Genomic DNA, 288,358 nt, shown 5'->3' on the forward strand with positions numbered 1-288,358 from the left:
CAAAATCTCAGTACTCTTGACTTAGATTATTCCACGATGATTCATTGTTTTACTTTGGATACCTTGCTTCCAGGCATTTTTAGAAAGCAAAGGTATAACCGTCATTTTGATGTGTTATTACTTTGATTATTTGATTGTGGCACAGTTTGAGAATCTCAAGACTCTTCTCTTTGTTTGAAAACATCCTTGTAGCCACAGATCTTGGAGGATGAGTTTGTGTAGTATAAATATTTAATATATAAGAAACATTAAATATTAATTTATGTTGAAATTTTGAGACAAGATATATAGCATATAGCAGCTGTCATTGAAGAGATGACATGGATCAAACAACTCTATGCTGCTTGTTCCTGAATATAGAAGGTGAACAGTCTTAAGTATTAATCTTTCAAGGAAAGTTTTCTTGGGTGTAGCTAGGTTATTACATAATATTTGGAGCGATTATATAAAAGCATGTTCTGCCATTTCTCTTTCTCAGAACATCTAGATGAAAAACAACCACTTGCATTGGTCCAATTTACTTTGCTTTCTAGAGCATCGGTTAATGTCTTGAGGCACAATAATGTTTCAGGAAACTCGGTTTGGGAAATGTTTCTAGGCCAGGACAACTCTAACATGGACGTTGAAGATCTCTACTTCCTGGGATTCATGATTTGTGTAATCTCCTCCCCTTGAGTGTGGGTAGGATTGTGACTTACTTCTAATGAACAGAGAACAGCAAAGTTGATGAGATGTCACTTCTATGATTAAGATATGCATAAGATGATGACTTCTGTCTTTCTAGCAGACGTTCCCTTGCTGGCTTTAATAAAGGAAGCCATGTTGAAGAGGCCCAAATGGCAGTATAGGGAGAATGTGGCCTCTGTCCAAGCTAACAAGGAACTGAATCCTATTGAAAACCATGTGAGCTTGCTAGCAGAGACTTCCCCAGTTGAGCCTTTATATTGGACCCCAGCGCTGGCTGACAACTGAATGAAGCTCAGTGCGAGAGATTTGGAAACAGGGAACCCAGGCAAGCTGTGTTTGAATTCCTAGGTCACATAACTGTGAGATAATAGATGTTGTTATAGTGGGTTGTTTTAAGCCACTAATGTTGCGGTTATTTATTTTGTAATAGGTAACAGATACACCATCCTGACTTGAGTTCTAAGTCAGAATTTAAATATTAATGTTGAGAACTTTTCAGTTTTTATAAGGATATTCATGAAGCCAGGGGCTTCCAAGTAAAATCTGAATTACAGAGGAGATATTTTCCTTTCCTCTTTCTCTCTTTGAGCAAATGCTGGTTCTTCTGAATGACGTCAATTGATCAGTTATGGATATTAAATGATCCTGCCTTAAGCTGACCCCTTTAAAGTGAATGACTGAAATATCAATCCTCAGAGGTCAACCATAGGAGAAGGCCCAGATGTTCTCTGGACTTTAAAAGGAGCTAGAAATTTTGTTTCCCTTGTACTTTCCCAGCCCCTTTCCAGGCAGCTCTCACTGAAACAGCTTTTCTGGATTCTCCAATTTCTAATTAGGCAGCTTCAGATACAAAGACAACAAAGGCTAATGTTTATCAAGAATACACAAGTGCAAGGCACCTGGGTGGCTCAGTTGGTTAGGTGTCTGACTATGGCTCCTGGGATTGAGCCTCACTTTGGGCTCCCAGCTCAGTGAGGAGCCTGCTTCTCCCTCTCTCTCTGCCCCTCCCCCTGCTCATGTTCAGTCTCTCTTTCCCTGTCTCATAAATAAATAAATAAATTAATTAATTAATTAATTAATTAATTAATTAAAAAAGAATACACAAGTGCCAGGCAGTGTATTATGTGCCTTACATTAATATGTTCGTTCAATGCACATAGCAACCCCATGAGACAGGTAAGCATAACTCCCTTCACTGTACATGTGTGAAGACAGGTTCATGAAGTTAAGTCCTATCCCATCCTGAGCAGCTCCTTATTCAAGACTGATGGTATCTTGATGGTAGATGGTTCCTAACCTGGTGTATACATCACAGTCCACTAGGTTTTACAAAGCACACAAAATCAGAATCTATGCAGTACAGAGAGTATTTTGAAAATCTCCCTAATTAATTTGAACACTCATCCTAAGAACTTCTTGTCCCATAGATGTGGGAAATGGACTAGAAGTCAGTAGTACCAGGCTGTTTCCATGCCTACACACATTTCAACCAAACCATTGGCTATAGTTTACAGTAGACCAGCAAGGGTTCCTCACATACTTATGAAATTAGGCTACTTTATAAAAAGAATGTGCTCATCTGTTGAGTGGCCACAACCATTTTAGCTACTGCCAACGTGGACTAATGCCACCATGGAGACTTCTGCTGATCTGGGAGGAACACTGCTTTTGGGCGGATGCACCAGCAATTCTGAAAAATTCTTTGTCAGTGTTTCATTGTCATTCTTGGGAGCAGCTCCTTTGAAATTAGAGTTGATATTAAAAAATACAAGTCCAGGGATCCCTGGGTGGCGCAGCGGTTTGGAGCCTGCCTTTGGCCCAGGGCGCGATCCTGGAGACCCGGGATCGAATCCCACATCGGGCTCCCGGTGCATGGAGCCTGCTTCTCCCTCTGCCGTGTCTCTGCCTCTCTCTCTCTCTCTCTCTCTTTCTCTCTCTCTCTCTGTGACTATCATAAATAAATAAAAATTTAAAAAAATTAAAAAAATAAAAAATACAAGTCCACAGCCTGTTCTGGACTCTTATAAGTATGTAGGGGTGCAATGGGAGAAACTTCAAAATATGAAAGAGAAAGCTGCTGACTGATTTTATTTTCTTGGCTTGACTCCTGGCCGATTATCCCACCTTCCTTGACTAGATCAGAGGGTTCACAATTATTGACCATTCTCATTAAAGCAGGAGCATTTTTCTTTCAAAGCATTTGTACTCCTGGCCTATAGTGTACTATTCTTGTTTATGGCATCATAGGAGCACACAGGAACATTTGTCCTAATGATAGTTCATTAAGGTAGAGCATCAGATAACAGACAGGTACACTCCATACTCACCTGGGCTATCACCAAAGCAACTGGTATATTTGAAATTCTGTCCATATTTGGTTATACCTGCCATAAGTTCTTTATTTTGAATTCTTTATAGGACCGTCCATGGTGCCATGACATACTAGGTTTCTCCCTATGGATATTTTCCCTGATTCTCCTGAAAAGGATAAAAATTCTTACTTTAAATAATGTAAACTACAATTTCTTATTTTAAAATAAAAATCTCAATTTCTCTCCCTGTCCCTCTTTCTCTCTCAACTCGGAGTATACAGACAGGGGAGAAGGGAGGGCTTCTCTCTTGAGTTCTTCACCCCAAGCACTGCCACCATGTTAGAACACTTTGAAGGGACATAAAAACTCATGTGATAATGATGACGATAGATGTCACAAGTGACATGCAAAGAGAAGATACTGACAGACCGCCAATAATAGAATGATACCCTAAATTTCTACAGCTCGATTCTTTGATACATAGGGTGCTGACAAATAATAGCAGATTTCCTCTACCAGCTAAGGCGATGAACAGCTCATTGGGAAAGCCAGCATTTGTGACAGAGGCTGGAGAAAGAGTCTCTCTTCCCCGTCGACTCACGTATTTGCCTTTTAAGAATGACATTTTGAACAACTTTCTCATCTATATGATCTGGTTCCTAATTCATCCCTTGATGGGAGAACAGAAGATTGATGCCACAGACTGGCGAGGCCATATCCTGGGGACATTTGGAGTCTTTTGATGTCCTGAAAGTTAATCTTTCTCACAAGACTGCCTCTGTCATTGGCTAATACCTGCACTACAGAGCACTTTTATCTTGTTGCCCTATGGTATAAAATGTGGTTCTAGATGATCATAAAATTGGTTTAAATGCAATTATTTCAAGACTAGTTAATGGACATTTATTATTTAACAGTGCCTTTAAGGTCATTTGCAGCCAGGAAGGAAAAGCTACCTTCTCCATCCTCTCTACTTCACTAAGAAACATTACGTTCATTACTAAACATACTCGCTAATGACTTTGGCTTATTTGTTAATTTGGGACTTTAGTTTCTTGATAAAACAGCGGTGCAATTATTTGGCTACCTTAGTTGGTAGCAAAGGGTTTTGTAAAGAGAAATCTTTCACTCTCATTACAGCACTGTTTCTGAAAGGTTATAAGCTGCTATTTAGAGGTGTTCCCAGATTTCTCCCCACATGAATTCATCTTTCAAGGTACCCTCCTCAAGGTTATTATCTCGCCCAGGCAGAGACTGCTATTATAGAGAGCCAGGGAGCTTTCTCCTATTCACTAGTGACCTCTAAGATGTCTTCACCAATTATCGTTTCGATTCCAGTCTGTCGAAAGCCACTGCCGGTAAAATCTATAACGGTTGTTCCAGCTGGACTCATCTTTGATTCGACAGCAGTTCAGCCCTCCCAACTGTTATGAAGTCCCAGGGAGTGTTTACAACATCAGCCTTCAGATGGCTGCTCAGCTCAGGGCGCTCTGTTTTCTCAAATGTAGGCTGGGCAGGGGACCAGGGCTTTGAGGGAGGGAGAAGGGAAGGTGGCATCTAATGAAATTCCATTTTAGATCTCTGGAGGTGGAAAGGCTCTAGGAGTTTAATTAGGCTGCCGTCATCGTCAGGCTTCATTCTGACACAGTGAAGCGACCCTGAAATCTTTCTGCTCTCTGCAGCAGCAGGACACCCACCCATGGACCTCATCCAGAGCACAGCCCATTAGAACAAGGAGGGACCCCAAAGGGTATTGACTCGAGTACCCTCTCCCTTCACACCCTTCCCCCGAAGAAACAGAGAAGTGATGCAAGGTCAGTCTGTTTGTGCAACTGCCAAGTCTCAGAATGTGGGACATGGTTCTGGCCCTCTACAGCTGCCAACCTAGTAGAGGAAACAGAGCAGCCGACCAGCCCCTCTCCTGACCTGGGTAATAAGTGCTATTAAGGAAGCTTGACTGGGGCCCTGCAAGCACAGAGGAGGGCATTTAAATGTGACTGTGGAGCAGGTCGCTGAAATGCTTCTTGGCGGAGCTCATTTTGAGGGATGAATTAGGATCATCTGGTAGGAAGGGAGAGCCTGAGGGGAGGAAAACTCAACTTCTACATCCAGCAGTTACTCTTATGATCTCAGACTAAAATCTCTCCTTAAAGTATGTGGCAGGAAAGCCTTATGCTGAGGGCACACAGGATAGCAAGGCCATCTTCCTTTCTCAGACCTTTCTGACCTCGGACCCCTTCAGTCTTCAGCAGGCAAGAAGACTTGGGGAGGAACCATTCATGATGGTGCTTGTCAACAGCAGCGGGTCCTGGGAATCTGGTGATGTTCGTTTTTGTATTCAAAGTGACAGGTGAGAACAAGTGCTCTCCATGGTCTTCTGCCCTGAAAATCAGAAGGCTTTTCAAACTGGGGATTTCTCTGACTGCACTGGGCTTTTGCACAAGCTGGAAACAGGTGCGCCTGCTTCAACCACCAGCCATCTACAACAAGATCAAGGTCCTTTTCTCAGATGTATGGGCTCTATATTATTATAGCTTATTTATTAGTTATTAATGTATACCAAATATCTTTTTGGACCATATACTGCACTAGAAACAAATATACAAAGATGACAGGGTTACAGTCCCTAAGATCCATAGAGTTCAGCAGAAGAGAGTGGCAAGAAAATCAATGATGACAAGGACAGTGTCATAAATCTCATGATAAAAGCATGCATTGAATGGACATGGATGAGGCTGGCCGGGTAGGAGCAGTCAGAGAGGGATTCCCAGGGAAGACTATCCTTGAGCAGAGATTTTGAAGGAGAAAGAGAAATTAAATGCATGAATATGTGTGTTTGGCTCTTATGTGTGGGTGGAAGGGATATGGTTAGAAGTCTTCCGAACATACCGATTTTGCTAGGCCATTTTTCAAATACTCTGAATATAATTCTAGCTACTTAGCACTTAAAAAAATAATCCCAGAAGGATTATATTTATCTTTTAGTTTTAAAGTTAAATACCAATGAAACTTGGTTTCCTCGGGATGCCTGGGTGGCTCAGCAGTTGAGCATCTGCCTTCGGCTCGGGTATGATCCTGGGATCTGGGATGGAGTCCCGCATCAGGCTCCTTACAGGGAGCCTGCTTCTCCCTCTGACTATCTCTCTCTCTCTCTCTCTCTCTGTCTTTCATGAATAAATGAAATCTTATTTAAAAAAAAAAAAAGAAACTTGGTTTCCTTATGCAGTAACTTTTTAGGATAATTTTATAGTTGGAGGAGATGCTAGAGCGTGTTTACTCACACTCCTCTTGTTGCCCAAGTTTCATACGCAACATCCTTGAGAAAGAACTTTTCAGGCATTCTCACATATTTTACTGATAATAAAGTAAAAATATAGAAAGAGTTTGGTAGATTTGAAATTCATCTTTATATCCAAATGAACATTAAGCATGAAGGGTTAAGAGCATGGATCTAGAACCAAATTGTCTGGTTTCAGATGCTGATACTATGACTTTCTAGATGTTGACCTTGAGCAAATGACTTAGCCTCTATTACTTCATCTCATCACCTCTAAAATAGAGTAATAGCATATTCACTCTATGGGATGATCTTTGAAGTAGATTTAACACAGTACCTGGCACAGAGTAAATGCACAATAAGTTGTATACACATAATAACCAACTATCATCTGTCTATCTACCGACCTGTCTATCTTACAAAAACCCAATCCCTTAGCCCATCTTAAAGACACAGCAGGATCACCTATAGTTCCTCTCCTTATGCTTAAATTCACATTTGCTCTCACTGAGGTCATGATGAAGCCTCAGTTGAAAAGCACAAAAATAAATTTCATTAAGAAAAAGATAACACTACTTATATGCTTTCCTAATAGTTTATGCTGCAGGAAATGAATACCTTTTGGGAGATGAATTGTAAAACTGGGAACCTGAACTCTATAAGGAAATTGCAGGGTAGATGTACAAGGAGGGCTTTATTTTGCCCTTTCTGCGTCCCAGTCCGTGTTCTTTTCAAGGACTAAGTGACCGATAATGCACATGTCATTGACAAGCTGTATGGCAGCAGTGAGATGTATGGGCAGGCTGATGAGGACATAATAATTGTCTTGTCACTCCCTAGTGCTCACATAAAAACTTGCTGACATTCTGGCCGACCTTTATCATATCTGAGTTTTCTTCTCTCCACTCCCAACACAGATATAAGGATGGATTAATATTCATGTCAACCAAACTGCAATTTGATTAGCACTGTGTTAGGATCTAGGGGACACAAAAGTCTCAGATGAAATCATGAAAGCACAACACAAGTAAGTACATGATTCATTCCTATTGTGTTGACTTAATAGTAGCTATGGTCCCTGGGGAAAGAAAAATAGTAATGTGAGTTACAATAACCAGAGAAGATTTCAAGAAGTTGGATTTAAGATTTAAGATTAGGTGTTTTAGGGTCAGAAAAAATGATTTCAAGTTGAACAAAGATAAGAAAGTAGACCTCCTAATAGAGTGCTCACTTGCATACGGTGTTGGTCATGCTGTTCCTGGTCAAGGCGGATTAAAATATTTATCCCAGTCTTTAGATGTTGAGGGGTTCCACACTGACAATAATGTTTGATCTCTTATGACCACATTGAATGACTTCAACGCAGGCGTGAAGCCAAGGAGGAAATGAGGGGGCGAGCAAAAGTGTAAGAGCAACCTCAGCATGAGGATCACAGCAAGAGAGCTACAGGATGAAGCTTGGCTAATCTGGAGTGCAGTGTTTTCTGTTGGGGGTATGAGCGGTATTCACAAATTGTATTTGGAGGCTAGAGCCTCTTCAAAGAGGAAAGGAGGTAGCACCTGAGTAAATGAATTCTGTGAACAAATCACCATCCTTTTCTCAGACTCTATCATGGGCTGTGGAAAGCTCGGGTGATACAGAGGGAGACGTTGTGAACTTAGTCTTATTGAAGGGAAAGGTACATCATATAAGACCTATACCAGCTAGAGATGATGAATAATTGTCAAGAGAAAAGAGAAGGTAAGAGAGAGAGAAGGGAGGACAAAATAGGAAGGAGGAGAAAATAGGTAAGGAAGAGAGACTGGGGTAAGGGTTGGGGGAGAGGAGGTAGAGTGGATTTTTCATCTGCTGGCCTTCATGGTCTCTGGGTAAGTTGATTTAAAGGCTCAGGCCTGCAGATGATTGATAGGTATGTTTGTTAAATGATTTCATTACTGTTTCCTTATGTTTGGAATACTTCATTTAATCAAAAGGTAAATTAACTCAGGAAAATTGTTCTGTTGGGTGATTCAAACTCATATATCTCCACTAATAAAACTTCACAGATGTTAACACTTCCCAATATTTGCTCCAGATCTTTTTTCTTTTTAAAGAAAGTATTCATTGTACAAAATGTCTTGACCTCTCCTCTGAGCTCCAGATTCATCTGCAAATTGGGTATCTCCAAGTGGAGGTCTCATAGGCACTTCAAACCCACTGTGTTCGATTGCACTCGTTACCTTCATCCTAAAATCTGCTTCTCTTCCAGTATTCCCTTTACTAAGTAAGGAGGACACCATCAATTCTAATGGTCCATAAGCTTGTTTCATACACTTTACCTGCCCTGCCATCACTTTGGCCATGAATGCACAGGCTGGTGCATCCATCCTCCCTTTCACCCTTTTTCAAGTGCGTCTTTGTAACCATAGAAACAATTTTGGTCTCCAACCTTAAGCAGATAATGGGATATCATTGTAGTTATAACAACTACAATGTACATATTATTCTCCGAAACCTTGTTGTTTCTCTACATATTTTGAAGGGTATTGTGAAGTGTATTTCAGGCAACAGCAGCTTAGATCAAGGATCTTGATATCTTTTTCCTATATTTTTCCTATATTTTCAGAGAAAAGGGCAGGAATACAAACCTGATCAGTCCCTGTTAGCTTCAAGTCCAAAAAGAAGATTTCACCCCAAGGTCCTATCATCACATTGTCATTTTGCATCCCTTCTAGGTCCTAGCACAGTGCCAGTCAAGGAGAAATGATTTGAAGATTGAGAGATGCTTCTAAGGCATATTGTTTTCTGTGTCTATTGTGTTGAGCATGTGACTAACATTTTCTGGCATGTAATTTCCTATCCTTATAATACTTTTTTTTTCTTCAACCCTACCCTCCTATATCAGATGTCATTTTATTTAAATGTCTTCCCTGACTCTCCCCACTGCCTTTGACCCACTAGGATTGGGAGCCATTCTGTATGTGTCCGTGGAGAACACTCCCCACCTTCACGTTGGAATCCCTACAATGCTGTACAATGTCCGCTTCTTTGATTGCCTCCTTAACTAGAAGACAGCCTCTGGGAGGGCAGGGCCATGCATGTTCTGTTCACCATTGATCTCCCAGGGCCTACCAGAAGCTCTTGCACTTAGCAAGCACTCAGCAGGTACTTGGAGATTGTATTAAGGCTTTTCAACAATTCTCAGATCGCTTCTACCTTTACCCCCCCTCCATTCTACCTACCTCTGATGCTGGCCAGCCTTTCATCATCTCACATGTAGATTATGACAAAACCTTTACCCACCTGCCCTCCTCAAAATCCTCATTCTCCCAAATCATCACATACACCAATGACAGATTCTTTTTTTTTTTTTAAGATTTTGTTTATTTATTCATGAGAGATACAGAGAGAGAGAGAGAGAGAGAGAGAGAGGCAGAGACACAGGCAGAGGGAGAAGCAGGCTCCATGCAGAGAGCCTTGATGTGGGACCTGATCCTGGATCTCCAGGGTCGAAGGTGGTGCTAAACCGCTGAACCACCTGGGCTGTGCGCCCCACTCCCCCCACCCCCACATTTTAAAAGATTTTGTTCCAATGACAGATTCTTATGCCCGTACTCTTTCTGTAGCTTCCTTGAAAAGAGTCTGTAATGCTTTTCTATCATCTATTAGATTAAGTTCAAAGTCCTTTCATCATTCCAAGATTTATGTTCCAAGCTTACCTAAACATACAAACTCAGGTAATATCTATCCCCAAATATAACCTTTTCTCCCTAAACAGGCTGATTTCCTTACTAATCTCTTATACATGCTAACATTATTAGACTTGCCTTGCTTACTCTTTGCTGTTTCCCCCAACTGCCTTCTCTTGTCTCCCTTCTATCTTTTCAAACCCTTCTCATCTTTCAAAGCTCAAGCCCAAACTCACCTCCACGAAGACTTCTTTCAACCATTAGGAACTCCTTGATTTGTTTCAAATTTCATTGACAATTTCTTCAATTCAAATTTGAAGCTTGAAGTCAAGAATTGTGCCTTGGAATAGTGTATCAGCACCTGCCCTATCATATTAGATTGATTGGTATGTTATTCTTAAGCCTGTTGACTGATTGATATACCAGAGAACCAGTCCCAGGTATTCAGACATCCAAAAAAGTCATACAAGAATGGATTAAGGTACTTAAATTTAAGTACTTTCAAATTAAGTGTTACCCTGTTACCCAATGGAGTAAGTAGAAGACCCATACACCTCAACGGCATCCCAGTAACTATTTCTTAATGGAAACACAAGAATTGCAAATTGTGACATTTGTTGTGGGTCCCAAGTATGGAGGAGGGGGAGGTGGACATGGGGATGCCGACTGGTGTTGTTATACAATCAAGGCTTGCTGAAAGTGCCCTCCACCCTCTATCACTAAGGAAATGGAGGAAGGACTTTTATTGATGCTGGCAGGGCTTGTGAAAAGAATGAATCACAAATCCTGCCCTCTGGGCACTTGAATTCAGTAGGGGCAATAGAGGAACACACAAATAACTATAATCCAAACAATGTGTGTTAGGTCTAATAGGTCTATATGTAAAGATAAACTACAGAACATTCCAAGGTCTTGGTCTGGGATACTAACACAAAATGGAAAGTCAGGAGGAAAAGAGGCAATTGTGAGGAACAAAGATGCCACATTTGGTTCTGCACCTGTTTGAGGTTAAGGCATTTAAGTGGAAATGGTGGGAGATCACGTAAGAGTGGCCTGGTGGGAACGTAATTTGGCGAGTTGGAAGCACAGAGGTACCAACAACCGAAGCACATGGAGAAGTCACCCAGCGGTTCTGGGTGCGTTTTCCTACGTGTTATGTTTTCATCGCTAAATCGATGTTAATAATACTTGATTTCCACTCCATATGAAGCTCTGAGAATTAGTCTTAGATCTTGCAAGTGCTTTGTTTATCCTATACTGGTCAAAGGAGTAGGCTTTCATCTGGCTGCTGAACAGTTCCTGGGATGCTTTGATAGAGGGGAAGGGCAGGAGGTGCCTTCCCCCCCAACCCCCACCCCACCCAACACGCTCAGGGTGCCCCGGCTGAAGGGATGTGGTGCCCGGCTACCTGCGACCCTGCACGGGGGAGGGGTGCAGGGCACCCACAGAGGCCACACACCTGGGAGTTGCCTGGAATGATCCAGCCGTTGTCATTACACAGTTGTTCTTTCAAACCACCAAACTGTAGACCAAAGCATCCTAGAACCTAATTAAGAAAGTTCGAATCAACTCATATCAGCATCATAATAGTTAGCTCAAGGGCCGGTAATGCCTTGGTCTATTTATACTGGGGTGCTTTTGTTTAAAACACTTTTATAGGGATCCCTGGGTGGCGCAGCGGTTTAGCGCCTGCCTTTGGCCCAGGGTGCGATCCTGGAGACCCGGGATCGAATCCCACGTCAGGCTCCCGGTGTATGGAGCCTGCTTCTCCCTCTGCCTATGTCTCTGCCTCTCTCGCTCTCTCTGTGTGTGACTATCATAAATAAATTTTTAAAAAATTAAAAATAAATAAATAAATAAATAAATAAATAAATAAATATAAAACACTTTTATATAAGATGCCTCATATGTATACCTACATCCACTCTGGCTAGATACAGCTGCCCTTCTGTGAGAGCTTTCTAGATGTGCAGCCCAGGATGGGAGCTTTACACACACAAGGCTGGCTTCGTAGGTGTGCAGCTGCACAAGACCCTAGGCTCAGAAAGACCCCCACTTGCCCTAATGCTCTGAATCACTTCTGAACTAGGTGCCCTTGCATTTTCATTTTGCTCTGGGCCCTACGTATCCCCTTGTGGGTACACGCACTGTTTCCTGTAAGGCTGACAGCTGCCCCATGTGGTAGGATACTGGATGCCGTTTCACAGATAGGGAAACTGAGGCTCACAGAGTAACTTGCCAGGATCCTCCATGCCCTCGAGCTGGTCTTGCCCTGCTGGTCTGTGTAACTCCCAAGCCTTTGTTCTCAGCCTGTGCTGAGATGAGTATTCATCTGAGGGTGCCGGGGGCCTCCCCCCATCACACCCCCAGCCGAGCATGTGCACCTGCAGAATTCTCATAAGCAGGCTCTGTGGACAGGGCCTGGGAATATGCATTTTTGCTCACTGCCCACATGATCCTTGTATACACTCACGCCTAAGGAGGAAAGCTGTACCTCAGTGGCTGGCAACTCTTTTTGACTCGGCCTGTGTACAAAATACATTTCGTACCAAGACGCAGTACACACGCACGACAAAGACGTCACAAAAGAGCCTTTACCTTACCACAGGTGAGGCCCTGGTGAGGATTTCATTCTGTTCTAATTTCTTTTTTTTAATACTCATTGTGATTCACGGTCTAGATCACAACTCGTACTTTGGAAAACATAATGTCTAGATGCACAGGAAATATTACCGAAGGCTTGAGTCTAACACTGTAAGAAATCGAAGTAGAAAAAGAGCTACTCTTGCATTTAGGGCTGCTTAGAGGTTTGAAACTTCTCTTTAGGCGATTCTTAAAAATCTGATTAAAACGAAGGCCCTCTGTTACAGAACAATTCACATATATGCATCGTTTCACGTATCTTTCCAGGGAGTCTCTGGATCTCCGTCTTCCTCAGGCTCCAAATAAACATCCTTTTTTTTTTTATAATTTTTTAATTTATTTATGATAGTCACACAGAGAGAGGAGAGAGGCTGAGACACAGGCAGAGAGAGAAGCAGGCTCCATGCACCGGGAGCCCGACGTGGGATTCGATCCCGGGTCTCCAGGATCGCGCCCTGGGCCAAAGGCAGGCACCAAACCGCTGCGCCACCCAGGGATCCCTAAATAAACATCCTTAATTTAATTGTAGCTCTATGCAGAAGCAAGAGTAAAAGGGTGAGCAACCTCCCATCGTTACGTCATTGGAGTGGGGCTTGAAGTCCCAGCCGTTTATTTCCTTTTAGTCTCAAGGTCATAAAGATTGATGCCCATTGGCTGTTCTTTATTCTCTAGTTATCTGATATCATGGGAATGCAGTCATTAGAGAAAAATGTTTGCCAAGGACTAAGGATGGCTGACCCGAAGGATATTTCCTTTTTTGAGTAGGCAGCGGTCATTATCATGGTGGCAGAGGTCACCAAAAGCAAAGGATGGGAAGAAGAAAAGACTTCTATGGTCCCTGACTCAGGTGGGCCCCACATGTTCTGACCAAGAACGGGGATGTGGAGGATCTAGCATTTTCCCTGGGTGTGTTGGACTCTGACTAAGCACAACCACAGCACATTTCAGGAATCCCTGACATAGTCCAAGAGTGGTGTTGAGACTTTGGAGCTGCTTGGGCAAGCCTAGAATATTTCGCTTTCTTTACAAGAAGGCTATGCCTCTTCCCAGTGATTGAGGAACTACTCGGTGGCAATTTGGGACTTCAAGTGGAGAAAATGCCTGGGGAGATGCTGTCTCTGAACCCCAACACTAAACTACGGACTCGTCCATGGAGAGTCATGCTGTCAACATTAATGAAGAAGTGTGTTTGGGTGGGCACACGTAGGAGTGGTGCAAGGAGAGCTTGAGGGAAGCTCTGTAGAGTAGTACTTTCAAAGTGTGGTCCTTCCACACCCTGGCACCAAACCTCAAATTGTTCATTGTCCTTTGGCGATGACCTAAGTACAAACTGACAGTGCTCAGAACCATATAGAATTTGGGGTACCTGGTTGGCTCAATGGTTGAGCATCTGCCTTTGATTCAGGTAGTAATCCTAGAGTCCTGGGATTGAATCCCGCATTGGGCTCTCTGCAGAGGGCCTGCTTCTCCCTCTGCCTATGTCTCTGCCTCTCTCTCTCTGTGTCTCTCGTGAATTAAAAATAAAATCTTAAAAAAAAAAAAAGACACATAGAATTAGAGTGATTTTATGTCTATTGAATCTACTAAGTTTAAACTTTTGTATGTCTATGTTTACATTTTTTATTTTTTTATTTTTTTATTTAAATTTTTAAACTTTTCTATGAATTTATTTTCACTGTATTTTATTAAAATGACATTTTTTGACAGATTTGAAATTTGGGGGAGGAAAACCTGGCCCCTTAGCGTGATAGTTTGAGAAGCATTGTTCTAGAGCAAAATACACATGCTCAGAAGCCTGGGAGAGTAATTCAAAGACTAGAGCAATGACTCCTCCCTCAGAGTTGAGCCATATATAAGTGAATACAATTTTCAGTGGCATTTTGGTTGCCACGTGGGAGGGCTGGGGAGAACGATCAACGCTCTATTCTGAGGACTTGTGACATCACAGAGGTTTTGTATTTTTACCATAAACAGGAGGGAGTACTCTCATGCCTGTATTTATATAAGTATATTTATTTCTATTTGTATTTCACAAGGACTTTGAATACATTTTATAAGCATTTACTGGGAAGTGAAAATTACTATCTCCATTCATTTTATTTTATTTTAAAAGATTTTATTTATTTATTCGTGAGGAACACACAGAGAGAGGCAGAGACATAGAGGGAGAAGCAGGCTCCCTGCAGGGCACCCGAAGCAGGACTTGATCCCAGGACCCTGGGATCATGACCTGAGCCAAAGGCAGATACTCAACCACTGAGCATTTAAAAGGTAAAGAAATCGAGGCACAGAAAATAAACATCAGTAAAATATGCTGAAAGCAGCAATCAGAGCCAGAGTTCCAACCATCCCTTCCACCTGGTATGGCCAGCTCCCACTTCCTCCCCAGAGGAGATTCTGGGGGCGGGGTAGGGATTGTGTTCATTTATTGCTTTGTTGGTAAAAGCTCTTGCTATCACAAATAAATGTGTCTATAAAAATAACAGGCAGCAAAGCAAACATGTCCCTTCAGTAATGCATTAAAGTATCTCACCAAAATGAGTTGCCACATGTTGAACTGCAAAACATTTTTTTCAGTACAAATAGTTGTGGTATTATTTTGGGAAAGAATGTCAGAAAACACACAATAATACATTTCAACTATAAATTAACATTGTATTCCGCACTCAGGGAAATAGAAAGTTTTGTGACTTTTCTTTTTTTGGGTCTGTGGACCCAAGGGAGTGAGGCTGCTAGAATTCAGAGCAGACCAAAGACAAGGAGAATTGAACAGTCCCACTGGGAGAAAACTATTAAGGAACTGGAAAAAGCAAGCTGAGGTTCCCAGCATTATTTTAAAGCTGTCTCAGCAGAGGCTCGTGGTTCTATTCGGGGACAGACAACTTTTCACATATAAGTACACTGAGTTGAGTCCTTAAATGTTTTTGGACGTGAATGGTTCTTTTGGATTGCTTAAGACTTTGTGGCCATCAAGCAAACCTACATGTCATCTCCTGTCCACAGCGTGTTCCTTCTTGCCTCCATGCATTTGTCATTACATTCTCTTCAGAGGATGCCTGATTCACTCTTCTTCACTTACATGGGTCCTTTTGTCTTTTAAAAATACAGCTGAAAGCTCTGCTTCCCAGACATTCTTTTTTCAAATTAACCCCATGTAACTCTGACCCATTTAGTTGTTTCCTCATGGCTCCAATAGATGCATTCTGTACTGTATTTCTACACAGTTGTTTTTCTTTATAGGTGCCTTTGGCTTTGTGGAATGTGTGTGTGTGTGTGTGTGTGTGTGTGTGTGTGTGTGTGTGTGTGATTCTGCAGGCATCACAGTGTGGTGGAGTCTCACATATTCTATAACTGTGTGACTTTGGGCAGCTTCCATTGGATTATTGTGGAGATGAAACAAAATGATGTATAGGAACTGCAGAGTGCTCAGTAGGTGTTAAATAATAGGAGACTTCAATGGTGTGTGTGTGTGTGTGATTATAGTACAAGGCTTAGTATGTGAGATTGTGAGATCTCACTTCCTGACTGCTGATTGTTGTTGTTGCAGTGGCTGTTGGGGTTGCTTGATAGAAATGGCCCACATTTACTCTTCTGAGGTGAATAGATGGTCATTCAAACTGACGCTGGCCTTCAGGACACCCCTCGTCCTTCATTAACTACTTACCCTCTTGGGTAGATGACGATGAGGTTAGTGAAGCTTACACAGCTTGAGGTCATTGTCTCCTTTCCCAGCATTACTAGGGTATAATCACTGGTGAGAAGGAGGGGGAGGAGGAAGAGGAGGATGGTGAAGACAAAGATGAAGATGAAGAAGAAGGAGGAGGAGAAGAAACAATAAATAACATTATCAAGAGACAACTGCAATGCTTAGAACTGTTTTCTGCATTTTACGTGTATTCATTTCATTCATCCTCAGAACAACTTTGTGAGAGAGACTAGAACAGAAATTATGGGACCCGGGCAAGTCCCATTGTTTAACAATCATTCATAATTTCAGGGTAGTGAAAGCAGAGCATTAAACCAAACACGGGACTCTTAGGAGTGTAGGGCACTGGCTGACCCCATGGGTCATGAACCCACAAAGCCAGCCCTGCCTACCACCAAGGTACTGTGGTTCCTAATTGGGGCAGTTTATTTCTTTTTGTCCCATTGCCAAAGAGGACCAAATCGTCCCTAAATCTTTAGGTTGGCCCACCCTTGCCATCATTTCCTCAGTGCACTGACTGAAGCATTTTCTCAAACTTCCACAGACTTTAACTGCTAAGCAATTCTAGGTGGGATTTCTGTGTGGTGTGGTGTCTATAAGTGTGCACTGAGTCAATACACAGCATCATTTCCAGCATGATCATTGCTTAAGCAATCTGACCTCCTCCCACTCAGAGAAAAAAAACCAATGCCTCTAACAATATACTTAGCCTGAGAGCTCTCTCCCAATCATCATCTGGGCAGCTTCTCCCCATTTCTGCATATGGGTGTCCTGCTGTATTACCTGCTTACACACACACACACACACACACACACACACACAGCCTCCAGGCTATAAGTTACATCTTTTTATTATTTCTTTCCTAATTCTAGTTTGCCCTTGGTTTTCACTCTAAACTGATTTCATCCATATAAAAACATCAAATAAGCTACATAATGCAGTTTGACCTGAATCCTGCCTCTAGGGCCAGACCTGATTTTATTTCACATTTATAGCAAATCAATTCACAACAGTTATTCACAAATTTTTCTGTCCTTAACTCTCACCTCCGTGTCTCAGGTGGACTTATGTTCTCATACTTGGAAGGCTGACAATGGTTTTTAGGAAGGGTAAAATGGAGCAGAGATGAGAGACTGGATAGGGGAACCAATGATCCTTAGGTAGATGTCCAGGTTGTACATGCGAGAGACTCATAGATGAATGAAAAGAGGCCAGGGTTCAGGGTTGGAAGGCCCAGGTTTGTCACAAAATATATGCTACTAGGCAATTATTTCACCTTTTAAGGCTTGGTTTCTTTTTTGGGGAATGAACTAAGAATATTTGTCTGCTTACCAGACTTTTAGCGTGGATTCCAAGAGATAATATAGACAAAAGCTTTAGAAAATACACGTAAGTATAGGCTCATTTTCTTTAAAAAAAATTTATTTATCTATTCATAAGAGACACAGAGAGAGAGGCAGAGACACAGGCAGAGGTAGAAGCAGGTTCCTTGCAGAGGACCTGATGTGGGACTTGATCCCAGGACCCTGGGATCATGACCTTAGCCAAAGGCAAACTCTCAACCATTGAGCCACCCAGGTGTCCCAACATATTCTCCTTGTAATATAGTTTATCTTTGTTTATTTTTGTTGAGATATAACATGACATTATATTAGTTTCAGTTATACTATATAATTATTTGTTTTTGTATACATTGGGGAAATGATCATCACAATAAGAGACTAGATAACATTCATCATACGTAGTGACAATTTTTTTTCTTGTGATGAGAACTTTTAAGATCTACTGTCTGGCAACTTTCAAATATGCAATGTAGTATTATTAACTATAGTCATCATGTTGTACCAGGACTCCATCCCATGACATTTATTTTATAATGGAAATTTGTACCTTTTGATTCCACCCACTTTACCCCCTGGGCCCTGCTCCCAGCACCTGGCAACCGCCAATCTGTTCTCCATATCTATGAGCTTGGTTTTGATTTTTGATTTAATTTTTGTTTTGTTTTAAATTCTATATGTGAAGGAGATCATAAGGTATTTTTCATTCTTGTCTGGCTTATTTCACTTGGCATAATGCCATCGAGTTTCATCCATGTTGTTGCTAGTGGCAGGATTTCTTTCTTTTTTTATGTCTGAATAATATTCCTTTGTGTGTGTGTGTGTGTGTGTGTGTGTGTGTGTGTGTATTTTCCTTTATTCATTCATCTGAAACAACTTCAGTTGTTTCAATATCTTGGCTCTGAAAAATTGTGTCGCAATGAACGTGGGGGTGTATATTTCTTTGCAATTAGTGTTTTCATTTTCTTCGGATAAATGCCCAGACATGGAATTGCTGAATCATATGGTAGTTCTATTTTTAATGTTCTCAGGAACCTCCATGCTGTTTTCCACCAATTTACATTGCCACCAAGAACACACAAGGGCTCCCTTTCCTTCACATCCTAGCCAATGCTGTTATTTCTTGTCTTTTTGATAACAGCAATTCTAGCAGGTGTGGGGTGATGTCTCATTGTGGTTTTGATTTGGACATCCCTGATTAGTAGTGATGTTGAGCACCTTTTCATGTACCTGTTGGCCAGTAAATCTTGGCTCTTAATGAAATTGATGATGATATGTACTAATGCTCCTCTTTGAAGCTTCTTTTTCACTTTTGTCTGCCTCTAGGGACCTTTGGACACCTAACAATTAACACTAAATTTTTTTCCTTAACTCCTCATGTCATTCTATCAAGATGCATGTTCCTTAACTGCATGAGCCACATGACCATGTGTGGAAGTGATTATAAAACAATGAAAGCCTCTGTTAAAATAGTTACTTTTCAAGGTTTTTTTTTTTTTTTTAAGATTTTATGTATTTATTCATGAGAGACACAGAGAGACAGAGACACAGGCAGAGGAAGAAGCAGGCTCCCTTCAGAGAGCCTGTGATGCAGGACTCCATCCCAGGACTCAGGGATCATGCCAGGGATCATGTCACTCAATTCAATGGCTGAGCCACCCAGGTGTCCCACTTTTCAAGGTTTTGTGCTTATTGTAGAGAGCCTGTCATCTTTCAATGTTTTAAGTACTTCTTTAAAGCACGACCCACCTTGATGAAGGCAAGAAAATATTCTTGCCACTCTTACATTCTTAATTTTTGATAAAAAATGTGAGATTAATTTAATGATTTATACTACTTATCAAAGTTCAGTTGGAGTCTTTGTTAAAAATAAACCCCCAAAAGACAAAGACGTACCACCTCTGAGAATACACAAAACATGTGCCATAGACTCTGTAGACCATTATAAAAGAGAAGCTCCAGAAGTATAACATAATATCACAATATACTTTCTCAGTGATCACTGGAAATGTACAGCTCAACTTCTGCAATTTAAGTTTTGCTGTATTTATGCAAAAATTAATTGCAACAGGCTAGTGCCAGACCTTGTGCATAGCTCCTCCTAGACTAGCACTAAGCACATAGTAGGTGTTTAAAAATATGCAGTTGATTTGTGGCTTAGTGTTAGGTGGGATTAAGGTTTGATCTGACACAGTAGACAGCAAAAGAATAGTTAAAAATATTACAAAGGAAATACATTTTTTTTACATATAGGTAAACCCAGATTCTAGCCATGGTAATCTGAGATGCATATTCCACGATTTAAATACTTTTTAAAAGAGATGTTTATAACTTTAGGAATTTGGATCCTTGCTTTAGAATGAGAAAAAGAGGATATTGGCAAATAGTGGAAAAAGTTAATCTGGGAGCCTTGTCAACTGAGCAACTAAGCAATGTGTGGCAAATGCCCAAGGGGTGACAATGGAGAGCCAGTTTGGAAAGATCAAGGGACACTTAACCTGGATCCTTCACTAATGAGTAGCAGAACACAAAGGTTGTCTGAAAGAAATTGGGGGTCTGAAAACCTACAATCAAATTCAGAGAAATTATGAAATCTCTGTTTCATTCTTCAATTACTGTTAATTGAGTAACTCCCATTTCTAGGCACTATAGCAGGCCTTGGAGATAAGAGCACTGGGAAGACAGCTCCCAGGGCCTCTCTCAGTATTATGAGAACTCTGCAGGAAAAGTGGAATATTCCACCCAAGTGAGTAACAGGGAGCTTAAGTTTTATAGGACAGACAGAAAAGACATTTTCCAAAACCGTTTTTTTTCCTGAAAAAAAAATCACTAAAATGATTATAAATATAGATTCCTCTCTATTACATGGTCCTTGCTGAACTACCAAAATATTGACAGTTGGTCTGGGGTTAATGGAAATAGGAAGCAAACTAGCAGTGATTGAAGGTAAAGTAGTTCATAATGACGAAATGTAGAAGGTATACTGGTGTCAATATAATAAAGCTCGGATAATATTACAGAATGTAGATCCAATACAAGTCACCCGGTCAGGAAGGCATCTTTATTATGGTTTTAAAGTACCCAACCTACTTGTGGAACCAGTTGAAGCTGTTTATATAAAAGCTTATTGGAGAAAGGCCAATATATTAAGAGAGAAAGCAATTACCTGTGGATTGGAGAAAAGACCAAGCGACTGCAATTCATTACTTTAAAAAAAATTAAATCTGGGTGCTTATGTTTGTTAAAGGAGAAAAATCACCAACGCAGAGCATAAAATGTTATTTGTATTATGGGGGCCTCTGGTTTTGAACTGCCTAGACACTGAAAACGCTTACCAAAATGTAAACTTCATGTAGGTGGGGACTTTTGTCTATGTTGTCTACTGCTCTTTCTGAAGAGCTAAGAATAGTGCCAGGCATTAGCAGGGCTCAATATTTTTAAGTGAATGGATGAGTGAAAAGCAAAGTAACAAATGGTGTCAGTGTTGCTGTCGGAAAGGAAGAAAATCATCAAAATGTATATCGTGTAGCACTTAATGCAGAAACAATTTGAAGAGATTAAATAAACTACATTTATGAAAAGAAATTTATAAAACTGATGTTTTTTTTTTTTTTTTTTTTTTTTTTTTTTTTATGATAGTCACACAGAGAGAGGGAGAGAGAGGCAGAGACACAGGCAGAGGGAGAAGCAGGCTCCACGCAGGGAGCCCAACATGGGATTCGATCCTGAGTCTCCAGGATCGTGCCCTGGGCCAAAGGCAGGCGCCAAACCGCTGCGCCACCCAGGGATCCCAAAACTGATGTTTTAACACTAACGAAATAGGTACAAAAATATAAGATAAGAGGACAGTTCACTCAGTATGCTGCTGTCCACGAAATCAGATAATCAAATTACAAAGTTGTTTAAAAGGGTGTTGATTGCATTATGCTCAATTTGCAGATGCAAATATCAAGGGAAAGAACCCAACTCTTACTTTAGGGTGGTTCCCATAGGACTTTCAAAGGATTGTTTTGCTTCCCGTGTGACATTGCAAAACTGTAGTTTGGAAGGTACAGCAAAGTGGGTGTATGCACACCTATATGAGTCTCTACGTAACCAGTGTCCTTTTATTCGAACATGATACTGGTAACGCTGATTTTTATCTGCATTTTTTCAATGTTGCCAAAGACCAATGTGTAACTCACCACCGGTAATCACTTCCACGTGTCTTGTCCTTTGTTTTGCTGTCCCAATTTGCACTGCCAGGTGATGCTGTAATGCTCAGTCCGCTGAAAGGCTCTTGCTTAGGAGGAAGAGCCACCTGATTCCTCTTGACTCCTCCTGGGGCTGATGGGCCAGCTGTGGCACTCCTTCACCTTGAATTTTTTCACCTACCTGTGAAGTGCTTTCTCCTGACTGAGTCCTTGCTGTCACTGCACCTTGGCTTATGCAGATACTCATTTAAAAAGACTGTTTTCTTGAAATAGCACTGATCGGCAACTCCTACGTATGGATAAAAACGAATGATTGCAGTAAAATCACAGGGTAATAAAATTAGCAGTCCTGTGTTAAGCTATTACTACACAACAGACAGAACAGAGTCACGGCTACCCAGTCAATAACACTTATTGGGAAGATATTTTATATACTGTGTGACCTCTTATCTGCTCTGATAGCCCATAGGTGGAAACTTTTGTGATTCTCCTATACTCTGTTTTCAATTCCTACATGATGCTTCTTAGGATTCAAGAGCATGCAGAAGGGCAGGAAAATTTACAGCATAGAACAAGTCAATAAAAGTCATTTAGGAAACCAGGTACCTACTAATTGCCATGCACTGTGCTAGGCCCTGGGCAAAGAGAGCTAAGTAGACTATACTCCCAAGTCATGGGAATAAAAGGCACAACTTAGGGCATATAGTCAATGATACAGAAAAGCATTGTGTGGGTGACAGATGGTAGCTACACTTGTGGTGAGCATAGCATACAGAGAGGTTGACTCACTACCTTGTACACCTGAAACTAATGTAACATTGTGTGTCAACTATGCTCAAATACAATTAAAAAAAAAAAAAAGGACATGTTCCCTTCCTTGACCTAGCTCACAGTTGGATGGGGCACCAGCCGGGTACACAGAGCCAGGAGAGTACCAGCAGAAGGATGTTCACAGTTTGGAGGTGGTGCCAAGTGATTAATTAACTCTGTAGGTGTAGGGAGGGGCAGGGATGTCATGGAAGCCTTCCAAGAGAAGGTTCTTAAAGGCCAAATCTGAGTCCATCAGAGATAAAAGAGGGGAGGACATTCCCAGAAGAGAGAACGGATGACACAGAAGTGCAGAGGAGTCAAGCAGTGTGGTATGTTCCGGGAATTCCAGTGTGCTGTTGCCCAGCCTAGAGTGCTTGGGGGATGGCAAGAGGTTAAATACTGCGAAGACCGAGACGATGTTTGTGAGATGTGGAGTGGCCCAACCTAAACTCCCCCTGAGATGACTGGGGCTTGACGTGGACAGCCATAAAGGCAAGCCTAGAGTGTAGAATCCCAGGACTCTTCAAACCTTCTATGACCATATAGACAACGGAAAAGGCAGCAGCTTTATACTGTTGTTAAGATCAAATCCATCTTTTCTCTTGAGGTCCATTTCCATTTCAGTGAGTCTACATTTTATGGGTAGATGGTTGACATGGGATCAAAATTCACCTTGTTAACACAGGAGAACAGTCAGGACCTTTGATTGATTGATTGATTGATTGATTTAAGAACGGATTGTTCTTTTCCTGGTGGACATTAACCATGTTTCTCTTTAGCTGGGACAACTCTTTGTTACCTTACAGAGCTGCTCTGTGGGTTAAAGGAAAGACTGTAGATAGCCTTGTATCCTACTGAAACAAAGTAGGTTCTCAATAGTAAATACCTGTTGATTGGCCAAGTCTATCAGATATTAGATACATTTAGAGCATGTGATATAAGAAATGTACAGTGTTATGAATTTATTAAGAACTCTACCAAATCTGTCATATTGGATAAATTGTTTGTTTACAAAAGACTGTAATCTGTTACCGCTCATTTGTACGAATTCACCATATTTTTCATTGAGCTCTGTAAAAACATGAACTGCTGGTAACTATTAGGTGAAGAATATTTCCTTTGAACTGTATAGTGCTTGGCATGTGGTAGGGTGGTACTTAATATAATGTTTGTTGGGTCCAAGGGGGGAATTTTTAATATAATAGTTTCTAATTGACACTTTGGATTCTTCAGCAACTAAACCTGTTTATTTTCCATTTTTGCTTTATAGAGAAGTATTGTCCAAAAGAGATATGATTTAAGTCACATATGTAATTTTATATTTTTCAGTATTCACATTTGGAAAAGTAGAAAGAAACACATGAAATAAATTTTTTTAAAGATTTTATTTAGGGGATCCCTGGGTGGCTCAGTGGTTTAGCACCTGCCTTTGGCCAAGAGCGCAATCCTGGAGTCCCAGGATGGAGTCCCACATCTGGCTCCTGGCGTTGAGCCTGCTTCTCCCTCCTCTTGTGTTTCTGCTTCTCTCTGTGTCTATCATGAATAAATAAATAAAATCTTAAAAAAAGTAAAGATTTTATTTATTTATATTTTTAATTAATTTATTTATTTATGATAGTCATACAGAGAGAGAGAGAGAGGCAGAGACACAGGCAGAGGGAGAAGCAGGCTCCATGCACCAGGAGCCCGACGTGGGATTCGATCCCAGGTCTCCAGGATTGCGCCCTGGGCCAAAGGCAGACGCCAAACCGCTGCACCACCCAGGGATCCAGATTTTATTTATTTATTCGTGAGACACACACACAGAGAGAGAGAGAGAGAAAGAGAGAGAGAGAGAGGGGCAGAGACACAGGCAGAGGGAGAAGCAGGCTCCATGCAGGGAGCCCGATGTGGGACTCGATCCCAGGACTCCAGGATCGCGCCCTGGGCCAAAGGCAGGCGCCAAACCGCTGCACCACCCAGGGATCCAGATTTTATTTATTTATTCGTGAGACACACACACACAGAGAGAGAGAGAGAGAGAGAGAGTGGGGCAGAGACACAGGCAGAGGGAGAAGCAGGCTCCATGCAGGGAGCCCGATGTGGGACTCGATCCCAGGACTCCAGGATCACCCCTTGGGCCGAAGGCAGGCGCTAAATTGCTGAGCCACCCAGGGTTCCCCTAAAATTCTTTTTTAAAAAAAGAAATACTTGAGCTGCATTTAGATTTCAGAATATTTGATTGAGGGATCCTTGGGTGGCTCAGTTGGTTAAGTGTCCAACTCTTGGTTTCCACTCAGGTAGTGATCTCAGGGTTGGGAGATTGAGATGAAGCCTTGCATGGGGCTCTGTGCTGAGTGAGGAGTTGGCTTGAAGATTCTCTTCCTCTGCCCCATCCCCCCTCATGCATGTACTCTCTCCCTCTTTCTAAAATAAATAAATAAAATCTTTTTTTCTTAAAGTATTTAGTTGAAAGGGCAGGTTTGTATATCCAAGTGTTTTCTTAAAGATTTAAAATTCACCAATAACTGAATCAAATATGTTTTTAAATTATTTAAAATTAATTACAAGGGAAATCAAATAATAATTCAGTTCCCTAGCCACTTTAGTGACATATCAAGAGTTCAATAGCCATGTGTAGCCGATATCTACTGTATAGGACTGTATAGTTCTGGAAAATTGCACCCCATAAGGCTGCTGATGGACAATGCTCTTTTAGCACATTTCAGTGGAGGTTTAGAATCTTATAGATCCTTATTTATCTTTTGCTTTCTCAGTACTTCTAACTTTTTTCTGGAACCTTTTCAGGTATTAGGGCAACTGAGGTCAGAAACCTCTAAATTAAAGGTTGGTTAATAATCCTAAAGAAAATTACTTAAAGCCTTAAAATATTCCTTTTGTCATTTCCTCATAGTGACAGGCACAAGGAGCTATATTTAGTGACACAAGAAAATTTTGCTCATGAGCATTCTCATTATTAAGGACTGTACCTAAATAAATTGTAATCTATCCACAATACTGCCTCCTTAGGGGGAGGATAATCCATATAGGTGCACACACTCAATGCCTCAATGACTTTTTTCTAACCTATGCTAAATGGATTTTCATCATATACCAAGCCTAAAATTGTAGGCAGGAATAAGGATTATTTGAATGCCGTTTGGGGGGTATAGCACGGTTTTCTAGTCTATTTTGGTAGCCAGCATTATGGACTTGAGCTATCGACCTGATAAGACTCCTTTTGAATGTAGTGCCACTGTTAAAAAAAGCTATCTTTATGGATTGATTTTACTTATCTTTTTTAAGATTTTACTTATCTGACAGAGAGAGCACAAGCAGAGGGGGCAGCAGGCAGAAGGAGAGGGAGAAGCAGGTTCCCTTCAGAGCAGTGAGCCTGATGCAGGGCTGGATCCCAGGAACCTCGGATCATGACCTGAGCCGAAGGCAGGCGCTTAACCAACTGAGCCACCCTGGTGTCCTACAGATTGATTTTAAAAATAAGTATCCCTTACTATTACTATATAATTTTCGGTAAGTTTCAATATACAGCTCAGTATAGCAAACATAGCTAAGGGATTTGCCCATGACTTTTAACATACGCTTTAAAGTCTTGCAAGACACTGTGCCAGAATCTTGGCCTCTCCTTTGAGCTCTGTCTCTAATTAGCCATTAAACCTTACAGGTATAGAGAACCTTATGGAGGTGGACCTGTGGGTATCGTAACTGGCACGTGATTGAACAGAACCACGTACTCCAGTTTTCTTTTTCTATACACCATCAACCTGGTGCATCTATGATCTTAAAGAAGTCAGACACATGGACTTTTTTTTTTAACATGGAAACAAGTGTCTGTCTGAGCTAATACCAGGATAAAGACAGGATACTATGTGAATGGACATCAAAAAGCAAACTCCAAGCTAGCAGTTGAAGGAATGATTCCTATCCCAATGGGGTTGAGCGCTGTTCCACAGATTCTTGTTTATTCCCACGTTGACACAGGGACTATCGAAACACAAGGTCCTCCAGTGGCTGCAGCAGTCAACGGTGCTGCTGACACTGCATCAGCAACCCCTATAGGCAGCAGTGGCTCTAGTTGATCAGGAAAGTACAGGCTTCTGCCCTGGCAACTTCAGTACATCTTGGTGATTCAGGATCTCCGCAGAGGGACTGTGCAAGCTTGGCATCCTCAGTTATACACCATAATTCAGGATGCAGCCTTACAGTTCCAAAGCCTCAATCTTATTTGAGTAGTGGAGAGAACACCAAAGGGATCTTGTGATTTTTATTTGCTTTGCGAAATTGGGAAGTGTTTACAAGACACACTGCTACAGAAATAAATACATAGATGGTGTTCAAGAGGTGAATATTTACCAGATGATTGTTTTTTTTTTTTCAATCCTCAGAGTATCTTTGTATTTGCTATTTTGGGTCTTTTCGGAACATGTTTTAAGGGTCAAGTGTTAAATTTGCAGAAACAACCTTTAATGAGTCAGGATAAAAACCATCTGGTGCAGGGATTCTTCAAATGGATGAACTTCAGGCGAGGGGGGCGGGTAATTTCCCATCATCTTAAGATTCCCATCGGAGGCTCAGGGAAGCAGCTCAGAAATTGGGCTGTACCTCTTTTCTGTCTATTGCCCCTTTTACCTCTCTGCCCAGCCTTGCAAGGAAGCGAATGAGAAATACTGGAAAGAAGAATAGAGAGATGATAAGGGTTGGTTTTTTTAAAATCAATTATTTATTTTTTTTGGTCCTAGAGGCTGAGTGTGCAAAATGTAAGCTCCCAGATAAGGCAGGGAGAAGTGGCATTGCCTTTTCGAGGGCTCCGGGGCCCTGGACAGCGCCTCGCGCGGGGATGTGTAGGGATATAAACGTGGCAGGTGGGCGGAAGGGCGAGGAAGCCACCTGGAGGAGGAGGAGGAGGAGGGGCTGGGCCAGAACCTAAGGCAGCTCCCCACCCTCCCCAAAGCAGCTCGCCTCGGCGACGCTTCCTTGTGTCCCAGGAAGTGACGATCCGTCAGTGTAGACGTCGGGACTCCGGGGCTCAGCGCCCCGGGGGTGCTGCGGGGGGCGCCGGGCCACCCCCAGCGCCGCCGCTCCCCGCTCCCCGCTCCCCGCTCCCCAGGCGGCGGGCGGCCCGGCCCGAGCATGTGCACCCCGCGGGGGCTGCGGGCGCCTCCGGGGCCGGGGGGCGGCTTTTGCGCCGTGGGCCCGACTGTTGGGGCGCCCCCGAGCCCCGCGGCCCGGCGGGCGGCGGTGGGGCCAGCTCGGGCGCGGGGCGGGGAGCGCGGGGTCAGCCCGGGGCCGGCCCCGAGGTGCGATGCACCCGCCCTCGCCGCCGCGACGGACAAAGGGGCGGCCCCCGCCCGGCAGCCCCCACGCCCGAGCCCAGTGCACGCACAAGCCCCGGAGGCTCCCGGACCGCCGAGCTCTCCCGGGGGCGGGGGCGGGGGCGGGCGGGGAGGGCGGGGCGGGGCGGCCCCGCATCCCTAATGAGGGAATGAATGGCGAGGCCCCTCGGCTGGCGCCCGCCCACCCGCCGCCGGCCGCCCAGTGCCTCGGGCCGCCGCGCGCCGCGCCCGCCGCTCCGCGCGCTGCCGGCTCGGGCCGCTCCTCCGGCGGCGGGTGGGCGCGGAGGGCGGGCAGGGCGGCGGGGAGCGCGCCGAGCAGCCGGGACGGGCGCGCCGGGAGCCGGGCCGCCGCCGCCGCCGCCGCCGCCGCCGCTGGGCCCCGGGCGCGTGGCTGCGGCTCGGCCGGGCGGCGCCGCACACCTGCGGGGGGCGCGGGGCGGCGCCGCCGGGGCCGCGGCTCCCGGGGCGCGCCGGGCGGGCTCTTGCGGGGCGAGCTCCCCGCCCGCCCCTTCCCCGCCTCCCGCTCCCCCCGCCCCTCGGCGCCGCATCCCGCCCGCCCCGCCGCCCGGCCCGCGCCCGCCGGCCGCCCTCGCCCGGAGCCCGCCCTCGCTGCCGCCCGCGTCCCCCGCCGGCGCCGCCGCCGCCGCCGCGCCGCCGCCGCCGCCGCCGCCGCCGCCGCGGGACGCGGCTCCCCCTCCCCTGCCTCCGCGGCCTCCGCCCTCGGCCCGCCGCGGCCGCTTGTTGCACCGCCCCGCGGCCTGCGGGAGCCGCTCGGCCCGCGCCCGCGCCCGCGCCCGCGCCCCCTTCCGCTCGCCGCGGGCCCCGCGCCCCGGCCCGGCCGGCGAGACCCCGGCCCGACCCCGCCGCCCGCCCAAGATGTCGGCGCGGACGCCATTGCCGACGGTGAACGAGCGGGACACGGAGAACGTGAGTAGCCGGGGCCGCCCCCCACCCCACGCCTCCCCACCCCACGCCACCCCGGGGGGAGCCGCGAGCCCCGAGCCCCAGCCCCAGCCCCGAGCGCGCCGCGGCGCCGCCTGCACCTGGAGCCCCGCGCCCCGCGCAGCCCCCGCGGCGCATCCAGCCGCGTCCGCGCCGCCGGCCGCCCGCAGGGCGAGGGCGAGGGCGCGGGCATCCCGGCCCCGGCCCTGCCCCCCGGCCCCCGGCCCCCGGCGCTGCCCCGTGACTCTGCTCTTTGTCGCCCCGTGTCCCACTTCGGGTCGCGGGTCGCGGGCCGCGCCGGGGGCAGGCGGCGGCGGCGGCGGAGCGCGCGGGGCCGAGGCGGTGCAGCCGAGCTCCGCGGGGGGCGGGGGGCGGGGGGCGGGAGCGGCGGTCCCCGGACGGCCTCGGCGGCCCGGGTCGGGCGGAGACGCCCAGGAGCCCGCGGAGGCCGGCGCCTTCCCGTCCTCTGCCTCCAGCCAGAGCTGACAATTCAGGGCAGGTTTTACTTTAACCACCTCTCCCCCTCCTCCTCCTCCTCCTCCTCCCCCCCCCTCCTCCGAGTGTCACACGGTGCGTTTCTTTGAAGGAAGGCTTTTTCTGCATCTTTGATCAAATTGCCCTCCGGAGTTGTTTTATCTGGATGCAGATGCCCCTGGGGGTTCAACTCGGAGGCCGGGATCGGTTGTATTCCCACCTTCTGAAAAGTACAAGAGTGTGTGTGTGTGTGTGTGAGTGTGTGAGTTTCTTTGTAGAAAAGGTCCCCCCCCACCTCTATTTTTATTTTTTTATTTTTATTTTTTTTTGACCCTCTTGACTTGTGCATAGGGCCTGGGCTGATTTTCCGAGCGGGTTTAGAAGGAGCTGGAGGGTACCCAGTTTGGGGGGCTGTGCAGCCCCGGCTGGTTGTGTGGTTGGCTCCGACTCCAGCCCCTGGTGTAGCAGTGCCCGTCGCAGGGTTGGCAAAATAAGATCCCAAGTGCTCCTGCGTCCTTAGACAAAAGGTACGAGGGCGAAGATAGCAGCAGCTCACCTCTGAAGCGTCGGCGGCTGGAATAAACAGACTGTTTCATCTCGGGCGAGTAGGGGAACGCAGACACTCAATATAATCGCGGGAAAGGGGGAAGAAATCCTAGTAAGAGACTATTGTTAGAAGAGCTGGGAAGGTATTTCAGAGCGTGCTTTTGTCCTCCCTGGTATCGTGCATGGAAAATGCACAGTGTGAGGCAGCTGCTGCCTGAGCGTGAATTACAACTTGGTCTTGCAGCCCAAACTGTGTGTGTGTGTGTGTGTGTGTGTGTGTGTTTTTAAATACATCATGGATGCGTAATTTTGACGGAGAGGTTGAAGGTCGGTCAGGGGAAAAGATGAAAAATTTGGTGGCAGTTGATCTTAAAGTCGAGTTTTTGAAACAGAAGGTCTGCATCAGCAACTCTGAAAAGATCCCCCTCAGTGTGTCATTTCGGTGTGAATGAAAAGTAACAGGGAGGATGACCTCTGTTTTTATTAGCGGAACACTTGTGTTGTTAACCTAGGAAGAGTGGAAAAATACATTGTTTTTATTTTCTTTTGGGGGTTTTGAATAGTAGAGCTCTTCCCATACTTGCATGAATAAGGTACTTTTTAAGGATATGAGGTACAGGATAGGAATAGGCATCGAGGAATAGTACAAAATGCAGCATCACGTGTAAGACCCTCCCCCCCTCAAAAAAAAAAAAAAAACCCGGTGGATTTTTAAGCTAAGCAATAACCCTGTGATAAATTTTGTTGTACCTGCCGAAAATAATTATGCCGTAGAAACTCATTTGCTCTGGTTCTGAACGTGTTATTTCAAAGTCACTTTGATGGTCTTGTCCCCTGCCCTTGGGTTGTACGTGAACTGTATCTCCATGTAGCTTACTCTATCCAGTTCTCATTTTCTCCTACTTGCCTGATACCTCCCAATTTGGGGAAGCACCTACTACACTGTGGCTGTTGGTTCATCAGTAAATGTGCACCCAGCTTTGTTTTTGAGCTGGAAGGGACACAGAAGTATTATCTAAGATAAGGCCTCTCCCCTCAAGGAGCTCACGGGAAAAGTAAACATAATCCCAAACAAACAGTGTACAGTAGAAAACTGCATAAATAGGGCTAAGCTGGTTTGTAAGTGCCATAGGAGTTTATCAGAGGGACCACCAGGGATGGCCATTAAGTCATTGTTGGTGTCTCTCTCTATCCTCGGGTTAGCAGTAAATGTCATAATCCATTCTGACTTACCCTCTCATCAGTGAGATAAAGAACACACCTGCTTCTTTGCCAGTATATTAATGCAGTTGTATGGCATTCAAAACGTACATTTGTTTGTGGTCGTTTTCAGTTCAAGTGACAGTTTTAAAGATTGTTGGGAAAATTTATATTCATATGACCATAAAGACTTCCAGGTCCTTTGTAATATCAAGGACATAACTAAAAACGGTCTAACACTGCTAGAAGTGTTTTGAATTAAACAGATACGGCACTCTACAAAACCATCTTTGTATTGTATTGTCATTTGCAGTTAATATGAAATTTTGTTTATGTGAATGTATTTGGATTTTGTATCCTTGGGAATGTATATACCCCCCATATATGTCGCTAATATATGTTGAGGATACATTAGGGCTTTCAAAAGAGGAGTGTTCAGCCCTGATCTCCTGTTACTACTGCGGTATGTAGTAGTAGCTTTTCTTTCAGAACATTCTGTGTGCACTTCTTCAGGAGTTATGAGATGAAGGATTTGTGTGTTGATAGGCCTGAATCGGCTAAGTCCCACAGAATAACCGACGATGATAATGCAATAAGCACTTCATGGTCAAGTAGAAGAGGTGGAAAAGATACGTTACAGGTCATAGAATTAATTTATGCAAAATGTGTTTGATGTCAGATTGTAAAGAGTCCAGAGAAAGAATGGATGTTTGAAATTTTTTTTTCTTCTCTTAGATTATACTTGGATAGTTCTAGCGTGAATGTGGATAACATATTACCATTACTCTTAGGTACTTTGAAATGAAGCAAGATATACTTGTTTTTCCGTGTTTTAGGAAAACTCTCGTTACGCCGATTTTTTTTCTGGATCCAAAATGCCCAGACCAGCTTTCTGTGGCGAAATTTTAATCAGTATGAAGAAAATTGATTTGACCCCTTCTTGGGATGCTTTGGTTAAATTTATTGAGAATCTTTTAATAATAAAACTCTTGAAGGTGATTCTTTTGATCTGAAACTACCTCTGATGACTATCACAAGTGCTAGTGGATCTACGGTGGCCATCAGTACTGTGTCCTATGGGAATCGGTGTTCACGATGTGAAAGGCAGAAGAAAAGCGTGCCTTTGCCACTACCCTTGGGTTGCTCAGGACTCTGTGTGTGCCACACAGGTCACTGCGTACTTATCACACTGTGTTCTAATCGCCGACTTACTTTGTCCCGTTTATTTTGTATCCCCAGCACCCAGCACAGTGACTGGTAGTAATGTGTAACACATCAGTGCTAGAACATTCCCCTTTTGGATTTTTTTCATTTATCATCAAAATACCTTAGGGACACTGGGAAGGGTAAGCATTGCATGCTACAAGCAAAGGGAGAAGCCTTCAGAAGGTTAAGTGGTTATCATCTCTGACATCTTCCACTGTTGCTTCTTGGAGGTGCATTTTTGGTTCGTTTTGGTTTTGTCTTAGGAATTTTATTTTTTATTTATCTTTTTTTTTTTTTAGATTTTATTTATTTATGAGGGACATAGAGAGGCAGTGACATAGGCAGATGGAGATGCAGGTTCCCTGCAGGGAGCCTGATGTAGGAACTCGATCCCAGGACCCCCGGGATCGTGACCTGAGCCAAAGGCAGACAGACGCTCAACCACTGAGCCACCCAGGTGCCCCTGTCTTAGAAATTTTAAAAGAATATCCGAAATGGTACGAGGAAGAACAGGCTATGCTGTGCTCATCTCTGTTTTGAACCTGTGCCATTTTGTCCATCTGGAGTGCCCTGCTCTTTCCCCCTTATCCCCAACTCACAAATCCTTTATGGTGTGACTCATCTTTCTAAGAAAAATTCTGAATTGGTTATAGCAAGTACTGCTGTGTGCTGGAGCTGAACATCTGTCTTTGTATGACCCACACTACTGGTCTCCAAGGTGAGTGTGCAGGACAATCCATTGTGAGAAAAACATCACTGCCTCCTGTTTCTCTCTGGCCAAAATGCTATTATGAATTCCTACTACTACTACTTTCTTCTTTCTTCTTCTTTTTAAGGCCCAGGTTGTTAAAATCAACCCTGTGGTGGGGATTAAGATGGTGGAGGAGTAGGGGGACTCTAAGCTTGCCTCCTCCCCTTAAATAACAGGTAGAATTAGCCACATGGTTTTTAAATTTTTTTTTTTTTTTTTAACCATTTCTTCCTCCTTCTCAGACTTTCTTTTGGGGGTTGTTTTCCCTTTGCCCAATGAATGCCTTGAAGTTCTTTTAGTAAAGGATTGTTAGTCATAAACTTTCTTTTTTTAAATCTGAAATATATTTTGCCCTTATTATTCAATGATAGTTTTGCTCAGTCTCCAATTCTAAGTTGACAGCTATTTTCATTCATTGTTCCAAAGATAGTATTCTGTGGTCTGCTGATTTCCATGGTTTCTGTTCAGAAGTCATCTGCCATTAACTAGGTGATCTTTTCCATCTGTCTTTTTAAGATTCTGGTTTTTCTTTAGGTGTTGGACTTTCAATACAGTGTATTTAGGTTTTTGTTTTGTTTTGTTTTGTTTGTTTGTTTTTTAAGAAAGGGAAATAGAATAGGGAGGAGGGGCTTCACACAGGGCTTGGTCTCACAACCCTGAGATCATGACCTGAGCCGAAATCAAGTTAGACACTTAACCAGCTGAGTCACCCACATGGCCCTGTGATGGATTTCCTTTTTTCCTTCTTGCTTCTTATGTCTGTGATTTCCTGTCTGATTAGTTCTAGATACTTATCAACTATTATCTTTTTGAACCTTGTTTCTGCTCATTTAGAGGTTCATTTGAGGACTCTGATTCAATTCTGTTAGGCCATAACTCCTCCATGTGCCTTAACTTCTCAATCATTTTTCCCATGAGTTCATTGCCTGTCTGTACTACAAGCTGCATGATTTGTTTGATTTATAATCTGTGGATTTATCTCTTTCATCAGTTCTACAGTCAGTCATTCTCTCTTTAAATATTAATTTCTTTCGGTTCTCTGATTAGATACGTTAAAATTTCTCATTCTACCCTACATATGTCTTAAACTCTCATTTCTTCCCCCATCTCATTGTTTCTCTGTACTACAATGTATAGTATAATCTGCAGTGCAGTTATGGTATGTAATGTTTAGATTTTATCTTTCAGTTGGCTAAATCTCTTCTGCTGTATTTAAATCACTATTAATTCCTCTGTCAAATTTGTGTTAAATTGTAGTAAAAAAAAAAACCCCACCACATAGCATGAAATCTTTTTTTTTTGAAAGATTTATTTATTTATTTATTCAGAGAAAAAGAGAGAGAGAGAGGGAGAGAGAAGAGAGAGAGAGAGAGAGAGAGGCAGAGACACAGGCAGAGGAAGAAGCAGGCTCCATGCAGGAAGCCCAACATGGGATTGATCCCAGGTCTCCAGGATCACACCCTGGGCTGCAGGCAGCGCTAAACCGCTGCGCCACCAGGGCTGCCCTGCATGAAATCTCTCTTAATAAACTTCTAAGCATACAGTAGGTGTTGTTAACTGTAGGCATACAGCAGATCTCTAGAGCTTTTTCATCTTGCATGACTGAAACTTTATACCAGGGAATAGCAACTCCCCATTTTCCTTTCTCTCCAGCCCCTGGCAACCACAGTTCTACTCTCTGCTCTTAATAAGTTTGCATTACATACCTCATTTAAGTGGAATCATGCGATTCAGTCTTTCTATGATGGGATAATTTTACTTAGTGTAATATCCTTAGGGTTCATCCATAATAAAGCATGACACAATTTCTTTCCTTTTTATGGCAGAAAAATTGTCCATTGAATGTATATAATAAATTTCTTTATCCATTGACGTACATTTGGGATGTTTTCATGACTTAGCAATTGTGAATAATGCTGCAATGAACATGAGATTGCAAATATCTTCTTGAGGTCCTGACTTAAATTCTCTTGAATAAATATCTGGAAGTTGATTATATGTTATATGTTATGTTTATAACATAACTTATATGTTATATGTTAGCTCTACTTTGAATTTTTTGGAGGAACCTCCATGTTGTTTTCCATAATGGCTGCACCATTTTACATTCAAACCAACAGTACCCAAGGGTTCCAATCTGTCCACATCCTTGTCAACATTTATTATTGTCTGTTTTGTTTTTTGATGTTGGCCATCCTTATACATGTGAAGTGATAGTCTCAATGTGATTTTGATTTGCATTTCTCTTGATGATTAGTGATGTCAAGCATCTTTTCATATACTTGTTGACCATTTATACATTTCCTTTGGAGAAATGTCTAATCAAGTCCTTTGTCCATTTTTAAAAATCCGAATTGTAAGAATTCCCTGCATATTTCAGATATTAATCCCTTTTCAGGTATATGGTATAAATGTTTTCTTCCATTCTGTAGGTTGTCTTTTCACTGTGAAGAATGTTTCCTTTGCTTTGCAGAAGCTTTTTAGTTTGATGTAGTCCCATCTGTCTATTTTTCTTCTTTGGTCTTGATTGCCTGTGTTTTTGGTGTTATATTCAGGACGTCATTGCCATGATCAATGTGATGAAGCTTTCCCCGTATGTTTTTTTTAAAGAATTTTATAGTTTCAGGTGTTATGTTTAAGTCTTTAATGCACTTTTGAGTTAATTTTTGTGTATGATATAAGCTAAAAGGTCCAATATCATTCTTCTCCATGCAGAGGTCTGGTTTTCCCAGCACCATTTATTGAAAAGACCATCCTTTCCTACTTTGTGTATTTTTGGTACTCTTATCAAAGATCATTTGACCATATATACAAAGATTTATTTCTATTCCACTGGTCTATATGCCTGTCTTTACACCAGTGCCATACTGTTTTTTGTATTGTAACATTGTAATATGCTTTAAAGTCATAAGTGTGAGGCCTTCATCTTTGTTCTTTCTCAAGATTGTTTTGGCTATTCAGGGTCCTTGTGGCTCCATGTGAATTTTAGGATTGTTTTTTCCTGTTTCAGTTAAATATGGAATTGGGGTTTTGTTAGAGATTATGTTGATCTGTAGATCTCTTTGGGTAGTATGGACATTTTATCAATATTACATCTTCCAAAACATAAACACAGGATGTCGTTCCATTTATATGTGTCTTCTTTAATTTCTTTTAGCGATGTTTTGTAGTTTTCAGTGTACAAGTCTTTTGCTTCATCGGTTAAATTTATTCCGAAATATTTTACTCTTTCTGATGCGCTTATAAATGAAGATTGTTTTCTTTTCACATCATGTGTTGCTAGTGGATAGAAACACAACTGATTTTGTTTGCTGATTTTGTAGCCTGTACCTTTATTGAATTAATTTATAATTCTAACAATTTTGGGGAATTTTTTGGTAGAAGTCATAGAGTTTTCTACATATAAGATCATGGTATGTGCAAACAGAGCTACTTTTACTTCTTCCCTTCCATAGTGTATGGCTTTTGTTTCTTTTTCTTGCCTACTTGCTCTGGCTAAGATTTTTAGCACTATGTTGAATGTAAAGCAAAAGGGGGCATCCTTGCCTTGTTTTTGATCACAGAAGATAAGCTTTCAGTTTTCACCACTGAGTATGATGTTAGCTGTGGACTTTTCATATGCGGTATTGCTTATGTTTCTTCTATTCCTCATTTGTTGAGTCTCTTTTATGATAAAAAGATATTGATGTGTTGTCTGCATCAATGGAGATGAGCCTGTGTCATCATTTGTTCTGTTAATGAGGTGTATTACCTATGATTACTGATTACCTTTGATTTACTGATTACCTATGTTGAACCATCCTTGTATCCTAGGATGCCCCTTGGTCATCATGTATGATCCTTTTAATGTGCCATTAAATTTGGTTTGCTAATATTTCACTTAGGATTATTACATATATTCATCAAGGTTATTGCCCTGTGATTTTCTTTTAGTGTCTTTTTCTGGTTTTGGCATTAGAGTAATGCTGGCCTCATACAAACAGTTTCCCTCTCTTCATTTTTTGGAAAAGTCTAACAAATGGTCAGTCATTTGGGGTTGATTCTATTTTAAGTGTTCATTAGAATTTATGAGAAAGCCATCGAGTCCTGGGCTTTTCTTTGTTGGAAAGTTTTTGATTACTGATTCTTTTTCTTCACTTTTTGGTCTGGTAGGTTGCATGTTCGTGGGAATTTCTCCATTTCTTCTAGGTTATCCACTTTGTTGGCATATAATTATTTAAGGTAGTTTCTTGCTATCCTTTCTAGTTCTGTGACATCAGTTGTAATGTTTCCTCTTTTACCTATGATTTTAATTTGGTTCTCTCTCTCTCTCTCTCTCTCTCTTTTAGTCTAGCAGGGATTTTTTCATTTGTTGATATTTAAAAAAAAAAAAACAACTCTATTGACTTTTTTCTATTTTTCTATTCTCTACTTCATTTATTATTACTATAATCTGCTGTAATTCCCTTCTGTTAATTTTAGGGTTAGATTTTTCTTTTTTGTAGTTTTTTTTAAAGATTTTATTTATTTATTCATGAGACATGTGCACACACACACACAGAGGCAGAGACACATGCAGAGGGAGAAGCAGGCTCCCTGCAGGGAGCCTGACGTGGGACTTGATCCCGGGTCTCCAGGATCATGCCCTGGGCTGAAGGCAGCGCTAAACTGCTAAACCACTAAGCCGCCCGGGCTGCCCTTTTTTTGTAGTTTTTTGAGGGGAATTTTGAGAGTGTTCCCTTTTTTTTTTTTTTTAATGTAGGTTTTTATTGCTATGAACTTCCCACTTAGTCCTACTTCTGCTGGATCCTGTAAGTTCTTGTGTATTGTTTTCTTTCTTTTCTCCAGAGTGTGTGTGTGTGTGTGTGTGTGTGTGTGTGTGTGTGTGTTATCGATGCTGAGGCTTTTACTCTGTACTACCACACAGGGTGAGTGGCTCCTTCCCCTACTGCTTCTTAGTCTTCAGGTTTTCTTCCTGCTTGTTCAGCTTGAGGCACATGGCACATGGCCTTCTTGGGCCACACATCCAGGGGCTTGTACTTCTTACCCTTGTAGAATTTCCTGAGGTTCTCTTTTGGAGTCTGACTGATGAAGGTGAGGACATGGGCAATGGATTTGCGAACAGTTTGGATCTTGGACAGTTTGGAAGCCATGTCGCCTGTTGCTTTGATGATGCACAAGTGGGACAGCTCCACCTTCAGATCTTCCACCTGTTTAAGCAACTCCTCCTTTATCATGCTGCAGAGGTTTTGAGTCTTGATTTTGGCCATTTCTGCACAATCTGCCACCACTGCCAATGGAAAGAGGAGTGTATATTGTTTGTATTTGTCTCAAGATATTTTCTAATTTCTGTTTTGATTTCTTCCTGACCCAGTGGTTATTGAAGAATATGTTGCTTAATTTTCACATATTTTCCAGTTTTCTTCTGTTACTGGTTTCTAGTTGCATAAGATTAGTCTGGATAAGATACTGAATATGATCTCAGTATTACTAAGTTTGTAAGATTTTGTTTTGTGACCTGACAGGTGCTCTATTGTGGAGAATGTCTATATGCATTTGATAAAAATGTGTTCTTTTGCTCTTCAGTGAAATGTTCTAAATATGTCTGTTAGGAACATTCAGTCTATAGTGTTGTTTAAGTCCTTGGTTTTCTTCTTGATACCTGTCTGGATGGTCTACCTATTATTGAAAATTAGGTTAATGAAATTTCCGACTGTTACTGTGTTGCTGTCTATTTCTCTCTCCACTTCTGTCATTGTTTGCTTCATATATTTTAAGTGCTCTGATTTGGGTCTTTAAATTTCTTTCATTGTTATATCTTCCTGGACAGTTGACCCTTTTATCACTACATAATGCTCCTATTTGTTTTCTCCCTGTCCTGTAGTTTTTTTTGTTTGTTTGTTTGTTTTGCCTTTCTTTTCTTTTTTTTTTTTTTTTTTAATTTATGATAGTCACAGAGAGAGAAAGAGAGAGAGGCAGAGACATAGGCAGAGGGAGAAGCGGGCTCCATGCACCGGGAGCCCGATGTGGGATTCGATCCCGGGTCTCCAGGATCGCGCCCTGGGCCAAAGGTAGGCGCTAAACCGCTGCGCCACCCAGGGATCCCTGTTTTGTCTTTCTTAAATCTCTTGCTGTCTTCCTGTGTGTGTGTTGATTTTTTTTTTATAGTGACATGCTTTGATTTCTTTTTCATTTTCTTTTGTGTATCTTCTCTAGGTATTTTCTTTGTGCTTACTAATTTTACAATTATAGCATTCTGTTTTAAGCTGGTAGCATTTTACATAAAACATTTTACAATTATAACAATCTGTTTTAAGCTGATAGCAGCTTCAATCTCATACAGAGATTCTGCTTTTACTTCTTCCTCCCCCACACTTTGTATTGTTGTTGTCACAAGTTACATCTTTTTGTGCTGTGTATCCATTAACATTTTATATAGTTTTATAAATACTTTTATCTTTTAGCTTGCCTACCAGAATTAAAATTACTTACATGCCATTGTTACATTATTTTAGTACTCTGTATTTGTGTATATATTTCTTACTAGCAGTGAAGTTTATATTTTTATATGCTTTTTATGTGGCTGTTTAGTGTCTTTCTGCTCAACTTGAATGACTCCCCCTATGCATTTCTTGTAAGGCAGGTCTAGTGGTGATGAACTCTTAGCTTTTATTTATCTGTGAATAAAAATTTATTCCTTTTTGAAGGATAGTTTTGCTGGATATAGTATTCCTTGCTGGCAAGTTCCCTCCCCTCCTCTCCCCGGCAGCTCGAATATTTTATTGCACTCTTTCCTGATTTGTAAATTTTCTGCTGAAAAATCTGCTAATAAGCTTATGAGAGTTCCTTTATTCATGACAAGTAACTTTTATCTTTCTGCTTTCAAAATTATGTCTTTGACTATTTGATTATGTGTTTAGGTGTAGACATTTTTGGATTCATCCTGTTAATTGCTTGAATCTGGAAATCTGGATGACTTTTTCCTTTCTCGTATTTGGGAACTTTTCATTTTTTGGGAAAAAAAAAAAAAACTTTCCTTCTCTCTCTCTTTTTTTTTTCTGGGACTCCCGTAATGCATATTTTTATTCTTCTGACGGTATCTTGTAATTCCTTTAGGCTTTCTTCATTCTTTTTTCTTTTATTGTTGTTATTGTTGTTCCTGTGACTGGACAGTTTCAAATAAATATTCACATTTGCTCATTCTTTCTTCTGCTTGATCAAGCCTATGATTGAACCTCCCTAATTAAATTCTTAAATTGAGCTCCAAAATTTTTGTTTGGTTGTTTTTTATATTTTCAGTTTCTTAGCTGAAATTCTCATTTTGCTCATGTATCCTTTTGTGACCTCATTGAGCATCTTTATGTCAATCATTTCAGATTCTTTACCAGTAATACATATACCTCTGTTTCTTTAGTGTTGGTTTTGGAAATGTAATTTCTTCCTTCAGTTGGGACATTTCCCGTTTCTTTGGGGTTTTTTTTGTTTTTGTTTGTTTGTTTGTTTTTTTATACCAAACCCTTTCCTTTTTATTCATTCAAAAGAGTCCAATGCACAAATGTCAAATATGAGCACTGTCATTTTTTTTTTCTCGGAAGAGGGAATCCCCTGTTTCTTTGTGTTCCTTATAACTGTGTTGATGTCCACACATTAAAAAAAAAAAAAAAATAGGCTACCTCTCCCAGTCTCTCTACACTGGCTTCATTCTGGAAAGATTGTCACTATTCGGTCCAGCTGGAGAGTCTCAGGGCTCTCAAACCTTTTCTATAGCTGAGTCTTTTCTGGACACATGCATGTAGATTCCTGAGTAGAGGGATTTCCTGGTTTCATTTTTTAGGAGCCATAATTGCTTGCTTCCTTTGGTATCTGCCTGTTGTACTGTGGTTTCTCTGAAGGAGCAGCACACTGAGCAGCTTGCTTTGTTTTTAGCATACCCCAGGCACCTAGCAAATGGAGGTTCCCATCAGCACCCTGTGTTGCACTAAACTAGCAGTATGTTGGATGCATGTTCCACTCTTCTCTTTCTCCATTGCTGAATTTTTAATTTCATGAATTTTACTTCTCATTTCTAAAAGTTTTAACTTCTTTCTGTCAAACCAGTCTGACCTATTTTATAGTCTCTTGGTCTTTGTTTATTTTTGTGATTTCATCTTCATTTCCTTAAGCATTTAACATATAGTTATTTACTTCCTATATCTGGAAATTCCATTATATGGAGTCCCTGAGGCTTTAGCTTTACTGTTTGTATCTGTTAATTCTCATTCACTGTGGCTTGTTTGTTGCTGTATTTGCTGATCTTTGTGGGTAAACTCACATTTGCCTGATTTTTATCTGTGTGAAATGTGGGGGTCTAAATTGAGGACACCTTCCTCCAGAGAGGGTTTGTTTTGCTCCTACTGATCTGGGACTTTTTTTTTTTTTTAAAGATTTGTTTTAAATAATCCCTACTCCTCATGTGGGACTCAAACTTAAAACCCCAAGATTAAGAGTCACACACTTTACTGACTGAGCCAGCTAGGAGCCCCTGTCCTGGGACATTCTAGTTTCCTAAAGGGTTCTCAAGTCAACGAAGGAGTTTAAGTTCTCCAACCTTGTAGTGAGTCCAAAGCTTAGTATTTGGATCCCAGGGCAGTACTGGATTTTGTAGTTGTTTTCAGCTGGAGCTTTTTAGTGTTTATTTTCCCCTTGGATGTTTCTCTTCAAGCCCAGCAGTAAACTTTTAAAAAGCATGTCTTATTTTGGAGAACCTTCACATTATCTTGTCTACTATGGAAAGACTAGAATAAAATGGGTATCCAGAAGCATCCATACTTATGTGATTTTACTACCTTAAATTATACATCATTTCTGAATTTCTCATCTGCACCCTTAAAAATGTGGACAACTTTCTAACTTGTGTATAAATCTTCTAGATCAAAAATCTTAGTAGATTTTGGAAACCATTTGATACGGTTCTTAAAATGGTTAGTTTTCAGAAATTGCTGATTGTCCTCAGGAAGGTGCCTACTAACATGACTTTTTCTTTTTTTAAGATTTTATTAATTTATTCATGAGAGACACAAAGAGAGAGGCAGAGGCATAGGCAGAGAGAGAAGCAGGCTCCCTATGAGGAGCCTGATGCAGGACTCAATCCTAGGACCCCGGGATTGTGACCTGAGCCAAAGACAGATGTTCAGCTACTGAGCCACGCCATGTCAGGCGCCCTTACTGACATGACTTTTGTAAAAAATTTTCACATAAATGGTGGATTGATTGAAATATGAATACAGCCCTTGAAGTCGAGTGTCAACATAAACTGAACTTAGAATCAGCCCTTCAGATCTCAGTATCACAAGTTAAGCCAAGATTTTAAAAATCAGTAAATATATTAATATTGCATAATGGTGTTTTACTAATCACTGAGAAGTTTGTACCATTGAGGGATCCCTGGTTGGCTCAGTGGTTTAGCGCCTGCCTTCAGCCCAGGGCGTGATTCTGGAGTCCCAGGATCGAGTCCCACATCGGGTTGCCTGCGTGGAGCCTGTTTCTCCCTCTGCCTGTGTCGACGCCTCTCTCTCTCTCTCTCTCTCTCTCTCTCTCTGTTTCTCTCATGAATAAATAAATCTTTTTTAAAAAAGTTTGTACCATTGAAATTTAATAATATTTCCAAAATTTTCATCTTTTTAATGTTATGTGTTTTAATGGAATACATGTGTAATTTATGTCAGTATTCCTGTAGTAGCCCATACTTAAAACTTTTAAAGATGAGGGTACTTGGTCTAAAGTTTGGAGACCATTCTATACAACAGAATTTATCATTGTTTTAGAATTCTCTGTGAGTAAACTTTTTCTTTCTACCTAAATTGAAAATACTTTGAGGTCAGGAACTACTTTCAGTATTATTTCTGCGTATCCTATATTACTTCCCATAGTATTTAGCATATTTTTGGCATTCAACAATTTAATAAATCAAGATCTAGTTTATTCATTTATCCTTTAGTGAGTTTATGAGCCAGCTTGGGAGACCATTTCGAATTTACCCTCCCTAATCCCTCCTCTGTCCCACTCTGTTGATACTCAGTTTCTCTAGGGTGAGATCCAGGAGTCTCTCTTTTTCAACCTTGCAGTTAATTCTTTTTTTTTTTTTCTTTGCAGTTATTCTCTGACTTGGCGTTGGAAAAAAACATTGATTTATGTGATGATGATGATGATGATAATAGCACTATAATAAATCTCATTTTTTGGTTAAAATGAAAAAAAGGCCTTTTGCCCGTTAATATCATAGAAAGTAGGGTGGGAGAAGTGATCCATCAGTCCTTTCAGTGGGGGGTGACAGCAGTAGGAAACAACAGGGAATTGTCTGTCTCAGAGGTAATAAGGTACACGTGTGTGGCATTTGTAGGTGTAAGATTGAGGAAGGAGGTAATGAGGAATTTCATATTCTTCCTTTTCTGGCTTTATGTGGTTAAACCATATTGAGGGAGGTGGTGGCAGCAAAATCAGAGTTCACAGTACGGTGCCCTTTCTTCTGAGAAAGTAGTATTTAATACTGTTTTGACCACTGTATCAGTTTAGTTCAGGTTGTAAACCAGCCAGAAGTTGAGCAACAATCCAAAGTTTTAATGAACTACCTATAAAGGTTATAGTAATAGGTTTATTTTAAATCTTGAAAGCATGCCCACCTTTCATTTTGTGATCAACAGTGCTACTTTCACAATTTCAAAAGAGAGTTTGCTTTTATTTCCTTTCCTATTTGCTTCATTTCAATTGGAGATGAGAGGGATACAAAGGCAAATGAAACCTGTTCCTGCTCTGGAGGGACTCAGAGCCTGACCGGGGAGATAGACGCAGAGACAAACCAGCACAGTAGAAAGTTACAGTCCTTGTCAATCTGAGTGATCAGGACACAGAATAAAGAAGGAAAGGGGAGGGGGAAGGGACGCTCAGGAAAGGTTCACGGCCTTTGAACTAAGACTTGAAAGATAAATACTCCTTTGCCAGGTGGCTCTGTGGAAAGGAGAAGAGAATACTGGACTGAAGGAATATCATGCACGGAGGCTGGGGAGGGGGGGGTCATTGGTTGAGAGGAGGGGGTTGTAGCCTCAGGGGGAGCCGTTAGGGAGAGGACCAGGCAGGGACTGTGAGCCTCAGCAAGAACTTGGGGGGGGGGGGGTAGCCCTTAGACACTTAAGGGCCAACGTGATTAGATTTGTATTGTGTATGTGCTTGAGGGTTTTAGAAACATGCTAGTTTTTAAATTTAGTGACCTCGGGCTCTGGGCCGACTCAGTTGGTAGAGCGTGTGACCCTCGATCTTGGGATTGGGGAGTTCAAGCCTCACACTGGTTTTGGAGGTTACTTAAAAATAACACCTTTAAAAACAACTTTGAAATAAATTTTGTCTCCCGCATTCGCAAGATCCACAATAGAGCTTTGAGTACGGTATTTATACAAACGTGGTCTGGCACCTCAGGAGAAGGACTTAGCAAAGGGAAGATGCCAGTGCCCAAGACTCCCTCCTTGGTAGGCTCCTCTGAGCCTTGTCCCCAACCAGGTTTTCACTTTGGCCTTCAGACACGCATCTGCCCTGTCCTCGAAGGGGCTGCAGGCCCAGTCTCAGCCAGGAATTCTAAGTCGGTTAGGGAGAGCCCCGGCTCCCTGATGGCTGACCACCTGGGTGTCCAATCAAGTTCCTGATCGCCCCCCTCGCTGGTGTCCCCTGTCGAGGTTGTTGGCCTGCCTTCAGCCAGCGTCCTCGTAGGCCAGTTTAGCAGCAGTTCCCTGACTCTGCGGGCTCGTCTTAGGAACTTTCCATCCACTCCCCTCCTTGCCTGGTGCCTCCACGCTCAGTCCCCAGCTGTCATCACTGATTCAGAACTAATCTCTCTCCCGATCTCAATACCTGTTGCAATAATCTTAAATAGAGCCTTCCTTACCATTTAGCAAGTGTCAGAATAATTACTTCTTTAACGCCGGTTAAGGAAAGATTCCTGTCTCGTAGTGAAATCCCAAACACAGTTTGCTGTGATGGTATGTACTGGGAGTGCGGTGAGAGAAGCCCACAGTAACCATGAAAGTGTTAGTAGAGCAGAAAGTAGAGCCTCTCCAGACTTAGGGCAGAAGGATAGTGTGACATAAAGGGACTAGGACAGGGATTTAGCAAAGGCTGGGGGTGGTGATTCATTATTCTCTCATGCTGTCCTGTCTGTGATTTTGATAGACGTGGCGACTGCATTTGACCTGAGGGGGATGATTATTTAGCCAGTTTATCTTGGGTCAGTCATTTAACCTCTCTCTGTTCCTTCTGATGATTACTGGTACATCTCATTTTGCTACTTACCTATAAACCTGGAGTGCTCTTTTCTTGTAGAGATTATTTATTACCTGAACAGCAAGCACTATTAAATCATGCCACAGATCCTCCTGGCCACTCTAAATTCTTTCTGATTTCTGCTTAAGTAGCAAAAACTAGAAGGAAATAAGTTATGTACCAGTGGCCACTTGTGTAAACCCGGGGAAATCACTCTTCAGTAAATTCTTAAACATGAGTGTCCAAAGGACATGCTAAGTAAGGAAGCCTTGAGGAAAGAAGGTTGATACCAACTTGGGTGATTGATTACCTCTGCCTTTATCTTTTCCCTCCCTCTCCAGGAGGGGAGAGAAATCAAGGGGAGGGAAGAGTATGTCTGGAAGGAAGGAGACTCTGTTCTCTGTTCAGTCACAGGTGAATTCCTTACCACGCTACTGGTTCTATCTCGTATGTGCTTTGTGACGGTACTTTAAAACTATACCATGATTTCCTAAAACCTGTCCCACATACTATGCTGCAAACTGCCTGAGACCAAGAACCCTGGTTCTGATTCCCATGTCAACCCAGCCGTGGCATCTGGCATAATTGACTTTCAGAAGTTTTCAGAACTGCTTGCTGTGTTACGTAAAAAACAGCAAGAAAATGTCAGTAAAATGCATCCCCCCCCCCCCCCTTTTTAAGTACTTTAGCACCGTCCTTTGCATGTAATAGCTGCTTGATGGGTGTTTAGTAAATATATACAATTAAGATTCACTCATTCTTTGGAAAATTCTGAAGTACTTTAAGAATCTGAGATGGTGCTGTGTAGATACAGTATTTGCTTTTTACATTCTGGTCATTTTTCTTATGAACGTCTGAGGGGTTTTACAGGGAGATTTCCTTTCACTCCTGGTATTCATGTTCATAACTTAAAGTCGTCAGTTAAATTTTTATTGTACTTTAAAAAATTTATGCAGAAAGTGTATTGACATTTAAGTTGATATGATTATTAGCTTATGTTAGAGAATAATTACTGGATTTTGTTAGATTTTCTAAATATATTAGAACCCGAAGGTCTTAGAATAAAGCTTTGACTACTAGAGTGTTAAATTAAATCAAATCTAATGATTTAAAGAACAAACATCCATTGTAATTTCTGGCATGAGTTTGCTGTTAGGTTTTTGTGCTCATGGGAGTGAAAGAACTAGGAAGTTTCTGAAAGAATTTAATACCTTATTTTTAGATATAATTTAAGCAGATGTTTTCTTTTTATCCCCTGGGGGCTCAGTCGTGTTAGCTCTTAATATCTTCTGGCAAGCAGTAGTGAAAGACCTCCCAGAGGAGGTTTTGGTGGGGGGGAGGGGAGTATCTCTGGAAGGAGTGCCTCTAGAAATAAAATACAGGCTCAGCCACTCCCTGTCTACCTCCTGAAGGGGAGCGATTGCCCTTTGTGTACCCCAATTCTGATGTAAAGGCCATAGAACTTCTGGGTTAAGGGCATGTGCTCTGAAGTCAGACTAGGTGGGTTCAAGTTGCAGCACTGCCATTTATGAGCTCTGTGATCTTGGGAAGCCACTTACTTTCTGTATTCCTTGGGGTTTTTATCTGGAAAATGTAATAACAGGGCCTACCTTTCGGGTTGTTGTGAGGTTTAAATGATTGACTATGTCTAATGCCCTTAGAACAGTGCCTGACACTGCTATGTAAGTGTTAGCTGCTCTTGCTGCTGCTGTTATTAGAAGTATTACTACTTTTACATAAAAGAAGTAAGTATGCCAGAGTTTTAAGTGTTCACCTCAGGGTTACTGGAGTATACATGATTTTAATTTTTTTGAATTTCTGTATTTTAAGTCATGAGTCTATATTCCTTTTTTATACCAAAAAAGTATTAAAACTATAAATTTACAATGGGCAGTATAATTTTCTGGTTTGCTGGAATGCTTGTATTCATATAAGAAACCCAAGTGGGAAGCCAGACTATCTGCAGGTGTCTTGGTGAACAAGGTATCAGAGCAGGTGCAGCGGAGAATAGGTGTGTAGCGGCATCGATGCTCTCAGGGAGAACAGACATACCTGTAGGCTTGTGTAATGTTAAGAGCACCAGCTTGTAGACAAGACATCCCCGGGGTTGATTTATTTCCAACTTATTCATTTATAAGGAATATAACTATTATGCACATATCCTTATCTGTAAAATGAGAATAATACATATCTGGTTGGGTGGGTTGTTGGTTTTCAGTTATCAGGTGTACATTACATACTTTGTAATAGCAGGTGGTCAGTGATGTTACCAAGGAAACAAAGACTCAAAATGAGGAAGTTCACATTTGCTCATGGGGGTGGATTCTTTTTCCTACCCCATGGTCCTAAAATGCACAACTAAACTCACATTCTCTGGGGTTCCCTTTTTTCCATGCTTACCATTTTCTTCCTGTCAATACATTCATTCCTCAAGCTGAGTACAAATATGCTTGGATTGATTACTGCTTTAAACATGCTAATGGAATCTCTCCCTTGAGACCGCATTGAATTTACTGAACCCAAATATGAAGGCAAGTCTTAAATCAGGCATTTACACATTGAAGATAATTTTGATAATGTCATCGTGTATGCCGGAATATAGTGTCTTCTTTTGTCTTTTCTGAATCATAGTGCTTATATTTTTGCCCCTTACAAATTATAGAAGATAGCTCGATGAGCAAGGTTTTGACGGAGTTAAGAAAAGTACTTCTAAATCTGTGTTTGTCCTCCTTTTCTTTTAAGGAAAACACATTTCTCTTTTTCTTCTAAAAATAATACTTGATGGGTCTTTTTTTTTTTTTTTTTAACTCAGAGGAGTTAATTTCACTTAGTCAGGTTTCCCTCATTGTTAAATTAGGAATACAGTCCCGTGTTCATGAACTTTTAAAAGAAAGAACATTGCAGTTTTACCTATATTATTACATCTGAGTTCAATTGGGGAAGCAGAGTCCTGTGAGCAGTATAGATTAAGGCTTTTACTATAGGATTAAAGTTACACAATAAAGTTACCCAATGGCTTAGTATTCTGTATATGATTGCTGCTTTGGAGTCTGGTATTAAGAGGCTGAAATCCACTGCACCGTCAGAAAGGAATGATGAACGTGAGGTGGGAGAGAACAGGACATGGTGAGTCTGTAAGGATGAAAGGGAACTCGTTTCTATCTCTCGCTGCTTTCCAAGCTCTGAGCTGGTGACCTGCAGGATAAGCTGATGCCCTTCATCCCAGAGCTGCCTGAGCATCTGGACCGGGGCTCACAGCAGCCGAGGCAGGTGCTCCAGCAGGAGTTGGAGAGCTATGAAACCTGACTGCTGCTCCATGCTCACAAGACGTGCCAACAGATCATCTATACCAGGCATGAGCTGCAGCTGTGTCTGGCTGGGCAATCTGACCTTCAGAGCATATAAACGGCCACTGTTTTAGTTCTGCCTTCCAGATTTTGTGCAAGTTTCTCTTGTGTCCAGTATTAACCCAGGACCATAGAGGGAAGGGGCTTTTGGGAAATAGAATTCCAGCTTAGCTAAAATCACATACCAGAAGGCATCGCAGCCCACCCCATGTCACCTTGGCCATCCCTTTGAAGTATGGGATTTGGCCACACTTCTCTTGACCATAGTTAACTTCCAAATGAAGATAATAGCAAAATTATGCTTTTACCCAATATGATGCACCCATCCTAGGTATACCCAAAATAGGCTAACCCTCTCCTCAAAAGAAGATATGAAGTTCCTTTATCCATTGTTGAGTATGGTCCTTTCTCTTCTGAGTCACACTCTTGTTTTTGTACCTTGTAACCTCAGTATTGAAATACAAAGCTAATGTTAACACTGCAATATTAGGTGACAGGGAAATGGGGAAAGGGCATAAAAAGAAAGAAAGAATTGGTTAATTTATACATAGATTCATACCAAATTAAGAGCTACTCTTAAATATTACAGTCCTTGTTTCTGCAGCTGGTCACATGGTCACAGATGGTATTTGTAATTACCTTCTTCTACTAATTCCATGTTCTCTGTGCCCTCAACAAACACCTGAGTGATTATAGTTCCTTGCCTGGTGAGGTAACTCCAAACGTGATTCCTGAAGTCTGGGCCATCAGAAATCATGTCTCTTTTGGGTTATTGTAATTTTCCATTGACTTGTCTCAGGACAAGGGAGTAATAAGAGGTGCCCCAGAGGATCTCCTGTATTTGAACATACTCTTCCTTAAGCCATTATGTAATAGCAACCCAATTTCCTCTTGATAGTCAGGATCACTCACCTTAGCCAGTATAATAACCCCCTTCTTTGCCTACCGATTCACACTGCCATGCAGCAGTCTCAACTTGCAGTGTAATGGACCACTGCTGTGACACCGTGGAAACATTCCCCTCTCAGATACTAGCACTTGTGTGCTAGCAGAATACAAAGTTGCAGAGACTAGAAAGAAAAAAAAATGTTCTGGTGGATCATGAAGGGTGACAGGGAGAGGAGCTGCTCCAGTTTCTATCTCTTGATCCCTGGACCTGTGAATCCTGGCTATAGGAGAAACAGTCCTATGTTTTAGTCACTGATTCAGTGTACATATTGCATCCTGGAAGATGTTACCCCAGCTCTGCAAGGTATTGCCACCCAGCTGGCATCATAACAGTCTTTAAAAGGCCTTTCCACTGGTTTCTCAAGCAGCTGCTTCAGGGTATTGGGGATATGATAAGAACAGTAAATTCTTCAACCGTGGGCCCATTGCCATGCTTCATTTGCTATAAAATTAGTTCCTTGCCTAAAAGCTGTGTGGAATATCATGATCGTGGAAATGTGCGCTGTAAGTCTACCCATGGTGGTTTTGCCATAAGTATTTTGAATAGAGAAGGCATGTTCTTATCCAAAGCAAGTATTTATTTCACTGAGATCAAAACACTGCCCCTTCTGTGATGAAAGTGGTCTAATTCAACCGACCTGCCACCAGGTAACTGGCTAACATCACCCCCTCCTCCTGGCAATTTTGGTGTCATTCAGGGAGCTCAGTCATATTCTCTGCAGTTGGCTGATTAGCCTTGGTTGAGTTGTTAGTCCATGTTACTAGGAAGATGGGTGGCAGGAGAAAGGGGCTGATATCTTTAGCATGAGTCATCTTTGGTGAGTATTCACAGGGGACACAGCTATCTCCACACTCTGTGCTCATTCAGGGAGACCTATTTACATCCTTCTTCCTTGTCATTAATTTTCAAATCCTGTCCCTGCTAAGTCCTTGATCATTCAGCCAAGCCATTAGTGCCAGTCTGTAAATCTGTAGATCCATACTTTACACTCCCTTTGTAGGCAAAATCAACAAACAGGTGCAATGCTTAGTCCCACCCGCCCCCTCCCGGGGCATTTCCCCTTCACCACTGTTCCTTCAGTGCCACCCAGAGTGGGTCTGTGGTGCTGCAGTGACTGACTTGTGTGTAGTACCAGCATATCCAACTGTCAACTAAGCTGGACGTTTTTATTACATTTATCAACTGGTTTCCCCAGGAGTCCACAGATGGGGTTGTAGACAAAATAAGCAATGTAGCAGTAGTGTGGTTCAAGGGGCAGCTCCACCACTTGCACATGCGACTTGACTTGTGCCTTCAGAACTTGCTCAAGCCCTGTCTAATATATGATGCACATCCATTTGATGGTGGAATGTTGCTGTGCGAGCCCAGGTTTTATTGGCTTGATGAATCAGATAACACCCAAGTCATAACGGGAAGTTCACGTTGAAAGGTAGCCTGTGACCAGCTCTGTTCAGTCTTTCCTGCCTCCTCATGGCAAGCCAGAAGGTCCCCTCAGTGAGAATAGTTATCTACAGAGGATGGCCTAACTTTGCTCCAAAATGTTGAAAGTTTGCCCTGTGATTTACATGTTGGGGCTCAGTACTTGATTTCACAGTCTTCAAGCACCAGTGAGTTTTCTGGGTTCCAGTGATAGAGTAGCTTGATGACAGCCCAGCACCTGTTACAGAGCCCTGTTTTTCTGGCCCCTATTAAAAACTGGCAAGCTTTCAGGTTACCTATACTGGTAATGAAGTATATCTTGTTTTCAAAATTCATACGCATGGTGTCTGTTTTTTTAAGGGTAAGAGGGACCAGGTGCGGCAATTTGTTCTTCACCTGGGAGAGAGATCTCGACAGATCCCAGACTATTAGATTTCCACAAGTTTCACTGAGGAGCCAGACCCCTGGATTTCTGTGGGATTTATTGCCTACCCTTCGGCGCACATGTATCTTATCAAGGTGTCTAGAGTAGTTGTTAGCTTCCTGCATAGCTGGTCCAACCAGCATAATATTATCAATATAATAGACTAGTGTGATGTCCTGTGCAAGTAAAGGTAATTAAAGCCCCTGATCAGTAGGTCAGTGGTTCTCAACTAGGGACAGTTTTGCCTCCCGGAGGACATTTGGCAGTGTCCAGAGACATTTTTGGTGTCACCACTCGGGGGCAGGCATCTGGTGTATAGAGGCTCAAGGTGCCGTTAAACACCCCATGATGCACAGAACGGAGCCCTGCATGCAACAAGGGTTATGTGGCCCACGTCTGTGGTGGTAAGATGATGAGAAGCCCTGGACTAGACTGTGACAGAGGCTGGAAGTTTGAAGTGCCCTGCAGTGGCATAGTGAAGAGGCTGCGAACTGCTTCAAATGTTCTTTACTAACAGGTACAGAGAAAAAGCATTCACCCACGCAGTGACTGGCTGCATACCAGGTGCCAGGGTTTCATGGATTCGATCCAGCAAGGAAACCACATCTAGAGTAGCAATTGTAATTGATATTACCAACTGCTTAGGTTTTGATAATTCATTATCATTTTCTGAGATTTTATCTGTCTTCCGCTCAGGCCGGAGAGAGGAGTTTGAATGGAGATGTGAGAATTGGCCTCACTGCATCTTCATGGTGGTACTAATCTCTGTGGCCCCTCCATAAGGCAGTCCTGCTTTTTGGTTTACTGTTTTGCCAAGACCATGTAGTTCTGCTCTCTTTCACCTGCCCTTTCCTGGCATTTTAGCCCTTACATTCATTCACAGGCTCAGGAACCAGGGTTTAGGTTCTGGCAGGTGCTGAATATATAAATTCCAACTGGCTATTCCAGAACTGGGGAAGTAACCACAGGATGGATTTGGGGACCCACTGGTTCCACTGTGAAATGGGCCCAGTCCAAAAGTTCATTGGCCATCTGATTTCCTTAAGCTCCTGCTCTGACTGGTTTAACAGTGGAATTTTGGGTCTTGAGGAATTACTGTTAGTTTGGAGACAGTTTGGATTTTTTCCCCCCACATCCTCCAATGCATACTCACTAGTAAAATGCCACAGTTCCCTTTGAGGGAGAGCTAGGAGGAGGATTTGTAGTTTGCACTTTGGGGTAACTAGGATTGTCTTTCTTCAAAGACCATTCGAGGATTTCTGGGCTTTTGAACTAACTCAGCTCTGGGAATTTTTTGAGGGACTGTGACTATGTTTTAATTTAAGTGACAGTGGGAACTGTAAAAGCACCTGACCTAGACCTGGAGCAGAACATTTCCATTTTCCAAATCTTGTACAAATTTCTCATGGCCAGTAACTCAGAACCATATTGGGAAGGGAATTTGGGGGAAACATTGCAGCTTAGCTAAGTTGACAGTACCAAGCCACCACAGTTATGTTGAGCACAAATTACTCATGTTGATCACGAGTAATTTGACTTTTCAAATCAATCTATGTTGCTTATATATACCCATCAATTACTGCCTCAATTTATTACTCATTTGGAATAGCTGAGATCAGGACCACTAAGTGTAATTGTGTACAAGTCCAGGAGCACCATTCACATAGATTAGAGTATATAAGGTGTGCCCCGGGGTTGCACAACACAGCAGCCTTGCTAGGGTTAACATGTGACTCAGTGTGTGACCAACACATGACAAGGATATTCCTGGCTTCTGATGATTTGAGCCCTTTTTGATCAGATCAGAATGTTAACTGGTGATGTGCATTTAGAAGGTTGTGGCTTTTAATAACTACTCTTGCAAGGAAGTAATATTGTATAATTTGTTTAGATAGCACATTGGAGTTTTTTTCCCTAAATTTTTGGGCAGTGTTCAAAACAGTTTTGGCAAGCTCCCTCTTCTTAAAAAATAGCTAAATATCTATATATTTTATTACATGAATGTTTATAACAATTGAGTATATTCACTGTTGAACTTTGTGGTGTGATTAATTTCCTTAGTATGTAAGCATGTAATGGTCACATGAAAACCAGACATCTAAGTTACAGTTAGGTAAACAGTTGGCAGGGCCCATTTCAAATTGAGGTAACATTTACATACAGAGAAATGCGTAGAATTTTTTTGAGCACAGTTCAGTGTGTTTTGATTAAAGTACATATCACCCCCAGTAGAGATAAGGAACATTTACATTATTATCCCAGAAAGTTTGCTTCTGCCTTTTTCTCATCCGCACACTCCTCTAAACACTCAACACTGCTAGTTTCTATTACTACAGATTAGCCTGTTCCAGAACTTCATTTAAGTGAATCAAGTAGTGCATTGTTCTTACTTCTTTATCTTGTCTGTCAAATTCATCCATGTCATATATATTGATAAATTATTACTTTTTGTTGCAGAGTAGTATTCTTTTTTTATGGATATACCAAAATTTGTTCATCCACCTTCTTGTTGATGAACATTTGGCTTGTTTCCAGTTTGGGGTTGCTAGGGATTAAGTTATTATGAACATTCTTGTACAAGTCTTATTGGACTTATATTTTTATTTGTTTCAGGGAAACATGTAGGAGTGGAATTGTTGGGTCACAGCAGAGGCATATTTTTAACTTTTTAGGAAACTAAAAAAATATTTTCCAAAGCAGCTATAAAATTTCATACTCCCACCAGCAATATATGAGAGTTCTGTTTTTCACCAACGTTTGGTGTTGTCAGTCTTTTTTATTTTAGGCATTCCAGTGGGTATATAGTGGTAGCTCATTGTGATTTGTGATTTACTTTTCCCTACTGACTAATGATGTGCAGTTTTTATTCTTATTTATGATGCGATTTGTATATATTCTTTTCTGATGTATATGTACATGTCTTTTGCCTGTTTTTAAGTTTGGGTTGGCTGTCTTTTTGCTCTTGGTGTGTAGGAGTTTATAAAAATATATTTTGGGTATTTTTTTTTATCAGAGAATATGTCTAAAATTCAAGGAAAGGTCACAGTTGGAGATAAAAGATTTGGAGTTTCAGGATACAGATAATACTGAAAGTCACATGACTGAGTAAATTCACTTAGAGAAAATGTGTAGCTAAAAAAAAGGAGAATACCTATACTGCGGTGCACTGAATTGACATGTTTCCTCCCTTCTTGCTTCAAACATATGTATTGGCTTAAATACAATTTTTTGAAAGCATATTAACTATTTAACTGAGCGGAGGCAAAAAGGAAGAGAAATCGAATCCAGAATGGTGAGTATAAGCCAACAGCATGACAGTCCTCAGGGTTTTGGATCCATTGTAAGCATTGTGAAATAAGGTACCAGAATCCTCATGAGAACTAGAAATGTGGCATCAACACCACCTGTACAAAGGGACCGGAAATGAGCCTCCTAGATGAAGCTCAAAGCCTACCTAGATAGCTGTATCTCCATGCAAAGAGAACTAGGAAGAAATGTTATTCCTGGTTGAGAGAGCTGCCATCTACGTGACGCCTGAAGTTTTAAGGAGGAAAAGGTTACTCTAAAGAACTAAAACAACTCTGTGCTGTGTGTGGATTAGAAACCTCAGACTGAGAAATTTACATAAAAATAGCTCCATATCTTTGGTAGACTTCTGGTAGAAACCAATGAAAAAGTGCTTTAGCAGAACTGCTTTCAAAATCTGTAGCTCATAGGAGTGTCATACACACAAAAATTTTTATGGATGACATGAGGAATAAACCATCTTTTCGGAGAGTTAATGAATACAAAAAAAAAAAGAAAGAGAAAGAGAGAGAAAGAAAGAAAAGGAAAGAAAGGAAAGGAAAGAAAGAAGAAAGAAAAGAAAGAAGAAAGAAAGAAGAAAGAAAAGAAAAGACCCAACAAAACAGAGAACTAACACTTTAAGAAGTGAAAATAATGGAACAATCTGAATATAGGTTTAATATAATTTTTAAGGCAGGAATAAAAATCATGAACAAATAAAATAAGCTATTTAGAGAGCTATGTAGAAATTCTAGAAATGAAATACATAGTCATTAAAATTGAAAACTCAGTAGAATGGCTAAGCAGCAGATTATACCTAAGACGGACTTCATGGACTGGAATGTAGATCTGAGGAAATGACTTAGAATGAATCATAGAGAAATAGACATGGAGAATACTAAAGACCAATTAAGAAACATGGAGAATAGAATGAAAGAGTACAACTTACATTTAATAGGCATTCCAGAAAGAGATTAGAAAGGAAATCTTTGAGAGGCAATCTTTGAAAAGGTGATAGCTGAAAATTATCCAGAATTAAAGAGATATATGTCTTCAGATTGATATACACTGAATATCTAACAGAATAAATAAAAAGAAATCCATTGGAATCGCAAACTCAAAATAGAAAGAAAATCTGAATAGCAGTCAAAAAGAAAACATGATTTCCAAAGTAACAATGGTTAGATGAACAGTATAGTTCTCATCAGCAATAAGAAATATATTAAATATATGTTAAATATATAACATCTATCATATTTGGCAAAAAAGAATATCAACCTCAAATCCTCTTCTTAACTAAACAATCCTTTAAGAGTAACAACGAAAAAAGATTTTTTCAGACAAAAAAGGCCAAGAGTTTTCTATCTATATACTCTTAAACTGCTAAAAAATGTAGTTCAGGAAGAAGGAAATAGAAGAAAGAAGTTGGATGTAAGAGATTAGAACAAGCAAAGACATTCCAAGTTGATAAATATAAACACTGACTGTAGAACTAACAAAGAGCAATTGCTTATATTTAGGATCTTGGGAGAAAAGAGAACAGAAATGATAGATATGAGTAACATGGAAAATGGCAGGAGAAACATTGGTGCTGAAACTTCCCAGGTCTTGTCTTGGGCTGCTGGAGAGGAGGATGGGAAGTGGATTATTTTTAAAATTTAAAGCATATTATGCATTTTAAAATTTAAAAGAAATAGAATATATGCCAGCTTAGAGCAAGGAGGGAAATTGAAGTAAATTAAATACAGAAGAAAAGAAAGGGAAACAAAAGTTAGATAAAATAATCACAAAATAAATATAAGAGGATTAAAATCTCCTGTTTAAAAGAAAGGGTTTCTCAGCTTGATAACTAATAACTTGATAAGACTAATAAAACCTCACTACAACTATTTAAAAGTTAGTAAAGCTGTTTGACAATGAAAGGAAGAAAAAGATGATAAAAATTTGTTATACTAATGTTAATATCAGAGCATTAAGATGAAGAACATTGTTAGACATAAAGAAGCTAAGTACCCTAAATCATCAAAGATAATGTTAATGAGCTATATTCAGTAATCTGTAAGTATATAACCACATGGCCCTCAAATACACAAAGCCCCCCAAAACTGCTATGTTAAAAAATTGATAAATAGATGGTTTTTAAAAAACATCTGTAATGATAAAAAATTAGAACAAAAATTGAACAGATGTAGTAGGTTTTATTCAGTAGACCCCTATAGAATTGAGTGCTCCAGACAGAATATACTCCCCTCTCTGAACATAGACTATTTCAGCTTAAGTACAATTACGATGAAAATTTATAACCCTGATTGCATGTTTTAGAAAATAAGGAGCTAAGAATTAATTAGCAAGTTTTAGAAAGAAAACTAAATAGGTTCAGGTCAGTTTTGCAACTTAAAGAACAGGTTAAACATAAGGAAAATAGAAGGAGAGACATAATGAAAATTAGAGCAGACATTAATGAGATAGAAAAAAAAGGAAACTAAGAGAAATCGGTAATACCAAAAACTAGTTCTTTGAAATGAATAAGCTAGAAAGGGGTGTTGAGGACAGGGCGCTGGTGGGTGCCAACATTTTGCGTTAGAGAAGAGGAACAAAGGGCACTGGGAGTAGCTTGGGAGGAAAATCTGGAGAGTGTTGTGTTGCAGAAGCCACAAGAATAAAGAAAAGGGTCAACTGTGTCACAGGCAACTTGGATTTTCTGACAAGACATAACTGGTAACCCTGACAAGTCTGGTCCCAGGGAAACAAAGGAAACAAGCCTGGTTGGAGTGGGTTGAAGCAAAGATTGAGAAGTGGTGGCAGCAACTTACATATGCAAAACCTTTTTTAAAAAAATTATTTATTCATGAGAGACACAGAGAGAGGCAGAGACATAGGCAGAGGGAGAAAGAAGCAAGCTTCCCACAGGGAGCCTGATGCAGAACTCCATCCCAGGACCCTGAAATTCCTACCCAAGCCAAAGGCAGGAGCTCAACCACTGAGCCACCCAGGTGCCCCTAAAACCTTCTTTTAAGAACTTTTGATGTGTAGGGAAGCAAAGAAATAGAATCGTAGTTGGAAGTGAGGAACCTATGGTCCTGGGAGAATTTTCTCTTTTAAAATGAGAAACGGTTCGCCTGGGTGGTTCAGACGTCCTGTATGTGAATGGAAGCCAGAGCATAGGAGGCAGTTTTGGTCTTTGCTAACAGCAGGGCCATTTCATGAAGGTTATGGAAGGACTGGAGTTTTGATGTGGATGGAACCATAAGCATCTCTGCAGTTGTTTCTGTATTATTAATGAACTATTATTAAACAGAACACCATTTGGCAAGTGGGGATGGGAGAAGAAGGAGAAAGCATGAAATGAAGTTTTAGAGAAGGGTAAGGTGAGTGTACTCAGAGTATAGAGGATTGTCAAAAGATTGAGTCCTCGTTTGGGATTGGAGGCCAAAAACGTAAGTGAAATCAAGTGGCCACTTGTGTGTGTCTCTGACAGAGGGCTGTGCAGGTGCAGGTGTAGAGCAGGAGCACGGAGGGCTTTCACGGCCATGAGGGCTTGCCAAGCACATAGGAAAGAGGGAGTGGAAAGCAGGGCAGTTGAGGATGCTTGCAAGGCAGTGGTTGTAGTAAAGGATCCTGGCGCACCCCCTGCCTAAGGAGGTCAGAGAGGACGTGGCAGGAGTGAGTAGTAGTGAGCTTGGGGAGGGCTAGTGGATCAGAGGTTTTAAGGTTGAAGAAGCTCTGAATATTCCAGTGCAAGATATTGGGGACTTGGGGACAAGAGTTAACTGTGTCAAATAAATGGGCTAAATGTTCTGAGCCCATTTCTACTTAGAAAGGATACTTGAAAAGTAAAAAAGTCACAAAGAACAAAGGAGCATGGATTGATTATAGTATTTATTTCAGCACATGACAAGATTTAAATATTTTCTGGGGGACACCTGGGTGGCTCAGTGGTTGAGCATCTGCCTTTAGCTCAGGGCATGATCCTGGGGTCCTGGGATCGAGTCCCACATCAGGCTTCCCCAGGGAAGGGGATGCCTGCTTCTCCCTCTGCCTGTCTCTGCCTCTCTTTGTATGTCTCTCATGTATAAGTAAATCTAAAAAAAATTTTTTTTTCTGGAAAGGTCCATACTATTCTTAAACATGTGGTCAGAAAATTTTTCTTAATATTGTCTGAGTTATAATTAAGATCTGCTGGAATAGTATAGACAAGTTACAGACAAGTGGTTAATGAAAATCAGGCGTGGGTAAAGAGGAAGAGACAGTGTATTAATGGATAAACGAGTACTCTGCATTTGGAGTTTGACCAAGTAGCTGTTTTTGTTTGTTTTTTTTTTTAAATATTTTATTTATTTGTGAGAGAGAGGCAGAGACACAGGCAGAGGGAGAAGCAGGCTCCTTATGGGGAGCCCAATGCAGGACTAGATCCCAGGACCCTGGGATCATCATCTGAGCCAAAGGCAGATGCTCAACCACTGAGCCACCCAGGTGTCCCTGGCCAGGCAGCTTTAATTATGTTCTGTTTACATGTGGATGTTCTAGATTTCAGAATTCTCTGATAAAATTTGTATAAATAAATAAATGAAAAACCTTTTGGAAATGGAATGAGATTGCCAACCTTTTTGTTGAGTAAGTGGGGAAAACTCACCATGAGCCATCAGCATAATTACTTAAAGAAAAGGACAGCTCAACACCAAATGAATACAAGGACATGACCTCAAAATAACGGTTGGTTCTTTGAAAGAATGTTTGTCAGTCTTACACTCACAGGCATTTATGTACACACCCAAATAGATTTTCCTGAGTTTGCCCAGGACCTGTGCAAAACTCCACCATGTGGGTACATTTCAGAAACACCTGGCTTTGGAGGACTTAGGCCTGTGCCTTTTGGTGAGACTGTTATCAACAAAAACAACAGCTAAGGTAGAATTTTAGACATAATGAGTGAAGGAATTTGAAGGGCCACATGATAGAGCCATGTGAGGATTTCCATCAGATGGTCAGGATCCTTTCTAAACTCCCACCTCCCCTAATCCAGTTACATTCTGTATGGATCCATATCCCTCCTTCCACTGCGTTTCAGTAGGTAGCTTGGCCAGAGGCAGACATGAGGCCAATGTACGTATGTCTTGGTTAATTTGGACAGTCGTTCAATACTCTGCCTGCAGAATGTGGTTCATAGTGTGATGCTCACTAAATGTCTGAGATGAACTTAAATAATTTCTCCAAATGACAACTAACAGTGGAAGGAAAAATCCTTTCCTTTCAAGCAGTGTTGCACTTTTTGATTTTGCTGAGTAGTAAATAAGACCTGCAAACATGGGGCACCTGGGTGGCTCAGTGGTTGAGCATCTCCCTTTGGCTCAGCGTGTAATCCCGGGGTCCTGGGATTGGGTCCCACATTGGGCTCCCCACCGGAAGCCTGCGTCTCCCTCTGCCTATGTCTCTGCCTCTCTCTCTGTGTCTCTCATGAATAAATACATAAAATCCTTTAAAAAAAAAAACTTGTAAATACAATGAGGAAAATTACTTAAAAGAGATGACATAAAAGCCTGAATTATTTACCCGAATTAATTACCTGAGTAGTAACAGCTTACATTTACTGAATGCTTACAGAGTACCTCACAATGTTGTGTATTATTCATCCACGTACTCCACAAATATGTATTGAGTTCCTCCTTGGTTATTCTGGGTACTGCTTCTAGTTAGGCACATGGGATGTAGAGGTCAGTGAGTCAGACACATTTCTGCCGTTACAGGGGAAGTCCTATGAAAACGGTACTATTTTTAAAAAATAACATAATTTTAGATAGTAAAACCATATGAAGAAAGTAGAGTTAAAGTGTGGAGAGAAACCCAAAAGAAGCTCTTTTAGAAATGGTGCTCAGAGAATGCCCCCTGTGTGGTTGGGTGACAGTTGAACTATCTCTTTAAAGAAGGTATTGTCATCACATCTTTTTCCATGTGTGGTGACCCAAGAATACCCAAGTTCAACAATCTGCCCAAGGTTGCACAGCCATTAAGTTGCAGAGCCAGGATTCAAGCCAGGTAGCCTGACTCTAGAACCATTTCTCTTAATCACCATGCTGAAGGCTGTAGAAAGGAATAAGCAAGTCATGCTTTCACTGGGAATGTTTTATTTGAACCCAGGTATTTTTTGCTTTAAAAAAAACCCTGATAATCCTGGGTGCCTGGCTGGCTCCAGTGGAGCATGTGACTCGTGGCCTGGGGGTTGTGAGTTCAAGCCCCACATTGGGTGTGGGATTACTTAAAAATAATCTTAAAAAAAAAAAAAAAAAGCAACACTGATAATCCTATTTAGGTAGACTGAGTGCTCTCCTTCATTGTGTGATCTTTTTGGCCATTTCATTGTCCATCAGCACTTCTTTTAGAGCACAGCAGCAGAAAAGAGAAGGACTACCAAGTAAAATAGATTATGTGCTTATTAATTAAAAAAACATTAGCTTGAGGAGGGACAGAGCAGAAACCATGGCATTAAATGGCTTTTAAATTACCTTGGGATTTAATTTCTCTCTATTCTCTATGGTCTTCATTTAATACAAATACTTTAGAATTTTTTTGTTTCTTGATTTTTTTTTTTTTTTTTTTTGTCCAGAAGTTTTTTTTGTAGCTCAGAGTGAAACTATATTTAACTAAAGATTGTGTGTAGTTGGAAGAGTGTCCGTGACCAGATCAAGGGAGCCCAGACGTAGGCCTATATATTTTTGGATGTTCGCTCATTCCTTCTACACAAGCGCCGGTTGTAGGCCAGGTTCCCATACAAAGTGGTTTGCTTGGGATAAGATAAATCAGCACTTTCTCTACCCTCGGGGGACATACAACTAATTATTTAGTTATAGTGATAATTGTTGGAAAGGTGAAAGTCCAGATGTATATGCAAATTGTTTCCTACATATATTCTCTAAATAGGTCCCATATGGTACAAGGTGGGTAAAAGAAGATTTACTAATTACAGCTCGGGTGGCCCGAGAAGAACCATTTATGTTGGGAAACAACTCTAGCTGATGGAAAGGTAGCACCCTGTATAGTATACCTATCTTAGTGATTGCCGTGTCATAGCAAAGCTGTATTAGTTTTTCCTACTAACCTTGAATATATAGGGCCATTTCTTATAATTATGTTTATCCCTTCAGCAATTAATATTTATCAATTGACAGGTTATCGATCAGTATTTGTTAAATTAAACTTAACAGTGTAATGTGGAACCATAGTGTCGTCTTTTTATTCCTGAGATAATACTATTTTTTTCATCTACAAGACAGTTTATTCAAATGCCAAAGGAGAAATTTTCAAAATACTTTTCCTCTTTAATTCTCTTTGTCTTCCTTACAAGGTTGTGGGGTGGTGTGTTTTGTTTTGTTTTGGCTTTTTTGTTTGTTTTGGAAAGAGGATAATTCTGCTTATATTATAATTTAGATCAGTACAAAGCTAGCTATTTTGTGCAAAAGGATATAAAATCCCAAGTGTGTACTATTCGGCTTTCATAGATCGATAAGATATTGTTTGCAACAGCTCTTGCATCAGGAATGGAATAGTAGATGTAAAAAATGAGTATAATTCACGGGGCAGATTACGACATTTTAATCTCATCAGATAGTCTTCCATTTCTTGCTCCTTTAACCCATAGGGTAGATGATCAGTTTTCTTAGCAGTGACCATCACCTAGAGGCTGTGAATGGCTTTGATCAGCCAACAACTGGTTGCAGTTGATGCCACAACAGTGAGGTCATTTGGGGAGCCACCAGAGCCCCGTTGGTAATATCTGGAGAATACAACTTTAATACTTGTGGTGAACGACCCACAATCTCGGCTTGTTGGCACTGTCCTCAGGGTTCTAGAGAATAGAAGGAGACCCTGAAAGAGGAAAGAGTGCTTGTGTTTGCTCTGGACAGTGAGGTTTGGTGAGCCCCTGGTCTGGGGTCTTACTGCAGAGGGGTATTTGAGCAACAAAGCGCAACTGGGAGTGGCAGGAGGCAAATGCCCATGTCACAGAGAAAGAGACCAGTGGGATTTCTCCTTGTCCGTGTCCTGAAGATCCGTCTTCAGAACTTTGATCTCATCCTCTTGGCATCTTGCTTTTGGCTATTGGCAAGACTGACCAACCATGGCCCTCTGGCACGAGCAGAATCTGCCCTGTAAATGATGAGCAGGTGAGGAGGACACGTTCTCTGTAAGTGCTCAGCTCCTAGAGGGGTCCTCCCTTCCTCTACTCTCCGGGGTCTAAGCAGAGCTACAGTGTTGCAACCTTGTATTTATAGTTCATCCTTGGAATGGGGAGTTTGATCTAGACTTTCTATTTGCTCAAGAATAGTGTGGGTGGGTTCCCCTTGATTCACCTTTCCATTTCTCGGAAACAGAGCTTGAATTGACAGCTAGGTATAAGTGTTCGTAGGTTCACAGTCCCTTTTCAGGTCTTCAGCAGCTTGAGGGAGGTGGTGAGTGGTTAGGGGATGAGACTGTGATGCAGCGGGGCAGGAGGGAACAGGTGACCTCAGGTAGGGTGTATTTTTCTTAGAACAGTTTTACTGAGTATTAAGGATTTGGGAGTTACATCTAGCCCATAGGGGGATGCTCCTTGGATTTTGGTCTTTTAGGAATGAGCAGATTTATCATGCTTTTTACTAGTTAGGAAGTTGAGTTGGAAAAAGTTAAGGTAATCTTACCATGTGATTCTTTTTTCAGGCACCAAATATTAGTCTTCTTGCCATTTCTCCTGTGGTCTGCCTAGGCATCTGGTCATCATCCTTCCTACTTAGGGTCTATTAATAAGACCCCTCTGAAACTGGCCAGTTATCATTTAATTTAAGTTGGAGTTTGAAGAATGGGGTGTGGCTACATTAATAAATACTAAAGTTTGTTTCTTTTTAAAAAAAAGATTTTATTTATTTATTCATGAAAGACACACAGAGAGGCAGACATAAGCAGAGGGAGAAGCAAGCTCTACCCATGGAGCCGATGTGGGACTCGATCCTGGGATCCCAGGATCACGCCCTGAGCTGAAGGCAGACACTCAACTGCTGAGCCACCCAGGCGTCCCCTATAACTTGTTTCTTTTCAACTTTATTGTGGTGAGTTCTACAGAAGGAGTTACGCTGTCATTCTATTTGTCCTCGAAGCTGTACTTCAGATATGAATTCTTAAAAATGTCTCTATGTTTATAGTAATAAACACCTGAGGGTGAATCCCAATAATGCAACTAATTATTAGATTGAATTTTGGGGAAGTTATTCAACCAGCCTAACAATTTATAGTGCATAGTGGACATTCAGTAAATGCTGCTTCCCACTACCCTTCACCTATTCTCTTAGGTAAAATGTCTTAAATGCTTGTTTCATTATGCTGAATGTTTAACATATGTGCATATAGAACAATACTCCAAATATTAAAAAGTTACATTAGGAAAAGACATTGTTCCCTTTACTCTGATTTCCACATTTCCCAGTCCCCTAGTTCCCTCCCTAGACAGAACTACTTATGTTGTGTCTCTTAGGTAATCTTCTGGACATATTCTATGCTCATGCTTACTGAAATCTGTGATGCTTCCACACATAAGCATATGCACAATGACAAAGAGCATACCATATATACATAGTCCTCTACTGATGGACATTTATGCTTTCTGTCTTTTGCTATTACATAAAGTGCTGCAGTAAATATCTTTGTATGCATTTATTTTTTAAGCTCATTTGTGACTGTAAATTGCCAGAAGTAAATTTCTAGCCCAATGATTATAGGAATTTCTTTAATAATAGATGTTGCCAAACTCCTTTAACGTAGAATTTGTGTTAGTTTTCACTTTGATCTATGATATATGAGTGTGTGTACTTGTACTACAATATACTAACCAGTGGTGTCAAACTCTAATCTTTGCTAATCTGATAAATGAAAATTAGTATTTCATTGTACTTTTAATTTATGTTTAACTTATGATGGACTATGCTTTCATATGTTTAAAAGTCATGCATATTCCTTTTATGTGGACTACTGATATCTATTCTTTGCTTCATTTTCTCATGAATATTTTTTTGCTGGTTTGTCAAAGGTTTTAGTATTTAAAAATTAACCATGTATCTGCCACGTTACAAATATTTTTTTTTACTCCATCTATTTATCTCTTTAGTTGGTTTAAGGAGAGTTTTTAAAAGAGTCCAGTGCATTGTTCTTTAAGTTTATGGCATCAAATTTAACAAAAAAAAACTTTTTTTTAATTTTTATTTATTTATGATAGAGAGAGAGAGAGAGAGAGAGAGGCAGAGGGAGAAGCAGGCTCCATGCACCGGGAGACCGACGTGGGATTCGATCCCGGGTCTCCAGGATCGTGCCCTGGGCCAAAGGCAGGCGCCAAACCGCTGCGCCACCCAGGGATCCCAACAAAAAAAAATTTTATAGCTTCTGTTGTGTGTCATTCTCAGGAAAGAAAGCATTTCCCCGACTATAAAAATAGCTGCTAGCTTATCATTTATTTTTCTCTAGTGCTTACTTTTGTGGCTTCTTTGTGTTTTTTGTTTTTTCATTTATATCCTTAATCATTTAAAGATTTATTTTGGTGTAGGGAGTGATGCATCACTCCTAGAGATCCAACTTGTTTCTGCTGTTAAAATACCACTATTTCCTTATTGACATGAGAGATTGACATTGGCATTGACGTATCACTAATTCTCCTTTGTATCTGTCTATTCCTTAGCTAAATCTTGGTAAAATTTTGTCACTTGGAAATTCGGTACAGTTTCCTCTCTCTTTTATTGTTTTGTCATCCATGGATCGCAATTTAGTTATAATGATTTTCTGCTTATCAGTAAATCATGATTCATAGCCTTCTAGAACAAGTCTAGAAAGAAGTGGGGAAATGTTCCTTTGTACCTATTCTATATACAGCTGTTTTATATGTGAACTTAAAGAAGTGTGAGCTGCAGTGATTCAGAAAGTCCATCATATGCACACCTACCTGAAAAATTTGCAAACTAGATAAAAGCAAATCTGAGAAAGAAATACAGGGGTTCAAAAAAAAAAGAAATACAGGGGTGTAAGAAGCTTTAATTGAATAACGTAACCAATGAAAATCATAGATCATTCTAATAATGTGGTTTTGAAGCTCAGTGCACACTCCTTTAAAACATTAAAAAAATAGAACAGGCACATGTAAGATGGGGAAAAAGGCAGAACAATTCTTGGTGCTTTTTTAATAAAACATCCTATGCTAGTTGCACCTGGCAGCTGTCCTTCCAGTATCACTAATCCAGCCCCCCATACTTCTGACTGCAAGTACCTGGCCATCGAGCGGCTTTCTTCTTGGTGGCCTTCCCTTAATCATTTTCTTTTTTTAAACTTTTTTTTTTTTTTTTTTTTTTTTTTTTTTTTTTTAATTTTTATTTTTTTTATGATAGTCGCACAGAGAGAGAGAGAGAAGCAGATAGGCAGAGGGAGAAGCAGGCTCCATGCACCGGGAGCCTGACGTGGGATTCGATCCCGGGTCTCCAGGATCGCGCCCTGGGCCAAAGGCAGGCGCCAAACCGCTGCGCCACCCAGGGATCCCCCTTAATCATTTTCTGATCTCATCTAGCCTTTCAGTATATTGGCCTCTACCTCTCCCTATCCATCAACTCTTTTTTTTGTCTTCCCCTTCACTATCCAGCTTAGATTTTATGGGCCATCACTTCTGTAACTCACCAATAACTGAACTCACATTGCTGCTTTCTCTCTGTTGATACGTGTCTGTCAAACTCCAGACCAGGATGAACTCATATGTCTGCCTCCTCAGTAACCAGTCTGTGGACATTTTGGTATTGTTGGAGAAAATGACTCAGTGCAGGGCGCCAGGGTGGCCAGTCAGTTAAGCGTCTGCCTTCAGCTCAGGTCATGGTCCCCCAGGGTCCTGCTTCTCCCTCTGCCTGCCACTCCCCCTGCTTGTGTTCATGTTCTCTCTGTCTCTGTCTCTCTCAAATAAATAAATAAATAAATAAACAAACAAATAAATAAATAAATAAATTTTTTTAAAAAAGACTCAGAGATGCAGATGAGAGCCACGATGAATTTGTGGGTACCATTCTCATCTCAACTGTCAGTACTGTCCAGCAGCAGCCGCTCTAGGCTTCTTTGGGTGACTCGTTTTTCCTCTTTCTACAGAGACTGTTTCAGATCTTTGTTACTCTCTGTAAACCTGTGTGGCCTCTCTTCACTCCTAGCAGATGACTTTACCTCCAAGCACAGAGAGAAAGTAAGCCGTCAGACTGGAACTCCCTCAACTTCCTACCATCCAGTGTTTGAGCGTTTCTACATCTAGATTTGGTTTCTCTTCCTTCCTGCTTGTTACAGGGAAGAAGTGTCTTTCTTCCTGCTTAAGGGCAGTCCCTCCATGTGCTCTGAATCTTTCCACTTTCCTGCCTCATCAGCTTCTCTCTCTCTGCTGGATCCTTCCCTTGGGATTGAAACATGCTCCAGTCTCTTCTCATCTTTAAACAAGCGGATAAACAAGAACCTCCCTGGAGCGCACCCTCTTTCTTCCCCAGCTGTCACACTGTTGCCCTGTCTTCAAGGTCAACCTTGTCAGGGGCGTTATCTGCCCTCACTACCTCCGTATCATTCCCCATTGGCCCCTCAGCCCACTGCACCTTGACTTTTACCCCTAACACTTTTTACAGAACCACCAGTGGAATAGACACAGGAGAAAATAAAGGAACAAAGAAAATCTGATGAATATAGGAAAAATTAAATTAAACTTCAAACACAAACAAAATTTAGAAACACTCCAAATATGTCAGTAGTTAACAATGAACTTGAAGGGTTAAACTGTGCGGCATGACCTATTTCCCTAATAGTCTAGAAAAGACAAAAGTATAATATCAAAAAGCAGATCACTGAGAGGAGGACATTGACAGGGCAGGCTGGGCACAGGAACTTCTCACATGATCACCTATTTTACATGTTAATTGTTGTGTTTTGTGACTTTACATGTTTGTCACAACTATTGTATGCTTGCATTTGGTGAATTGAATTGTGTATTATTTATATCGCCATGAAGCTGACAAAAAAGAAATTTAATAGAAAGCGGTGTAATATAATACTTGGCTCCCAGTGAGTTCATATTTACAAATCCTAATCATGTAAACACAATACTTTTTAACTGAAAATTTGATTATATTGCATTAGGAGGATGACAGGAGGGGAAGGAGAGCTAAAAGATCTTAATCCTCATTGACCGTTAATAGGAAACTGAGAGAATGTCTGTGACCGATGAATCAAGAAGTAGCAATGAAAGCAGTATGTTTAGAAACATCGAAGCAAAAATTGGAAGGAAAAGCTAAAGGAAGGACTCTAGGAGGCAAACTTGGAGTTTGGAGGGTGGTGCAGGGGACTGATGTTTTCTTAGTAACCTCTTAGGGTTCCTTTACTTTTTTGACCATGTGCCTATATCATTTTAATAAAAATTCATTTCAAAATTTGGGGCAGTGCACTGCTAGAAATAACTAGAAAGACCAGAAATGGGCTTAGTTTTGACCCTAGCTTAGCTGATTGGAGACTGGGAGATTGATGTGATTGGAGGACTTTTCCTGGGAGGTAATGTCTAAGCTGAATGTGAAAGGGGGAGTTCCAACACACCAGGTGATTCCTGCAGAAAGTCAGGAGTTATCAAGGATGTTTCCTCTCTCTTGTAACTTTGTTAAACTCAAGCACTACTTCCAAAAGATGCTTTATTGATTTATTGCATTTTCTGTGTTTATATTCATGGCAGAGGTGGAAAGATGACACATATAAATCTTTCTTTTGTATACTTTCCTCTTCTTAAAAAGCATTGCTGGGGGTCGCCTGGGTGACTCAGTGGTTTAGCGTCTTCCTTCACCTCAGGCATGATCCTGGGGTTCTGGGATTGAGTCCCTTATCAGGCACCCCACAGGGAGTCTGCTTCTCCCTCTGCTTATGTGTCTGCATCTCTGTCCTCTCGTGAATAAATAAGTAAAATCTTAAAAAAAAAAAAAAGGCATTGCTGGTCTACTGGTCTATTTAGCACTACTGTCATGTTGAGTGCAAGAATGTTTGATGGACTATCCTTGTTTCTGGTTTTTAGGCATATCACTTAGTACTACGTGTTTTTCAAATTTGGTGATAAAGTGTAATGTTTTTCTCATATAGTTAACTTTTCCTTCTGGTCATATCCCTAATTGACTATAATGATAATTCTTTAATATGTTGTGTGGTGTTGGCAAAAATAGTCTTTTGGTTCCTTAGACCTCTGTTAATAAACTGTATTGGCCGCTTTTTTTCATTGGTATCATCCTTTTAAGGTTTAAAAATCATACCTATTTTGGGGGGCACCTGGGTGGCTCAGTTGGTTAAGGCTCTGACTCTTGGTTTCAGCTCAGATCATGATCTCAGAGTCTTGGAATCAATCCCCAAGTTGGGCTCCTGACTCAGCAGGGAGTGTGTGTGTGTGTGTGTGTGTGTGTGTGTGTGTGTGTATCTTCCCCTCCCCCGCTCCCCCTCTACTCCTCTACCCCCCTTTCCTGCTCACAAGCTCATGTTCTCTGTCTCTCAAATAAATAAATCTTGGGATGCCTGGGTGGCTCAGTGGTTAAGTGTCTGCCTTTGGCTCAGGGCCTGATCCCGGGGTCCTGGCATGGAGTCCTGCATCAGGCTGCCCACAGGGAGCCTGCTTCTCCCTCTGCCTATATCACTGCCTCTTTTTGTGTCTCTCATGACACAAAAAAATGACATTTTTATCTTAAAAATAAAAAATAAATCTTAAAAAGTAATAAAAAATCATACCCATTCCTAAAAATAATCAGCTAAAACATCACTTATAATATTGAAGTTTGAAAAATTATGCAGTTACTTATTCAGGGCAGGCATGGTCATCATACTGTGCAGCTCTGCCCTTTGCATTGATGCAATGCATTAGACAGTAGCTATCAAAGTTTTGGAGGCATTTTGTTTTAGTAATGACTCTCATCAAATCAATTGACATCTCATTGAAATAGGTTTTAATATGTGAGATAAAATAGATTTTTTTCTATTTGTAATTTAGCTGGGATATTTACAATAAAAGATAATACACCAAGTGGGTCCATTCCATGCAGTAACCACTGTTTGATTAAGAAATATAAAAGATATAGTGCTTTACCACTTAGATGCTCACAGATTTAGTAGGAAGTAGTTTGTTTTGTTTTTTTTTTTTAAAGGCAACCACGGTATATAAAGTGCGTATAAAGAAATGTCCTGGCTGCCGTAGGAACACAGGAAGAGAAACCACAGGCCTTCCATTTTCAATAAGCATTCTTTTTCTCCTATTTAAAAGTTTTTGTCATTCATAAAGCTGCTATTTTCACTGAAACCATTCACTATTTTGCCACTTGAAAATGAAAATTCACCTCAAGACATGTATGTGTGTGGTTCTTTTGAGAGAGTGGTGTTAAAATCTCTAGTCATGGTCATGGATTTGTGTACTTTGTTCCATCACTTTGCCTGTTGACACTCCAGTTATTAAGCACCTGCATAATTATATTTCAGATTATTATGTCTACCTTTTATGAGTTGGCTCTTTTATCATTAGGTGGTGTGTCTTTTTACTTCGTTGCTAACAATACTCCTTGTCAACGCTGAAGTCTGATTTGTCGGACATTATTACAGCATCCCTACTTCTCTTTTGCTTGGTGTTTGCGTATACAGTGTTTTTTTCCCCCATAATTTTACTTTCTGTGTATCCATACTAGCAGTGCATCCCTTGGGGACAGCATACATTTGGGCCTTTTTCAAAAGTTCACTTCATAATCTCTTTGAATTGAAATAATCAGTTTATGTTAAATATAATTCTTGATCTGTTTGGTAAGTCTATAATTTGCTCTTTTGTTTTTGTCCCATCTGTTTGTTGTTGTCATTGTGTTGTTCCTCTCTTCCCTTCTTGACTACTTTTGAGTTAATCAGTATTTTTTAGTATTCCATTTCAATTCCTCTTTGACTTCTTACCTATGTCTCTGCCTTTCTTTTAGTGCATTTTATTCAGTGGTTGCTCTAGAGATTAAAGAATGCATTCGTATAGTATTTCAGTCCCCATAGGGTTAATATTGTACTTATTCAGATAAAATGTAAGTTTTGTAGAGTATTTTAATTCTCCTTACCTTCGTATTTCTATTTTCACATATACTCATGTCTGCTTATGCTACAAACTCCATTAATATGGTGTTATAATTTTTTCTTTAAACAGTCATATGTCTTTTAAAGAAATTAAGAGATTAAAAAAATACATACTTGTTTATACTTACCCTCATATTTCCTTATTTCCAGATCTCTTATTCCTTTGTTCCTTTGTGTAGATTCAGGTTACCATCTATGGTCATTTCCCTTTAGGCAGAAAAACTTTCTTTAGCATTTCATTTACTGTATGTCTTCTGGCAGCAAATTCTTTCAGCTCTTGTTCATCTAAAAATGTCTTTGCTTGCTTTCTTGAAGAATATTTTCACTGGATAAAGAATTGGGGGTTTCAGTTTGGTTTTGGTTTTTTTTTTCAGCACGTCAAAAATCTTGTACAGTCACCTGACCTCCATTGTTCCTAATGAAAAGTGAGCTGCCATTTGCATTGTCATTCCTTTGCATATATTGTGGCTGCCTTAAGGTTCCCCCTCCCTGCTCCAAAGACATGATTTCTAGCAGTTTGTCTGATAAGGAAACAGGCACATAAAGGTTAAACAGCTTGCCAAAGAATGCATAGCTAGTGAGTAGAAAAATTCATGTCATTTCAGTTGATATTGAGGGCACGAGAATTTCTATTATTGAAGAATTGGAATGTGGATCCATGGGACATAGGGTTGAAGAGCTAATGAAACTATGACCTTTAATCACTTTGAATATGCTGCACAATTCCGGCAAGCTTGAGTGGACAATTTGAAGAAGGAAATGCCAAGATCTAAACTTGTGGTTTCAGGGGACCAAAACTTGTAGATATTCTATAATCAAGCTAACATAATTTCTTATACCTAGTAGCCCTGGGGCTGAGATAGTTCTTAAACTCACTGTTTAATCCAGCATGAGCTGAATTCATATCCTTGCCAGGTTTTTTATTTGAGAGTTAAGCTGTTGATAGAAAGGAATAAGATCAGTTATTCCAAATTATTCTTCAAAGAGTTTCTTCAGGGAAAGAGTTTGCTCCTGAGTGGCGCTGTGGCAATCCTAAGAAAAGATGGGCTTTTGAGGGAGGTACTTTTTGGATGGGTGTTTTATAATCAGTTACATAAGAGGGGCACCTGAGTGGCTCAGTGGTTGAGCGTCTGCCTTTGGCTCAGGTCGTGATCCCGGGATCCTGGGATCAAGCCCCACATCAGGCTCCCCAGAGGGAACCTGCTTTTCCCTCTGCCTGTGTCTCTGTGTCTCTCTCTGTGTGTCTCATGAATAAATAAAATCTTTAAAAAAATTATATAAAATATTTTCTATATATTCTATTTTAACTTATAATTTAAGACTCAAATGCATTCTGAATTAGTTGGGTGGCTCATAAAATGATCATGCTTAATGTTGAAAGTTAAGAGATTTATTTTTAAAAAGGATTTTGGAGAATATGCTACCTTTTCCAACTTAGGTGGTGGGATGAGAAAAAATAATATATTTAGATAAGCCCTCTATACTCTCCTCTGCTCTCCAGGTACAGACATAGCCATACTCATGCTTTTCCTAGAATCTCCTATTCTGTTAGTAGGATCATCCAGAAACAATTTAATCCTGCATCCCAAAATATATGTTATACTAGGGGTCGTGTGTTATCCAAGGGGCCAAATCCAGCCTTTTGGTGTTTTTTTGTTATGACCCTGAACTAAGAAAGGTTCTTAAATTTTTAAGAAGCTGGGGGGGGGGGGGGGTGGAATGCATATGCAACAGAGACAGTATATGGTCTACAAAGCCTAAATAATTTATTATGCAGCTTTTTACAAAAAAAAGTTTGCTGACCCCTCTTTTTACTGTACTTGCTGGGGATACAAAAAAGTTAAGGAGTCTACCCATATGTAGCTTATTTGATCAAGAGTTCATTGGGGGGGGGATCCCTGGGTGGCTCAGCTGTTTGGCACCTGCCTTTGGCCCAGGGCGTGATCCTGGAGTCCCGGGATCGAGTCCCACCCGGCATGGAGCCTGCTTCTCCCTCCTCCTGTGTCTCTGCCTCTCTCTCTCTCTCTATGTCTATCATAAATAAATAAATAAATCTTTAAAAAAAAAAAAGAGTTCATTAGGGAATTGATTATCTAGCAACCCCTCTTTTTTATGGTTGCAGAGTACTAGAATTTGAACATGTTTGATAAGAATCCCCTAATTGTTTATTGTTCCTTTATGTTTATCTCTGGATTTAAAAATATTGATAAAAAAAAGAAAAAAATAAAAATAGTGATAGCTGTGTGTATCAGCTGGCCTTGCTGTGTAATAGACCATCCAGCACTCAGTGGCTTAAACTGACAAGCGTATATCATTTCTCATGAGTCCGTGGGTCATCTGGGGAACCAGTTGATTTAATCTGGGCTCAGCTGCGAGTGGCTCTACTTCATGTATTTCTTATCTTTCTTGTGTCAGCCTGGGCAAGGCCTTCTCAGGGTGATGGCAGAAGCTTAAGAGAGCAATCTGAAACACAGCAGAGTCTCTTGATGACTAGTTTGGGACTAGCTATACTGTCACTTCCAGCTCATTCTTTTGGCCAGATCAGATCATGTGACTGAACCCCCAAAGAGCAGGAAACTAAGCCCTACTCTCAGCGGAAGGACATTGGAGAGTTACATGGCAACAGAAGGGCATGAAATTTGAGGCCAGTAATGCAGGCTGTCATAGTTTAATGACAGGATGTGCCTTGCAACTAGCATTGGGAGGTGGGTATTTTACACATCAAATATCTGCACTGCAAGGAATCATTCCTCAGAAGTTCTTCTCTTCGGCCATCAGGAGTACAAGGGCCCCCAGTTCCTTCGATTTAGCTTTTATATACTAGGTGCCTTCGGTGTGCCAAACACTATATTAAGTTATGGGGCTTATGGGAGCTTCTGGCCTAACAGTGAAAACAGACGACGGACACATACTTAGAAGATGGTGTGATAGTTCTAGTAGTAGAAATTTGTATTGGACATAAAAATAGCAACAGAAGAGAGAGGGAATCACCTCTGCTTTGTGGAAAGACATAGGAATCTTCTTTGAGAAGGAGATAAAATTAAATCTTGAAGGATGGACAGGTCCACATTCCCTGCAGAACAAGTTCAGATAGAGAAGTACTGTTTATGGGAAAGAGTATAGCAACTTGTTAATGCTTAGAAATTGATTATAATTAACATCTCTTGTTTGTGCTCAGATAATAGAAAAGTCTCCAAAAGGCAGTGAATAACTTTGTATTTACCTACTTCTTATGTTATTTATTGCAGCAGTTTTCAGACTTCAGCATGCATCAGAATCACCCGGAGGACTTGTTAGAACACAGATTGCTGGGCCCACCCCCAGAATTTCCTACTGGCCTGGAACAGGGCCAGAAAATTTGCATTTCTAACAAGTTTCCAGATGATGCTGATGGTGCTGGTTCAGGGACAACACTTTGAGACTTATTGATTTATTGAGCCTTTCCTCTGTGTCTGGCGCTCTGCAGTGTGGTGAGTATATAAAAATGAAAGGAAAACATCCCTGTCCTCAAATTGCTCGTGGTAGGGTGGCAGAGACAGAGAAGTAAGTGTATAATGATAGTACAGTGGAGTGGGTGATGAGATACATGAAAGCAGTTTGCTGTGAGAATACACGAATGAGGCGCTAGTTCACGATGAGGCCTGAGGCTGCAGGTGTGTGTAAGACACAGAGACAACCCTTTAATTTGTGCTGAGTTGAAAAAAATCTGAAAGTGGAGATCTTGTGTTTTATGGAGTCTTTTACATACATAATTTGATTTTCTCCTGTTTTTTTTTTAAATCCTTAAATAATAACAAATGGGAAAATGACTTTGAGTCATGCTTTGCGTGAGATTGGTATATGGAGTCATCCTTAATACTGCCTTTAAGAAATTTTCTGCTCAAAATTTTTTAGACAAGCTTACAGTTGTGTAGGCAGGACAGCAAAGGCCAAATCACTTACCTCGCAAATAAAAAACACTCCTTTCTTTTGTCAATTTGTGCCACCCATCTTCAGCTATTTTAAAGAAGTTAGTTGGAGAAAGATGTTAACGTTTATTACGTGTGAATCTATGTCCTCACAAAAACTGCTAGAAACGTCTGTGTGTCAGAATGAGGGCAACACTGAACCAAGAGCAGGAGCATCGGAGCTGGTGAAACAGTCTGGTCGTGGGACTCCAGGTGCTGAGCCTGCCCTTGAACAGGACTCATCATAGTTGTCGCTAGTGTGGGACTGCGAGACACAGGGGGGCCTTTGCTGGAGAGTAGCGCTGAGGAGTGCAGCGGGCATCAGGTCACGGGCAGGCAGGGCTGAGGCTCTGGGTTAGGCCTGGGGAACTGAGTGAGGGGCTTGGGCAGGGGCGCATTAGGATGCCTGAAACAGGCAACTGGGTGGTCGATTGACTGCACTGGATTCCAGCAAATGGAAGAGTGAGTGTGACAAGTAATGGAGCCAGTTTGGAGAAACAGAACTGTATTTATGAACTTGTTTGTCTTGGCTTTAAAGACGGTCTGCCCTTTTAGTGAAGCAGTCCTGTGCTGTGTTGTCATCTCAGCTTAAAGGGGTGATACACCCTTAGAGGAGTCATGGTCCGTATGGCTTCTGTCTATCTCTTTATTATTTTTTAAATCAAAAGCTCATACCTAGGGACACCTGGGTGGCCCAGTGGTTGAGCATCTGCCTTTGGCTTGGGGTGTGATCCCAGGGTTTTAGGATTGAGTCTGCATCAGGGTCACCACAGGAAGCCTGCTTCTCCCTCTGCCCGTGTCTCTGCCTCTCTCTGTGTGTCTCTCAGAGATACATGAGAATAAATAAATAAAATAAATGAATGAATAAATAATAAATCTTTAAAACTAATAAATAAATATTAAATAAATAAATAAAATCTTAAAAAAAAAAAGCATATACCTAGGAGCTCCTGAGTGGCTCAGTTGATCCAACTCTTGATTTTGCCTCAGGACATGACGTCAGGGTCATGAAATCGAGCCCCACATCGGGCTCTGTGCTGGGCTCTGTGCTGGGCGTGTAGCCTGCTTGGGATTCTGTCTCCCTCTCCCTCCCCTTTGCCTCTTCCCTCCCACCTTCTCTCCCCTACTCATACACAGGCTCACTCTCTCTGTAAAGTTATGAAGAAAATTTCATTTTTTTAAAGCTTGTATTTTTTTGAGAGAGAGACAGCAAGCATGAGAGAGATTGCAAGCAGTGGAGAGGAGTAGAGGATAGAGGGAGAAGCAGGGAGCCCCACGGAGGACTGGACCTCAGGACCCCGGGGTCACTACCTGAAGGCAGATGCTTAAGTGACAGCCACCCAGGCGCCCCTGAACATTTCATTTTAAATAGTTATATTCCCCCCCCGGCAAAGTGAGCGAAAGTCAAGTAGAAATTGTAAACAGAATCCTCTCACTTAAAAATCATGTAGCCCGGGCAGCGTGGGTGACTCAACGGTTTAGCGCCTGCCTTCGGCCCAGGGCCTGATCCTAGAGACCCAGGATCGAATCCCACATCAGGCTCCCTGCATGAAGCCTGCTTCTCCCTCTGCCTGTGTCTCTGCCTCTCTCTCTCGGTGTGTCTCTCATGAATGAATAAGTAAAAAAAAATAAAAAATAAAAAATAAATCATGTAGCCCAATGTATTTTCATTGAAGTTGATTTATCAATGAAAGTCATTTGTAGTCTTTTTTGTTTGTTTTTTCATTTGTAGTCTTTTTAACTGTCCTTTTTAAAATGTAATTTCATTAACAATGAAATCTTGTAACCTTTCTCATAGCACACGTCTGTGGATGGATACACTGAACCGCACATCCAGCCTACCAAATCGAGTAGCCGACAGAACATTCCCCGGTGCAGAAACTCCATTACGTCAGCAACAGACGAGCAGCCTCACATTGGAAATTATCGTTTACAAAAAACAATAGGGAAGGGAAACTTTGCCAAAGTGAAATTGGCAAGACATGTCCTAACTGGTAGAGAGGTAAGTTTTCATGCTTTTTAATATTTACTTGGACCTCTCTGGAGTCTTGTTACAGATCTTTTCTGTAGCTGGTGCTGGGAATAAATGACATTTGAAATATGGTAAACACTGAGGTATGTGTGAATGGAACATCTGTAGACAGAGCTATATTATGGGACAAAAAGTTGGCCTTTGAACATTTAGAAAAGACTCATCCCTGCATGTAGCATCTCTCATAAATCAGATGTGCTACAGATGAACTTTCCTTAGGCTTCTATCTTCATTATATGGTTTCTATAAACATTTCTGACTTTGTTTGTTCCCCAACCCAAGCACAGGGCCAGAGTTAGTTCTCATTAATTACTGCTTCTGATAAATTAGGTATAAATATGTATAAAATCACCCACTGACTTTTGTCTGTTTAGAGATCATATTATACATACGGTTGAAAACGGATGTTTTTCTCAGGCAATAGGAGAATTGGGTTTCTAAAATCCCATGTGTTTTAAATTATGTGTATGTATATAGCAAAAATGTGTGTATTTAATAATTATTACTAATATTTAATAATTGGTATAGTAAAAACTAAAAAACAGTTAATATTACCTCATGTTTCCTGGATCCAGTTAAGACATTATGAAGATCTCACTTAGAATTTGTTTTTAATAAGTTTTTCTTTAGCTCTGTACCAGTTAATTTTAGTCCTCTCTGCCCATTCTGGCTCCAGGAACTGTTCAGACACAGGCTTTATTAGGCAGAGACTTAGATTTAATCCATTTGGTTAGTCTGCTGCTATAAGCAAGCTCTGGTGTTTGATTTCTCTAATCATTTTATTCCCATGATATTTAAACTACTGAAAGCTTGTAGGTCTCTTCCCTCTGATAATTGTGACTTATTAAGATCATAAGTAAAAGATTAAGATACCAATGATTTTTACTTTAAAGGGGAGAGAAGTGGAAAAAATTCTAAAGCTGTTGTTTTATTGACTAAGAATCAGATATGCTAAATGGAATAAATACATCAATGGAATAATACATTAGGTCAATGGAATAATACATCATAAGGCTGCCAGATTGTCTCAACTTTATCATCTAGTTATGTGAACACCAAAGACAACTAAATTACATTTAGTTAGGAATGAAGAAGACTTTTTACAAGTTTTTAATCCGTCAAAATACGTTTTCTCAAATATATAGTTTAATGATTCTCTTTTTCAGGTTGCTGTGAAAATAATAGACAAAACTCAGCTAAATCCTACCAGTCTACAAAAGGTATTTAATTATTTTAATAGTAAGTAATTAGAATTTGAGTTTATCAACATATGGTATTCTGTGAAGTTAGTTACCCTGAATTTCCCATTAGGTAAAATTTTCCTCAGTGTATGAAGACATGATACATAAAACATAATAATTATATTTAATAATATTTCAATTATATTTATCAAGTAGTTTGAGAAGTATCTACCACTCAAATGCATACACCATATGAAAGGAATTTATGCCTTTTAATTCAGTAGAATAAAATTTTTTTTTTAGAATAAAATTTTGTAACAACTGTTTCTAAATACTCAGGATTCTGCTTTGTTTAAAAACATATAGTTACTATTGTCCATAGGCGATTTCCTTTTATTGCTTCACTTGCATTTCTTCCTTCTTCCATAGGAACTAGTCCCTCAGCTAACATAGAGTAAAAAATTTGAGCACTTCTTGAAAGAGTGCAAATGCAAAACAGGAGGAGGAAAAGAAGGAGTTAGGGTGGAGATTGCCCTAGTTAAACCTGGGAAAGCTATTTCAGATTGCTTCATTATTTATGTTGGAAAAGTTTCTCAGATAAACGTTTTAGTACCTTAAGAATGAAGCAATTATTTTAACACATAGGCCATATATGTTAAGTTTGTATATGACAAATTAGTATAGGATTGTGATTTTTATTAGACTGTAATAGGATCGTGGTCACATATGTAAATGTGACAGATAATTTTGAGTTCCTAAAACAGAATCTGAATGTACGAACTTTGTAGTATAATGTGTTTAACTATACCTTCTGTGATTTTAGTATTAAATTAAAAATTTGGATCTTTGATATCAAGGCTTTCCCACTTGGCTCAGTTGCCAGATAACTCATTTTATGTATTTCTACTCCAAGATCGGTCTTTGTACTACTTCCTGAGATTCCTTTTAAATTTAACAATCAATGTAACTTTCATAGCATTGATATTTCTGATAAGGGAGAACAAAATGTTTGCTGGATTCTTCTTTTTCTCTATGAAATCGTATACCTTATGGATGTCTTCTGGGAGAAACTTCTAGCACCAGTCTGTTAGCTAATCATGATGTAGTTGTATGAGTTACAAAAAGGCATCCCCTCTGGGCAGATAAATTATCCAAAGATGCTCTTTTTTCCTCGGCTGGCACCACAGTGGAACATATTTTGCCACCCCTCTGCCGAGAATCTTTTAAAAATGCACAAAGTGCTTAACTGTGCCCAGTGGCCTTGTCCATCGCCCATCTGGCTTTTCCACTCTTCCTCCATTAATCTGTGAGTTGCTCTGGTAAACAGAGTGATTTTAAGTGACATTTAGAACTACTTGAGGCCTGTTTTGCTGGTTAGATACACAGTAATATGACCCCCACAATGCCTTTCCCAAAGGGGCCCAGAGAAGGCTGTAGAACTACAGTTGCACTTGTTGAAACACGCAAATGCGAAGCTGAATGTTGCTTTATTTATCTGAATAACTAAAAAATGTACTTGATGACAAGTAATTTCTGTTGTAAATTTTGCTAATGTTGCTGATGAAGTGTTGCTTTTCCAAATAGGCATATAAAGAATGATGGCAATTTTGTTTTCTTTAATCTATGAAAATAAAATCCAAGGAAAGCTCGACATTCACTAAATGTAGCCTGTACGCTGTGTATATGTCATTTTTTAAAAATAATTTTCAGTTATGCTCATAGATTTGCTCTCAGTTAAGAGTTTTGAAAATAAACAAACAACAGATCAAGGTTTGGTTAGTTCCTGTGCATTGTAGAACATTCAACATTTGGCCAGTAGGATCTCCCAGTCAGTCATATCTAAAAAATAATAATAATAATGGAAGGAGAAGTAATCTGTTTGTTTTCCTTAGCATTGACAGTGAAGTCCTATAGGTTAGAAATAACCAAATATGTTGTCCATGTCATAGATATACTTATTAAAAAGCAGATAATGATAACATATATTTGAAAGAAGGATTCATTTTAATCTCGTTTTCAAAAGTGTTTCATTAAATCTTACTCTGGATTTAATCTGAATTTAAGCTGATTCCCATCCTTTATGTTCTCTTCTGTGTGCAACATATTTATAAGAAATAGTACTTTCCTTTGCCAACATCAGTGATAGACAAAGTAACCTAAATTTGATACCTCAGCTGTTCAAACCTTCTAAACTATAAAGCTCTCAAAAACAGTTTGGTCTTTGAAATTGTTAAACATATTTGGCTTCGAAGTTGTTCAAATAATATTCCCATGTTATTTGTATCACATGTTTTGAATTAATGATATCCAATTTAATGAGTTTACATCATTTAAAAATTATTTGAGTTCGATGCTGTATTTACCTCTTCTTCTTTGGGCCATGAGTCTCACCTCACATTTTAATTAGTTTTTTGGGATATGGTTTATGAACTTAAAAGATCCCCAGGATCTTTTAAGCAGCCTAATCATGTTGGAAGAAAAGCAAAACAATGAAGCAATTTTATTTATAGTTCATGTCTCGAAATGTAAGATTAATTACGATTTTCTCAGAAATTACACTAGGTTTTTAAACTTCGACACATTAGCTTATAAATGGATGACAAAGTCTTGTGTTAGCTGCTTTCAGCTATTAGCCATATGGGTGCAGTTTATCTTCTGCATATTGTTTATTAATTTGCATTCACATTTTCCATTGTTTCACTATGTTGCATTATAGTCCCAATTCACAAAAATGGCTTAGTGGTTCTGAAGTGATTTGCTGAGTAGTAAAGTCTGAAATGAGATAATCTGTTGACTCCTAGTGTCTGGTGTGTTATCTTTTGTGTAAAATATTGTCAAATGGTGACGTAAGCTATTTAAGTTTTGGTGAGAGGATGCCTGGGTGGCTCAGAGGTTGAGTATCTGCCTTCGGCACAGGGTGTGATCCTAGGGTCCAGGATCAAGTCCCACATCGGGCTCCTTGCAGGGAACCTGCTTCTCCCCCTGCCTGTGTTTCTGTCTCTCTCTGGGTGTCTCTCATGAATAAATAGGATCTTTAGAAAAAATTTCAAAATTAAATAAATTTTGGTGAGTTTTCTGCTAAAGCCCAGCATCCTCTCTGGTAAGCTACTTAAGTTTTCCAGACCTTCTACAAAATAGTTTTTGCCATGGTGACTACAGGTGGAGAGGAAGACAGAGCCATGGGAGCAATATTCAGAATTAAATTCTTTTAGCAAATTATCAAGAAACCAAACTTGTCAAAGCAAACATAATTATTGACACATATTTTTATCAAGGAGAAAACCGAGGAAGCTCTTTGGCAGTATTCCTTAACAAATATCTCTGCTGGACATATGTTGAAATACCAGTTACATATGCATGCTTTATTGCATATTTCACTTTATTGTTCTTTTCACATGTGCAGGCCATTTGAAGGAAAAGTCTTGACCAATTCTTTTGTGTTTTGGTGAAAATCTAAGTGATAAGAGTTATTAGCATTTTGTGAGCTGGGTTGTAGACTGCAAAAGTTGTCTTCAAATTAGTAATGATGAAAACACCAGGAGGGCCCTTTTTGAGAGAGTGTATATGGGGGCAGTAATTCTGCAGGGAATGGTACTGCCATGTGAATAAATAAGATTATACCTAATACTCAGTATTTCTTTTGCCATGAAATTAGTGGTTAGCAACACACCTCTCTGATCTTGATTTGGCTTTGAAGGAAATATTGAAAACAGATTATCATGAAATCAAGGCTATTAAAAGATGTCTCTTTAGTGTACAGTGTGAAGAATTGGTGGAAAGTATATCTTTCAAACTGAAATATGATGGATTTTGAGGGAAAAGGTGTTCCTTTCCTTTAAAAGGCGATACCAATAATTATAATGTATAGCCAGAAATTTGTTGAAGATAACTAGATTTTCTGGGGGGGGGGGGGGGGGGGGGGACTGTTTCATGTAATCCATTGACCAAAAATTTTATGTTTCTAAACCATGTCGACCCTCTCTTGTTATTGGAGAGAAGGCTCAATGACCAATCATTTGGCACGTTTAACACACAAATGCTGCATCCAAATATGAAAGATACTTTCCAGAGCAAGCTAATCAAAAAAGCATATTAAGAATCCATTTGCTATTATCCTTCCAATCGAAACTTCCGGTCTTCCAACTTTTCAGTGTGATAAGATTAGCAGCCTAGACTAGAATCTGTCTGAGAGCTGTACATAATCTTCAGGGAGAAATATCTTTGTAAGGTAATCAATTAGAATGTTGCTGACACATCATCTGATGCTGGTTCCTTTCTCCAGTCAATCTTTGATCATGACTTAGGGTTTTTTAACTCAGTAGAAATGAAAATTTTTTAAAAACTTAAAATGGAAACTGTCTTATGGTTCAGGCTAAGTGCCACTGAGCCCAGCTTCATGTGTTCATTAATTCTTAATCTAACAAGAATTTATTGAAAGAAGATTGTATTTCTCCATATATTTTCTTCTATTTTTTTGGCTCCTCCTTTTGTGTTTGTGTAGAGTCATTGTCTTTTTTATTGGCCTTGATGTTAGAACCCCGCAAAGCTTGGTCCTCTTTTCTTTCTATATTCTCTTCCTAGGCTGTCTCAGCTGTGGGCAGAGTCACAAATTTATGCCTTCAACTCAGACCTCCCCTAAGTTTTCTTGTAATCTCTCAAAGATAGCCCAAACTTTAAATGTCCAAAACTGAACTCTCCGTCTCTGCCCCACTTACTCAGTACCTTGCCCACCTGGTGCTCTTCCAGCATCCTCTCTCAGTGAACGACAGTGTCCTCAAGTTGTGCAAGCCAGAAGCCTAGAACAATTCTTGACTCTGCTCTTCCTCACCCTCTAGTCTGTCCTTGAGATGTGCAGATTTTGTCTTACATGTCTTTTGAGAATGCCTGCTTTTATCTTTTCCCATCACGACCACTCTAGACAAAGCTACTATTCTCTCTATTCTCTCACCTGTGGTCTACTCCAGTAGGCTTCTAGCTGGTCTTTCTCCATCCGTTTTGCATCCCTCCGCACACATGCACAAGCACACACACAGTTTAAAAAGTCATCAAGGATACAAAATACCTTCATTTAAACTTTTAGGTGGCATTCCATTTTTGGTGTTCTGGAAATCAAATTCATTAGCAACATGTGTGAGGCCCTACCTCCTCTTCCACTTCTTGGCCCACCAGCTCCCCACAGCCTCTGCCCTGCCTCATCTCCTGCTCCTCCACCTTCAGTACTTTCTTTCATCTGCTGCTGGTCGTACTCTTCATCCCAGCCACCAGGCCTTTGCAGCTCTTCACCCCAGCCTCAACTTAAGGCACACCACCCCCTTCACTTAATTCTTACTCATTCATTTATCATGTTTCAGCCCTTAGAGACCTTTCATCAGGGACTCCTGTGCTGTCTCCCCAACAATGTTAAATCTCTCTGCCCTTCTTAAAATTAAGCACTCATAACCAAGGATTACTCCTAAAGAATTGCTTTAGTTTTTATTTGTTTTACCCTTGACAGTAGTTTTGTTTCTCATTTTTGTTTTTTTTAAAGATTTTTATTTATTCATTCATGAGAGACACACACACACACACAGACAGAGACACAGGCAGAGGGAGAAGCAGGCTCCATGCAGGGAGCCCCATGTGGGACTCGATTCCGGAACCCCAGGATCACGCCCTGAGTCGAAGGCAGACGCTCAACCGCTGAGCCACCCAGGCATCCCATTTGTTTGTTGTTTTTGATGCTTCTGTTCTGTCTCTGACTCTTAACACCTCTATTCTAATTGCTTGGCCTTTACTGGATGTAAAGAATACATCTATTTCTGTATTCCCAAGAAACTACAGAAGATTTATGGAAGTGTGGACACGGAAGAATTTTCTCTTGGAAATGGAATTGGCTAGGAATCTGCATCTCCTCTGAGCTTTAGACTAAACCACCTGACTGTTTTGGGTTGTGGTTTTGTTTTTGTTTTGTTTTGTTTTTTAAGATTTCTTTGAGAGAGAGTGTGTGAGTGAGCTCGGGATGAGGAGAGGCAGAGTGAGAGAGAGAGTCCTGTGGCAGACTCTGCACGGAGCATGGACCCTGACATGGGGCTCAGCCCCAGGACCCTGAGATCATGACCTGAGCCAAAACCCAGAATTGGCCACTTAACCAACTGCACCACCCAAGCGCCCCCCATTAGGCTGTTTTAAAAGTCATGTTGTCATTTTGTTATTTGAAGAGTCATACTCTTATTTTTTTTCTAAGTTGGGCAGTTTGTTGACATAGTAAACTGGACTATTTATAATTTTTGGATGGGGACTTCGAAATGTCTTTCTCATTTAAAAAATAAAGTTGCTTTCTTATGACATTTGTTAGACTAAACTGTTTCATGTCTAATTTTTTTTTTAAGACATAAAATATTACAGATACAGCTGAAGCCTTATGCATTATTTCTGGGTTCTATTCCTATATTTTCCTACCTGGAAATACCTGCTGTTCTGAATTTGATCTTTCTTATTCTCATTCAAACTAAAGATACTTTTCATATGTGTGTTTCTATATTTTTTATAATAAATTTATTTTTTATTGGTGTTCAATTTACCAACATACAGAATAACACCCAGTGCTCATCCCATCAAGTGCCCCCCTCAGTGCCCGTCACCCAGTCACCCCCACCCTCCACCCACCTCCCCTTCTACCACCCCTAGTTCATTTCCCAGAGTTAGGAGTCTTCATGTTCTGTCTCCCTTTCTGATATTTCCTACCCATTTCTTCTCCCTTCCCTTCTATTCCCTTTCACTATTATTTATATTCCCCACATGAATGAGAGCATACAATGTTTGTCCTTCTCCGATTGACTTACTTCACTCAGCATAATACCCTCCAGTTCCATCCACGTTGAAGCAAATGGTGGGTATTTGTCATTTCTAATGGCTGAGGAATATTCCATTGTATACATAGACCACATCTTCTTTATCCATTCATCTTTCGATGGACACCGAGGCTCCTTCCACAGTTTGGCTATTGTGGACATTGCTGCTAGAAACATCGGGGTGCAGGTGTCTCGGCGTTTCATTGCATCTGAATGTGTGTTTCTATATTATTTATTTTTAAACCTCTTAACCTTTTACAACTTGCTTTTTTCACATAACATTGTCTTACAGTCTTAGTCATGTTAGCCTATATAGTCTAGTTCATTTATTTTCACTACTGTAATTGCATACCACTGTATAAGTATTCTACGCTTACCCATTTTCTTATTAACAGATACAGTATAGTTTGTGTATTTTTTTTTTTTTTTTTTTTTTTTTTTTTTTAGTTTGTGTATTTTTGTTGGTGGTTATGTAGATTGTTCCTGGTGTTTTTGTGTCTCACTTTTTTTTCTAGATAGCTTTTCACTTTTGCTCTAGAAGCAGTGCTGCAATGATCATTATTGTGTTTGTCTTTTTGTGAAGATGTATGTAAAAGGATATATCTCTCCAAGCAGAATTGCTAGGCTGAAGGTCATGCATATCCTCAACTTTACTAGATAATGTCAGGTTGTTCTTCAGAGTGGTTGCACAGTTTGTACTTCTGCTAAAACTGTATGAGATTTACTGTTGCCCTGCATTTTTGCCAACATCTTATATTATCAGATTTCTTAATTTTTGCCATCCTTATGGATGCACTATGGATGATGTTTCCATCATTTCTAATTTAAACTATTTTCGAATTTGATCTATTTTATGTTTAATATCTTCTGTCTGAAATCATTTGCTGTCTTAAATAGTACATTTATTTTGCACCAGCTTGAGCTCAGAATTGTTTGAGGCCTTGGGAAGGACTCAAGCAATATAAAATTGGTACCAGTTTATAAGAAATAAGAATCTTATAATCTTGTGATCTATCTAGATGATAGATTACTTGGGAAAGTGGCCCAGCTTGTAATTTAAAAAGCATATCCTTCTCTTAACTTTGCAACAAACAGTTGACTTATCAGTTGTCAAGGTTGAGAAAAAATACGGAATGATCATTTTATTATTTTAGTTAGAAATCATCTAATATATATTCATTTAATTGTATTCAGATCTCTTTTTTCCAACTACCATTTCACAGGATAAACTTAAGAAATTCACTTATGTTTTTATTCTGCTATTAACAATAACTTTGTATAATATGTGGTATGTCTATAAGATGCATGAAAGCTGAAAAAAGGAGTGAAATGATGATCCTAGAAACTTAAAAGCTGAAAGTTTAATTTATAGGTTTCTGTTAATAAAGGCATGTCATATATAAAATCCCTCAATGGATGGGCACCTCTGAGGGCATCTAAATGTGGACCCAGCATTCTCTTGGAACTGAATGTCACTTGTAGGGTAAAATGGTGCCCACACGTCTCATCAATAGGCTGGTAAACAGCTATCAAAGATAAGGATAGGATTATTACAGAGATTACAGTGAAGGCAAAGAAGGGCTCTTGCCCCTCACTAAACCCAAATCAGAATCAAACACTGGAAAGGCCAAGAAGGCTGTGTGGGAAGGCACAAGAAGATCTGAATGTCACCCTCCTCCAGTTCTCAGTGGCTGATGACAGCCTAGAAGAGCTCTCCCAACAGGAACAAGCCTGAACACTCTGCTTTTGTCAAGTTCCCCGTGGCCCCAGTGTTGTTCTGCATCTGCTTCAAGGCCAGACAAGCAGTGAAGGTGTCCTATGACCTTGATGAAGCCAAGAGCAACCCGGTGAGCGGGTCTGGTGGAAGGAAGATAATGTGCATTTGACTGGCCCCTGACTACGATGCTTTGGGTGTAAATAGAACGAGGATTGTCCAAGCCATGTCCACATGGCTACTTCTAAATAGAACAGATTTTCCCACCTTCAAAAAAGAGAGGCGAAAGGAATAAAAGAGGTACGAAGGAAAAGAACAGTTAAGAGGAGAAACAGAAAATGCTCATAAATGAGGCAAATACTGATGAACACTAATGGGGTTTGACTGACCCTGACCTTCAGCCCTAACCAAAGGACTGAATTGGGAAGTACATCTCTGTCTTGTTTACTCACTTCAGTTACCTGGCACAACGCCAAGAAGGAAACAATCCAGGCCTCTGAACAACTAGAATAGCTGTCATGAAGTCTCAACAGTAAAGGCCCCTCCTGCCTCATAGAGAAAACTCATCTCAGGCCTTCACCCGGCACTCATCTCTTTAATTCAACACACAAAATACGAACAAACTCTGGCCTTAATTTCAGCCCACAGCAAAGCTGAAGTAGTAAGTTAACATCTATAACATCAGGATGTCACAGTTTGAAAACAAACAAGAAAAAATGAACTAATAATTAGAATCAGAAATTCAAATAGTAGTGTGGGACTACCTCATGTATTTGCGAACCTGTTTTCCTGGCTTGTACGTGACGTATGATACCTACAGTAATCGACTTTTTTTTTTTTTAACAATAACTGTCCTTCTCAAAGTAAACTTCTTAGCATGGTCTAAATTTTCAGCTCTCTTTCTTCCCTCAACCTTCTCCACCTTTCCTAAGGAAGAGCAACATTGGTAAGATTAGCACCATTGCTGATAAAAGTTTGCTCTGGGCTAAGAGATCATGTATCTTTGGCTGTCTGTCTGTCTGTCTGTGTCTCTCTCTTCCTCTGTAGCTGATACAGAGACTCTGACATTAATTAGTCTTATCCCTTTCCTGTGTGCATGGAGCCAGCTGGAATATTGCGGTTTAGGGAAGGGGTGAAGGGAATCATGAAGAGGAGGAGACATCTTAGACCTTTACTAAAGCCATGTGCTACTGTTGAGTTGGCCCCAATTCTCTGGATTTTTAGTGTTAATGACCCAAATCTAGCTGACAGTTGAAGTGTTTCTTTGGGAGGAAGGGTAATTAGTGGGTCAGGCTACTGGCATTTCATTATCCTTGGTCAGTATGCCCCTTAAAACACACTAATCACTTCTTCAACAGCAAGCACTCTTCCTCTTTCCACAACTGCCTATCATTTTTAGCCTACACACACCCAACCCACACAGACCCATTCATGCTCTTGCTTATTGTGGTTTTTTTCCGCACTCGTTGTCAGTGATAACTGAAGGAGAGGAAACTAAGGATAGAACAATATATTGAAGACATCTTTGAGATGCAATAACCCAATGACTGTGTATTATTTTTTCACCAGAATAAAAAACTACTTTCTGATGAGAACTTTGGCCCTTCCTGTAACTGTTTCTCTGGCTTCATCTATCCTCAGATAGCAGGACAGTAGCCTTCTACTCAGGCACGTTTTTGTTAGGCACCCCAATTTTCACAAGATAATTTTAATCCTCTCTTTAGGTCATCTCTGTTCTTGGAAGAACAGAATGGCTAAATTCTAGGTTTCAATCAGGGACTGCATTCATGAACTCAGTGCCGCTCAAAAACCCAGTTTATGAAATAAACAACCAATCAAAAACCAGTATTTATGGACAAATGTTTGAAGGATATGTAGTCTAGCCAGTTTGCTTCCAAGAGTAAACTACTAAATTTGCCAATAATCGCATAAAAATTAATGAGAATAAGCTCAGGATTACCCATGTGACAATACTGTCTCCACTCTTGTAGTCTGATGTGTTTTCTTGAGGCAGAAGAAAGGGAAGAGGAGCTGGAATTAGAGTTGGTGTGGCATGTTCATGCTGTACTTCCTAGACCACCTTCTGAAAGTACCTGTGCCAGTGAGAAAGTAAGGTGTGAAAGCCCTTTTCCACATGCAGTAAAGAACTGTTAATGGGAAAAGTATGTTAAAAGGAGGAATTATTTAAAAATTACATTGACATTTAACATTTAAATTAAACAAAATGCATAACCATTAACCAGTCTTTTCACTTCAGGCCAAACTTTTTTCTCCCCACTCCTAGTTTGGGTCTGTTGATTGACATTCAGCTTTGTTTATCTTGCACAGATCTCACCCATACCACTCACATTTGCTACTATTTCCAGTTTTTGTTTTGTTTTTTATTTTTTTTAATATATTATTTATTCATGAGAGACACACAGAGAGAGACAGAGACAGAGACAGAGGGAGAAGCAGGCTCCATGCAGGGAGCCCAATGTGGGATTTGATCCCAGATCTCCAGTATCACGCCCTAGGCCAAAGGCAGGTGCTAAACCACTGAGCCACCCAGGGATCCCCTGTTGTTTTTTAAGTAACAAAGGGAGGATTTAAAGACACCCAGGAAAAGGAGCACCTGGATGGCTCTGGTTGAGTGTCTGCCTCTGTTCAGGTCGTGATCCCGGGGTCCTGGGATTGAGTCCTGCATCGGGCTCCCTGCAGGGAGCCTGCTTCTCAACCTCTGGCTGTGTCTGCCTCTCTCTCTGTGTCTCTCATAAAACATAAATAAAATCTCAAGACCGCCAGGAATGATCTGAGAGCAAACCCCTAGATTTTCTTTTAATCTTTAACATTTATCTTGCCAGCACTTAAGTGGACAGCAATTTCTTTAGCAGATTTTATCTAGTATTATTCAGTTTGGTTTGTTCTGTTAAACAACAAACTTTAATTCATTGGTTTATGTAATGTTTAATTGTATTGAACAGACTTAAGGCAATCCCCAATGACCCTCACTTCTGGTGTTCACACTTTTATATAATTCGTTTTCCTTGAATTGCAGGACCTCTAACCAATAGAATATGGAAAAAGTGGTGCGATTTCATTCCCATGATTACATTATGTTAGATAAGACTGTCTTGCCAGCCAACTTGCCCTGGAGATTATCCTTGCTGGCTTGATAATAAGGTAAATGGCCATGTTCAAGAAGCCTGCTTGGCAAGGACATGTGAACAGTCTCTAAGAAGTAAGGGTGGCCTCCTCTCAAGGGCCAACAAGAAGCCGGAGTCCTCAGTCCTATAGCTGCAGCCTAGGTTAGCTTGGAAATGGATTCTTCCCCAGTCAGGCCCCGAGAGGAGAGACCAATACCTTGTTGGAAACCAGGGGACCCAGTGAAGCCCTGACCAGAAACCATGAGATGATACATGTGTGTTGTTACACCCTGAGTGTGTTCTAAGGAGACTGCCCTCCGAGAACACCCAAGATCCCACCGGACAGCTCCACTCCTGCTGTCAGTCCTCAGAAGTCCAGGCAAGGAAGAGGGGATAGCTACCTGGATTCCAGTGGCTGAGGCCACCCCACTCAGGCCAGACCCTCCACCTCCCTGACACCTACAAGGAAGAAGTGAGGGTATGTGACTTCTGGCTCCCTCTGCTTGGGCCTTCAGGGCTACTCATGGGAATAAGCCATTCTCTGATGTTGCAAAGTAGAATCGACAAGGTATTTGATGAACAATCCATGTTCACTATTATCCACAGGCATCTGGTTTTATTGGAGATTGTAACAGGCTCAAAAATTGACTTGAAAAGACTCAGGAAAACAAACAACTGATTAAAAAACTGGTCAAATGATATGAACAGGCATCTCATCAAAGAAAATCTATAGGTGGCAAATAAGCATATGGAAAGATGGTCAACACCATCTGTTATTAGGAATTGCAAATTAAAGCAACAGTGAGATACCACTACACACCTATTAGAATGTGAAAATCGAAAACACTGAGAACACTGAACACTGCTAAGGATGTGGAGCAGCAAGAACTCTCATTGCTGGTGGGAATAAAAATGGTAGATGGTTTGATAGTTTGGAAGATAGTTTGATAGTTTCTTACAAAACTAAACATACTGTATAATCCAGCAGTCAAACCTACACAGGGTTTATAGCAGCTTTCGTCATAATTGTCAAAACTTGGAAGTAATCAAAATGTCCTTCAATAGGTTCATGAATAAATACACTGGTACATTCATACAATGAAATGTTATTCAAGTGCTAAAAAGAAATACTCTATCAAGTCATGAAAAGACACGGAAGAACCTTAAATGTGTCATTACTAAGTGAAAGAAGTCAATCTGGAAAAACCACATTCTATATGATTCCAACTATATGATCTCAAGAGGCAAAACTATGGAGAAAGTAAAAAGATTAGTGGTTGCCAGAGATTTATGGAGAGGGAAGGATGAATAGGTGGAGCACAGAGGCTATTTAAGGCAATGAAACTTCTGTGTGATACTGTGATGGTGGATACATGTCATTATACATTTGTCAAAACCCATGGAATTTACAACAGCAAGAATGAACCCTAATGTAGACTACAGAATTTGGGACACTGTGTATCAATATAGATTCATCGATTTTAACAAATGTACCACTCTGGTGGAGGATGTTGATGGTTGGGGAGGCTGTGCATGTATGGGAACAGGAGGTGTGTGGTAACTGTACTTCCTGCTCAATTTCGTTGTGAACCTAAAACTGCCCTAAAAGTAAAACCATATGTTCACATATATGAATGTATATATAGACATACACACACTTCGGATGCTGTATTCTCCACCTAATCCTGGTCCATGTACCTGAGTAAGACAGTTTGGTCAATGGACACCTGTCTGAGACAGGTGTTCAGTTTTGACAAGAGCCTGGTGGTGAACTAATAGCTACTTTTTAAAACCTGTTAGCCATTTTGGGGAGGGAATGAGTCCAAAACCCTATGGGGCCTCCTCTGAGTAGAGATTGTTTCCTTTTGTCAGAAGCTCCAGTCAGCAAAGTCATCATTAACAGAGACTTACAGCCCAAAGGGTCATTAAGGGCTGTGGGGCCCAAAAATAAAGACCAAGCAGAGTAGACACTCAATATTTCTTGAGTTCTAGGCCTTCATGTACAGAATTGGGAGTGGAGGGCAAATTCAATGAGACCTAATAAAGTTCAAGGTGTATGTACACCGCTATCAAAAAATTAAGCTTCTAGGTATTTAAGGAAACATGTCAAGAATATTCATGGTAACACTGATTGTGAAAATATATAAATAGTGAAAATATATAAATAAGCATCCTCAGAAGAACACTGTATAAACTGTGGTTTCTTCTTGTAATGGAACACAGCAATTAAAGTAAGTGGACCAGATCTATACTAGAACAAAAAAACATTGTGTTGAAGAAAAAATAAGTTTAGAGAAATATATTCAGTAGGAATCCATTCATATAAAGTATGAAACACAAAGAAGTAACATTGCTATTTATTATACACACACATAGAAAAGTATAAAAGTATGGAAGCTTGTTATATGCCAACCTTAGGGCAATGGTTATTAGGGTGGGAAGGAGGAAAAAGAGGTGGGGATGAGTCTCTAGTTATAACTCTAATGATTAATGTCTTAATATTTTATTAAATTATTAAGTAAATATTCATGGGGCACCTGGATGACTCAGTCAGTTGGTCATCTCATTCTGCTCAGGTCACGATCAGAGGGTTGTGAGATTGAGCCCCGCATCAGGCCCCACGTTTGGTGTGGATATTTGTCTGAGATTCTTTCTCCTTCTTCTCCCTCCCACTCTTCCTCCCCCAGCTTGTGTGCACTCTCTCAAAGAAATAAAATCTTTAAAAATAAAAAAATTAAAATATTTTCAATTGTTCTTAAAAATAATAAAATCTTGGGATGCCTGTGTGGCTCAGTGATTGAGCATCTGCTTCAACCACGGTTGTCACGGTCCTGGGGTCCTAGAATCAAATCCCACATCAGGCTCACCGGAGGGAGCCTGCTTCTCCTCCCTCTGCCTGTGTTTCTGCTTCTCTCTGGGTCTCTCATGAATAAACAAAATCTTAAAGAAAAAAAGGCTTAAAGAAAACAAACTTTCTCTAATAGGTGCTAGATGGATATAGAGAGCTGGGGAGAGTCGGGCAAAGATCAAATTTGGTGTGAGACATCAAGTCTTGGGTTTGAATTTCTGCGAAAATATTAAGTATTTAGATATAAAGGTTAGGATAAGGAGAATGCTCTGGAAAATTTAAATTTAGGAGACACCAGTAAATTGATATTTAAAGTCATGATAAATCACCCAGCAAGAGCATGTAGAGTAAGAAGACAAGGAGGCTAAGAGCTAAATCCTGAAGGGCACCATGTTTAAACATTGAGTAGAAAGGAGAGGATCCAACAAAAGGCTGGGCAGCCAGTGTGGCAGGAGGAAGGTCTGGAGGATAGGCTAGCAGAGGCCAGGAAAGAGATGATCTCCAGTGTTTTGAACACTGAAGGTTGAAACTGTGTGCTCTTTCTCTCAGGACTGAAATAATGACATAGACGAACATGAATTTTATTTGCTTCGGCATTCTATTTATTGATGTGCAATTTTTAAATGTTAAAATTACAGGCATCATAGATTATATTAAAATTTATATGAGTGCATATATGTGCACCCACATAGAGAGACTTCTGTACTGCATGTATTTTGTGTGTGAATTATCAAGGATGGCTAGGGCAAGATTTCTATGGTAGATAAGCCTTAAGTAGGTTTTCCTACTGGTGTGAAGTTTTTTGAGGCATATCAACACATTATATTTCTGTATTTAACTTGTGTTAAAATATACATAAGATTGACTCAACCATTTTTTTTTTTTTGACTCAACCATTTTTAAATGTAGAGTTCAGTGGTGTCAGGTGCAGTCATTACTACTGTCCATCTCTAGAACTTTCTTCATCTCCCCAAACTGAAAATTCTGTGCCCATTAAACAGTAAACCTCTCTATGGGGATGCCTGGGTGGCTCAGCGATTGAGTGTCTGCCTTTGGCTCAGGGTATAATCTTGGAATTCTGGGGTCGAGTCCCATATCGGGCTCCTCATGGGAGCCTGCTTCTCCCTCTGCCTGTGTCTCTACCTTCTCTCTGTGTCTTTCATGAATAAATAAAATCTTTTAAAAAATAATAATAATCTATCTCTATGCCTCTGTTACTCCAGGCCCTGGCTATCTTCTATGTCTGTTAGTTTGACTATCTTACTTCTAGGTACCTAGTGTGAAATCATACAATATTTCTCCTTCCTTGAGTGGCTTATTGCATTTAGCATAATGTCCTGAGGGTTTGTTCATGTTATAGTGTATGTCAGAATTTCTTTCATTTTTAAGACTTAATATGACTCCATTGCATGGATATACCACATTTTGCTCTTTCATTCATCAGTGGACCTTTTAACTGTTGTGAGTAATACCATTGTATTATTATAACATGAGTGTACAACAAATCTCTTTGGGTTTCTGTTTTCAGTTCTTTTAGGTGCATACACTTTAACCACATCCTTGCCAGGACTTGTTATTTTCTGTATTTTTTTAATCTAGTAGTAGCCATCCTGAGTCAGAAGTGTTACTTCATTGTGATTTTGATTTGCATATTCCTAGTGATTAATGATGTTGAGCATCTTTTCATGTTCTTCCTGGCCTTTGTATATCTTCCTTGGAAAAAACAACACCTCTGAAAGCATCAAGTTTAGATTTTATTCTGATAAAACATATGTCACAATATGGACTTCTTGGAATATCATTAATTATTGATTCTTCTGTTTTCTTGAACTAGGTGCTTGATTTTGACTTGCTTAACATGTACTCAAAGACAACATAGGAAAAAAAATGTCAGGTCACATTTTTTAAAAAAGGGCCCTATATTGTATATTGTAGAATGGGGATTCTTAACATTGGAATTTTAAAAAGTGACTATGCTTTGGTTTTATATAAAGTGGTAAATGTAATTTTATTGTCCTTTACTATTATTATGCAAGTTGCCCTAAAAATATTGTGAAAATAGTTGTTTCCTTTTCAAATTTTAGTTGGTGTAGGTTTATAGCACTTAATCTTTCACAAAGTGTCTGATCAACCAGTAGAGATGACTAAAGAATCAGGACCCCACCCCCAAGGAATGTTGGTTTTGGATAAAAATCAGTGAAGAATCATTTAGTTTCATTTCCACAGTATTTTTCTTTTATTCCCAGTAATGAAGAGTAGTCAAATAAAAATGTAAGTTTTATTTTATATGGTGTATTCACACACACACACAAAGAACCATCTGAATTCATCTTGTTAAAATTGTCTTGGAAATCAAGTGTCAGCAAAGTTAGAACTGAACCTGAGAAACAAATCTCTTGTTCTTTCTTAGCTCATTACCAGGATCTCCTAGTGTCTTGTAGGAAGATGAATTTCTTCAAATGAATAGTTTTAACAAATATATCTACCTGTTTTCTTTAACAGTTATTTCGAGAAGTACGAATAATGAAGATATTGAATCATCCTAACATAGGTATGAAATTTATATAAACATGATGAAGTATATTCTTTAATTTGAGGCTATTTTAAGGATGTTCTATATAAAAGGAGTGATAACCTGAGAAGTGATACTTTTGGTAAAAATAGATTATAAGTTAATTGAAGGCTGCAGACGGCTATTTTCTCCTACCTTGCCTGTCTTATGCTCTCCACGAAAATAGTATATATGAGTTGGAGTTAATGCATATAAATATTTTTTGGATCAATCAGTTGTTCCAAATATTGATTGCATGCTGTTGAGGTATTTATAAGAAATAAATTTGAGGGCAGCCCGGGTGGCTCAGCGGTTTAGCGCCACCTTCAGCCCAGGGCCTGATCCTGGAGACAGAGGATCAAGTCCCACGTCAGGCTCCCTACATGGAGCCTGCTTCTCCCTCTGCCTGTGTCTCTGCCTCTCTCTCTCTGTATCTCTCTGTCTCTCATAAATAAATAAATAAAATCTTTAAAAAAAAAAAAAGAAATTTGATAATATGCATTTGGATTTGACCATAGTTTATAGGCAAAATAAATAATTTGAATTTTAAAGAAAATAAAATTGAATTCAGTTTTAATTAATTTATTCCCATAATTTTTGGTTTTCCCCTGTATTTATAAATAAATATATTGAGAACATATATAAAGTCATTGTATGAAAGATTTAAAAAGCATGTATATTATGTGAAGTAATTGGATAAGAGGTAAAAATAATTTTTCTTTTAATCTGCTCATTTCCTAAACACCTGTTTCTTTCACATTTAAAAATCTTATGTTTATTTGAGATGTTAATTTTTTGTTTTTGTTTTTCTACCCAAGGTTGTTTAACAATTTATGATAGGTTCATTATAATACAGTCTCATTTTAAGCTTTTGTTAAAATTTTGTTCTGATTTTAAGCTTTTCCTTTTTATTATATTATTCTCATTAGAAAAAGTAATGGTTTTTTAATCCCAGAAACTTAACTCTTTTGACCCGCAGTTGGTTCCAAATGACTCTGTGGTAAGTAGTTTTCTTCCATAATAGTAATAACCCTTGAGAGAATTTTGTGGTTTAAAATTATAAGTAATAATTTTTAGTAAATACTCAGATTTTCCACTGCCTTAGGGTTACCTTAAATTTTCTTAAAGCAGATCCAGTATGCACTAAACAGTTACAGAGTGATATCTCTAATTTCTTTTTTCAGTAAAATTATTTGAAGTTATTGAAACAGAGAAGACCCTCTATTTAGTCATGGAGTACGCGAGTGGGGGTAAGGATGAGAGGGATGGAAAAGTTATCTCTGATGAGACATACAGAATTATCAACACCTGAAGGTTCATTGTTAACACTTATGTCTTCACTGTTGTTAATGAATCTATAAAATGCCTTTAAGTGATACATCTTATATACAATTCAGTGTTTACTTTCAAGACCTATTGGATAATAATTGTATTATAATACAATTATAATTGGATAAGTTGAATTTTTGGCTTAGTTAAAAATTGCCTAGGGATATTTTCCTAAACTTTAAAATTTGCATTTTATCTATGAATGTTTTGATTCTCTTATCTAAATAGTCTATTATTGTGATTAGAAGTGCTTGGCTATGAGGAAATTTCAAATTCACAATGTATTTAATAAAGTTTATAGTATAAGTATGCTTTAGGCCAGATGTTTTATTTCACTGATTCATATATGACAGATTGTCAATATACATTCATTTTCAAGATAATCCATAAAATGTTTGAATTTAAACAAGTATTGATTTGAAGATTGAATTGACAGAGAAGAAATAAGATGCATTTGTAGAATAGAATGTATACTTTGCATGGTGTCAAAAGTGGAAGTGAGTTTTAAACATTGGTATATAATCATCTTCTGCACTTTCCCTCAAACGAGAGGTACATTGGCTCAAAATCACTGTTGTGTTAAGCATAGGGCTTTCTTAGAAACACATTTAAAATTTTTTGGAGATAAATCATTTAAGTAAAAAAAGAATGCCTGAAGGTTTTCAGCAATTGAAAAATTAAGAATTTAAGCAATTAAAAAAGAGGGAGGGCAGCTGAAATTATTTAAACCACTTTGGCTAATTAACTCTTTTGCTAATCAGTAGAAAAACTTAGAGTTGAATTTAGTGTTGACTCCTTTTAGCTAATAAAAGTATATAGATTTTATGGTAATTCAGATTTTATGTAACTGGGATAAAGAGGATTTATTCTAGTCTGTTGTACCTAAACTAGGTATTTTTATACGTTTTTAGAGTTCTGAAAATTTTACTACAAATGTTACATATATTTTAATAGCTTTTTTGTTTTTTAATGCAGATTGAAAGTTTTAGTGGGTTTGGTTTCCTGAAAGTATTTTAATGCAGATTGAAAGTTTTAGTGGGTTTGGTTTCCTGAAAGTATTTTGATGTAGGTTTTTTGACTTAACCTGAAAATCTATGTCATCAAGGTTTATTATTACAGGATTTAAAAAAAATATTAATACAGCCATGTGAATTTGCACAAAAGGTAGCTCTGTAATAAAATTAGTGAACCTACAGGTACCACATAATTAACTATTTCTCTATTTTTCTGTCCTTCAGTTACATTTATGTAACAGTTTGTCGGCGTGGGAACCCTGGGTGTTATTTTTAGTTCAGTTAGACTCTTTCTTTTCTTTCTCTAAAAAGTCTAGAGAAAGAAAAGGGCTATACATGCTTTGATACGAGAAATTACAGACTACTAAAAGTCAGTGGACGCTTCTGTTTTTGTGAAGGTCCACCACAAGGCTGTGTTAATATGTATGCTGTTTAACGATAAATGGTAAGTACAGTCAACTCTCTATTGGTACTAATGAAGGGGGGCAATAGTTAAGAGTCACAGAGAACACAGGGTGTCATCACTCTTCTCCTTCAGTAACGTAGTTGGGAGGGTCATGGGGTACAGCCTACAGAGGTGCATATACACACTGGAATTCAGCCCAAACCAGGTGCTCTCTTGTTCAATTTTGATTTCTAGTGATAGGTTTTGAGTCTGGCCATCAGTGATCCTCTAACAAACCATCATGGTTCTGTGGTGGTAAATCTAGAATTGTTTCCTTGCCTTTTTAATCTATAAATGGCAGGGTAACTTTTGTAATCAACACTGAATATTTTTCCTCCGAAATTTCTAAACATTTTAGGATTGAATCTGACACGAATGAAGAGTTGGGTCAAACAGCTGCCTCTTCATCAGTATTATTTAGATCATTTGATTCTGGCTCACTAATGGGGCAAAAGATCTTTGGTGATTAGGTAGGCAGGGAACCCCTATATGATTTTGAACCACATTAAATCCAGAAGAGCCTATTAAAAGTAGGTGTTGGGGCTACTCTGGTGTCTTGATTTTTTTTTCATTCATGATCATTTTTTTCATTCATGCAAACAATATTTATTAAATGTTTGTCTGTACCAGATGTTATTATTGTAGTTGCTAGGAACACATGGGTGAGCAAAGAATGTCCCTGCCCTCAAGAAGATTATATTCTTTTGAGGAAGCAAATCATAAACAAATAATACATTATAAGTGAAGGACTAAGTCTTGTAAACATCTGGGGTGTGGATGTTTTAGGCAGAACTTCAAGAGGAGTCCATATTTTTGAACTCTTGCATATATCTTTCCCAGCCTAAATTCACATATCTAGAATTTACTATTGATGAGTCGACTAGAGCTCCACTCATTCTGTTTTAATCATCCCATTCAATCATTTAAGTATGCTTGATATCATATGTTGTCTGACATTGTAGATGTATTAGTTTCATCTGATGTACATCATTCATTACATATTTGGTTTTTAATGTTTTACTTATATATTTATAGGATTGATATTGCATATATATGATTTTCTGTATGCATAGATACAAATATATAATTTATTGAGTGCTTACTATATGTCAGTCACTGTGCTAATAAGCACATGCATTATTTCATTTAATCCTTACAACAGCTGTGTGAGATAGGCACTAGATAGGTATGAGAAATTACAGACTACTAAAAATCGGTGGACGCTTCTGTTTTTGTGAAGGTCCACCACAAGGCTGTGTTAATATGTATGCCGTTTAACGATAAACAGCATACATATTATGCTTAATATGTATGTCTTAATAAAGTTAAGTCTTCATAATGTCTCCCAGTAGCTACTTAGGGCTAAACCAGGATTCATACCAAAATTGGTCTGATTCTAAAGCCTAGGTTTTTAACCACTGTCCTGTATTTACAAGAACTCTTCAAGCCATTTTGTGAGTTTTTAATATACATATATACCTATGTAGTGTAAATTATAAGGGCGTAAAAAATAAATTTCTCCCTTACACTGAGATATTGTATTTTTAATATTGTAACTAAATAATTTGGGTTTTTTACTAGTATTGACTATAGGCAAATGAAAAAAAAGTCTTCCAGCCATCTAAAGTAATGGAACTAATAGGAAATTTGTATAGTTTCTAGTTTAAATTATTTCAACAAGTATGTATTGTCTGTCCACTTTGTGTTCTGTCATGGGTGTGGGGAAGATATGATGACTGAAGCTCACTTGGAGTAATGAAAGATGTACACAGGATGATTTAATTCTGTATAAATAGTTAAGTACCAAAATAGATGAAATGAGTATAATGAGAATAGCATAGTCAGAGTATAGGAAGAAAGATAATGAAATCAATGTGAATGGAAGTAGTGAGAAGGAATTTGATCATAACTCCATGACAAGTAGAATTGAAGAGAGATCCAGCGTAATAGGACTCTTGTTATTTTGTCTGACACGTAGGCCCCAAATACAAAGCCAGATGTAATTTTTGATTGCTCACACTGTGGCTTCCCTTTATTAGAATGGATAATAAAGAGTTGACTGTATTTTTGTGTGATACTTGAAATCAGAAAGCAAGTTTTCTCGGTTATGTTTTTGTGACTTTAAAAGAGTTTTGCTAAATCATAAGCTGCTACGGATACTCAATTTTATGTGTAGCCTCCCCCCTTTTTCTCTTCATGTAATAGTTTGTGATTTATGTAAAACTACCAGAAAATTGTGGAGCTTCTCTAAAAACAAGGCCACAACTTGACATTGCTTATATTGTTAATCGATGTGTATTTTACTGCCTGCTTTACCTTTCTGATTCAGGTGAAGTATTTGATTACTTAGTTGCCCATGGAAGAATGAAAGAAAAAGAGGCCCGTGCAAAATTTAGGCAGGTATGGAAAGTAGTTTCTAACTTTGTTTTGCTAATGTTTTTAGTGATATACAATGGACAGTATCACAAACTGGACTTCAGAGTATGTGGTATTTTAAAAAGAAAAATTCCTGCTTTCTTACACTTTTTAAGAATGGGAAACTGAAGAAGAAATTGTTCTTCCTGAATTTAAATTTAAGATAGTTGCATATGGTTATTTTTAGATGTTCATAAATAGTGGAATGTTTATAGGTGAGTCTCATTAATTCATTGATAGTTTTGGAAATACAGACTAGATTAAGAAAGAAAAGAAATACTTAATCCTTTATCCAATAATTATTACCAAGTATTAATTGCTTCAGGTATACAGTATATACACATACTACTTAAAGATGGTATTGTATTTTCTTTTGTCATTAAGGACGTCTTGGTATTAGAACTCATATCTTTGTAGATTTAAAGCCTGTGGTCAGTTTTATTTAGTCAAGTAGGCAAGAAACCTTACAAATGTGAAAGAATAAGGTAAGATGTGTATATTTCCGGTTCAAATTGAACATGACTTGTTATAGAAATCATAAAATAAGAAAAAGTAATTTAAGGGGTACCTGGGTAGCTCAGTTGGTTAAGCATCTGCCTTCGGCTCAGGTCATGATCTCAGCATCCTGGGATCCAGCCCCACATTGGGCTCCCTGCTCAGCAGGGAACCTGCTTCCCCAGCCCCGCCCGCTGTCTCTGCCCCTGCTTGTGCTCTTGCTCTCTCTCTCTCTCTCTGTCAAATAAATAAATAAAATCTTTAAGAAAGAAAGAAGGAAATAGTAAAAATCTAGGATTTTACTTCTAATTTTTAGGAGTGAAGTGATTAAAATTAATATACTTTATAAATTACTGTAGAAGTGACAAATAATGAATTGTAAATTGTTCAGAAAATTTACTAAAGTAAAATTTCAGCAGGCAACTTGCTATAGTCCAAACTTTAATGAATTTAAAATATTTCATTTAAAAATAGCTCAGTACTTCTATAAGCATGGCTACTGATCTATCTGTGATCAGTAGGTTTGGGAAACACCGAACATGGATATAGGGTCTTCCTCTAAGAGGTATTACGTTTATGTTACATAAACAATTAGAAAAAAGTTGAAAGTTCTCGAGGAAAGGCAATTAAAAAACCTGTTTCACTGTTTTTTTTACCTAGTGTTCTCCACATTGATCATGAAGTGAGTTTGATAAAACTATTGTTGATATCTCATAGAGTCATTCTTTTTGGAACATAATTTATGAAATGCTTTATACCAAAGATAGGCATAGCCCTTAGATTCAGGATAGATTTGTAGAAACATTCTTCCTAAAATACCGGAAATCTTAAGGCAGCTGGTACTGAGCTCAGAACATTGAAGACCTGAGTGGCGTTCAGCCACGTACTGTGTGGTCCTCTGCAGTCCGGGACGGAGGCTCACCTTAGATGAAGCACTGGCCATCACTTTGAATGTCATGGTTCTCTTGGTATCGGTCGCGCAGTTGTAGTTAGTAGCCGACCAGTGTGAAAATTACACTCGACGTTAAATATTTCCACTGGGATCTTACTACATTTTATAGACTGCTACTACTCTTGTTCTTTTTAGTCGGCTGGCTGTATTGATTCACTGAAATCATACTGTGTGGAGAAAACTGTGTTGGGTACCCTGGAATTAGAGAAGGTGACGGTGCCTGCTATTACAGAGAACTTGCCCATCTTTTCTGTTGGGTGGGAACAGGAGAGGAGGCTGGAACACAGATGTTTTTTAAAGACCCAAATAATTATGAATTGGCTTTTTTGGAAAATAAAGTCTGACTTATTTTTTGAAATATTCTTCATGTTGCAGAGGTTGAGTGTCAAATGCTATTTAAAATGTAATAGGAAATATTTTCTTTATAATTTTATTATAAATATTAAATGTATTTAAATACTAAATATATTAAATATTAAAATGTATATTTTGTAGTCATTTGACAAAAGGTCATGTTTTTTAATTTGCCTTTGAGGTGCATATTCTTCTTTATAAATTTAAGACAATAAATGTGTACTTTTTTTGCTCTGTATCATGAAGTTATTTTTTAAACTTTTAACAGTAGGAATGTACTGTGTTAGCAAGTACATATGTATATATGTCCTTGACTCTACATTTGATACAGCCAAAGACAATTTAAGAGCACTTCAGCAGCCATGGACCATACAAGTACCTCTGCATTCCTGAAGTTTTGAGGACCTGAAAGAAAATCACAATATTGATTCAACTCTTCCAATATCAAGACTACTCCTTAAAGCTTGGGAATTCCTGACTCAATTATAAGTTAATTGTAAAGCAAGCCAACATTCGCACATCATGGCAAAACACTGACAGGTCTGGTTTTAGGGTCAGTGCAGGGTTGATTGTAAATCGTGTTTTCAGATCCATAGAAGAACAATCATAAAGGAAGTTCCTATATTCTACTTGATGAGGTACAGAATGTTTTGGGATAGGAGAATCCGACCATAGGATAATTCAGTAAAATTTAGGTTGTGCATGGGGATTCTTGATTCTTGGCAGTGAGTCAGACAGAAGGGAGAACTCTTGCACAGCAGAAATTGTACCCTGCTAGTTAAGTAATATTATAAGCCACCACATTTAACTGATAGAAGCCAGAGGTCATAGAGTTTGGGGAGAATAAAGTGCTTAATACAGAGCATTCTCTTAATTATCTTTCCATTCTTAAGGTTTTAAGGCTCAGGGGATTTTTATTCCAGAAATGCCTGTAGAACTGCTTTCATGGAGACCATTCTGTCTAATGTCGAAATGCATGTTTGATAACCAAATCAATATCAATAGCATGCCTTCTTCCCTGTTACCAAGACAAAGTGATTCGAAAACCAATATTACTAAAAATAACCTTGTAGTATATTCATTAAGATGTGTTAATATTTATATGTAAGGGTATATATCTCTTGGCTAATAAATGTTTTTAATGAAAATTGGATATTAGAATTTTAAAGCATATTGCTTAAGAAAGCTAATACTTACAAGTATGCATCATAAGATTCTGCTGTTTGGGGGGAATTTACACTTCAGATTGATCATAAACATTCACAGTTGCTTTGCTTAAAAACATTGAGTGGTTCTGTAGTACCAGCTTAGTTTGGAATGCACTCCCACTATTGCCATTTTCATACCTGCTTTTCAAATATATTATGTTGCTTCAACCTCAGTGTATTTCACCACCTTACCCCTGCCTCCCCATCACCCGATCTCCCATCTTCAAATGTTACTCTCATTCAGGATGGCTTAGATCAAATATCACCTAGTCCAGACAGCATTTCTAACTGAAATTGTTCTTTATTTGATATGATTCCCCTCACTTCTCTGTACCTCTACTTCTCTGCTTCTGCCTTGTATTATAGTTGCTCATATGCATGTTCTATACATGTTTTCTCATAACCAGACTTTCAGCTCCTTCAGGGCAGGGTCCATGTAGTGCTCATTTTGTATTCCACTAGCGACCGGCACATTTTCTTGCACATAGCAGGTACTCAATAAACTATTGAATCAAAATGAACTTAATTGAATTATATATTACTCATTGTGTGTTGATTTTGTTTTGAATTCATGTTTCTGTCTGAACTATTTTGATATATGTTAGAATAATGTTGTACAGAACTATCAATCTCCCTTCTGTGAAGGTTTTTTTTAACCCACACTTCTATTAGCATGGTCATACTTCACATCATCTTTAGACTTTTAAAAATCTAATTTCTACCTCCATTTGTAAATGCCTAACCAAAATTCAGAATTCATATTCTGTTTCCATTTAACTGAATCCACAGGATTGAATGTTCTGCTGTGCATTAAAATGGCCGTCCTCTTGTACATCAGCTACAATTAATGTACAAAGTAGTTCTTACTTTTATTGCTATCTGATTCTTTAAATTTCTGTATTTTATGTAGTGAACAACTATCATAAAAGTGTCTATAATCTATTTCTCACTTGTATCTTTGGCTCTTACTGTTGGGTTCCTCCTCTTATAGTCTTTTATCCCCAAAGAGCCCTATATAATGGCTAAAAATTACAATTACATACAAAATCTAGTTAGGGAAAGAATACTTTGCCTGATTGACCTAATAACAGGTTTAATATTAATTTGATTTTTCCCTCTTTTTTTTTTTTGATAATTGGGTTTCATCTTAAGGCTGAACAGTTTTCCCATTTCTTTATATATGAACAAATACAGGACGATGCCAAATACCCCACTGATAAGTTCTTAGTAAATTGGCCTTACTTAAAAAACATGCCTGGAATACATTTGATAATAATTCCTAAAATAGACTGATTCATGTGTGCCAAAGCTCTTATCCCAACGTTGGAATAAACCATTTGATCAGAACTGCAAACTACACACTTGTCCATGTCAGTAGAGAAATGTAGCAGCCCATAAAAATTTTCATGGACTCTGACAAATATTTTACTGTTTTAATAAGAGAATGCTGCTTATCTGTACTGTCCACATTTAAAAGTGAACTTTTCCTCATTTTAACTTTATTAAGAACTATTCAGTGCTACTTTAAAATCTAAGTTGATAATTTATCTCAATTGGAGATGATCATTGGGGGAAAATTGCAGTGTTTTTAGCATAAAATAATTATGTATCTTTTATCCAAATATTTATTTTAGATTGTATCTGCTGTGCAGTATTGCCATCAAAAGTGCATTGTTCACCGTGATCTTAAGGTAAGCCACTGAGTTGATAACAAAAAGCTTAATCATGAACAGATGTTTTTTAGTATTAGAGCCATCTTTGCAGTTGCTTAATTGTGCCTAGCACTCCAAGGAAGGAGTTTTTACATCATCTTCATAGCAACATCATAAAAGGCAGTATTTTCTCTGAGAAAAGAAAGAAAATAGGAAGGAGAAGTTATATGGTGTTAAAGGCTCGAGGATTTGATTCACCATTAATAAGCTTGTTTTAATAGATAAATCTGGAACTTTGTCCCCACTAAAAATGCCTGAGATCCCATTCTGTCAGAAGCACGGTAGGGCATACGACCAGGTTTGTCTGCTGTAAGTCCCAGAGTTCATTCTCTACGTTAAAGTTCAAGGAAACAGGGGGAGCCTTTAAATGATTTTGCAAACATCAAACGCATGTGATGAGTATAAATTAACATATTTGGAATAAGAAATTTTAACAGTCAGGAAAAGTTTGTGGCAGTCAGCATGGGAGCACAGATATCTCTTCAGGGTACTCTCTCATTTCCTCTGGGTTTATACCCAGAAGAAAAATTGCTGGATCATGTGGTAGTTCCACTTTTATATTCTCAAGGAAGCTCCATCCTGTTTTCCATAATGGCTCTACCAACCTACATTCCCACCAACTAGACAGGAGTTCCCATTTCTCCACAGTTTTGCCAACACTTATTATCTTTTATATTTTTGGTGGTGGCCATTCTAACAGGTGGGAAGTGTTATTGTGCTTGTGATTTACAGATCCCTGATGGTTAGTGATGTTGGGCACCTTTTCATATACCTCTTGACCATTTGTATGTCTTTGGAAAATGTCAGTTCAGGGACTTCCGCTCATTTTTTAATTGTGATGTTTGTTTTTTTGCTACTGAGTTCTATGAGTTCCTTATGTATTTTGGATATCCTTTATTAGATGTAAAGTTTGCAAATATTTTCTCCCAATCCACAGGTTACCTTTCTGTTGATGGTTTCCTTTCCTATGCAGAAGCTCTTTAGTTTGAATGAAGTCTCTCATTTCTTTTTGCTTTGGCTCCTGAGCTTTTGGTGTCACATTCAAAAAGTTAATACTGTATTGTATGCTAGGAAATTTGCTTCAGACAGTAGATTTATTTATATGAGTGTGCCCTCATCACACACACACAAATAACTAAGTGAGGAGGTAATAAGTTAATTAGTTTGGTTGTTGTAATTATTTCACTGTGTATATAAAATAATTTTGAGACATACCTTAAGTATATATGTATATAATTTTTTTTAAAAAAATATAAAATAAGGGTGCCTGGGTAGCACAGTTGGTTGAGCATCCGTCTCTTGATTTCGGCTCAGACATGATCTTGGTGTTGGGAGATCCAGCCTCACCTGAGGCTCTGTGCTCAGCAGGGAGCTGCTTGACAATTCTCTCTCTTCCTCTCCCTCTGCTCCTCCCCCTGCCTGTGTGCTCACTCCCCTCACCTCAATAAATAAATAAATTTTAAAAAGAAAGAAATGGTATGACCGAATAGGTGTGATTTTTTTTTCTTTTATTAAAAGTAAAAAGTCCTGGAACTGAAATATTTGTCTTTTTTCCCTCCCTCTTTCTCTCTTCCTCCAAACTTAACTTTCATCGTTCCTTACCTAGGAGTCTATTTTTCTTTTATTACTTTTCTCCCCATGACCTCTGTCAGTTACTAATACTAGTTTGTATTCTACTTAAAAATACAGTTTTAAGGGGCACCTGGGTAGCTCAGTTGGCTAAGTGTCTGACTCTTGATCTCAGCTCAGGTCTTGATCTCAGGGTCATGAGTTCAAGCCCCATTGGGCTCCATACTGGGCATGGAGCTACTTAAAAAAACAAACAAACAAACACAAAAAAACGACTGTCTTAAGCACTTGTCAGAAATCTAATCCTGTATTTTGGCTCCATTTTTCTGAGGTTGCAGATTTTCTACTGCTCCAAAATTTTCTATTTCTTAGTTTCCTCCTGCAACTATTTTAAGGAGAAATCACTTCTACAGAGAAAGAGAAAGGAGAGGACTGTTCCCTGGCTGTGTGTTTGACACCCACCTATCGTCTCATTTGCTATATGAACAGAAATCTGAGGAAAAAATGAATCATGTTCAACACCCTGAGTTTCCCTCCAGTCAGGGGACACGTTTTCCCGTGCGCTCCTGGAGCAGACCCCAGAGTCCCTCCCAGCTCAGCTCTTGCAGGGCAGCTTGCGTGCTTCAGTATCCATCCAGACCTCATCACAGAAACTAGGAAAGTCCAGCTTGCTCACACTTGGTCCCAGAAATTTACAATGACCAGGCCCTTACATCAGAACATCAAAATAACTTGGTTTTGTCACACAGCCCATCAGTGTTAGAATTTAAGATGAATCTCCCAAATTTATGTGCTATTTATGTCATAAACGAACCTCATTATTATCACATATATTTGGATGTTAGATGTACCTCCATTTCTCAAAACCGATATCCCAAGCTAGCATGCCTTAGAAAAGGAAAAAAGGAGGGTGAGGGAGGGAAGAACTGTATGGTGGGTAGAGTGCCTGGCTCTGGAGCAATAGAGAGAACTCTGGTTTTCATTGTAGCTAAATTTTACTCCTTTTGTAACCCCATAAAATATATCTACAAAATAATATATAATTCCTTAGGCCATCAGTTATAAAAGAGTTTGGAATAAAACATGTACAAAAGCAAAGACTATATTGAATTGCTTGTATTTACAAAAGGCACATTTAAAACTTTTTTTTTTTTTTTTTTAATGATTCAGGATTTTGGAAAACCAGCTTCTAAAAATATAGGGGTGGAAATCACTGTTTTCTACCAAAATATACCTCCAGAAGAGAATCTAGGGTTTTTTTTGTTTTGTTTTGTTTTTTAAGATTTTATTTATTTATTCATGAGAGACAGAGAGAGAGAGAGGCAGAGACACAGGCAGAGGGAGAAGCAGGCTCCATGCAAGGATCCTGACGTGGGACTCAATCCCAGGTCTCCAGGATCACTCCCTGAGCTGAAGGCAGGCGCTAAACTGCTGAGCCACCTAGGGATCCCTTTGTTTTTATTTTTGTTTTTGTTTTGAGAATCTAGTTTTAGAACAGCAAAAGGAAACTTAAGGTCTAGTGGAGGCTGTATTGTATTGTTTAGTTTTACTAAAAGAACAAAACTTTGCTGGGGAAGCATTCTATAAGAGAAGACAAAGGATTGAATTCAGTAGTCAGAGAACCCCTGACTGGCAGTTATTTTAAGTATACTCTTGAGCTTTGCATTAACCAATGATACTCTATTAAAATAGAGGACTTTTGAGTAAACTTGTTGGTTTAAGCCCCCAAAGCGCTAGTGTTATGTTAACTTGTATTTTTAAAAATAGGTCATATTAAGGTACAGTTCCAGGATGTTTATTACCATGAAGAAAAAAAAAATGGGTTTACCGTAATGTGTGGAAGGAGGCACCTGGGTAGCTCAGTGGTTGAGAGTCTGTGTTTAGCTCTGGTTGCAATCCTGGGGTTCTGGGATCAAGTCCTGCTTCAAGCTGCCCGCAGGGAGCCTGCCCTCTCCCTCTGCCTATGTCTCTGCCTCTCTCTCTGTGTTTCTCATGAATAAATAAAATCTTAAAAAAAAATAATGTGTGGAAGAAAAAGTGTTTTAAGTAACTTTTTTCAAATAGTTGCAGGATACCCTTATAAACGAGAGCTTCCTTTTTATAGCATTAAAATTAATCTTATAGGGGATCCCTGGGTGGCTTAGCGGTTTAGCGCCTGCCTTTGGCCCAGGGCACGATCCTGGAGTCCCAGGATCGAGTCCCACATCGGGCTCCTGGCATGGAGCCTGCTTCTCCCTCCTCCTGTGTCTCTGCCTCTCTCTCTCTCTCTCTCTCTCTCTATGTCTATCATAAATAAATAAATAAATAAATAAATAAATCTTTAAAAAAATAAAATTAAATTAATCTTATATAGATGTGATTCTGAAGAGTTATGGATTGAAGCACCATGCTGGGCTTCTAATTTGATGATATGCTTAAAAATGAAAAGCAGGGCAGCCTGGGTGGCTCAGCGGTTTAGCGCCGCCTGCAGCCCAGGGCGTGATCCTGGAGACCCGGGATCGAGTACCACATCGGGCTCTCTGCATGGTGCCTGCTTCTCTCTCCGCCTGTGTCTCTGCCTCTCTCTCTCTCTCTGAATAAATAAAAAAGAAAGAAAAGCAAAAGGGGTGCCTGATGGTTCAGTCAGTTGAGCCTCTGACTCTTGATTTCAGCGCAGGTCGTGCTTTCAGGGTCATGAGACTGAGCCCTCCGTGGGGTTCTGTGCTGGGCATGGAGCCTGCTCCCTCTCCCTCTGTCCTGCCCCACTCCTCCCAGTGGCATTCTCTCTCTCTCTCTCTCTCTCTCTCTCTCTCTCAAAAAAAAAAAAAAAAGAGAGAGAGAAGCAAGAAATATATGTTGATCTGAAACAATTAATATTTTGCTTGATGTAGGCATTTACATTGTCCTTCTTATTATTTTTCTCTTAGGCTGAAAACCTTCTCCTTGATGCTGATATGAATATTAAAATTGCTGACTTTGGTTTTAGTAATGAATTTACAGTTGGGAACAAATTGGACACATTTTGTGGAAGCCCGCCCTATGCTGCCCCTGAGCTTTTCCAAGGAAAGAAGTACGATGGGCCTGAAGTGGACGTGTGGAGCCTCGGCGTCATTCTCTATACACTAGTCAGTGGCTCCTTGCCTTTTGATGGCCAGAATTTGAAGGTATCCGTGAAATTCAGTGCTAATCTTTTATATCCAGGCGTGATCACTTCAGCAGCCAGTCATGAGTGCTTCCTTTGCCTTTTTAAGGAACTACGGGAGCGAGTCTTACGAGGGAAGTACCGTATTCCTTTCTATATGTCCACTGACTGTGAAAATCTTCTGAAGAAATTATTGGTGCTGAATCCAATAAAGAGAGGCAGCTTAGAAGTAAGTACTTTCTTGTACTCCAGATTTAAAGTTCAACAATTAAAATATTCTAAGAACTGAAGCACATTTTCAATAATTCCTCCCTGGTCGTTTTTTTGTTTTTGTTTTCTTTTGTTTGGAAAATCGGCAAGTCATGCAACCTGTTTAGAACTAGTGAAGGCAACATGATTCTTTCGCTACTCAAAAGTTGTCACAGTCTGTTTCTTTAAAGACAGTTATTCCTTCTTTGTCCTGCAATGAAGTACCAAATTAAGACAACATGAAAATAGGAATAAAATTGGCTTTTCGTTGAAGAAGGGGGAAAACCTGGCCTCTGTGAGAAATTGCTTGCACCAATATGAGAACCTTGTATTTAGCAGTATAGATATTTGGAAGATTAAAAAAAAATCAGATGAAAGGGTGCCTGAGTGGCGCAGTCCATTAAGCCACTAGGTGTCTGCCTTCAGCTCAGGTCATGATCCCAGGGTCCTGGGATCGAGTCCTGCAATCACGTTCCCTGCTCAATGGACAGCCTGCTTCTCCCTCTCTACCACTTGTGCTCTCTCTCTCTCTCTCTGTCGGGCTCCATCTCTCAAATAAATAATTAAAATATTTTTTAAAAAGTTAGTTGAAGTTCTAATCCAGTATTTCATGACTGTATCTGAACTTAGAAGCTGATATTTAAAAAATTTAAAGAAATTTCTGATAACAGAAAATGTACAATTTAAGTAGAACATACTAGAAACAGGAATTTTGTTTCTTAACACATTGTTCTGTTGTCTACCTACGTTCCATGTGTCTTATAATAGTTGCTATTATACTACAAAGGTACTAACATGTTATAGCCAAATAATATCAGAGGTTCACACAACCCAAATATCTAACCTTTTTTCCTGCTGACACTGCAATTAAACAACTTCTTTCTAAGTATTTCGCCCATCTAAGAATGATATTTTAACCAATACTAAGATAATTCAGAGATCCAGCATATATTGTTCACTGGTACTCTTTTGTCTTCATTTATTTGCCTTAGTAGATGGGGTACAAAATTCAGAGAATTAATCTCATTTAAACCGTACTTTTTAGTGTAGCAATGGGGCTTTCTGGCACAGACTTCATGCTGGTTAGGAGACAACCTTGTAGTGAGCCATCCCTGTGTACAGAGCTCTCAGCTTAGTTTGGGCTTTGTAATTTTATTTCCACAAATAATTTCCACTAAAATATACAATGTATTTTGGTGGAAGTTAAAAGATGGTGATATAAAATAATTTCCCCTGGGAGATTATTTTAAATGCTTTACATCAGTGAATCACATATCGGCTATTTTTTACTGACTTATTTGTTTAAATGCAGTTAGTTCCTTCCCATAATTTTTGTGGGTTTTTTTTTTTCTTTTTTTGGTCCTTTGTGGGTAAAAGGATATGTTAGTAATGTTTTCATAGAGAGGCCTGTGAAAAAAGAAAAGCTTCCTTTAATGTTACTACTTTTTTAAACTTATTTTTAACCATTATTCATAGGAAGTTATGTGAAACAGTGAAAAAGTTAAAACTGTTGACTCTCACTTCAGTTCTAAAATTTTATGGCAACAGGGGACCCTGGCTGGCTCAGGTGGAGGAGCATGTGACTCTTCATCTTGGGGTCATGAGTTCAAGCCCATGTTGGATGTAGAGCTTATTAGTTTAAAAAAATAAAGACTATTTAAAAAATAAGTCAAATTTTACGGCAACCTGAGTCTTTCTTAATCCTGCTTTATGACCCACTTCTATCATAGGAATCTAGTTTATCCGAATGTCACTTAATAAAATGTCCTTGGTTGAGGCGTCAGCCTAACTCATGAGAAGAACAAAAAGAACAGACAAAATTATTATAGATGTTGTAAATCTCTTAGTTTGTCTAAGTATGATGTACTTAGTCACTTAAAGATGATTAATTTACAGTAGCCACATATTTAAGTCTTTCATCCTTAGCATTAAAATGCAAAGGATTAAAGTATTAGAATTCTGGGTTGAACTTAAAAGCCAAATTATTATACTAAAACATTTGATCATCAGAATCTCAACTTGATGTATTTGAATATAGTCTGGAACCTTCTGTTTCAGCTTATCAAAACTAAGTTTTCCAGCCACAGACCCATGAGTGTGCATTGGAAATATTATCATAAAATTGCAGCTATGGCCGTACAAAGGCTGTCTGCTTCACAGTTCCCAGAAATAACTTTCCAGAGAAGCCTGACACTGTTTAAAAAAAAAAAAAAGGGAAGAAAGATTTCTTACACTAAACCTTGAGAAACTCCCCTTGAAATAGCAATGATGTCAAAAATTATTTTAATCTTCTTTTATCTTTCATACCAACTTCAGGAGCAACTATACAGCAAAAAAAAAAAATCCTCTAAAAAAATAGCTGTTTTCAAAACACTGGTCTTGAGTGTATAAACGTAAATTTTGGTACAGTAGTAATGTTTCCTGTCATGTTGCATTCTTTTTCTTCTTTTGACTTAAAAGTTTGGGGCTATGTACTTTCTGCTTTACCATAAGCATGAGCTCCTTCCTTGCCAGTAGCAATGTTGTTTTCTTTGGGTTACGTATCATCCCCTGCTTGTGGCACATTTCAGTTGTTTCCATTGTTTTTACTAAAAATAATGTGATATACTTTTTTCCCCTTTGGGATATATGCTTGGATATATTCTCCAGAGTGTAATTAGTGCATCAAAGGGTATAAACAGTCTGGTATTCATTGCTAAAAGATTGTGTGTGATCTAAGGTATTTGAAGGTCTCTATTCTTTACAGCTTGAATCAGTATTTGATATAATTTCTAATATTTGATGTCTTTAAGGTAGTTACATAGTTTGTCATAATTGCTTCAATTTGTATTTACTTCATCAGAGACAATGCTTAATATTTTTAATGACTAGGTTAACTTTGCTTCTTTGTATATAAGCTCTCTGTCTCTGAGCTGCTTATCTAATGGAGTCTAGTTAATCAGCCTTGCAAATCTGTATCAGCTTTGTACATTTTAATATGAAATATTTCCTCTCAATTCTTATATTTGTAAAAGAATGGAACTGTATGTAATTTTTTCAGTGTTTTTTGAATATCAAGAGTTGGGGATCCCTGGGTGGCGCAGCGGTTTGGCGCCTGCCTTTAGCCCAGGGCACGATCCTGGAGACCCGGGATCGAATCCCACGTCGGGCTCCCGGTGCATGGAGCCTGCTTCTCCCTCTGCCTATGTCTCTGCCTCTCTCTCTCTCTCTGTGTGACTATCATAAATAAATAAATAAATAAATAAATGAAATTAAAAAAAATAAAATATATATGAATATCAAGAGTTAACTGAGGAGAGCAAACACTACTAGTCTTTCTTCACCATATAACATGTTAATATTTGAAATTCAATTTAAAGAATCTTACGTGGCTATTTATTATCTTACTAAACTTCAGATTTAACTCAGATATCCTCCTGTTGCTTCTCAAATTAAGACTACATACTTTATTAAAGTCTTTCTTAAAGCCTTATATATTATTAAGTACCTTATTTATCCCCCATGAAAATAAAACGAATGAAATTAGTTTCACATTCTACTTGCTTGACCTGTTGTCTCTAGAACTAAACGGTTACATAATTTTTTTCAGGTTCTATATATGAAAGCTGGCAAAGTGTGCTCATTGCACTAATAACGGGAAGGATAGTATCACACATGATTTTAAAAGGATTTGTGCTTATGTTATGTACTATTTTTTCCCTAGTTAATGGAATATTGGTATATCTAGATTTTTTTATTAGAAACAAACTAACAATTTTTTTCTGCTATCCCCTCTATGTATGTCTTTAATTTTTGCAGTCCTTAACTGGAGTGGACTATGTTACCTTTCAAAATAATGCAAAATTTGAAGCAAAGGCAAAACTCCTCTTTATTGCCCTTTCTCCATCATCTGTGTTCCTCCGCAAAAAAATATTTATTTGTGCTTTAACACCTCTTCCGCTGCTGCTAAGATGATCTTAAAAATTTTGCTTGTGTCTGCCAAATACAAGAGGCAATAAAGCAAATAATAATAATAATAGTAAAAATAATAATGTTTTTAATGCAGGTTTTCTAAGTACAGATTCAGAAGCATATGGTGAACTTTTATAGAGGTTGAAACCATTTAAGAAAAATTATTTCCATCTGGCTATCCTACTAAAGTCCATAAATTTTTAATGTGTACCTTAAGTGTAGGGTGTATATTTCCATTATTAGTTTATTTCTTTATAATTCATCTGAATCAGTTATTTTGATAGAATTTCTCAGCAAGTAGTCATCTATGTTCATTGGCTAAACTCTCTCTTGTTTGGTTTGGAATGCTGTTTGACCTCTTATTTCTCATTTTGAGATACCTCAGGGGCACCTGGCTGGCTCAGTCAGTGGAGCATGTGACTCTTGATCTTGGGGTTATGAGTTCAAGCCCTACATTGGGCATAGAGATTACTTTTTTAAAAAAAAGAAAGGAGAGAGATCTCAAAGGAAATCTAAAATGGATTAGTTTATTCAGCTGGTCTAGTGCAGTTTGCTGGCTTGGTGATTTGTACCCTGCCTGAAACTACACAGGTCAGGTTCCGTGAACACGCCCCTGTGCCACAGTACCTCCATTTCGGAAGGGGGGGGTGGCATTTCTGCCTTGGCCTCAAAGCAAAAACTCTTTTAGCACACTTTTTTGAATAGTTAATTCTGTTGTGTGTTCAGATTTTTTTCAGGTTCCGTGAGTAAATCTCATTTCCCCAAATAAAAGACAAGTTGCCAGAGGATTTGATTCACATACATATTTTTCCTTGATGTGGACAGATACCTAATGGTCATGAAATGAACACCAAATAAACACAGTGTAATTGAGAAACCTCAGAAAACTCGGATGATCTTTAGTTTGCTTTTAATTGCCTATCGCCCAGCTATCAAATCTGTTATTGCTCCTGTGTTTCTTACCTAAGTCATGGATATCCTATTCATTCTACCAAACACCTGAATTAAATCCTTAGAACCCTCTTAGATGCCCGCCTTTCTTTCCCTCATTCCCAGAACAAATCCTGTCATCCAGTGCTTTGAGTTGTACCTCAAGCTTTTCTTTCTTCCATTTCCGCAGCCCGCGATTGTCTGTGTCCCGGGCATTCTAGCAACTTCTTCAGTCCTCGTCGTTGCTAAGCTCCTCTCAACAGTTCACTATACCCAGAACTCCTGTAGCAGCTTTATTTTAAAATACTGCCCAGTTCAAAAGCGACAACAGGCACGTGTGCTGGGAAAGATAGTGCAAGACACAGTCTTGATCCTCAAGGACTCCAGCTTTAGTGAAGGAGACACGCAAGTGCCCTCTCAGTATCTCAGGCCTTCAGAGAAGCTCCCTCTTCTGGACCTCCTCGCCTCCTCTCTGCTGACGCCTTTAGCTCTCAGCCTTTGTACTTGTGTCTTCCACTTAGACAAAGACACCCTTCAATCCCACAGTGCCCATCCAGTTTCCCTTCTTGTTCCTCTCTTTCTGCCCTGACTTTTTTGTTTTGTTTTCTTTTTAAATATTTTTATTTTTAAATTTTTTTTATAAATTTATTTTTATTGGTGTTCAGTTTGCCAACATATGTTATAACACCCAGTGCTCACCCGTCAAGTGCCCCCCTCAGTGCCCATCACCCAGTCACCCCCACGCCCTGCCCACCTCCCTTTCTTACCACCCCTAGTTCGTTTCCCAGAGTTAGGGGTCCCTCATGTTCTGTCTCCCTTTCTGATATTTCCCACTCATTTTTTTCTGCCCTTTTAAAGAAGCATCTCTGCCTAGAGTCAGCAGTGCCAGGCCCCCAGCAACCACCCCAATGAAGCCACCTCCTCTTTGCTCCTCAACACAGCACCTGCTTTTTGAGCAGTCACTTGCGTTGACAGGACACCACTGTGCCCTCTTCTAAAGACTCTTACCTTGTTTTTCAGGTCCCACTGTGCAGATTTTCCTCCTCCGTTGACGTGGTGGGTTACTTTTCTTCCTAGCCCTTAAATGTCACTGTTCCACAGGACTCTGCCATCAGGCCGTCTTCCGCTCATTCGGACTCTATTAGGTTTCCTTGAGAATCCCACCCGCTCCACAGCTTCCATTATCATGTGTGTTGGCTGTTTCTGAATCTCCGTCCCCAGCCCAGATTTCCCTTGAGCTTCTCTGGAGTTTACATAATGTGTCTGTTTAGATAACCCATAGCATCTCGAACTCAGCTACCACAAAAGTCAGCCGCGTGCTTCCCCATCCGGCCTCCTTCTCCTTCCGAGCGTGCTTTCTCAATGAATACTGTCAACCGCTGCTCAGTTGTCAACTGGGAACCTTGGCTCCATCTTTTTCTGAATTGTCTCACCTCATCGTACCTCCTCATATCCAGTCACAAAGTTTTGTTGATTTTTACCAGCCAGATATTGAAAATGTCTCTTTTCCCATTACCACTGCCTTGTTTGAGTCAGACTGGCACCCTCTTTCTCCTAGATTCTCGCTAAAGCCTCTTAGCTGACTTCTGGGCTTCCAGTGATGAACCCTTCCAACCCACTCTCCGCGCACTGCCCAGAGAGACTTCAGAATTGCACCCTCCAAAGATGTCCCTCATGTGATTGAAAGAAACCCTCCGGTCCCTGTGAATTTTCTCCCCTCATCTTGCCTCACCAGCCACCTCACCACATATGTTCCAGGCTTACCAAACCTGCTGCAACCCAGACAAGCACCACCTTCGTTTGCCCTTGGGCTTCTTCACACCTGCTGCGCCCTCTGCCTGGGTCCCTCACACTCTCCCTTCCAGGTCCTTGTTGAGTGATGAACTCTTACTCTTCCAGAATCTGACTCACCAAAAATTTGGCCATTTATAAATCTCTCTCCATTAGTTGTTATTTTCAGACTCTTAACATTGTCATCTTAAACTTGAGAACAAAAAAAAAAACAAAAAAAAAAAACAAAAAAAACTTGAGAACATCACTGAGGACTTAATTTGAATTTATTGAAAAACCAGAATAGGGGGACTTGGGTAGTTCAGTGGTTGAGCATCTGCCTTTGGCTCAGGTCATGATCCTGGGGTCCTGGGATCAAGTCCCGAATGAGGCTGTCCATGGAGAGCCTGCTTCTCCCTCTGCCTATGTCTCTGCCTCTCTCTCTCTCTGTGTGTGTCTCATGAATTAATAAATAAAATCTTTAAAAAAAAAAAAAACAGGAATTTATGTCTAGCTGATGTCTGTTAGTTTCCTTCTTTGCCCAGACTCATTCATCGTAGTATCAAAAAACATGCAAAGAATTCCCATTAAAAAGTAATATGTTGTGGGGCACCTGGGTGGCTCAGATGTTTGAATGTCTGCCTTCAGATCCGGTTATGATACTGGGGTCCTGGGATCGAGCCCCATGTTGGGCTCCCTGCTCAGCGGGGAGTCTGCTTCTCCCTCTCCCCCTACTTGTGCGCACTTGCTGTCTCACTCTTACATGTGCACATGTGTGTGGAGCGCGGTGGAGTTGGTTCTATTTATTTGGAACATGTTTAAAGGCTTTCATTTTTAAGCCTCAACTGAGTTGCCACCTCCGTGGGCCTCCCTCAGCGGGGTCCAGCTGTGGAAGTGAGTCACTCTGGGTGTCAGGGAGTAGGTGGGCTGGATTAGAGCTTGCCAAGTACTGGTGGGATTGCACGTACTGTGTAGCTGTCCTGACGTAGTCCTTTGTATTCTTTAAGATTTTTACATATTCTCCTTCCAACCTAGGAAATTCTACCAACAGCAGAATTTTACTTCTGCAGATACTGGGGCCCAACTGCTGTTGTCTAGGCTTTTGCCAGACATACTGTTTGAGAAGGGGGAGTTGAGGAACAGGAAGGACCTTAACATTTTGGGAAATCATGTAGCTGGTGTTTGCAGCTCTGCTTTTTCCCTTCCCCTCCCCCAGTGTGGACCTTCCCCAATACTTTCCTTTATTGATGAATAATCACTAAAGACTAGTGGCAGCATTATTATTTTTTTGAGTTTATAATGGGTCTACTTCTATTAAAATGAGCTGGATAACATACTTAATTTTTTAAATGTGAATATATACATTTTCTTTATCCATTCATCTGCCAGTAAACACTTAGCTCAGAGAAAGACAAAAACCATATCATCTCATTTATATGTGGAATCTAAAAAAAAAAAAAAAAAAAAAAATTGAGAAATGAGAACAGATCGAGGGTTGCCAGAGGTGGGAGATTGTGGGTGGATGAAATAAGTAAAAGTGGTCTAAAGGTAAAAGTTTCCAGTTATAAGTTGAGTCAGTTACAGGGGTGTTAATGTACAACATAGTGACTGTGGTTAATTATACTGCATTGTAGGTGTATTTGAAAGTTGCTAAGTGAGTAGATCTTAAAAATTTTCATCATGAAGAAAAAAAATTATGACTATATGAAGCGATAGGGGGTTAATTTACTGTGGTGCTCATTTCATAATATTTATATGTTTATATATCACATCATTACGTTGTATACCTTAAACTAATACAAAGTTTATATGTCAGCTACATCTCAATAAAATGAGGGGGGAGGAAGAAGAAAGTTAGTGGTGATCTTTTAAGAGTTACAGGTCTGCATAATTTTAAACATATATGAATTATCTGCATATTTTTCACTGAAATATATATCATATGACCAGAATCTTTGGAAAATCCCTCCCATCCAGAACAGCAGTGTTCTTAGAGATCCCAGTTCTTAGAGGCACACTCTGGAGGTCTGTCTTCTAGTGAATGACTTTAACTAAATATAATTAAGTAAGGGGAAGGTATCTGGGCAAACAATTAGCCTCAAAAGGATCTCTGTACGGAATGTTACTTTTCTGTTTAGTAGAACATTAGCAAGTGAAGTCTAAAAATGGAGAATATACTTTGCAGGGCCTGGGCAAAGAATATCAATATATCAACACCTAGAATGTTCCTGAATGAAAGCCTAGGATTCAGTAGTAATAAAATGTTAAAAAATTTTTCCAAATTAATAGAGAATCATTGCCCCAGAATTATTCCCCACTAGTTGTCTTTGTGTATGTGTAGTAAATAACACATGAATTTATACTCTACGCTTTTAAGAATACATTACAGTATTGTTACCTGTGTGTCCACTGTTAGACAGCAGATCTCTGGCACTTGTTCCCCTTGCATGAGTGAGACTCTGTACCATTGAACAGCTCCCTGTCACCCCCTCTCCCAGCGCCTGGCAAACACCATTCTACTTAGCATTTCTAGGAGATCAGTCACCTTAGATACCTCATGTAATGATTATCTGTCTTTTTGTGGCTGGTTTATTTCACTGAGAAATGTCCTCAAGTTTCATCCATAATATATGTATGGATTGCATTTTGTTTTAAGGCTGAATAACATTCCACTGTGTCATTCATCTATCAGACGTGTCGGTTGGTCTACATCCTGGCTATTGTGAGTAATGTTTCGATGAACATGGGTGTGCAAATACCCTTCAGTATCCTGTTTCAGTTCTTTTGACTATATACCCAGAGATGGAATAACTAGATTATACACATAGTTGTACTGTTAAATTTTTTGAGGAACCCCCATACTGTTGACAATAGCAGTGACACCATTTTACAGTCATACCAACAAGTGCACAAGGGTTCCGGTTTCTCCACATGCTCACCCATGCTTGTTATTTTCATTGTTTTCCATGGTAGCCATCCTAACAGATAGGAGGTGACACCTCATCATGGTTTTTATTTCTTCGATGATTAGTGATGCTAGCAGCTTTTCATATGCTTATTGGCTCTTGGTATATATTCTTTTGGAGAAATATCTGAGTTCTTTACCCTTTTTTAATCAGACAGTTTTTATTTTTACTGAGTTGTAGGATTTACTCTACATATTGTGAGTATTAATGGTTGTGAATATTTTCACATTCCATAGGGTGCCCCCACTATGGTGCCTTTTAACAAAGTAGGACTGACTCTTGTTATAGCATCACTTAAATTTGACTCTGGTAATTCACACCAATCTCTATCTTCACCCAGATTCTTGTTCATCCCTGACGCTAGGCTTCCATTTTGACCATTCTCCCCTGCCATATTCTCTGAGCTGTCTTTATTGACTAAACCCTGACTTCTACTCCCCATGATCTCTGCTTTCTTTTTTTTAAGATATTATTTATTTATTCATGAGTGACAGAGAGACAGAGACATAGGCAGAGGGAGAAGGAGGCTCCCTGGGGGAGCCCAGTGCGGTACCTTATCCCAGGACCTTGGATCCTGCCCTGAACCAAAGGCAGATGCTCAACCACTGAGCCTCCCAGGTACCCCATCAAACTGGAAACTAACTTTAGATTGAAAACCTTATTCTTGTTGAGTGAACCAAAATTTCACATTTCCTAAAATAAGTAGTGGAATATTCTGATTGGCCAAACATAATGTAAAGTTTATTTCCTAGCAAATAATGAAAGATCGGTGGATGAATGTTGGTCATGAAGAGGAAGAACTAAAGCCATATGCTGAGCCTGAACCGGACTTCAATGACACGAAGAGAATAGGTAAGTATTTAAATACTGTGAGATGTGCGGTCTCTATGCTATAAGAGACCTGTAGTCTACTAAAATAGTGTTTAGAAATATAAATAGGAAACAATTCTTATTTGAAAAATACTTGCATTGTCATCTTTTCTTTCCATAAATATGCACCAAACATTACAAATTTCAAGTTTGTCCACATGTACATTATAATCTAATTCAGTTGTTGACAACAGTAATATAAAAATTAAAATAATGTAGATGAACCTTGTTCTTTTCTTTCAGCAATCCCCAACAGGAGGAATGACTGGTTTAAGTGTCAGCAGTGATCAGATTAATAAGTATCAGTAAAACATAGTGTGTATTTTAACCAAAAATGTGGAGGCACTTGAGCCAAGGGGATGAACACTTTTGCTCCCCTTCCTATTTCCCAGTGTCTTGGCAGGGTGCTTCCTCCCACACCCATCCAGCGCTCTGCTTCCAACCTGTTCTCTTCACTACCAAAGTCTCAGAAACTCACAGCTGAGTCATCTTGACTGTGCTCCTGACTCGAGAGCAGAGGAGCAAGGAAGGGTATTCGAGGGGGTTAGGAATCCGAGCAGAACAACAACTGTGGAATCCAACCTTTCAAAGAAGAATCAACCTGCCTTCAGATCAGAAAGCAGAAATGTTAAAAGATGGGAGAAATGATTCCATGTGTGGCTGAGGGTGTGTTACGAGATTGACAAAAAGAGAGAAGAAGGGATTTTGGGAGTGTCACAGATAGTGTGTCTGGCTGGACAGAGGCACTCAACTCAGGAACATGTTAGGTGGTGAGAAGTGCGCTAGGCGCATGAGTATGGGTCCCATGATACAGATGGTTTCTGCATGAAAAACTTTGAATGTATAGGATCTAAGTATGCAGTATCTGTATATTAATCCAGAACTTTTTATAGTTAACATTACACTTTAAAATTTTAGAACTTAGTTTTCAGACTTTATGTTGGCAAGCTTCCTTATATTTTTTGGTTTGTTTATGAAAATAAACCCATTTTCAGAAAATTTCTTTTTATTTCTAGACATCATGGTCACCATGGGTTTTGCACGAGATGAGATAAATGACGCCTTAATAAATCAGAAATATGATGAAGTTATGGCTACTTATATTCTTCTAGGTAGAAAACCACCTGAAGTAAGTTCTTTACCTTTTTAAAAAGGTTAATGCTAATTATTTCTGGAGACAAATGACAGCTAAGATATAATTAATGTTAGCACCTTTATTCTGTGTGGTATCAAAAATAATATAAAGACCCTAACATTTTCCTTTTAGGATTCAAACTCAAGATGCTAAGTTAGGAACTGATTTCATTTTCAAGTGCCAGGGGAGACTCTGCTCTGAAAGAGCAAACCAGGTGCCTTGCTTAGCTCTGAGAGGCACACACAGTCTAGTCTTGGAGCATGAAATCCCCCAGAGTTGTGTGTCCGAAAGCAACGGGCCTGCCAAAGGTAACATGGTCATTCTGGGTATGCAGGAAATATAGGAAGAGAAACCGAGGAAGGGACAGCATTTAAAACGAAACATATATTTGAAATGATTTGAAAGAATGGGAATAGGAAAAGGTTGTTTGGTGACACTTAACCTTGTAGAGGGAGCATCAGGTGGCTTTGATACTTGCAGTTGGGAATTCGCAAGGCCAGGAGAGATCTATAGTAAGGAGATAGATTCAGGAAATAACTGTACAGATGGTGGTTGAAACATAAAAGCAAATGATCCTTTAGGACAACAAATACAAATAAATTGAGAGTCAAGAACAGAGCCGAGGGCATGGACAGTTTGTTAACAATTAGACATCTGTGGGAGGCATTTTATAGAATAGACTGAAATTATTTTTAATTAGATAGTAACTGTTAGTGAAAGCAGTACATTCAGCTGACATTTATTGAATCTGTTCTGTCCTGGAAACTATGCTGCGTACTGCAACCAGGAAGATGAGAAAGTCTGTGCTCTCAAGGAGCCCTTGATCTGGAGGGGAGATGTGCAGTCAGCAGGGTGATTTAGTGTGCTGCTGCTCTGATCAGGGGCAGGCATGGGTCCTCTGGGACATAGAGAAGGACAGGCACCCACAGTAGAATTAACAGGGTGTGGTAACCTGAGGATATGAGAGCCCCTCAGGTTTCTAGCATAGGTGACTGGTTTTATACGATATATTTCCCAGAATATGAAAAGAGTGGATTTCAAGGGGAAAATGGGAAGTTCATTCTATTTGGGATGGTTGAACTTGAGATTCCTGTTGGGCAGGGCTGTTCAGGAGACATTTGGCTTCTAAAGGTCTGGCTTGGAGGGAATGACTCCAGCAGCATTAATAGATTTGGGAGCTGTCGTCAGAGGAGCACACCCATTAACATGCCAACAGCTGTTCTAAGGACTTTATTCACTCCTATTAATTCATCTCATCCTCTCTGGCTCTACCAAGTGTGTACTGTTACTCCAATGGAGGAGAGAAGTCTCAATGGAGGCACTAATAGTTGGAGAAGTGGTACCAAGGAAACCAAATCAAGAGAATTTTAAGAAGTGGGAAATAGGGGCGCCTGGGTGGCCCAGTCAGTTAAGCAACTGCCTTCAGCTCAGGTCATGATCTCAGGGTCTTGGGATAGAGTCCTGCATTGGACTCCCTGCTCTGGGGAGCCTCCTTCTCCCTCTCCCGCTCTCCCTGCTTATACCCTCTCTGTGTCAAATAAATAAAATCTTTAAAAAAGTTGGAAATAGTATAATTGGTTATGTCTAAAGTCTTTGATTTTCTACTTAGGTTTTAGATTGTACTCCTGGTAGCTTTAATTTTCCTATTAATTGAAATATAAATGAAGCACTAGCATTACAAGTATACAACCCAGCCCATGCGTGAATTAAAATGAAGTTTGAATTGTATTGAGTATAAACTAATGAGGCTACTAGAAGTAGTAAGAGCCTGAACTTTGGAGCCAGTTCACTGGGTTTGAATCCCCACCCCTCCCCCATCCCAGCACAGACACTGACTGTGCAGCTTGGATGCTGTCCTTAATTTCTCTGTGCTTCAGATCCCCAGTCCATGAAATGAAAATAATAGTACTTACCTCTGTGGGTCATCGAGAGGGTTAAATGAATTTATACTTCCACAGTTCTTAGAACAGTTCCTGGCACATTACAGTGTGCTGTGTTGTCTGTTACCAATTTCATCAATATTACTTTGCTATTTGCCATTAGTATCTTTACATATGAATTTAGATTTTCCATTGGGATGCCAGTGATTCAGTGAGAAGTTTGCCAGCAACAAAACATCTTTTGTGTTACATAGAGAGGGATAGTGTATCAATCTCTGATTTACCATGCTTATCTAAATAGATACACTTCTTAATCAGAGCCAATAAATCCAATTTTGCTCCATAAATGTAGGAAAAAAATGCATGTGAAGTTAAAATTTTGGACTGTATCCTAAGTTTGAATCCCAAAGATGTCCCTTGATTCTCTTCACCACAGGCTTTCCATCTATAAAGTTGAGGTTAATAAACAATTGCATTGTTGTAATGACTAAACAAAGCAACATATGGAAAGCTACCGTAGCTACCTTAGCCTACCATATAATTACCACTCAATAATTGGTAGCTATGTTCTGTGTTTTGACTAAACTAAAGATCCAAAGCCATTTGTACAAAATCACAGAAGAGCACGTGTACCCATGGGAGCACATGCTGGCCAGTTCCCTGCCTTCCTGGTTGCCAGCTTGCAGTTCTCTATCAAAACTTTTTTTCTTTTCAATGCTGATTTCTCTTTGTATGGCTTGGAATAGATTAGAACATCAATCAAGAGTATATATTGTTTGCATAAACACTTTAACATCTTTGTGCTCTTTTTTCTTATAGTTTGAAGGCGGTGAATCGTTGTCCAGCGGAAGCTTGTGTCAGAGGTCACGGCCCAGCAGTGACCTGAACAACAGCAGCCTCCAGTCCCCTGCTCACCTGAAGGTCCAGCGGAGCATCTCCGCAAACCAGAAGCAGCGGCGTTTCAGTGATCATGGTGGGGGGAAAAGTCAAATAAGTGAAAAGACAGATCAATACTACCCAAACTTGTATTCACTGAGCATTGTACACTCACGTCTTTATGTGCTTGTGTCATCCGTTGTCACAGATTTATATTAGTGCATGATTAATGTAACCCCCTTTTTAGGGACTGACCTAATTTTTGTAATCAAACAGTTTAATGTGAGTTCTGGGTATAAAATATGCAAATAAAGATATTTTTAATTTAGAGTTTTTGTTCGTGAGGCAAAACTGTGTCAGTTGATTTTCAGCTCATTATACTCTTTAATTTTGTTATAGCTGGTCCATCCATTCCCCCTGCTGTATCATATACCAAAAGGCCTCAGGCTAATAGCGTGGAAAGTGAACAGAAAGAGGAATGGGACAAAGACCTAGCTCGTAAGCTTGGCAGCACAACAGTTGGTTCAAAAAGCGAGATGACTGCAAGCCCTCTTGTGGGGCCAGAGAGGAAGAAATCTTCAACTATTCCAAGTGTGAGTAAATACTCCAGAATATTGCAATTTGTTGTGGTTGTTGTCAGATATTTTTGGTACAATCTTTGAAAAACTTTATCCTTTTCTAAAAACACGTTTCAAAATTTTAAAGTGAGTCATACATTTAAATAACACGCAAAGGAGGCCAAGCTTCTCATGATTGCATTTTAAGAACAACAACAAAAAAAAAAAAATCAAAAAAACCCCCATGAATTCTTAAAATAACACTTACCTCAAAATAAGACTTAGAAACCTCACCATAAAATGGTACATTAAACTTTCCTGCCTCATTTTTCCTGTTTGTAATAATTACTAAAAACTGTATTGGTACACTTAATTTTATATTTCAAGTGAGTGGTTCAATGAAGGAAGACTTCATTTATAAAGTTAGCTCACATTATCCAATTAAAATAGCAAATTTGTAGGGGCCACCTGGGTGGTTCAATTGGTTGAGTCTTGATTTTGCCTCAGGTCATGATCTAATGATCGGGCTCCCACACAGTGTGGAGTCTAGAAATTTTAATGGGAGCTAGAAGATAGATTGAGGCCTTCTCTTGTAAGACTATTCTTTATAGGAATAAAGAGAAAATATAAAAAAAGATATATGAAGGATGGAAGTAGAATTGGAAACATCTAGATGATACAGATTTAGAAAGGACAGGGCACACAATGAAGAGGTAGAAATATTTGAAGAAATAATAACAAAGAAAGATGAAAAAACTTCATATTAAAAAGATTCAGGGGCACCTGGGTGGCTCACTTGGTTAAGCGTCTGTCTTGAGCTCAGATCACAATCCTGGGGTCTTGGGATCAAGCCCCGAGTCAGGCTCCCTGCTCAGTGGGGAATCTGCTTCTTCCCTTTGCCCGTCCCCTGCTCATGCTCTGTCGCTTACTTTCTTCCTCAGATAAATACATAAAATCTTTGAATGAATGAATGAGTGAATGAATGAATAAATGAGGTAGAGGGGCCCCCTGGATGGCTCAGTTGGTTAAGCATCCGACTCTTGATTTCAGCTCCGGTCATGGTCTCAGAGTCAGTCATGATCTCAGGGTCCTGAGATCAAGCCCTGCCTCAGACTCTGCACTCAGCAGGGCATCTGCTTGAGATTCTCTCTTTCTCTCCCTCTGCCCCCACCCATCCTGTTCACTAGCTTGCTTGCTCTCTCAAATGAATGCATGCATGCATACCAAAAGATTCTGGTAGAAAAATTTTGTTCTGAGCCACTTAGTACTAAATTTATCTTAATTTACTGTATTAATTTTGGCAGTATGAGAAGCCAAAATAATATAGCTTGTTTAATTTTAACAGTTCAGAAGTATCTCAAGTAAAATTAATAGTTTACCTTTTCTAATCTCTTACCTTCTATATTCAGCTTCCAGTATAACTAGTGTTATCATTTGGGATGAATTCCTTTATAGATTTTGCTTTTTAAGGAAAACAAAAATGAATATATACATCATACAAGATTTATTTTTTATAAAAATGAGATCATACTATATCTATGACATTTTAATTTTTCTTACTTAAAATGTTATCGAGTCCTTTTACAGCAGAACGCCTAGGTCTCCTACAGTCTTAAAACTTGCACATTATTTCATCTATATTAATAATAAACCTGTGTATCATAATTTCTTCAATTATTTGTGGAGTGTTCAGAATTTTGTTTTTCAGAGTATTCATTCTTGTACACTTAGGCTATTATTGTATTTCTGTTAAATACATGCTCAGAAGCTTGGTTTCTGGGTGACATGTTTCACCTCAGGTGGCTCATCCGACTCCTCAGTTTGTGTGGCACATGGTCCCCTTGAGTGTGCAGCCTCCATCCTTACTCCCTTCCCCCCAATCCAGAGCCCGGGTGCTAATGTGTGCAAATGTATGCTCCTGGCTAAGTGTGTATCCTTGGAATATGCACATTTAAATTTTTAATAAATACTGCCAGGGTGATTTTAATGGCTGGAATAATTAGAGAGTAATTATATCTCCACAAGCTCATCAACAACTGGATATTATCGATCTTTAAAATCTTTGCCTGAGGGGCAAAAAAACAAAAAAAAAATATCCTTTTTGTTTTTAATTTGCATTTCCCAGACTGTGGGTGACATTGATGGCATGGCCCACAGAGCGTAAAATGTTTGTCATTGATTCCTCACAGAAAGTTTGCTGACCCCAAAGTGCAAAAGCCAAATACGTAGCTTTAATCCTTTTTCTTTGAGGCGATGTCCAGGAGGAAGGACCTTGAGCATTTATAATCTAGGCTCTGTCATGTTATAAAATATTGATTGAAAAAATTAACATTTTTACCAGTGAGTATTACTTGTCTATAAATGAGATCTAATAGATTCACTTGAATAGCGTGGCATGGCTTTTCACATTTCAAGTTTTTATTTAAATCCCAGTTAGCTAACATACAGTGTAGTATTAGTTTCAGGTGTACCATAGGGTGATTCAGCACTTCCACACAACACCTGGTGGTCGTCAAAAGTGCCCTCCCTCATCCTCCTCACCTGTTTCACCCATCCCCCACCCACCTCTCTCCTCTGATGGCTTTTTACTTTCTGATGGAAAAATAAATAATACCCTTAAGATGCATAGATAATTTAGTAGGTGATATAGTTTAACAGTATTTTTAATGTGTATAAAACCAGGAGGCTTTTTAAACCAACAGTAAAAGCTCTTATTTGTAAGCTTGATTTATTGACAGTATTACCTAACATTAGTCTACCGCATGACTTAAGGGTGATATTGGCAGTGGAATGAGTTCTGAGATAAGTCGTTAAATAGATGTAATGGTTGGTGAAATTTGTTGGTGATCGAAATCACCTCTTTTATTGTTCATCACCCATATTAGAGAGTCTAAATGATGGGAGTGTTTGTATTTGTGAGAGATCTTAGGACTCTTTCTGCAGTAATACGCAGGAAGAACAAACTTAATATTTTTCCCTTCAAGAAATTCCCATCCAGGGATGCCTGAGTGGCTCCAGTGGTTAAGCATCTGCCTTCAGCTCAGGGCATGGTCTGGCGTGGTCCCAGAGTCCTGGGATTGAGTCCCGCATCGGGCTCCCCTGCAAGGAGCCTGCTTCTCCCTCTGCCTGTGTCTCTGACTCTTTCTGTGTGTCTTTCATGAATAAATAAATTAAATCTTTAAAAAAAAAAAGAAATTCCCATCCAAAAATTTTGCATGTAGGAATTGATGGTAATAAGCTCTTGGCTAGCCTAGAAACTTGGAAGCCAAATGTTGAGTTTGGAAGATGCAAATATATTACACTATTATTTCATCAGAAAGACAATAAAACTTGTAAATGTGATTTTCAATATTATCTATTGTATGTAAATAATACAAAATATAAAATTTTGTATCCTGTAAAAAATACTATCAATCACCTTTTTTAAAAAAAGATCATCTTTAAAAAAAAACAAAAAACGAGGAAAGAGCTGCTGCTACTTTCAGGGAAACTCAGAAAGGCTGAAAATGCTATAATGATTATAGTATAAAACATTTTATATAAAAATTATAGTATAATTATATAAAATGCAATCAGTTTAGTATAAAATTAGCCCAGAGAAATTGCCTACACAGGGCTGGTTTCTTGGGAAATGCAGGAAAATGTGTATATCCACTTTAGGGAAGTTGCCAAACTGAAAATTCAGAGGTCTGCAAGGGTAGTTTTATATCTAGTCCCCAAATCCTAAACAGACAGAACCTTACTGAAGATCAATTCTAAAGGTTAGTTTTGTAGCTGACCCTCTGTCACATGGGATCAGTGAGCCTGTGTTTCTGTAACTGTTGCATGATCACATCCTAAGTGTGCCCGGGGGGCTACTGCACCTGGTATCACTGGCATCTGAGGGGCAAGGATAGGGAGGTGGTGCATGAGGGTGGTGAGCCCAGAAGACACAGTCTTGCAGGACAAACCGGTCACCTGTCACTCTGAGAAGCAAAGTAGTGCTACTGAAAATGGCCAGAAACAATCAACCAGGAATCTGTTCACATTTAAGTTACTTATTTGACAATTTAGCCAAAATGATGAAATTATTGAAAGTAAAGGTTCTTTAAGAACTGTTACACAAGCTAGTTTCATAATGGATCTCTCCATCACGAAACCTGCTTCTTTGCCTTCACTTAACATGGACAGTGTCTTACCTAAAAAATATCCTTAATAATATTCCTCTGTTTGGCTATACTTTTACAGTTTTTGTGTTTTTTATGTAGATGGTGACAAAATTCCTTCCACCCAGGAAACTGCACTGTTGAAAAGTTTGAATCTTCACTTAAACAGTTTTGTTTAATTAAGGCTTTTAAATAAGGCTTTTTTTTTTGTTCCTCCAAATTTAGTCGAGGCATATATCTACTAATCCTCGAACTTAAATTTGAGTAAGCAAATTTTAAGTTAGTTATGTATTCCAGAGAACAGTGAAAGCTAGATTAGCCAGAAATAAGGAATTGTTTTTCTCTTGGAGTGAGGATTAAACAGAGGAGGATGTGTCCCTTTTAAAACTCATTCCTAGGGCAGCCCCAATGGCAGCGGTTTGGTGCCACCTTCGGCCTGAGGTATGATCCTGGAGACCCGGGATCGAGTCCCACGTCGGGCTCCCTGCATGGAGCCTGCTTCTCCCTCTGCCTGTGTCTCTGCCTCTGTGTGTGTGTGTGTGTCTGTCATGAATAAATAAATAAAATCTTTAAAAAAAAAAAAAGAAAAATCATTCCTATATAGTTTAGTACTAGTAACTAGTCCAGATTTCAGCAGGCACAGCAACAAGGGATACAGATCACTGTTGTGTGCATGATAAGGAGATCCTGTCCCTTTTGCTTATTCTCTTACTCCAGAGCTTGCTTCTCAGACTTGGCTTGCCCTCTGGCTCTAAGACCTGCAACGAGAGAATATCCTGAGGCACCACACACCCCTGTCGGTGGCCGCAGCAGGGCATGCCTCTGACCCCGGGAACTTAGCCTCCTTAACGTTACCATTGACTGGGGGATTCCCTGAGCGGGTGAATGGCAGCCTGCAGGCTTCCAGGAGCCACCACTGTCACTACCACAGGTTTCCAGTGTGTGATAATATTTCTTGGGGAGTTGTCTCTTGTTCCTGGTCCCATAGAGCTGCCTGTACCACTCCCCTGCCCTTCTCCCTGCCACCAGCTCATAGGGGAGAGAATAAAAGCCCAGCTTTCTTGCTGCTTCCAAACAACTGCTCACTGCACCTGCAGGACAACAAGCTAAAACCTTAATGAGCTTGTCATGCTTTGCCAGTCACTTCTGCCATCTAACAGAGAGAGGGAGGGAGGGACGTGTGAGATTGAGCTTGTTAACATAAGGTTCTGATAAATGAAAACTCTATCATGGATTTTTTTTTTCAAAGTCCTTTGCAACTTAAATTCATTTATTTGACCTTCCACAACTACAGTTAGAATTTTAAGATGGATTTTTTTTTCTTTTTAAAGAGCAATGTATATCCTGGAGGTAGCATGGCAAGAAGGAACACATATGTCTGTGAAAGGACCACAGATCGATATGCGGCGTTGCAGAATGGAAAAGACAGCAGGTAAATGTCAGTGCCATGTGGTACCAACTTGGTTGTCATCGTGCATTACTGCTTGTGCTAAAACACCTGTAAACAGCTGAATGGGTCAAGAGGAAAGGGAACTCGAGAGTACAGTGGCAACTGACCATTCTTACTAGGGCATCTCCCTTCTATACCAGCACAGAAGAGTGGGAACATATTTGGGAAAACAGGATCTCTTAACCCAAGAATTGCTGAATAAAATCTGACAGTAAATGTTTCCCTGTAACAAAGCAGATCATACCTTCCACATCTGATCTTCTTAATTTGAGTCTTATTATATACCTACTGCTTCCTTTGTATCCTCTTTTTTCAGCCTTCACTTCTTGGTATCCTTCCCCTTCCCATCAAGTCATTATTGTATCGAAACCATGAAGGTTCTGTTTTCCTTCCTCTAAAGAAAGGCAGCTGTCTTGGCTGATCATTGGGAACCATGGAATTCCCAACATGTTTTAAATTACAACAAATCATATTCTATTTTAAAAATGTAGCTTCTTTTCATTTTGAGTTGTAAAGGGCTCTTCATCGATATAGTACAAAACAGCCGGGAGCCTGTTCTCATAAAATTCTCTTCTTAGCTCCGTCCCTTGTCATCTCAGTGGACTGGGCAGACCATGCTTAACATTTGTTTCCTTCCAATTAATAGACACATGAAGTAAGTGTTACTATAAGGCACATGAAGGTAAACGTATATCTTCCTCAGACATAAGATCCTTGAGGCTAGAAAAGGAGCTGAAGATTGATTTCTGACTTTATTACTTTTCCTATACCAAGTCCTAATCTATGACATTTAACCTATTGATTAATAATACGAGCTGAAAGTGTCTTGATGATGTTCCCAGAGACAGTATTTTTGCTATAATTATGAATTATTTATTATATAAGGGAAAGTAAACCACAGCAACACATTACACCAAACTGCGACTTTTGGAAAGTGGAAAAGGTCTCCTCCGATCATTAATTTCATAGCTTCTCAGATTCACATTTATAGAGCAAGGGCGTATGCGATCTTTTCCATGGAAGGTGGTGATGAATTCACTCTGTACATTTTTTGGCAAGAATATTGGTTTGTTAGTCACTAAGAATGCCACTAGTGTTCATTTCTTTTTAAGTGTCTCAATCATGAAAGGTGTAGTCAATTTAGTTTTTTAAAAATCTATTTCTTAAATGTTAGTAAACTGTGATTTCTCTTCTCTTTTACATTTCTATGGTCTTCTCAACTGTTTTCTGTCGAAAGCCTTACGGAGATGTCCGCAAGTAGCATATCTTCTGCAGGCTCTGCTGTGGCTTCTGCTGTCCCCTCAGCACGACCCCGCCACCAGAAGTCCATGTCCACTTCTGGCCATCCTATTAAAGTTACACTGCCAACCATTAAAGACGGCTCTGAAGCTTACCGGCCCGGGTAACGTGCTGGGTGCATTTCGTTTAAAAACATAGCGCCGTGTAAAAACACATGCTAGGCACCATCACATCGAGAGCTTTCTGAGAAGATTCGGTGTTTGTAGCAGAGGGAAAGGTGGAATTGTAACCTGAACACACCACACTCGACCTGTTTTCAAAAATGTTGTATATGATTTAAATAATTTTCTAGAGGAATTTTCTTTAAGGATTTTGTTTTAAATCCATCCATAAAGTATTGCTGCCCAATTTGTCATTCAGGTAAATTGAATTTGTTTATGGTTAAAAAATATATATATATAGGAGACTGGGAATGGAGACCTCCGGGTAATCCTAGCTACTGCCAGTTACTTTTTTTTCTTTTTTTTTTTTTTTTAATCAGCCTTTTTGTTTATCAGGGAAAGAGATGATCTCAAAGAACCCTTTTAGGTATATGAAATTATACGCCTGTTTTTCCAGGATTGGTCTGCGTTAGGATTCCTCAAATTCAGGAGCACCTTTAGTTAGGTTTGTTACTGACGTCCGTAGTGTCGCACGTAGCATTGTGCCATCCATGAGGCCTGCGTGTAAATACGAAATGGTTCATTCAGATGCTTTTTGAGGAGTGACAACATTCATGTTACACAGTGCTGAATGGTTTAGTTTTTGCAGCATCCCCGGTTTGGCATTCCTGATACTGAAGAGTGTTTGTATCCAGGTGTCAATAACTTCTTCATCTTAATAACTGTATTTTTATAAAAAGGCATTTAGTTTCAAACTGAAATGTTATCCCCCTCCATACAGCGATACCCTAAATACAGTTACCCCCCGTGCCTCTCTAATGGGAACAGGTGAAATAGAACCTCGGAAAGGTAGCTCTGGCAAGTTTTTGATAGTTTTTATTTACTTTTTTAATTTATTTTTGTTTTGTTTTTGTTGTGGTAGTTTTTAGAATGAGTGCAAGTTTTCTCGGTCGTTCTTCTAAGATCTCTTAATTCGTCCCAACAGTGCAACCCAGAGAGTGCCTGCTGCTTCCCCATCTGCTCACAGTATCAGTGCCACCACTCCAGACCGAACCCGCTTCCCCCGGGGGAGCTCAAGCCGAAGCACTTTTCATGGTGAGCAGCTCCGGGAGCGTCGCAGCGCTGCTTACAACGGGCCACCCGCGTCGCCTTCCCACGAAACGGGCACGTTTGCACATGCCAGGAGGGGCACGTCAACTGGTATAATAAGCAAAATAACATCCAAATTCGTTCGCAGGTCAGTACCAATGTACTGTGGTGTTTTGTTTCCTCTAGGAATTACAAAGGAGACTTCGTGTTTTTTCTTTCACCTTTGTGATAATTTTCCAAAATGGTTTCATGGCATTTCACTAGAGCTCCTCTTTTACAGAAATTTGAAGAAGAAAATCGAGGACATAAAGTATTCTTCCCTCAGGAAAAAAAAAAAAAAAAAGAGCAAGATAAGAATTTTTTTAGTTCTGTAGAATAGAGAAAGAGTAAAACTTGACATTAAAAAAAAAGTGTGTTTTTAATAAACAGATTATCCCCTTCTCAAAAGCCTTGATTTTCAAAAAAGGAAATAATGGGTTTCCATTTGTCCTTCAGAATAAGGACCATTTATCCTTCCTTCCTTTTTAGGAATACTTTTATTTTTATTTTTATTTTTTTAGGAATACTTTAAAAAAAAAAAAGGAATACTTTTAAATCGCTCTCTAGTAGTATATAGTTTACCCTTTTTTTCTTCCTTGTGAAAAGCCTTTGTACTGGAGTCACATAGATTACACATATAATTTAACATCATAAAAGCTTAACATCAAAACACAGCAAACACAAAATGAATACGAGCTAGTAAACTTCTAATCAAAGAGCAGAATTGTGCTCTTTTCTCCAAAGTGAGCTTAAGCACACAGCACACATTGATTATAGGAACTGCTGAACACAGTTCAGGTGGATGTCCATTTGATCTATTATCAAGTCCTCCTAAAAGCCTGCAAAAATCCTATATGTACAAAGCCCTGTGCTAGGTGCCCAGCAGGATACAGAGATGAATAAGACAGCATCTGTGTGCTCCAGACTCATGCAGTCCCGAAAGGGGCAGACTGTAAGCAGCCAGCTGTGATAGAAAGCAGAATGCGTGCTGCAGAGGCAGCTCAGACAGCATGTCGGGGGAGGCCAGAGGAAGGCACGGCTGTCTGTATTGGGGGGAAAGCTAAAGCTCCATACCATAGAGTTGTTTGAGCAGGTAAGAAATTACGGGGTGGGCTTTATTATACATGCTCTGAAGAAATATTAATTAAATACTTAATTGTCCAGGTTATTAATGTTCCTAGGATTTCAAAAAATGGATGCAGAAAAGAGAAGAAGCAGCTTTAGTCTCTTGCCTTTTCTTGGAGCTATTCATGGACCAGCTTGCCCAGGATCACACGGCTGAATTCAAAACTTTAAATAGTCAAATGCACCATCAGTTTCTAACCTTGTCAGCAGTGATGTTGTACCGTCTGGGCAGCGACCATGCAGCATGACACCTTGAGAGAGAAAGCCCCAAAAGCTCACCCCAGAACCAGCAGGACGCTTGGTGCTGCCTGGCCATCCGCAGAGTCCTGGTTAGATTTCTGCTAAAAATTGGGTGGAATTCAGCTAACTTTTCAAAGCCCTTTTGAAAAGCTGGTACTTTCTCTTGGTTAAGCCAGGGTTAGTTTTGAAGTGAAGGAACATAGTTCTGAGTTTAAAAGCCTGATTACTAATTGTACATTAAGCAGTATGTAACAAACATATTTGTGTTTACTTTGCAATGAAGTGTGGATTCTAGAGGGAACATAGGGAAGAGCCCTGGACGAGAGGTCAGGACAGAATGCCAGAGCAGGAAAGTGCTGTGGAGACGGTCTGTTGGGATTCTGGGAGGGAGGGTTGCCCGAGGAGGGGCACGTGGGTGGCTCAGGGGTTGAGCACCTGCCTTCCGCCCAGGCCGTGATCCCGGGGTCCCAGGATCGAGTCCCGCATCGGGCTCCCTGCATGGGGCCTGCTTCTCCTTCTGCCTGTGTCTCTGCCTCTCTTTCTGTGTCTCTCATGGATAAATAAATAAAATCTTTTTTAAAAAAAATATGTGAGGACCTGCTGCTTGCAGGGCGCCCCGCTGGCACGGTTGATCCAGCCCGGAGTGAGACTGACGCGGTGACGGGGCCCCTCCGGGGCGCACGTTCTGGGCCGCACTGCACACCGTTGAAACCTTCTGCTCGCTTGTGGCTTTTGCTTTTCCTCCTGCCCCTCCCACTGGCTGTTCCTTCTCAGGCCGTTTTGCTGGTTCTCTTCAGGTTCCCTTGCGTTCGGGCCCCTGGCCTCTCAGTATCAGACCGCCCCAGGGCTGCGGCTCTGGCCTTCTCTCTCCTCTCTGGGCGACCTCATTCAGGCCGATGGCCTCACATTCCATCTTACGTTAACAACTGCCGAACGGAGGTCGTTGGCCCAGATCTCACCTCTGCCCTGTAGCCTCACATGGCCAGTTATCCACGCAGATGTGTGACAGGCTCCCACACAGCCCGCCCTCTTCCCCAGACCATCCTCCCTCATGCTTCAGCACATTAGGTAAAGGTGACACCTGCCTTCTGGTTCTCAGAGCCTCGAGTTCTTTCTCAGACCACACACCTGCTGGGCCGTGACGTGGCTCTGCCTTCCCAGCATCTCCCGGACGGAGCTGCTTCTGTCACTGCCACCACAGCCTTGTCACCGAACCTGCTGCTCGTCTTCCACCTGCTAACAGGGCTCCTCACTTAGGCCCTGTCCTCTCCTGCGTTCCGTGACGTCGGGCTGCACGTGAAAGCCCTCGGCTTGCTTTCATCCCCCTCAGAATACAATTTGAAGCCCGCGTGGTGGTCGGAGGCCCTACATGGTGTGGCCTCACCTTCTCCCCACCTCCCCTTGCTGGCTGCACGCCGGCCACATGGGGCACCTGAGGGTCCTCGAGCATACCAGGCCCGCCCCTGCAGGGTTTCACATTTGCTATTCCTTCAGCCTGGAAGCCTCTTCCCCCCACTCCCACACGGCTGGCCGCTTCTGCACCTTGGAGTGGAGTGTCCCTTCCTCGGCCCCCTCTTGAAAATCAGAGCCTCTTCCAGCACACCCTCTCCCTGCTTTGTCTTTCTCCAGAGCACCTGACGCTGCCTGATGGAATCGCACTTTATCTGCTTGTCCCCTGCTAGGTCTTCTGCAAATCGAGTGCCTCCAGTGACACAGAATATGACATTCAGTAAACATTTGTGGAATGAATGGTTGAGTAGTGTGGGAGACAAATTTCAAAAGTAAACGAATAAACAAGGTTATAATGAATCCTAGTACGTGCTGTAAAGGAAGCAGGGCCTGAAACAGTGACTATGCCAGGGTTAAGGGTGTTCTGAGTTTGGCCTCTGAGGGAAGCCAACAGGAACATTTTTAAAGCTCTACAATGGTTTTATCAACTTCTGAACAATGTCTTGTAATAGAGGGTTTGAGGGGGCAGCTGGAGAGAAGAGGCCAGGGAGGAGGTTCTTTGCTATCCTTTGTCAGCAGTGGATTTTTCAGTGTCTTTTGATTTTTAACATACTTTAATTAATTCTGGGTTTGGTTAGAGAAGAGAAGACATTCTCAGTTCTCCTCTGAGGTCACTTGTCACCACGTGAACAGCTTTGGCTCTATAAATATGTTTGTGTTCACCGCCGTGCACACAGTATTCCCTTCTGCAGCATTTTGTAGCCTAAGAGGGGGCTGTGGAGTATCCCACAAACGACTTCATGCAGGAAGACAAGCAGAGCGTTGGCTTCCATACCAGGAATGAACCTGCTGAGTTCTTTAGCAGTTGACAGACTGGAAGTGCAATGGATCTTTCTGCATGTTCAGCATCTTGAGCTTTTGGGAGGGTTGGAGGCTTGGAGACAAACTGGGAGAATTTCTTGATGTTCAGGAGCAATTCCAGCCTTCTTATTCTCAACTGAGTTCCCAGACGGTCAGTCTTTCCCACCTGGCTCTTCTTAAAGCCACCCTGGGTTCAAGCCCTGCCTCTCTCTCTCTTTCTTTCTCTCTCTGTCTCTCTCTCTCTCTCTCCCCCCCCCCCCCCCCCATCCCTCTCCCTCTCTCCTTTGCCTCCCTCCCTTCCCCATGCCTAATGCCTGAAAAGATGGAACCCACATGCTGGCAGTCCTAGTGGCCAGCACCCCACTGGGAGTGTTCCAGGGCAGGAGCCACACCTCATGAACTCCAGAACCAACTAAGTTGATGTGCCACTAAATGCTTAAAAAAATAGGATTTTATAGGGAGAAGAGTAAAGGAATTTGGGTTGTTAAGCTTTAAGAAGGGAAGGATAAGGAACAATTCAGAGTTAATCATTCATGTCCTCGAAAACCATTATTACAAAGAGGAAGCCAGTTCATAAGTTCTCCTGAGCCAGTAAAAAGGCTGTATGCCGAAATGACCACATGAGAGAGTTGTCTTCTGGTCTTAGGAAAGAACTTTCCAATTAGGAAAGTGATTTACACTAGAGTTCTCTATCAAGGGAGGATATAGATGTACTATTTGAAAAGCCTTAAAAAAAAAAAGGCCTTTCAAGTAGCATTGAGAACCATTTGCTTTGGATAGTCCATAGAACCACTGTCTAAACTGGAGATGGTATCACAATTTATGATTTTTTTTAGCCACAGCTCTCTTATTAGGGAAAAACCAAATCAGTTCAATTGAGTATATATTGCTATGTATATTTGGCCGAGGTTTTTTTGGTTTTGTTTTGAAGTGTTCAGGGTTGGAGAGCCCTGCTACACTGCATGTACTGTTACAGCCAGCTGGCTGGCTGCCCCCCCCCCGGCTGCCCCTCTCTGTGGCCGCTGGACTGTTTGAATCCATTACCAGGTAGCAGATGTTCCTTGAGTCCGAGTTTCTGTCTGCATCCAGGAAGGCAGGCAGGAACAGGGTGGGAACAACGTGATGAGTCACTGGCTATTTCAACAATGATAGCAGGAGAGGTGGACCCTAAGGAGTGTTTCATTCCTTTTTTTTTTTTTTTTTTTTTTTTTGAGTGTTTCATTCCTAATGTTTAAAGTTCAGCAGCTGCAGAGTAGGTGCCTGCTAACAGCAGCTTAGAAAGCAGAATATAAAGGACAGACAAGCCCCATGAGATGCACGCCCCTCTCCGTTGAAGCAGTGGTCGCTGCCCTTCCCCAGGGGATGGGGCTGCCCTCCGGTATGTCAGCACCGCTTCGTGTGGCTGAAAAGGTTCATCTCAATGTTTAATTTATGTCTGTGCGCTCTAATAAAGATAGACACTGAATTGTTACACTTCCCGATGAGAATGCCAGTTAGTACAGATCGAAATTAAGAAACGTCACTTGGGTGTAAGAATACATCTTACCTGTCCTTTCTGATTCAGAGAGGAAAAGGGTTTTTACACAATATGTTTGCCAAGGGAGGCCTGTAGGTAAGGACTCTACGATGCAGAAGGCATTCATGTTTTTAACTGCCAGTTTAAGTTTTAGAATGTAGCCTATGGGTGTGTTTCATTAATTTGGGGAATGAGGAAAGTGGCACTGATTTATTCCCATTGCATTCACTTTATGTAAATGACATTAAATGTTCCTGGAATGGTTAAAATATTAAGAAAACAGTAACTTGAGGGTGTAAGTTGGACTATTTTTTTCCCAGTGATTTAACAGTATTTTGCTATCCCATGCCATCTCTTAATGCATTCAAACTGGTATATAGCTTGATGCACTCCTGTGTCAGTATTTAATTACATTTGAAAATGACAGAGTAGTTAAAATTTTGGTAGACTAAAAAAATACTCATGACATTCAACAGAAGGACAATTAGTAGAGTTTTCCTGGTTTTATTTCACAGGTGGATATCCAGGTAAGATCCATGTTTCTGCTTAAGATTGATTTCATGTTTTTACACTCACCTGCTTGGATAGGCTGTTGGTTTGCTATAACATTTTACCATGTGCATGAATCATTAGTGTAACATCTGAAGTTAATTGCTTATTTAAAAATTGGTACTTATTTTTTAGACACACTTATATATGTTGAACTTTATTTCTAACTACAAGGTTAATTTATATATTTTCTAAATTGAGCGACTACTAGAATTACAATTAATAACAAATACGAAGTTGGACCTTGCTGCTGAAAATTATTAAATAGTTTTAACTATAGATTTGAACTGCACTCAACCAAAAGATAAATTCTGACTTTAAAATTGTGACTGGGAATTGGAAGATCCTGTTTAAAAAAAAAAAAAAAATCCTAAAACCATCAACCTAGCATCTCTGCTCTGACAATACCCAGTAGACGCTCAATAAAATGTCAGTTAAGCTGGTGACAATGAAAACGTGCAAAGCAGTGTCAGACTGAATAGTAACAGAAAGTGTCATGCTAGAAGTTTGCTTAACACGTTAACTTTAAAATCATTTTAGATATAGGTTTTCTTGATATATTTTTCACTCTTATCATTAAATCTCATCCTTCACTTTGTTTTGAGGGATCCAAGTGAAGGCGAAGCCAGTGGCAGAACAGACACCTCAAGGTGAGGAGCCACTATTAATCCTTCGCTGCTAGGTCCCCGTGTATGGAAACGTGCTTTTGAAATACTTACAGGACCCAATAAACTTGAATAGAACTAATAACTAGATAGTATGTGTATTTTACATTTTTATATTGGGTTGGGTTTTCTTAATGTTGCCTAGTGTTTAATGAAGTTTAAGTTAATTAACTTGAAATTTGTGTTTCCTAAACATTATTTTGACGTGTGTGCTTTGTAGAGAAGTTTTAGCCTTCCTGTCCTATAAAATATGTACTAGCAGAAGTAATGAATTAAAATATAATGATCCTTTTCTCGCTAAAGTGGTGTAACTGATATTAAATTAGGTAACACAGAACACTGAGGTACCCAAATAACATAGGAAGGTTTGATATTTGTAATGTATTTTAGGTGAGTGTTCAGTGGTAGACCACATTTTAAGACTCTCGCCCTGCCTTACATACTTGGTTTTTGACAATCACTTGTGGTTGTGAATCTCCAGGGCAAGCCCAATCAGAATCAGGTGGGGGGCTTGACAAAACAGGTGCCTGGGCCCCTCCTCCAGGGATTGTGATTGGGGTTGGGGTGGCGGCATGAGGTGCTGATGCTGTTGGTCAGGGGACCACATTAATGACTTGTTAGTATGTGTGTTCATATTGACAAACGGGAAGTTGAAGAAAGGAAGGCATTAAATTATTTGGAATGTACACCTGCATTGAAGGATCCCATATAAATCACAGAACCTTGACAAGCAGCTCCTCAGTAGGACACAGATGCCCTGGCTTCATTCAGGAATCATTTTTGACCAGCTGAGCACAAGCCCCAATTTAATTTCTACCTCTTAAAATTAATTGAAATATAAAACATAACAAGCTTTGGAAAACCTTCATTAGGCATTCCTATTCCTATATATATATTTTTTTTTTTCAAACTATATTTGTCCCAGTAGTTGAAATGTTTCTTTATTGAGTTAGGTGTTCGAGTTACCAGAATAGGCAGCCAGAGGGAGGCAGAACAAATATTTTCTTTTCTTCTGCCTACAAAATGAGCATGAAGGACGTTTGTTTTTAGCCCCTCCCTCACTTATTCCTCACTTCAGAGCCTCTTCCTGTGTGTGTCTCATCCTGCCTTTCCGCTAAATTTCCCTCTGAGACACCTAACAGTATAGTGAGTGGCACAGGTGGCCACTGATAACTGCCGCTTACCTGTGGGCACTCTATCCTTTTCATGGGATCCTGAGTCCCTTCTGTTCGGTTGTTGTTGGGTTTTGTTTGCTTTTTTTTTTTTTTTTTTTTTTCTTTTTGCTCTTTAGCAAACTTATTGAATACCTACTACCTATAACTAGCTGGTCATTCAATTCTCACAAGAGCCAGGTGAAAAGTATCCATTCTACAGTAGAAGAAACAGGAAAGAGCAGGAGGTCCTGTCATGTCAGAGGCATAGCCTGGCATGATGGTGAAAAGCAGGGGCTCTCGAGCCAGACCCCACGGGTTTGAGCTGAGTCCTACCACTTGCCTAGCTGTGCAACTTAACTCTGGAGTCAGAGTAAATGAGTAAATAATGCATGTTAGGCACTTGGAACAGTAAGTGCCCAATAAATGTTTGCTATTATAATTAGTATTAACATTTTCAGGAGCTTTCTACGGTTAATGTCACCAGTGGTGATGTCTTTGAGATACATGTAGAAAAACGTCTTGTATATGCCTCTTGTCTCAAGGTCGCCAGGTGACCTTGGTGGAATGGAAGGAAAACTGATTCCTGGTCTTTGCTTTTCAGCTCATTAGCTCTATGACCTTAGAAAAAGTAATGTAAGTTTCCTAGCCATCAGTTCTGGTTTTAAAATGAGCATTCAATCACATGTTCTCTTGGGTCCCGTCCAGGCCTAGCGTGCCGATTCCATAACTGGAATTGTACATGTGGTTCTGATAAATGACTCTCATGAGATCTGCATGCCCAAGGCCTGTGATGCAGTGGCTTAGAGTCCGTGAGCAAAAAGAAAAATGATAGAGAAGACAGTGAAATAAACACTGTCCATATTCATCTAATAGTCTTTAGAAATTTAGTTTCTCTACTTATTCCTTTACTGATTTTCTCAAGCTTACATAGTTTGCAGAGCTTTGGGCTCAGGTACCTAAGAATGAAGAGGAAAACATATATATATATATATATATATATATATATATATATATATACACACACACACATAAAGATTCATAAATACAAATATATGCAGGAATATGTATTATAGATAATATTGATATAAAGTATTATATATGAATACAAAATGTTTATGTAGTAGGTTATAAACTCTTTTCAAAGTATATCATTTTTTTTTCTTTTAAATAAGTGAGATAGATTCACAAGTTAAAATTGCAACATCTATATATGGAAAATTGCTCCACAATTTTCCAGGGTCTTCTGAATCACAAATAATTTATTTTACCTTTCTGCGATTATTTGAAATAGGTTTTCTGGTTCTATACTGTTTATGGGAGACCTACCATCAAGACAATTTAATAAGATCGATTCACTTAACAAACATGTGTCCATCAGCTCCCGTGTGCCCAGCACAGTTCTAGAGGCCTGAGAGAGATCAGTGAGCAAAACAGACAAACCTCTTGCTCTCCTGGAATTTACAGTCTAGTGGGTAGAGTCAGACAGCAAATAATGAACATAATACGTACTTGAATTAAGTGGTATGTTAGAAAAATATATTAGAATATAGCAAGTGCCATAGAGGAAAAATAGAGCAGGGTCAGGGGGGATGGCCATTCCAGGGGAGAAGCTGGGGGTGTACTGGGGTGCTCGGGGTAGACCACACACAGAAAGGGAGCAGAGATTTGAAAGAGGTAAAGGAGTTAGCCATGTAGCTCCCTGAGGGGAAAGCCTGGGGGCAAGAACACACCCCATAAGTTCAAGGAACAGTGTGGAGGCCAGGGTGGCTGGAGAGGAGTGAGCAGGGGCGAAGATAATACGAGATGAAGGGTTGGAGGTAGGAGTGGGAGTGCAGTCACGTGGAACCTCGGAGACTACTTGAAGGATGTCTTCAGCGAAATGCTGAAAGCATGAGAGGGCCTGCCGTCTACACTTCCACGTGTGGTACGACCTGACGTCTTCACCTCCATTGCAATACAACGTCCTTTGTCGGCGTCATCAGATGTCAATGATCCCTCTGTAGCCATTACCACTGTCCTTGTCCCCAGTCTTTTTCCTACCCAAAAATGGTAGAAGAAAAGGAAATTCATATTTTTAAAGATGTGTACAAGTAGAATGCTAGCAGTTTGTTTCTGTAAATGTACAGAAAAATGGAGAAGCTACTTTTGCAGCCTAAACAGAGAACTATGGAAGGAACTGACAAAGCGTTAAGTTCTTCACTTTCAGCTGTAAACTTGTTTCCCACAAGCAAAACCAAAGCAGGTGGTGTCCTGGGGTGTGTTTGTGTGAAAGCCAGAGGACGCAAGCGTTTGTACCTACCTGAAGGTAGTCTGTAAAGGGGGTAGTTCCATTAGGCACTGAATGATGACCCCTTAGATTCGTGTGCGCTCTATATGTTGGCAAATTGAACACCAATAAAAAATAAATCTATATTAAAAAAAAAAAAGATTTCGTGTGCGCTTTGACTTCTTGGCTGAATGGGATTTTTGTTTCCGTTCTCTCCCTCTGCCCTCTTCTTCTAGAAGTACATCAGGGGAACCAAAAGAAAGAGACAAGGAAGAGGGCAAAGATTCTAAGCCACGTTCTTTGCGATTCACGTGGAGTATGAAGACCACTAGTTCAATGGACCCCAATGACATGATGCGAGAAATCCGGAAAGTGTTAGATGCAAATAACTGTGATTATGAACAAAAAGAGAGGTTTCTGCTTTTCTGTGTCCACGGAGACGCTCGGCAGGACAGCCTCGTGCAGTGGGAGATGGAAGTTTGCAAGTTGCCACGACTGTCACTGAACGGGGTCCGCTTCAAGCGGATCTCAGGGACGTCGATCGCCTTTAAGAACATTGCATCTAAAATAGCAAATGAGCTTAAGCTGTAAAGAAACTCAGACGTACAGGATCAGGGAAGATACGTTCACAGACGAGGTACAGTTTTTGAATGTATTGGTGATGCCTAGCGCGATTGGCCTGTGGATCTCCCCGCGTAGAATCTGCCCTTAACGCAATAAGGATATACATAGTCACGAACTGTACAATTAAAGTCAGTATGAAGTATAGTAAATACCTGTAGCTAAAAAAGTAGGTTCCCATGTACAGGTAAGTATATTGTGGATTTCTGTTCATTTTCTGTTCATAGAGTTGTATAATAAAACAGATGATTGCTTAAAAAACTTGTATAGTTGTCGAGATTTCTGCACATAAATGTATGTTTGATGCTCTCAGTTGGAAATGTTCTTCCTGTTATTTACATCCTGGTGGGTTTTTTAACTTCTTACCTCCATCATGCAATTTTGAAAATTGTGTCCAGAATTAAAAGTGCACAGAAATAGTCTTTAAAATTGTAGCATGGACTTTTAAAAATTATTTTTAAACCATATTTAAATTTAAACCAGAAGCTGATAAATAGATCTGAATTATTATTCATATACACAGAATTATTCCTGCTTATCTTTGCTCTTATCCTTGTTCTCAGACAAGGTTTAGTTGAGAAAATACAAAATGTTTACAGTGTTGGCACTTAGAGTTTTTAAAATAAATTACATGAAAATAATAATAAATAGGTTTGCCTTGAGCTAGCTAAGAAGTACTGGGGAAAAAGTTCAACCTGTACCAAATTTCTTTTAAACTTTAAAGTGTTTTCTGGCCCACTGCTAAATGTAGCAGCAAAATTAAAAAGAATCAATACTTCATCTGGCTATTATAAATGTAAACTGTCACTTAGGTTTGCTGCCTTCCGAATCCCGCAGTGTCATTCTGGAAACATGATAATATGGGGACTGTCTCGTAGCACAAACTCATCTTCACAGTGTTGATCAATGCATCCAGTTAAGACATAATGCCACCTCAGGAACTAACTGGCATTGGGAACATTCACCCATTCTCCTGCTGTCCTCTTCATCCACCCCCGACACGGTAATACCTGTAAGTACTTAGGAGGCTTTTGAGCAAAACCTACTATTTATAGCAGTGTATCATTGATTTATGCTTATGTGGTCCTTCAGTTTGTTCCCATGTAGCCTGTTTGTTTTTAATACTTTGCCAGATTTTCTTGTATTTATTCTACATCGTTACGCCTATACCGTGCAGCTTTGTAATTGGGCATTCGCCTCCTTTTCTTTCATGATCAGTGATCTATGCGATGTAAAACCACTAGTAAAGGTACATTTTAATACTTGTTATTTTTTACTGAATTAGCCTTGGAGGTTGACTGTGCAATGTTACTTAATGTTGTAATTACTGTAATATCAACATATGGGCCCCATCTGCACACTCCTGAGAAATAGAAAGTGTGTTCAAATTTTATCAGTTTAAAGGAGAATAAAGCTGTGATAAATACTGTAATTCTGACCTACATGAGAAAGCTCTGCGTGTAGGTGACGTGCCATTCCACAGTGGCTTCCGGACTAGGGTGGATTTTACATTCTGTACTGTACTGTGACGTAGCTTTCTTCTGTAACGGTTCTGTTCTAAAATGAAGTGTATTTTTGCCTTAGCAAAGGATGGTGTTTGGAAAAAAAAAAAAACTGTGTAGCCCCCTTTTAACCTGGTGTTTATTCAGAAAAATTGATGCAAATCTTTATTCACTTTCACTGGTGCACACTGAAATTTTACTTGAACAGTTCTCATAATAAAGCACTTGTCTTCTGCTCTTTATCAGAATGTGAATTACCTGTTTTCTAGCACAAAAGTATTCTGTACGGGGAGTTTGTTTCATGTGTTAAATTTAGTAGGGGGTGAAGCTATGTAGGTTTCCAAAATGTCATTATGACGAGAAAAATTGGCTCTTTTATAGGAATTCCTATCCTCAAAACACTTAAAAAAAAAAAAAATAGCCATCATGCTTTTTCCAATGTAGCAAACTGATGGGGATGGGGATTGTTTTTTGGGTTTTTTGTTTTGTTTTGTTTTTTTGTTTTTGTTTTTGTTTTGTTTTACATTTTCTCACTCTAGTTAACTCTTGTATGTTTGTAGCAAGGAATTTTACTTCAGTATTTTTTTATGAACTGAAAATGAAATCTTGATATTCGCTTCAGATTTTCCCATTTTATATGACAAATAGCTATTTTTTTGAAGGTTTAGAGGAATTTTACAATACGTTTGCATAAATAAATACCAGTTATATTCACTGGCTATGTGATATCAGGGTTTCCTTGGTTTCTGTTTAAATATTATTTGACATAACATCCCTAATATCAAATTAATTATTATATAGAGGCTGGGATACAGTATTTAATTTGATAAATAAAAATTTGACAAATAATAGGATGAAATATACTCTAGAACCTTGACCCAGTAATATTGTCTCAGGTAGGATTTGATTTTAAACCTGAAAAAACTGGGGCATCTGACTGGCTCAATTGGTGGAGCATGCAACTCTTAATCTCAAGACCATGAATTCAAGCTCCGCGTTGGAAGTAAAATTTACTTTTTAAAAAAGACCTTTGGTAAAGTGCTTTTCACCAACAGGATCATTCATTTCACAATGTGGGCAACAAAAACAATGTGATGCATGAGACACCAATTTACTGTAAGTGAGTCCATTAGAATATATATCCATTAATCAAAATGGTCTTTGCCTTTCTTTTTAAGTTAATTGCAGTACCCACTGTGTCTTAAGATCGATGAAAGAATTGTAAAGGTAGTTCCTACTTCTCCCAAGATTTTGGTCCATTTTGGAAAGACAAAGTGTAAAACACACAAAACCAAAAATGCACACCCTGATAGGAACAATGAAAGTGCTCAAACAAGCACAGACAACAAATGCCATAGGAATTCAAGGAAAGGTGAGTTTTGCATAAGGGGGAGAAAGAAAGTCCTTTTGAGGATTTTGAAGATGGATAAAATTTAAGAGGCAGAATGGAAAAGATCTTTCAGGAAGGAACGTGTGAGAAAAGGTTTGCAGCTAGTAGTGGCTGTAAGACATATGTTAAAAACAAACCACTTAGCAGGGCACCTTGCTGGCTCAGTCAGTGGAGCATGAGATTCTTCACATCGGGGTCATGAGTTCAAGCCCCACATTGGGGGTACAGTTTATTTAAATAAATAAATAATTTTTTAAACACTTATTCTGTGAATGGTAGCATTCACATAGGTTGATGAATACCAGGTTTGGGGATGCCTGGGTGGCTCAGTGGTTGAGCATCTGCCTTCAGCTCAGGGTGTGATCCTGGGGTCCCGGGATTAAGTCCCACATCGGGCTCCTTGCATGGAGCCTGCTTCTCCCTCTGCCTGTGTCTCTGCGCCCCCCCTTCTCTGTCATGAATAAATAAAAATCTTAAAAAAAAAATACCAGGTTATGTTAAAGCACAGATCAGCAGCCTCAGCTTGGACTTTACTTGTGGTTAGAGGGGAGCAATAGAGAGGCCTTTCAAGCCAAAAAAAATACTATTAAATTGTGTCTTAAAGAAAAGCAATTCATTAATTTATCAACTTTGTTGAGGACCAGCTTTGTTAAGGGCCACCAGATTCTAGGTTCTGGGAAAAGAGCAGTAAAAAACAGAAAGAATAGAAATTTGTGGGCTGGTTGAATGCTAGAGCCAGGAAGATCTTGTCAGAGATCTCTTCAGGGTCAGAAAGGGTGAAAGTAGAATATTTGAGAGACATCTCAAAAGATGTATCAAGAAGATAGCAGGAGTAGGATGTGTACTATAAAAGGATGAGTGGGTGGCAGGGAGAGCTTCCCGGCATGTGATTCAAGTTTCAGCCTGCATATCAAGACTTCCACTTTCTCTCTTTTTTTTTTTTAAGATTTTATTTATTCATGAGAGACACACAGAGAGAGAAGGGGGCAGAGACACAGGCAGAGGGAGAAGCAGGCCCCATGCAGGAAGCCTGATGTGGGACTCAATTCCCGGGACTCCAGGACCACGCCCTGGGCCAAAGGCAGGCGCTAAACCACTGAGCCACCCAGGGATCCCCAAGACTTCAACTTTCATCCAACATTGGTAACAAGCACCAGAGTCACCCTTCACCTCAAACAAAAAAGGGACAAAGTATATGAAACAACAGATGCATACAGTGTTTCCATTTTGATGAAATGTTCTCAGGACATTGGCTATCAGTCAAGGAAGGACAGTGAATCCTGTGAAGAAGCAGATGAAGTGAACCCTATGGTTGTTCCAGCTATTTCCCTTGAGAGAGTTTCCAGGCTGTGGCACAGGGAGAGGGGACCCAAGTGGAACCTAGCATTCACCTTCCTTAAGGAGCTAGAGCTGGGGCACCTGGGTGGCTCAGTCAGTTAAGCGTCTGCCTTCAGTCATGAAGGCAGTCATCAAATCATGATCCCAGGATGCTGGGATTGAGCCCCATATCTGGCTCCCTGCTCAGAGGAGAGCCTGCTTCTCCCTCCCCTTGCTCTTGTACTCTCTCGCTCCCCCTCTCAAACAAATAAATGAGACCTATTTAAAAATTTTTTAAAAGCCAGAGCTGAGAGACCAGGGACATCGAGAAAGCTAGAGTCTGGAAGGGGGAGAGCTTTATAAAAACCTTAAAGATCTGCAGAGATCAAGCATGTGAGAAAACTGCATAGGCTAGTTTTCTTCTAGCCACTTGGAAGTATTAGAACAATTGAAGCATATAGCAGTAGTGCCCTTTCCAACCAGTCTTAGTGAAAAAAACTCATGGGTCAGTGGGTAGAGTATTCAGAAGTTTTGCCTCAGTAGTGGAAACTGTTTGGGTCCTGCATGACAAAACTTACTCAGAAGGATAACTGAGTAGCTCAACTGTGTCTCAGAACAAAGTTTGAGAGTATTAAAAGGAATACAGAATGTGCATTCACCAACATGGTAATATGCACAATATCTAGTAGCATCCATTCAAAAGATTTCCTGCATGCAAATATGAGGGGAAGTACAACCCTTAATGAGGAGAAAAGTTCATTTGACACCAGAAATGGCAAAGGTGGTAGAATTAGTAGATAAGGATATAGTAGACAAGAATATATTGTAATAACTATATTTCTTATGTTCAAAAAGCTGGAAAAAGATATGAGTGGTATAAAATAGCACAACTCTGACAATCTTGAAATGAAAACTGCAATTTCTGAGAAGAAAAATACACTGGATGGAATCAGATGAGACATTGCAGAAGAAAAGATAGTGAACTTGAAGACATATAGTGATATAAACTATCCAAAATGAAACAAAAAAACCAACTGCAAAAAGATGAGCAGTGCATCAAATGTGCTAAAGGGCAGTTTCAAGCAGCCCAGTGTTTGCAGAGTGTCTGAGAAAGTTGAGGTGGGAAGGGGCACTTGAAGATACAATGGCTAGAATGTTTCTCAATTTCCTAGAAACTATAAATCAGCAACCCATAATATTTAGCAAATTCCGTTTTCAAGAAACAGGAAGAAAATGGTATTAAGGCATGTTAAATTTAATCACTTTTAAATTAATGATAAAATAGGGGCACCTGCATGGTTCAGTTGGTTAAGCATCTGCCTTTGGCTCAGGTTGTGATCTCGGGGTCCTGGGATGGAGCCCCGTGTCAGCTCCCTGCTCAGTGGAGAGTCTGCTTCTCCCTCTGCCTCTGTTCCTCCCCCTGCCCTGCCCCTCTTCTGTTCTCTCTCTCTCTCTCTCAAATAAATATATTTTTTAAAAAATCAAAGTAAAATTTAAAAATCTGTGATAAAACAGTTTAAAATCAGTCACAGAAAAAAAGACCTATTATGGAAAGAGGAACAAAGAGAAGAATGACAGCAGACTTCTTATCAGAAACAATGTGAAACAACAAGTACTGGAGAAAATAAAACTGTCAAACCAGAATTCTCTACTCAGATACGATATTTTTCAAAAACAAACATGAAATAAATACTTTCAGACACACAAAAGCTAAAAAAATGCATCACCAACCAACTTGATGCTATAAGAAATGTTAAAGGAAGTCCTTCAAGCAGATGGAAAAATATACCAGATGGGGATCTGCATCTACATAAAGGAACAAAAGGAGAGCCAAATTAACAACTATGTTTAGAGCAAAAATAGTAACGATGTTGTTGTAGGATTTGTAACAGAGAATTAAAACTTACATGAAAATGTAGCACAAAGATCTGAAGATTTTTGCAAGGTTCTTATACCTTATATATAGTGGTAAAATACCACTTCAGCATAGATTTTAATAAGTTAAAGATGTACACTATAAACATTTAAAAAAACACTGAAAATACATAACAGAGTTACAGCTAATGAAATACAGAGGAGATAAACTAGAATTAAAGAACAAAAGACAGAAAAACAAATGGAACAAAACAACAGATGGGAAAATAGAAAACAAACAGCAAGTGGAGGCTTTAAACCCAACCATATCAATAATTACATTAAATATAAATGGCCTAGGGGTGCCCAGCTGGCTCAGTTGAGTGTCCAACTTCTGATTTCAGCTCCAGTCATGATCTCAGGGTTATGGAATCGAGCCCCATATTGGGTTTGGTGCTGGGCATGGAGCCTGCTTAGGATTCTCTCTCCCTCCCCCTCTGGCCCCCACCCCAACCACAAGCCCCAACTAAAAGGCTGGAATTGTCAAATTTTATTTAAAGAAAAAAAAAAAGAGCTCTGTGCTAATTAAGAAAAACCTACTTGAAATATAAAGACACAAATAAGTTAAAAGGGTCAAAGAATGGCGAGCTACCTGGTTTAGAGGTAAAATAATGTTTGCTTTCAGGCTTAAAAATCCTGAAGTCATAGACTAAAGATCATCAAGCTTAACCACTCTATTTCACAGGTCAATAAATCGCAACTCAGCACAATAACTTAGATGCCAGCTGAGGTTCAGAGGCTCAGAATGGAGCTGTCCTGTAGGTAGGAGATAACAACGTGTAACCTGAGTAAGAAGCTGGTAAATGCTTATTTGGGTATTTTACCAGCAAAGATGTGATCAGTAAATGAAATAAAGAATATATAATCACAGTTCAATGATTACTACTTAGGTTGGGGAATAGAAAGTAAATTTGTAGATGTTTTCGAATATGAAAATCATAAACCCTGTGTCTGTGGGTTTGGAAACATGAAAAATGGAGTCTCTTCCTTATGAGAGCATATCATTTAATATTTTTCTTCTTCTAAATATTCTGAATTATTCTCAAAACTTAGATTATGTATTTTTATAGACACTTGTCTACATGACATAATTTTTTGTAAAGTCAGCACTATAAAAGTTAAATGGTTTTCTTAACTCATGTCATGGGCCTCTATCATCATTTGCATTTTCTGTGTATATAACTGAACACATTTTAAAAACATTTATAAGAGAGGGAAAGACAGTATGAGCAGGGGGAGAGGCAGAGGGAGAAACAGACTCCCTGCTGAACATGGAGCTGGACTTTGGGCTCGATCCCAGGACCCTGAGATGATGACCTAAGTCGAAATCAAGAGTGGGAGGCTCAACCAACTAAGCCACCCAGGCTCCCCACCACAGTACAGTTTCATGAGTATAAAATAAGAGGTACGTGAAAGAAGAAAACACGATGAGAGTGGATTATCTCGGGGGGAAAAGTGCATTTCAAAAAAATACAGCTAAGCACTGGGTGTTATTCTATATGTTGGCAAATTGAACACCAATAAATAAATTTTAAAAAAATAAAAAAATAGAGCTAGTACATACTTCAACTTTTTCCAAGGCTCTTAGCATATGCTGCATATTATGACAATAAGCCCCAAAACCCACTTGTACGTATGGAATCATATGTAAGAACAAGGAAAATTTCTACCCAGTAATGAAAGCTCTACCATATGATCACTGCAAATGGACACATTCTATAAAATTTCCTAAATCATTGCAGCTCACTCGGCTTACATTCAGTGGTTTGGATGCTAACATGTTTAAAATACACACCAAATTTGGGGAAATGTTTCAATCTTGATTGTTATTTTTCTAAGGAAAAGTAGTTTTAAAAGAAAGCTTAGCGATATTCACTTTGAAAAGCCGAAATATGAAGTTGAAAAAAAAACTGACTTTTGAGAAACACTAGTTTCAGATCATTTTTTGGGTAAATTGTATTTTAACCTAGTTGGTGCCATGAAAGTTGTAAAACAGGTAAAAACAATAGAAACCCCCACCTGTTTAACGTTTGTGAGAAATCAAATTTCCTTGAACGTTTTATGTCTGACTCGCATCTTTTCATATATAAACAAGGCCAAGTTCCTGACAGATTCTCAAAAAGCTACTATGATCAAAGTGGAACCTGAGTTTTGTCAAGTTGATTATTTTTTCTTTATGCCATCGTTAAATTCTTCTACAGGAGGTATTCAGTTTGATATCATTATACCCACTTGGGACAAATTTTTCAACTCTGGTTTGTACAATTATTGTTATCCATGCCTAGGGTAACTGAAAACAAACAGTCCAAAAATCAAAATACCGTGCATAGGAAGGGCTGCTCTGACGCTGAATCTCCTATCGGCTGGCTCCCCAAACTGGTCATGCCCTGCTGCCTCAACAGCAATGGGGACAAGGCCAGCCTGCCCTAAATATTCACAGGGCCAGACACAAGAGCAGAGGATCATTGTTGTAAAGCCCACCCTCACCCCCCACCCCGGCAGCGCCATCCTGCAGCAGGAGGGGCTTGAAGCAGGAGTATGTGGACAGTTGATGAATCTGCCTCTAGGTCCTTTAGCCAGTTATGAGTCGGACAAGTGTGTTATCATGGAGTTCACTCGTCCCGTTTTGATTTTGCCAAATATTTCGTTTAAATCAGATAATGCTTTGCATGATACTCAATAATATCAAAAACGGAAGGAGAAGGAGGGAAGGGTTACCTACTATAATGTTTTTCTTAGCGAATCCATGCTTATTGTTCATAATTATATTTCGTTTTCCTTCCCATGTCAAAGAATTTTCTAGACATCAGTATTTACTGTTTTGTCTGTCTCTTGCTGCCTCTTCGTCTGGTTCAGTTTTGCAAAGGACACTTAGAGCAATTCGGAAATGTCATCCTTTGAACTCTTCCATGCCCTTGACTGATTTTTCCATCCAGGAGTCATAAAATAATACAGGAGGGTAGTAAAAATAATCTTTATGCTCTCCTGTTTAAAGAAATGGTAAAATGTTTTCTTCCTTTTCTTTTAAAAATGACCCGTTCAATGAGTATTTAGAAAATAAAGCTGGGCCTGGCTCAGGATGGCAAGGTGGGAGGCTGCTGCACTCAAGTGCTCCCTCTGACTCCCAGAATCTGCAACTACACACAAGAGCGGTTCCCTCTGAAGGAAAACCAAAACCCAGCTGAGTGACTCCTACACATGGGGCAGAAAAGGGGATGCGAGGCACCCCACCCCCTGCTCTGCAGCCCACAGTCAGAAAAAAATCCACTTGCAGCTTCTCCCTAAGAGGCAAAGAGTTTGAAAACCACACCTGGAACCCCAGCTTTTAAGACCTGAAATCATAAAACTAGAAAAAGCAGTAAGCTCCTTGACCTAGGTCTTGGTGACGACTTTTCGGAATTGACAACAAAAGCAAAAATAAACAAGGAGGACATGAAACTAAAAAGCTTCAACTCAGCAGAGGAAAGCATTAACAAAGTGACAAGGCAACCGACAGAATGGGAGAAAACATTTGCAAATTATATCTAATAAGGGGCTAACATCCAAAATATATAAAGACATAAACTCAGTAGTAAAAAAAAAAAAAAAAAAAGATCCGATTAAGAAATGGGCAAAACCCAGTAATCGGAGCTTCCTCCTGACGTGCCCCTTTCCTGGTTTCATGGAGTTTCCTCACAGCATGGCCCCCAAGCGCCAGTCCTTGCTTACACCTCAAATGAAGAAACTGAGGCTGCCTCTGGCCCCCAAGCCAGAGGAGACGTCGACCTCTCAGCACTTGCCGAAGGGAGAAAAAGAACAGCAAGAAGCAATTGAACATATTGATGAAGTACAAAATGAAATAGACACACTTAATGAACAAGCCAGTGAGGAGATTTTGAAAGTAGAACAGAAATAAAACAAACTCCGCCAACCATTTTTTCAGAAGAGGTCAGAATTGATCGCCAAAATCCCCAATTTTTGGGCAACAACATTTGTCAATCATCCACAAGTCTGCACTGCTTGGGGAGGAGGATGAAGAGGCCCTGCGTTATTTGACAAGAGTCCAAGTGACAGAATTTGAAGATATTAAATCAGGTTACAGAATAGATTTTTATTTTGATAAAAACCCTCACTTCGAAAATAAAGTTCTCTCCAAAGAATTTCATCATGAGAGTGGTGATCCATCTTCAAAGCCCACTGAAATCAAATGGAAATCTGGAAAGGATTTGACGAAACGTTCAAGTCAAACGCAGAATAAAGCCAGCAGGAAGAGACAGCATGAGGAACCAGAGAGCTGCTTTCCTGCTTTACTGCCCATTCCGATGCAGGTGCAGATGAGTTAGGAGACGTCATCAAAGATGATATTTGGCCAAATCCATTACAGTAGGTACTTGGTTCCTGATATGGATGATGGAGAAGGAGAAGATGATGATGATGATGATGATGAAGGATTGGAAGATATTGATGAAGAAGGAGATGAGGATGTAGGTGAAGAAGATGATGATGGGGGGGAGGAAGGAGAGGAGGATGAAGGAGAAGATGACTAATGGAACATTGATGGATTCCAACCTTCCTTTTTTAATTTTCTCCAGTCCCTAGGAGCAAGTTGCGTCTTTTTTTTCCCCTCCTCTTGTGCTCATTCGCCCTGTTTTTTGAAGTCTCTTTTCTCTCCCTTTATACCATGGTTCTCAACTTATTTTGGGGGAAATACTTTGAGCAGAATACAGCGGGAAAAGAATCTCTACCCCTTTCTGTTCCAAATTCATTTTTATTCCTTCCTGTCTCAACAAAAACTTTATAGAATCAACACCACCGTGCTCTGTGTGAAAAAAGAAAAACCTTCTGCTCCCTTAGCTCTGCCGGAAGCTGGAGGATGCTAGGCCCCTGTGTAGTAGTGCATAGAATTCTAGCTTTTTCCCTCCTTTCTCTGTATATTGGGCTCAGAGATTACACTGTGTCTCTATGTGAATATGGACAGTTAGCATTTACCAACATGTACCTGTCTACTTTTTGTTTAAAAAAAGAAAAAAAACTTTAAAAAATGGGGTTACAGAAGGTCAGCAAAGGGTGGGTTTGAGGATGTTTGGGGGGGTTAAGTGGGCATTTTGATAACATCGCTTCTTCTTTGGCATGTTTAATTGTGATGTTTAACGGACATCCTTGCAGTTTAAGGTGACACTTTTAAAATAAAACTCTCCTAATGATGGAAAAAAAAAAAAAAAAGGAATGGGCAAAAGATCCGAATAGACATCCTTCCAAAGAAGACATACAAATGGGGCACAGGTACATGAAAACGTACTTAATACCACTATTCATCGGGGAAATGCAACACCACAGTGACATTTCAGCTCACACCTGCTTGGAATGGCTGTTATCAGGAGGACATCAAACGCCGGCCAGGACGCGGAGGCAAAGGAGCCCTTGTGCACTGACGGTGGGAATGTAAACTGGTGCAGCTTCTGTGGAAAACAGTATGGAGGTTCCTCAAAAAATTAAAAATAGGACTACCTTACGATCCAGCGATTCCACTCCTGGGTATTTATCCAAAGGAAACCAAAAACACTAACTCGAAAAGGTATCTGCACCCACATGTTCATTGCAGCTTTATTCACAATGGCCAAGACAAGGTTGCGACCTCAGTATCTACAGTGGATGAGTGGATAAAGAAAATGGGGGTGTAAATAGTGTGAAATAAGTCAGAAAGACACACACCGGGGCGCCTGGGTGGCTCAGGCAGTTGAGCAACTACCTTCGGCTCAGGTCATGATCCCAGGGTCCTGGGATTGAGCGTGCTCAGCGGGGAGCCTGCTCCTCCCTCCTTAGCTCCCCTTGCTTGTGAACTCGTATCCTCTCTCCCTGTCAAATAAAATCTTTAGGGATCCCTGGGTGGCGCAGCGGTTTAGCGCCTGCCTTTGGCCCAGGGCGCGATCCTGGAGACCCGGGATCGAATCCCACGTCGGGCTCCCTGCATGGAGCCTGCTTCTCCCTCTGCCTATGTCTCTGCCTCTTTCTCTCTCTCTGTGTCACTATCATAAATAAATAAAAATTTAAAAAAAAAGCTTTTAAAAAGATAAAAATAAAAAATAAAATCTTTAAAAAAGAAAAAAAATGAGCAGCCTGGGTGGCTCAGCAGTTTAGCACCGCCTTCAGCCCAGGCCATGATCCTGGGGACCTGGGATCGAGTCCCACATCAGGCTCCTTGCATGGAGCCTGCTTCTCCCTCTGCCTGTGTCTCTGCCTCTCTCTCTCTCTCTCTCTCTCTCTCTCTCTCTCTATCTGTGTGTGTGTGTGTGTGTGTCTCATGAATAAATAAAATCTTTTAAAAATAAACATAAAAATAAATAAATAATAAATAAATAAATAAGACAAATACCATATGATCTCACTTGTGGAATCTAAAAAAAGATAAAAATAGCTCATAGACCAGATTGGTGGTTGCCAGGTGGGAGGGATAGGGGTGAAGATGTATTAACCTGGGTACAAACTTCCAGTTCTAACATGTAAGCCATGGAGACAGTCTACAGCGCGGTGACTATAGTTAACAACACTGTGTACTTGAAAGTTCCTAAGAGATCTTCGAGTTCTCATCACAGGAAAGTGTGACCCTGTGTGTGATGGATTTTAGCTGGACTTCCTGCGGTGATCATTTCACACTATATATAAATATTGAATCCTGACGTCGTGTACCTGAAAGTAATATTATGCCTATTATATCTCGATTTTTTAAAAAAACCATGGATACGCCACACACACAAAATTACACGTCGCCATCCAGAAACTACTGTTACTATTTTGCTGAGTGTCCCCCAGTCTGTTTCCGTGGGAAAATTCTGCGTGTAGCTAGAGTGAGCTTGAGGATCCGGCCCGATGGAGGGACAGGCAGGAGCACAGGGGGCAGCCCCCACGGTGCTGGATTTGGACTGAGCTCGGCTTGGACAGCGGGGGCCCAGGCTGCATCCGGGGGCGTCCCCCTAGAAAGGGGAGCTCTCAGAGAAGAGAGGGGTCAGGAGGGAGGGTGGCCTGTCTCAGCAGCATGATGCAGTCTGAGTCAGAGAGCTGGGCCCGCAGCAGCGGCCGGGAGTCTTACAGCACCGCACCACTTACCTGTGAAACCTTAAAAAAAAAAAAAAAAAAAAAGGAAAAAAGTCAAATCCAAAGAACAAATATGCATATATCAAATCATCATGTCGTACACTTTATGTTACAATTGGGGGCGCCTGATTGGTGTGTTGGTTAAGGACCTATCTGACTCTGTTTCTGCTCAGGTCATGGTCTTGGGTTATGGGATGGAGGACCCCCCAGTCGGGCTCCACGCTCAGCGGGGAGACTGTCCCTCTCTCTCTGCTCTTCCCTGACTGTCTCAAATAAATAAATAAGATCTTTTAAAAAAAATAAAAATAAATAAATAAATAAATAAGATCTTTAAATATATATATATATGTATATGTATATATGTGTGTGTGTTATAATTGGGTTTGTCGATTGTACTTTAATAAAGCTGGTGAGGGAGAGAAAAGAGAGAAGGACCCCCAATAGAACCCCCACGTGATCCAGCAGTCCCACCCCAAGGGATATACATACTCAAAAGAGCTGAAAGCAGAGACTAGAACAGGCACTTGCACATCCAAGCTCATGGCAGCCGAGTCACAGGAGTCGAAAGGTGGGCAAGTCCGTTGACAGGTGAACGGATGAACAAAACTTGCTACACGCGTACATTGGAACAGTAGCCTTCCAGAGGAGGAAACACGGACGAAGCTTGAAGGACATCGTGCCAACTGAAACAAGCCAGTCACAAAAAAAGAAAAATACAAAAAAAAAAAAAAAAAAAAAAACCTGGAAGATTCCATTTCAGTGATGTAGCTCGTAGTCAATTTTGTAGAGACGCAAAGTAGGATGGATGTGGGCTGGGGGCTGGAGGCAGGGGAAGTTGAGAGTTGGTGTTTAAATGGGCACAGATTTCCACTTTTGTACAATGAAGAGCATCCGGAGACTGGTTGCACGACAATGTGAGTGGACATATATATTCTCAAGAGTTACGGTTGTTTCCTACAATCAGCATCTATCACTCAATGTCCGCAGGTTCGCCTAGTGGGCCTCTTTTGATGTTCTTTCAAGATAGGTGACCCCAAATTTGTATACCTTGGGGTAGCCTCGTAATGTCTCCTTTTGTCCTCTTTTAAAAGTGTGATCCTGTTTGTTAAAGGGATTTTACTTAACTATGGAAAGAAATGAATCCATGAAATGAAACCAAGTAGAGCTCTTAGAATATGTCTGGCACTTTGGTAAGCCCCTAGTCATGTTAGCTAGCTAAATACAATAGAAGTTTGCTGTTACTGTTTTTCTTCTTTGTTGCCAATATTTCTTACTTGCGGGGCACCTGCATGGATCAGTGGTTTGGGCGCCCGCCTTCAGCCCAGGTCATGATTTCGGGGTCCTGGGATCGAGCCCCACATGGTCGGCTCTCTGCTCAATGGGGAGTCTGCTTCTCTCTCTCCCTCTGCCCCACCTTGTGCACACACACTCTCTCTCATAAATACAATATATTTTTTAAAGATTCTATTTATTTATTCATGAGAAACACAAAGAGAGAGATTGGGAGGCAGAGACACGGGCAGAGGGAGAAGCAGGCTCCCTGCAGGGAGCCCGACGTGGGACTCGATCCCAGGTCTCCAGGATCATGCCCTGGGCTGAAGGCAGTGCTAAGCCACTGAGCCACCCAGGCTGCCCACAATATTTTTTAAAAAATATTTCTCACGTGCTGTTTGTCTTTTATTACTCTTAATGGTGGCTTCTGAATTACTGGTCTTTCCTTTATAATTTCTTCATCACTCTCAACCATAAAAAGTCTTCTTTAATCTTGAGATTTAATAAATACTTTCTTGTAGTTCAAAAAAGGGGAGAGAGAAATGAATCCAGACTGAAAGATTTTTAAATCCTTGTCCACTTTGTGTTCTCAAAATATCAGGGACAGGTAACGGCCTGATAAATCATTTCGTTTATACCCTCATCTCTCTGATGAAGAAGCAGCTGGCTTCAAAGATGTTACAAGTGACAAAGTCTGACCCTGGCAGGCTGCACACTTGGGGTTCTGGAAGACGAGCTCGCCAACATTTTCATCAACAGCGACCCCTTTCTCATGTCTCCTTGTGGACACAATCCTAGAAAAGTCTGGTCTATCAAGCGGCCTTTAAGTCATGAAGCATTTATCAATCAAAGACTCTGGTCTGTGTGAGTTAATCCCTGCTGCCCTGCTGCATGGATATAATCCCAAGCAAAAGCACCAAAATGCAGTACCATTTCTTTCAAAATTGTTGGTAAGTGGGAATGGTTGTTAGTTCCAGGTGTTACCGGAGAGATCCACTAGAGGTCAGAGCAAACTCCCCTGGATGCCGTGCTTAGGGCCTACCACCCACAACAGGGGGACCCTAAGACCTGTCCCTACAGCAGATGCCCCCTCGCCCCCCAAAAGTGCTTTGCCTTCTGGCTCACATTATCTAGATTTAACCAAGAGCAAGTCTTCTTTCTGCTGCCTACTCACGGATTCGGGGCTAATGTTCTTCACTGCTTCCGTTGGATTTTGCACTTTTTAAAAATTCTTGGATTATTTAAATCCTTCCATCTGGCTACAAAGACACCTTAATTTCATGCCATGGGATCCCTCGTATCCAAATGCGATGCTTTCATAAATTTTCCTGGAACTTTATGGAATTTTGCACTTTTAAAATATTGTATGAATCCACCAGGGCCAAAACTCCATAAAGATACTAAAATGACATCCAAAAATAACATAGTCTTTTATAACCGACTTTTTATACCATACGCTTTTTTAAATTAGAATACTGTGATGAACCGACAGCTTTTTGCCGAGTTCATTTGTTTCAGGTATTTGTAGTCAGTTATTTTTTGGTGTTTGAAATGTCATAGGTTGCCAAAGCCACCCTTAAACTGCCCATGGAGCCTTTGGACAAAACTGTGCGTTTCTTTTTAAGTACCTTCGCTTTCTGGTAACAAGACACGTCCCAGAAATACAATCCGCTGGCTTCCTAAGTCCCAATTGATATTAGAGACCAAACTGTGAAGACTGGGGGGTGTTTATCTGATTTTGTGCCACTGGGATGGTGTGACTTGTTGGGCGGTTCAGGGACAGAGATGGAAATACACACAATAGGTTCATAGCCATTTTGGGGGGCATCTGGCTGGCTCAGTTGGTGGAGCATGCCACCCTTGATCTTGGGGTTGTGAGTTTGAGTCCCACCCACACTGTGTGTAGAGATTATGTCAAAAATAAAATCTTTAAGAATAATAATAAATTCAGGGGTCTCTGGGTGGCTCAGTCAGTGAAGCATCTGCCTTTGGCTCAGGTCATGATCCCGGGATCCTGGGATCGAGCTCCCAGCTCAGCAGTAAGTCTGCTTCTCCCTCTCCCTCTGCCCTCCCCTACTTGTGCTCTCTCGCTGTCTCTCTCAAATAAATAAATAAAGCCATCTTTAAAAATTGTTCATTGTCATTTTCAATTTAGTCCTAATTGTACATCACACCCATAATATTTAAATTCTTTTTTATATCCCACCTCCAGACCCCAATATTTACATTCCTAATCCTATAGTTAAACTATAATTACACTTCGTTTTCTTTGATCATAGACGACACATGTAATCATCACTCCGAAGCTCTTGATTTATAACAAACTTAACAGAATGACGATTTATTTACTTGCCAGTAAAAGAATCAGATCCAAAATAGCGATGCCAGTATTAGCACTTATTATAAAACTGCTAAATAAAATTCAAATTTGTATTTGTTCTTGCCTTCTTTCTTAGAATACAGCATAGGATACACAGTGAAATTACTTTGGTCCAGAGAACTCTGAAATAATTCCTCACTCCTGGGTCATGGAAGTTCTGTCTAAATGATTCCATTCGTTTTCAGTTTGGAGGGGTCAGAGGTTGACAGTTCGGAGCTCTCACTATTTTAGCTTCTATTTTCAGCCACTGGCAAAAGGGATCATTTTATTAGTTCACATCATGAAGATAAATAGAAATACTTCAACAGCTCCATCCTCAAAGTACTAAATGAGAATTTCACACTGTCTGGCTCCCCCACAATGACTCAGTTATAAGTGCAAGATTTATATATGCGCATTCTGAATAAGGCCGGACAAGCCTATTCAGACTTCCACTGTCCAATTTCTCTTAATATACTTAGAATCTACAGTTTCATGTCTCTGATTAGATTTTCATTGTACTAAATCCTCTTCTAATATGAGAGCTTTTTGGATCATCTGCCTCCTACCCCACCCCCGGCCCCAGCCAGCTTTTCTTCTCTCAGTCATATATGATAGCTTTCCCTTCTAATCAATATATCGTGTGTGCTAAGCATTGTCCTATCACGCCAGGGGTCTAAACGATGCTTTCTTTAGTTTTACAATATATGTGAGACACGATGGTTTTGTGTTGCTGTTTTCTCAATATAATACCATTTATTCAGATATCTTAATATACCTCCAGGAAAAATACACACATACTGGAATATATTTCTATATGTATTATTAGAATGGCATACTATTGGCAAAGGGCAATATATACACTGATGTGGGTTTTTCAGATTTTGTCAGAAATATTCTTTTGGGGTGCCTGGCTGGCTCAGCCAGTTGAGCATCTAACTGTTTTGTTTTGTTTTTTTAATTTTTTTTTCAATTTTTATTTATTTATGATAGTCACAGAGAGAGAGAGAGAGAGAGAGGCAGAGACACAGGCCGAGGGAGAAGCAGGCTCCATGCACCGGGAGCCCGATGTGGGACTTGATCCCGGGTCTCCAGGATCGCGCCCTGGGCCAAAGGCAGGTGCCAAACCGCTGCGCCACCCAGGGATCCCCATCTAACTGTTTTGATTTCAGCTGAGGTCATGATCTCAGGGTCAAGGGATCGAGCTCTGCATCAGGCTCCGCACTCAGCACGGAGTCTGCTTGTCCCTCTCCCTCTGCTCCTCTCTTCCTACATTCTTTCTCTCTCTTCCAAATAAATAAATAAAATCTTTTTTTTTAATTTTATTTATTTATTCATGAGAGACACACACAGATAGAGAGAGAGAGAGAGAGGCACAGATACAGGCAGAGGGAGAAGCAGGCTCCATTCCATGCAGGGAGCCTGACGTGGGACTCGATCCCGGGTCTCCAAGACCACACCCAGGACTGAAGGTGGCACTAAGCCACTGAGCCACCTGGGCTGCCCATAAAGCCTTTTTAAAAAGAAATATTCTGGGATCCCTGGGTGGCGCAGCGGTTTGGCGCCTGCCTTTGGCTCAGGGCGCGATCCTAGAGACCCAGGATCGAATCCCACGTCGGGCTCCCAGTGCATGGAGCCTGCTCCTCCCTCTGCCTGTGTCTCTGCCTCTCTCTCTCTCTCTCTGTGTGACTATCACAAATAAATTTTAAAAAATAAAAATAAAAAAAAATAAAATAAAATAAAAAGAAATATTCTTTTAGGGGATCCCTGAGTGGCTCAGTGGTTTAGCACCTGCCTTTGGCTCAGGGCGTGATCCTGGAGTCCTGGGATCTAGTCCCGTGTCGGGCTCCTGGCATGGAGCCTGCTTCTCCCTCCTCCTTTGTCTCTGCCTCTCTCTCTCTCTCTCTATGTCTATCATGGATAAATAAATAAATCTTTAAAAAAAAAAAAGAAAAGAAATATTCTTTTAACTCATAAGATCATAATTCTGGCCTTAGTCATCTACACGTATATCTTCCTTTTTTTTTCTCAGTTTTAATTTCAATTCCAGTTAATGTACAGTACACATACGTTTTTCTATTATCAGTATTATTAAGTGAAAATAGCTAACTAATTTTCCATCTTCAGTGGCTTTTGGGGAAAAGCAACCAGATTAGATATAATTCCGCCATAGCGTTGAAGGATTATTCCAACTGTCATATATGTCACCCTGAAGCGTTATCCGCAGGAGACTTCTGACTCTGTTGTAGGAGGATTCAATCGACCCCCAATCTCCATCAGGCAGATATAAATCTGTGCACACACAATCCTATTCTACGCTGGTGTCAAGGCGCAGCAGGTGCACGGAAGCCTTGGGGAGGGAGTGGCATTCCAGAGACAGACCAGGCTCTCGGAGGTGCGCAGCCTCCGAAGCTTCCATTCCCGGGCCAGTCACCGAGCTGAGTGTGGGCTCGCCTGGCACCCAAAGGCGACTCCTGCGGGGCAGCGAGGAGAAGAGAGCCAAGCTCTCAGTGATGGGGGAGCGGGCAGGCTGGATCGGAATCTGGCAGCGCCCGGACAAAAGCACGCGCAGCGCTCAGCCCCGTGCTTGCCCCCCTTCCCCTGCGCAGGGGGCGCGCAGACAGGAGGGAGCATCCCGGCCCCCGGAGCATCCCGCACAGTGGTCCAGCCCCAGCCCGGCCGGAGCCGCACCCTGAGGCTGTGCTCCCAGCCCGCCCACCCACTGGGTGCCGACAAGATCCAGGCCTCCGCCCTTGACCCTGGTGGCCTAGGAGTTGGGGTGTGGGACTAACCGGGGGCGAACTCACCGGGGCCGCGGGCGGGCCCAGGCCGGCTCGCTGCACCTGCTGGGCTCCCGAGTCAGCCCCTGGCGGTAGCCCCAGCCCGGGAACACTTGGTCTCTCTGGGAAAGGGAAAGCCAAATTTCGGAAGAGACTTCAGAATTCAAGAGAAACTATTCATAGAAGATTATGAATACCAAATGGTTTATGATTGTACCAAATCTCAGCCGTAGCATCCTTCGAGGGGGATCCCGTGGTTTTTGCTGTATCTGCCTGGAGTCATCGCTCTTTAGCTTTGGTGAAGAAACCCAAGCCCGGAAGGGAAATAAAAATGTCATGTGCCGGGCAGCCTGGGTGGCTCAGCCGCTTAAGCACTTGACTTCATCCCAGGGTGTGATCCTGGAGTCCTGGGATGGGGTCCCATGTCGGGGTCTCTGCATGGGGCCTGCTTCTCCCTCTGGCTGTGTCTCTGCCCCTCTCTGTGTGTCTATCATGAATAAATAAATAGATAAAATCTTTTTTTTTTAAATGTGCCTTAAATTCCCAATTTTGGGGCTCCTGGGTAGCTCAGTGGTTGAGAGTCTGCCTTTGGCTCAGGTCATGATCCCGGAGTCCTGGGATCGAGTTCAGCATCGGGATCCCCCCAGGGAGCCTGCTTCTCCCTCTGCCTGTGTCTCTGCCTCTCTCTATGTGTCTCTCATGAATAAATAAATAAAATCTTTAAAAAAAAAATCCCCCCCCAAAATTTAATTATTTAAAAATTCCCAATTTTGCATCCTGTGGGCTCTGCACAATAACCACAGGTAGATATTTTTAAAGAAAATACTTTAAAACATGAATGTGGGGATCCCCGGGTGGCTCAGCAGTTGAGCGCCTGCCTTTGGCCTAGGGCGTGATCCTGGAGTCCTGGGATCGAGTCCCACGTCAGACTCCCTGCATGGAGCCTGCTTCCCCCTCTGCTTGTGTCTCTGCCTCTCTCTCTCTCTCTGTGTCTCTCATGAATAAATAAATAAAATCTTTTAAAAAAATAAAATAAAATAAAATAAAACATGAATGCAGACGTTAAATTTCTCCCTTCTGTTATGTCATTTATTTTTATCACCTTTTGAATTACAAAATATTTAACATAGAAGACTTCAAATTAAAAATAATCTTGAAAGAAATGAAATAAATAAAAAAATAAAAATAGTAAAAATAATCTTGAAAACATGTTTTTTAACCTTAGAAGAGGTGGAGGTTGACCATCCTCCCTTCTTGAGCAGCTCAAGAACTGAGACATGGCTGAAATTCCTGCACTGTTTCAAGTTCAGTCCTTGGAAAATTAAACTTGTTACATCTGTTTCATGGTTTCTAACCAGTTATTATCTGCTCCAGAGATATATTTCTTTTTTTCAAAAGATTTATTTATTTTATTTTAGAGATCAAGAGAGCACAAGCAGAGAGGGGGAGCAGCAGAGGGAGGAGAGAGATTCCTTGGGCAGACTCTCCACTGAGCGCAGAGCCCGACATGCAGCTTGATCCCAGGACCCTGAGATCATGACTTGAGCTGAAATCAAGAGGTGGATGCTGGGGTACCTGGGTGGCTCAGTGGTTGAGCATCTGCCTTTGGCTCAGGTCGTGATTCTGGGGTCCTGGGATCAAGTCCGCACTGGGGACCCTGCTTCTGTCTCTGCCTCTCTCCCTCTGTCTCTCATGATTAATAAGTAAAATATATTTCTAAGATTTTATTTATTTATTCATGAGAGACACAGAGAGGCAGAGACACAGGCAGAAGGAGAAGCAGGCTCCCTGCAGGGAGCCCGATGTGGGACTCAATCCCTGGTCTCCAGGGTCACGCCCTGGGCTGAAAGCAGGTGCTAAACCGCTGAGCCACCCAAGCATCCCAATAAGTAAAATATTTTTTAAAAAGAGTTGGATGCTTAACCTACGGAACCACCCAGGTGCCCCCAGACATACATTTCTTCTCGAGCCTAAGCTTTTTTTGTAAAAATAAACCAAGGGTTTTTAACAACTTGGATTCGTAAAACTTTAGGTCTATACAGATTCCATCCCCCTCTATTTTCTTTCTTTCTAAATTCACACATGCATTACAAAAGATTAAAACAAAGTATTAAAAAAATAAAATAAAATAAAACAAAGTCTTTATATGTCGACAAATGGAAACTTTGTTTTCAATTAAATATCTTGCAATTTATTCCAAATATGCAGTTATTTTTTTTTTAATTTTTTAAAATTTATTTATGATAGTCACAGAGAGAGAGAGAGAGAGAGGCAGAGACACAAGCAGAGGGAGAAGCAGGCTCCATGCACCGGGAGCCTGATGTGGGATTCGATCCCGGGTCTCCAGGAACGCGCCCTGGGCCAAAGGCAGGCACCAAACCGCTGCGCCACCCAGGGATCCCTTTTTAAATTTTTTTTTAAATTTTTATTTATTTATGTTTGGCGCCTGCCTTTGGCCCAGGGCGCGATCCTGGAGACCCAGGATCGAATCCCACGTCGGGCTCCCGGTGCATGGAGCCTGCTTCTCCCTCTGCTTGTGTCTCTGCCTCTCTCTCTCTCTCTCTCTCTCTCTCTGTGACTATCATAAATAAATACAAATATGCAGTTATTTTTAAAGCTGTAAGGATTTTTTTTTTTACTCAGTAACTGATAATATATTTTCATGAACCTTAAGTCTCCAGCATTTTTGCTTCTCCAGAGGGCAATCTAATTTTATCAGTGAGGAAAGATTCCTGTGGATTAGCACTCAGCATCCTTTCTACCCCTCTTCCTGGGCAGAGGCTAAGAGATGAAGCCATGTTCCAGAGTGTTTTGAGCACTAGAGGGAACTTGGCAAGTTACAATCAGGTGCACCCTGGAAAGCTCTGGAAGGCAGAGTGGGGTGAAAGCTGTGTTTCTGCTATTTTTGCTGTTCTGATAGCACAATCCTGCAGGTGTTGGATTTTTCTGTGCCAGAGACCAGTGTCTGGCACAGAGACAGGTGTGTGTGTGGGGTGTGTCCGTGGTTGGAGCCGGAGCTCCCCGTGGGGGGTGAGGTGTCCTTGCAGCCAACAGCTCACAGATGGCTTCCTGCTGCCCCGGCTCCTTGACAGTGCACAAGTGACAGCTCTGTTCTAGCAGTTACTCTGGAAGTGGCCCAGCATATAGCCTGCTCTCCCAGCCCTTCTGGTCATTTGGAAGCCCTGAATTCCCTCTGCTGCATTCTGTCCCATGTGGCCATCCAGACGGGCATACGGTGGGTGGGAAAGCCGGAGACGAACCACAGGACTCCTGGGGCTTGAGGAGGGAGTGGGCAGTGGGGGCCTAGAGGGCACCTGCTGGGCCTGGAGAAGCAGAATAGAATGGTCCCAGTGGGGGCTCCTGCAGAACTAAGGGAAGAACGGAGAACACCTGCCAGGCCCAGAGGGCGGAGACAGCAGCGTGGGCACGTGCCAGGGAAGGAATTTTTCTGTTCTCTTCTCTGTGTTGGCCTAGGAAGGGTCAGGAACCAGTCTGCAAGCTTGGGGAGCTCAGTGGCATTAGGTGGGGGAAACAAAAGAGAAACTTAATGCTTCCTCACTCCCCTTTACGCACACGTGCGCGCACACACACACACACACACACACACGCAGAGCCTCTATCAGGTCTGAAGGAGGAGAAGGGATGAACTTTAAATCAAGTTCAAGGTGGGGCGCCTGGTTGGCTCAATCAGTTGGTTAAGCATCTCACTCTTGATTTCAGTTCGGGTCCAGAGCTTGAGATTGAGTCCAGCAGGGAGCCAGCCTGAGGTTCTCTCTCTCTCCCTCTCCCACTGCCCCTCCCTCTGCTTGCGTGTACAAGTGTGCACACAGTCTCTCTAAATAAATGGATAAAATCTTTAAAACAAAATTCAAGGTCAAGGCTCTGAGTATTACGTGGCATTGAACATTGTAAGATTTAAAATTATGTAAACCAAGGGGCACCTGGCTGGCTCAGTCAGAGGAGCATGTAATTCTTGACCTCTGGGTCACGAGTTCAAGCCTCATGTAGGGCATAAACCCTACTTAATAATAAATAAATAAATAAAATTATATAAATCAAGACCACGTTTGCAACCTTGGAACTTTTTGTTACCACTGTGTGATCAAAAAACCTAAAAGACTGCCTAACTTCTCACCCAGGAGCAAAGGAAGCACTTTCCATACTGAATAACCTCTAAAGAGACGATGGCAAGCAACGTAAAGATGGTTTCTGACTACACCTCTTCAAGTCCTGCTTGCTCACTGGTTGTAGAGATTTACTTGTGGATCAATTTTCAGTTATTCCAGTGTTTTCCTTTAACAGGCAAGCTAAATGTTGTGGTATTTGAAAGGTAAAAATGAATTTTGGGGACTTCATCAAGATAAAAAGCTTCTGTACAACAAAGGAAGCAATTAACAAAACTAAAAGGCAGCCTACAGGGGATCCCTGGGTGGCTCAGGGGTTTAGTGCCTGCCTTTGGCCCAGGGCGTGATCCTGGAGTCCCGGGATCGAGTCCCATGTTGGGCTCCCTGCATGGAGCCTGCTTCTCCCTCTGCCTGTGTCTCTGCTTCTCTCTCTCTCTCTCTCTCTCTCTGTGTGTGTGTGTGTCTATCATGAATAAATAAATAAAATCTTAAAAAAAAATAAAAGGCAGCCTACAGAATGGGAGAAGATATCTGCAAATGATGTAGCTGATAAAGGGTTAGTATCCAAAATATATGAAGAACTTATCAAAATCAACACCCAAAAAAACAAATAATCCAATTAAATAGGGCTGAAGACATGAATAGATAGACATTTTTCCCGAGAAGACACACACATGGCCAACAGACGCATGAAAAGGTGCTCGACATCGCTCACCATCAAATCAAAACTACAATGAGATATCACCTCACACCTGTCAGAATGGCTAAAATCAACAACACAAGAAATAACAGGGATTGGGAAGGATGCGGATGGAGAAAGGGGAGCCCTCTTGCACTGTTGGTGGGAATGCAAACTGGGACAGCCACTCTGCAAAACGGTATGGAGGTTCCTCAAAAAGTTAAAAATAGAGCTACCCTATGATCCAGCAATTGCATTGCTAGGTATTTACCCAAAGGATGCAGAAATACAGATTTGAAAACAAACTGAGGGTCACTGGAGGGGAGAAGAGTGGGGGGATGGGGTAACTGGTGATGGGCATTAAGGAGGGCACATGACGTAATGAGCACGGGGGATTATGTAAGACTGATGAATTACTGACCTCTACCTCTGAACCCTATAATACATTATACGTTAATTAATTGAATTTAAATAAAATTTTTTAAAATACAGATTTGAAGGGGTATGTGTACCCCAATGTTTATAGCAACATTATTAACAATAGCCAAATTATGGAAAGAGCCCAAAAGCCCATCAACTGATGAATGGAGGGACGCCTGGGTGGCTCAGTGGTTGAGCATCTGCCTTTGACACAGGGCATGATCCTGGAGACCTGGGATCGAGTCCCACGTCGGGCTCCCTGCTTGGAGCCTGCTTCTCCCTCTGCCTGTGTCTCTGCCTCTCTCTGTCTCTCATGAATAAATAAATAAAATCTTTTAAAGAAAACTGATGAATGCATAACGAAGAGGTGTTATATATATATACAATGGAATATTACTCAGCTGTCAAAAAGAATTAAATCTTGCCATTTGCAATGACATGGATGGAACTATGTTTTATACAAAGCAAAATAGAGAAAGACAAACATCGTAGGATTTCACTCATGTGGAATTTATGAAACAAAACAGATGAACATATGGGAGGAAGGTGGGAAACCCTAAGAGACTCCCCCCCCCCCGCTTTTTTTAAGATCTATCCCATTTATTTGAGAGACAGAAAGCACATGAGTGGTGGGAGGGGCAGAAAGAGAGGGAGAGAAATCTTCAAGCGGACTTCACACTGAGACCGAGACCTGACCTGGGGCTTGATCACGGACCCCTAGATCATGAGCTGAGCTGAAATCAAGAGTCAGCTGCTTAACTAACTAACAGGTACCCCCAAACCAGCAGAGACTCTTAATGATAGAAAACAAACTGAGGGCAGCCTGGGTGGCTCAGCGGTTTAGCGCTGCTTTCGGCCCAGGGCCTGATCCTGGAGATGCAGGATCGAGTCCGACATCAGGCTCCCTGCATGGAGCCTGCTTCTCCCTCTGCTTCTCCCTCTGCCTGTGTCTCCGCCTCTCTGTGTCTCTCATGAATAGATAAATAAAATCTTAAAAAATAATAATAATAATAAAAAGAAAACAAACTGAGGGTTGATGGAGGGAGGTGGGTGGGGGATGGGCCAGGTGGGGGATGGGTATTAAGGAGGGCACTTGATGTGATGAGCACTGGGTGTGGTATATAAGTGATGAACCACTCCTGAAACCAACATTATACTTTATGTTAACTAGCTAGGATTTAAATTAAAATTTGGAAGAAAAAAAAAGGAAATGTGATATTTGAATAGTATTTCATATGAACAAAAACCTTGCATATTTTACCTTTGTATTTGATATGCAGTCTGTGGGGAGAGGGGCTTCTGAAGTCAAGTTTTTGTTTGTTTGTTTGTTTTTTTTTTTAAGTAATCTCTAAACACTCAGTGTGGGGCTAGAACTCACCAAGAGTTGCATGCTCCACTGACTAAGCCATCCAGGCACCCCTGAAGTCAGTTTTATACTCAGAAAAAGGACTGTTAAGACCTCTTTCTTTTGTATATATAAATTAATAGTTACTTTAGTTAAAAAAAATCCACAAATCTAGCTTCCCTTAACCTTTGTTTTATTTACTAACCTAATTACTGGAAGGAGGATTTTTACCATTCACCCAATTTAATTATCTTAAACATTTTAAATGACTTTTACAAGCTTAATATATTTAATTTTCAAGTATTTCAGCTATGTATACAAGGCTATGTCCTTCTTACAAATATAGTTAATTAAATTTATTTTTAAAAATATTTTATTTATTTATTTGACAGAGAGCACAAGCCAGGGGAGCAGCAGACGGAGAGGGAGAAGCAGGCTCCCCGTGGAGCAGGGAGCCAGATGGCTTGTGGGGCTCCATCCCATGACCTAGGGATCATGACCTGAGCCACCCAGGTGCCCCTAGTAAATTAAATCTACTTTTATAATCCTTTGAATGCAAACGTGTAGGTCTAAATCAATTACTTGATTATACATTTTAAGTTGGAATCATAAAACTAGTATTTGAATATCCCAATAAGCTAAATTGTAAATATTTTATGTAGTTTTAGCAACATATCCAAATCATTCTTAAATGTATCATGCACTTGAATACTATTAAAATATTAATGAAATAAAGAACCCATATTATTTTATACTTAATTCTTAGTTTCCAAGAATTAAAAGATATTTACTGGCAGAGAGGGCCCCTGGGTGGCTCTTGATCTCAGCTCAGGTCTTGATCCCAGGGTGGGAAGTTCAAGGACCGCCTTGGGCTCCTGGCTGTGCATGGAACCGACTTTTAAAAAGAGAGCTTTTATTGGCATAAAACAGTAAGGCTTTCCCCAGAAGTTTAAGATTCACCGTGAAGGGGCGCCTGGGTGGCTCAGCGGTTTGGTGCCTGCCTTTGGCCCGGAGCATGACCCTGGAGTCCCAGGATCGAGTCCCGAGGAGACGCAGAGAGAGACTCAGAGAGAGGCAGAGAGAGAAGCAGGCTCCATGCAGGGAGCCCGATGCGGGACTCGATTCTGGGACTCCAGGGTCACGCCCCGGGCTGCAGGCGGCGCTAAACCACTTTCTTTTCTTTTCTTTTCTTTTCTTTCTTTCTTTCTTTCTTCTTCTTTTCTTTCTTTCTTTCTTTCTTTCTTTCTTTCCTTTCTTTTCTTCTTTCCTTCTTTCTTTCCTTCTTTCTTTCTTTCCTTCTTTCTTTTCTTTCTTTCTTCTTTTTCTTTCTTCTTTCTTTTATTTCTTTCCTTCTTTTTCTTTTTTTTTAAGATTTAATTTATTCATTCCTGAGAGACACAAAGAGAGAAGCAGAGACACAGGCAGAGGGAGAAGCAGGCTCCATGCAGGGAGCCCGAGGCGGGACTCGATCCCGAGACTCCAGGATCATGCCGTAAGCCGAAGGCAGGCGCTAAACCGCTGAGCCAGCCAGGCGTCCTTTTCTTTTCTTTCTTTTCTTTTCTTCTTTTTTTCTTTTCTTCTTTCCTTTCTTTTCCTTTCCTTTTTTCTTTCTTTCTTTTTTCTTTCTCTTTTTTCTTTTCTTTCCCTTTCCTTTTCCCTTTTTTTTCCTTTTTCCTTTTTCCTTTCCTTTCCCTTTTCCTTTCCTTTCCTTTTTCCTTTTTCCTTTCCTTTTTTCTTTTTCCTTCCCTTTTTTTCCCTTTTCCCTTCTCCTTTTCCTTTCCTTTTCCGTGTGTATAATTTCCGACCGCCTTCCCCGAAGTCCGTCCCGGTGCGCACCCCGCGCATAGCGCGCCCTCACCAGCGCCCCACCACGGCCTCGGCGGCCCCCCTCTTCTTCCCACCGCCTCTGCCGACCCGAACGTGGCAAACGACGCCTCGTTATTTGGAGGGCGGGGTCGGCGTGTCGGGCACTTGGCTGCGCGCCCCGCCTTCGGGGTCCCCCGCTGGGGTCTCCAGGTGCGGGGCGGGTGGGGCGCGGCGGGGGCGCAGCTCCGAGCCCCGCGGCCTGGGGGCGCTGCCCCCGCGTTCCCCGTCTGTCCGTCCGTCCGTCCGGGCGGCGGCGCAGCTCCGAGCCCCGCGGCCAGAGGGCGCTGCCCCCCGCGTTCCCCCCACCGCGTCCGTCCGTCGGTCCGTCCGTCCGGGCGGGGGCGGGGCGCGGAGCCCGGCGTCTTCTCGCCGCGCCCTGGGCCGCAGCGGCCGCAGCATCATGACGGCGGGAGCCCGGCTGCGGGGCAAGGCGGCGAGCGGCTTCCTGCGCCGCGGGCCCCGGGGCCGAGCGCGGACGCCGGCGGACGAGGAGGCGGCCGCCCTCCTGGAGCCGCCCGAGCGCGGGGCCGAGGGGCGGGCGGGGGCCCGGGGCGCGCGCGCGGTGCACCTGGCGGCGCTGCCCGAGCGCTACGAGCCGCTGGAGGAGCCGGCGCCCGGCGGGAGGCCCGCGAGGAGGTACCGGCAGAAGCTGAAGAAGTGTGGCAAGGTGGGGCCGCGGGGCCGGGGCCGGGGCCGGGGTCGGGGCCGGGGCGGGGTCGGGGCCGGGGTCCGGGCCGGGGCGGGGTCGGGGCCGGGGTCGCGCCCCCGCCGGCGGTCGTCCCCGCGCACCGAGGAGGGCCCGTCCCGCGCCGGGAGGTGACGGGGCAGCAAGTCCAAGTAGGGAGAGGAGCCAAACCAGAGCCCGGGGCGGGGGGGTGCCCGGGAGCCGGCCCCCTGGGACATTCCCAGCAAGCCCCCGCGAGCCCCCCCCCCCCCCCCAGGTGCACTAGGTGGGACAGAAAGCCGCGTCCCTATTTTACAGCTGGGAGCACGGAGGCATTCGAGCGGTTGGGTGACCCAGCTGGGAAGCAGGGAGCTGCAGGCCGGTCCCGTCGGGCCCCCGGGTCTCCGGCGACAGCCTCTCCAGGGTATCCCACCCGCCCGGAGCCGTGTGGGTTATTCTCCCCCCAAGCGCGTTCCCCGAGGTTATTTCCAGGGCCTGGGAGCTCAGCAAATACACAGAGAGGCGCTTGTTGGATCTACTTTTCCCTCTGGCAGCTGGCTGTCGGGGTGCTCTGGGACCTGCAACGTCCTTGCAAGGCCTTTTGCCTTGGAGCATGGGGGGCGAGGGGGGATGTAGAGGGGGGCGAGAGGGAATATGAATATGGGATCAAAGGACAGTGTCCTTCGCAGGGATCAAAGCCCAAGGCAGTGCCCAGGTCCCTCTGCCTGGAATCGCTGGAGGCTACTTCTGGCCCCGCTCCCTGGGGCCTTGAACAAGGCCACCCAGAAGATCACAGAACTCATTGTGTCCTGGCCAAAGGCCTCATCTGATTCAGTTCTCCTTATCTGTGTCCATCAGTGGCCTCTCTTATCCTATCTGAAACCATCCAGTCTCCACGCCTAGAAAATTCCATGCATCATCCCCCATAAAAGCACATCAGCAGCTCTGGGCGCAATATACGGCCCCGGCAGTGATGCAGTCTATTAGCGGCAACTCCGAAGTGGGGACTTCCAGGCTCAGGGTCATGCTGGAAGTGACCATCCTCTTCCTGGTCTCAGTGGAGCACAGATGCCACCGTTGGCCTCTTGGCCGGTGAACCAGTAAAGGTGGACGTCTCAGGTCAGGGGCTGACACCTGAAGACGGGTTTCAAGTGCTCAGTTCGAGCAGGGATTGTGCTAACAGCTCGGGGTAGAAAAACAGATGGAATGCCACCTGCCCTAGTGAAGTCCACGCCTCCCGGGGAGCTCCTGGCATAGCCGGGGCACCCCACAGAGCCGCATAGTCCAGAGTCCTGAGGAATGAGGGTTTAAAGTCAGGAGCATTTTGAAATCAATGGTGACATGAAACTTGGCAGAGAGGATTGAGGTTTCACAGGTAAATGACAAGGTACTACTCACACTCACTAGGATGGCTGCTATTTAAAAAATAACAAATGGGGCAGCCCGGGTGGCTCAGGGGTTAAGCACCTGCCTTCAGCCCAGGGCATGATCCTGGAGACCCGGGATCCAGTCCCACGTCGGGCCCCTCTGCCTGTGTCTCTGCCTCTCTCTCTCTCTCTCTCTCTCTCTCTCTCTCTTTCTCTGTCTCATAAATAAACAAATAAAATCTTTAAAAGAATAAATGTTGGCAAGGATATGGAGAAATTGGAATTCTGTGAATTCCATTGCTAATGGAAATGCAAGATGGTACAGCTGCTGCGGTAAACCATTTGGAGGTTCCTCAAAAAAGTACGCATAGAACTGCCATGATTCAGCAACTCCACTCCTAGGTATACACCCCAAATAATCGGAAAGAAGCACTGATGTATACACACATATATTCGAGAGAGAGAACATATCGAACAGTCCCATGATCATAGCAGCGTTACCCAGAGTAACCAAAAGATGGGAACCACCCATATGTCCATCCGCTGATAAATGATGAACAAAATGTGGTGTGTGCATAGGATGGAATGCTATTCGGCCGTAAAAAGGAATGAACTACTGTTCTGTGCCACAGCGTGGGTGAGAGGCAGGCTGGCTGGGTCCAAGGAGTGTCCTTGGCTCTGTGCAGGATGACACTCAACACCCGAGCCAAGAAGAGTCGTGAGAGCAGAGGGTTGTTTTTTTTTTTTTTAAGATTTTATTTATTTATTCACGAGAGACAGAGAGAGGCAGAGACACAGGCAGAGAGAGAACCAGGCTCCATGCAGGGAGCCCGATGTGGGACTCGATCCCAGGACCCCAGGATCACGCCCTTAGCCAAAGGCAGATGCTTAACCGCTGAGCCACCCAGTCGTCCCCAGAGCAGAGTTTATTGAAGATGGAGAGAATATAGATAAATACAGAGTGTCTTGGAGACCCGGGAAGAAAAAGGAGTTTTGTCTGTGCTTGGGGCCTGGAGCCTGAGGATAATGGTCTGGTGCAAGTGTCTTCTCAGTAATCCAGGAACAAACAGGTGTGTTTGTGTGTCCTCCTCCGTTAGACAGGTAGACCCTGGAGCCAGGGATCTCGATGAGTCAGTGGTCTTGGTCGGGTCCCTCCTTAGGTGTTACCTGTTGTGCTGGAAGACTCCAAAGCAATGATTAAATGCTTGCCCTTTACAGGGACGACATACAATATCTGTTCTATAAGGTGTGTGTAGGGCGAGGGTGTGGGCCTGGCGAAGATAGAAGCGGGAAAAATAAAGAACACTTTTTCATGGGACCCCTTTATTTCCCTGTCTCATACGAACCTTTAAACATTATGCTAAGTGAAAGAAACCAGACACACGAGATCATACTGTGTGTGTGTAGGATTCCGTTTATATAGAAGATCCAAAATTGGTTAAGTGCAGAGGGAGGGAAGGAGATGGGTGGTTGCCAGGGACTGGGGAGAAGCAAAAATGATGGGCAAGTGGGTAACAGGTGTGTGCGGCTCTTCCTTTTGGGCTGATGGAAATGTTTCCGAAGTAGGTAAAGTGCTGGTCACACAACACGGTCCATGTGCGGGATGCCACTGAATTTTTCACTTTAAAATGGCTAATTTTTGTTTTGTGAAATTTTTTTTTTTTTTAGTTTAAAAGATTTTATTTATTTGAGAGTGAGAGAAAGAAGCACAAGCAGGGGCGAGGGGCAGAGAGAGAGGGAGAAGCGGGCTCCCTGCAGGAGCCTGATGCGGGACTCGATCCCAGGATCCCGGGGTCACGACCTGAGCCAACGGCAGACGCCCAACCACTGAGGCACCCAGGCGCCCCTCCGCGTTCTTGGAGGTGTCGGGGAAGGTACCCGGTTAGGTTCCAACAGGGAGGAAGGAAATAGCCCACCCCTCTTTGCTGAAAATCCAGGGGAACCGCCAAGCCTCCCTAGCAGTGTGGGGAGGTGAGTCTTTCCCTTTCGGGGCCCAGTGGAATAAGGAGTGACTCAAAGGCTCCCCATTGTTAACGAGTGGCTTTTCCTTCAAGGAAGGGGGTTTGCAGTTCCTATTCATGTGTTAACCGTTCAAGTCCTGCGCCCAAGTCCCTTCCTGCGTCTGTTTAAAGAAAGGCATTTGGCCTTTGTGGGCCACAAAAGGATTTCTTCTCTCCTGCTGCCCAGGGGTCCCAGCCCGTCCTGTGTCCTGCAGCTCCAGCCTCGGGAAGGAGGCTGGGGGCTCAGGGGCTGTGTCCTGGCCTCTGGCTCATCCGTCTGAGTTCCCTGGGGACTTGTCAGGAATGACACTAGTGTTCACCTGGTGCTTTCACTGTCGTGGAAGTGCCATTTTCTGGGAGGAGGGAAGGGAAGGGAGCAGATGTTTGCTGTTCTGCTTCAGCATGCCAGGTGCTCTGCTGCACATTGTGTGGGACCTCTGAAGCGTCCCTAAAACCTTGGAAAGCTGGGAGGGTGAGGCAGGAGTCTCGCCTGGCACTGCCTGTGCAGGAGCACATGGGTTGAGGCGACTCACCCCCAAAACTTAGCTTAAGAAAAGAGCTGGCTTTTCCCAGGCACCCCTGAGAGCCACAGGGGCAGTGTGGATAAGGGAAGTAAGTAAATTTTGTTCCTCAGGCAGCTAGGAGGGGGTGAGGGGGGGATACAATGTGTGGAATAATAGCCTTTAGCTCAAGAGGGAGAAAAATTGTCCGCATGTCCTCAGTTGGTGGCAGCAGGAAAGGCCAGGAGCGCTGGAGCCAGGCCGCCCGGCTCAAGCCCCGTCCTGCTGCCTGTTGCTTTTGTGACCTTGTTCTGGGCCCACGTCTTTGCCTCCGTTTCCTCATCTGAGACATGGGCTAAAACTAGGGTTCCGGGCAGGAGCAAGCGGGTTCGTGCACACAGAGATCTCCGAGCTCACCTGGCTCGTGCCAAGGCCTTTGTGACTGTTTGGCTGTTGTCCCAGGGGGTGAAGGAGAGACCTCTCAGGACGGCTGATTTTCTGATTCGTTTTTTAATCAGGCCTCAGCAGCTCAGAGCAAAACCTCGGTCTGTAGCCCACGGCCGAGCTCAGCTTTGTGCCTGCGTCCTGCCCACATCTCAGAACCCAAGACGTGATCTTCATATTCAGGCGGAAGCGATCCTTCCCCCTGTGGATGGGTTTTGGTTTGGGTTTTTGTTTTATTTTTTAAATATTTTATTTATTTTGAGAGAGAGAGAGAGCACGAGCAGGGGAGGGGCAGAGGGACAAGGAGAAGCTGACTCCCCTCTGAGCAGGGAGCCCGACTCTGGGCCCCCTCCCAGGACCCCGGATTCATGACCTGAGCCAAAGGCAGATGCTTCACGGACAGAATCACCCAGGCATTTTTGGTTTTGGCTTTTCTGAAACTGGAGAGGGCAGGGAATCCCTGGCTTCCCTGGGGGTTAGTTGAATACAGAGGACCCCCAGAAAGTGTGACATCCTGTGACAGCTGTGACAGATTACCGCCAACACAGTGGTTTTAGGACACCAGCAGTTGCACATGTCTGGAGGCCAGAAGTCCGAAATCCATATCCCCCCTGCTGACGTCAGCAGGCCGGTTCCCATGGAGGCCCAGGGAAAAACCAGTTTTGTTGCTCTTTCTTGCTTCCCGAGGTCCCCATCCTCCAGCATCACCGCCAGCCGCGTCGATCTGCAGATCTTTCCCTCTGCTTCTGTCGTGACATTGCCTCCTGTCTGACTCCTCTTAGAAGGACAGTTGTGCTCCTTCGGATCCGTGTAAATATATAGGAGGCCTACCTGCATGATCCAGGAGCATCTCCCCATCTTAAGACCCTTAGTTTTTTCTTAAATCGTAAGCTATCCATTATTACTTTTAATTCTTTTTTTAAAAAATGTTTAAAGATTTTATTTATTTGAGAGAAAGAGAGAGCAGAGGGAGAGGGAGAAGCAGGCTCCCCACTGAGCAGGGAACCCGAGAGGGACTCCATCCCAGGACCCCGGGATCACGACACCTGAGCTGAAGGCAGATGCTTAACCAGCTGAGCCACCCAGGAGTCCCCTTAAGACTCTTAATTCAGTCACATCTGCAAAATCCCTTTTGCCATATAAAGCCACGTATTTATAGGTTCTTGGGATTGGGGGGGCATTCTTCAGCCTCCCACGCTCCCCTGCGTCCCCCACTGCTTCTCTGACAGATTATTTGGTCTGAAAACTTGACTCCCATCAAATAATTCAAAACCTCCCTCAAAGGACACAGAGATGGCCTTTGATGGACATCTCACATTTCTTTCTATCACTTTTCTCGAACCTGCGTTCTTCTGACAGTGTTCCAGCTAATGAGCTATTTTAGTAGCTTTTTTTCTAAATTGCAAAGATGAAGTGACTCACAGCTTTTGAAAATATCACGCTGGGGAAAATGGATGTACAAATGCCAAAAATGTCAAGTTTAACGCAGGCCATCCGTGACTCCGGCGGTACTGCTTATACAGGACTGTAAAGCGTAACAGTACTTGCTCCCAGAGAACGGTCTTTTGTTATTGTTACTTCAAGGAGGTAAGTAAAATTCTCCCACTGAATCTTCCTACACATTTATAGACATGTCTCTCGGCAACATCACACTCCCCCCCCCCCCCCCGCATGCACCCTAATACCCCACCGAGAAGTTGACAGGCCACATGCCAGGAGTCAGGGTTTGGAGAAGCCATGGATGTTACCTGGCTCTCTCCCAGGTTTGGTTTCTTACTTAGCCTGAGAGTTTCCAATGGAAAGTCCCAGGCCCTTTCTGGGTGCTAGGGATACAGTAGTGAGCCCAAGAAAGTCCCTCCGTCCGGGAGAGGGGGAGGGTCAGCCTACTAGACAGACAGGTTTGCTGGGCAGTGGTGGCTCTGAGGGTTGTGATCATGGTCAGGGATTGTAAGTGAAACCAGGGATGCTAGGTGCTTGTCGGAGTTGGAGAAGTCGGGGGGCTGAGAGACAAGGTGTGTGATCAGCCTGCAGGGATGTCGACATTGAGAATGACGATGGGAGTTAGGGGTGGGAAGAGGAAGGAGGGTTGAGTGGGCAGCAGCACGGCTGCTATTGGTGGGCTGGTGGTCTCGAGTCTTCTGTTGCTGTTCCATTTGAACCTCGTGGATGCCCCCCCCCCCCCCCCTCCAGAGCCAGGCCATGCAGAAAAGGAGTGGGTAGCAAGAAAGCACAGTGGAGGCCTCAGCCTTCAGGAGTTTATACTTGTGCTGGAGGACGCAGCAATCAGAGAACAGCGGGAGCCTCTAGAGCCAAACATGCCTTTTGGACCCGAGTCCGTCCTGGGAGATGGAGGGACGGCAGGGTGGGCTTTCGGATAAGGTCAAGGAGGGGACCCTTGACCCCCCTTCAGATGATGCAGTGACTTGGCTGGAACAGAGAAGAGGAGTAGGCTTTGGTTTAAAAATAAAACCAAGGGTACCCAGCTGGCTCAGTCACTAGAGCATGTGACTCTTGATCTCAGGGTCACAAGTTCAAGCCCCATGTTGGGCATGGAGCCTATTGTGAAAACAGCAAAAAGACACAACTGGCTTGGTTTTAGAGCTAGCACCCTCACCACTGTTCCCAGGATGTCCCAACTACCTGGACATAGGCAGTGCTTGAAAGGACTTCGCAGCGGGGCACCTGGTGGCCCAGTGGGTAACGCGTCTGCCTTTGGCTCAGCTCATGGTCCCGGGGTCCTGGGATCCAGCCCGCATCGGGGCGCCCTGCTCAGAGGGGAGTATCCCTCTCTCCCCTCTCTCTCCTTCCCTCTCAAATAAATAAAATCTTTAAAAAAAAAGAAAGAAGAAAGAAAGAAAGAAAGAAAGAAGAAAGAAAGAAAGAAAGAAAGAAAGAAAGAAAGAAAGAAAGAAAAAGAAAGAAAGAAAGAAAAAGAAAGAAAGAGTACTTTGCAAGATGGTAATGTGTCTTCTGAACCCCCACATGTTCTCGAAGTGGGGGTGGATGTGGGAACATGTGCTAATTCGCCCTGAGAGGCTGAGGGGGAATGGTCCTTTGTGCAGGGATCAGAGTTGCCTCACCCGGCCCTTTGCTTTTCTCTTGTCTTCTCAAAAATAGAACGTCGGGAAAGGTGGTCATCAAAGGCTGCCGCTACGTGGTCCTGGGCCTGCAGGGCTTCGCCGCCGCCTACTCCGCCCCATTCGGGGTGGCCACCAGCGTGGTCTCGTTCGTCCGCTAATGGAGCTGCGCCCGGGCCCCGACGTACCCTGAGGATGGGAGCCCCGCGGATCCAGGACCATCTCCGACCTGAACCCACCAAATCCTCGCAGGAAAACCATGTCTCTCTTTGCTGAACTTGGATGAGTGCTGTGAACGGGACGTCCCTGCCCATCCGCTGAGCTTTGTACGACTCCAGGACACAGGTGGCTCCGACGGACAATCCCGCAGAGAGTTAGGCCCCTAATTCTGGTTTGGTAGCACCGGAGCCTTCAGGGGGTGGGGGGTGGGGGGGTGGGCATCGAGGCAGACACCTGACAGATGGGAGCACTCTGGGGGGGGGTCGCCGAGCGGTGCTTACAAGCGGGGAGAAGGGATTTAGACCTGGACTAAGATGATCTGTTATGTTCTGGAAAGATCACGGGCTGATACAGTGCTCAGCACTCCTGGCCCCCGGCTGCCTCGGTTCTGGGGGCAGCAACAGAGCTGCTCGTCTGTCGTGTGCCCCATCTCCTTCCTCCACCCCGTTGTCGCCAGGAGTTTAATTATGGGCTTGAGAAGAAGGAAGGAAGGAAAATCTCTTTGAAGGTTGTGATGCCTTGAAAACTGTTGATGACACCGTGTGACTGTGGAAAGCGGATAAAGCTTGTGATTCCCACCCCCACCTGGGCCCCGAATGTGCAGCTGGCGGTGAGGGAAGCGGGGAGCTCAGGCGCAGGCTGCTGGGCTGGAGAGGGTGCTTGGAGGAGTCGCCCCCATCGTGCCCAGTCCGGCCCAGTCCGGCCCAGTCTGGCTGGGGGTTGGGAGCTGCCCGCCTGTGGCTGGCTGCTGGGGGGGCCACTGTCGCCTGCTCCTGCCAGCTGTTGGCCGCCTCTCCACCAAGCCACCAAAGGTGCTCTGTCTTGGGAGAGAGGGAGACACTATGTCTGGCAAGGAGAGTGTGTGATTTAGAGAAGGACCCAGTAAGTAGGAGATTGAGGTGCTGGAAGTTGAAACGAGAAAGTTGATGGGAGGAGAAGAGGAAGTATAAACCAGGCCTGGTTTATCAGCCCTGGAAACTCTTAGGTGACTGGGTTTTTGGCTCCGGGTGGGGACCAGGGATGCTGGGTGGCTGCAGGTGACATGGCTGGTGCTTAAAACCCCCCTGAGGCCCATGAGCTCTCACTGGCTGCCTTGGTGGCATCCTTCCTCTTTGGTGCTGCCAACCTTTGTCCACATCTCACTTGGATTCAGAGGCTGGCGCCTCATGGGTCCTGGGCTGGATGCTCCCCCGCAGATGACCCAGGGACTGCCACCGGACCGTTCGTTGGCAAGGGAGGTGAAAGAACGAGGGGGCTCCTCTTACCACACCCCTCCGCCAACCCCCGTGAGAGGCCCCGTCTCCCCGTTTCCAGAATATCCAGAAGTCTGGATAGTTGTTGCTGATCAGTCTGCAGGGTAGGTGGCAACACCTGCGTGTTGCCCCAAGAAGTTTCCCGGGCCTTGCCCAGGAGGCCTCAGGGCTGCTGCCTTGCTGGTCAGGCCAACCAGCTGGCACCAAGGGAGTGGAGAAGGTAGGAAAGACAGACAGATGGACAAGAAAAAGGCACCCCCGTGTAGGAGAAGGTGGTAGCGAGGCGCTCTGGAGGCCCATGTCGAAGATGAACTTGGATCCCGTTCTGCATCATTAATATTTGTGAGGAAAAGAGAAAACAGATGGTCTTATTTTAACTCAAATGATCAAAGTTGATAGTGGCACATTTTCACAAGATAATTACAGCTTGCCTGGTCACACTGGGACTTGGGGGGGCGGGGGGTGTCAGAAAGAGACCTCAGTGGAAGAAAAAGCCAAGCATAGTTTAGTGGGAGAGCAGGGCCTGGGCAGCCACCGGAGATGGGAGACGGGAGATGGGAGGAAGGGGCTCAGGGTGGGCTTGGAGGACGATGCAGTCCCGCCCCGGAGAAGCCCCCCTGAGTCCCCAGAGGGATGGAAAAGTGACCAGGGAAGAGACTGGAGCTGCCAAGGCCTGGCCCACGGAGACCTTCCCCACCCCACCCCCAAATTGGAGACACTACCAGGCCCTAAAACCCGAGTAGTCTGATTAGGAATTAACCTAGAAGTTTCACCAGTCGGAGCCTTGCGGGGATTGTCCCGGGAGCCAGATTCACATGTACAGTGATGAGCTTGTCCGCAGGGTCACCGGGTGCTTGCTTCCCCGCCGACAGGACCTGCAGGTTGCAGATTACCTTTTTGCCTTTTTCTCTGTCTTCAGTTTTGATTTTTTAAAAATGTCCGGATCCACGCCCTACTGAGGATTGAGGTTTAGAGCTTTGCCTTTAGTGCTTGACCAAGAGGCTCCTTTTGTATCCTTTGCTTGCCCTATGATGTAAATAAAACCCTTAATTTGTACAATGTTTCTGTGTGTGCAGAGTTTTTCTCCAGCCTTGCCCAAGAGATGTCTGCAGCCTCCAGTGAGGTGGACCTTGATGGGCAGGAGAGGTCAGGGACCTCCTTGGAGCACCTGTGCCACCCCGGGGCCCAGGGGGAGGAAGAGAGGCCCAGATTCCTCTAGAACTCTGAGGTGTCAAGGTAGGGGGTGGAGAGTTCTCTAGAAACCCTTCGGCGTGCAGGAGGAGCCTCAGCTCACGCATCGGTTGAAAGTGAAAAAAATTTTTTTTCCATATCATTATTTTTAATGTCCAACGTTTATAATATGAGGGCCAGGGCTTTCTCCTCAACTCAAGTTTATAAATTTTTGATTGGCTTGTGAGGCCAATAGGGATACTTCTTCTTGTCTAATTTGGTTTCTGGGAAGACTTCATTCAGGTCCTCAATGGTCATCTGATCAAATGGAATTATGTTCTTCATCTTCTCTAGCTCTTTTTCATATTCTTCAATCCTGGCCTTTGAGAGGGATGAAAACTCAGCACAGCTTTTCACATCTTCTTTTTCCTCAGCATCCACCTGGACAGTGTATTTATCTCTGGCACAGGAACCTTCAGGGCATTAAACTTCTTCTCAAAGTCATCTACCAAGCCAGCCTTTGCCACATTGGCCTTGTAGTAAGCCCAGTCGATAGCAGGTGGTTTTCTCAGGAAGTTCCCGAGGTCCCCATCCTCCAGCATCACCGCCAGCCGCGTCGATCTGCAGATCTTTCCCTCTGCTTCTGTCTGAACATTGCCTCCTGTCTGACTCCTCTTAGAAGACAGTTTGCTCCTTCGATCCGTGTAAATATATGGAGGCCTACCTGCATGATCCAGGAGCATCTCCCCATCTTAAGACCCTTAGTTTTTTCTTAAATCGTAAGCTATCCATTATTACTTTTTTCTTTTTTTAAAAAAATGTTTAAAGATTTTATTTTTTGAGAGAAGAGAGAGCAGAGGGAGAGGGAGAAGCAGGCTCCCCACTGAGCAGAACCCGAGAGGGACTCCATCCCAGGACCCCGGGATCACGACACCTGAGCTGAAGGCAGATGCTTAACCAGCTGAGCCACCCAGGAGTCCCCTTAAGACTCTTAATTCAGTCACATCTGCAAAATCCCTTTTGCCATATAAAGCCACGTATTTATAGGTTCTTGGATTGGGGGGCATTCTTCAGCCTCCCACGCTCCCCTGCGTCCCCCACTGCTTCTCTGACGATTATTTGGTCTGAAAACTTGACTCCCATCAAATATTCAAAACCTCCCTCAAAGGACACAGAGATGGCCTTTGATGGACATCTCACATTTCTTTCTTCACTTTTCTCGAACCTGCGTTCTTCTGACAGTGTTCCAGCTAATGAGCTATTTTAGTAGCTTTTTTTCTAAATTGCAAAGATGAAGTGACTCACAGCTTTTGAAAATATCACGCTGGGGAAAATGGATGTACAAATGCCAAAAATGTCAAGTTTAACGCAGGCCATCCGTGACTCCGGCGGTACTACTGCTTATACAGGACTGTAGCGTAACAGTACTTGCTCCACAGAACGGTCTTTTTTTATTGTTACTTACAGGAGGTAAGTAAAATTCTCCCACTGAATCTTCCTACACATTTATAGACATGTCTCTCGGCAACATCCACCTCCCCCCCCCCCCCCCCCCGCATGCACCTAATACCCCACCGAAATTGACAGGCCACATGCCAGGAGATCAGGGTTTGGAGAAGCCATGGATGTTACCTGGCTCTCTCCCAGGTTTGGTTTCTTACTTGCCTAGAGTTTCCAATGGAAAGTCCCAGGCCCTTTCTGGGTGCTAGGGATACAGTAGTGAGCCCAAGAAAGTCCCTCCGTCCGGGAGAGGGGGAGGGTCAGCCTACTAGACAGACAGGTTTGCTGGGCAGTGTGGCTCTGAGGTTGTGATCATGGTCAGGGATTGTAAGTGAAACCAGGGATGCTAGGTGCTTGTCGGAGTTGGAGAAGTCGGGGGGCTGAGAGACAAGGGTGTGTGATCAGCCTGCAGGATGTCGACATTGAGAATGACGATGGGAGTTAGGGGTGGGAAGAGGAAGGAGGGTTGAGTGGGCAGCAGCACGGCTGCTATTGGTGGGCTGGTGGTCTGAGTCTTCTGTTGCTGTTCCATTTGAACCTCGTGGATGCCCCCCCCCCCCCCCCCTCCGAGCCAGGCCATGCAGAAAAGAGTGGGTAGCAAGAAAGCACAGTGGAGGCCTCAGCCTTCAGGAGTTTATACTTGTGCTGGAGGACGAGCAAGCATCAGAGAACAGCGGAGCCTCTAGAGCCAAACATGCCTTTTGACCCGAGTCCGTCCTGGGAGATGGAGGGACGGCAGGGTGGGCTTTCGGATAAGGTCAAGGAGGGGACCCTTGACCCCCCTTCAGATGATGCAGTGCCTTGGCTGGAACAGAGAGGAGTAGGCTTTGGTTTAAAAATAAAACCAAGGGTACCCAGCTGGCTCAGTCACTAGAGCATGTGACTCTTGATCTCAGGTCACAAGTTCAAGCCCCATGTTGGGCATGGAGCCTATTGTGAAAACAGCAAAAAGACACAACTGGCTTGGTTTTAGAGCTAGCACCCTCACCACTGTTCCCAGGATGTCCCAACTACCTGGACATAGGCAGTGCTTGAAAGGACTTCGCAGCGGGGCACCTGGTGGCCCAGTGGGTAACCGTCTGCCTTTGGCTCACTCATGGTCCGGGGTCCTGGGATCCAGCCCCGCATCGGGGCCCCTGCTCAGAGGGGAGTATCCCTCTCTCCCCTCTCTCTCCTTCCCTCTCAAATATAAATATCTTAAAAAAAAAGAAAGAAGAAAGAAAGAAGAAAGAAAGAAAGAAAAAAAGAAAGAAAGAAAGAAAGAAAGAAAGAAAGAAAAAGAAAGAAAGAAAGAAAAAGAAAGAAAAGAGTACTTTGCAAGATGGTAATGTCTTCTGAACCCCCCATGTTCTCGAAGTGGGGGTGGATGTGGGAACATGTGCTAATTCGCCCTGGAGGCTGAGGGGGAATGGTCCTTTGTGCAGGGATCAGAGTTGCCTCACCCGCCTTTTCTTTTCTCTTGTCTTCTCAAAAATAGAACGTCGGGAATGGGTCATCAAAGGCTGCCGCTACGTGTCCTGGGCCTGCAGGGCTTCGCCGCCGCCTACTCCGCCCCTTCGGGGTGGCCACCAGCGTGGTTTCGTTCGTTCCGCTAATGGAGCTGCGCCGGCCCCGACGTACCCTGAGATGGGAGCCCCGCGGATCCAGACCATCTCCGACCGAACCCACCAAATCCTCGCAGGAAAACCATGTCTCTTTGCTGAATTGGATGAGTGCGTGAACGGGACGTCCCTGCCCATCCGCTGAGCTTTGTACGACTCCAGGACACAGGTGGCTCCGACGGACAATCCCCAGAGAGTTAGGCCCCTAATTCTGGTTTGGTAGCACCGGAGCCTTCAGGGGGTGGGGTGGGGGGTGGGCAATCGAGGCAGACACCTGACAGATGGGAGCACTCTGGGGGGGGGGTCGCCGAGCGTGTCTTACAAGCGGGGAGAAGGGATTTAGACCTGGACTAAGATGATCTGTTATGTTCTGGAAAGATCACGGGCTGATCCAGTGCTCAGCACTCCTGGCCCCCGGCTGCCTCGGTTCTGGGGGCAGCAACAGAGCTGCTCGTCTGTCGTGTGCCCCATCTCCTTCCTCCACCCCGTTGTCGCCGGAGTTTTAATTATGGGCTTGAGAAAGGAAGGAAGGAAAATCTCTTTGAAGGTTGTGTCGATGAGTCAGTGGTCTTGGTCGGGTCCCTCCTTAGGTGTTACCTGTTGTGCTGGAAGACTCCAAAGCAATGATTAAATGCTTGCCCTTTACAGGGACGACATACAATATCTGTTCTATAAGGTGTGTGTAGGGCGAGGGTGTGGGCCTGGCGAAGATAGAAGCGGGAAAAATAAAGAACACTTTTTCATGGGACCCCTTTATTTCCCTGTCTCATACGAACCTTTAAACATTATGCTAAGTGAAAGAAACCAGACACACGAGATCATACTGTGTGTGTGTAGGATTCCGTTTATATAGAAGATCCAAAATTGGTTAAGTGCAGAGGGAGGGAAGGAGATGGGTGGTTGCCAGGGACTGGGGAGAAGCAAAAATGATGGGCAAGTGGGTAACAGGTGTGTGCGGCTCTTCCTTTTGGGCTGATGGAAATGTTTCCGAAGTAGGTAAAGTGCTGGTCACACAACACGGTCCATGTGCGGGATGCCACTGAATTTTTCACTTTAAAATGGCTAATTTTTGTTTTGTGAAATTTTTTTTTTTTTTAGTTTAAAAGATTTTATTTATTTGAGAGTGAGAGAAAGAAGCACAAGCAGGGGCGAGGGGCAGAGAGAGAGGGAGAAGCGGGCTCCCTGCAGGAGCCTGATGCGGGACTCGATCCCAGGATCCCGGGGTCACGACCTGAGCCAACGGCAGACGCCCAACCACTGAGGCACCCAGGCGCCCCTCCGCGTTCTTGGAGGTGTCGGGGAAGGTACCCGGTTAGGTTCCAACAGGGAGGAAGGAAATAGCCCACCCCTCTTTGCTGAAAATCCAGGGGAACCGCCAAGCCTCCCTAGCAGTGTGGGGAGGTGAGTCTTTCCCTTTCGGGGCCCCAGTGGAATAAGGAGTGACTCAAAGGCTCCCCATTGTTAACGAGTGGCTTTTCCTTCAAGGAAGGGGGTTTGCAGTTCCTATTCATGTGTTAACCGTTCAAGTCCTGCGCCCAAGTCCCTTCCTGCGTCTGTTTAAAGAAAGGCATTGGCCTTTGTGGGCCACAAAAGGATTTCTTCTCTCCTGCTGCCCAGGGGTCCCAGCCCGTCCTGTGTCCTGCAGCTCCAGCCTCGGGAAGGAGGCTGGGGGCTCAGGGGCTGTGTCCTGGCCTCTGGCTCATCCGTCTGAGTTCCCTGGGGACTTGTCAGGAATGACACTAGTGTTCACCTGGTGCTTTCACTGTCGTGGAAGTGCCATTTTCTGGGAGGAGGGAAGGGAAGGGAGCAGATGTTTGCTGTTCTGCTTCAGCATGCCAGGTGCTCTGCTGCACATTGTGTGGGACCTCTGAAGCGTCCCTAAAACCTTGGAAAGCTGGGAGGGTGAGGCAGGAGTCTCGCCTGGCACTGCCTGTGCAGGAGCACATGGGTTGAGGCGACTCACCCCCAAAACTTAGCTTAAGAAAAGAGCTGGCTTTTCCCAGGCACCCCTGAGAGCCACAGGGGCAGTGTGGATAAGGGAAGTAAGTAAATTTTGTTCCTCAGGCAGCTAGGAGGGGGTGAGGGGGGGATACAATGTGTGGAATAATAGCCTTTAGCTCAAGAGGGAGAAAAATTGTCCGCATGTCCTCAGTTGGTGGCAGCAGGAAAGGCCAGGAGCGCTGGAGCCAGGCCGCCCGGCTCAAGCCCCGTCCTGCTGCCTGTTGCTTTTGTGACCTTGTTCTGGGCCCACGTCTTTGCCTCCGTTTCCTCATCTGAGACATGGGCTAAAACTAGGGTTCCGGGCAGGAGCAAGCGGGTTCGTGCACACAGAGATCTCCGAGCTCACCTGGCTCGTGCCAAGGCCTTTGTGACTGTTTGGCTGTTGTCCCAGGGGGTGAAGGAGAGACCTCTCAGGACGGCTGATTTTCTGATTCGTTTTTTAATCAGGCCTCAGCAGCTCAGAGCAAAACCTCGGTCTGTAGCCCACGGCCGAGCTCAGCTTTGTGCCTGCGTCCTGCCCACATCTCAGAACCCAAGACGTGATCTTCATATTCAGGCGGAAGCGATCCTTCCCCCTGTGGATGGGTTTTGGTTTGGGTTTTTGTTTTATTTTTTAAATATTTTATTTATTTTGAGAGAGAGAGAGAGCACGAGCAGGGGAGGGGCAGAGGGACAAGGAGAAGCTGACTCCCCTCTGAGCAGGGAGCCCGACTCTGGGCCCCCTCCCAGGACCCCGGATTCATGACCTGAGCCAAAGGCAGATGCTTCACGGACAGAATCACCCAGGCATTTTTGGTTTTGGCTTTTCTGAAACTGGAGAGGGCAGGGAATCCCTGGCTTCCCTGGGGGTTAGTTGAATACAGAGGACCCCCAGAAAGTGTGACATCCTGTGACAGCTGTGACAGATTACCGCCAACACAGTGGTTTTAGGACACCAGCAGTTGCACATGTCTGGAGGCCAGAAGTCCGAAATCCATATCCCCCCTGCTGACGTCAGCAGGCCGGTTCCCATGGAGGCCCAGGGAAAAACCAGTTTTGTTGCTCTTTCTTGCTTCCCGAGGTCCCCATCCTCCAGCATCACCGCCAGCCGCGTCGATCTGCAGATCTTTCCCTCTGCTTCTGTCGTGACATTGCCTCCTGTCTGACTCCTCTTAGAAGGACAGTTGTGCTCCTTCGGATCCGTGTAAATATATAGGAGGCCTACCTGCATGATCCAGGAGCATCTCCCCATCTTAAGACCCTTAGTTTTTTCTTAAATCGTAAGCTATCCATTATTACTTTTAATTCTTTTTTTAAAAAATGTTTAAAGATTTTATTTATTTGAGAGAAAGAGAGAGCAGAGGGAGAGGGAGAAGCAGGCTCCCCACTGAGCAGGGAACCCGAGAGGGACTCCATCCCAGGACCCCGGGATCACGACACCTGAGCTGAAGGCAGATGCTTAACCAGCTGAGCCACCCAGGAGTCCCCTTAAGACTCTTAATTCAGTCACATCTGCAAAATCCCTTTTGCCATATAAAGCCACGTATTTATAGGTTCTTGGGATTGGGGGGGCATTCTTCAGCCTCCCACGCTCCCCTGCGTCCCCCACTGCTTCTCTGACAGATTATTTGGTCTGAAAACTTGACTCCCATCAAATAATTCAAAACCTCCCTCAAAGGACACAGAGATGGCCTTTGATGGACATCTCACATTTCTTTCTATCACTTTTCTCGAACCTGCGTTCTTCTGACAGTGTTCCAGCTAATGAGCTATTTTAGTAGCTTTTTTTCTAAATTGCAAAGATGAAGTGACTCACAGCTTTTGAAAATATCACGCTGGGGAAAATGGATGTACAAATGCCAAAAATGTCAAGTTTAACGCAGGCCATCCGTGACTCCGGCGGTACTGCTTATACAGGACTGTAAAGCGTAACAGTACTTGCTCCCAGAGAACGGTCTTTTGTTATTGTTACTTCAAGGAGGTAAGTAAAATTCTCCCACTGAATCTTCCTACACATTTATAGACATGTCTCTCGGCAACATCACACTCCCCCCCCCCCCCCCCGCATGCACCCTAATACCCCACCGAGAAGTTGACAGGCCACATGCCAGGAGTCAGGGTTTGGAGAAGCCATGGATGTTACCTGGCTCTCTCCCAGGTTTGGTTTCTTACTTAGCCTGAGAGTTTCCAATGGAAAGTCCCAGGCCCTTTCTGGGTGCTAGGGATACAGTAGTGAGCCCAAGAAAGTCCCTCCGTCCGGGAGAGGGGGAGGGTCAGCCTACTAGACAGACAGGTTTGCTGGGCAGTGGTGGCTCTGAGGGTTGTGATCATGGTCAGGGATTGTAAGTGAAACCAGGGATGCTAGGTGCTTGTCGGAGTTGGAGAAGTCGGGGGGCTGAGAGACAAGGTGTGTGATCAGCCTGCAGGGATGTCGACATTGAGAATGACGATGGGAGTTAGGGGTGGGAAGAGGAAGGAGGGTTGAGTGGGCAGCAGCACGGCTGCTATTGGTGGGCTGGTGGTCTCGAGTCTTCTGTTGCTGTTCCATTTGAACCTCGTGGATGCCCCCCCCCCCCCCCCTCCAGAGCCAGGCCATGCAGAAAAGGAGTGGGTAGCAAGAAAGCACAGTGGAGGCCTCAGCCTTCAGGAGTTTATACTTGTGCTGGAGGACGCAGCAATCAGAGAACAGCGGGAGCCTCTAGAGCCAAACATGCCTTTTGGACCCGAGTCCGTCCTGGGAGATGGAGGGACGGCAGGGTGGGCTTTCGGATAAGGTCAAGGAGGGGACCCTTGACCCCCCTTCAGATGATGCAGTGACTTGGCTGGAACAGAGAAGAGGAGTAGGCTTTGGTTTAAAAATAAAACCAAGGGTACCCAGCTGGCTCAGTCACTAGAGCATGTGACTCTTGATCTCAGGGTCACAAGTTCAAGCCCCATGTTGGGCATGGAGCCTATTGTGAAAACAGCAAAAAGACACAACTGGCTTGGTTTTAGAGCTAGCACCCTCACCACTGTTCCCAGGATGTCCCAACTACCTGGACATAGGCAGTGCTTGAAAGGACTTCGCAGCGGGGCACCTGGTGGCCCAGTGGGTAACGCGTCTGCCTTTGGCTCAGCTCATGGTCCCGGGGTCCTGGGATCCAGCCCCGCATCGGGGCGCCCTGCTCAGAGGGGAGTATCCCTCTCTCCCCTCTCTCTCCTTCCCTCTCAAATAAATAAAATCTTTAAAAAAAAAGAAAGAAGAAAGAAAGAAAGAAAGAAAGAAAGAAAGAAAGAAAGAAAGAAAGAAAGAAAGAAAGAAAGAAAGAAAAAGAAAGAAAGAAAGAAAAAGAAAGAAAGAGTACTTTGCAAGATGGTAATGTGTCTTCTGAACCCCCACATGTTCTCGAAGTGGGGGTGGATGTGGGAACATGTGCTAATTCGCCCTGAGAGGCTGAGGGGGAATGGTCCTTTGTGCAGGGATCAGAGTTGCCTCACCCGGCCCTTTGCTTTTCTCTTGTCTTCTCAAAAATAGAACGTCGGGAAGGTGGTCATCAAAGGCTGCCGCTACGTGGTCCTGGGCCTGCAGGGCTTCGCCGCCGCCTACTCCGCCCCATTCGGGGTGGCCACCAGCGTGGTCTCGTTCGTCCGCTAATGGAGCTGCGCCCGGGCCCCGACGTACCCTGAGGATGGGAGCCCCGCGGATCCAGGACCATCTCCGACCTGAACCCACCAAATCCTCGCAGGAAAACCATGTCTCTCTTTGCTGAACTTGGATGAGTGCTGTGAACGGGACGTCCCTGCCCATCCGCTGAGCTTTGTACGACTCCAGGACACAGGTGGCTCCGACGGACAATCCCGCAGAGAGTTAGGCCCCTAATTCTGGTTTGGTAGCACCGGAGCCTTCAGGGGGTGGGGGGTGGGGGGTGGGCATCGAGGCAGACACCTGACAGATGGGAGCACTCTGGGGGGGGGGTCGCCGAGCGGTGCTTACAAGCGGGGAGAAGGGATTTAGACCTGGACTAAGATGATCTGTTATGTTCTGGAAAGATCACGGGCTGATACAGTGCTCAGCACTCCTGGCCCCCGGCTGCCTCGGTTCTGGGGGCAGCAACAGAGCTGCTCGTCTGTCGTGTGCCCCATCTCCTTCCTCCACCCCGTTGTCGCCAGGAGTTTAATTATGGGCTTGAGAAGAAGGAAGGAAGGAAAATCTCTTTGAAGGTTGTGATGCCTTGAAAACTGTTGATGACACCGTGTGACTGTGGAAAGCGGATAAAGCTTGTGATTCCCACCCCCACCTGGGCCCCGAATGTGCAGCTGGCGGTGAGGGAAGCGGGGAGCTCAGGCGCAGGCTGCTGGGCTGGAGAGGGTGCTTGGAGGAGTCGCCCCCATCGTGCCCAGTCCGGCCCAGTCCGGCCCAGTCTGGCTGGGGGTTGGGAGCTGCCCGCCTGTGGCTGGCTGCTGGGGGGGCCACTGTCGCCTGCTCCTGCCAGCTGTTGGCCGCCTCTCCACCAAGCCACCAAAGGTGCTCTGTCTTGGGAGAGAGGGAGACACTATGTCTGGCAAGGAGAGTGTGTGATTTAGAGAAGGACCCAGTAAGTAGGAGATTGAGGTGCTGGAAGTTGAAACGAGAAAGTTGATGGGAGGAGAAGAGGAAGTATAAACCAGGCCTGGTTTATCAGCCCTGGAAACTCTTAGGTGACTGGGTTTTTGGCTCCGGGTGGGGACCAGGGATGCTGGGTGGCTGCAGGTGACATGGCTGGTGCTTAAAACCCCCCTGAGGCCCATGAGCTCTCACTGGCTGCCTTGGTGGCATCCTTCCTCTTTGGTGCTGCCAACCTTTGTCCACATCTCACTTGGATTCAGAGGCTGGCGCCTCATGGGTCCTGGGCTGGATGCTCCCCCGCAGATGACCCAGGGACTGCCACCGGACCGTTCGTTGGCAAGGGAGGTGAAAGAACGAGGGGGCTCCTCTTACCACACCCCTCCGCCAACCCCCGTGAGAGGCCCCGTCTCCCCGTTTCCAGAATATCCAGAAGTCTGGATAGTTGTTGCTGATCAGTCTGCAGGGTAGGTGGCAACACCTGCGTGTTGCCCCAAGAAGTTTCCCGGGCCTTGCCCAGGAGGCCTCAGGGCTGCTGCCTTGCTGGTCAGGCCAACCAGCTGGCACCAAGGGAGTGGAGAAGGTAGGAAAGACAGACAGATGGACAAGAAAAAGGCACCCCCGTGTAGGAGAAGGTGGTAGCGAGGCGCTCTGGAGGCCCATGTCGAAGATGAACTTGGATCCCGTTCTGCATCATTAATATTTGTGAGGAAAAGAGAAAACAGATGGTCTTATTTTAACTCAAATGATCAAAGTTGATAGTGGCACATTTTCACAAGATAATTACAGCTTGCCTGGTCACACTGGGACTTGGGGGGGGCGGGGGGTGTCAGAAAGAGACCTCAGTGGAAGAAAAAGCCAAGCATAGTTTAGTGGGAGAGCAGGGCCTGGGCAGCCACCGGAGATGGGAGACGGGAGATGGGAGGAAGGGGCTCAGGGTGGGCTTGGAGGACGATGCAGTCCCGCCCCGGAGAAGCCCCCCTGAGTCCCCAGAGGGATGGAAAAGTGACCAGGGAAGAGACTGGAGCTGCCAAGGCCTGGCCCACGGAGACCTTCCCCACCCCACCCCCAAATTGGAGACACTACCAGGCCCTAAAACCCGAGTAGTCTGATTAGGAATTAACCTAGAAGTTTCACCAGTCGGAGCCTTGCGGGGATTGTCCCGGGAGCCAGATTCACATGTACAGTGATGAGCTTGTCCGCAGGGTCACCGGGTGCTTGCTTCCCCGCCGACAGGACCTGCAGGTTGCAGATTACCTTTTTGCCTTTTTCTCTGTCTTCAGTTTTGATTTTTTAAAAATGTCCGGATCCACGCCCTACTGAGGATTGAGGTTTAGAGCTTTGCCTTTAGTGCTTGACCAAGAGGCTCCTTTTGTATCCTTTGCTTGCCCTATGATGTAAATAAAACCCTTAATTTGTACAATGTTTCTGTGTGTGCAGAGTTTTTCTCCAGCCTTGCCCAAGAGATGTCTGCAGCCTCCAGTGAGGTGGACCTTGATGGGCAGGAGAGGTCAGGGACCTCCTTGGAGCACCTGTGCCACCCCGGGGCCCAGGGGGAGGAAGAGAGGCCCAGATTCCTCTAGAACTCTGAGGTGTCAAGGTAGGGGGTGGAGAGTTCTCTAGAAACCCTTCGGCGTGCAGGAGGAGCCTCAGCTCACGCATCGGTTGAAAGTGAAAAAAATTTTTTTTCCATATCATTATTTTTAATGTCCAACGTTTATAATATGAGGGCCAGGGCTTTCTCCTCAACTCAAGTTTATAAATTTTTGATTGGCTTGTGAGGCCAATAGGGATACTTCTTCTTGTCTAATTTGGTTTCTGGGAAGACTTCATTCAGGTCCTCAATGGTCATCTGATCAAATGGAATTATGTTCTTCATCTTCTCTAGCTCTTTTTCATATTCTTCAATCCTGGCCTTTGAGAGGGATGAAAACTCAGCACAGCTTTTCACATCTTCTTTTTCCTCAGCATCCACCTGGACAGTGTATTTATCTCTGGCACAGGAACCTTCAGGGCATTAAACTTCTTCTCAAAGTCATCTACCAAGCCAGCCTTTGCCACATTGGCCTTGTAGTAAGCCCAGTCGATAGCAGGTGGTTTCTCAGGAAGAGTAGCCAACCTGGAGGTAAGCATCTCATTCCAGGATTTCAGGGAGTTGGCAATGGCCTTCTGGTTTCGGGGTATGATCTCCCCAAAAGCTACCCAGTCAATGGTTTTTAGAGCAAGTTTTCGCCCAGCCATCTTGAGATCCTTCACGGACCCCAGCGGCCCACAGTCCTGAAAGTGAAAATTGCTAGAACCTCCAATTGTTGAAAAAACCACCCTCTGTGCTCTGGAGCCAAAAAAAAAAAAAAAAAAAATGCAACTCGAAGACCAAGTCTGGGTGGAAAGAAGGAAGATAGTGTATCACTTTGCTGGGGGAAGGAGGCTGCAGCTGGCTGGTGCCTCCCAGACCCCAAGCCCACCCAGAGTAGAAAGGCTGAGGGGTTTTTAGAGGACAATACAGGATCTGGGCGGATTTGATAGGAACCTGGGCCGTGCTCTGAGCCGTGGTCACCAGGTCTCCAGGTGGCCTGGCGACTGGCACTGGCTCTGACCATGGGGTGTTGTTACCAACTCTCAACGTCTATCCCAATCCCGAGCTCTTGGAACAAAGGATTTTACAGAAAAACTGTGAGGGGGAAGGGGGAGAGGCTTCAGGAACAAGGAAGAGAAAGACTGGTTCAATTTAAAGTCCAGGGGATCCCTGGTGGCTCAGCAGTTTAGCGCCTGCCTTTGCCCTGGGGTGTGATCCTGGAGACCCGGGATCAAGTCCCACATCGGGCTCCCTGCGTGGAGCCTGCTTCTGCCTCTGCCTGTGTCTCTGCCTCTCTCTCTCTGTGTGTCTTTCATGAATAAATAAAATCTTAAAAAAATATTTAACAAAAATAATAATAAAGTCGAGCTTTATGTCCCTATTGCAGGGTTTTGATTGAGAGCCTCCTGTGGGACCAGGAAGCTGCGCTTTTCACTCGTGGCTTAGGAGGTGGTGAAGCACCTGTTCCTTCTCTCTGAGTTGGGAAATGCTGGCCCGTGGGGTGGGAGGTGGGGGGTGCTGCAGGTTGCAACTGCCAGCAGACTCCCCAGGTGGGAGTCTCAGGTCTGGGGGGGGGGTGGTGGCTGGCAGGTGCGGGTCCCATGTAGGGCATCTGTAACTTGCCCTTTGACTGAGTCCCCACAGAAACGGTGGGAAAGGGCTTGCAGTAGAACAAGTACTTCTTTTTTTTTTTTTTTTGAGATTTTATTTATTTATTCATGAGAGACACACAGAGAGACCGAGGCAGAGACACAGGCAGAGGGAGAAGCAGGCTCCATGCAGGGAGCCTGATGTGGGACTTGAACCTGGGTCTCCAGGATCACGCCCTGGGCTGAAGGCGGCACTAAACTCCTGCACACAGTTGTGCTGTGAGTCTTCCGATGCCACCAAGCAGGTGTCTGACACCGGTTGGGTGTTCAGCAGTTTAATTCCGTTTAACACCGTTCCCAGGAGAGAGCATCGGATCCCACAGATTGAAGGGCTTAGTCCTCCTACCAGACGGACCCCCACTTCAGACCCCACTAGCAAGTCCAAGTTGCCAGCTGTGCTTTTGGTTGACCAGCTGCAGATCGGAGGTTCCCACGACACCTTCCTTGGCTTCCGTTAATTTGCTAGTGGGGCTCACAGAACTCAGAGAAACATTTTACTCACTAGTACCTGTTTATTATAAAAGGATATGACTCCGTTATAAAAGGACATAACTGGATGGAAGAGATGCACAGGGCAAGGTCTGAGGAGAGGGTACGGGGCTCCCAAGCCTCTCTCCCCAAATCTCCAGTGTGTCCACACACCTGGGAAGTCCCTCGAACCCTGTTTTCATGGACACTTCGTTATGTAGGATGACTAAGTCAGTGCCCATTGCTAATAGAATTCAATCTCCAAGGGATCCCTGGGTGGCTCAGCGGTTTAGCACCTGCTTTGGCCCAGGGCATGATCCTGGAGTCCCTGGATCGAGTCCCACGTCAGGTTCCCAGCATGGAGCCTGCTTCTCCCTCCTCCTATGTCTCTGCCTCTCTCTCTCTATGTCTATCATAAATAAATAAATAAATAAATAAATAAATAAATAAATAAATAAATAAATAAATCAATCAATCTATCTTTAAAAAAAAAAAAAGAATTCAATCTCCATCCCGTCTGTCTGCCCTCCCAGGAGGGAAGTTCCAAACCTCTAATCACAGGGTGGCCTCTCCTGCCAACCTGGTGGCCTGCCTCGTTAGCATAACAAGACACCTTGGCTCTCCTCTGGAGTTAGAAATTCCGAAGGGGTTTTTTGGGAGCTTGTGCCAGCATCAAGGACCAACACCGACTATGTGCTTCTTATTATAAATCACGATGGCCCAGGCAGGTGAAGAGAAGCCTCTGGACTCCCCTCCCCGCAGGGCGGGGGGCACCTGTGTCCACCTGCTGTTGGGCCTAGAGCAAGGCAGCCCGTGGGAGACCTTGATGTCTTCAGCCACTTGGGAATCGCCCCCGCTGTCCCCCTCTGCCCGGCACCTGCACTTGGTCAGAGGACCAGGAAGCCTCCAGAAGCAGGACTAGAGCTCAGGCCGCCTGCACCTCGTCGTCCTCCTGGGCTTGGCTGCGAAACCCTCCCAGCAGGTTCAGCTTCAGGGAGCTGCTGCTGCTATGGGGTTTGCCCCCACAATGTCTTTTTTTTTTCCACTCCTGACTCTGCAGGAGCCCCGATAAACCGATGTAACTCTGTGATGCCATCATCCCCAAACTGTTTTTGAAAACTTTATAGATCTCTCCGTAAATGTATTTTCTAATACAAATTATATAGAGTTATAGGGGGCGCGGGGAATGCCCTCAGCATCCGTGTGACGGCTGTATTTGAGAAATTCTGTGGTTTGGCTAAAAGCCTGAGGGTGGGGGGAATCTCAAACTCCCTTGACCCCTCGTGGGTAAATGTGGGGAAAAAATAATACATGAGATTTTTTTTTTTTTAAGAGCCAAGTTTTTGAGCCAAACCACTCCACCCACTGAACTTCATAACCAAGGGGAAAGGAGGTCTCTTCAGATTTTCTAGAAGCCTCAGTGCCAGAGCCTGGTAGGTATGAAAGCCACGAAGGGGCAGGGCTGGGAGGGGTCAGGGAAGGGCAGGACAAAGATTTGGTTGCGTGGGGGGGATGTGCCAGGCCCAATCTCCCCGCGGGGGTGCTCGGGGGTGCTCGGCACCTTGCACCCTACAGCTCCACCCAGGACGCAAATTAGGGGCAGAATTCAACACCTCCAGGACTGGCTCTGCTGTGTTTTGCTGCAGGCGGTTTTCAGGTGATTCACTTGCATAACCTGTTGACAAGGCCCTGAATAAGTGCGTCTGGCTCAAAGCTGACAGAGAAATGAGGCCAAAAGTACAGACCAGGGTCAGAGCGTGCCCCTCCTTTCACTTGCTCTTTAACTCCACTCAGATCCCTTCCATGCAGACCCGCTTTCTTCGCCCAAAATGGGGGGAAACAATTCGTGTCTGTTCCCCTTCCTACAAGAGGTGGTTAGAATCACTGCTGGAGTAGCAAGTAGCACCTTTCCTTTAAAAAAAAAAAAAAAAGGATTTTATTTATTTATTCATGAGAGACACAGAGAGAGAGAGAGAGAGGCAGAGACACAGGCTGAGGGAGAAGCAGGCCCCATGCAGGGAGCCCGACGTGGGACTTGATCCCCGGACTCCAGGATCAGGCCCTGAACCAAAGGCAGATGCAAAACCACTGAGCCACCCAGGTGTCCCATGACTCAGGTTTTATTAGACGGTAATAAGTGACCTGTTTCCAACAATAGCTAGGACCCCCTCAAGGTCCTGGAAACTTTGCTTCCAAAATTCCTTAGAGAATAAGGAATCCTTATTCTCAGTCCTCAAACCCCTCCCAGCTCCCAGGGGTGTAATCAGCCACCCATCAAGGCAGCCGCTCTTCCTGCCCAGGGATCCTGTCCCCGGGGCTTTAATAAAACCACCACTTTGCACCAAAAATGTCTCAAGAATTCTTTCTTGGTCGTCGGCTCCGGACCTCCCCCCACCAGACGTCGCCTCATTCCAAAACTTCATCAATCCTGTGGCCCGGAGGCCCTGCCACCAGGGCCCAGGCTGTGCTTTCAGCCACTTCCAGCTGCCGCTCGCTGCCCTCTGGGCCTGTTACCCCCGAGGGACCACGAGGGAGAGGGACCTTGCACCATAATCACAGCCCACATGCACCCCTGAGCCCCTAACACGATCAGGCGGGGAGCTAGAAGCCCCCCGGGAAAGTCTCAGCAGGGCCACCAGCCGTCATACCATGGATGTCTGAGATGCTGAGATTACTTAGCTGCTGCTTTACCACAGCCAAGGCACAGGATGTACAGACTGCTTCTAGTCTATTCCTTATTTTATTTTATTTTATTTTATTTTATTTTATTTTATTTTATTTATTTTATTTTATTTTATTTATTTTATTTATTATTTTTAAGATTTTATTTATTTATTCATGAGAGACACAGAGAGAGGCAGAGACACAGGCAGAGGGAGCAGCAGGCCCCATGCAGGGAGCCCGATGAGGGACTCGATCCCAGGACCCCAAGATCACCACCTGAGCCCTCTGATCCCTTGGTGTATCCCACAAGCTTCTCTTTTATTCTGCATTGGGTGAATCACTCCACCGCCTGTGCCACCAGCCCCCACCCAATCAGGATGCCCCCCACCTGATCTCAGCACCCCACACCGAGGGCAGGACATGCAGCTGGGCCGGGGAAGGGATCCGGGACCCCAGGTCAGTGTGGTTGAATTTACTGTCTGATGCCACACTTCCTTCGTGGGATTCCTGCAGCCATCGTCGCTGTTCCCACCGTGTTTCCCCCCAGCGCCCAGGGCCCGTGTACCTGAGCCCCCAGGCTAGCAGGAAGCCGCCCTGCATGACGGCACTGGCATCCGACCACCTGGCTTCCCGTCCTCCAGCCCCGTGACCTCGGACAAGTTCCACAGCCCCTTGGAATCTTAGGGTTTGCTTTCTTTTGTCGAGTCGAGGGAGTAGGGGCACCTGGGTGGCTCAGTCGGTTGAGCATCTGCCTTGGGCTCACATCGTGACCCTGGGGTCCTGGGATCGAGTCCTGCATCGGGCTCCCTGCTCAGTGGAGAGTCTAGTCTGCTTCTCCCTCTGCCTCTGCCCCAACTGCTCTCTCTCCCAAATAAATAAAATCTTAAAAAAAAAAAAAAAAAAGTAGAGGAAATAGTGTCTATTTCAGAGGCCTATTTAGAAGATCAAATATGTTAAGACCTGAGCGTGCAGGAATTGACTAGCGTCCTTAGGATGGTCTCTGCCCCCAGTTGAAAGTCAGCTAGTTGTCCCAGAACTGGACCTGGGGGGACATGTGCCTGGGTGTGTGTGGGGGGGGGAGACCCGGGGCCAGCAGGGGTGGGGATGCAAGAGGAGCTTCAGCTGCTTGCGTTTTGATTTAGTTCGGTTCTGGTTTCAGCTTGTCTGGGCTCAGGAGCAAGACCCTGTGGGCAAAGCGTCCCCTGATGGGAACCCAAACTGTCCCCTCAACTGGCAGGGAGAGGGTCGGCCCTGAGCCAGCAAGACCCCACCCACCCGGGATTCACCCCCAGACAACGATGTAACCTTCACTGCCTACCTGCACGTGGGCACCCACCTCTGCCCCACGTTTTCCTTCCATAAACCTAGAACTATTTTTGGTCTTTTGGAAAGTCTGAAATGCTAGTCGAGGGGCGCCTGGGTTGCTAGGATGGTGAAGCGCCTGCCTTCAGCTCAGATCGTGATCCCTGGGTCCTGGGATCGAGCCCCACGTTGGGCTTCCTGCTCAGTGGGGAGTCTTTCTCCCTCTGCCCCCTCTCCGCCCCCCATACTCTCTCTCAGATAAATAAATACAGTCTTAAAAAAAAATGCTAGCCCACTGTCTTCCCTGGGGTGGCCTCACTGAAATAAATTCCTCTCTTGTTTCACCAGCGCTCCTCTCTCCGCCTCTGGATTTTGTCAGCGGCCAGTGGCCCCACCTGGTCTGTTTGGACACTCCCCTTCCCCAGCCAGGTGTTCCCGCACCCCAACCTGCTACAGGGGCGGGTGGGGGGCACACAGCCTGCTCGGCCTCCACTCTTAGTAGTTCTCTCTCCCCCTCAACTCCTCCTTTACCTGCCGGAATGCCTTCCAGCTACCTGGTGGGAGCAGAGCCCCACCTTCCCTTTGCTTAGAACAAAGGAGCTGCCGCAGAGCCGGCGTGGGGGCAGGGGCTCCTGAGCAGCTGACCCAGGCAGGTGGCTGGAGGTGGCCGGAAAAGGTTTGTTGTAGCTCCCGGGCTTTCCCAGCCCTTCCAGGTGGGGAAGGACTCTGCACTTTCACCCTGAACTCCATCAGGTTTGCAGCTGGCTGTTTCCCAACACCCAGACTGGTCTTATTTGTGGCCTGGGGGGGAGGTGCAGGAGTCTGTCAACTCCTTGGCACAGTGTTCCAAGGACACACACCGGGAATGCAGCTCAGGGCTCTCAGGAGGGTGCCAGGGGCCCTGCAAATTCACTAATAACAACCATGAGGCCCCGCAGAGCAAGTATGCACTTTCATCAATCACCCAAGGAGCCTCCTCATTTGTGTTCTGCTCACGTATTCAGCAAATCAGCTCTGTGCACCTGCCGTGTGCCCGCACCGTGCTGGGTGGCCCGGCTGCTCCACTGGGAGGGGGTGGTTGTGGCTGTGTGTCCTGGTGTCACACTGTCCCGGGCTGGAGGCTTACATGCTGGTGGCGGTGAGGAGGTTGTAGAGAGCAAGATGGAGTGACTCATGTCAAGCAGGGGCCTGTGCCGAGCAGTGACACAAGGAGTAAAGGGTACGGGAGCGACACCAGCACCAGCTGACGACACACCCAGGCCCAGATTGACCCCAATCCCTCCCAAAGAGGAGCACGTTTGCAGTAAACCGTCATGCTCTTCGGACGTGACCTCGGTCAAAAAGGCAGCTGCGGCCAAAGGCTCTGCCCCAGGGATCTGCGAACAGAACCCAGAACCTTCCCTGCTCAAGCACGAGATGCGGGAAGAGGCCGGAGCTGACCCGGACTGGACCGAGGCCTGGTCTCCACCGAGCCCCCAGACTGACTTCAGGTTGGGTTCTTGAACTTTCTGAACCCCTTTTATCTCGTTTCTTGTGTGACTTGCCTTATGCTCTGCTCTGCGTGCTGCCCCAGAAGGCAAGTCTTTGGACTTGGAATCCTGGACCCGCTTTGTGATGATGTCACCCCAGCCTTGGACCCAACTCCGCCGACGCTGCGGAAAGACCCAGCTCGGGCGTGGTGCTTGGAGCTGGCTCACGCATGACAGGGGCGCCGTGGGATCAGCCCCCCAGGAGAAGGAGGCAGGACCAGGCAGCAGATGCAGAGCCACAGTGGGGGCCCGGCCCCAGGACGGCCAGGCCTCTGTACCAGCGCTGGCCCGTCTGTGGATGTGGGCTGCCCTCTGCGCAAGGTGCCTCTCCAGAGCTCAGGCGGGGCTTCAAGGTGCTCGGAGCTGGGGCAGCCCTGGTGGCTGGACGGTTTGGCGCGGCCTTCGGCCCAGGGCCTGATCCTGGAGCCCCGGGTTCAAGTCCCACGTCAGGCTCCCTGCATGGAGCCTGCTTCTCCCTCTGCCTGTGCCTCTGCCCCTCTCTCTCTCTCTGTGTCTCTCATGCATAGATAAATAAAATATTTTTAAAAAATAAATAAATAAAGTGCTCGGAGCTGACAAGCCCTCTGCAGACACCGCAGCAGGTGGGGCTGAATCCCCCCAGGAAGGCGGATCTGGGCAGTAGCACATCTGCGTGTCCACCGCACTGAGTCCGCATCTCGCTCCCTGCGTGGCCTTGGGCAGGAGGCTCAGCCTCTCTGAAGGACAGTTTGCCTATCTGACAAGAGGGGGTGATAATACCCACCTCGGGGAGGATAGGAATTCCTACCATAGCAAAACCCGTAGAACGAGCTCAGTAGGTCGTTGTTTCTGGAAATCATTAAAAAATAGAAGTAAGGTCTGCACTTGAGGGAACTTCTGTTCATTTCCGTAGTTCCAGCCCACGCTGATCCGGTGTGAGGAGTGCAAGCCTCGGGAGACCAAGCGGCCCCTCAGCGGCGGCCCCTGGCCCTATCTCGGGAAGGCTCCCCCGAAGGTAAGGGACCCTCAAAGCTGGGACCTGCGCCAGGAGCGGGAGCTGTCTCGGCAGAGGGGGAAGAGAGGGTGGGAAGGAGGGAGGGTTTCAGGTGATGAGAGAACATGTGCAAAGGCCCAGAGGGAAGAGAAAAGTGAGTGGTGGTGTGGCGGGCCAGGGGCCTCCAGGGGGTGGTGGGGAGAGGGCAGCAGCCCCCGCTTGCGGCCTTTGCAGAGGAGGCGGTTTCTGCTACAAGCAGGGCCCGGCCTGTTCTCCTGGCCGCGGGTGTCCAGGGCCCTGGAGGTGGGGGCTGCTGCTGGCCAGAGAAGTGCTGTGACTTCCAAGGCCAGGAGGTCCTGGGCCACGAGGTCTTCCTGGGCCCTTGGGCAGGGGATGTCCTGCCTGGCTGGGACCTGGGCGGCACCCTCTGCTAACACAGAACTTCGGAGGGAGAAGGGATCTGGGTCTTCCTCTGCGCTTGCTCTCAGCCCCAGAAGTAATCAGAGCACTGTACAGAGAGTCCAGAAGGCAATCGGCTCTGTGGCTTTGACCCAGTCACTTCACCACTCTGGACCCGGGGCTGACAGTGTGCGTTATTAGGATCCCGCTGCTCTGGGGCCCTGAGTCTGAGGGATTTTCTTGCAGCTTTCCTCTGACAAAATCCTGTCTCGTTTACTTTGATCTTGCTTATCTTTTCTTTCTCCAGCCCCTTCCTATTCTTCCTCCCTCTCGACCTCCTAAGGAGCTCTCAAGGCCACTCTGACAATCGGCCTGCCTGCCGGCTCCTCTGCACGCCCCCCTCCCCCAGAAGGAAACAGAAACAATAGGAATCGCTTCCCCAGCAGCCTGTGTCCCAGGTCAAGAAGAGGGATCAAGTTGTTTTCTGGCACTGCTGGTGCTTTCCCCAACCCCACCACACCCTCTGTCCTGCCTCCCTCGTGACTTGGCTTCCCCACTAGCAGAGGCCGAGGCCTGGCCTTTGCCCCAGGCCTTCTGTCAACCACCCAGCCCTGTCCTTGGAATCTTGCTTCTCAGCGCAAGGCCTCCTCCTCCAGGAGACTTTCCCTGATCTCAGCAACATCCTGCAGGTCCTGTGTCTTAGCCTCCATTTAATTCTGCTCTGGGAGAGCATGAGAATGGGTTGTTAACACGCGTGACTCCCCATGCTGTGACTCCCCAGCCTGATGTCTGCGCATAGTGGGTGCTGGATATGTGAGGGGCAGAAAAAGAAGGAAGAAAAGAAAGGAAACAGCATGAATCTTTTTTTTAAAAAGATTTTATTTATTTATTCATGAGAGACACACAGAGAGAGGCAGAGACACAGGCAGAGGGAGACACAGACTCCATGCAGGGAGCCCGATGCGGGACTCGATCCCGGGACCCCGGGATCACGCCCTGAGCCGAAGGCAGATGCTCAACCGCTGAGCCACCCGGGCGCCCCCGCCTGAATCTTTATAGGAATCTTTGTGGTGTGTCTAGAGCAAAGCTGGCCCCTATTTATTGTTTTATGTCCAACAAAAAAATCACAAAACATACATCCCTGGAGCGCGTGTGAGCCCGACGACCTGACAGGCCTGCTGGGGACCAAGGAAGAAAGCTCCTAACGAGGCCTCCCTGGGCGACTGTTGCCCAGCACTGGCCACTTGGAAGGAGGCTGCTGCCGCGCTCGGCTGCCCCTGGTGCGCAGGGTATGGAGTGCGTGCGGGTGGCAGGGAGCGGGGACACCGATCAGGCAGCTCGGGGGGTCTGGGCGCGGGGCCTCCCAGGAATGATCTAGAAGTGAATGGAGTTTGGCCCGAGTGCGGCCTGGCCTGGATGAGGAGCAGCGGGCCGGCGGGGCGCAGGGGGAGAGGGGCGGCACGTGGGGGGTCAGGCCTTCCTGCAGCCCGGGCCTGGGGCCTGGTGATGACACGCTGTCACTCGGACCGAGTGAGGCGCCACTGAGGCTGCCGACCACGAGGGCCAGTGAGGGGCTGTCATCAGCCCCCTTCCCGGATGAGGAGGCTGTCGCAGGGGAGGTGAGGAACCCCCCCCGCCCACCGTGGGAGGACGGGACTCCCTCCTGGCCCGGACCCTGCCGGCCACTCTGTAGTTCTGGGCACCTGCTGGCTGAGGCCCCCCACCCCCGGGAGGTAGGCTCCGCGGCCACAGGACTGTGGTTCGCAGGGTCACCCTAGTGCCTCGCCCGGTGCCAGTTACATAGCAGGAGCTCAGTGAACCTTTGCTGATGAGCAGACGGAGGCCCAGACAGCCAGGGCGGGGACAGAGGCCCAGACTGCCCAGGGGGAGGTGGGGACAGAGACCCAGATCACCCAGGGGGGGACAGAGGCCCAGATCTCCCTGGGGGGAAAGGGGGATAGAGACCCAGACCACCTGGGGTGGGGGATAGAGGCCCAGACTGCCTGGGGTGGGGGACAGAGACCCAGACCGCCTGGGGTGGGGGGGCAGAGACCCAGACCGCCTGGGGGGGGCGGACAGAGACCCAGACCGCCTGGGGTGGGGGGACAGAGACCCAGACCGCCTGGGGGGGGGATAGAGGCCCAGACTGCCTGGGGTGGGGGACAGAGGCCCAGATCACCCTGGGGGGAAGGGGGTGCAGAGACCCAGACTGCCCGGGGGCGGGACAGAGACCCAGACCATCCAGGCTGCAGGCACTGCTCTGCTGGGTGATGAGCTGGGTGGTGAGCTGGGTGATGAGCTCAAGGATCCCTGAGGTATTCCTGGGGCTCCCCCACCAGCCTGAGGTCACATGTGTGAGTCTCTGCTTGGGACCTTTGCTGCCCCTGTGCTGTATCTAAGGAAGTCTGAGCAGGGTGCCTGGCTGCATGGTGTCTTTCATTTATCAATTTCTTCCTCTTTTTTTATTTTATTTTATTTATTTGAGACAGAGAGAGAGCATGAATGGTGAGGGGAGGGGCAGGGGGAGCAGGAGAAGCAGGCTCTGCATGGAGCAGGGAGCCTGACTCAGGACTCGATCCCAGGACTGATCATGACCTGAGCTGCAGGCAGGCACTTCACCAACTGAGCCCCCCAGGTGCCCCCAGTTTCTTCCTTCTTTCACAGGCCCAGTCACCCGTGGCTGTCCAGCAGGGGTTCCCTGAGCTTCACTCTGTGCCTGACACGGGGCTGGGATGGCACGCTAGGGGCCAACACGGTGGCGCCCGCTCCCATGGATGTTGGCAATGAGGGTAAATGAAGGGGAAACTCCTGATGGGTTCTTAGTCTGGGGTGAGGGAGTGGCATTGGGGTCCACTCCACAGTGAAAAGTCCCCCCGAGCTGCCGTGGGGACAGAGTGGGCCTGGGGTGGGCATCACTGCCTCTTGCCTGGGCCATGAGAGGAAAAGAGAAGGAGGGAGGGGAAGAGAGGAATCAAAGGATTCCCTTGGATTCTGGCCTGAACAACGGGGAAGGGGAAGGCACGGCTGGGGGGAGAAGCCTAAGAATGCCAAAAGTCTTTTGAGTTCAAGGCCAAGACTGTTTATTTGTTGAATTTCTACAATGCCTCTTTGCCGGGCCAGAAAATACAAAGTGCAAGGCCAGGCCCCGGGGTTTTCTGCTGCAGCCTTGGCATTTCCTGCAACGTTGTTGTCATTTTTACCCTGGAACCCAGGGGTCACGTGACTCCCCAGTCCCTGACCTTGGCCTCCTGGGGCAGGCCGGGACTCACTGTATGCACTCTCCCTGCTGGTGTCTCCTGGCACTGGGGTCTGCTGAAGGGCACGTCCCAGGCCCTCCAGGCGGGGGGTGTGGCGGGAGCCTCCTGTGCACGCACATGAAGCAGGGCTGTGCAGAGAAGAGTAACGCGCTGCCTTAGTAAATGCTTGCCCTGCTAGGTGTTTATTTTATTTTTTATTTTTTATTTTTTTTGCTAGGTGTTTAATATCACAGGCATTTAATTCTCAGAACAGCCCAAGACAGATATCCCCACTATTTAAACAGGAAAACAGAGGCCGAGAGGCCTCGCCACGTGCAGAAAGCCTTGAGGAGACTGTTCAGAGGTAGAATCCTAACCCTCCCTCCTTGGTTGTGTTTTTCTTTCCAGGGGAACCTGAAACACTTTTTCTGCTCTGGTCCCCCACCCCCACCCCACATATCTAATTCTGATTATCCAAGTGGACTTTACGCCAGATAGCCCTGAACCAGTACCTGTCTTCCCCTTGGAGGGTCACTGGGTCCTCCGTGTCGGTTTTTCCCAATCTTAAGCCAGAAGCTTGCAAAGTGACAATTGGCTCTTGCACCTGAGCAACAAAATGTCTATGCTGTGGTTAACATCACCTGCCATGTCCAGATTTACTCGCTTAGGTTTCATGTTAGGTCACTGAGCAAGCCACTTGCCTTAAAAGGGTGTGATGCTTTCAGTGGGGTCTTTGATAGGTGTGGGTCTCAGGACCATGGCTCTGAAGTTCACCCCAAATATTGGGAATTACCCTGCTTATAGTTATCGTAATCATCTCCCTGGTGCATTGTATCCTCTCGAAAAACTTTCAGTGCCTGTTTGCAGCCGCTAAGTACCAAGCAGGTGATCTCCCCAGCCTGGAATGTCAGAGAAGTGAAGGAAGCAGCTGACAAGGTGTGTGAGGTTGTGGCCTGTGAATATCACAGAGAACCAGCAAAAAACATCATAACCTGTGAATATCACACAGAGGATCCATAAAAGCTGTGAGAACCACAGGGTGTAGCTGAAAGTGGCTCCAGTGCCTTCAATTTTGATCACATCTCTCCATTATGTGGAGAATCTGATCAAAGGGGGGAAATCGTTAAAAAGAATACGACAGGCCCCCAAATGGCATCGCTTGGGCCAAGTCACCAAACCAGGGTTTACTACCCAACCTAACTGCAGTTTCAACCTTCCCCAGAAATTTAAGGATCCTCTCCATCCCCCCCCAAAGGAAGACAAAGTAATCTGCATGGTAAGACCCCCTGCACCTTCCTCATGGGAAAGAGAGGCTGCCTGGGGTAAACCTTCACTAATGTAACTCCTTGTCCCACCTCTGGGATTCCGTTTCGGATGTGGTACGCATATATAGTGGAATGGTACTCGGCCATCAAAAGGAATGAAATCTTGCCATTTGCATCGATGTAGATGGAACTAGAGGGTATTGTGCTAAGCAAAATTAGTCAGAGAAAGGCAAATATCCTATTATTTCACTCATATGTGTAATTTAGGAAACAGAACAAATGAATGTGTGGGAGGGGGGAAAGAAAAGGAGAGAGAGAGAAAGGCAAACCATGAGATTTTTTAAAAACATTTTTTAAAAGATTTATTTACTTATTTTTGAGAGAGACAGACAGACAGAGAGAGAGAGAGAGAGAGGGAAAGGATGGGCAGAGGGAGAGAAAGAATCTCAAGTGACTCCCTGCTGAGCATGGAGCCCGATCGGGGCTTGATCCTATGGCCCTGAGATCATGACCTGAGCTGAAACCAAAGGTTGGATGCTCAACCGACTATTGCCAAAGACTCTTACTTACAGGAAACAAATGGAGGCTTGATGGTGGGAGGTGGGCCTGGGAGTGGGCTAGATGGGTGATGGGTATTAGGGAGGGCACTTGATGTGATGAGCACTGGGTGTTAAATATAAGTGAGGGATCATTAAATTCTACTCCTAAGACCAATATTACACTACATGTTAACTAACTAGAATTTAAATAAAAATTTGGAAGTAAAGAACAAAAATAAAATCTTTCCATTTTATACAGCTCCTCAGACCACTGCCTGCTAACTTGCTAGATGGGATGCTACCCAATTCATGAATTGCTCAATAGAGCCAATTAGAGGGTTTTTTTTAAGTTTTAACAATAAAGCCAATTAGATGTTAAAATTTACTTGGTTGAATTTTGGTTTTTGTTGTTTTCTTTTTGTTTTGTTTTGTTTTGGTTTTTTGTTCTACAAAGGACAGCCAAGGAATTTCTACTTGTTTTACTTTAGTAGAATCTTGTTTATAAATTAAGGTTTATAAAATCTCCCATGAGTTTCACCAGAACTCAGAGAGATAATAATTCTTGGAAAAGCATCTACCTCATGGAAGTCACATAATGTTTGCTGCAATATGTTTTTTTTTTTAAATTTATTTATGATAGTCACAGAGAGAGAGAGAGAGAGAGGCAGAGACACAGGCAGAGGGAGAAGCAGGCTCCATGCACCGGGAGCCCGACGTGGGATTCGATCCCGGGTCTCCAGGATCGCTCCCTGGGCCAAAGGCCGGCGCCAAACCGCTGCGCCACCCAGGGATCCCCTGCAATATGTTTTAAAATTTCTGCTCTACGGTTTAATCATAGAGTATGTGCATAATACGTTTGATGATTGACGAAAATATTCTTGTTGTTAACCTTAATCCCTTGGTAACTAGTGTTGGGAAATGGATAAAGGGGAAGAGAAGAGGGGTTGATTTTGACACTTCTCTTCTGTGTCCTTATGGGCTTTTAGGATTTTCTCATTAATAGTCCTAATGATGTGGGGTTGCTGAGCGTAATGATCAAGAAAGAATTATTGAGATGTTTTATGGTGCAAAAAGGGGCCTTTATGATAGCACAGGGGCAGGACCCATGGGCAGAAGGAGATGCACTGTGATTGTGAGGTGGGACTGATTATATATGTTTAAGCTGGGGGAGTAAAGAGAATGGAAGTCTCTGAAGGGATTTCTGTATGTTAAAGATTACAGGATTCTGGAGGTCTGGCTATTGTCAAGCTAAGGTTGCTTTTAGTTTCTAGCAAAGCATTAACATTAAGGCGGCTATGAGCTCCTTGAGGAATGCCAGGTATTTATCCATGGGCTGCCAGTTGTGAGGAAATTTAATTTTATCTACATTTCTCTTGGCTTTGTTCTCCATATCACTAATAATTGGCTAGAAAGTTCCCAGTCTCTAGACTTACGGGCTCCCAGCATGACACTTGAAATCCACAAGGCTTTCCCCACAGAATATTAAAATCCTAAGGTACATACATCACTATATATATATGAATGGAGAAAATGGGTCTTTTTCTCATTGTTCTTAAACATTAAAACAAATTGCAAGAACTCTGAACTCGAAGGAAATATCTAGACGCAATGTATTTAGATTAGGAGAAAAGCAGGATGTGAGAGTGTTTGTTATCATGGCGGCTTTTAATTAGGGGAATGAGTTGGATGGAAGATGGGCTTTCAGGCCTTAAAATATAATTATTCCTCCAGCAAAAGGAAGTAAACAAGGTCTAGATGTGGCAAGGTCATCTAACTGGGTATCCTAACCAGATCACCCCAATTCTGACTGGGCATTTCCTCCTTACACAGCTCTTAATAGCTATCCTGGTACCATGGTGAGCTCCCCATTCAGAAGTATGCTTTTTGGAGGCCTTTCTCAACAAGGAAGGACTCTTTCTCTCAGCTCCAGGCAAAAGTTATTTCTCCTTTCTCTGAATCTTCACGTCACTAGACCATTCCAACTTCCCACAGGGCCTTTTTCACTTTTCACCTTATACGTATTTGCTTGTAGATTTATTTATACTGTAAAAAACCCAAACAATCCCAGAGGCCCAAGATGGAGTACTTATGCCAGGCCCAGAATGCCTCCCAGTTTGTTTTGTCAACCTAGGGAGTTTGGCAGGTAATAAATGCTCAGTCGTAATTCATACGTATCAAGATAACAGGTTACAGTGAGCAGACGACACTAGAAGGGGTAAGTGCATGGTGTAGGGTTGGGCTGGGCATTACTAAATCTGCTTGTTCCCCATCCTGGTTATTGAAGGAGAGACCGACAAAGGAAAATGTTTTTCACACTGTCAAAGGCCACAATGGTTTATCCAAAGCAAGAGAGTTTATTTGGTTTTTCCATTTGTCGTGAAAAGCTTTAAATAGCAGCAATTGTGGAGTTTGGTTATAAAGACGTGTTCTCCACCCAAGAGCATTCCTTCCCCAGAGCTTCTCTGTTAGAAGTTTTCATCTAAAATCAGTCAGAAAAAAAAATAAAATAAAATAAAAATAAAAATAAAATCAGCCAGGATTCCTTCTGTTTATGTCAACAACTCTTTTAGCACATCATCCAGATGAATTTGTTTCCTGTTGTGGGAGGGAGGATCGAGTTCAGGCCCAGATGGTTGACTCCCCACCTAGTGTTTCGTGATCTGTACGTATCCATGAAAACAGACACCTCTGGCCTACATTTCAATAGACAAGCTGTGCTGTGTGTGACTTCTCTGTTACCCGGTTGGGTTGATGGGATCTCTATAGCAGGACTTGGTGAACCCAATTTATTTTATAAATTAGTTAATGATATCAGGGTTGTGCTTCATTGTCTACTCTGACAGGAACACGACAAAAGTTCTAGAGAAAGATTCCGCGCCACCACCACCCCCAACACTCTTCCTCATTTTGTCTGAGCAAACTGCTCCCAGGTTCTTCTGGCTTGACTAGCCTCAACCTTGGCCTAGAAAGACATGAACGAGCACTAGCAGTTTGTAACAGCTCAGAGCTACATCTCTTGGATGATCCTCACTCCCCTTAAAGTGCCTGCCTGAGGAAACTCAAGGGTGGCAGAAGAACTTGCTGTTTGTTCCCACCAAGGCAGAAAGACAGGGCCCCTGCCTTGCAGCAGCTATCGTGGGAGCCTAACTCGATGAGCTCAGGTAGTGAACTCAGGGGGTTTCGTAGGGATCAATCCCCTTTCCCACTTGGTTGTACTTTCTCACTTCCCTGACCAGCGGTCTAGCGTTCTTCCCTAAATGCCCACTCACGGGGTGCCTGGGGTGGGGGGCTCAGTCCATGAAGCACCTGCCTTCTGCTCAAGTCATGATCCCAGGATCCTGGGATCGAGTCCTTCACTGGGCTCCCTGCTCAGCGGGGAGTCCACTTCTCCCTCTCCCTCTGCCACTCTCCCTGTTTGTGCTCTCTACCAAATAAATACATTTTTTTTTTTAAAAGTGACCACTCAAAATAAAATAAAAATAAAATGACCACTCACTTCTGTGCAGATTGAAGTTGAGGTCAGTTATGCTGGACTCTCTTCCTTATTGCAATAGTTGCTACTGATTAAAATCTGTCCTTACCAGTCAGTGTCCTTTGGTGTCTGATTTTATTGAACATCTTTATTTTTTTTTATTTTTTAAAAGATTTTATTTATTTATTCATGAGAGACACAGACTCAACCATTGAACCACCCAGGCGTCCCTAAACCTTCAGTTTTAAGGTAAACATGTTGTGCGGATATCATGGACAGTATGGCAACTATAGTCAACCCTACTATAGCGTATATTTGAAAGTTGTTAAGAGAGTAGACCTTAAAGGTGTTCATCACAAGAAAGAAAAAAATTCTATGTGAGGTGATTTTTTTTATGTGAGGTGATTGACGTTAACTTATTGTGATCATTTCAGAATACATACATAAATCATTATGTGGTCTACCTTAAATGAATACATTGGTTTTTTTTTTTAAAGATTTTATTTATTTATTCATGAGAGAGAGAGAGGCAGAGACACAGGCAGAGGGAGAAGCAGGCTCCACGCAGAGAGCCCAATGTGGGACTCGATCCAGGGCCTCCAGGATCATGCCCTGGGCTGCAGGCGGCACTAAACCGCTGCACCACCGGGGCTGCCCAAATGAATACATTGTTATATGTCAAGTATATCTTGATAAAACTGGGGGAAAATGGGAGGGATCGCACACATTGCTGGTGGGAATGTAAAATGGGGCAGCCACTGTGGAAAAGACTTGGCAAGTCCTCAAAACCATTAAATGTAGAGTGACATAGGACCCACTCCAGCATATACCCAAGAGCATCAAAGACATATACTGGGGCAGCGCGGGGGGGCTCAGCGGTTTAGCCACCTTCAGCCCGGGATGTGATCCTGGAGTCGCAGGATTGAGTCCCGCATGGGGCTCCCTGTGTGGAGTCTGCTTCTCCCTCTGCCTGTGTCTCTGCCTCTCTGTCTCTCTCTCTCTGTGTCTCTCATAAATAAATAAATAAATCTTAAAAAAAAAAAAAAACATATGCTGTCACAAAACTGACACACAAATGCTTACGGCAGCATGATTTATAATATAATACCCCAAAGTGGAAGCTGGTGAATGGACAGACAAAATGTGGGATATCCATACACTGGAATATTATTCCTCCACAGGAAGGAATAAAGTACTGACGCACACCACACCAGAGAAGGACCCTGAAAACATTCCACTAAATGAAATAAAGCAAACACAGAAGCCACGTGTTGTATGATTCCATGAATACAGAATGTCAAAAACAAACAAACAAACCAGCAAAAAAACAAAAACGAATGCCCAGAATAGCTAAATCCATGAGGATGGAAAGCAGACTAGTGGTTGCCAGGGAATGAGGGCCGGGGAGAGGTGGGGGGCTTCTCTTTGCAGTGATGGAAATGTTCTGGAATGCGGTAGAAGTAAGGATTGCACCATACAGCGAAGATACTAAAACCCACTGGGTTGCACACTTTATTTACTTTTTTATTTTTTATTTATTTTTGTAAAAAGATTTTTATTTATTTATTCATGAAAGACAGAGAGAGAGAGAGAGAGAGAGGCAGAGACACAGGCAGAGGGAGAAGCAAGCTCCATGCAGGGAGCCCTATGAGGGACTCGATCCTGGGTTTCCAGGATCCCGCCCTGGGCTGAAGGCGGCACTAAACTGCTGAGCCACCAGGGCTGCCCCATTTACTTTTTAAAAAGATTTTATTTATTATTTATTTGAGAGAGAGAGTGAATGAGCGAGAGTGAGAGCGAGAGAGAGCACGCACAAGCAGGGCGAGAAGCAGGCTCCCCGCTGAGCAAGGACCCAGACCCGGGGCTCCATCCCAGGACCCTGAGATCACAACCTGAGCCACAGGCAGACACTTCACCGACTGAGCCACCCGGGCGTCCCTGGATTGCACACTTTAAAATGGCAAACTTTAGGGCACCCCGGGTGGCTCAGCGGTTTAGCACTGCCTTCAGCCCAGGGTGTGATCCTGGAGTCCCCGGATCGAGTCCCACATCAGGCTCCCTGGAGCCTGCTTCTCCCTCTGCCTGTGTCTTTGCCTCTTTCTCTCTCTCTGTGTGTCTCTAGTGAGTAAATAAATAAAATCTTAAAAAAATAAAATGGCAAACTTTATGTTATATGAATTGCATCTTAATTTAAAAAAAAAAAAACAAGACTGTGCTTGCAACCCAAGTGTTGGAGAGTACTCACACCTGTGCCACTATTTTCCGGCCATACTTACTAAAAGTGTTCAAGACTTTTGCAGTTTAAATAAATACACAGAATGAAAGGCATCCTGGGAAAGAGAGGTTATTTTGAGGCTAACCCCGGGTAAGGAGCCGCTCGCCTAATCTTTTTCTTGGGGCAGTGAGTGGAGAGAGGGAGGTGAGGGCGATGGCTTTCTAGGGGCTGCGATTGGGTTTGCAGAGGAGGCCCCAGCAAGGCCAGTCTCTCCCCTTCCCCCGAGGGCTGTATCCTGCTGTAGGGCTGTATCCTGCTGTAGCCTTCGGCCCTCACTCGGACCAGGGCACATGCTGCTCAGATGAGAAGCAAATCTGCCCACAGCAGCCAAAGAAAACAAACGCAGAGAGAAAGCAACGGAAAACAGAGAGGAAGTAGGATTCGGCATCCTGGCTGATGACATCCACAGGATCAGAGCCGCAGAGACACGCGGCCCTGGCCACCAAGGCTGCCCGGGGACTTGGGGGACACCCAGGACCAGACTGGCCAGACGCGAGGAGGGCCCTGGTCCTCGGTGTCCTCGGCCCAACCCCCCAGCTTTGCCCTTGACCGCAAAGGGACATCGGTGTCCTTCCTGTATAGGGGTAGAGGCCAACGCACCCCTTGGGTCGTCTCTTTTTATAAAATATACACTGAGATTTCACTGGGCCCAAGAGACACAGGCGGTCCCCCAAGTCCCGGCTGGTGGAAAGCCACCTGACTAGGAGTAAGGCGGGAAACAAAGGCAGAAGGAAATGCAGATAAAAATTAAATGTCCCTGGAGCACCTGGGTGGCTCCGTGCTTGAGCATCTGGCTTTGGCTCAGGTCATGATTCCAAGGTCCTGGGATCGAGTCCCTCATGGGGCTCCCTGCATGGAGCCTGCTTCTCCCTCAGCCTGTGTTTCTGCCTCTCTCTCTCTCTGTCTCTCATAAATAAATACATAAAATCTTTAAAAAAAAAAAAAAAATACTTGGCCTGCAGCTGGCTCTTAGTCCCGACCCTTCACTGTGCTGCGCCAAGGGAAGTTGTGCCTTAGCACTTACCCTCCAGGAAGGAAAGGAGGGCCTCCTTCCATTGCTTGCAGAACCTGCTCCAAGCACTTCCTCCCCACCCTGCTCTCCAAAACGCTGATCACACTGCCCCCTGGTGGAACCTCTGGCAGATCCAGGGCAACCCCAAAGACCCAGAGGGGCTGGGGTGAACCCCGCAAGCCTGGGACCCGGGGGTGATGCCTGAAGCGACAGGCTCACAGTCAGGTCCCGCTGATGGTTGTCATGCAGAACACAGACTCCACATTACCTGCTATTTCAATGTTTGAAGACAAGCTAGAAGCTGTCCTATTGGAAAACCAAAACTAAAACTGGAAACCAACGGTGTAAGCCAAAGAAAACAAGCAGTGGGAGAGTTTGGGCTGCAAACCAACAGGAAGCCTTGATTTCTGTGGAAGAGACCAAACATCCATAACAATTAATTCCAATACGTAAACAAAGAACAATCTTGGTAATGGAAATATCGTCCATAAAATATAAAAATCAAAACCATGAGCATATTTCACAAGGGGAAAAAAAAAACAAACTTATTCACCTGCTTCTGAATTTTTCCCATATATTTATTTGCTCATTACACCAATTTTTTTTACTTCTTATATTAACCAACAGAAACTAGGTTTCTTTTTTTTTTTTTTTTTAAGATTTTATTTATTTATTTATTTATGAGACACACACAGAGAGAGGCAGAGACACAGAGGGAGAAGCAGGCTCCACTCAGGGAGCCCTACATGGGACTCGATCCCAGGACTCCAGGGTCACGCCATGGGCCGAAGACAGGCGCTAAACTGCTGGGCCACCCGGGCTGCCCAGAAACTAGGTTTCAGTAAAAATTATGGGAGGACAAATACAAGATAGAAAAAATTATTCTTTTTAAAAAATATTTTATTTATTTGATGGAGAGAGGGAGGGAGCATAAGCAGAGGGAGAGGGAGAAGCAGGCTCCCTGCCGAGCAGTGAGTCCGCAGTAGGACTCGATTCCAGGACCCTGGGATCATGACCTGAGCTAAGCTTAACCAACAGAGCCACCCAGGCACCCAGAAAAAATAATTTCCATAAGTTATCTTTCCTGCTATTTGGGTGGGGGGAAGTCAATTCATCCTCACATACTCTTTTTTTTTTCTCATTTAAAATCACATACTCTTTCCTGTGCTGCCCTGATCATCACACCAAACTGTTTCTTTCCTCCGAAAGCATTGCAGGGCTTTTCAGGACTTTCTATTCCTCTTGGGGGTCTTCCTCTCTTTTCTGTTTGGTAAAGCTCCTGTGCATTCTTCAAGACCCCGTTTACATGTGGCCTCCCACCAAAACCCAGATGACGGGATGTGTCCGCAAGTTTTCAGGCCATCACAGGCTCATCGCCCCCCAAGCTGTGCTTTCAACGTTCCAAACCCCCATCTCTAGTATAACAATCATTTTGCTCGGATTGTAATGATTTGTTTGCACATCTTTTGACGTGGGGAATCCACCCAGAGGTGGGCTGTGTCTCGGATGAGGCACAGAGCTTTGAAAACCCTTTCTAGGTTAGAAGCTGGTAGGGGCCGTTTGCCGTCCGTTTTGCTTCCCCAGAGCCTAGTACACAGCCAGACTCATCTAAGCGGGGGGATTTCAAAATATACTGTAAAAACACTTTTACTTTTGAATTTTTGGAATTTTTTTGAGTACTTACTCAAAGTGATTTTCATGGCTCAGAGGGCAAAAGGTGTAAATGTCCATACAAGTGAAGTTTCCACCTCTCCCTTGTTTCCAGCCGCTCAGTTTCTCTTCTTATCAGTAAATAGTTAACTCATTTTTAAATATCTTCTGGATGAAGTTCATGTTCTTTGACACAGTGAAATTCTTTCTGCCACCTGGGCTTGTTTGCCTTCCCAGCCCTCTCCCTGCACCCAGCTTTTGCCCTCTCCTCTCCAGCCTGCACTAAATTTAGTTCCTCAGAATGCTGTGATCTCTGTCACCCCGTCTTGCCACCCTTTCTGTCATTAGCAGAACGTTTCTGGTCAGCCCAGCCTCAGCCTCTCTGTCGCAGTGTGGACCCCATGTCCCGAGGGCTCCAGGAGCCCCCTTCCCTCCAGTTCTGATTGCCTGTTTCCTTTCTTTTCTTTTCTTTTCTTTTTTTAAGATTATTTATTAGAGACACACACACAAGGGAGGAGGGCAGAGGGAGAGAAGCAGGCTCCCCATGGAGTGTGGAGACCAATGTGGGGCTCGATCCCAAGCACCCGGATGATGACCTGAGCCCAAGGCAGACCCTTAACTCATTGGGCCCCCCAGGTGCCCCAGATTGCCTGTTCCTAATGTGTGTTCCTAGCAGGCTCCTGGGCCTGGAGGTCTAAGACTCCTTAGTCATTATTAAAACTAAAGACCAAGGGTGTCAAATAAATAAATAAAATCTTTGAAAATAAGTGAAGATTAAAGACCAGAATCTGGGGCCCCTGGGTGGTTCAGTAGATTGGGCCTCTGACTCTTGGTTTTGGCTCAGGTCATGGTCTCTGGGTTATGGGATTGGGCCTCACATTGGGCTCTGAGCTCAGCTCAGAGTCTGCTTGTCCCTTGCCCTCTGCTCCTCCTCCTGCCCACCCCCCCTTCTCTCAAATAAGTAAATAGAATCTTAAAAAAAATAAAAATAAAAAAAATAAAGACCAGAGTCTAGCACACTGCAGGGCTGGAATGAAGGTTGCTGTCTCCTGGGCAACAATTGGCCATTGTCCTTGTTCTGGAAACCTCCTGACCGCTCAGCCTCAGGAAGTTCTGGGACTTGGGTTTGGCAAGCGAAGCATAACCTTGCCGGGGTCCATCCCAAACCATCGGGTCACATCAGTGTGCACGCTCGTGGGCACGAGGCCCTATTTCTTAGGATGAATGAGAAAAGCAGCGCAGACGTTTTCGTTATCGGCCTGCTGTGACTCTCAGCAGCAGAGGTCAGGGTCCCCGAGTCCAGTCACCCCATGGACACAGCGGAGTTAGACTTTCTACTTTAAAAAGCTGCAAGGCAGAGATTCTGAACCTTGATCAATCCTCCTGATGTAATTTTTTAAAAAAAATATTTCGTTTTTTTATTCATGAGAGATACAGGCAGAGGGAGCAGCAGGCTCCATGAGGAGGCCTGATGTGGGCCTTGATCCTGGGACTCCAGGATCATGCCCTGGGCTGCAGGGAGGCACCAGACTGCTAAGCCACCCAGGGGTCCCTTGATGTAGTTTTTGAATGTGGGTGAGGTCCAGAGCCTACAGCCAGGAAAGAATTCTTGAGATGTCTTTGGTGCAAAATGGTAATATTATGAGAGCTCGGGGACAGGACCCGTGGGCAGGAAGAGCTGCTGCCTTGGGGTTGTGAGGAATGGTTGATTATACACTATGGGGGGGGGGTGGTAAAGAGAAGGGAGGTGCCCTGAAGGACTTTCCTATGTTGATGGAGCACTCAGGATCCTGGGCCTGGCTATTCTGAGGCTAAGATTGTTTTTCCCTCTAGCAAAGCATTAACATCAAGATGGTAAGACTTCTGGGGCACCTGGGTGGCTCAGTGGTTGAGCGTCTGCCTTCAGCTCAGGGCGTGATCCCGGGTTCCTGGGATCCAGTCCCTGCAGGGAGCCTGCTTCTCCCTCTGCCTGTGTCTCTGCCTCTCTCTGTGTCTCTCATGAATAAATAAATACAATCTTAGGAAAAAAAAAAAAAAGAGAGAGCTGGAAGTTTCCTGGAGGAAGGTCACACAAATCCCACCCAAGAGTTGGTGGGGTGGTTGTGGGGTGGCAGCTTGTGCTTTGTCCTCGGCTTGCCTTCTGCTCCCTCATTGCTCTCAGTGGGGACGTTGCAGATGGACAACCCGCTATGTCCAGAGTCTTCGCCACTCCCCCAGCCTTTCCAGCGGAAGGTACAGCTTTCTCTCAAACTTCAGCCCCTACACTGAATGCCAAATTATTCCATAGGATTGTGAGTCCTGTAAAATGCAAGGTGTTATGAACATTTACCATTATTATTATTATCATTACTCAGACTTTTTAAAAAGATTTTATTCATTTATTCATGAGACACACAGAGGGAGAGACAGAGACACGGCAGAGGGAGAAGCAGGCTCCTCGCGGGGAGCCCGATGTGGGACTCGATCCCAGGACCCCAGGATCACGACCTAAGCTGAAGGCAGATGCTCAACCACTGAGCCACCCAGGCGTCCCTATTATTACTCAGATTCTTACACAAAACTTACACATAGTAACTCTAGGATGTCACAAAAGCCCACCTATGTATATATTTTGTACAAGGACCCAAAAGCACTAAAAAGAGGCTACTTTGTGTGTGTGTTTAATTATCATTTTATTTACTTAAGTTTCAAGTTCAAAAATTTCCTTAAACTTTTTATTTTTAAGATTTTTTTTTACTATTAAGTAATCTCTACACCCAATGTGAGGCTTGAACTCGCATCTCCTGATCTCAGGGTTGTGATCTCAGGGTTGTGAGTTCGGCTTCCATAGCCTCTGAGCTCAGTGTGGGGTCTGCTGGAGATTTTCTCTCCTTCTTCCTCTGCCTCTTTCCCCACTTGCACGCTCTCTCTCTCAAAATAAATAAATAAATCTTAAAAAAAAGTCACATGCTTCACCCATTGAGCCAGGCAGGCACCCCAAAAATCACCTTTTAAACTCACTCTACATGGTTTATTATTCTTCATCATTCTTTGTTTTTTAACAATCACTTTTACATAGCCTTTGATTAATGTTTAGCCTTAAAGACTTCTGAATTGCATTGGTAAATTTAATGTTTTTCTTCTAAATTCTTCAATTATTTGACTAACAAAGTCAGCTTTCCAATGATTTCAAAAAGTTCTTATAATCTAATAAATGAAAAATATTAATATGGAGATTTTTAAGTTCCCAATAGGATTATTTACAAACTCAGGACATTTTTTACTTATGATGTTTAGTCACCCAAAAAAAAAATCTAAGTCAAGTAAGCAATTATGTAACTTAATTGGAATCTCAAGGTTAATCTTTTAGAAATTCTTTTTTCCCCCAAGTTTTTATTTACAGTCCAGCTAGTTAGCCCACATAACAGATGTAGAATTCAGTTGTAGATTTTTTTTTTCAGGTGTAGAATTTAGTGATTCATCATTTCCATGCAACCCCTGGTGCTCATCACAAGTGCCTTCCCTAACGCCTATCACCTATTTCAGCCATTGCCTCACCCACCTCCCCTAATCTTTAAGATATTTTAATATTTCCCACTATTTTCTAATATATTAAACTCTCTTAAGTGTTACAAATACTTGAGATACCAAGTATATGAATATTCCTCTGATTAACACTAGTATAATAACTTACTACTGCATTATGTCCCGGATAAATTCTAAGTCTTCCTGGTTTTTTTTTTTTTTTACGATACTCAGAGAGAGAGAGAGAGAGGCAGAGGGAGGAGCAGGCTCCATGCACCGGGACCCCGACGTGGGATTCGATCCCAGGTCTCCAGGATCGCGCCCTGGGCTAAAGGCAGGCGCTAAACCGCTGCGCCACCCAGGGATCCCCTAAGTCTTTCTGTTATTTCATTGAGTAAGTTTGAGTTTTGGAGTTCTTATTGCAGGTGAATGAGATTTTAAGTTGAACAATCATTTTGATTAAGATACGGGGCTCTGGAGCTGTGGCCACCCGCAGACTAGCAGGTGGAGTCCTTTAACCAGCTATTATGCCAGTAAAGAACTTCAAGTACATGCCCTATTTTTTTTTAAAGATTTTATTTATTTATTCATGACAGACACAGAGAGAGAGGCAGAGACACAGGCAGAGGGAGAAGCAGGCTCCCCGCAGGGAACCCAATGCGGGACTCCATCCCTGGTCCCCAAGATCACACCCCAGGCCAAAGGCGGCCCTAAACCGCTGGGCCACCGGGGCTGCCCAAGTATATGTCCTATTAATAGGGTAGTAGCCTCTTCCCCTGTTCCTCAGGATTCAAGGTATGTAATAGCTGATTCTTACTACTGATGATTTTGTAATTTCAGCCAGGTTGCCCCAGTGCTTGATTGATCTCAAGCAATCAGTGTACTGCTTCATTCCATTTTTTATTCTTTTAGGGGCACCTGTCTGGCTCAGTCAGTAGAGCATGTGACTCTTGATCTTGGGGTTGTAAGTTCAAGCCCCATGTTGGGTGTAGAGATTACTTAAAAATAAAATATAAAGGGCACCTGGGTGGCTCAGTTTGTTAAGCGTCCAACTCTTGGTGTTAGCTCAGGTCTTCATTTCAGGGTTGGGAGTTCAGGTCCCCCATCGGGCTCCATGCTGGGCATGGAGCATGCTGGAAAAAATATAATAAAATAAAATCTTTAAAAAAAAAGTGAGCTTAGAATAACTTGTGCTAGAAAGCAAGAAAGTGCTCCAAGATTAATGAGGTCATAGAATCCATACTGAGAGGCCTTCTACTGGTTAACCCTGGACAATTTTATTTTTTTATTTTTTATTTTTTTAAACATTTTATTTTATTTTATTTTATTTATTTATTTATTTATTTTTTTATGATAGTCACATAGAGAGAGAGAGAGAGAGAGAGAGAGAGAGAGGCAGAGACACAGGCAGAGGGAGAAGCAGGCTCCATGCACCGGGAGCCCAACGTGGGATTCCATCCCGGGTCTCCAGGATCGCGCCCTGGGCCAAAGGCAGGCGCCAAACCGCTGCGCCACCCAGGGATCCCTAAACATTTTATTTATTCATAGAGACACACACACACACACACAGAGAGAGAGAGAGAGAGAGGCAGAGACACAGGCAGAGGGAGAAGCAGGCTCCATGCAGGGAGCCCGACGTGGGACTCGATCCCAGGTCTCCGGGATCACGCCCCAGGCTGGAGGTGGTGCTAAACCCGCTGAGCCATAAGGGCTGCCCACCCTGGACAATTTTAGCATCAAAAATATTAATGGTACTTTGAAAGTAATCCATGAGTCAATAATGATACCAGAAATAGAAATGGGGGAGGGGAACCTGCTCTTTACAGAGAACATGCCAGTTATAAATGTGGAAGTGATGTTTTAAAAATCACTGTTTTATAATCATCAACATAATTCTTGTTACAGCATGGATCATGGATGGATGGTACACAATCAAGTGAAAGTTTTCTGTAATACAAAGAAATTCAGTTAAAATGTCCATTTACAAATTCTTTCATAATTATATAGATAATTAACAAACTTAAGCATTTGACCAACTTTAGCATCCCTATAATTGGACAAAATAATCTTAGATGTCTCCTAATGTGTTGCAATGAAAAGTGCAAAATTTCCCCTGTGTGTTCCTCTTACAAAATGTTTCGCCTGAATCTAATCATGGAGAAACAAATCACACCGATGCAGATTATGGAACATTTCATGAAAGAATGACCCGGACACTTCAAAAACATAAATGTCAAAAGAGACAAAAAAGGAAAAGAAAAGGAAAAAATTGTGCAGGTGAAAGAGTCTATTTTAAAGGAGACTATAGACATGGGAACCAAATACAATGTATAATCCTTGATTGATTCTGAATTTTAAAAAATATCTATAAAAGTCCGGTAATATTTGGAGACAGATATGGGCTGTATATTAGATAATATTATATTAATGTCAAATTTCTTAAATGTGATGATGGTTTTTTGATCATGTAGGAGCATGTCCTAATTCTTATGAGATACTAGAATACTTAAAAGTGAGTGTCATGATGTCTGCAACCCATTTTCAAATGCTTCAGGAAATATATATACATACATGAAGGGAAAGAGAGATAAAGAGAAACAAATGTGGCAAAAGTTAAACATTTATAATTTAGATGAAGGATGTATAGGTAGGTGTTGTATCCTATTTCTAACTTTTCTGTAGGTTATTTTTTTAGTTCTCTCTACTCCCAACATGGGGCTCAAATCACAACCCCAAGATCAAGAGCCCCACATTCCACGGACTGAGCCAGCCAGGTGCCCCTTCTCTGTGGGTTTGAAATATTTATAAATTGTAAATCACTGATCATCAGGGCAAATATAACTATGGGGTCCTATAGAAACAGAACAGGGAAGAGAGAGACATGTCCTTTGGGGTGCATGGCGGCTTGGTAAGGAGCAATTCAGGGCATTGTGAAGAAGGAAGGCAGGGTTGCATGGAGTAGTGAGTGAGGGGGTGAGGAAGTGTTCATAGACAGTCTGTAGACAAGCAATTCGAAAGTGTGATTGTAAAGGGGAAGAGAAGGGACGGGTCAAGGAATGTTTGTAAAAGATGGACAACCCTTCACTGTGGTTAAATGTATTTTAGTCAGTGGGAGAAAGAGTTTGAAGGTTCAGGAGAGAAAGGAGGGGATGTGCTAAGTCAGTAGATCCCAAGGCAGGAATGGGATCCTGAGGACAAAAGGCTGGTAAGTCTCAGGCAGAGAGTAGGACATTCTACTCACAGAGCAGGAGGAAAGAGAAAAGCTTGCACCAAAGGAGTTCATGAAAATGTGTGCACTTAGGAGCAGGGGAGTGAGGAAGCCTTTCCTGGTGCCTTCTATTGCTTCAAATCTGGAGGCCAGGTCATCTTCGCACGGAGAGACAGGGAGGTGGATGGAGGAAGATTCGAGCAGAGTGGAATGTAGAAAGCCGGAGAAATGACTGCTAAGAAACATGGGGCTGCTGGGGATTGTTCCGTGAGTCTCCTTTCCTGTGTGCACATCCCACTTATAATTTCTTCGAGTTGGGATCCCTGGGTGGCGCAGCGGTTTGGCGCCTGCCTTTGGCCCAGGGCACGATCCTGGAGACCCGGGATCGAATCCCACATCGGGCTCCCGGTGCATGGAGCCTGCTTCTCCCTCTGCCTATGTCTCTGCCTCTCTCTCTCTCTGTGACTATTATAAAATAAAAAATAAATAAATAAAAATTAAAAAAAATATAATTTCTTCGAGTTCTAATTTGGCTACACACAAATAAATTCAAAATGGATTAAAGACCTAAATGTCAGACCCAAATCAAAGTCATGGAGAAGAACACAGGCAGTAAACTTCCTTGACACTGGCCATAGCAACTTCTTTCTAGGCATGTCTCCTAAGGCAAAGGAAATAAAAGCAAAAATAAACTCTTGGGACTACATCAAAATAAAAAGCTTCTGCACAGTAAGGACACAATCAACAAAACTAGAAGGCAACCTACAGAATGGGAAAGGTATTTTCAAATGACATGTCTGATAATGGGTTAGTATCCAAAATCAACACCCAAAACCCAAATAATCCAACTAAAAATGGGCAGAAGACACAGACATATTTCCAAAGAAGACACACAGATGGCCAAGTGACACATGGAAGGTCACTCACCATCAGGAAAATACAAATCGGGACGCCTGGGTGGCTCAGTGGTTGAGCACCTGGCTTTGGCCCAGGGCGTGATCCTGGAGTCCCGGGATCGAGTCCCACATCGGGCTCTCCGTATGGAGCCTGCTTCTCCCTCTGCCTGTGTCTCTGCCTCTCTCTCTGTGTCTCTCATGAATAAATAAAAAACACCTTTTTTTTTTTTTTTAAAGGAAAATACAAATCAAAACTACCATGGGATATCACCTCACACCTGTCAGAATGGCTAAAATCAACAACACTAGAAATAACAGGGATTGGCAAGGATGTGGATGGAGAAAGGGGAACCCTCTTGCACTGTTGGTGGGAATGCAAACTGGTGCAGCCACTCTGGAAAACGGTATGAAGGTTCCTCAAAAAGTTAAAAATAGAGCTACCCCAAGATCCATCAATTGCACTGCTAAGTATTTACCCAAAGAATATAAAAATACCAATTCAAACATGCACCCTGATGTATGTATGTATGTATGTATGTATTTATTTATTTATGTATATTTTTTTATTTTTAATTTTTTTGCACCCTGATGTTTATAGCAGCATTATCTACAATCAACCAGTCATAGAAACAGCCTAAGGGTCCTTCAACTGACAGATAAAGATGTGGTGTCTATACACAATGGAATATTACTCAGCCATAAAGTGAATGAAATCTTTCCATTTGCAATGCCATGGATGGAGCTAGACTATATTACGCTAAGCAAAGTAAGTCAGTCAGAAAAAGGCAAATATCCTACGATTTCACTCATATGAGGAATTTAAAAACAAAACAAATGAACAAAGAGAAAAGAGAGAGAGGGGCAAACCCAGAAACAGACTCTTAACTACAGAGAAAAAACTGCAAGTCACCCAAAGAGGTTGTGCAGGAATGGGTGAAATAGGTGATGGGGGTTAAGGAGTGCCCTTGCCGTGATGTGCACTGCGTGACCTATGGAAGTGTTGAATCACTAGATTATACACCTGAAACCAATACTACACCGTATTTTTTTAAAAGATTTTATTTATTTATTCGTGAGAGACACAGAGAGAGAGGCAGAGACATAGGCCGAGAGAGAAGCAGGCTGTCTGTGGGGAACCCAATGTGGGACTGGATCCCAGGACCCTGGGATCATGACCTGAGCCAAAGGCAGACACTCAACCACTGAGCCACCCAGGTGCCCATATTACACTGTACCGTTAAGTAACTGGAATTTAAACAAAAACTTTATTTTTTATTTATTTATTTATTTTTTAATATGATAGGCACACAGTGAGAGAGAGAGAGAGAGAGGCAGAGACACAGGCAGAGGGAGAAGCAGGCTCCATGCACCGGGAGCCCGACGTGGGATTCGATCCCAGGTCTCCAGGATCGCGCCCTGGGCCAAAGGCAGGCGCCAAACCGCTGCGCCACCCAGGGATCCCTAAACAAAAACTTTAAAAAAAGAAAATCTAATTGGGCCACTTTGTACTATCCAATATGGATTTTTCCTATTAAATAAGATTTTGGATTGAGTTGCTTCATAGATGTTCAGTTCCCTTGTTGTTACTTCTGGTTTCACACCAGGGTAGTGAAGATGGATTTGTACAACCCAGGAATATAACAGCACAGTTTTACAGGAATAACCCCGAGGGGCTTTGCTCAGAAAGGGCTCTCGGTGTGGCACCAGCAGGAGAAGAGATGGCTAGCACTGTCAGTGCCAGATTCTCCTCCGCTTGCTGGGGACAGATAGACTAGATTTCGTATCCCTTCTCCTCTCTTATGCAGCCACAGAACGTCTCACATGACCAGCATCCAGCGTCTCTTGACCTCTCCCCACATGTGGCTCTGTGGTTGGCTTCTGGCTAACGGCAGTAAGTAGGTGGGCCGGGCACCACTTCCAGGACCACTCAGTATAAATCTCCCACGCAAGAGGTCTCTCTCCCTCTGTCCCTCCTCCTCCTTGTGCTCTCTCTCTCTCTCAGATAAATACAATCTTTTTTTTTTTTTAAAGATTTTATTTATTTATTCATGAAAGAGAGAGAGGCAGAGACACAGGCAGAGGGAGAAGCAGGCTCCATGCAGGGAGCCCGACGTGGGACTCGATCCCGGGACTCCAGGGCCAAAGGTAGGTGCTAAACCATTGAGCCACCCAGGGATCCCATATAAATAAAATCTTAAAAAAAACCCAACCAACCCACAAAGGTCAAGTTACCTGTCCAGGTAACCATTCCTTCTTTGATGTCTCACAAATAACCCACACTCATGGTCTACAACATCATCCTTCTTCCCAGATCAGCTTCTTCCCTTGAATTTTTTGATCTCAGAGAATGACTAGCCCCACCTGTACCCGGACAGCCAGGCCAGAGAGTTGGGAGTCACGGGGGACTCCTTCTCTCCCCCGACCTCACTGTTCTGTCTGTCACCACCTCTTGAGAAGGGTCTCCCCGCTATCTCTCCTGTCCACGTCCCCGTCTCCCCCCCACTGTGATTTCCCCTGATTCGGGATCGCTTAGGCCCAAACGCCAGCATTTGCTTCTCATCCACCCACTTCTGCGGTTGCCCCTTCCCAGAGTGGTCAGTGTCGCCTTCTAGCACCCAAGTCGGACCATGCCCCATGCTGTTCAGAATTCCGATGTGTCTCCACATTAAGATGAGACAAGGAGCATCTCGATTTGGCCCCCGCCCAGCCGTCCTGCCTCGACTCCTGCCACCTGCTGCATCCACAGGGACAAGCTCATAGAGCTCAACAGCTGGTGGTCACACCTTCCTCATGCTCCTTCCGTTTCTCCGTGCATTGCACACGCCTCTCCTTTGGCCCAGCATTCCCTTGTCTGCCCCTCTCCCAACCCTCCATGTGTTCCAGTCTCAGCCCAAAGCTCCCTCCCCTGAAGATACCACTGTCCTGAGTTACAGCTGCTCTTTTGTCTCTACTTCAGTGCCTCTTGTCCAGGCCTGCGCTGTCATTCTCCTGGTAGGGGATCCCTAAGCTCCTGGGTGCTGGGCAGCTTCTTTGAAATTTTGCATACCTGGTGGCCAGTCTAGGGCAAAGCCCGGCGGATGACCAATAAATGTGTGAAAGAACAATGTTAATAAGGAACATTTTTCCCTGTCTGGGAGCTCCCGTCAAGCAAGGAGGATGGACTTACAGACAAATCCACCTTACAGTAGACTCCTGCTGGACGGAGGGCTCTGACCCTCTTGGAGAGTCTGGAGAGGAGGAGGAATCAGGTGCCTTCCGCATTCGCAGCACCGCGCTGGAAAAATAAATCTGAGGCTTGGCCACTGAGCATGATGAGAACGTGTGGTTACTGAAGAGGCTGATTCCACTGGGCTGGGATATCATTCTTTTTTTTTTTTTTTTTAAGATTTTATTTATTTATTCATGACAGACACAGACATGGGCAGAGGGAGAAGCAGGCTCCCTGCGGGGAGCCCCATGCAGGGCTGGATCCCAGGACCCCGGGATCACGACCTGAGCCAGAGGCAGATGCTCAGCCACTGAGGCACCCTTCTCAAACGTTCCCAGAACAGCGTCACAATTTAAGGAACGGTGTTTTGAAAAATAAACAACCTGAAACCTGAACTTGTCTAAGAAAAGCCCCTGTTCACCCAACAGCCTGCGTGATGGCAGCCGGGAAAGGTGAGCACAGCCCTGAGAACAAATTGTATCCGGTAAGCGGGCGGCTGGAGGGGCAAGAAAGAGCCGGGCTCGGTCCCATCTGTGCAGAGGTGACCGGCCCGTTAAAGGGACGATGTGTGCAGGTGGGGAGCTCAGGGGAGCACCGACCACAGATTGGTCCCTAGAAACGCGGTCGGGCCCCTATGCCCGCTGGCTGGCGACTACACAAGCCTGGATTGGGATCCCTGGGTGGCTCAGCGGTTTGGCGCCTGCCTTTGGCCTAGGGCGCGATCCTGGGGTCCTGGGATCGAGTCCCGTGTCGGGCTCCCGGCGTGGAGCCTGCTTCTCCCTCCTCCTGTGTCTCTGCTTCTGTCTCCATCATGAATAAATAAATTAAAAAAAAAAAATTAGAAGCCAGGATGGCAGCCTCCCGCGGAGAGGTGGGGACAGGCCCCGGCTCTCGGCTCTCAGTCCGGGAAAGGCGTTTCTGCAGGAGATACGCGCCTCAGAGCACAGAGGAGGGACCCCTAACGCCGCAGCCCCCCGCCCCCCGCCCCAGGGCGAGCTCTGGAAGGTGGGGGCCCAGCCTCAGCCGAGGCCCGGAGGGTGTTTATGGCAGGTGGGGTGCGGGGCACTGGGGGGCACTGCGGAGGGGCTGAGGTCGTCCCCCCAGGGGCCGGAAGTCACGCCGCCCTCGGGGCTTGTCTTTTTTTTTTTTTTAAGATTTTATTCATGAGAGACACAGACACAGGCCGAGGGAGAAGCAGGCTCCCTGCAGGGAGCCCGACGCGGGACCCGATCCCAGGTCTCCAGGGTCACGCCCTGGGCCACAGCTAGGCGCTCAGCCGCTGGGCCACCTGGGCACCCGGGCTGCCCTCGGGGCTTGTCTCTCCGCAGACGCTTCCACCCGGGGCGCGAGAACGCTGCGTCCGTCCAGCAAGCAGCTCCCGCCTTGTAAAGCCTCCGGGTCCGCCGCCCGCCGGTCGCTTCCCGGGCTGGGTCCCGAGCGCCCCATCCGGGCCCCGAGGCGGGGCGGCCTCCGCACCGGTTCTCGCGCGGGAGCAGGCGGCGGAGGGGCCGCGTTAGAAACGGGGTTAGGGCAGCCCCGGTGGCTCAGCGGTTAGCGCCGCCTGCAGCCCAGGGCGTGATCCTGGAGCTCCGGGATCGAGTCCCACGTCGGGCTCCCTGCGTGGAGCCTGCTTCTCCCTCTGCCTGTCTCTGCCTCTCATTCTCTCTCTGTGTTTCTATGAATAAATAAAAATCTTTAAAAAAAAGAAAGAAAAAAGAAACGGGGTTAAGGGGGGGCCGGGGGAGGAGTAGGGGTAGGGGGGCGGGGCGGGGGGGGGAGGGAGTGGGGGGCGGAAGGGAGAGCGAGTGGGAGGGCAGGGGACGGGGGGGGTGGGAGGGAGCGGAGGGGCGGGAGGAGTGGGGCGGGGACGGGGGGAGGGAGGAGACCGGGGGAGGGAGTGGGGGCGGGGCGGAGGGGAGAGCGAGTGGGAGGGCCGGGGACGGGGGGGGGAGGGAGCGGAGGGGCGGGGACGGGGGGAGGGAGTGGGAGGCTTGGGGGCGGGGCCGGAGGGAAGGGCCGGCGGGGGGAGGGGGCGGGGGCGGGGGGGGGCGGGGGGAGGGGTGGGGGATGGGGCTGGAGCCCGCGTGGGGCGCGGCCGGGGACGGGACTGGCAGGGGGAGTGGCGGAGGCGGGGGTAGGGAGTAGGGGGCCTGGGGGCGGAGCCGGGCGGAGCCTGCGGGGGCGTGGCGTGGGCGTGGCCCGATGGGGGCGTGGCCGGGGCCGGGGGCGTGGCCGGGGCCGGGGCCGGGGCCGGGGCCTGTCCTGCGCGGGGGGCGGGCGCAGCGAGGGGCCGGCGACCAACCCCGGGAGAGCGGGCGGGGAGGGGGGCGGCGGGCGCGGGCCTTTCCCGCTCACGTCCGGTGACGGCGCGGGCCGCAGGGAGCGCAGGGCCAGCCCCGAGCCGCCGCGCCCCCGCCCGCCCTCCGCGCGCCCCCCGCGCCCCCGCGCCCCCGCGCCCCGGCCGGAGCTGCAGGCGTCGCGCGCCGCGCGCTGGGCCATGGGCGCCGCCGGCTCGTGGGCCCCGCGCCGCCTGGGCCTCCCCGCGCCCTCCCGGCCCGCCTGGCTGGCGGGGGCGGCGCTCGGCCTGGCCGCCGCGGCGCTGGGGACGGTGGCCTGGCGGCGCGCGCGGTCCCGGCGGCGCGGGCGGCTGCGGCAGGTGGGCACCGTGGCGCAGCTCTGGATCTACCCGGTCAAGTCGTGCAAGGGCGTGCGGGTGAGCGCGGCGGAGTGCACGGCCCTGGGGCTGCGCTGCGGGCACCTGCGGGACAGGTAGGCCGGGCTGCGCGGGACCCGCGGGGCGGGGGTGGGGGCCGCAGCTCGCGGGAAGGGGTCTCGAGGTCGGCCGCTTGCGTCTCCTGGGCTGCTGGTTGGACGCTTGGTCTTGGAGCCTTCAGCGGGGAAGGTCAGCTCGGGTCTGGTTCAGATTTGGAAAGGTAGGTGGGGGCCGACCCCTGCCCCTGTCTAGAGAGGTTCCACCTGCGCAGAGGGGCAGGGGCGACCTGGTTATTTCCAAGGTTGCCCCTCCGAGTCTCCTGCTCCTTCTAAACTTTCTGATTGTCTCTTAGGCCACAGCACAATAGTAGGACATAAAAATGCCGTGAGCTCTCGTGGGCGGACAGGAGCAACGCTGAACCGGGTCTCGTTCAAGGACACTGGCTTCGGTCTTGCTGGGGCTTGTTCCTCCCACGTCCCCAGCCCCGGAGCAGGTGCCTCAGGTCCTGACCCAGGAGGTGGGGAGACTTGATCCACTTTCATAAGTAACGAGCAGAGTGAAGTTTTGTGTTGGGAAGACAGGGTGTCTGGGGCACTGCAGATGTAATATTTGCCATTAAGGAAATAGTGTGTCCCCTCTCCCCAGAGGCAGAGAGGTTCTTAGTGAAGGACTCTGGCTAAAGTCTCTACCCACATAAGGCCTGGTGTATGCAAATTCCACCCCCCCCTCCCCAAGAGAAGAGGTGTCCTGTCATTTAACTCATCCCAAAGGTGAGGCTGGAGACACTCACGGACACAGAATTGTGCAGCCAGATATCGGGGAGGTTCACTTGATGGTGAAGGCTGCTAAACTCTAGAAAGAGCAACAGATTCCCCTTCTTTGGTTCATTAGGGATAAGATGCCTTCCCCTCTGGCTGGGGTGGTTTTGTTCCTTTACATAGAGGGAGGGGAGGGTTGTTTGCACGTTGGTCACTTAAGGAATCTTCTAGCAGAGGCTGCCTGCTGCCCAGATTTCATTCCAGGACACACGTATTCACTCTTCACTGCGGTCTTCTTTAAAAAATGTGGACTCAAAAAAAAAAAAAAAAAGTGGACTCACAGCTTTGAAAAAACTTCAATTTGTTTTAGAGAAATGCTGTGTATGCAGATCATGTAACTCTCGAGGATTTTCCATCCTCCTTCACCCCTGATTTCTAATCCCGGAGAGATTTTTGTGTTCTGTTTTTATTTTTAGTAATCTCTACCCCCAGCGTGGGGCTAGTACTTAGAACCCTGACACATCCGGAGTCACATGCTGTACCAGTGGAGCCAGCCAGGCACCCATAATCCCGGAGAGGTTTTTATTTTCACTCACTCATTCATTTATTTATTTAAATCTGTATTTTATTCAGATTTCCTTGGTTTTCACTTAATGTCTTTCTTTTCCTATCTTCAGATCTCAGCCAGGATACATTTATAATTATATTTAGATGTCGGGACTCCTGGGCTTCTCTAGACTGTAGTAGTTTCTCAGGTTCTTATTGTTTTTTGAGAGCTTGAGAGTTTTGAGGAATCCCGAGTGGACATTTTGTAGAGAGTCCTTCAGTTTGGGTTTATCTGATGTTTTTCTTGTGGTTGACAGGGATTATGGATTTTTGGGAGGAAGAGCAGAAAGTTCCATTCTCCTTGTGTCACATCAAGGGTGCACAACTTATCAACAGAACTTAAAAAAATTATTTAAATTCCAGTTAACGTACAGTGCAGTTAAATTTCAGGTGTACAGTGTAGTGATTCAACACCTCTATACAACATCCAGTGCTCATGACAAGTGGGCTCCTTCATCCCCATCCAACCAACCGTCCACTTCCCCTCTGGTACCTGTCACTGAGTCTGTTTCTTGGTTTGTCTGTCTGTGTCTTTTTCCCTTTGCTCATTTGTTCTGTTTCTTAAATCCCACCTATGAGTGAAACCCTACAGAATTTGTCTCTGTCATATTTCAGGAGAGGAGTGAGTCACCTGAGGAACCGTAACATTTAAAGAGCCACTGGAAAGATTTTTAAAACTTAAAAAAAACCAAAAAAAACCAAAAACCCTACTTTAATTTTGGGGATGTCTGGGTGGCTCAGTAGTTGAGCATCTGCCTTCGGCCCAGGGCGTGATCCTGGAGTCCCGGGATCAAGTCACACATTGGGCTCCTGGCAGGGAACCTACTTCTCCCTCTGCCTGTGTCTCTGCTTCTCTCTCTCTCTCTCTGTGTCTCTCATGAATAAATAAATAAATAATCTTAAAAAAAAATAAAACTTTAATTTTTCCTGAGAGTCCCATCCCAGACCTATGGAATCAGAATCACCAAGAGCTGGGGCGCTTGGGTGGCTTAGTCAGTTGAGTGTCTGCCTTCAGCTCAGGTCTTGATCTCAGAGTCCTGAGATCGAGCCCCTGAAGTGGCTCCCTACTCAGCGGGTGCCTGCTTTTCCCTCTCCCCCTGCCTGCTGCTCCTCCTGCTTGTGCTCTCATTCTTTCTCTCTCTGTCAAATAAGTAGATAAAATCTTAAAAAAAAAAAAAGTCATCAAGTGTGAAGACAATGCATGTAGTGTTAAAATCTCCCCAGGTGAACCTGATGCTATAATTAAAAGACTATATCTGGGGTCATTTAAGACAGAGAAGAGCATGTTCAGAGCTTATTCAAGTATGAAGGATTAGAAAAGCCTTCTTACTGCTGGGAAAACTTTAGGCACAGTGGACCTGGACACCCTCCAGAAACTGGAAGAAGCAAAGACTCATGGTGCACAGTTAGAGAAAGTGGCCTTGTGCTACTTCTCCACTTGAAGCACTGAAGTTGTTTCTCAGACAGATTTCCAGCTCTTATCTGTCTCTCTTCTGATCATCTGAATGACTGTTTCCCCACTTCTCGTCACGACTTTGCTGTGATGATTGCTCTTGAGGAACAAAAGGATTTGTCTTTGGCTTTTCTGCTCCTGTGGGTATCTTACAATAAATGGAACTGTATCAGTGTCCCCTTTCCCCTTGTTTTGAAAAATAACTGCTTGGGATGGGGAAGGTGAGGTGTGCACCTCCTGGGAGGGGGTGGGACAAGGCCTGGTTCAAATCCATGGATTTGGTGCATCATGTGCCTGGGACATCGAGCTGAATCCTGTCCCATAGACGATCTTACACAAGCCTCGGCACAGTCATGAGGCCTCGATACGATCTCCACTCTGCAAGTAAAAAACAACAGTATCAGAAAGGATGAGTGTCTAACCCAGGGCAGTTGTGTGCTAGAGGGATGTGAACTCAGTCTCTGGGGGCACAGCAATCATGCACACTTTTTTCAATGTGATTTAAAAGAGCGAGGATTGCACAGAGGATCAAGAGACCCGCACACAATCATCTAAACTTTCCCAGCCTCATTTTTTTTATTTACAAAAGAAAGGGGTTGGACTTCATGATCTCAAAGACCCTAATTAATCTAGGTTCTGTTTATATTTTTATTTTTTAAAATATTTTATTTATTTATTCATGAGAAAGAGGGAGACACAGAGACACAGGCAGAGGGAGAAGCAGGCTCCATGCAGGGAGCGCGACGTGGGACTTGATTTGGGATCTTCAGGATCATGCCCTGAGCTGAAGGTGGCGCTAAACCGCTGAGCCACCCGGGCTGCCCTAGGTTCTGTTTTTTAATTTTTTTATTTTATTTTTTTTTATTTATGATAGTCACAGAGAGAGAGAGAGAGAGAGAGAGAGAGAGAGAGGCAGAGACACAGGCAGAGGGAGAAGCAGACTCCACGCACCGGGAGCCCGACGTGGGATTCGATCCAGGGTCTCCAGGATCGCGCCCCGGGCCAAAGGCAGGCGCTAAACCGCTGCGCCACCCAGGGATCCCTAGGTTCTGTTTTTTAAAGGGTAATTGAAACTCGGAAGCAAGCTAGAAAGAACTTTGCTAAATGACTGCTATTCTCTCAACTTAAGACTTTAATAATAATGAAACTGCAAACAGTCTAGAAGGCAGGAAGAGGCCTCTTGGATTTAATTCCATTTTTTAAAAATATTTTATTTATTTATTCATGAGAGACAGGCAGAGACATAGGCAGAGGGAGAAGCAGGGTCCATGCTGGGAGCCCAATGTGGGTCTCGGTCTCGATCCTGGGACTCTGGGATCATGTCTGGGCTGAAGGCAGATGCTCAACCACTGAGCCACCCAGGTGTCCCTAATTCCATTTTGAACCTACATCTTTGGAACCATTCTAGGAAGCTGGGCTCTTCCTCCATTAGGGCTTTTGTCTTCAGATTTCTAAAACTATTTGGTCCAAAGCTCGTTCGTTCGTTCGTCTTTTCTTTTCTTTTCTTTTCTTTTCTTTTCTTTTCTTTTCTTTTCTTTTCTTTTCTTTTCTTTCTTTCTTTTTTTCTTTTTTTTCTATTTATTTATTCATGAGAGACAGAGAGAAGGAGGCAGAGACATAGGCAGAGGGAGAAGCAACCTCCCTGTGGGGAGCCTGATGCGGGATTTGATCCCAGGACCCTGGGATCATAACCCGAGCCTGCTGAGCCACCCAGAGGTCCCTTGTTCAAAGCTCTTAACACATTTGTGAATGTTTGGCGTGGGCACCCTGGACTTTGAGCTGGTTCAAAGTCCACCTCGCAGAGCAGAGCTCTGGCATGGCCTGATTGGCACAGAAGGTGGGAGGGTTGGTTGCCCTCTTTGACCTTGTAAATCCCGCTCTCCTTGGTGGGTACATATGACTCAGTCGGTCCTAAATCTTCGCTGGCCCTTCTGAAGCCAGCCTTTGATGTTTTCTGCACAGACTGTGATCTCCTGGAGAAATGCGCTCTCTATGCTTATCATCCTGGGTGTCTTTACCTCTTGCCTGCCCCCTCTGCCCCCCTTTTCAGGCACTTCTGCTTCCCAGTTCACTTTCTAAGTTTAGCCATGAGGTGTTCCAGCTGTCCTGGGCTCTGCTCCCCCCACCTCTGTGATCACTCACTGTTGTTCTTCTGGAGAATCTGAGCTCTGGGCTCCACACTGATCCTCACACTGCACACTCCTGTTTTAGGTGGAAAAGAAGGTGTTAGTTTGGGGACAGCTCGGTCATGAAAAATCCACCCGTCAGACTTACTCCTTAATTTCAGATCTGTCAGAACAGAGATACTTATTCACTGGGCATCATTTGAGTGCAAGCGGTGACAAATGTCATTACCCCAATAGACAGGGTAATGAGGGTGGTCGGGGTATGTTACAGGCAGCAACTTTTTATTCTTTTTTTTTTTTTAAGATTTTATTCATTTATTCATGAGAGAGAGAGAGAGAGAGAGGGGCAGAGACACAGGCAGAGGGAGAAGCAGGCTCCATGCAGGGAGCCCAATGTGGGACTCGATCCCGGGACTCCAGGATCACACCGTGGGCTGACGGCAGGCGCTAAACCACTGAGCCACCCAGGGATCCCTATTTTTTGTCTTTTATTGGAGTCTCTGTCCTATCCTGGCATTTGATTTTCTGCAAGCCACCACCTGACTTTCCCTTTGCAGCAGGTAGCACAAAATGTCCAGCCCCCACTTCTCCCGGTTAACGCCCAGGGGAGGTTGGAGCAGGTTGGAGGTTACAGCAGGTTGGAGCTCAGGGTGGGGCTGGTGAGCCCGAGTGAGGGCTGAGGTGGAGGTGGGTAGAAGCCCAGGAGACTTAGCCCAGGGAGGGCCTGGCCTCACTGTCAGAAATGAAGTGCAGACTCCTGCTGGGACAAGTGTCTGGCTGTGTGTAGATCTCGGAAGGAGTCCTGTTTGGTGCCAAGGCACGCTGGAAGTTTAAGGTAAAGGCTTTGGTAGGATTAAACAGCAGGGTCATCCAGAGCTCTGCACCCCAGGATGAGGCTGGAGATAGGAGCAGGGCCCAGCCTCGAGGGAATGGAACTGCAGCAAAGTAGCAGGGATCCCCTTGGTCACAGAGCCCCGTAGCTGAGCTGCCACACAACCCTGGGAGCCAAAGACATCTGAAAGGAATAAGGTGGCTTCTCAGGAGGCTGGGGGCCTGCTGCTGCCCAGCATCCCAGCTCTTGGATGGGAAGAGCCAAGACAACTCCTCAGATGCCTTTGCACTGTCATACCCCCACTGCCATACCCTGACGCCAGGTGGCAGGCACAGGTGGCAGCCAGCGTGCTGCTGGGCTGCAGGGAAGGGACACCTCCTGGGGTCAGGTGAGGGCCGAGATGGACCTGCCTGCACTCTGAAATCAGGTTTCCTCATCAGGGCATTGCAGGCATTCCCATTTGGTTCCAGTCATATTTGGAAATGTCTTCCTTAGAGGAGCCGCCCCTCATTCTGGAAGAGGCTGTCCTTTTTATCCTGCTCACATTTGGAAAGCCCGAGCTTTCAGCTGCTGCTCATAACTCAGGGCCTGTGGACATCCCCACGCACCGCACTTGTGTTCTGTCTCAGACAGGTGGTATTGAGCTTCCTTTCTCTAGGGGACAGAATGCTTTTTTAAAAGATTTCATTTATTCATTCATGAGAGACACACACAGAGAGAGGCAGAGACACAGGCAGAGGGAGAAGCAGGCTCCACGCAGGGAGCCCGACACGGGACTCGATCCCCGGACCCCAGGATCAGGCCCTGAGCCAAAGGCGGCGCTAAACCATTGAGCCACCCAGGCTGCCCTTTAAATATCTTTTCAGAATCAGGGATCCCTGGGTGGCGCAGCGGTTTAGCGCCTGCCTTTGGCCCAGGGCGCGATCCTGGAGACCCGGGATCGAATCCCACGTCGGGCTCCTGGTGCATGGAGCCTGCTTCTCCCTCTGCCTCTCTCTCTCTCTCTCTCTCTCTCTCTCTCTCTGTGACTATCATAAATAAATAAAAAAATTAAAAAAAAAAGACTTAAAAAAAATATCTTTTCAGAATCAAATTGTTTGTGTGGTGTAACCCCAACCATACGCTCTGTTATAGATAAAAGCATAACCGACGTACCCAGGCCAGCCTCCCTTCCCCTTTCTAGGAAAGGTTAGCTGATCTCCCCACTAGATAGGATGCAGCGTGAAAACCCATCTAGAACCATGGGCTCTCCAGAGGTAAGTGGAGTTCTGAGCTAAGTCATGTTCGTGGGAATCTTCATTCTCTGAATCAGAACCTGCATACGAAGAGGAGAGGCTGCTTGGGGGTCTCCCGATGTCAGACCCCAGTGCCACCGCAGGTTAAACAGAGTGGAGGCCTGTCTGGATCCTTTGGAATCCCGAACATCACAAGACCCTGTCTAGAGTTGTAGTTCACTTGGGCCGGTGGTTTGGGTCCCATCGTGTTCCACAGCAAAAACACCTGGAAGACATTCGCTTCGACTGGGAGTGTTTAAGGAGTGTGGGGAAGTTTATGTCCAAAGCAAAGCCCCAAAAGGAGGCACCAAGATTACCTAAGAGGAGAGGAGGGAAGCTCCCTCAGCCCATCTCATTTTCTGGATTTGCAGAATCAGGGATTTTCACACATTGGCCAGATAGTCTCTCCCAGGGCTGTTTCTTCCAAGCAAGGTGCTTTTTGGGGGCACCCACATTGGGATCCAAAGAATTTGACCAGGTCAGGATAATTATCCAGAGAAAATTTGCTGGATCCGGAGTCTGAGCAGGGGGAAAGTTTTGATGAAACAGAAAGCTGGCGGGGGGGGGTGGGGGGGGCGGACGGGGGGGGGAAGCCTCTGAGAGGGTGGAGGAGGCTTTCCTGAGCATGTTCCTGTGTGTTTTTTGGCAGGTTTTGGCTGGTGATTAAGGAAGATGGGCACATGGTCACCGCCCGGCAGGAGCCTCGCCTGGTGCTGGTGTCCATCACCTGTGAGGGCGAGTGCCTGATGCTCAAGGCTCCGGGCATGGACCAGCTGGTTTTGCCGAGCAAGCTGCCTCCCTCAAACAAGGTCCACGATTGCAGGTGCTCTCCTTGGGGCCCCTGGGGTGCTGCGAGGGACGTGATTGTCCTGTAGACTCCCCGTCCCTGCACGCTGTCTGGCTACAGTTTGTATAGTAGGTGATGGGTTTGGTGAAGGAAAAATTTAAGAGAAGCCTGGCCGGGCCTGGGATCGAGCCAGTGGTCAGGCATGAGTGGGTGAGGCAGAGTGCTGTTTTAGGGGGTCCCCGGGATTTGTTTCTTAATTTTAAAATTATTTTATTTTTTAAACTTAAATTGCCAACGTAAAGTATGACACCCAGCGCTCATCACATCACATGGCCTCCTCAGTGCCCGTCACCCAGTTACCCCCTACCCCCACCTACCTCGCCTTCCACAACCCTGTTTCCCAGAGTCAGGAGTCTCTCATAGTTTGTCCTCCTCTCTGATTTTCCCCCACTCAGTTTCCCTCCTTTCCCTTATGGTCCCTTGCACTAGTCCTTATATTCTGCATATGAGTGAGACCAGATGATAACTGTCTTTCTCTGATTGACTTATTTTACTCAGCATAATACCCTCTGGCCTGGGATTTGTTTTAATCAGGTATGGTAAGGCATGCAGAGGTGCAAATGACCGTGATGAAGAAAGAAGTTTTTTTTTTTTTTTTAAGATTTTATTTGTTTATTTGAGAGAGATCGAGAATGAGCACAAGCAGAGGGAGAGGGAGACGCAGACTCCCCACTGAGCAGGGAGCCAGACATGGGCTCAATCCCAGGACCTTAGGATCATGATCTGAGCTGAAGGCGGACGCTTAACAGACTGAGCCAAACAGATGCCCTGAAGAAAAGAAGTTCTCTGCACTCACAATCCCTGGAAATAGGGGGCTTGCATGTCATGCAGGGCCACACCGAGGAGCACCAGGCTTGGTCAGGAGGTGGGCTGGGGTACGGTGCAGGGTTGGGGGACAGGAGCGAGAGCCTTTACTGTCGTTTCCACAGGAAGTACCAGGTGAGACGACGTAGACAGCCTCAGGATTGGCTAGTTTGAGTAATTTCATTGTGGGGCGGAGAGGCTGTCTCTGGGTGCCTGATACCAGGCCCTGGGTGATTAGGGCTGGGGACAGTGGGCCTGAGTGAAAGAGCCCATAGAGGAGGCAGTTGGGGCGGAGGCTCTGCATTGCTTGGCATGCATGCAGAAGGTGAGTGGTTTCCTACCTGTAGGATTGGACTAGCCTGGGAGGGGCAGTGCTTTCCACATGAGCAAGGCCCCAGGATGCCAAAGCATCAAAAATACAGGAAATCCAAAAGCATGGTTGATACCTGTAGAGAGGGGCTGCAAAGGGCCAATCTTTAGAGTTTGTCTCTGTTTATTCAAGTTGGGTGGACTTCTGTTCAGCATTGGCAGCCCCCCAGCCAGGCAGACAGGAGGATTAGTGGACTCTAGCAGCCGTATTTCAGGGTTGGGTGACAAGGGTGCTAGAGCTTTCGAGGTGACTGCAGCCTCTCAGGTCTCTGCAGCGGTCAGGTGTAGGAGATTCCCACCTCTGGCCTAGATAGGCCTCAGGCCTGGGCTTCCCTTCAGTCTATAGGACTCCTGCAGGGCGGTCACATTCTAGGCCTCATGGGGCCTTGGCCTGTGCAACCAGGAAGTCCTAGAAGCTCGGGTACTCCTCATGGGGTGCTCTGGATCCCTTTGTAACACCTGAGCATTTTCAGCTTGTGGAAATTGGGGTTGTCCAATGGTCCCAAGGCTCAGGGGAAAGAGTATCTGAGCTGAAAACCATCATTCAAGGTTCTGAAATTTCAAGGGTCTGAAGTAATAATTCATTGAGTGTAAAATTTAGTTAATTAACAAGTATTTTGGGGGTGCCTGGGTGGCTCAGTCAGTTAAGTGTCTGACTTTTGGTCTTGGCCCTGGTCCCGATCTTAGGGTTGTGAGTTCAGCCCACGTTGGGCTCCAAGCTGGGCATGGAGCCTTCTTAAATAAAAAAAAAAAAAATTTTAATGAATTATGAGCAACAGTTTGATTAGTGGCTTACGAGGTAGATATCATTAATTCTGCTTCACACGAGGAAGACAGGACTCCTATCCTTGTCACACAAGGCAGAGCTGGAATTTGAACCCACTTGCCTCCTAGCATTTGCTCTTAACGCCTCTGCACAGGGAGGGGAAATGCTTTGCTGTATAGGATTTGATTAGTTTTTGTTTTTTGATTATGGGAAGAACTTTCCCATAAAACTGTTTTTTTTTTTTTTTTTTTTTTTTTTTTGTAAAAATCCATTCACAGGGGCGCCTGGGTGGCTCAGTTGACTTAAGCATGGGACTCTTGGTTTCAGCTCAGATCATGATCTCAGGGTCGTGCTGAGCTCAGGGCTCTGTGGGGAGTGTGTTTCTTTCCCTTTCCCTCTGCCTTTCTCTTTCTCTCTCTCTCACAATAAATAAGTCAATCTTTTTTTTTTTTTTTAAATTTATGAGAGAGACACAGGCAGAGGGAAAAGCAGGCTCCATGCAGGGAGCCCGAGGTGGGACTTGATCCTGGGTCTCCAAGCTCACACCCCGGGCTGAAGGCGGCACTAAACCACTGAGCCACCCAAGGCTTCCCAATAAGTCAATCTTTAAAAAGAATCCACTTGGGGGTGCCTGGGTGGCTCAGTGGTTGGGCGTCTGCCTTTGGCCTAGGTTGTGATCGCAGTAACAGAGATAAAAATAGTTTGCAAGTCAACTCACCATCCTATGAGGGGTACGTAGCTTTTAAACGTTTGGTTCGTGGTTCCCAGGCAGACAGCCTGCTGTGTTACCCCAGGCCCTGCCCACCTGTGAGTGGGTGCTGTATCACCCTCTCCAGGTCACAGCTGCAGACCAGGGTCAGGGCACTGTGTGAGGTCACAGGCTAGAGAACGGTGGGCATTCCAGTCTGAACCAGTTCTAGCAGACTCTACGCTCAGGCTGCATCTACCACACGGTCGCCCTGCCCCCTTCTGAAAGCCTCGTGAATCCTCGCTACTCCAGGTGTGGCCCAAGGACCCGCAGCTTAGGCATCCAGAAGCTTCTCAGGCAGGTGGCATCTCTGGCTCCAGCCAGGCCTTCTGAAGCACAGTCTGCATCTTTTTTTTTTTTTTTTTTTTTTTAAGATTTTATTTAGTTATTCATGAGAGAGACAGAGAAAGAGGGGGGCAGAGACATAGAGAAGAAGCAGGCTCCATGCAGGGAGCCTGATGTGGGACTCGATCCCAGGACCCCAGGATCACGCCCTGGGCTGAAGGCGGCCCTAAACTGCTGAGCCACCCAGGGATCCCGCACAGTCTGCATCTTAACACGATCACAGGGATTTGTAGGCATATTAGGGTTGAGAAGCTCCTCCCTGGAGCACCTTCTGCTCTTTCCCCTTCTGTGTCTGCCCAGCCTCGGCCCCGGGCCTGAGGACCCCCTCCTGGCCCCCTGGGGTGGTCATGGTCAGGTCCCAGCCGTCCAGCTGTTGCGGCTTGGACGCCATCCGTCAGCATGTCAGGGCAGGACAGTAACCCTGGCGCTCTCTTGTGACCCTTCCAGGCTGTTCGGCATGGACATTAAGGGCAGGGATTGTGGCGACGAGGCAGCTCAGTGGTTCACCAGCTTCTTGAAAACAGAAGCTTTCAGGCTGGTTCAGTTTGAGAAGCACATGAAGGGAAGACCATCGAAGGAAATTTTCTCTCCTGTGGTACCGAATTACCAGGTGAGCTCCCAGAGCGCTGCCCTCCTGCCAGTGGCCTGTCACCCCCGTGTGTCCGGCTTCCTTCTTGACCCACAAAGGGCCTTGCTTGGGACCCCAGTTAAGAAAGTGCAGGACTGGCCCAGGTGAGGGGGGCCGAGGGTACGTCCTGGGCAGGTATTGGGGTTGGAGAGGGAAGTGGCTCCAGGTGGAGTGCGTTCTTCAGCAGGTGTGGGGTGTAGAAGGTGTCAGGTCCTGTGGAGGGAGAAGCCAGGGGTGACCCCCAGGGACACGGGGCTCGGGAGGCATTCAGATTGGGAAGGTGAAGTGAGAAGTCCATTTGGGGCTGAGCCAAGTTTCCTGAAATCACCGAAGCAGACTTCCTCCTGGGTTCCCTTTGCCATCAGTGTGGTCTGGTCATTTGAGGCACTGAAAAGGCGCTTTCTGAGGAAGCCAGGCCTCTGGGCCAGCTCCAGCCCAGACACCAAAGCCTTTGATTCTGCAGCGAGCTAGGGTTTAACATGCAAGCGCCTCAGGTGGCTCCTGCTTCCTCCCTGAACTATGAGCTCTTGGATCGCAGGGGTTTTTATCTGCTTGTTCCCTGCTGTTTGCCTGCCTAGAACAGTGCCTGGTACGGAGCAGCTGCTCCATAAATGCTTGTTGAGTGAGTGGGTGTCGTCCGAGGAAATTGGGACCAGAGCGTAGCTGATCGGCAGCAGATCCTTCCCCTGTTTGATGAGGATGTTGTGGGAAGGGGGTTAGTGCTGGGCGCTCGAGGGAAGAACAGGGTGAGTCCCGGGAGGTGATGATGGCTCTGAGCCCTGCCTGCTGCCTTCTGTGTGGTGGGGGGACCCCCAGCGAGGCCCCGCCGTGGGAGCCGGCCTGGCCCTGACTTGTCCGGTTCCAAGACCGCGGTGTCCCCTCTCCTCCCAGAACACCACTGGCCCTCTGCACTGCACGCCCTCTGCGCACCACTTCTGGACTTGGCTTTGCTTTCGGTTGGGCTGAGGCGTTTCATGGGGCAGGGAGGCCTGATGGCACCGTGTTCTTGGCTCAGGTGGCCTACCCAGACTGCAGCCCCATCATGATCCTCTCCGAAGCCTCCCTGGCGGATCTGAATACCAGGCTGGAGAAGAAAGTGAAAATGGACCAGTTCAGACCCAATATTGTGGTGACAGGCTGTGATGCTTTCGAGGAGGTAAGAGGCTCACTGCTCTTGTGCAGTAAGCTCAGGTGTGCTGTTCAAGATGCTAACGGAACGGCTGTTCCCTTCATGTAGCACCAATGCAGACCCTCCACGGTCAGCTGCGAGGAAGACTCTCCTCTCCCAAGAGCCACCTTAACCTGGTGGAGTTGCCCACTTACTGCTGCCACCATCACCTCGCTGGCCTCAGGGGGGCGCTGCTCACCCTTTCATGCTTAGGCCCCAAAACAAGCAGTCAGAACTTGGAGTTGTATCAAGTCCAGAACCAGGCTAGAATGTATCCTTATAGCCCAGAGATAACTAAAAGAAAATGAAGATGAGGAGAACAGCTAGGAGTGCAAGGATTTGAGAGTCACGAAAGGCCCAGCCCCCAAAGTGGAGGCCACGAGGAATCAGGAGATGTGCCTGTGAACAGGGCCCGGGTTCAGTCCCAGAGGATCCGCATGCTCTCCTGTGTGGCTCAGAGCAGGAATTTCCACCCTCTCCAGGCAGAGCCCCTTGTCGCCCTAACAGGTCAGCCACACCAAAACCCAGTTGTCCTGTGATCTGTACAGAAATACATGGCTGGGTGTTGCTTTGTGCTAAGAGACATGGGCAGTCCTATTAAACATCGGGGATGGGCTAAACCTCATGAGCCCTGGAAGCAGCGATGACAAATCCATTTGTTGGGTGTTTTCTGGGTATCAGGCACTGAACTAATGTCTTATGTCATACGAATTACTCTGCATGATCCTGACGACAATCCTGTGAGGTCTGTATTACTGTCTCCTTTTGATAAGGGCATTGGAGCCGGAGGGCCTTATATACTTGTAGGACATGTGATTGTAAGTTCTGGCCTGAGAACCTCAGACTTGGACCTGCAGCTCCTGAGATAGTGAGGTCATGCTTCCAAGATAGAAATCCCAAGTAGCTAACTCCGAGGGGAAAGGCTCTTCGTTCTTTGTTCCCTTGAGTGGCCACATTTCCTTTTGTGTGAGTAAAATGTGCCCCTATTTGCTGGTAAGTGTTTTCCTTTATTTATTTTTTATTTTTATTAAAAAAAATTATTTGATAGAGCACAAGCAGGCAGAGGGAGAAGCAGGCTTCCTGCTGAGCAGAGAGCCCGATGCAGCGCTCAATCCCAGGACCCCAGGATCACAACTGAGCCAAATGCAGACACTGTTTAAAAAAAAAATATTTTATTTATTTATTCATGAGAGACACAGAGAGAGAGGCAGAGACATAGGCAGAGGGAGAAGCAAGCTCCCTGCGGGGAGACTGATGTGGGACTCGATCCCAGGGCAACCACACCCTGAGCCCAAGGAAGATGCTCAACCACTAAGCCACCCAGGCATCCCAAGTACTGTCCTTTATTTTTTAATTTATTTTTATTTTATTTTTTTAGTACTGTCCTTTAGAATAAACCTTTGCAGGGGCACCTAGGTGGCTCAGTTGGTTAAGAATCAAACTCTTTGTATCAGCTCAGGTTGTGATCTTGGGGTCGTGAAATCAAGCCCTGCATCAGGCTCTGGGCTCAGCGGGAGCCTGCTTGAGGATTCTCTCTCTCTCTCCCTCTTCTTTTACCCCTCCTCTCACTCATTCTCTCTCTCTCTCTCTCCCCAAATAAATAAAATCTTAGAAAAATAACCACAAACCTTTGCACCAAGCCTAGAACAAATCTTCACACATGTAGGCACTTATTATCTTTTTATTTTTTATTTTTTGGCACTTATTTGGTAATTTAAAAAATAGCAGTGTTCACAGAAGTTGTCTCCTTGTTGATGCTATCCCGTTGTTTGTTATGTTTTCTATAATTCCTCTTCATATTCATTAAAAATATTTTTTTTTAATTGATAATCTATACTGGGCCAGGTACTATGTCTAGGAGCCCTGGATACAGAGGTGAAAAGATACAGGTCCTGCCCTTTGGGATTCCCTGATCTGAGAGGAAGAGCCGAAGGACGACAGCCCAGGGCCAGAAGCGCTGTGATGCACACGCTTAGCAGGTGCACAAGGATGCTTAGAAGCAGAAGTGCCTCAATCTGCCTGGAGAAGGGAGTGTGAGGGTGGAGAGGGGTCAGATCATGCCACCCAGAAGCCGTGCTGGGGTATGTGGGTAGTTATGTGTGCTGTGTGTGCCAGCGAGGGTGAGCGAAGGTCACTGTGGGTATCAGAGGCAGCCCACTGAAGACCTCAAAGCACAAGAGGCCGTGACTTTAAGGGGTGCCCGGGAGCCTTTCAGAATTGCAGGAGATCCAGGGGCAAATAAGAAGTGGCAGGAAGAAGCTGGACCCAGAGCTGGCTGGAGCTCACCAAGGCCGAGGAGTTTGGATTTGATATTGTGGATATTGAAGAGCAGGTCATGATTTTGAGCAAGGAGGTCGTTAAGGTTTGCATTCATCCAGCAAATATTACTGATGCGCACAGCGTGCCAGGCACAGTATTACTCTGGCAGTTCTCTAGGACGTGCACTGAGAGGGAGGGACACGTGGGGCAGAAACACCAGCGCCAGGCTCCATCACCAGAAGGTCTCCTTGAAAAGCTGCAGCTGAGCCAGGCCTTGTGTGAAACCTGCATCAGGTTCGAGACCAGGCGGGTGACGGGCTCGGCGGCACCATCCCATGTCTCCGGCGGCGCTTGGAGAAGCCCTGGCTATAGAGGGCAGGACAGGCCGGGGCCCTGACATCCTGGGGCTGTCAGTGCCTTGAGGAAGAGACCCAATTTTTCTCCCCAGGAGTAAATCCAGATTTGGTGGGACTTCAAGTTTATACAATGTGGGGGGGCCTCCTTCAATAAAGACGATAGCAGGTGCAGAGCCTAGAAGGGGACTAGCCTGCCTGTGTCCCCGCTGCGGGCCAGGACTGTGCACAAGCGTGGAGTCAGTCCTTAGACACTCGCGAAACACCCATGAAATCCATGCTCGGTGTTGATGCAAGCGGCTGAGATTCAGATTAGAAATTAGTCCACGAAGCAAAAACTCTTTCACAAGAATCCTGTAATTGCACCATTATTTTCTGAGAAATTTTCTTTTAGGGAGTACCATTGCTCCCACATGGTCTCCACTGAAGGTACTCATTTAAGTAGGATTTTGAACCAAGAGGAATGAGAAGGAAAGATCCTCCCTAGCCACATTCCTGGCTAAAGAATTTTTGCTTTCCTGCAATTTTCCAACTAAGGAGTTTTGCTCTTCTGGGACTTATCAAAGTGAACCTGAGGTGATTGTTCTCTTAGGCAATTTGAATGGGTGGAGTCTTTTTAAATTTAATTTAATTTTTATTATTTTTATTATTTTTTAAAAATATTTTATTTATTTATTCATGAGAAACACACAGAGACACAGGCAGAGGGAGAAGCAGGCTCCATGCAGGGAGCCCGATGTGGGACTCGGTCCTGGGACTCCAGGATCACACCCTGGGCCAAAGCAGGTGCTAAGACTTTTGTTTATCTGGTGTGTGTGTGTGTGTGTGTGTGTGTGTGTGTGTGTGTGTGTGTTGTGTGGGTGTGAAAGAACATTGGGTGGCTCAGTGGTTGGGCACTTGCCTTCAGCCCAGGGCGTGATCCTGGAAACCCGGGATCAAGTCCCTCATCGGGCTCCCTGCATGGAGCCTGCTTCTCTCTCTGCCTGTGTCTCTCCCTCTCTCCCTCTCTGTGTCTCTCATGAATAAATAAATAAAATCTTTTAAAAAAATAAAAAAAAAACAAAAACCCTTAGTTTTTTTTTTTTTTTTAAATAAAAACTCTTAGTATAAAACGATGCTGACGTTACTGATTTATTCTCCCTGAAATTAGGAAGGCTAATAGTTATGGGCCTGATGCATTAACCTGTCTACCTGGCACTGTTGCACAACCATCACCTTTTCAATTAGTGGGACTCTATTAAATATTGATGTAAAATGATGACGTACATAAATATTTAATAGAGCAACTAATAATAAAAAAGAGCAAATCTAAGCATGGTGCAAAAAATCAGGCCATTTTTTATTGCAAAAATATAGAGCAATAGTAGAATGCATTGTGCAACATTTACACTTTGTGACCCAGAGTACTTTATACTTTTTCCATGTAACTCAGAATGTTACGCAAGTTTTAAAAGGTGGCCTCCCTTGGGCCGGTGTGGTGTGTGTGAGTTCTGGGAATGTGGAGCAGTGGAATTTAAAAATAATACAGTTGACCGATGCTTCTTGTCTGTGTGCTTGGCCATTGCTAGTAGAGTCAGGGGTCAGGGGTCAGGTGTTTCCTGAACTTTGCTCACTTTCCTGGTAAGCAGGACTTGACTCTTTTTTTCTCTTCCCTTCCCTTCCCTTCCCTTCCCTTCCCTTCCCTTCCCTTCCCTTCCCTTCCCTTCCCTTCCCTTCCCTTCCCTTCCCTTCTTTCCCTTCTTTCCCTTCTTTCCCTTCTTTCCTTTCTTTCCTTTCTTTCTTCTTTTTTTGCAATCTTTTGTTTGTATCATTTCTTACCCTGCAGTATGAAAGAACTATGGAGAAGCTTGCAGAAAACCTTTGGTGTATTGTCACTCAGGAAGTGATTCTTCAAGAAGCTTCTAGACAGGTGGTAGATCTTGAAGCCAGGCAGCTGTGGTTGGACTCGAAGTCCCATCACTCACTGGTTGTGTGAATAGGGTCCTCTCTGTACTATCCTTTGCAGCTGTTGAGAAGCAAAGATTTTATAAACCATCATCACCAAAATTTCAGTCCCTCAAATCTAAGTGGGGACGACTTAGGATTTTACTTGGGAGCTTAGATTAGAAATGTCTGTCCTGAGGGCACCTGGGTGGCTCAGTCCATTAAGCATCTGCCTTTGGCTCTGGTCATGATTCCAGCCAGAGTCCTGGGATCGAGTCTTGAGCCCAGCTCCCCACGCAGCGGGAGGTCTGCTTCTCCCCATCCTCTGCCCCTCTCCCTGATTGTGCGTGCTCTCTCTCTCTTAAATAAATAAAATCTTAAAAAAAAAAAAGTTCTCTGTCCTGGAATAAGAATATCCTATCTGTCTGGCTTTGGGGATTTCTGAAGAAGCAATGCCAACAGCAGCATATAGAACAATAACAAAGTAACAGTAACAACCTAGTCTCCCAGTTATCAAATGTGCATTATGTCCCAGACACTGTGGCAGGCATTTCATGTGCTGGATCTGACTTAATCCCCCTACTTTCCAAAGTGCAAGTCATAACCCATTATTGGGTTATAATTTCAGTTTCAAGGACCCTGACTAGCATTAAAAAAAAGAAAAAAAAAGACTAAACAGGATAAAAGATATTGGAGTAGACTATACACAGTAAGGTTAAGGATTGATTTGTGAGCGGCTGGCTGGCTCAGTCCTAGAGCAGGAGACTCTTGATCTCAGGATTGTGAGTTCAAGCCCCACACCGGGTGTGGAGCCTACTTAAAACAATTGTTTTGTAAGACTTTTGTTTATCTGGTGTGTGTGTGTGTGTATGTGTGTGTGTTGTGTGGGTGTGAAAGAACATTGGAAAACAATGTAAAATGTAATTTTTAAAAAGTACTTTACTGGGGCATCTGGGGGGTTCAGTTGGCTAAGCGTCTGCCTTGGGCTCAGGTCATGTTCCCAAGGTCCTGGGATCGGCCCCCACATCAGGCTCCCTGCCCAGTAGGGAGTCCGCTTCTCCCTCTCCCTCTTTGTGCAGGCTCCCTCCTTCACTCTCAATCTCTCTCTCTCTCTCACACTCAAATAAATAAATAAATAAATAAATAAATAAATAAATACATACATACATACATACATACATATTTAAAAATAAATAAAGACTTGATTTTTTTTTTTTTTTTTTTTTTTTTTTTTACAGCAAGTAGAGGTTTGCAATAAAATTGAGATGACAGTACAGAGATTTCCCATCAGCTCTGGTGTGCGCAGCCCCCCTTCATCAGCACATCGCTCACCAGAGTGGTATGTTCCCAAGGGTGAACCTATGCTGACACGTCACGGTCACCCACAGTCCATAGTTTACCTGAAGGTTCGCTGTGTTGTCCATTCTGTGGGTTGGGGCAGATGTCTGAGGACACATCCAACATTGTAGCATGGTGCAGAGTATTTTCACTGCCCTAAAGGTCCCCTCTGCTCTGCCTTCTGCCTCCACCTTCACCTCCCTTCACCTTCTCTCCAACCCCCACCCCTCTGACAATTTTACAGTCTCCATAGTTTTGCCTTTTCTAGAATGTCTTCTGTTTGGAACCATACGGTGTGTAGATTTCTCACATTGGCTTCTTTCAGTTGGTAATACACGCATTTGAGTTTCCTCCACGTCTTTTCATGGTTTAATAGCTCGTTTCTTTTTAGCACTGAATAATTTTCTGTTGACTGGATGTGCCGCAGTTTAATTTATCCATTCGCCTACTGAAGGGTATCTTGGTTGCTTCCAAGTTTGGGCAAATTATAAAAGGTAATGTTTTACTGTGGTTCGTTGAGAAGTGTCTGGTAGTCATTGAAGCGAATGGTGTTTTCACCTCCCTCCATAGCTGTGGAAGCTCAGGGAGGTTGAGTTACTTGCCTAACGTCACACAGCTGGTGTGTGGCCAGGCTCTCTGGGTGTCTGAAGTCCATGAAGTCCAGCCATTTACAGGGCTATCCCTTGTTAATTTTTTTTATATTATTTTATTTTTTTTAAAGATTTTATTTATTTATTTACGAGAGACACACACAGAGAGAGAGAGAGAGAGAGAGGCAGAGATACAGGCAGAGGGAGAAGCAGGCTCCATGCAGAGGGCCCGATGTGGGACTCGATCCCAGGTCTCCAGGATCAGGCCCTGGGCTGAAGGCAGGGCTAAACTGCTGAGCCACCCGGGCTGCCCCTATCCCTTGTTTAAACCACTGCTGGGCCATATAGCAAAAACCATATTGGGTCCTCAGTCACCATGTGGTCAAGGGGAAGAGGTATGTGCTTCTGGAAGAAACAAGACAGAACAAGCATCAGGTTTGGCATCATGAAGATAAGCCCAAATTTCATGTTCATTGACTTTGCTAGAAGGAAGCTGAAGGCATCTAAGAGTCATTTTTCTTTCAAATGAATGAAAAGCACCAAGAAGAGGTCTATCCTAGGCATATATAGTCCTCCTTTCAAGTAAGGGCTCCCCTGTGCTCATCTGGGGAGCTTTGCTGACAGGCACATTTTGTTAGGAGCCTTAGCCAAGTCTGTCCTTGTTTAGAAAAGCCAAAATGATGAAAGCACGGGAGACAGGACTGCTGGGTGGAGGGGAATAGTAACACACTCATGTTCCTTTTTTTTCTATTTTTTATTTTCATTTTTTAAGATTTTATTTATTTGAGAGAGAGAAAGAGAAGGACCAGGGGTAGGGGCAGAGGGAGAGGGAGAGGGAGAGGGAGAAGCAGGCTCCCCACTAAGCAGGGAGCCTGGAAGTGGGGCTCCATCCCAGGACCCTGGGATCATGACCTGAGCCAAAGGCAGATGCTCCAACTACCTGAGCCACCCAGGTACCCCCCACACTCATGTTTCTAAAGTTGAGGGACGCCCGGGTGCCTCAGTGGTTGAGCATCTGCCTTCGGCTCTGGGCATGATCCTAGGGTCCTGGGATCGAGTCCCAAATCAGGCTCGCAGGGAGCCTGCTTCTCCCTCTGCCTGTGTTTCTGCCTGTCTCATGAATAAATAAATAAAATCTTAAAAAAAATAAAGTTGACAGGTTTTATCTATCTATCTATTTATTCATTTTTTAAGCTGACAGCTTTTACTAAAGGATTTTAAAGGTTCTTTGCAGCCCTACAGTAGTATAATTCTTTTTGCCTTTTTCTTCTGTTAATATGTATGTGTGTGTTCAATAGAGAGTTTATCACAAATCTCTCTCAGACTCTCTCTCCGATATGACCTCTTGGTTAGCTTTTCTTTCTTTTTTTCTTTTCTTTTCTTTTCTTTCTTTTCTTTCTTTCTTTCTTTCTTTCTTTCTTTCTTTCTTTCTTTCTAACAAACACTTCAGTTGTACAGTCTATGTCCTGATTTATTTATTTATTTATTATTTTTTTATATGTCCTGATTTAAAAAAATAAAATAAAATAAATTACTTTCATACTGTGTTCCTTACAGTAAGTAGCTTCCAGGGAGTGGAAGCTAGCTTTGCAAAAGCCTGAGGCTTCTGTCCTTCCCTTTTGCCTGGATTTTTCTCAAACAACAAATTCCTCCTGGCACATTTATTATGCACTTGGGTTTACAGAAATGTGCCTCCTGTGATTCTGTAGGAATACACACACCAGCCACTGTGTGATGGGAGGAGATTGACACTTTTTTTTTTTTAAGATTTTTATTTATTTATTCATGAGAGACACAGAGAGAGAGGCAGAGACACAGGCAGAGGGAGAAGCAGGCTTCATGCAGGGAGCCGGATGCAGGACTTGATCCCAGGTCCCCAGGATCACACACTGGGCTGATGGTGGCACTAAACCGCTAAGCCACCAGGGCTGCCTGAGACTGACACTTTAAGGATAAAGTTTACTGCTTCTCTACACGGTGTTGCCCAAGCTCAGGGTCATGAGAAAGCCACGAGAGAGAAGTGGACACCAGGGCTGCAGAGATGTGGCAAGCTTTTGAATGATTCAATTCAAGAATCTTTCAGATAAAGTTAATTTTTTCAATTATAAAAGTAATTTTATGAAGTACCACTTCCCCTGTGCAAAGAAAAACTTGAATAAAAATCCTTCCCCATCCTACCATCAAAGAATAACCTATGATAACATTATATTGTGTTTCCAGTATTATTTATATGATCCTGTATGGGTGGTATCGAATCCCACCATTTTTGCTTAATGGTACGTGGCGAACACAGCTCTTGTCTTTACAAATTCTTCATTAGCATAGTTTTTTGTGGTTCTGTATTAGTCCATTTTGAACTGTGCCATAACAGTATAATCGAGCATGTAGGCCATTTCCCTTTAATAATGAACAGCTTGGTAAACCAGTCTTTTTTTTTTTAAAGATTTTATTTATTTATTCATTATGAGAGACACAGAGAGAGGCAGAGACACAGGCAGAGGGAGAAGCAGGCTCTATGCAGGGAGCCCGACATGGGACTCGATCCTGGGTCTCCAGGATCACGCCCTGGGCCAAAGGCAGGCGTTAAACTGCTGAGCCACCCAGGGATCCCCTGGTAAACCAGTCTTTATCTGCACTTCTCAACTTAAGAAGTGCAAAGTCAAGGACGCCTGGGTGGCTCAGCAGTCAAGCGTCTGCCTTCGGCCCAGGGCATGATTCTGGGGTCCTGGGATCGAGTCTCACATCAGGCTCCCTGTATGGAGCCTATTTCTTCCCTTTGCCAATGTCTCTGCCTCTCTCTCTCTCTCTGTCTGTGTCTTTTGTGAATAAATAAAATCTTAAAAAAAAAGAAGTGCAAAGTCAGAATCGTAAGGGCTTGTCATATATATTGCCAAGTTGCTTTGCAGAAACCTCGTACCAATTTCAGTTGCCACCAGTTGAGCAGAAGCACACCCTTGTCTTTGTCCGCCTGCCAGCATCGATGCCTGTAATCTTTACGAAAATCCGAGTAAGTGCAAAGTCATGTCTCCTGTACATTGGTAATTCTTAGTGAAAGGAATCTTGTGTTCTAGTCAGTCTGTGAAGGAAGTTTGGCCATGAGATAGAGTTTTACTTCAGCTGAGGAAAATGATTTTCTGCAAGTCTATACATTGGCCAAGGTTCCGGAGGCTCATGCCTGCAACAGATGTTTACTGAGAATTCGCTGGGTGCTCACCTCTGAGAGAGATGCTAACCTTGCAGAAATGAACTCCCTGTGTTTGCCTGCAAGGGTCTCATGATGAAGCAGGATCCGAGGGCTCAGCAGCTGGAGGGTTGAGGGACGTGACATTGCGCATAGGAGACCAGAGAAAGAAACACTTAGCACAGAGTATGTGTGTGTTTGTAGGAAGGTTGCTACAGGGTTTCTTGAGAGGGAGAGCCTTTAAATATTGCAACAGGGCATTAAAGAATATTGTTTTGCATGTATATCTTAAAAACAGAAAATTTTTGGTTTAAGATAGTTGTACTGTGTGGTGTAATGGGAAATATGTACTTGGCGTTCCCTAAAACAACTCCTAAAACCCTTGGCATTTCCTGAGTGATAGAAGTGATAGGAACACTTTTTTTTTTTTTTAAGGTTTTATTTATTTACTCATGAGAGACACACAGAGAGAGGCAGAGACATAGGCAGAGGGAGAAGCAGGCTCCACTCAGGGAGCCCAATGCAGGATTCGATCCCAGAACCCCGGGATCACGATCTAAGCCGAAGGCAGACGCTCAACCACTGAGCCACCCATGCACCCTTGAGTCAGGCAGTTGATTATGAATTCCTTCAAGTTTTCTTTTTTTAATTATTATTTCTAATTTAAACAAAGCAAAGCAAAAAAAAAATTTAAACAAAGCAAATGGAAAATGTATATTTTGATGCGCTAGGGTGTTAATTTTTTTTGAAAGTCAGCTGAAGGATGATTAGCACAGCGAAGGCTGCTAAATGCACTGAACCCCTAGAATGTGATTTTTGTTACTTTTCTATGTGTGTGTGTGGGCTTTTTGTTTTTGTTTCAGTAGACTTCAAATTTGGTGGTTTGGAGGAATGAACATCATTGTTTTATTCTGGAGGGAAGTTCTTTGATGGTGTTTCTTTCCCCCAAAATTGACCTAGATAGTAAAATTTTGTGCTTATAAGAAAGACTTAAAAAATGAAGAGCAATGCTTCGATTAAAATTGTGAATGAGAAAAAAAATGACCGAAATGATTTTAAAAATGTGTTGTTGAGATGATAATGCTTCTCAGAAAAAATAACACAAAAAAGGGAAATGAAAAAGTTAAAAACTCATTATAAAAATACTGTTTAAACTTGAGGGGCCCGGGGAATCCCTGGGTGGCTCAGCGGTTTAGCGCCTGCCTTCATCCCAGGGTGTGATTCTGGAGACCCGGGATCGAGTCCCACGTCGGGCTCCCTGCATGGAGCCTGCTTCTCCCTCTGCCTGTGTCTCTGCCTCTCTCTCTCTGTGTCTCTCTTTTGAATGAATAAATAAAATCTTTTAAAAAAATAAGTGAACTTGAGGAGCCTTCCAAAATATTGCTATAAATATATATATTTACATACACCTATATATACACATGGCTGTACCTACAGGGTTTTTTTTCTTTTTTTTATCACATAAGCGGACTTATCCTATGTATGGTATCTATACGGATGTGCTTTCTTCACTCAGTAACATCCTGCACATGAGTCAGTTGCTAGAGACTCACATCGTCCTTTCCACTGCCCAGTGATCATCCTATAACGGGCCACATGTAGCCAGTCCCTTGTTCGTGGCTTCCCCAGCTCGCTGTGCACTTGTGGCATCGTTGATACCAAACCAGAAAAACAGCTAAGGATTTCTAAACCACAAATTTGTTTCTTTACTCATTCATCTTTACTCATATTTCTAATTTCTAATTTGAAGCAATTAGAAATTGCTTCTAATAACCGAATGTGTGACATAAGCTACTAAACTTAGGAGTAGCAGTTAGAGAATCAGGAGCAGGGTATGAACAGGCACCGATCTTGTGACTGAGGTTCAGGAGGTAGAAGGTTCGGGAGCTGTCCTGGGACCAGCGGAGACCCCGGCTGGAGGTGTAAGTGCCCGGAAGCTCTGTAGCTGTTGGTTGGGTAGACTTGCTGATCCAACCTGTGTTCTTCAGGATAGTTCTTTGGATGACCCATGGCAACAGCGGAGCACTCAGGCTTTTGTCACCTGGCTTTCCATCTTACTCTCAGATGTCTTCTTGTCCATCTCTGGTGCCTGGATATTTAAGAGCCCATGTTGGCCTCCCTTCTCGCCTGGTGCTCCCCCACCCCACACGTGTGTGTATGTGTATATTGTGTCTGTGTGTGTGTGTGTATACGCACATATATACAACGTGTAGAATATATACACAAATATGGGATAGATGTATTGTTTTCTCTCTTTAAATATATGTGTGTAGCTGTGTGTGTGTGTGCGTTGTGTGTATGCACAGAGAGAGAAGGAAACGGAAGGAAAGAGAGGAGGGATTAGAAGCTCTTGTCATACATTTATTTATTTTAGAAGATTTTTATTTGAGGCACCTGGGTGGCTCAGCGGTTGAGCGTCTGCCTTTGGCTCTGGTAGTGATCCCAGAGTTCGGGATTGGTCCTGCATCCGGCTCCCTGCGGGGAGCCTGCTTCTCCCTCTGTCTGTGTCTCTGCTTATCTCTCTGTGTCTCTCAGGAATAAATACATAAAACCTTAAAAAGAAAAAACCTACCCATTAAAAAATAAAAGATTTTATTCATTTATTTGAGAGGGAGCACAAGCAGGGGGAGCTGCAGAGGGAGAGAAGCAGGCTCCCTGCTGAGCAGGGAGCCCAATGCGGGGTTCGATCCCAGGACCCCGGGGATCATGACCTGAGCCAAAGGCAGACGCTTAACCCCCTGAGCCACGCAGGCGCCCCTCCTGTCATACATGTGATTTTTTGCTCAGCAAGTGCCTCTGTGGGCTCTAGTGAAGATCTCAAAGAAGCAGACCCCCTCCCCTGCACATCTGTCCCATGTGCCCCACAATAATTACCCCGAACCTTAATTTATGTCTTTGGGTGCCACTTGTCCCAGGACACCATGTAATCCTAATTTAGGGTTTACAAATGTGAACTGCAAATTCAGGGTAAATTCTCAGGCTGACTCCACAGAGCCCATTGTGTGCAGAACCCCCCCCCCCCCCGCCTTTCTCTCTCCCTTTCTTTTCTTCCACCTCAAAAGCCCCATGGTTTGTCCCTTCATCGTAAGTAAATGTGTAAGTAACTGTCCGAGGGGCCTGGGTTTTGCCAGACTGCACAGAGGCAGCCCGCCCCAGGGGGAGCAGCGGGCTCTCCGGGCTGTGTCCGGGGTGGAGGGAAGGCCCTGGGACCCCGCGCGTACCCGGCAGAACGTAATGGAGGATGCGCGAACCCGGTAGAACGTAATGGAGGATGCGCCTATCCACTAGAACGTAATGGAAGATGCGCGTACCCGGAAGAACGCAATGGAAGATGCGCTATCCGGTAGAACGTAATGGAAGATGCTCTATCCGGTAGAACGTAATGGAAGATGCGCGTACCCGGTAGAACGCAATGGAAGATGCGCCTATCCGGTAGAACGTAATGGAGGATGTGCCTATCCACTAGAACGTAATGGAAGATGCTCTATCCGGTAGAACGTAATGGAGGATGCGCTATCCGGTAGAACGTAATGGAAGATGCGCGTACCTTGTAGAACGCAATGGAAGATGCGCCTATCCGGTAGAACGTAATGGAGGATGTGCCTATCCACTAGAACGTAATGGAAGATGCTCTATCCGGTAGAACGTAATGGAAGATGCGCTATCCGGTAGAACGTAATGGAGGATGTGCCTATCCGGTAGAACGTAATGGAAGATGCTCGTACCCGGTAGAACGCAATGGAAGATGCGCTATCCGGTAGAACGTAATGGAAGATGCGCTATCCGGTAGAACGTAATGGAAGATGCGCCTATCCGGTAGAACGTAATGGAAGATCCATGTACCCGGTAGAACGCAATGGAAGATGCGCCTATCCGGTAGAACATAATGGAGGATGCGCTATCCGGTAGAACGTAATGGAAGATGCGCTATCCGGTAGAACGTAATGGAGGATGTGCCTATCCGGTAGAACGTAATGGAAGATGCTCGTACCCGGTAGAACGCAATGGAAGATGCTCCTACCCGGTAGAACGTAATGGAGGATGCGCTATCCGGTAGAACGTAATGGAAGATCCACGTACCCGGTAGAACGCAATGGAAGATGCGCCTATCCGGTAGAACGTAATGGAGGATGCGCGTCCCCGGTAGAACGCAATGGAAGATGCTCGTACCCGGTAGAACGTAATGGAGGATTTAATTTCATGCATTCTTAATTCAGGTTAACTTTTAATAACTTAAGGTCTTTCATTATTTTCATCTAATAACTGAAAACTGAATAATTACATTAAAACAATTCTCTTGGTGGTTGTTTTTTGTTTACTGCAAATAATGGTCTGCACTCAAATGCCAGCCGTGATCAGAGTAGGGTGAGTGATGTTATGATATAAACTGATTAATGTTTCCAGAGGTAATTAGAGCTGGCATTTGGGGAGCTTAAGACAATTTCTATGAAGGCAGACAGTTTGTTATTCCAAACTGGGTAGTGCAGTTCTCAAGAGCGGAAGAGCAGATGAAATCTGTTTTATTTATTTTCTGCTAAAGATTTCTAGTTATTTATTCATAAGAGACGTAGCAAGTGAGAGGGGCAGAGACACAGACTGAGGGAGAGGCAGGCTCCATGCAGGGAGCCCAATGGGGGACTCGATCCTGGGACTCCAGGATCATGCCCTGGGCTGAAGGCAGATGCTCAACCACAGAGCCACCCAGGCGTCCCAAAATCTTTTATTAAGCTGGGAAACCTAATTGAACTTTTTAGACTTTCCTGCTTCATGCCGTAGCCACAGGGCAGAGTTTCCACAGATCTGTGGCTTCCAAATATGAAATTCTGGACGCCTGGGTGGCTGGTTTGCTAAATCACCCCTGTTGGCCCTCGGGGGTAAGCATACTCTGGAAGAGAACCAGAGCGTGACTGGAAGCTGGTCATCAGTGGTTGGAGGGGAAACACTGTGTTAGCCTCCCGCAGAAACAGAGTGGGCTCTCATGCCCCCTGGGAGGTGGGCAGGAGGTGGGGGGAGTCAAGGACCAGGTGCCTTATGTCCTCACTTGGTAACTGACTTCTCATCAAATCCCTTAGACCCAAGGCCTCCAAACCTCATCTGAGCTGAGGTCAGAAAACAATTTTTCTTTCTTTTCTTCTTCTTCTTTTTTTTTTTTATATAAACGATTTTATTTATTTATTCATGAGAGACACAGAGAGAGGCAGAGACACAGGCAGAAGGAGAACCAGGCTCGCTGTGGGGAGCCTGATGCTAAACTTAATCCCAGGCCCCCGGGGGTCATGCCCCGAGCCAAAGGCAGATGCTCAACCGCTGAGCCACCCAGGTGCACCAGGAAACACTTTTTCAAGGGACATACTTATTGCATCTGATTATAGATACTGTTGTTGGTTTCTGGAGCCTGTAGTGAAGTGCCTCCTCTACTGCCTCTCACCTGCCCCCCTGAGGCCCGGACAGAGGGTTGTCCTGGGAAATGCAAACTCCACAGGTAGCTTCCCTATCAGCAATAGAGTCCTATAATACACCCTCGTTATATACATGTGTGTGTGTCTGTGCAGAGATGTGTGTGAATATGTACCTCAAGGCATATATAACATCATCTATATAATCTCCATATGTGTGTGTATATGTGTGTGTGTGTAGACAGATAAATAGAGATGGAGATAAATTTAAGAGCTGGGTGGTTAGAAGTCCTCCCTTCAGAATCTGAACTTTTTGAACCTAGCTGCTGCGACCCTGAGAAAATTTTGCAATCCCTCCAGGTCTTCATTTCTTTGTGCAAAACGGGGGACATAATAGTAACTTCTTCAAAGTCGTGAAGACTTATTGAAGCCCTGAGGCGGATGTTGGCGGTGCCCACGGTTCAAGGGTGGGAAAGCAGAGCAGGGCCAGTGGCTGGAATGCCAGGCCCCAGGGGCAGGCTGCCTCTCTGGAGATGGGAGTGCTGATTGAGAGTCTCACAGCTGACTTCCCCTGCGTGGCGTCCCATTAATCAAACAACTGTCAGATCTTAACTTGGCTTCCATCGTGGCTTAGCTCTAAGGACAAAGTGGGCTTGTCTTGCAAGCTGTACATTCCTCATTATATGTCAGTACATTGGCCTGTAGTTAATGTGTGATTCTCATGGCAAACTGGCCCCCGAGAAGGTCTGCTCTTGCGGTGCTGACAACCAGGCTTCTGAGACCGTGCGTCAAGGGGTGAATGGTTCCGGGACCCACCAATGTGCCATCTCTCTTTGTGTCCCTTTGGGAGATGCTTCTTGGTGTCTGGCTCTGCTTTCTTCTGCTAGCTTCATAGTTAGTACCAGCCAAAGATTAAACGGCTTTAAAGACTAATGAAGCCTTGATTCAAAAGATAACTTTTCTTTTTCTCTTAGGACACCTGGGATGAGCTCCTCATTGGCAACGTAGAAATGAAAAAGGTTTTGTCTTGCCCCAGGTAAGGATCCTCTTGAGTGTCAACCTCTGGGGTCTGTTCATTGGTTCCTAACACCACCTAACTGCTGGTCCTTGAATGGCAGGTGCATCTTGACCACCGTAGACCCAGATACTGGAATCATAGACAGGAAGGAGCCCCTGGAAACCCTGAAGAGGTAAACAGCAGTGTGTCCAGTGTATTTTTAATATCAGCCCCATCCCAGAGCTACCTGCAGGTGTAGTGCCCTGTCCGAGCACTTCTCATTCTGCCTTCTGCTTGGCATGGGTCTGTTGGTAAGTTGCTTCCTCTTTTTTTATGGATGGATCTTTAAGTGCTTTTCTTTCTTTCATTTTTTTTTAAAGACTTTATTTATTCACGAGAGACACACAGAGAGAGGCAGAGACACAGGCAGAGGGAGAAGCAGGCTCCCACAGGGAGCTTGATGCGGGACTCGATCCCGGGACCCCAGGATGACGACCTGAGCCAAAGGCAGATGCTCAACCACTGAGCCACCCAGGTGTCCCCTTCGAGTGCTTTTGTTAGATTTTTCATTGTTTAATCCTGTGTTTTGAAATTTTCATATCTCTCACATCGAATTTTAAGGTCATTCACGTGTGTATTTCCAAATTAATACCTCAAATACTGTAATTATTTTTATTGCAGCTTACATTTCTTTATTAGACTTAACATCAAGGATGATGAGACTCATTGAAGTTGTGTAATGAAATATTAGAAAAATAGAAATGTAACGAGTTGTCAGGAGTTGGTTCATTCAGGAGCTTCTTTGGTGCCAGGGTGGTTTTCTTTTGTTCTGTTATTAGCCGACTTTAGTTATCAACTAAATGTGTTTTTAAAACTAAGTCAAAACTAAGTCAACATTTTGGGGAGGATATATTCTTTTTTGTTTCCCTTTTCTCTGTTATTTGTTTCCAATGGTTTTAAGTTAGAGAAGAGGTTATTTCTTGAAGTCTTCAGATATGCAGTTCTGTTTTTTGATTTTTGAGATGTGGCGAAGTTAATTTTTTTTTTCTTTAGACAGGGCTTTTGAAAAAGATTAGCTTCATCAGTAGTCCAGCCCCATGCCAGTTGCATCTGTATCTTCATTTTTGTTCACCAAAGAAGCTCAGCTTTGGGCTTGTAAACCTGACGGGGTGGAAAGCAGATTACCTACATGCGTTGAACGGAAGGCTTAGAGGGGCATCTGGGTGGCTCAGTCGGTTACGCATCTGACTCTTGATTTCAGCTCAGGTCATGATCTTGGGGTCTGGGATTGAGCCTCTCCTTGGGCTTCCTGCTCAGCAGGGAGCCTGCGTGTCTCCCTCTCCCTCTGCTCACTTTCTTTCTCTCAAATAAATAAATAAAATCTTAAAAAAAAAGTTTTGGAGAGTTCCGGCAGTTCCATTTTGAGATTGTACGAGCATTTATTTGTTTCAGGGAATTGTGAAGTGGGAGGTATACATGCAAACATACCACCTATTTTTTTTTTTTTTTTTTTTTTGGAAACATGGCACTCATTTTGAGTAACACTTAAAGTTTTTTCAAACTGAAGCCATGGAAAAATTGTATGGATTCTCAGGATGCTTCTAGAAAAGGCAGGATTTTGTGCAGTTTGACTCCTTGCCCACAGAGTTCTCTGTCCATGTTGTAGAAAAGGTGTGCTAAGAAGGTAATTTATAGGTAATCTGAGAATGAAAACTTGAGTCTATGGAGAGCACTTGGATTCTTATTTCCCTTTTGTGCCTGATGGTAAATTTTTGCCTCTTTCAGTTACCGCCTGTGTGATCCTTCGGAGAAGCAAATATACAAGTCATCCCCACTCTTTGGGATCTATTATTCAGTGGAGAAAATTGGCAGCTTGCAAGTTGGTGACCCGGTGTATCGGATGGTTCCATGACGTGGTATGGTGAGCAGCATACTCAAGTCAGCAGCTTTGCTGCTGGAATGCATTGCCTCCAAGCCACTGCCACATTTCTTGTGCTGAGATGTTATGTTTTGCTGCTTTAAATCTTAGGAGAAGGAGCGGTTTGTGTTCTGCTCTTTGGAGTTGGAAAATGCCTTTTAGTTTTCTTTCCCCAACAGTCTGATTTATTCCACCTCGGGTTCTCTCCCACTTCCCATTCAGTTATAAAATGCTGATGCAGGAGCCCCGGCAAAAGATAGGTAGATGTTCTCAGTTCATTAAGGAATAAGGAAATTGAGCAGGAAGGTGAGCAGCTCTCAAGAGTTCTGTATTGATTTTTTCCTGTCTCTGATAGAAAAGTGAGGGGAAATGTTTAAATTATTCAAAATCAACTTGAGAAAAACATTGAATACTTTTTATAAAATTTATTTTTAAGAGATGCCTGGGTTGCTCAGTGGTTGAGCATCTGCCTTCAGCTCAGGCTGTGATCCCGGGGTCCTGGGATCGAGTCTTGCACTGGGCTCCCTGTGGGGAACCTGCTTCTCCCTCTGCCTGTGTCTTTGCCTCTCTCTGTGTGTTTATTCTCATGAATAAATACATAAAATCTTTTTAAAATTTTTTTTAAAAATACGATTTAACGTTTGAAAAATATTAGGGCATTAAGGCACCTGGATTCTGAGTCATAAGGTAGAAAGTAATGTTCTCACACTGATTTCACTGGGCTAAATAAAATCCTGATGCCTGGAGCATAAGGCCTAATCCTGAAATTATAGAAATAAAGTCATTTGGAAGAAATAAAGTCATTTGGAAGACTTCAAATTGAGCCTTTTAAGCAACTCTTCTCCTAAAATCTATAACCCAGTCTGAAAGTCCCCTCATGTCTGAAGAATTTTTTTTTTACACTTGATTCCCAGACCCACAATCACACCCTGTGCTGTAGGCTGACGCTCAACTGCTGAGCCACCCAGGTGTCCCCAAATTTACATTGTTGAGTTAAAAAGGTTCTCCCAATGGGGTTTCGTTGTTCAGGATTCACTACTTTTGACAGGTCCCTGTTTCCCTAGTTAGGAATAAATGTAAACGAGGCTAATTTCTGGGGCGCCTGGGTGACTCAGTCAGTGAAGTGTCCGACTCTTGATTTCAGCTCAGGTCATGATCTCAGTGGTGAGATTGAGCACTGCGTCTGGCTCCATGCTGAACGTGGAACCTGCTTAAGAGTCTCTCCCTTTCCCTCTGCTCCTCCCCTGCTAGTCTTCACTCCTGGTTCATGCTTATGCTCAAGCACATTTTCTCTCTCTCTCTAAAAAAATAAAAATAAAAAAAATAAAAAAAGGCTAATTTCTTAATTCTTTTTTTAAAGACTTTATTTATTTATTCATGAGAGACACAGAGAGAAAGAGAGAGGCAGAGACACAGGCAGAGGGAGAAGCAGGCTCCATGCAGAAGCCTGACGTGGGACTCCAGGACCACACCCTGGGCCAAAGGCAGGCGCTAAACCACTGAGCCACCCAGGGATCCCCTAATTTCTTAATTCTTAAAATTATTACAGAATCTTCTGCTTAAGCGATAGCTTCTCAATGAAGATCCTTAGAGTTTCTGCCAAAGTAGCTCTTGATAAGAAGGCAGCTCTTGAGTATCTTTGAGCTGAGCAAGGAGGTGTCTGGCTGTGGCCACCACCACCTGCTGTACCTGGATTGACAGTTCTGGGGAAACTAAAACTCAGTTACCTACGATCATTGAGCAAGCCACTCGGCTTAACGGGTGACCCCTTCTGTGGGGGTCTTTCTTTGACTTATTTGATTTTGATTGGTTTGGGTTTGGGGCACCAAAGTTTCACAGTGAACTGCAAACCCTGGGGATTATCCTGCTTGTAGTGATTATAAGAATCTTCCTGGTGCATTGTATCCTCCCCAAAACTTTAATTGCCTGATTGAAATCCCTAACCACCAAGCAATTGATCTCACTGAGATTACAACAGAAAAGGAACAGAAGACGACGGCCTTAAGGAAGGCAGATATTGAGTTGTAACCCGTGAATTTCACAGAAATAAAGAAAACCTCATGACCTGTGAGTTGCATTCACAGGATCAACAGGAGCTGTGAGCACCACAGGGCATAGCGGAGAGGGGCACGGATGCCTTAAGTTTTGAGCACAACTCTCAGTTTAGCAGAAAGTCTTACTCAAAGGGGGGAAATTGTTAACAAGAAAACCACAGCCCTTGGGATGTCTGGGTCAGCGGTTGAGCCTTTGGCTCAGGGCGTGATCCAAGATCCTGGGATCGAGTCTCACATCTGGCTCTCTGCATGGAGCCTGCTTCTCCCTCTGCCTGTGTCTCTGCCTCTCTCTGTGTGTCTCTCATGAATAAATAAATAAAATCTTAAAAAAAAAAAAAAAAAAAAGAAAACCACAGCCCTAAAATGACTTCACTTAAGGCTTCAGGTCGGTAAACCAAGACTTAATACCTAATTTAACTGCTGTTTGATTTCATCAGGAATGTAACCTTTAATCAGGCAACATGGAATTTCCTGATGGATTGACCACTCCTTGGAGGAGGGCAACCTTGCCTAAACGGTGCATTCCAGCCTAATAAAGTCTGTTCTTTCTTTTCTTTTCTTTTCTTTTCTTTTCTTTTCTTTTCTTTTCTTTTCTTTTCTTTTCTTTTCTTTTCTTTTCTTTTCCTTTTCTTTTCTTTTCTTTTCTTTTCTTTTCTTTTCTTTTCTTTTCTTTTCTTTTCTTTTCTTTCTTTTTCTTTTTTTTTTATAATGTCTTCTCTCTGCCTTTCAAAGCCTTTCTTTTGTTTAGCTCAGTGGAGCTTGCTAGATGGGATGCTGCACGATTCATGAATCATTTAATAAAGTCAATGAGATCTTTCAAGTTACTCAGTTAAATTTTGCTTTTTAACACATGCGTGGGATGGACTAGAGCTGAGAGAGGACGTGAAAGGCCAGGTGGGTTGGCTACGTGTGTCATAAGCAAGGTGCAAGATATGGGTGTGGTGAGGGATGTGAGTGCCCCTGGGCCCTGAGCCTCCCTTTCAGCTTTATTTTTTATTTCTTAAAAGATTTTATTTATTTATCCATGAGAGACACAAAGAGATCCCGAGAGAGAGGTAGAGACACAAGCAGAGGAAGAAGCAGGCTCCATGAAGGGAGCCCAACGTGGGACTCGATCCCAGGTCTCCAGGATCACGCCCTGGGCTGAAAGTGGTGCCAAACCACTGAGCCACCTGGGCTGCCCTACCCTTTCAGCTTTATTATCCAGCATTCCCCGACACAAACCCAGGGCGCTTGTCCTGCCGCCCATCCCCTAGAAGCATGGAGAACTTTCCCCTCTAGTGGGCGTTTCTGTTGCACTTTAAAAATAACAGTAATGTTACTCATCTACATTGTGAGCCTACTCTAGTTCCTGCATTTTGGATTCTTCATGTGACAGGTTGAGTAAAGCCTTACAAAGATAGCAGTTAATAGTTGCACTGGGGTTACTTATCCATTTAAAATTTAAATTTTAATTATGTAAAAGTTCATCTGTTCCATGATAGATGCAGTCCATGTTCCTCACGGTGAATTTAGAAAATGCCAGCAAAGTTGGGGAAAGAAATCACCCATTGTCACTGTGTACAAATTTTATTGTGATTGGATTTTTTGTTTAATGTAGCCAGGATCTGTATGATATATATATATTATGTACATATATAATGATATAAAATACATATCATCCAGATATATGTTGTATATCATATGATATATATGCAGATATATATATCATCCATATATCATATGGTAAATATATGCAGAAGTATGTATCATACACACTTTCATAGACCTCCGATCTTTCCAAAGGTCATTTCTGATGGCTTCATAACATTACGTGTAGACATAGACGACATGTTCTAAACACCATTTTATAGTATTTGACACTTGGGATATATTCCTTTTTTTTTTTTTTTCCTATTTGAATAAGATTAAGTATATATCTTTGTATGCAGAATCATGTTATTTTATTTATTATTTTATTTTTTAAAAAAATATTTTATTTATTAGAGAGAGAGAGAGCATAAGCAGGGGGAGGGGGAGAGGGAGAGAGAGAAGCAGACGCCCAGCTGATCAGAGAGCCCAATGAGGGGCTCGATCCCAGGACCCTGAGATCATGACCCGAACCAAAGGCAGATGCCCAAGCAACTGAATTACCCAGGTGCCCCCCCTATTTATTATTTTTTAAAAATATTTTATTTATTCATTTGATAGAACACCAGCGAAGGAGGGGGGCAGAGGGAATGGAACAAGCAGACTCCCTGCTGAGTGGGGAGCGTGTGGGGGGACTCGATTCCAGGACCCCAAGACCACAACCCAAGGTGAAGTCAGATGCTTAATCAACTGAGCCACCAGGTGCCCCCAGAGCCATCTTATAATTAAGTCTTTTCCTGTAAGTTAGATTGTTAAAGTGGAATTATTGATGCGTGGGATCCAGGCATATTTATTAGCATCGTTGGCCAATGGCTTTTAAAAGCGTTCTTCCCCTGTGTCTCTGTCGTGTCATGTGGGAGAGATCTGGGCTCTGGGCTCTTGCCAGGCCTGGTGGGATGCTCAGTCTTAACAGGCTACTTTTTCCCCTCTAGGGTAATTTGGTGCAGGACGTAGTTTAGGTTTCCTGCATTTTAACCCCATCAAGTGACTGCTTTGAGTGCTTGAGGTATTTATGACTTGTAGGAGAAATAACCAAATAATCAGAGGTCCTTGTCATTTATTCAGGTTTCAGCGTCCGGGAGGCTTTCATTAGGACTTTTGCCGAAAGCAGCAACACCAACCACCTCGGCGCCGCCTTGCTAACCAGCCTTTGGCCACCTTCACCCCAGAAATGAATCTCTGTTTTTAATTTTTTGAAATTACTCATGCTCCCAGTTAATGCAGAGAATTAGAGGTGATCCAGAAATAAGAAGGTATATAGATTTTAGGTAATGAGAACTTTTGAAATAAAACTGCCTATGAAATTGTTGTGAATGTTACTACAGCGATCATACTTCTCAACGCCTGATGTTAATGTTGATGAGTAAAGAAAGCTTAAATAATCAGTTAAAAAGCTGCAAAATTTTTTCTGACTTTATATTTGATTACCTGTCATTCATGTTTTTAGGGGAAATGGGAAACGAGATTACTGTTTTCTAGTTTGCTTTTTACATGTAAACAGATTCCTGTTGTTGATCTTTACATGACTGTTGAATCCTATAACTTTTTTTTTTGCTCATATGTTTTGGGATCAGGTTATACTTGAGTATGGAAGTTATTTTTTAGATCTTGTTTTTATGTTTGATTAAACTTCTATTAAGCCATATGGAAGTAATCTGTGTGTAACTGCCAGATACGCCAACTGGAATTCCAAGTATGATGAAGAAAAAATGAGATTTTAAAAAGAATGGAATTTTGAGAGCAGGAGGGAGAAGGATGAAAGCACGGGAGCATTTTTTTAAGTGCAAATAATTTTTTTTTTTTTTTTTTTTTGTAACCAAGAGCAATGAGCTATTTTGGTATGACTAAACAAAAATCCTCACTGAAGAAATACATGGATGAATTAACCCACTTCTAATTTTTGTGGTTTCTTTAATATCAATAAATGTGAATCTCAATTGTACTTTTTCTGTAGTATTTATGAGTCTGCTTTGGGGCTTTTTTCATTTTATATCAGAACTTGGATCACTGTCATTCATTATTTTTTTACTTTTTTCTAGTTGCCTAGCAGAGGGCTTCCCTCTGGAGATCCAAGTGGACTCCGCAAACATTACCTCCCATGGTTGGTGGGGCCAGCGGGGGTGGGGGCACCGTGAACTGCACAGGTGGCCCACTGAGGCAGGATGGCCAGTGACTGTGAGGAGACTGTCCAGTGACCAGTGAGGAATAGCTGTTCCTTTGCTGGCTTCTGGGACTAAAATCAACCTCCACTGCTAGCTCCCTGTGAGGTGCAAGGGCTCAGTTAACTTGATCCCTGGGTAAGTTTTAGAAATGTTGAAATTGAAAAATCCTGCTAGCTTTGAAGCCAGCCATTGGAATAGAGAAGGAGATTTTTCCTTTTAAATTTCTGAAGAGAGCGGCCCCTGGCTGGCTCAGCCAGAAGAGCAAGTGACTCTTGATCTCGGGATTGTGAGTTCGAGCCTCACGTTGGGTTGGGTGTAGAGATGACGTAAATGAATACGTAAAAAAACCCCTAAATTTCTGAAGAGAAATTAGGGAGAGAAACAGTAATACACAAAATGTAGGGCCATGAGCTGTCTGTCCATGGAGAATATGGAGCTCGAGTCCTGTGTCATGCTGAGGTACGCTGCTCCTCGTTCCATTGCCATGGCACATGTCACTAACAGTCAACATTTATTTGTGGGAAGCTAGATTTACCCAAGCCCTTTCTCCCCCCAGCTCATTCCTAGAAGAGGAGTCATTGATGTACTACAACAGTGGAAGTAACCTCTGACCTCTGGGCCTGAACACAGTTCCTGGCTTTCACAGGAGCGGGGAGGGAAAAGATGACTTGAGGTTGGAAGAGAGGATAATAGGATGGATGTAATCCGTTTCAGCCTAAATATCTATGGTGAAGAACAATGTTCGAAGACAGATCTTCCCTGAGCACTAAGGGGCTGGGGAGAAAGGATTTGCTTTGCTTTTGGAGACTCTCCCTCTACTGATTTAAGACATTTTCCATTTGTGTGCACAATTCTGGTGAGATCTCGGGTCGTACTGTTCTAGGCTGACAGTGCCTCTACCCTGGGCCAAACTGGTCAGGCTCCTTTGAAGCCCCTTCTCTACCAGGGCTCAACCTTGACTCTGGCCTCACCAGGCCTGCATCGTGGATTGAGTTCTTCATCTGCACCTCGAGATGTGTAAGACCTGGGCTTGCTTTCTGCAAGTCGGTTTAGCCAAAGTCCTCCTACCCTTGATGTTTCCATTTGAGAAAATTTCCATCCACTGGTCCTCTCTCTCTGTGCATCTTGGCTATAAATGCCCACTTGTCTTGAATCCTCTTGCACAGTTGGTGGGAATGCAAGCTGGTGCAGCCACTCTGGAAAACACTATGGAGGTTCCTCCAAAAGTCGAAAATAGAGCTACCCTATGACCCAACAATTGCACTACTGGGTATTTACTCCAAAGATACAGATGTAGTGAAATGACGGGACACCTGCACCCCAGTGTTCATAGCAGCCATGTCCACAATAGCCAAACTGCGGAAGAAGCCCTGATGTCCTTCAACAGATGAATGGATAAAGACGATGTGAGATATACACACACACACACACACACACACACAATGGACAATGGAATATTAGCCATCAGAAAGGAATACCTCCCATTTGCTTCGACGTGGATGGAACTGGAGGGTATGATGCTGAGTGAAATAAGTCAGTCAGAGAAGGACAATCTTATGGTTTCACTCATGTGGAATATAAGAAATAGTGAAAGGGACCATAAGGGAAGGGAGGGAAACTGGGAAAAAATTAGAGAGGAAGGCAAATCATGAGACTCTTGACTCTGGGAAATGAACAAAGGGTTGCAGAAGGGGAGGTGGGGTGGGGGATAGGGTGACTAAGTGATGGGCATAGAGGAGGGCACTTGATGGGATGAGCACTGGGTGCCATACTATATGTTAGCAAATTGAATTTAAATAAAATATAAAAAAACAAATCCCCACTTGTCTTTGCTATGTTCAGAGTTGAACCCTATATAATATCTCCATTGGAATGGTCTTCTTTTATTTTTTTAAAGACACATTTATTCAGCGTCATGATCAGACTATTACATTTAGCAATCAACAGCATGGGTGCAAAAAAAAAAAAAAAATCTACATTAAAACCCTTTGTTGGAATGCTTTCCACTTTCCACAGAACAGAAACTAAAATAACCTGTTATACAATTAGTCACAAATACAGTCCTCGAGTTTTTTGCCCGTACCCATGAGTATTGTCTAAAACATGTCTTCTATGTAGCAGCTAGGCCCTGCCACTGTGCTTGGCTGAGTTCACAAATCTGTTGTAACCTGTAGCTTCCCTGTCCCTTCTCTGGCTCTCCTCTCCTGCTAAGCTTTGTTTCCTGGCAGTAATTAAAACCTTCTGCCACTGCCATAGCTGCTTCTGCTGCTGGAACCGCCATAGCCACCTTGGTTTCGTGGTTTGGCAAAGTATTGGCCTCCACCACGATAGGGGTCAGAGCTTCTGCCTCCAAAATTTCCTCCTTTCATGGGTCCAAAATTTGAGGATCGATTGTTGTAATTGCCAAAATCGTTATAGCTTCCGCCACCTCCAAAGTTGCTTCCATCATTACCAAATCCGTTATAGCCATCCCCACTGCCACCCTGTCCACCACCACCTCGACTGCCACCGAAGCCACCTCGACCACTGAAGTTCCCTCCACGACCAAAGTTGTCATTCCCACCAAAACCACCTCCACGACCACCACCAGAGTTTCCAGAACCACTTCGGCCTCTTTGGCTGGACGAAGCACTAGTCATCCCTTGCTTTGATGGGGCTTTCCTTACTTGACAGTTGTGGCCGTTCACAGTGTGGTATTTTTGAATGACAATCTTGTCTACAGAGTCATGGTCGTCAAAGGTCACAGAAGCAAAACCTCTCTTTTTGCCACTACCTCGGTCAGTCATGATCTCAATCACTTCAATTTTCCCATACAGTTCAAAATAATCTCTTAGATGATGTTCTTCAGGGTCTTCTTTGATGCCACCAACAAAAATCTTTTTCACACTTAAGTGGGCACCAGGTCTTTGAGAATCTTCTCAGGAGACAGCCCTCTGGTTCCACGACTCTTCTGTCCACCTTGTGCGGCTGAGCGTTCAAGGCCGCGTCCACCTCCTCCACGGTGGCCTACGTGAGGAACCCAAAGCCTCTGGAGCACTTGGTGTTGGGGTCTCTCATTACCACACAGTCCGTAAGCGTCCCCCATTGCTCAAAATGGCTCCTCAGACTCTCATTGGTTGTTTCGAAGCTCAAACCCCTGATGAAGAGCTTCGGCAGCTGCTCAGGCTCTTTGGGAGACTCTGACTTAGACATGATGGCGGTGGGAGGGGACACCTTAACGATGCTTACTCGGCGGCGTCCAGGGGCAGAAAGCCATTGCAATGGTCTCATTTTTATTTTTTTATTGACCTGTAACATTGTATTAGCTTAAGGTATACAGTGTAATGATTTGGTGTATGAGTGTATTAGGAGATGATCACATAGTAAGCTTAGTTAAAGTCCATTACCTCACACAGTTAAAATTTTTTCTTGAGATGAGAACTTTTAAGATGAGCTCTCTTACTAACTTTTAAATTCACAACTCAGCATTGTTAACTATAATCAATATGCTCTACATTACATCCCCAGAACCTATTTCTCTTACAACAGGAAGTTTGGGTCTTTTGACCACCTTCATTTATTTTGCCCACCCCCCACCCCCTGCCCTAGGCAACCACCAGTCTCTTCTCTGTATCTATGAGTTGTTTTTGTTTTAGATTTCACATATGAAGGAGATCATAAGGTATTTTGTCTTTCTCTATCTGACTTACTTCATTTAGCATAATGCCCTCAAAATCTATGCACTTTGTCCGGCATGGCAGGATTTCATTTTTTAAAATAAGGCTGAATAATACTCCATGGTAGGTGTGCACCACATTTTCTTTATCCGTTCATCTGTCCAGTGGACACTGAGGTTGTTTCCATGTCTTGGCTATTGGAAAAAAATGCTGCAATGAACATGGGGGTGCATAGATCTTTTCAAGTGAGTGCTTACTCTTTCTCTGGATAAGTATCCACAAGTGGAATTGCTGGTTCGTATGGCAGTTCTGTTTTTAAATTTTTAAGGAAAATTCATACTGTCTTCCATAGTGGCTGCACCAATTTACATTCCCGCCAACAGTGCAGAAGGGTTCTCTTCTCTCCACATCCTTCCTAACACTTGGTATCTCTTTTTGATAATAGCCAATCTGTTGCATGTAAGGTGGTATCTCTTTGCGGTTTTGATTTGCATTTTCCGGATGATGAGTGACGTTGAGCACTTTTCCATGTACCTGTTGGCCATTGTAGGTCTTCCATGGAAAGATGTCTATTGGTTCTGCTGCTCATTTTTAAATTGGATTTTTTTCTTCTATGATTTCATTGTATGGGTTCTTCTTATATTTTGGTTATTAACCCCTCATCAGATATATGATTTGCAAATAATGTCTCCCATTCTGTAGGTTGCCTTTTCATTTTGTTGATGGTTCCTTTTGCCGTGCACAAGCATTCTAGTTCCATGTGGTCCTGCTTATTTACTTTTGCTTTTTTTGCCTTTGCTTTTGGTGTCATATAAAAAAAAATCATTGCCAAGACTGATGTCAAGGAGCTTGTCCCCTGTGTTTTTTTTTTTTTTTTCGTGTCTTGAAGTTTTATGGTTTCGGGTTTTATGTTTAAGTTTTGAATCCATTTTGAATTGATTTTTCTGAATGGTGTAAGATGGGGTCCAGTTTCATTCTTTGCAGGTGACAGTTTTGCCCCTGCCATCTTTTGAAGTGACCACCCTTTCCCCTTTTTATATTCTTGCCTCCTTTGTCATATATAATTGACCACCTATGCATGGGCTTCTCTCTCTCTCTCTCTCTCTCTTTCTTTTTAAAAAGGTTTTACTTATTTATTCATGAGAAACAGAGAGAGAGGCAGAGACATAGGCAGAGGGAGAAGCAGGCTCCCTGTGAGGAACCTGATGTGGGACTTGATCCCAAGACCTGGGGAACATGACCTGAGTCAGAGGCAGACACTCAACCTCTGAGCCACCCAGGTGCCTTGCATGGGTTTATTTCTTCTCTCTATTCTGTTCCATTGATCTACATATCTGTTTTTATGCTGATACTATATTGATTTGATCACTATAGCTTTCTAAGAGTTTGAAATTAGGAAATATGATGCTTTCAGCTTTTTTCTTTTTTTCTGAAGATTGCTTTGGCTATTCAGGGTCTTTTGTGGTTCCATACAAATTTTAGGATTTTTTTCTTTTCTTTTTTTTGTAAGATTTTATTTTTTAGTAATCTCCACACCCACTATGGGCTTGAACTCACAATCCCAAGATCAAGAGTCGCGTGCTCCACTGACTGAGCCAGGCAGGCACCTTAAGATTATATTTTTTCTATTTCTTTGAAAAATGCCATTAGAATTTTGATAGAGATAGCATTGACTCTGTAGCTTGCTTTGTATTTTATAGATATTTTAACAATATTAATTCTTCCAATCCATGAGCACAGAACAATTTTGCATTTATTTCTGTCTTAATTCCTTTAATGTCTTATAATTCTCAGTGTATAGATCTTGAACGTCCTTGGTTAAATTTATTCCTAGGTATTTTATTCTTTTTGATATAATTATAAATGGGATTGTTTTTCTTAGTTTCTCTTTCTGGTAGTTTATTGTTATGTATAGAAATGCATGGGGCCCCTGGGTGGTTCAGGTAGTTAAGTGTTTGCCTTCAGCTCAGGTCATGATCTTGGGGTCTTGGGATAAAGCTCTGTGTTGGCTCCCTGCGTGGTGGGGAACCTGCTTTTCCCTTTCACTCTGCCACTCTTTCGCTTGTGCTCTGTCACTCCCTCTCTATGTCAAATAAGTAAAATCTGTTAAAATTAAAAAAAATGAAACTGATCTTTTTTTTTTTTTTTTTTTTTACTGAATTCAGTTATTCTAATAGTTTTTGATGGTGTTTTTTGGGGTTTTCTATATGGGCTCTTCTGTTACCTGCAACGCAGATGGATTTGCTGCTTCCTTTCTGATTTGGGTGCCTTTTATTTCATTTTCTCGCCTCGTTGTTCTGGCGAGAAACATTTTTCCAGAACTCTGTTGAATAAAAATGGGGGAAGAGTGGACATCCTTTATTCCTGATCTTACATGAGCAATAGTCCCCAGTGAAGTCTTCCTAACGTTTTTACAAGTCTCAGAATACTTTTTTCTTTAACAGTCTGGCACATCAAAGAGAAGCCTGAGACTGAAACCACCCTGCCCCTCGTGGCTGTGTTGTGGGAAACATGGCCCGATCTGAAAGAGGCAGGGACTGAGGTCAGTGAGTGCAGGGTGGGTGGATGTTCCCTTCTTTTTTTAAAAATGATTTTTTATTTATTTTTCAATTTATTTTTTAATAAATTTATATTTATTGGTGTTCAATTTGCCAACATATGTTATAACACCCAGCGCTCACCCATCAAGTGCCCCCCTCAGTGCCCATCACCCAGTCACCCCCACCCCCCACCCACCTCCCCTTCCACCACCCCTAGTTCGTTTCCCAGAGTTAGGAGTCTTCATGTCCTGTCTCCCTTTCTGATATTTCCCACTCATTTTTTCTCCTTTCCCCTTTATTCCCTTTCACTATTTTTTATATTCCCCAAATGAATGAGACCATATAATGTTTGTCCTCCTCCGATTGATTTATTTCACTCAGCATAATACCCTCCAGTTCCATCCACGTTGAAGCAATGGTGGGTATTTGTCGTTTTTAATGGCTGAGGAATATTCCATTGCATACATAGACCACATCTTCTTTATCCATTCATCTTTCAATGGACACCGAGGCTCCTTCCAGTTACCATACCTATTCTAGTAAAGCTGTTCGGAAAGATAGAAAGAGATGGAATACTTCGCAACTCGTTCTATGAGGCCAGCATCACCTTAATTCCAAAACCAGACAAAGACCCCACCAAAAAGAATTACAGGGCAATGTTTAAAAAAAAAAAAAAAAAAACATTAAAAAAAAAAAAACCAAAACGGAGAATTATAGACCAATATCCCTGATGAGCATGGATGCAAAAATTCTCAATGAGATACTAGCCAATAGGATAGAACAATACATTAAGAAGATTATTCATCATGACCAAGTGGGATTTTTTTTAAAGATTTTTTTATTTATTTATGCATGAGAGACAGAGAGAGAGAGAGAGAGGCAGAGACACAGGCAGAGGGAGAAGCAGGCTCCACGCAGAGAGCCCGATGTGGGACTCGATCCCGGGTCTCCAGGATCCCGCCCTGGGCTGAAGGCAGGTGCTAGACCGCTGCGCCCCCCAGGGCTGCCCTGGACGTCCCCTTCTGCCCCGAGGCCTCAGGACCCGAGGCCGGTGCCCGCCTTCCAAACCCCGGGATCGAATCCCACGTCGGGCTCCCGGTGCATGGAGCCTGCTTCTCCCTCTACCTGTGTCTCTGCCTCTCTCTCTCTCTCACTGTGTGCCTATCATAAATAAATAAATAAATAAATAAATAAATAAATAAATAAATAAATAAATAAAATAAATAATATAAAAAAAATAAAAATCAAACCCCGGGAGAGCGCGCCCGCCCTAGCGCTGCAGGGGGCGCCTTCGGCCGCCCGCGCGGCTCCGACCTGCGGCTGCGAGAGCCCGGGGGCAGCGCCAGCTCCGCGCCAGCCTGGGGGGCGGGGGGGGGGCGAGTGCGTCTCCCCGACTCCCATTCCCGCAGCTCCCGGGCCGCGGAGCAGGCGGGGCGGGGGCGGGGGGGGGGCGGGAAGGGCGGCGCCCCCTTCTCCCCAAGGCAGGGCTCTCCCCGCTGCCGGATTTCTTTTCTTTTTTCTTTTCTTTTCTTTTCAAGATTGTATGTATTTATTCATGAGGGATACAGAGACAGAGAATCAGGCCCCATGCAGGGAGCCCGACGTGGGGCTCGACCCCGGGTCTCCAGGATCACGCCCTGGGCCCACGGCAGGCGCCAAACCGCTGCGCCACCCAGCTCTCCCCGCTGCCGGATTTCTAGTGGCGAAGTCACGCTCTGTGCCGCCGGGGTGGCATCCAGGTTTAATAAAACCCCACAACTGGGTAAGGAGAGGGGTCACTCGTGGTGACCTTGGGGAGGGGTGACCCGGGGCCGCCGCTCGGGCGAAGGGCGGGATGCGGCGAGCGGCCGGGAAGGGCTCCGGGCTCGGGCTCCGGGCTCCGGGCTCCGCGCCAAGGCCGCACCTCCCCGGGCCCGGCGGGCGGCGGCCGGAGCTGCAGGCGTCGCGCGCCGCGCGCTGGGCCATGGGCGCCGCCGGCTCGTGGGCCCCGCGCCGCCTGGGCCTCCCCGCGCCCTCCCGGCCCGCCTGGCTGGCGGGGGCGGCGCTCGGCCTGGCCGCCGCGGCGCTGGGGACGGTGGCCTGGCGGCGCGCGCGGTCCCGGCGGCGCGGGCGGCTGCGGCAGGTGGGCACCGTGGCGCAGCTCTGGATCTACCCGGTCAAGTCGTGCAAGGGCGTGCGGGTGAGCGCGGCGGAGTGCACGGCCCTGGGGCTGCGCTGCGGGCACCTGCGGGACAGGTAGGCCGGGCTGCGCGGGACCCGCGGGGCAAGGACAGCGAGGGCGGGGACCCCGGGGCCTCTGGGTCCCGACCCGGTGCGCGGAGACAGCCGCGTCTCCACCTGCGCCGCCGGCCCCGGACGTGCTCGTCTCCGCCGGGCGGACGCGTTGCCTCCCCCCCCGCCCCCCCGACGCACCTTAGTTTTATGAATCGTCCCCGGACAACCCGGGGCGGCGTGGGGCCGCGGAGCCCAGCCCCGGGAGAGCGCGCGGAGTGGGGCCCGGGACCGCACGGGCGGCAGGTGAGGCCGAGGCTCCTTGCGGCTGCACCGGCGCCGTGGCGAGCGCTGCTCACGCCGGTTCCCGCAGGCGATCCTTGCAGGATACCGGGACCGAGGCCGCGCCCCCCAGCGGTGGAGCCGGGACCCCCGTGTTCTTCAGCACACCGGGCCTTTGTAAGAGTCGTGTTATTAGGCCCGACCTGGAGAGCCTCGAGCTGCGTGGATTCTTGGGGTTCAGGGCAGGTTGCGGAGGCCCGAGCCGGCCGCGCTCTTCCCCGCTGGCTCCGGGGTCAGGCCAGCCCGGAGCCTCCCTGTAAGGCTGCGCTTGAAGCTCTTTCCTCCCAGACCAGCCCTCCCAGCCCCTGCGGGGGGACACAGAACCAAGGCGGGTGCCGTAGCTTTCCCCCCTTGCCAGCACCCTGACAGAGGACAGTCCACAGCATTAGTGAAAGGTGAGCTATGCATCTTTGCTTCGGGAAGGAAGCCAAGAGTCCTGGATATTTCATGGTTTGTACAGGGTTCACTAACTCTGAAAGATGAGAGTGTTTATTGAATTCGTTTTATAGGCCCCAGAGCCAAAGGGTGTTGTAATTTCACTCTATCGACTGGGAATATTGACTGAGCTCATGTAATAGTAAATAGCCATAAGAGCTGGCATTTATGGCAGACACTATATTCGTCAACCCCCTACCACCAGCTGGGATCGGGAGAGGCAAAGGCTCACTGGACAAGTGTGACAGTGTGACAAGTGCCAGGGAGCACAGGGAAGGGGCACCCCAAAGCATCTGGGGTGGTCAGGAGTGACATAGCTTGAATTGAAAATTTAAAAATAATTATGAACTTTCCAGGCAAGTTAATTGGGAGAGGAACATTCTAGACAGAGATGGGTAAAGACCCTGGACTTGGATGAAGGTATGCCTGGGGGAGAGGCGAGGGCACCCGTGGGGAATTACCAGAAAGAATTGAAACTGGCTGGATATGTGTACACCAGTGTTCACCCGGTGAGCATTACTCACCCCCCGAATGGTGGAATCAACCCAGATGTCCATCCACAGGCAAATGGATAAACAGCACGTGGTATATACACACGATGGAATATAGTTTGGCCACAGAAATGAACGAAGTTCTGATACACCCTACAGCATAGATAGATCTTGAAAGCATTATGTTAAATGGAATAAGCCAGACACAAAAGGACAAAGACATGATCCTAATTATAGGAAGCTGCTATAGTAGGCATGCTCATAAGGACAAGAAGTGGGGTAGAGTTTACCAGGCCTCAGGGAGAGATGGGGGTGGGGTGGGGAGTTATTGCTTCATGGGTCAAAGTTTTTATTTGGGGTGATGAAAAAGTTTTGGAAATAGTGGTGAGAGTTGCATAACACTGTGAAGGTTACTTAATGCGGCCGAATTGTCCACCTAAAATGATTGAAAACGTACTTAAAAAAATATCCATTCTCTATTGGTGGACAGCTTGGGCTGTTTCCACTGTTTGGTGGTGGGAATAATGCTGCGGTGAACATCAGTGTACAAGTAACTGTGTGAGGCCTCTTTTCAAGCCTTTTGGATATACCAAAAGAGCTTGCCAGGCATTTTATGTTGTGTATATTTTACCACGATAAAAAGATTGAAGAGAAAAAGGTTGGCCTGCATGAGGGCACAGGGATTGTGAAGGGCTGGGAGAGCAGCTGAGTTTTGAAGGGTCTTGCGTGCCTTGTTGGAGTTAGAGTTTCGGAACAAAGTTCTGAAAACAGGAACCGCAGGGGGATTTTTCATGAGGGGGTAACGTGATTAGATGGTTTAGAAAGATTACTGTCAGGATGCCAGCTGGCTCAGTGGGAGGAGCCTGCAACTCTTGATCTCAGGACTGCAAGTTGGACCCCCCTCCTCTTGGGCACAGAGATTACTTAAAAATATTTAAAAGAAAAAAAAGAAAGAAGAGAAAAGGATGATTCAATTGCCATCATTACCTGGAAGAATTAACACCTGAAGAAGAATGTTCATGTGCTGGTACCCAGGATTTGGAGCAGGCCAGAGCTCAGTCTGGGTCCAGGATGAGGACCCATAAACGGACAGTTCAGGAAAGGGCTCCCACTAACCTTATTTTTCTAGTGTAGCTGCAACATCTCAACCATGATGACCTGCTGGAGGTGAGGCAAGGAAGCTCTTTAACACCTAACATATTTGCCAGCATTTTCTGTTGATGGATTCCCAAAGCACAAGCTCACTTCTCTAACTGTAATCATTTGATCCTGTGTGACTTGAAATGACTAAAATGTCACTGTGTTTAGCTTCTTCAGTAGCTGAGAAATAACCTATATGGATGACTCCCCACCTCCCACCCCTGAACAGTTTACTATTGCTTTTATATGTCCATTTATCTTTTTTTTTTTTGGGGGGGGGTAGTACCTCTAGATGAGGACTATTGTACCAGAAAAAATATTGTCCGTAGTGTAACGATAGACCTTTGAGCAAATTGCAGAGTTCGCTGTGCTGAATATTGAAACATTAATTTTTTTAAAAGGTGGGGGTGGACGTGGCCAGGCGAAAGTGGCATGGGATGCCACTCCACTGAACTCCATGCTCTGAGAGCAACAGAGCCACAATCGTGTTATTTCAATCTGCAGGGGCCATGTGTCTGCTGTATGCCAGGGCCTGTGCTTCCTCCTGCCTTTTTATTTTATTTTTTTATTTTTTTTTTCATGACCTCCTGCCTTTAAAGTCTTTCCAGGAAATAGTTTCTTGTCATCTCTTTGGGGCATGTTTAATGAGAGTGGTCAGAATTTTGGGCACTTGAGATGAAAATATACTAACATCTTTGATTTCGTGCCATCAAGGAGCTCAAAATGTTCTGAAGATAATAAATATGTTGGATGCTTGAGTGGTTATGAAACCCTTTGAAATTAACTCACAGACTCACTCTTGCTGCTGAGTTGATGTTTAGGATGGACGGATTGACAGACAAGACAGATACACACACACGCACACAGACTCACACACACCAGGCTTATAGGGAGCACATCAAAGAGGATAGTGCAGGCCTGAAGCTCCCACAGGAGACTGGTGGCCTAGCATGGTGGGTCATGTGTATCTTGTGTTTTGAACTTGGCAGGTTTTGGCTTGTGATCAACGAGAAGGGGAACATGGTTACGGCTCGGCAGGAACCTCGCCTGGTCCTGATTTCCCTGACTTGTGAGGGTGATGTCCTGACCCTGAGTGCAGCCTACACGAAAGACCTGCTGTTGCCCATCAAGACACCCACCACGAATGCAGTGTACAAGTGCCGGTAAGGAAGGGATGGGTCTTACTCCTCGAATGAGTGTTTATTCACGCAGTTTTGAGGAAGGGTGAACTATGGAGGAATCCTGAGAAACGTTGTCAGTGATTAATCATTGATGGCATTTGTAGGGCAAAGTCCTCAACATCACGATGATGTAAAAGAAAGAGGAACAAGGAAGCAGCTTCAGAAATGTATGTGAATGTGGGGTTGAGAGACGTAAAAGTCCTAGGTAGAAAACCATGGGAATAAAAGCATGTCTGCAAGAGAAAAATAACACACTCAAAGGATGAAGGACAAAAGTGAGGTGGGAGTGACAGTGGACGATGTCCAGGAAGAGGTGAGGTTAGATCCATGTATTCCCATTGGACTTGCCCTAATTCACCTGGGAAGACTGGGAACCTTCCAAAGCTGAGTTGGGAAGGGAGTCGCAAATGTTTTTGTGAACTAATGAAAGGACATTCTGTAATAGAAAAGACAGATACGGGATCCCTGGGTGGCGCAGCGGTTTGGCGCCTGCCTTTGGCCCAGGGCGTGATCCTGGAGACCCGGGATCGAATCCCACATCAGGCTCCCAGTGCATGGAGCCTGCTTCTCCCTCTGCCCATGTCTCTGCCTCTCTCTCTCTCTCTCTCTCTCTGTGACTATCATAAATAAATTAAAAAAAAATTAAAAAAAAAGAAAAGACAGATACAAAAAAACAAAAACAAAAAGAAAACAACAAACAAAAGAAAAGACAGGTGCAACCAGGAGAGTGACCCGACTGGCACATGCCCAGGGGGGTCTGCTGGATAGTGAGGGTGGAGATTTCAGCCAGGAAAGTGCATTGCTCAGAGGCTCTTTCCCTGACATTAGAAGGAAGGAAACTTTAGTCTGGGAAAACTAGCTTTGCTTCTGAGAACTTTAGTTCAAGGAAACTTTAGTCTGGGAAAACTAACTTTGCTTCTCAGAACTCTTGTCTTCCCGAAGTGATTTTTTATCGCATTATGGGGAAATTAGAATTTGGTCTAATTATACTCTTGTCATCATTTCTGCGTTTTGAATTAAGATGTGTGGTGAACGCTGAATGTAGTCCATAAGTCTGTCATAGAAAATAGCATCACGTCAAAAAAATATAGATCCGAGTTAGCTGGAAAATGTCTAAAGACCCCAAAAAGTTTATAAGATACAATACCCATATAATTTCTGCAATCTTTTATAGTTGCAGACATAATGTTCTTATTTTAATTTGATGTTTTTAAAATTATAAATGTAATATAATTTTTTATATATAAAATCATATATATTATATATATAATTATATATATAATTATTATATATATATTTATATATAAAATTATAAATGTATATATAATTATATATATAAAATATAAAATTATAAATGTAATATACATTCATAGTTGAAAAATTGGAAAATACTAAAAAAAGGAGTAAACAGAAACCTATGAGATAACAATAAGTAATATTCTGATGTTTTCCTTGTAGTTAATACCTTAAAAGAAGTAATATAAAAATCAGAGTCTTGAATACTGTCATATACTCGATATATTGAGTACTTTTTCATATTGTTAAAAATCTTCAAAAATAACAATTTTCATGTTGACCTAATAGTTCCTTCTGAGAGTGTGTCCTACAATGCATCTTAACATGTTCCCACAATTAAATATTTGGATTGTTTTCCATTTCTTTCCAGGTGTGAAGAAGACCGTGACGAAAATCTTGGTGTAAATCTTTGTTCAGAATGCTTATTATTTCCTTAGGGAAAGATTTTTAGCAATGGTTTTGCTAGAAACAAGAAACTTTAGACTTCTGATATATGTTGCTAAATAGTTTTGCAGAATGGTTATACCAACTCTATAGCCACCAGTATTTTATGGGTGGCTAATTGCATTCTGACCACTATGTTCAAAAATATTTGACCATTTTTATAGGAAAAAAGATGGCAATTTCTTGTTGCTTTAATTTGCATTTAATGTGTTGTCCGAGGCAAACTTTTTATTTTTACCATTTTTTAAGTACGCCCTACACCCAACATGGGGCTTGAACTCATGACCCTGAGATCAAGAGTTGCATGCTCTACCAACTGAGCCAGCCAGGTGCCCTTGAGGCAAACTTTTTAATTTGTCTGTTGCAATTTGTATTATATGTTTGCTCAAATCCTGGTTTCTGTTTATTTGCCGTGACTAGGTATCTACCCATACTTTCTTGTAGTTATTTTTTCCCATGTAATTATTAATTCATTTGAAAGCTTTTTTCATGGTCCCATGCAGGCTCTTTGGTTCACTCTCAAAGACTAAACAAGAGCCTGTTTAGAAATTACAAAATGAGAAGGTTTAGACACATTACGATAGTTCACAGATATATCAAAAGAAAGAAAGTAAGAAAGAAGCCCATGCATATGTGGTCAATTATTTATGACAAAGGAGCCAAAAATATAAAAAGGGGAAAGGATGGTCTCTTCGATAGATGGCAGAGGCAAAACTGTCACCTGCAAAGAATGAAACTGGACCCCATCTTACACCATTCAGAAAAATCAATTCAAAATGGATTCAAAACTTAAACATAAAACCTGAAACCATAAAACTTCAAGACACGAAAAAAAAAAACAGGGGACAAGCTCCTTGACATCAGTCTTGGCAATTATATATATGTATTTTTGGATATGACCCCAAAAGCAAAGGCAAAAAAAAAAAAAGCAAAAATAAATAAATGGGACCACACAAAACTAGAATGCTTGTGCACGGCAAAAGGAACCATCAACAAAATGAAAAGGCAACCTACAGAATGGGAGAAATTATTTGCAAATCATATATCTGATGAGGGGTTAATAACCAAAATATAAGAAGAACCCATACAATGAAATCTTAGAAGAAAAAAAATCCAATTTAAAAATGAACAGCAGGACCAAATAGACATCTTTCCATGGAAGACCTACAATGGCCAACAGGTACATGGAAAGGTGCTTAATGTCATTCATCATCCGGAAAATGCAAATCAAAACCGCAATGAGATATCACCTTACATGTGTCAGATTGGCTATTATCAAAAAGACAAACATTATATGGTCTCATTCATTTGGGGAATATAAAAAATAGTGAAAGGGAATAAAGGGGAAAGGAGAAAAAATGAGTGGGAAATATCAGAAAGGGAGACAGAACATGAAAGACTCCTAACTCTGGGAAATGAACTAGGGGTGGTGGAAGGGGAGGTGGGTGGGGGGTGGGGGGTGACTGGGTGATGGGCACTGAGGTGGGCACTTGACGGGATGAGCACTGGGTGTTATTCTATATGTTGGCAAATTGAACATCAATAAAAAATAAATTTATATAAAAAAAGAGAGATACCAAGTGTTAGGGAGGATGTGCATTCTGCACTGTTGGTGGGAATGTAAATTGGTGCAGCCACTATGGAAGACAGTATGAGTTTTCCTTAAAAATTTAATAACAGAACTGCCATACAATCCATACGAAGTTGCTCAGAACACAGAAATGTGGGAAGAGAAAGGAAGAAGGCAGAGAACAAATTGTGCTAATTTATTTAATCTTTAATTTTAATTTAAAAAAAATTTATTTATTTATTTATTTGACAGAGAGCGCGAGTAGGGTCAGTGGCAGGCAGAGGGAGAGGGAGAAGCAGGTTCCTTGCCAAGCCTGACTCAGGGCTCATTCCTAGGACCCTGAGGTCATGAGCTGAGCTGAAGGCAGACTCTCAACCAGCTGAGCCACCCAGATGCCCCCAAATTGTACTAAATTATTTTTATTTTTTATTTTTAAAGATTTTAGTTATTTATTCGAGAGAGAGATAGTGACAGAAAGCAGGAGTGGGAAAAAGAGGGAGACGCAGACTCCTTGCTGAGCAGGGAACCCGACGTGGGGTTCAATCCAGGACCCTGGGATCATAACCCAAGCCGAAGGCAGATGCTTAACTGAGCCACCCAGGCACCCCAAATTTTGCTAATTTAAAGACCTCATATTTATGAATCTTCTCTACCGAAGGCAGTTGGAAAAGACTGGAGAAGGTAACTCCTACTCAAATATGAAGGCAGCAACACAGAAACCCCAAGGAACATGAAAAGTCAATGAAACATGACATCACCAAGAGAGCAAAAGAACCTAGTAACCCATTTCAAAGACATAGGGGTATGTGATTTACCCAATTAAGCATTCAAATGCTGTTTTAAGGAAACTCCATAAGATACAAGAAAACATGAAGAGACAATTCAGTGAAAACAGGAAAATGATAAATGGACAAAGAAGTTAAAGAGATAGAAATTATTAAAAAAAAAACAATAGAAATTCTACAGCTGAAGAATAAAACGAGTGAAATGAAAAATGAGTATTATCAACAGCAACATGGGTCAAGCCAAGGGAGGAATCTGTGGGGTTGAAGACCAGACCTTTGAAATGATCCACTCAGAGGAGAACAAATTAAGGTGAATGAAAAAGAGTGAAAAAAGTCCATGTGCACTACGGGTTACCATTAAAAGAAACTATTGGTGAATTATTGGAGTCCCAGAAGAAGAAGAACAGTGGAAGTGGTAGAAAAGTTATTTAAAGAAGTAATGACTGGCAGCTGCCTAAATCTGGGGAGACCTTTGCATCCAAGTTCATGAAGCTTATAGGTCACTAAATAAACTCAAATGAAGCCCCTCCGAGATATTATAATAAAACTATCAAAAAATCAAAGAAAAAGAATCTTAAAAGCAGCAGGAGACGAGAAGCCTGTAACTTTCAAGGGAACCCCTGTAAAGCTATCAGCCAACTTCTCAGTAGACACCTTACAGGCTAGGAGAGAGTGGAATGATCAAGAATATTGCCATTCAAGAATATTCTCTTTGGCAAAGTTATCCTTTAGAAAATGAAGGACAGACAGATAAGGACTTTCTCAGACAAACACAAGCTTAGGGAGTTCATCACTGCTACATCTGCCTTACGAGAAATGCTAAAAGACCCCTATGTCTTTGAAATGGGTTACTAGGTTCTTTTGCTCTCTTGGTGATGCTAAATTCTTCAAGCTGAAAAGAAAAGATGCTAATTAGTAAGATGAAAGCATATGAAAATATACAACACACTGATAAAAGTAAATGGAGAATTGGGGCGCCTGGCTGGCTCAGTCGGTAGAGCATGTGACTCTTGATCTTGGGGTTGTGAGTTTGAGCACCTTATTGGGTGCAGGGATTAGTAAAAACAAAAACAAAATGAAACGAAACAAAAAAAAGTAAACAGAGAATCAAATTCGGAATACTTTAATACTGTAACATGTAGTGTGTTCATCACTTAACTCTAGCATAATGGTTAAAGGATAAGAATATTAGAACTGTAGCCACAATAATTTGTTAATAAATACGCAATATAAAAACAGGTGAAATATGACATCAGAAACATAAAGGGGAGTGGGAAGTAAAAGAGTAGGGTTTTTAAAAAAAGATTTATTTATTTATTTATTCATAGAGACAGAGAGAGAGAGAGAGAGAGAGGCAGAGGGAGAAGCAGGCATCATACAGAGAGCCTGACGTGGGACTCGATCCCAGGTCTCCAGGATCACGCCCTGGGCTGCAGGCGGTGCTAAACCGCTGCGCCACGGGGGCTGCCCGAGTAGGGTTTTTATATGGGATAAAAATTAAGTTATCAGCATAAAATAGACTGCTATATCTTTAAGATGTTTTAATTAAACCATATGGTAACCAAAAGCCAAAAAACCTGCAGTAGAATCATAGAAGATAAAGGGAAGGGAATCAAAGCATCCCACTATGGAAAATCATCAATTTACCAAAGAAGATAGAAAAAGAGGAAGAAAGGAACAAGGGAATTACAAAATAATAAGATGGTATTAATTTGTCCTTAGTTATCAATTTTTCATTTTCAGAGAAAGAGTGTGCTTGTATGCACCTGTGCACAAGAGCTGTTGAGGAGGGGCAGACGGAGAGGGAGAGAGAGAGAATCTTAAGCAGGCTTCACTCCCAGCCCAACATTTGGCTCGATCTCATGATCCTGAGATCATGACCTGAGCCAAAATCAAGAATCAGGTGCTTGACTGACTGAGCCTGAGCCACCCAGGCCCCCCTAGTTATCAGTAATTTAAGGGAAATGGATTAAATTCTGCAATCATAGACACAGAGGCTAGATGGATAAATAAGATATATATATATATACTCTAAGAGACTCACTTCAGTTTTAGGGACACACGTAGGCTCTGGGTGAAGGGTTGAGAAAAGATACTCTACACACGTGTAAACCAAAAGAGAGCAAGGGTTGCTATATTTAATCAAACAAGGTAGACTTTCAGCCAAAGACTATGATAAGAGACAATGAAGATCATTATATAATGAAAAGGGATAAATTCATCAAGAATATATACCAATCGTAAATATATATATATGTATGTGTATATATATATGTATACCCCCACCTTGGAGTTCCTAAATATAGTAAGCAAATAGTAACGGAAATGGACAATATAACAATAGTTAGGACTTTAGTATATCCCACTTTCAGTGATGGATAGATCATGCAGAGAGAAAATCGATAATGAAATGTTGGCCTTGAACCCTGCTTCACACCAAGCGGAGCCTAACAGACATTGACTGGACATTCTCTCCAACAGCGACAGAATATACGTTCTGCTCAAGCACACGAGGAACATTCTAGGTCACGAAACAAGTCAGCAAACCTGGGATTGAAATCGTATCAAATAGTTTTACAACCACAATGATACGAAACCGGAAAACAAAATAGGGGGAAAGCTGCAAAGTTTACAAACATGCAGACATTGAACAGTACACTTCTGAACAACCAGTGAATCAAAGAAGAAATCGAAAGGGAAACTTTAAAAAAATCTTGAAACAAACGAAAATGGAAACACAATTTACCAAAACCTGTGGGATGCAGCAAAAGCGGTTCTCAGAGCGAAGCTTACAGTGATAAATGCCGACATTAAAAAAAAAACCTCAAATAAACAGCCTCATTTTATACTTCAAGGAGTTAGAACAAGAGCACATGAAAGCCTGAAGTTAACATAAGGAAGGAAATAACAAAGATCAGAGCAGAAATAAATGAAACAGAGGCCAGAACAATAATAGAAAAGATCAACAAAATGAAGAACTGGCGTATTTATTTTCATTTTTTAAAAAAAATTTGAATATAGTTGCACACATAAGAGCTGGAGCTTTGAAAAGATAAAATTGACGAATTTTTGGCTGGGTTAATTAAGAAAAAAGGAGCGCAGACTCAAGAACGAAAGAGGAGACAGTAAAACTGATACCCCAGAAATACAAAGGATCATAAGAGAAGAAAGTGAACTTGAAATAACTGGGGGGAAGAAACAACCAAACTAGAGTGATGACTACCACCTACTGAGCACATCCGGGACCTGAGAGTTGGCACGATACTAAGACACAGAGTAAGAAATATCTGCAAGGTCACTGAGCTAGTCCTCTGTGGAGACAGGTGCAGGTTGAGTAGGTCTATCTGACTCTTTCCTTTTTCCCAAACTTCGGGCATTTGCACACCACGGCCGTGCTTTATGCTGGGTCTCAGGCCACCTCAACTCTTACAGCTGACCCTTGAGTAACGAGTTGGAACTCTGTGGGTCCACTTACATGCAGATTTTTTTTCAATAAGTATAGTACAGTCCTGCAGATTTATTTCTTCTTTATGACTCTCTTAATAACATTTTCTTAAAAAAAAAATAACCTTTTCTTTATGGGACTCCTGGGTGGCCCACTGGTTGAGCGTCTGCCTCCGGCTCGGGTCGTGATCCTGGGGTCCCACATCAGGGTCCCCGCAGGGAGCCTGCTTCTCCCTCTGCCTGTGTCTCTGCCTCTCTCTCTCTGTGTCTCTCATGAATAAATAAATAAAATCCTAAAAAAAATTAAAGCTCTCTTTTCTTTAGCTTTATTGTAAGAATAGGGTAGATAATACAAATAACGTACAAGATATGTGTTCATCACCTATTTGTTATCCGTGAGGCTTCTGGTCAATAGTAGGCTATTAGTAGTTAAGTTTTGGGGGACTCAACAGTTATCTGTGGGATTTCCACTGCATGGAGAGTTGACACCTCTAACCCCCACGTTGTTCAAGAGTCAACTGTATTAATGTATTTCTTCAAATTGGTTCAGTGTCTTAAAAATACCTTAAAGGCATTTATTTTTATTTATTATTATTATTTTTTATTTTTTTTACATTTGTTTTTAAGTTCAATTTGGCATTTATTTTTATTTTTATTTTTATTTTATTTTTTGGAATTATAAATTTTATTTTATTTTATTTTTTTATTTTTATAAATTTATTTTTTATTGGTGTTCAATTTGCCAACATATAGAATAACGCCCAGTGCTCATCCCATCAAGTGCCCCCCTCAGTGCCCATCACCCAGTCAGTCACCCCCAGCCCCTGCCCACCTCCCCTTCCACCCCCCCTAGTTCGTTTCCCAGAGTTAGGAGTCTTTCGTGTTCTGTCTCCCTTTCTGATATTTCCCACTCATTTTTTCTCCTTTTGGCATTTATTTTTAAAAAGGAAACTTGGGGTGCCTGGGTGGCTTAGTCAGTTTAAGTGTCTGATGCTTGATGTCAGCTCGGGTCTTGTGAGTTCAAACCCTGCACTGGGCTCTGTGCTGGGTGTAGAACCTACTTAAAAGGAAACCTTACATGGGTACCTATACAATTTGCCGTGTGGAGAAGGCAATTGAAATAGTAAATATGCTAAAGGAGCCCCTGGGTGGCTCAGCTGGTTAAGTGTCTGCCTTCAGCTCAGGTCATGATCCCACAGTTCTGGGACTGAGCCCCGTGTTGGGCTCCCTGCTTCTCCCTCTGCCCCTCCCCTGCTTGTGCTCTCACTCTCTCTCTCTCAAATGGTTAAATAAACTCTTTAAAAAATAAAATCTTTAAAAAACAGAATGTTACCTAATTCTAGCTAGAAATATTGCCTGCAGAGGTGTCTGGACCCGAGGTCTGTTTTTTTTTTTTTTTTTCTTTTTAAAAAGAGATTATTATGCTGTGCTGCTAGAAGTTAGAGCCTTACTAGCGTGAAACTGAACAGAAGCTTTCCTGTCGTCGGCACGTACCGCTCTCACCTTGAATACCCGCAATAGCAATGGTCCTACACTTGGGGAACACTTGCCTACACGGTTCCTTTCCTCTCTGCATCTGTGAGACACACGCGACTCCTATGCAGTCCTGCGTATTGCGTGTCTGGGGCAGGGGAAGGCTTCAAATCCTATGTTTATTGCTAACAATCAAATCAAATTAGATGATTATTGTTGTCTATAATGTTTTAGATTTTATAGAACATTTTCACATACTTTGCTGTATCTAGTTTCATTATCATCATACGGATAACGTATAGCTGGGCCCATTCAGATTTCTGGTTCCCGTCCAGCTGGGTGAACCAGATGTTGCAGTAATTGTGAGTTTACTTCATAGATGCATTGGTTTTCTTCCAGACAACTCAGCATCTTTTCAGGCACGGGATCTTATTTTATTCTCCCGTGCGTTCCTTCCAGATGGGAGGCACAGGTAGGTACCCCTCTGTTGTAAAACGGGGGAGAGCAGGACTTGAAGCTGTGACTTCACTGAGGCTTACCCAGGGGTTCGGAGGCAGGGCCAGGCTAAAATTATGTTTCCAGGTAATTAAGGAACCACAGGGACATCACAGCTTTTCGGGTATGTTGTAGACGGTGGTGGGGTGTCTGGATTTTCAAAGCCACCGGCCTTCTTTGCTCCCGCCACCCCCTGCAGAGTGCATGGCCTGGAGGTCGAGGGCAGGGACTGTGGAGAGGCTGCGGCCCAGTGGATAACTAGCTTCCTGAAGACGCAGCCCTATCGCCTGGTGCACTTCGAGCCTCACCTGCGACCGAGATATCCTCACCAAATGATGGACGTGTTCCAGCCCACAGACCAGGTCAGAGGAGCCTCCCTTGGCTTTGGCCTTTGGTGTGTCCAGGTTTTGTCAGGAGTGCAGGGCCCATCAGGCAGGGCAGCCTGTCCTCTGAGCTCCGCTCTGTCATTTTGCCAAGCAGCTCCCAGGCAGTTTGGGATTATGAACAACAGGCAAAAATAAAGCCCTTCCTTTGGGGGCTTCATCTGTGCTTCCTGATTTGGGGGACTCTTGCATTTTGACCATGGCCATCTACCTTCCTCCTTATGTAAGGCGTCCAGTGCCTACAGGGCTTCACAACTGTTCTGCGTCTGGATCTTTTCCACACTATTCTGTAATTGAGTGTGGAGTCCAACCTTTGTACTGTGTGATTGCAATTGCCGGGTGACAGGTGGGCAAGTGAGTGTGGGTATGGAGATGCACAGACTTAAAGTGATCAGGTTGGCTCTTCCAGGAAGAAGGCTGCAAGGGTTCATCATAAAAGGAGGGTTGGTAGCACAATGCTGTGGCCATTAAAAAAAATTACATAAATGGTCAGTAAATGGACTGGATGTTGATATG

General features: G+C 43.6%; 3 protein-coding genes, 4 long non-coding RNA genes and 3 pseudogenes across 19 annotated transcripts in view; 7 read left to right on the plus strand and 3 right to left on the minus strand.

Annotated features, from left to right (window-relative positions):
- Positions 1-28,787: 28,787 nt before the first annotated feature.
- On the plus strand, positions 28,788-145,242 carry MARK1 (microtubule affinity regulating kinase 1). Of its 6 annotated transcripts, XM_038586176.1 has the most exons (19): positions 28,788-28,893; positions 76,650-76,853; positions 78,050-78,103; positions 95,084-95,132; positions 96,317-96,382; positions 100,249-100,319; positions 104,978-105,034; positions 109,531-109,767; positions 109,855-109,974; positions 120,364-120,463; positions 121,498-121,610; positions 124,316-124,469; positions 124,772-124,965; positions 130,406-130,506; positions 131,762-131,926; positions 132,910-133,161; positions 138,759-138,770; positions 139,398-139,442; positions 143,114-145,242. In XM_038586176.1, the coding sequence occupies exons 1-19, from the start codon at positions 28,843-28,845 to the stop codon at positions 143,466-143,468; spliced, it is 2,400 nt and encodes a 799-aa protein (XP_038442104.1). In that variant the 5' UTR covers positions 28,788-28,842; the 3' UTR covers positions 143,469-145,242. The 6 variants fall into 6 exon arrangements, with proteins under 6 accessions (XP_038442104.1, XP_038442105.1, XP_038442107.1 ...); XM_038586177.1 differs by lacking the exon at positions 138,759-138,770; XM_038586179.1 differs by lacking the exon at positions 131,762-131,926.
- LOC119868045 lies at positions 38,010-38,334 on the minus strand (annotated as a pseudogene).
- Positions 145,243-153,285: 8,043 nt separating the features above from the next.
- On the plus strand, positions 153,286-154,147 carry LOC100683889 (annotated as a pseudogene).
- Positions 154,148-172,132: 17,985 nt separating this feature from the next.
- Positions 172,133-182,122, plus strand: LOC119877926. Its single transcript, XR_005385720.1, has 2 exons — positions 172,133-172,204; positions 179,630-182,122. It is a non-coding gene; the product is annotated as an uncharacterized LOC119877926 (long non-coding RNA).
- A 6,631-nt stretch (positions 182,123-188,753) lies between these two features.
- On the plus strand, positions 188,754-193,319 carry LOC119868046. Its single transcript, XR_005385721.1, has 2 exons — positions 188,754-189,293; positions 190,827-193,319. It is a non-coding gene; the product is annotated as an uncharacterized LOC119868046 (long non-coding RNA).
- Positions 193,320-196,082: 2,763 nt separating this feature from the next.
- LOC119868048 lies at positions 196,083-225,496 on the plus strand. 4 transcript variants are annotated; one of them, XR_005385724.1, is made up of 4 exons: positions 196,083-197,020; positions 199,902-202,076; positions 205,119-205,243; positions 225,317-225,496. It is a non-coding gene; the product is annotated as an uncharacterized LOC119868048 (long non-coding RNA). The 4 variants fall into 4 exon arrangements; XR_005385723.1 differs by lacking the exon at positions 225,317-225,496 and adding an exon at positions 206,099-207,217; XR_005385725.1 differs by lacking the exon at positions 225,317-225,496 and adding an exon at positions 206,913-207,217.
- A 3,720-nt stretch (positions 225,497-229,216) lies between these two features.
- On the plus strand, positions 229,217-265,736 carry MTARC2 (mitochondrial amidoxime reducing component 2). Of its 4 annotated transcripts, none has more exons than XM_038586182.1 (8): positions 229,217-229,488; positions 237,131-237,304; positions 240,808-240,970; positions 242,004-242,144; positions 258,171-258,232; positions 258,315-258,386; positions 259,979-260,114; positions 264,860-265,736. In XM_038586182.1, exons 1-7 carry the CDS (start codon positions 229,217-229,219, stop codon positions 260,103-260,105), a joined length of 1,011 nt encoding a protein of 336 aa, XP_038442110.1. In that variant the 3' UTR covers positions 260,106-260,114; positions 264,860-265,736. The 4 variants fall into 4 exon arrangements, with proteins under 4 accessions (XP_038442110.1, XP_038442111.1, XP_038442112.1 ...); XM_038586183.1 differs by having other exon boundaries at positions 259,979-260,109; XM_038586184.1 differs by lacking the exon at positions 259,979-260,114.
- Positions 265,737-268,187: 2,451 nt separating this feature from the next.
- On the minus strand, positions 268,188-270,008 carry LOC106558350 (annotated as a pseudogene).
- Positions 270,009-271,808: 1,800 nt separating this feature from the next.
- On the minus strand, positions 271,809-272,600 carry LOC119877927. The gene is made up of 2 exons (XR_005385726.1): positions 272,542-272,600; positions 271,809-271,935 (listed from the first exon to the last, which is right to left on the minus strand). It is a non-coding gene; the product is annotated as an uncharacterized LOC119877927 (long non-coding RNA).
- Positions 272,601-274,115: 1,515 nt separating this feature from the next.
- MTARC1 (mitochondrial amidoxime reducing component 1) overlaps positions 274,116-288,358 on the plus strand; it is a 30,541-nt gene continuing 16,298 nt past the window's right edge. For both annotated transcript variants that reach the window (XM_038586187.1, XM_038586186.1), the window contains exons 1-3: positions 274,116-274,387; positions 277,761-277,934; positions 287,659-287,821. In XM_038586187.1, coding sequence (XP_038442115.1) covers positions 274,116-274,387; positions 277,761-277,934; positions 287,659-287,821 — 609 coding nt within the window. The remainder of the gene's footprint in view (positions 274,388-277,760; positions 277,935-287,658; positions 287,822-288,358) is intronic.

The sequence above is a fragment of the Canis lupus genome, chromosome 38, assembly GCF_011100685.1.
Source record: "Canis lupus familiaris isolate Mischka breed German Shepherd chromosome 38, alternate assembly UU_Cfam_GSD_1.0, whole genome shotgun sequence".
Classification (NCBI taxonomy): Eukaryota; Metazoa; Chordata; class Mammalia; order Carnivora; family Canidae; genus Canis; species Canis lupus.

What these genes read in the sequence shown, in the direction of transcription:
- MARK1 (XM_038586176.1), top strand. Translation starts at nt 28,843, where the DNA reads ATGTCGGCGCGGACGCCATTGCCGACGGTGAACGAGCGGGACACGGAG. An exon ending in CCCGTGCAAAATTTAGGCAG is followed by an intron (nt 100,320 to 104,977) that starts GTATGGAAAGTA and finishes TATTTATTTTAG; the next exon opens with ATTGTATCTGCTGTGCAGTA. An exon ending in GGCAGAACAGACACCTCAAG is followed by an intron (nt 139,443 to 143,113) that starts GTGAGGAGCCAC and finishes CTCTTCTTCTAG; the next exon opens with AAGTACATCAGGGGAACCAA.
- MTARC2 (XM_038586182.1), top strand. Translation starts at nt 229,217, where the DNA reads ATGGGCGCCGCCGGCTCGTGGGCCCCGCGCCGCCTGGGCCTCCCCGCG. An exon ending in TGCGGGCACCTGCGGGACAG is followed by an intron (nt 229,489 to 237,130) that starts GTAGGCCGGGCT and finishes GTTTTTTGGCAG; the next exon opens with GTTTTGGCTGGTGATTAAGG. An exon ending in GCTGTGATGCTTTCGAGGAG is followed by an intron (nt 242,145 to 258,170) that starts GTAAGAGGCTCA and finishes TTTTTCTCTTAG; the next exon opens with GACACCTGGGATGAGCTCCT.